General features: G+C 39.1%; 1 protein-coding gene and 3 long non-coding RNA genes across 12 annotated transcripts; 3 read left to right on the forward strand and 1 right to left on the reverse strand.

Annotated features, from left to right (window-relative positions):
- Positions 1–17,736: 17,736 nt before the first annotated feature.
- LOC108398421 (uncharacterized) lies at positions 17,737–22,318 on the forward strand. Its single transcript, XR_001853414.3, has 3 exons — positions 17,737–17,910; positions 19,247–19,357; positions 21,794–22,318. It is a non-coding gene; the product is annotated as an uncharacterized lncRNA (long non-coding RNA).
- An 11,553-nt stretch (positions 22,319–33,871) lies between these two features.
- Positions 33,872–66,698, forward strand: LOC118970433 (uncharacterized). Its single transcript, XR_005058373.2, has 4 exons — positions 33,872–35,609; positions 40,054–40,137; positions 41,500–41,549; positions 66,274–66,698. It is a non-coding gene; the product is annotated as an uncharacterized lncRNA (long non-coding RNA).
- Positions 66,699–76,457: 9,759 nt separating this feature from the next.
- Positions 76,458–241,538, forward strand: CPNE8 (copine 8). 7 transcript variants are annotated; one of them, XM_037010062.2, is made up of 20 exons: positions 76,461–76,678; positions 103,665–103,705; positions 104,937–104,983; positions 120,023–120,126; positions 127,485–127,524; positions 143,213–143,289; positions 166,309–166,372; positions 172,429–172,532; positions 175,586–175,690; positions 176,999–177,040; positions 187,710–187,785; positions 191,919–191,972; positions 192,990–193,051; positions 207,445–207,491; positions 213,993–214,174; positions 220,372–220,499; positions 225,503–225,605; positions 227,087–227,144; positions 231,978–232,051; positions 239,645–241,538. In XM_037010062.2, exons 1-20 carry the CDS (start codon positions 76,542–76,544, stop codon positions 239,831–239,833), a joined length of 1,734 nt encoding a protein of 577 aa, XP_036865957.1. In that variant the 5' UTR covers positions 76,461–76,541; the 3' UTR covers positions 239,834–241,538. The 7 variants fall into 7 exon arrangements, with proteins under 7 accessions (XP_036865968.1, XP_036865957.1, XP_073079261.1 ...); XM_037010073.2 differs by lacking the exon at positions 239,645–241,538 and having other exon boundaries at positions 76,458–76,678; positions 231,922–232,039; XM_073223161.1 differs by lacking the exons at positions 76,461–76,678; positions 143,213–143,289 and having other exon boundaries at positions 103,687–103,705.
- A 9,297-nt stretch (positions 241,539–250,835) lies between these two features.
- On the reverse strand, positions 250,836–283,315 carry LOC140846525 (uncharacterized). Of its 3 annotated transcripts, none has more exons than XR_012125692.1 (4): positions 281,782–283,315; positions 279,423–279,487; positions 276,423–276,614; positions 250,836–252,653 (listed from the first exon to the last, which is right to left on the reverse strand). It is a non-coding gene; the product is annotated as an uncharacterized lncRNA (long non-coding RNA). The 3 variants fall into 3 exon arrangements; XR_012125694.1 differs by lacking the exon at positions 250,836–252,653 and adding an exon at positions 265,218–265,414; XR_012125693.1 differs by lacking the exons at positions 250,836–252,653; positions 276,423–276,614 and adding an exon at positions 278,307–279,008.
- Positions 283,316–288,358: the final 5,043 nt, after the last annotated feature.

Here is a 288,358-nt window from a genome sequence, read left to right on the forward strand (position 1 = left end):
AGAGGGGCAGTTGCATGCAGGACAGACTCTCTAGCCAGCTCCCTAAGTCTGAACCACATTTCTGTTACCTTCTATTTGTAAGATGCTGGGCAGGTTTTCAAATCTCTTGGCCCCAGTTTTCTCACCTGTAAAATGGATTTCTCACAGTGTTTACCTTAGGTGGGGTAAGTGGAAGTTTTCACCCAGAGGGTCCAGAATTTCCCATCTGGCCTTAGTCCACTTACATACCAGTGGGTGTTGACCGCAGCAGAGCCTCCTGTTGATCCAGGGCAACGAGGGGACAGAAACCGGCCACACTCTCGTCGCCTCCATTCCTGGCACCTAACTGGCCTGGTGCCAGTCGGACCCCATGGCCGCACCCGTGGGGTTCCTGCTGGAAGGGGTGGACGTGGGAGGAGCACGCAGGGCGTGGCTGGAGGCTATGGAAGGCGGGTCCTGGCCAGTGAGCGCAAGCGAGCTGTGAGAAAATAAGACCCCTAACTCACCCTGTCCTTCCCCTTGTCTTACTTTGGTTTCACCAGATCCACAGGGAATTTGTCCTGGGAGGGGAACCCCCTTACCCCCGGAGCTGCCTCTTGTAAGATTATTGTAAATATCAAATGAGTCAGTGCATATGAAGATCCTAGGACACTGTTCCTGCCGTAGAAGAGCTGGGTATGTTCGTCCTGGCACATTCCAGATATTCGGTGAATATATTATTAATTGTGTCCTGGTCAGAGAAGCTCTGACCCTCCAGTGGAAGTGGCAGTTTGCGGGAGAGGGAAGAAAGGCTTTGGAATTTCCTAGTAAAGCAAAGCAGACCGCGGCGTGAGAGGCCAGCAGCAGGTGGGCTGGAGTGATGAGTATGTCCTCAAACCTACGGAACCAATCCAGCGTGCGTTTTCCTGATGAACATGTTTTTTATGAGTTCTTATAAAAACTTGAGAGATATTCACGACAGGCCTGACTATCCTCATTTTCAAAGTGAGAAAACAGAAGCTTGCAGTTGAATTGACTGGCCCAAGAACACATAACAGAGCAGAGCCACAAAATCATGACTTCTGCCTCTCAGTTTTGGTCATTATTATCATTAATGTCATTATCTCACACTGTCTGCATACTGAGTGATGTGGGTAAATGACCAAAAGTGTTTTCCAGATTTTCCAACACAATCATTTAACTTCACTCTTTTGATCCCTTCCTGAAGGAATTGTCTTCTTGGAACCTTACACACCATTACACAACCTACACAGATATATATTTGCAAAGATTTTAAGTTAGTTCTTTAAAGCTGAAACTTTAAATTCTGAAGACCTTAGGAACATTTTTATGACACAGTGTTTCTGTGACCAAAGCTCTTGGGAGTCTGTATTTTTTTAAAAAATAGCATCTTCAGTTTACTGGGATGTTGATGCATTTTAGGTGCCTTTGAAAATGTTTTAAATCACAAAACCACATTGGCATCCAGGATAATGACATTTTTCTTTTGTATGGCACTGGTAAGGAGTAGTTTTCACCTTTGAGGATATGCTGGGTTATGTGCAAATTCCGTTAGAATTCTTCTCACCTGCGTGGAGAAAGCCGTTAAACATGTTTAATGAAAGGATTCTCTCTTCTTTCAGTTTCAGTATCTTTAGGTTAGGTTTACACTCTCTAAGTGTTCATAATATCTTAAAAATCAGTTATTTAGTGGATTGCCTGTGTAGTGTTCTAACCTGGGCATGATTTCAGAATATTACCGAATTCATTTTATTTATTTCATCTAGTTAGATCATGGGATACCTGGCTGCTGTAATCTGAACTCTCAACATCTGTCCTGTACACATTCAGGCGGCAGGAATTCCCTGAACTTCAGTTACTATTTTAGTTCAAAATAAGATCTTGTCTCATATCCAAGCATTCATTTATAATTCGTTGAAACGGTGGCACTTCAGTTGATAAGCCATCGCTTATCAGAAACCACGTGAGCCCAGAAGCAGGAGACTCGTAGGTGAAAGGATTTAAAAATAACCAAGATCCTACTGCCTGCAACTTAACAATCTTTCTGTTTAATAACATCAGCTGCTTTCTGCTACACAGTTCTTCAGGAGAAGGATCATCCCGTCTTTGCAGAAGCTCCCCCAGTCCTTCTATACATTTCTTCCTGTGTGTTGCTAGGTGGTTCACACAGTCATTTTTGGACCCAGAAATCAAATTATTGGTTTAGAGAAGTCTTAAGGTTAAAGTCAGTCATTTTATCAAACAAGGTCTTTGCAGTTCAGCCTGTCACTTGGTCAACACAGCACCTGTGATGTGTTTGTTAGAGCCCGTTTTCAACCACAGCCCCTTTCAAAGCCACACGGGGAGCCCAGCCTTCTTTGGGTGGGGAGGGTGGGGGACCGAAGCTCAAATGCCTGGGGCTGGGCTGCTGAGACAAGCAAGCGGAGTGGGTGATCGGGACTGCGATGAGGTGGCCTGTCCTGCTGAGAATGGGAGGGTAGCCAGGAAGAACGTGTTTCTGAATGGCGTAGATGTGAGTTGTTCTTATTATTCTTTCAGGAGTGTGACTTCCTCACTGCCTGAGTGCTACCAGTCTCTGGAGCTGTGCTTGCGTTCCCTGGGCGCACTCCCACCTGGGAACAAGTGGCTCTGCGGCTGACCTGAGGGGCTTTTGTTGATACAGTGCAGAGACGTGGAAACATCAGTACTTAGATGGGCTCATGGAGGCACCCACCTAGTCCCTCCGCTGCTGGCCCCCAAGCCCAATATCTGACCCCTTCATGTCCAGGGTGTGCTTGGAGCCACTTCCACTTTTTATGAGACTTATACTGTGTGCTTTCTTGTCTAATCAGATCCCCCTGCTTTCTCTCTTTCTTGGATTATCTTTGGCTCCTGTTCACCAGGGGTACCTCTTGTAGTTTTCTAATTGATTTTCTAAAAAATATCTTTTCTTGAATGTGTGGACGCTTGAGGTGGGGGATAGAGGTCGCAGGAAGTGTGACCCCTTGAACTAATGCTCGTCTACTTCTTTTGTATAGAAGACAACCAAATACCCAAAAAACAGAAGTATGCTGAGTATGGTACTAGCAGCTGTTTTTAAAATAATCATTACTGTTTTTCTTAGCCAATGTATAAAGACTCTTCTGTTTTGCTATAGCATCATTCTGTGTACTTGTGAGATCTTCTTCAGCTCCAGTTATTCAAAATAAAATCCCATCTGCTTTCTGTATTACGTAAATGTTTTAAATCATGAGCTTGCCGGGACGTCACCCCTATTTCTCAGTACCATTAGTGGATAGATTCCCCTTTGAACTTTTATTTTAATGGAATTTGTGAACAGCGGGAAGACACTCATGGATGTTACATTCAACACCTTGATTCCAGAAACTTTTACCACTTTTTCTTATTGACCTAAGTGAACTTGGAGAACCAGGCCCTGAGTTCTTTCACCCTTGTTCTCTTGGTAGACCTCTACATGCATGATCATGGCAGGGCGTCTAACTGCACCATTGTCATCTCTTTGAAATCGAGCCAAGCTTTATCGAGCTCCCATCTGAACGCTCTCAGAGATCTCATCTGATGTTGGCATGTGGTGCTGTCCTGCCAGCCAGACCCCGGGACCTGCCAGGTGACCCTGGTAACCCAGCTCATGGCAAAGGAGGACACATCGCTGTCATCTGTACACCCCAACTCCCACGCGGTTCGGTGTTAGTTCTGCCCCACATCCTGGCGAGCGGTTGCTTTGAGACTGGACCTACTGAATAGGCTCGCTCTTATTTTTCACCTTTCAAGATAGATTTTTAAGTGAGATATTTTTGTAAGTAGTAGTGCACTTAGCCTGCAATGCTCTACAGCAGGAGCCCCACAGAGACCTTATCAAACAGATGAGCAGCGAAGTGCCAGTGACATTTCATAATCAGTGCTTGCCAGAGCTTTTGAAATTCGGAGTGGGAGAAGAGGGAAGGATTGGAAGACTCATTTGGACGACAAGCCTCTGCCCATCTGTAATAAGCTGCTTCCTTTCTCATCTGGGGGTTTCCCAGGGAATAGCTGCCTGTGACCCAGAGGGGGAAATGGCAGCAGCTTTCTCTCTGGCTCCTGCTTCCATGAGCAGGCAGCGTGCAAGCCTGGGCTACTAGTCAGTCGTTTAATTTTGTTACCTAGATGGGGGAGGTTCCCCATGAAACTGAACCCTCTAAATGACCATGTCATCAGTCACACATGGCCTCTGCGGGAGCAACCAAGCCAATTAGGGGGAAATCAGGCTTATGAAAAATTCAGGGAGTGCAGGCAGAGTAGCTCTTGCTTCCATTTTTAGAGGCCAGTTAACTAGGAAGCTGATTTTTTATGGTGTCTCCTTGCTCAGCTGTTGGAAGATTTATTTTTATTACTCTTTCCCTGAATCAAAATTTTCTCTGGGTTGAACACTGCAGCATGCCACACTGCAGATAATAGTGTCTTGTGAATGGATGGGAGGGAAAGGGATGCACCCAGACGGGAGGGAAACCCTGAGAGACTTTGTACTTTTGGTCACTGCTCAGTCTTTAAAAATTTAGAAACAGGGTGGTGCCCTGGAAAACTGTGCAGCTAATAATTCAGTCATGCAAAAACATAAAACCAGGGACCCACATGAATGGATCTTAAAGGACATAGTCTCACCAGATCATTGCTGGAAATGTACTCAAAGGGGGTGGGCTGGGGTCTTGGAGGACTTGGCTAAGTCTCTTAAGCCTTCTGAGCTTTAGATTTCCCACATGCAGAGAGGGACGGTGACCCCGGACTTCCTGTGCACATCTCATAAGAGAATAAATAACAGTTGCTCAGAAAAGCTCTCAGATGCAGAGTTTTGAATTGAATGTGAGGTAGCAAGTTGGTATTTTTATACTTTTGTCTTAAAACTTGACACCTAAAAAGTTTGTTAACCCTGGGCCACATAAGCTGTGACCCTTCATAGCTGTTTCCCTTACACTTTGAGCTGGTTGAACTGTTAGTTAAAGCTGAACACAGATATCTGTAAGAAGTTGATTCTTTTTAATCCGGTTTCTTCTGTCATGATCATCTGATTTCACAAGCTCAACAGTTCAGGGCTGGGAAATATGGTTAACAAGAGTATCCTGGTATTGGTAGGAGTTGAGTTCTTTGACTTTATCATATTATAGTCTACATTCATTTTTTTACTCACCTGTGATTTTTTTTCTCGTGGACATTTTTCTGGCTCAAAGGAAATTACAAATGAATTTTCTGCCTTCTACCTAAATTCTGGTCCTTTCTTAGTTTGACCTCTGCACTTTGAACTTGTGGGGCTGTAGATTACATTATATGGTGAGAGCTCTATCAGCCTTGGAAAGTGTATCTGCTCCGCCCAGTTTTGACAAATGCATGGAGCGCTCTGCTCGAAGCTTCCATGTAATCTGTGTCTCCCATGACTAACCAGGACCACTACTGCAGCTAATTTAAGAATGGTTCTCCCACTCAGCTTTTTATAGCTCCCTCCCACATGTGTCACTAAGAAAACAATTTAAGCAAATACTGTATCTTGAGTCCCGAGGTGTCTCATTAGAAGTCTTCGAATTTCAAAGGAAACTTCAGTGTGAATCCAGACATACAACCCCCCTGAAGCTGATCAGGCTGCAAAAGTGAAAACCGGTTACTAAGCTCTTGAAGTTTGAATTAAAAGGCATTGCATTTCCAGGGTCTGCGCACTCTCGGTATGAGGCTCACGACAGCCAATCATAGAGGAGAAGGGAATTCAGTGAGCCCCTGTCCAGGCCCTTCATTGAGTGAATGAGAACATGGATCTCGGGGGAGATTGTCTGGCTTTCTGAACATCACACAGCTGGAATCGGAACGCACGTGTCCAGCACAGAGCAATGTTTTTCCACTGTTTCATGGATCCCACCTAAATATTTGCTGCTCCATGTGCCAGGCTTTAGGAAAGCTAAGAAACGCACGAGTTTTGCCTGTTTGAGTATTTCATTTCCCAGTAAAGCCTGGTGTGTCTATCATGGAAAAGTTGATCGACCGAGATGTAACTAAATTTGCTCCCTGTTGTGACGTTTAGGCTTGTTGAAGTGTAAACACAAATGAAAAAGTGTAATCAACCTTTCAAATTGTTATCAAATCAAATTAAAGGAAAAGAAAACTTTCCACCTCAATGAACAGCTATGTTAAGAAGTGTCAACCTGAAAATAAATTTGTGAAAAGCAAGTAGGTTCTTCCTGCTCCTCAGAACCAAGTCCTTTACCTCTGTGTCAAGTGCATCTTTGTAGCTGAATGACTTTGGGTAGAATAAAGACTCTGATGATTTGTTGAAGACTAAAGAAAATCAGCCACATCTTTGCTTAACACCCAAGTCCTTGCTTAGTGCTAGTGAGCTTTCTGGTTAACAAGGAGGTTTTCCTTTCTAATTAATATTCCAAACTTGTGAGAGCAAAACACGCCTCATTCAACAGAAAATACAAGTAACTGCTGAGCAGTAACTTCAGTAGTCCCCTGTTCATTGTTTGCCATTTATCTGTGGATCAAGCCCACAGAAGTTTAGAAATACTTAAAAAACTAATTGGAGGATTATTGGGAAGGTAATTTTTATTTCTACTTGTCTAGAAAGGGCAGGTTAATAATGTGGGGATGTTTTTCTAGTTTAAAGATTAAGATTAAGCAGTGACTTGAAGCTGACTGGTAGTAAGTCTGAAATCATACTGTTCTCTATGGTAGAAGCATCGTGGTCCCGTGGAAGTCATAGATTTGGAATTAGGGCAGCTGACTCAGCATCTTGTTTGTACATCTTGGGAAAGTTACGCACATTTGCTGAGGCTTCCATTTCTCATCCATTCAACTGAGGTTAAAATTATTATCTACAGAGTTGTTCAGATGATTGCATGAAAGAAAAGACATAACAGGACCTGGTGCATAAGCAATCAATAAATGAAACATTAATCTAACATAAAAAATTTAATTCAGTAATAAGGTGAAGTAAGGAAGGCATAAGGTTAAGATCAAGTAGGTAGTGATGGCAAGCTTTCAACTTTCTTTTTTATTCCTCAGAATGTTTTAATGAGGTTCTATTAAGGTTAAAAATCATAATGTAGGCATTTTTCATTGGCCACACTGGTGTCTTTTGAAATGTGGCTTCAATTAAATGTCTCGGCCTGAAAGTGTGCTGTAAGACTACTGACTGCTGAGCATATCAAAAGGAAAAAAGTCAGAGCTCTGGTAAGAAATGAAGGTCATTCAACTTCTGTCAAGTTCAGGTAGAAGTGATCCGCCACAATAATCAAATTTCTAAGAGCTTTCTTCAAAGCACACCTACAGTAGATATTTAAAAATAAAATGACAGAAAAATGCTCCTTTAAAAGAAAATAAAATTAAAGCTCAGAAAATTGAAAGGTAATTAAGCTCAGAAAAAATAAAACCAACGTTGGTACAACTCAACTAAAAGCAAAAGTGGATTTGCCATTTCCCGGGTGCCTGTCGGCAGTGTTCTTTGCAGCAAGAGCGAGGTCGATGTGGCGGAGTAGAAAGCCGACCCCATACCTGCTGCCTGTGTTCCTGTAAAAGAATTTGTAATGGTCTCTTTCCTTACTAGATCAACTACTTCTAAGTCTGTGTGCCTACACCTCCAGTGCCAATTTATCTCCTGTTGTTTCCAGCATAAATTCTCTACTCCTGTCAAGCCCATCCTCTCGCATGTATCTTACCTGTTTTCTGCCCATTCTTTTGTGCACGTATTTCTGTTCCCCACCCATCCACCTAAGAAACGTATACTTCCCAGGTCTCCGGTGACATTGTTCAGCCAACTCCAGCCTATCGAGTCCTCTCTTCCTTACCTGCTACAGCATGGTGCTTTCTGTCTGTTCCAGACATGTTGACACATGATTATCTTCTGACCACAGAATTTAATATTTGGATAATATGTATAAATCTTTGCTCACCCACAAACACCTTGAGGGCAGGAAGTCATATCATGTATTTAGTCAATACTTATTCAATCATTTTTATTGAAGTGAATAAAGAATACAGTTGTATCTTAAAAATCTGGAGATCTACTATTGCATTTCCATCTCTTATTTATTTCCCAATGTTTTAGTATTTAAAAATTATTTATGTGCAGTAATAAATAGGCTTTCTGTCAGAATCCATAAATGAGTCTTCTTACCTCTTAGTAAAAGTAAGAATATCATCAGGAAATGAAGATGCCATACTGGTTGTTTCTTTTTTTCCTTGGGCTTCTCTCCTATCTTTCCTCTCTATTCCACCTGCCATGTGACATCCATCACGCACCTACTTGTCCTAGGCAATTTATTCGTGTGTCTTCCTTATTTTCTCCATTTCCACAAACTTCAACAGGTCTCTGACATTCTCTGAACCTTAATTGTTCCTCCTGTAAAATCGAAAAAAACTCTAATATCTCAGAAAGTTAGGAACAGACTAAATGAGATCACCTGGCCCCCTGCACTTGTGGGCCATGAGGCGAAGCACCCGTATAAAACTGCGTATAGTCTTTCTGGCTCACATGGCTTCTACCTGAAGGACGAATGAGCAAGGCTATGGAATAGCAGGCACCTAACTGGACAGGAGACAGAGTACCTTTCTCTTTGCAGTTTCAGAATCCCAGAGAGATTTTACCTAAACTACTGCCCTCTAACTCTAGGACAAGTTTACTGTCGTGCCTCCCGAGAGGTGGCCGTGCTGGTCTGCAGCATCAGGTGGTGAACCCATGGCGGAGGCAGGCGCACCTTTGTGCTTTGAGAGCCCACTGGGACGTGGGTAGATGAAAGTGAATTGCTCCTGGTGGAGATTTATTCAGCTTATACAGTGACTGTGACCAAGGCTTTGTATTGGGTCCATAAATGAGTTTTAGACCCTTTGTGAGCCTCCTTACCCTCTATTCATTTTGCATTTTCCAAGAGGCAGGACCCATGGCTTTCATCAGACAAACAAAGTGTCTATGAGCCAAAAGTTGTTTAAAATCCTACTACTTTAGGTTTCCTAAGTTATAGTTGCCTTGGAACTTCAGAACCTGACGGTCAAAACATTAAATTTAACAAAAGTATCATAAAGTAAGTGAGGGAAAACAAAGCTGTGATTTTCCAGAACATGGATATTGGTAACACCACCCCCCAGAGATGCTTCAGTATGAGATGTAAGGCTGTCCTGTGCTCGGCGAAGAGCTGGCAAGTTAGCCCAGAAGGCAGACCTCCTAGGATACGGCTGGCCAGGGAGTTACTGATCAGGGGTAGAACAGCTTTGCGACACTTAGCAAGGGCTCTATCATCTGTGATGTATGTTGAAAACAGGGCTGTTGTTTTTCACTGTTATTATCCCTTGTTTTGCCTAAAGTCTGAATATGGGAGATTCATTCTTACCATTAGGAAGGTTGGCTTCTGAAAATCTGTATTAAAATACATTCTTCTATAGAAATGATTCTTAAAAGTCTGTTCTGTGATGTCTGTCCAAACTATGTATATATCACATGGTGAACATGGCCTCTGACTTAAAAAGAGGAGTCTAGAAGAGATGTAGTATTTACATAAATAAATTGAAGTCAGAGTGTAAAGTGGTAAGTACCACAGAAAATTATAGGTTAATGAAGGGGTGCAGAGGAAGAAGGAATTGCTACCTGACTTGGCAGTGGGGTTCAGGTTTTAAGAGTAAGAAGAGAATACGAGAGATGTTGGTTAAAGGATATAAACTTTTAGTTAAGATGAAAAGTTCTGGGGTTCAAATGTACAGCATGGTGACTATAGTTAAAAATACTGTAGGAATTTCCTGTGAGACTGGATCTTAAGTGTTCTCGACACACACACACGCACACACACAGCTGTCTATGTGAGGTGATAGGTTGTTAATTCACTTGATTGTGGTTGTCTTTTCACAATGTATATGTATATCAAATCATCACACTGTGCACCTTAAACATATGTAATCTTATTTGTCAATTGTAGCTCACTTAAGTGGTGGGGGGAAAATAAGCATAGGAAGAGGGGACCAGGAGGATAGGCAGAGAGAGGAAGCCTGTAGAGGAAGCCGCATATGAACTGGCCTTTGAAAGCTGCGAGATATTTGGATATGTTGATATTGGGTAAAAGGCCTCTTGGGAAAAGGAAACATGATATTTAGGAATGCTGAGACAGGAAATTTGTGGCATATACAGAGTAAGGTACCCGGGCTCAGGATGTTCAAAGGGACACCTGGAAGTCATGAAGCTCCCCAGGACTCTTAAGGTGCAGAGTTTTTTAATCCTTCTTGAAGGTTCTCCATATAGTCTCCTTTGAGACTCTTGATGACATTATGTCAGCTTGGTTCACCCACGTGGCCTTTCTGTGCACAGCTCCTTTAACAACAGCCCTATAGGCATAAATGTTATTCTGCAGGCGTGAGTCATTGATTTTTAGTATCTGGTTAAAAGATGGAGATAGACATTGGGGTTGTCAGTGTTACCAGTTGCTTATAAATGAGTTTTTAATCAGAGCCTGACCTGAGGATTTGAACAAAATGATTGAAATTCCAATAGCTCAAAGGAAATACTGGCTCTGGGTAGGCTAATATATGCAGGATGAGGCTGGAAAAGACAACACAGTTTTGTTTGGAGAGTTGGCAAAGAGTCATAAGTTAATTCAAGACGTAGCTTCTACTCGCTTTGATGTGTATTTATAAGGTCTTTCCCCTTTTCTCTCATTAGTGGATGAAATAAAATATTTTATTAAATTTCGATTGGACTCAGAACTGGGCAAGGATGACGGTACCTGTTGTGCGACGAGGAAGGCATTTGGAGTTTCAAGCTGTGTATCCTCTGTTTATTTAGGATTCAGCATCTGTGAGATCTTTTTTACTTTTCTCCTAAGAGAAGGTCTTGGAATAGCTCAGGTGATGATTTGACCGTTGAGTTCAAGAACTTGCTGAGTTTAGAGTATACAAGGATGAGACCCACTTTAAACCGTAAAGCATTTGGTGAGAGATTTTGGTTTGCAGAGAGTTTTCTGCTGAAGTCCATTAGTAACTCCCCATAGAAATGCCGAGAATTAGGCCAGGACAACTTCTCCTGTCGGTTAAGAGGAGGAATTGGCGTAGAGATGTCAGTGAGGCGTTTATGAGATGTGGGACCCGGGAAGAAAGCTTCCAGATCACACGTAGTTCCCAGTCTGTTACTTCCCTTCCTGAGTTCTGCTTCCGTACTTTGAAAAGTTCATGTAAAACATACATACGGGTTAAAAATAATTAATTATAATTCTCCTTTCAGTTGCTATAGCGATGGCAGTTCCTTAATGCATCCTGTGTTCCTCCGTGCCCTTCTGAATTAATTTTGCACAAAGCAGCTCAATTTTAGAAATAAAGTCCTTTGAAAATAGGTGTCAAGTATTATTATAGGAATTTTATGGTATCCATATAAGAATATCTACAGACTTACTGAGGGACCATGACCTGTGACTATGATTAGAAGGTAGAGACTGCTTCCCCACTGGGTCCCTCTTCCCTACTAGGAATGTTCTTTTTTTGAGAGCAATCAGTGGGAGTACAGATTAACGAGTAGCATTCAGAATCCTTTTATTATCATTGTACACCAAAAAATGGATTCAGAATTTTTATTCTCTCTCACCCCCCCCACCCCCCCCACTCTTTATTGTTTCTTGAATCTTCCTGTTCTCTGGTTATGCCTAATAGGAAGGTTAAAATAATTTTATTCAAAATGACTTCTAAAGTGCTGAAAAGCAAAGATTATTACTGTTGGCACTTAATGTAATTGTATGTAGTAAATGATGGGCACTCTGATCATTCTAGAAGATAAGCAGCTTTCTTCAGTTGCTATATTTGTTTCTGCAATATTTCTAGCAGGAATCATATAGGAAAAGGAATTCCATGAAATATAGCCAGCATTCAAGTTGACACAGACAAAATCAACACCTGCGGTTTGAGATTTAAATACTTTAAGCCTCAGGAATTTTTTAAAGCCTCTAAAATGCCTCAAGCTTCTTGGATTTGATCTTTTTTTTAAAGAAAAATGTGGTTTAAAAAATCAACCACTAGAACTATTAATAATACAAAATTTTAAACCGTTGCCAAAATATTGCCTCTTAAAAATAATGATTGAAAACCATATATTGATATAAATCACATGTATATGCTTTGTTATTATTAGGTATTAGGAAATATAATATAATATATAATTCAAGATCTTGAAATTTGACAGCTGGAGGAGTTTGAATGCTGGCTTTGTAAGCTGCTAGTTTCCTCCTTTACAAAAATGAGACACCATACGTCACTCTCAATATAGCTAGGAGTTTAGTTGAGATAATGTATATAAGCTCTTAGCACAGTGCCTGGGACACAGTAATTGCCCAATAAATTATAGCTGTAATTATTATTTATTGATTCACCATTATTTTGTAAACATTTTTCTGCTTTTACTTGGAACACACAGCGATTGAAGCCCTGACTGTACACTGCAGAACCGTGTAGTTCTTACACTACTCTGCCGAAAGGTGAATAGAGAGACACTAAGATGCAGTTTCGATGCCTCACTGATTTTTCAAGTCCATGACTGTTAAATCCCTCGTGTGGAAAGGAGCTTCCTCCTCTCAGGGCTGGTTTGTCTCGAATCTGGTGGGCAGTGCTGAGAAAAGCAGCTGGGAAGTCAGCAAGCAGGTGGAGACTCCTGTGTCAGAGAAGGCTGCTTGCTGCCGGCACGCCCTACCTTGTCCTGGTCATTCCGTGCAAAGCTGCTTTGTCTGCAGACGGCCAATGGCCTGAAGTCAAATAATCAGCAAAGGCAATTAGGGGAAATGGGAGACATTTCCATATGTAAGAAGGACTTTCCTTTACTCCCGGGCTACAGAAATTGTCCTTGTTTATAGCAGGACGTAATAAAAGCAACGAAAAAATTATTCTGGTTCTATACTATAAAATGCATGAGAGAAGCAGTTTGTAATCTTTAGTGGGTCTCTTTCATCTGCCTGGTGAAGAAATATATTGTGCTTGTGTGGCGTTTTAAGCCACGAGGATGAACTTATATCCCTCTCCTTTCTGTCAACAGTATCTATTCTTGGAAAGCCATTCTACGCTAGGGAAGCAAATCTAAAATTTGGTTAGGATAGAAATAGAGTTAATAAAGCCATTCTTACAGTAAGGCATTCTCAGAGCGTGGAGCTGTTCAGCATAAGCAAGATGGTGACGAAAGAGAGAATTTTATCCCTTACCTTTTCAGTAAATCTCACCAGGCTTTCCTGAAGAGGTACTTAAAAATATAGGATGACTTCAGTGGTATTTAAGGAATAGTGGAAGCATTAAACTCAGGATCAGAAGATCTAAGTTTGAGCTACAGTTTTGCCTTCTGCTATTTTTTAACCTACTACTAATCTTTTATGATTTTGGACTATGAACTCCTCCACTGTGAAATAGGGATGATAACATCTGTGCTATTCATCACATAATATTGCTGGGAATATTATATAATAAATGGTGTTACAGAGGATGTACTGCATGTATGGAGAGACTTAGTGGTATCATTTACTCTATTACTAAGCCAACAGTTAAGAAAACACATGGAACTAAGGAGCTGGAATAGTCCTCAATGTAAATACCTGAATTTATTTCAAGGCATATTGCTCTTTGTTAAGCCGGCATTTATTGCATATGGCTAATGGATTTAATGCTTCTTATTAAATGATATTTTTATGTAACACACTATGTATACATTATCTATAATAATTATATGTTACTTATATTGATATTGCTTCATATTTCAGGCTCTGGATGCCTAGGGAATTGTGTTTGAGTAGATGGTAGAGGGGCTGCTCTTATGCTCTTATGCTCTTAGTTCAGTATGAGAAATGTTTCTTGACATATGTCTGAACTAATGGTCCAGGGGGGCTGGTACACATACCATCTCAGCTACTGTGGAACAGCGAAAAACCTCTTTCCTTGCTCCCTTCGACGTTCTGGACTGCTTCCTGTTTAGTGTGCTTTTGTGTTTGTGTTTTTATCTGAGTCTTCCGCTGGTCCGAACTCCATGCTCTCCATGGCTCAGGTTTGTAGTCCTACAAGCCTGTCTTATTCTCTGCCTGTGTAACCTGGCCGCCTCCTTCTCCTCTTCACTTTCTTTGAGCAGAGGTGTTTGCTGTGCTATTGAGAAGGTGCAAATAAAACATTCACCACATATTATAAGGTGATAATGAAAGAAAATGGATTTAAAAGCTAGCAGCAGAGTCTAACTTTAAATGTAGTTGTGCAAGAATGACTTGGCTAAGTGCTGAGAGATTCCACTGATAAGGTATTTTGTGTGCACAGAAGATGAGATAAACTCTGTCTAATGGAGTTAAAAGTGGATAGACAGTCCCTGCTCCCAAAAAGTTCGCAGGTTAGTGCAGTAATTCTCAAACCTCACTCTGCACCACTCACCCAGAGACCCTTGAAAATACAGGTGCCTGGGGCACAGCCTTAGAAATTCTGATTGACTTATTCTGATTGAATTAATAGACCAAAAAGTTTTTGAAATTTCCGCACATGATTTTGAGAAGATTCTGCAAGATTTGAGAATCACAATTCTAATCAGTTCTGGTTTTAGTCTTTCATGTGCCACCAAATCAGAAAGCCACAAAATCTCCTTTCTGACTCAGTGTCCCCAACTCTAAGACATGGATGATATTGTTGGCTTTCCTTTCATTCATTCATTCATGTCATATTAAACATTTATGGAATTCATATTCTGTTAGACATAATAGGGTCAAAGATAGAAATGAGTCACAGGGTCCATCAGAAAGGGGTTTAGAGTAAGGAAATTTTAAAACTGCATACCCGAACAGCTTTTGACACCAACTTTCTGTATACAGCGGACAGAAATTTTGTGCTAACTGATTAAGTTCCTGCACCTGAGCAGCTGAAACCTTCTGGCAAACCTTCATGGTTGTGCTAACAGGTGTCCCTTTATTTTAATCTCCAAGCACACTGCCCCGTCTGGCAGTCCCCCTACATGTCCTAGACTAGTGTTCTTCTAGTACCACCCAGAGACTATTCTCTCACAGTTCCTCTCCTAAAGTGCCCAGTGCCACCCCACTCAACTTTCAGCTGTTGATGTGGCTTACTGTTTGACAAAGAAAAGTAGAAGCAATTAAGAAAGAAACACATTGTTTCCCAAGTACCAAATCTACCAATTTACCTGCATGCGTACCCGTGTTTTACCTTTCTTCTTGTTAAGGTTGTTTCTGCTCATGTGTAATGGTAACAGGTCTCCCCGTGCTCCAAATCCCCCTGTGCTGGCAGCCAGGGGGGCACTTCATTCACCCCCACACTTAGTGGCATCATCAGTTCATCCCTCTCTGCTGGGTCCTTCCCATCCACAGTCCTGCAGTAGGAGCACCTACTAAACTGCACAGAACTAAGAACATCTTCCCAGTAACTCACATCCTCCTCCAGCTCTCCACGCCATCGCGCATCCCCTCTGTTCTGTGGAACTCCTCGGAAGTGTCTGCATGGGCTGTCTCTGCTTTCTCATCCCCCAGTCCTCCACCACATTCTGTTGGGCTGTCCTCCCCACCACTCTCTATAAGCGGTTTTTCGAGGTCACAGATTACAGTCGCCAAGTCCCTGCTGGTCATCTCAGTCAGCCTCCAGGGGCACTCCGGCAGGTGGCCACACTCAGACACGCTGTTCTCTTCCCTGGGTGTCTGGTACCACATCATCCTTGACTGTCCCACTACATAACCAGTTGCTTATTTTGTGTTTCCTTCCCCCCTGACTTTAAGCGGTGAGTCTCCCAGGGGTCAGCCCTAGGCTCTCCTTTGGTCTCTAACTGAACCCTCACTTGTCAGGTCTTCTGGTTCCGGGGCTTGATGCACCTGTTACCGGACACCCCCCAGGCGCATCCACCTTCCTTACAGGCAGGGGTCTCTCCCCACCAAGCTGCGCTCACTCCGTCTTTGGGCTTCTTATCTCAGCAAATGGATTCGCTGTTCCTGCCCTTCAACTCCGGAACTGCATGCCATCCTCTGTCCTTTCTTTTCTTCATCCTAGTAAGTGAAATGCATTGGAAAGTTCTGCATTGTCTCCGGAATATTCTCAGTCTTCCTCTGTCAGTGCCACCAGTGTGACCCCTTGGCTCAAGCCACTGTCGTCTCTGCTGGGACGTGTCACCAGACCCCTGGGTCTCACAGTGACCACCTTTGCTTGCCTGCGATTTATTTTTCAGAATTGCCACCATGGCTTTGTTAAAAAAGTAAATCAGAGCACATTAGTCACTTGAATGGTTTCAATTACAATTTCAATATAATCCATCTTCTTTCAAACAAATCAACTGTAAAAAAAGACATTTTTGAGAGAATTAGGGAAATCTGGATGAGTACTTGTGGCTATGAAAGGACTGTGATTAATTTTGTTTAAAATTTTGCTTAACACCCCCCTCCCCCTAAAAAAAGAAAGAAAAGAAGAAAAACAGAAAAGATAAAGGTGTGTGGCAGATGGTGATTGTTGATTTTGATTAGTTTATTGTTCTGTAGTCTGGAGGTTTATCATACTGCAGTCTCTACTTTTATACATGTTTGATGATTTCCATAATACAACATTGGAAAAAAGACAACGAAAAGGTTTCCGGGTCTCTGTCAGGGCCCCCGGTGGCCCTCTGCCCGCCCCCGGGCCTGCACGCCCCTCTCTCGGGCTCGCTGTTTGCAGCCGCACCATCTTCCTCTCCCTGGCACTTTAAGCCCCGGCGGCCTCCGGCCCCTCCGCCTGCCGAGCCTGCTGCCCTCTACCTGGCTGACTTACTCACGTGTCCCTGCACAGCGTTTCCCTAGCCATGCCTTGGACTCCCACCCCCACACACTCTAGGTTTTAAAATTATGCTACTTTGTTCACATGTTTATTGTGTTTCCTTCTATTAGAATTTCAGCTTTCAGAGGCAGAGACCTTGGGTCCAAAACAGGCAGTGGGTTCCTAATAAATACTTGCAAATGAATGAAATGGACATTACTATTTACCCCATTTTAAAAATGTAGAAACTCTGGCTATAAAAAGTTAGGTAATTTCTTAATGTCACAGATATTAAGAGGCAGAACGGAGATAATGCCCTCAAGTCTCTTGGTTTGGGGGCCTTTACACGTACATACTTCCTCCTGGAATGGAGTATGCTGGGGGGAGGAAAGGACGTTGGGGAGCACAGTCCCCCACTCATAAAATGAAAGAACTGCCTTTGCAGGATATGCTTTAGGAAGGAATTCGCGGCTTGAGTTAGACTCTCAGAGGAGGTTTTCATCATTGTTCCTTGGGTCGCTGTTAGATGCTCAACACAACATGGGAAGTTTAAGCTGCTTGCCGACCAACACATTATGTCATCCAGTCCTGAAGACCCACGCTTGTGAACACTTAACATTTTTGGATTTAATGCTTTTTTTTTTCACAAGCTGTCGGACATCCCTCTGTGCCTCTGTACTGGTCTCCAGAATTTCAGCTTTCTCGGTGGGGCTATAGTAACACAGATGCGTTGAAAAGAATGGTTTAAGATGGCATGATATTCCTCATGTAAGTGTACTCCAGGCAATTTAGCGGGAATAGAGAGGGTCAAGGAAGTTAGACGGTGCAATGATCATACTGTAGTGTACATATTTACACAGACACATATTATAGGCCATGCATGGACTTGGCACCAATTTGTGTATAATTTTCTCAGTTTCCAATGAACGATCATTTTCATTCTCTTTACGTACTGGGTAACCTGAAACTCACACCAATATTTAAACTTCTGATTATATACAGTCACTTATTAGCTACTTACAGTTCTTGGACCATATTTGTTTTCTAACGTTTCAAGGCTGTGTCTCCATAGCTCCTTTGTACAGGATTCTCAGCCCGGTGATACTGCCGACAGGGACAGTGGATGGGCTTCACATATGAGGAAGTTAACTTTGCTGGTCTGCTCAGAACACTAAGGAGTTGAAAAATGATGGAACACATTATATCGCTATTTTGGTAAATTTCTTTTGATGATCAAACATAAAATGTTTAAATTCATATTTTCTAAGTATTTCTAAAACTATATATTACAATTAGTGTAGCAAAAAGAATTTCCAGCACTGTTGTGTTTTTGAGGAATAAAATTTTATATAACATTTAATGAAAACTGTTATATTTTATTAAAGGATAATACATTATAAGCAAGTTTCATATTATTCAGTGATACAGAAATGTCTCCAAGTAATGAAGGAATTCAGTAACACTTTAAAAAATTCAGTGCTCAGTGAAAAGAGAACTGGCTTATAGACAGAAGGAACAATGTTTTCCACAGATGACCCTGTTAAGGCTTAAGACTTGGCCACAGAAATCCTAGACAAACAATAATATAGTTATTGAATTAATGCGATGATTCTTAAGTTGATAAATCTTTTCTCCATGTTGGGGCATAACATTATCTGTCATTTAATACATTTATAATATATAAAAAGAAAAGTCATCTCCATAATAACTTCTAGTAGCCTGAATGTTACTAAAAGTTCATTCACAATGAAATGTTTGTCTTACTGCAGATGAGATTTTAAATCTTATAAAATAATTTTTATTTCTATTATCTTAATGTAATGATAGAAAATTCCACTTTGTTTTATAACTCCTACATGATTTAATGATGCTAGAGGTTTATGGACAGAGTCTTTCTTTTTAAGACTGGCTTGTTATAAATTAACAACTATATCTTTCTTACCCAACTATATTATTTAACAAGAATGTATGAAGAAAAATATTTTAATATAAATATAATAGCACAAAATTTAGCAAGGGAAACAGATTTGTTATTGAATCAACACATGTTTGTGGAAAAAACAATATGGAATCAGAGACTGTTTTTTCCCTTGAATCATTTTAAGACTTGGCTTTTAAGAGGCACAGTGACTTTAAGAATTTCCCAACTATAGTGCTTCATTTTGTGGAAGAATAACTTGGTTCCCCATAAAATTAGTCGGCTTACCAAGACTTTTTGTAGCACTATATATTTGCCAAACTAGCTTCAATATTAGACTTACGTAACTTCTCTAGTGAAGAAAATTAGAGATTTTAATGAAAGGCAACCGATTACATTGCTAAATTAATATCACTTGAGTCCACAATTCGCAACACTAAAAATCAATAGACATAGACAGTTCTTATATTTGTAACCATACTTACTAGGTAGGAACATTTTAATGTATCCAATACCAAAGATATTGTTTATATAACTATTAGAGGTTGTTATTTCAAAAATTTTTGGGAAGTTAACATTTAAATATCCATTTTCGAACTATGGTCAATTACAGTGTTCTTGGGAATTTGTCAGGATCCCTTTCTGACGAAAGATGAACGGCAGAGTACTGAGAAGCCCTATGAGCTCGGACGGGAGATAGATCTGGGTCAATAGCCTGAAGGAGTCACGCCAGCTATTGGCAAGGTGAGCACCTTGAAGAAGAACAGATGAAGCTTCCTTCTGTATTGTGTTGAGTATTTGCTAAATCAGCACAATCATATGGCTTGAGTGAGCTGGTGACGCCTGAGTTTAGTTCAAAAAAACCATGTGTAGCTTCTCCCGCTGTGTGACCTCCTGAGCAGTTAGAACATTGGCCTGGATAATAATGACTTTTTAAGAAATCATTGAAGTCCCACAAAATTGGTGAGAAATTAAAAGGACATATTTATACATAGCATAATATACCCTGAAAAAGCATATTTTAATAATTATGGCAAAACTGTAGATAATGTTGTTACAGATAAACATGATTGGGAAATCATGTTCATATACATTGAAGAATGACAGATGTATTTCTTAGGTGAACAGAAATACCTCACTTTTTTTCTCTTTCACACAACGGAAATATCTTCAAGCCTTTGCTGACTATGAAGGTAGTACAAAATTGCAAAAAAATGTATGTATTATTGACTTATAAGAAATAAAAAATGACAGTTCTTCTTTTAGCCCCAAAATATAAGTTTTATCATTTTACTGTATATAACCTTCAGACACTTAAATACATGTAACCATATATTGACATCAATGGGAAATACAAAATATTCTGTTTTAAGCCTTTTAAAAACTATAAAAGATTGCATGTATCTTTTTATGTTAATTTACATAAAATTATCACATCTTTATAAATAGTTATGTGATATTCCACTGTTCCTATGTAAATAAATTAGTTTAACCAGCCCCTAAGGATAAATACTTTCTTGTTTCCAATATCTTAATATTATAAACATTGCTGCAGAAAACAGGATAGTACTTAGTGTTATACTTACCTGTCTCATTATTTCCATGTAAGGTCTTAAGTAGAATGGTTACATCTAAAAATGCATAGACACTGAGAAGTAACTGGTGGTTACCATGGGGGAAGGGTTGGGGTGGGGGGATGGGATAAAGTGAGGGGGATAAAGGGGCACAAAAATTCTCAATCGTAATATAAGCTGGCCGTGGGGATAGTACAGCGTGGAGAATATAGCCAATCATTCGGAACATCTTCCTCTGTTGACAGATGGTAACTGCAGTATTGGTGATGAGAATTTAATAATATGGGTAACTGTGGAATCACTGTGTTGTATCTGTGAAACCGATATAAGATTGTATGTCAACTATACTTCAACAAAAAATAAAATAAAATAAAATAAACATCATTAAATAACAAAAAAACCCAGAAAAATAAAAATGCACATCCCAATTTTTTATGCATATTGTACTAATGCCCTGAAAATGTTTGTACCAATTTATACCCTTACAAAATAGGTGTGTCTGTGCATTCACCAACACAGGGCAACCAAAAAATGAGAAGCATCTTCTTTTAGTGATCTCCGTTTTTTTATTATGAGTGAGGGAGTTTAAGTACCTTTTTTACAGTCTTTTTTGCTACTGTTTCTTTGTGAAAACTCAGTATATATTTGCCATTTTCCTACTGGGGAGATCATCTTTTGATTATTGATTTGTAAAATAATAATTCTTTTCTGTATGTGATTCCAAATATGTTTCCTAGACTCTTTGTCTTGTAGCCTGTTGATTGTGTCTTTTGCTGCATAGTTAAGACTATTTTTAGAGCTAAATTTTTTTCTTCTTTGAGGTTTCTGCCTTTTAGTATTCTATTTCAAAAGGCCCTTCTCAACTCAAATTTTAAAAATAGCTCTCTGTGTATTCTTAGAGATTTTTTAAGTTTTGCAAACATTTGAATCATTAATCTATCTGCTTTAGTTTCTTAATCGCAGTCAAATTGGAATTCTATTATATTGATATAGATTTATGTGTATAGAAGAATAGCTGAAATTATAAAAGAACAATTGAAAATATGTTTTCTTTCAAGATTTTGTGGCTGGAGGAGCCCAAGACAGGAGTGTGGGGTTCTATTTCTGTTCTTGATGAACCCAGTATATACTTTCACTATGTACAGTTGGCCCTTGAACACAGGTCAGACGTACCAAACCCCATGCAGTCAAAAATCCATGCACAACTTTTGACTCCCCCAAATCTTAGCTACTAAGAGCCTACCATTGACCAGAAGCCTTACCAACAACACATGTGATTAACACATATTTTGTATGTTAAATGTATTATATACTTATTCTTACAATAAAGTAAGCTAGGAAAAAGAAAATGTCATCAAGAAAATCATGCAAAAGAGAAAATACATTTACAGTACTGTGCTGTGTTTACTGGAAACCGTCCACATAAATGGACCCATAGAGTTCGAACCTGTGTTTAAGGGTCAGCTGTTCCTGGTTAAGTTTTTAATTTTCCTGCCTCCTAATTTTTATTTGCGTGATTCAGAATGCAGTAAGGCTTAGCTGTAAAGATTTCTGTATCATATTAGGTGAGCTGCATGATTTAATTTGACTGACTCATCCTTTGTAGGTCTGGGTTCCAGGGGATTGTTACCAGGCAAGACAACCACAGACGGCAGAACGGGGTCTCCGGATGTGCGTGGACTTTGAGAAACGTCCTTGATCATGAGGGGAGCTGGACTGTAAGTCCTGATTTAGTTTTAGTATTTTTCCCCTGGTGAGAAGGTGAAACGTCCACCCATTTGTCATGTATCAGCTCTGCAGCACACCACGGAGGGTGAGAGCACTTCCCTCCCCTGTGTCCTCGTGGCGCTGGCTTCCATCCCTGCACCCTGCAGGGCCGGACCACTGCCTCCTGGTGGCAGCATCCTGTCTGCCACCCGGGTCACTGCTCAGTCTCACTCTGGCATGTCTGTGCCTCCTCCGTGCACAGCCGTGGGAGACAACAGCTGGGGAGGTGGGCGACACGCAAGCAGCTGTGTGGCAGTGACAGAGAAAGCCTGGGTCAGTGAGTGCCTGGACGAAGGGCGCTGCATCCATATCAGCTGGACTCAAGGCCGGGGCAGCCCAGGAGAGCGTGCCAACAGAGCTGGTGGTGAAGACGAGGACTGGCCAACAGGAGGGCTGAGCTGAGAGGAGGAGGATGTGGGCGAGGGCAGCACTGTTCCAGGGAGGGGGAATGGTGTGGGGGAGATGCAGAGAGAGCCTTGGGGGTGCTGCTCAGGTCCCACTCCCCAGAGACGCTTGCAAACAGAATCATGTGGCCTGAAGACAGAGTGAAGACTAGTCAACCCCTGTTACCCAGCAGTCGTTTTTCTGCACATGCAGCCCAATTTGTTGTCTCTGCACTTTGCTCAGGCTTTTCTTTCCATTTTTCCTCATCTCTGCCCGCATTCTGTGAGCTGATCAGTATGCAGCCTCCATCTCAACTTCTCTGTGAAGCCTTCACTGGGACTCTGACGAGAGGTAATCTTTTCTTTCCTTATTCCAGCAAACACGTATTTAAGGAGCAGTGACTCTGTCCGGAGGCATTCGGGATACAGTTAGAAAAATTCTCACCTTCACGGAGCTGACATCTTGGTGGGAGATACACCGAGAAGCTAAAGAATCTTGTTTCATGGTCCCTTTTGTGTGATGCATTCATACATCTAAGCTGCCTGAAATTCTAGTTGTAATTTTTAATAATTTTTAATTTTAAATAAGATAAATAAGGAAAATGTGTTGTATGGTGGGTAACAGTAACTGTTAAGAGAAAACCTAACTTGGAAAGTAGGTGTGTTAGTGTGTTTGGGCTGCTATAACAAATCCCACAGATTGGGCAGCATATAAGCAACAGAAATTAATTTCCCACAATGTGGAGGCTGGAAGTTCAAGATCAATATGCCAGCAGGGTTGGTAGGGTGAGGGCTGTCTTCCAGGCCACAGACTTCCAGCTGTATCTTCACACGGCAGAAAGAGATGTAGCTAGCTCTCTGGCCTCTTCATATAAGGGCACTGGTCCCATTCAAGAGGGCTCTACCCCTGTGACTGATCACTTCCCAACGGTCCCCTTCACCTCCTAATACCATCACTGTGGGGTTCAGGTTTTAACATCTGAATTTGGGGGACACACAAGCATTCTGCCCAGTGCAGTGGGGTAGGAAATGTGGGACCATAATGTTTGGAGTTGAAATAAAGGTGGTCAGGGAAGGTGGTGACTGATAACAGAGGTGAGAGGCTGATACCTAAGGAAGACCAGGACCAAGAGCCTGAAGATGAGTATGCCTGGCATTTTGCAGGAACAGCACGGAGGCCGGCGTCACTACAGCAGAGTAACCCAGGGACATTTGCAGAGGAAGACGTCAGGGGGTATAGAGGTGGGGTCACAAATGGCCTCATGGACCAACTGTAAGGTGGTTGACTTCTACTCTGAGTGACGTGGGAGACCACGGGAGGTGTCTAATCAGGGGTTGCAAAAGGGTCCTCTTGTGGCTTCTAGGAAGGCAGAGAAGCAGTGTGGAGGCAGAGAGGAGTCCAGGTTTTATGAAGCTTTATACAATTTGGGCAGCTGTCTCTTAAAAAAATCATTAAAAATTACAACTAGAATTTCAGGCAGCACGGACGTATGAATGGGTTACACCGAAGGGACCGTGAAACAAGATTCTTTAGCTCCCAGGTGAATCCACCTCTGAGCCCACATGGAAGGGGAGGTGTCTCGTCCATTTAAGAAGCTGTTGTGACAGCCTGAGCAGGAGACAGTAGTGGCCTGGACAGCGGCACGGCAGCAAAGGAATCATGGTCAGAGGGTGCGTACATTTTGAAGACAGCAGTGGCAGGACTGGTTGACAGATTAGATGTGAGCTCTGAGGGAAAAAATTAGAAATTTTAAAAATTAAAATTATGTCTGAGATCTGTAAGCGATGTTCATTCCTCCTCTGTTTTAAGTTGTCTCCACCACACTGAAAATACCATAAACTAAGTTATTTGTTCACTAACACCCTCATGCGCTGTGAACAGGCGGTAGACTTTGCTGGGTCTGGTAACCCAAACCATTATGCCCTGTAATTTGACTCCTAGATCTTTCTGGATTCCAGTCATTCTTCCTTAAAAAAAAAGTCACACTTAAAAGAGAGGAGAAGGTGTGCCACAGCCGCGTCAGGGAGTGGCGAGTGAATCGGTGGCAGAAGTGCGGTGGGATTCCAGGGCATTATTGAGACTTCATTTGCGATTTGTGTTCTTGAAGCAAAGGATGAGGAAGAATAATGAGAAGCAAAAGGTCGGGGAGTCTGTGGAATCACATACACTAGTTTGAGCACCAGGGCGCCTGTGCCCCTTCACGCACAGGGGGAGGGAAGCGCTCGCGTGGGAAGGCAGGTCGCCAGAGGACAGGCCGCAGTGGGACACTGGCTCCCAGTCCTACCTCAGTCCTTCTCTGGCCCTGTGAGCCTTCTTTGAAGATAAAATGGAGACCTGAATACAAAATCCAAAAATTAAGGATTCAACATATTGTATGTTAAGCAGTGAGTGATGTCCACTGGTGGACAAAAATAGCTACTGCTGTATCCGTTACAAGCAGTCGGGAGGATATAAATTTAACTCCAAATCCTTTGCCCAATACTACCAATAAGCAATTAATATAGGTGATGGTGACTGTCAAAATTTTCCTTCATCTTCATTGCTCCACGGTATGAACCCAGAATTAGCTAAGAGAATCCTCTTTTTTGTTACCCTGATGGGGTTCATCCTTTTACAAACGATGCCGAGTAGTTACCTTATTTCTGGTTTATATTCTTTTAAAGAACAAGTCTATTACCATGTGGGAATTTGCAAAAAAGAAAGAGTGTGAATCAGAGAAGAAAGAGACTGTTAATAGCAATTTGGGACATGAAAGAAAGAAACAAGGCCAGTTAAGCTCTCAGACGCATTCTTTCTAAAATAGACTATTGTAAAAAGTATTGGAGATGCCTGCATGCAGTCAGAGTGAGTGTTACCAAGATACCGAGCCTGCAGACTGAAGACCTGATACAGCATCAGATAAATATTCTTATTCCTTGTGCTATTTTTAACCAATCTTAAAATTCTTTTACAGTTCAACATCTAAGGTTTTAACATTTTGTGTAATCTCTTTGATTGGTAACCGTTTCTGATTGTATAAACTTAGGCTTTTGAGATAATTAGAAGTTATATTCTGGTTAAAGTACAGGAGTCCTGTAATTACCCACTGCATTCCAGTGGGTAATTATCTACAGTTGTTATATATTTTTTCTTTGTGGCTGAGCAGACCAGCTCTATTATGATATAGTTGGTGCTTAAAATGTTCGCGCAGGAACGGGAGAATATGATGAGACTGCTGCCTTCATTTACGGGGGGCAGGGGAGGGCGAGGGGATCATGACACGGTGTCTAGATTCCCGTGTCAGTGTTTCACATGTGCCACAAATGGCTTTAACATGAACTGTGCTCACTATGTAGTTGAGTTCAAGCCCTAACCGATGGCCAAGGTCAGGTGACTCTGCTGTGCTTTATGTATCAAAAGTCATTAAAAGTTTCATTAGGCTTATTCTCAAGCTGTACATTTGGAAATTAAATGTCAAGAGGCTCAGCATCTCTTTAGGAACATGTTCTCTTCAAAGTAATAACAGGTTGGGAACAAAAAGTTTATGGTAGAAACTAAAATGCTTTAAGTGGACATGATTCTGTCCCCTTTCTGGGGAGACCAGGGCCTCTTAGTATTTCTAATCTTATGTATCCGCAATATATCATGAAGACAGCTTTAAAGTGGTATTACTGTCTCAGCTTTGAAGATCCAAAGGAGAGGCAGACCCTTCAAGACAGCAGACTCTGGATCGGAATTGCATTGGATTCCTTCTACCCTTGCTGCCATGTCAAACAAAATGCATTTTAAAAAGCTGTAAAAGCTAACATGAATGATTGCAAGGGATATGCTTAGAAGCTACAGGAAAACGAGGCTAGGGTAATTCACACAGTGTGTCTCTGCACAGGAACCCCATTAAAGCTGCTATACAAAGAGCTGCCTTAAACTGGACTTTCTCTGAGCCAAACTTTTGTGACATGTACTGGATGAGTTTTGAAAGACCTGATTTAACTCTGGGCATCTCTGGATCTGTGTACAAAGGAGACACACAGATGAGAGGATCTGGGAATGCTGACGCTGCTGTTCCAATGCTGGGACATGTCCAGGGCGGCACCTTTCCTGGCGGCACCACCTGGGGATGTACATCCCCTGTAGCCAAACCTCCCCCTGGCCTCGTCCACTGCAGAGGTCAAGGAGGTCTGGAAAGGCAACTGTCTGACCAGGTGTTGCAACTTTTACCCCCACAATGCACAGCCTACAGCACATGACACATTCACTCTGGTCTTTGATACCCATGGTACTTTGGAAAACTATTAAGAATAGATGACAAGAAAGACCTTCATGTCTTAGGACCTTCTGTTTAGTAGGTTGTTATTACAAGCACACCTCGTTTTATGGCACTTTATTTTGTTGCATTTTGCTGTATAGTGTTTTTCACATATTGAAGGTTTGTGGCAACCCTGCTTAGAAAAGGTCTGTTGGGGTCAGTTTTCCAACATTTGCTCACTTTGTGTCTCTGTGTTGCATTTTAGTAATTCTACCAATATTTCAAACTTCTCCATTATTGTTATATTTGTAGTGGAGATCTGTGATCAGTGGTCTTTGATGTGACTATTGTGATTTTGTCTTCCGGGGGCGGGCACCACAGACCTTGCCTACGTAAGATGGTGAACATAATCCATGAACATTGCGTGTGTGCTGACCACTCCACAGACCCGATGTTCCCCATCTCTCTCCCCATCCTTGGGCCTCCCTATTTCCTGAGACAAAACAATAATGAAATTAGGCCAATTAACAACCCTACCCAAGTGTTCAAGGAAGAGTCACACGTCTCTCATTTTAAATTAAAAGCTAGAAATGATTAAGCTTAGTGAGGAAGGCATGTTGAAGGCCAAAACAGGGCGAAGGCTAGGCCTCTTGCAACAAATAGTTGCCCAAGTTGTGAAGGCAAAGGAGAACTTCATGAAGAAAATGAGAAGTGCTGCTCCAGTGATCACACGAACGATACAAAGCAGGACGGCCAAATTGCTGATGTGGAGAAAGTTTGTGTGGTCTGGAGAGAAAAATCAAACCAGCCACAACGTTCCCTTAAGCCAAAGCGTAATTTAGAGCAAGGCCCCAATTGTATTCAATTCTATGAAGGCTGAGAGAAGGGACGAGGCTGCAGAGAAAAGTTGGAAGCCAGCAGAGGACGGTTCATGAGGTTTAAGGGAAGAAGGCGTCTCCGTAACAGAAAAGTGCAGGGGAAGCAGCAGGTGCTGATGGAGAAGCTGCAGCGAGTCACCCAGAAGATCAGCTGAGATCATTACTGAACGTGGCCGCACCAAGCGATAGTTTCAAAGTAGATGAAACAGCCTTCTGTTGGAAGAAGCTTCCATCTAGGATTCCACAGCTAGAGAGAAGTCAGGGCCTGGCTTCAGAGCTTCAGCGGACATGTTGACTCTCCTGGTAGGGGCTAATGCAGCTGGTGACTTTAAGTTGAAGTCATTGCCTATTTACCTTCCCCAAAATCTCAGGGCCCGTCAGAAATATGCTAAATCTGTTCTTGCTCTTCTCCGCAAATGGAACAACAAAGCCTGGATCACAGCACATCTGTTCACAATGTGGTTAACTGAATATTACAAGTCTATCTTTGAGACCTACTGCTCAGAAAAAAGATTCCTTTCAAAACAGTACTGCTCACTGACGATGCACCTGGTCACCCAGGAGCTCTGACGGAGATGGACAATGAGATGAACGTTATTTTCATGCCCGCCGCCCAATATCCATTCTGCAGCCCATGGATCAAGGGGTCACTTCCACTTTCAAGTCTTATTATTTAAGAAATACATTTCCTAATACTGGAGCTGTCATAGTAAGTCCTCTGATGGATCTGGGCAAAGTAAAACGAAAACCTTCTGGAAACAAATCACTATTCATTAGATGCCATTAAGAACATTAGTGATTAATGGGAGGAAGTCAAAATATCAGCATGAAAAGAGCTTGGGAGAAATTGATTCGAAACCTCAGGGGTGACTTTGAGGGGTTCAAGACCCCGGGGGAGGAAGTCACTGCAGATGTGGTGGAAACAGCAAGAGAACAAAAATCACAAGTGGGTTCTGAGGATGCTTCAACTGCATCTATTCAGAAACCTGAATGGATGAGGAGTCGCTTCTTACAGGTGAGCAAAGAAAGTGGGTTCTTGAGATGGAATCTACTCCTGACAAAGATGTTGTGGAGATGGTCATGACGACAAGATTTAGGATATTACATTGACTTCGTTGATAGGGGCAAGTTTTGAGAGGATGAACTCCAATTTTCAAAGAAGTCCTACTGTGGATAAAATGCTGTCATGCGGCATCACACCCAGAGAGTTGTTCGTGAAAGCAGGAGTCTGATGATTTGGCAAAACTTCACTGTTGTCTTTTAAGAAATTGGCGCAGCCTCCCTGGCCTTCAGCAGCTGCCACCCTGATCAGTCAGCGGCCACTGACATTGAGGCAAGATTGTCCACCAGCAAAAATGTCACAACTTGCTGAAAACTCAGATGATGCTTAGCATTTTTTAGCAATAAGGTATTTTTAAGTCAAGCTGTGTACACTGCTTTTTAGACATAATGCTATTGCACACTTAATAAACTACAGTGCAGTGTGACCATAACTTGTATATGTATGCACTGGGAAACCAGGAAATTCATTTGACTCCCTTTATCATGAGAAAACATTATACCCTGATTCTAAGGGTATCTGGGATATCATAATGATACACGTTCTGTGTTTGGCTACAAGCAAAATCTACTTTCTAGTGAGTAGCTTATAAATCTTGAAATATGTTGTTTTAATATCCACAAATTATCATGAAAATATCCCTTCATAACAGATGTTACCTTTTATCATATTTTCTTGATGTTTTCAAGGACTAGTAAATAATCTTCCTCTTTTAAAATCTTGTCTTGCTAATTTTTAATTTTTATTAAGTGTTCTCATTGATTTTACAAGTATTTTTAACGCCCTTCTGCAGCAGCACAAAGCAGAGCAGAATGGCCTCAGGAGAGGCATAAAAACAGGAGTTAAGACAGCCAAAGCTAAACTCTTGATTTCAGATTAGTATTAGAGAAAAAAATTTGGGGACAATTTTGTAATGTATGAAGCCTTTGTTAATGAACTCTACCGTTTTTAGTGAGTATGTACACTCATACTGCCTTTATCTTACTTTGGTCTGACTGGAGCTGTTTGTAAGCCTGGCGGAATATGAATGGTAAGATCCCCACCGTTAGGGGCACAGGTCAGGACTTGCGTCTTCATTACACCAAGTGCAATACAGTGCAAGCTTGGCAGACAAATCCCTTCTTTCCTGGAGTTAATCCCAGGTCCTAAAGCATCCTGTCAGTGACCACGTGAGTCGGGCAGCTCCTCCAGGTGAGGTTTGCTGGGTTACACATTTCTGTCTTTTCCCTGGGGTGTCTGTTGAGAGATTCTCCTGGCCTGCGTTAGTAGAATCAGGATTATGGGTTCAGCTGTAGAACGCTGTATTCCCATTTACTGTATTCTTGTTTGTCTAAAACAGGTTTTCATCTCAATTCAGGTTTATTACTTTCATAATTTGTCATAAATATGGGCAAAATTTATATGATTCTCAGAGAGTCACCTTCTTTGATTTATAAAGTGAATTCTCAGCAATACTGTTTTAAGGTATGAGGATCAAGATAGAATTTATTATTTTGGTTAGATAAAAATATGTTTCAGCTTATGTTCTGGAATGTAGTCATTTTTCTAGAACTATTATTTCAGGGAACTTAATGAAACTTGTTTGAGGCACACAATAGAAAAGCTCCAAACTGATGAAGTACCTACTGAAAAATTCTTAGGTCTTGATTTGACTGAAAAGGAAAAAATAAACATGTAGTAGACTTGATAGACAATGTTCCAAATATATGTATTTAAAAAATATATCTAATTAAATACATCTGCCAATGAGTTACTCTAATACTAGTAAAAAAAAGTTACCTTCAAATAACAATACAAAGCAGTAGAATCATATGTCATTGATGCACAACAGAGAAAAGTTAGGTGACTTATGACTATTTGAGGTTTATCCTATTTTATTCAGAACTTAAAATTTCTATTGATTTCTGTAGATTTTAGGATGTACCTCTTACACTTAGGTTACCCAAGAAACTGCAAACTGTGTTTAACTCATAAGGGAATTTAGGCAAGAAGATGAAAGAGGAGGAGACGGAGAAGAAGGAAGAAAAGAAGTAAATGTCTACATTTAAACTAAACTAAATATTTTCAGTGTTGAAAATTAATTTCTAAATACTTTCCATGTCTCAGGTATAAAATGATATGACTTCCAGATTCCAAACTTAATGAAATTCAATGAAAATGACTTCCCAGAAATGCATAAAAATAGTTTTAAGTGGAAGCATTAGCAAGATTTACCTGGACAAGGCGTGAAGTGTTTACTGAATTTATTATTAGAGCTGCCATCATCCAGTTTAATCTAACAATTCAGCTTTTCCTTTTTCCTCATTTTTTTGCCCTTAAGAGACAAAATGACTAGTCGTGGAGTTCTAGGTGAATAAAGGCTAAAACTGAGATTCAAGCTGTCCAACGAGGGCGAAGCAGATCTGGGGCTGCAGCTGCTGTGGGCAGTTCACCAGGCCCAGGAAGGAAACGAGCTGTGCCGTCCCCTTGTTCTAGGCTGGCTGTTGGGAGAGGTGCTTTCATATAGATACAGTTATTGTTTTCATTTAAACATTATAACTCTGTGAAGTTAAGCATTATTACCTCCATTTATAGTCACTGGAGTAACATACTCAACATTATATTATGTGGAACTTCTGGATGGACTTTCAACTAGATCTGATTGCATTATGCTTATAATTTTTGACTTATAAGTTTGGTTTAAAAGTGGTTAAAAATGCACATTAAATTCAAACAAAAGAATAGCCAAATCAAAAACTTATAGTATTGGTGCTGAATATCAGAAGTATTCTTTTTCATGTACATGTAAGGTTTTACTAAGGAAGTAAATCAAAAGAAAATTACTGGCATTTTCCAACAGTACTGTAAAAGCTACAGCTGAATATTAGAATCACACGGAAATTTTAAGAATGCTGAAGTCCGGGTCCCATTCCTAGGTAGTCTGATTTGATTGATCAAGGATGGTGCCTTAGCATTGTTTGTTTCGTTTTGTTTTGTTTTTAGCTCCCAGAAGTTTCTGATATGTAGTCGTGGTTGAGACCCTGTGCTGCTTACACTATGGTATGACTCATTAAAGCGTTTAGTGTAAGAGAATTGGGGCTGCATGTGTAGCATTCATTTTTAACAGCCCTTTCACAAAATGTGTACAGTCATTCATATATGATAATTGGTAAAATTCTCTTCATTCCCTCCATTTCATGTTCACACAGATTTATACTTCTGATAAAATATTTGTGCTCCATGATATTTGGGAATTGTTCGTACACTTTAAGATCATGTATTTTTTTTTGAAAGAAAGAAGGGGGAATCTCTTTAGAATAATACTGAAGAAAGTGGTTCTTACGTTTTCTCCAGTGCTTCTTGGAATGCTGCCAAAAAGCAAGCATTTATTTTGAGTCATTCAACATTTGTTGGTGTGGGACACACACTAATCCCTGGTTGCGTGATAGCCGTTTACATGGGAGAGACATGCACATGGCAATCACTGAAATACTAGAATTTAATCTCTTTGAAATTCTACCTATAAGTTTTAAAATTAAACAATTAACATTAAGGCCTATATGTGTGTTGATATTATCTGAGGGTGCAATACCTGCTTCTGTGAAGATAAAATGCAGTCCAGTTGTTTTCAAGACATTATGAACAATGTACTTTACTTAGCCAATGTAGACTTGCCCTTAACCTATCCAGATCTCAGGAGAAACAAATATTTCTCAATTTTTATTATTATTGGTTCGTTTTATGTCACTAAAGCACATGGTCTTGCTGAAACTGGAGAAGTTATTTCCTCTGTCACTCACCTCTACCCACCCGCAACTCTTCCGTGACCTGTGATGAGGTCTGCAGACAATGGGGGAAAAAGTAAGGACAATTTGGAAGCAGGTATAGAAAGTGCACTTGGAAGTGTCTCCCTCTCCTCTGAAGGGAGGAAGTGAAATTAAGCCAACAAAATATTTCAAACACACAACAAAATATTTCCTCTTATCTGAGCCCTAGTGATAAAGAAAAAATTCAGCTATTAAAGAGTTTGCTGCTATGTTAACAAATTTGGAAGTTTTATTGTGGCAGATTCCCCATATCCCAATCAGTTTCCAAGAAAAAAATTGCAGAGCAATGTTTGCCTTATTTTGGAAAGTTGCAAAGAAAACTGTTGTAAACTTTCAAATTTAGTAAGAATTGCATTTGTTTTTCAAGTGATGGATTAGGTACATTCGAAGAAGAATTGCTAAATAAATTTTGGAAAGGAAGTATTGCTTCAAGTTTGTCTGGACCAGAAACTGACAGAAGGGAAAATGTGTAATATAAGCAGCCTCAGAGGAAGAGAGCTAGACCTGGTCTTTCTCCACCAAAGATCTTACCGCTTCACCAGAGTGTAGTTCACACCTCCAGGTTTGGAGAACTGACATTTTCATTACAATCGACATATCTTATGACTCCCTGATCTATTTCTTCATGACTTTTTAACCTACAAACTTTGGCATTGATTGAAGCTTTGGGGTTAAAGAGTATATTTCTAAGAGAACAAGAAGTTCTCTGGAATAAAACAATTTGAAGACAGACAGAGGCCTTCAGTAGATGACAGGAAGCAAAGATTCTGTGACTTACGACAAGGAGGAAAGAGCATCATTAGGCACAATGATCATGGAGCCTTTTGTCCCGCCCTGAGTGGTTAGTCACTAAACCTCTTGAATTAGCTAAATGCACCGTGAATGTTCTGTCTTTCTCATAATGAGACAGAAAATTGATAGACCTGCACTTAAAAAGAAACATTTTTAGATTGGATTGTATAAAACACGCCTTGCTTACACCATGACGGAGCCCACAGGTTTCTTTTAGTTAAGGCTGGACGACAGGCACGGGTCACTGTTTTATTCCATACATTCTTCTCAAAGAGCATATTTACACTCTCAGATTCTACAGCATGAAAATGATATCTTTGTGGTGTGAAGCATGTTTGGCATTAAGAATAGTGTAACATGAAATATTTCAGTATGTGTTTTACAGTAAAATAAGGGATCTATTTTAAAGTCAAGAAAATTTTCCCCAGATTGGACCTGACAGATTCAGGTTTAATGAAGAGACAACTTAGGAACTTTGCCTGCATTAGATTCAATTAGGGGCATTTTATCCCTTCCTCCGAAACCATAGTGCAATTGGAAATAAGGCAAGTGAGAGTTAATTTAAAATGGTTAACAGCTATATTCAGTATTGACCTGTAATTAGACACAAGTTAGAAATATACATATATATATATACATATACAGATACATATAAATCACAAAAATATGAATCAAAAGTCAAACTGTTTTCAACACAGCTATTGAAATATATGATTGGGCTTTTAAAAATTTACATATTTTTGATTTTATCAAGAACTGTGAGAGAATGAGAAGACATACATGTTGGAGAAATAGTTTTTCTAAAATTGTTCTTGAAAATGCATCATTTATAATTTCTAAAAGAGATTACTACATTTAAAGTAGACACATTGCATCAGTCAAGATAACCCGTGAGCAGATTTTGCCCCTATAAAACAAGGCTTCAGAGGACACACACATGGTACTTATGGTTATTACCCATCTTGAGAAGCTCAGTCATCTACCAAATCTCATGTTTTTGTTTTGGCAGCAAGCAGATACTATAGCATGGGCTAAGAAGGAGGCCTTCAGTAGATGGTCTAGGGTGAAATCATTCCTTTCTCAAGTGGCTATGAACTTGTCCTCTCTCTTGAGGAGAAAGTATAGAAATTATCTTTCATCTAGAAATGATTTGCAACTGTGCTGTTAGCTGGGCATGCAAACTTTATGCATATTCCAATCACAGTATGTAAATTTTATGGAATGTGTTTAACTGAGAATCAGCTCTTCAGTAACTTACTACAGTGAAAATCTTTCAAGTAGAGAGAAATAATATTAAAACATGGTCAGGTTGTCTCTAACCTCCCTCTCCCCATAAAGAAAAAAAATTAACACTTAAAAAATTCCCACTTCAGGTAGTATGTCTATTGAAATGTTTTTCTTTTATAGGAACAAGACCCTGGGGCATTTGGAGAAGAGTTCGCAGCAATTTCCTGTTCTGCATTAAGGATTAAATACTTATTGCCGCCTTATTTGTACACCCTTTCCTACCATTCTCATGTCAGTGGAAGTACAGTAGTCTGAAGTTTGATGCATGAGTATATAACATTTAATAATCGTTCTAGTCTTTGATCTTCTACCACATAGATCCTAGAAGCCTGGTCTCTCCTACTGAAGGAGAGGCTGAGGGCACATATTCAGGAGAGTGGGCAGGACGGATGTCCTGACGATGATTTGCTAACAAATCTGTGCAAACTCTTGGAACCAAATGTCAGGATTCCCCAAGGTAGAAGTATTTTCAGGGTGCCTATATATTATTTTGCGGATAAAGAAATAGGCAAATCTGTTTCCCCTGCACCCCGACTGTGATTAGAAATAATTTACAAATTTGAATATTTAGTTAAAGAAAAACTTTCAATCGATTAGCAGAAGGCAAAAGCTGTGTCTTGTCTGAAGATATGGAATTTAGACCAAGGTTGAAACATGGTCCCTGCGCACAGAGAACCAGCAAGATCACGGCACAGATTTGAAAGAAACTGAGTATGATATGGGACATTGTGTATTTATATTCTGATTGTGTGGCCTTGGCTATAAAGGAACAATTCAAAGAAAGGCAAGGTCAGTGTGAAATGAAATAGGGACAGCTCTGTGAAGGAGGTGGGATTAACAGGGCATCCTTGAATGCAAAAAAGAATGACAAAATCTTAGGCTTCTGATTACTTGACACAGTTTTGACCTTAGCTTTAGTGCCCGGTTATCTTTTCTTCAGGGAAGAGAACCGATCCCAGGGCTTCACTTGCTAATTATATTTTTATTCCTAAACCACTGCTTATACTCTAAACTTTTCCCTGTTTTTATCTTTTTGGTCTTGGTGCTGGTCACCATAAACCTGAGGTGGCTGAGTTCAATGATTCATACAAAGACATTACTTTGATGAGATTAGTGGTTTTTCACTGTAAAAATCTAAGTTTACATCAGATCCTCAGGCTCATCAAATTAACAAGGCACTCCTTTGGGGGCCGGCTGTCATGATCACTCCAGTTCTTAAAGAGGTGAGTACTAGAATTTTCTATCAGCGCAGTATAGCTATTTATAGCAGTTTATATCAGTGCCATTTGAGACTGACAGACCAGTCCAGGTTTGCCTTATTAGCCTATTTTTTCCTACATCATTTTGATTCTTATATTTGAAAATGGTGTACTGACATGTTTTACTTCATATAAAATATACCTCACACTAGGTAAATCTGAGAGAAAACTAAAATAATATGTCTGCTCTTCAGAGATTCTGAAATTGGTTTCAAGGTAATTTGCAGAAATAGTATATTACACCCCAAAATATATGCCTCATAAAAAAAGAGAAATAAAGTCTCCTTCTCATCTCTGCCAATTTAATAACAAGAAAGCTTATACTGAGAACATCAGTTGCTCCATTAGCCTTCATTAAAAAAACAAAATTCTTGATTTAAATCCATTTTTTCCTTCACTTTAAGTCACAAGGGGAGGGGATAACATGAATGTAATCTGAGGGACCCGGGGCTGAGGGCACATATGCAGGAAAGTGGGCAGGAGGCGATGTCCTGAGGATGATTTGCTAACAAATCTGTGCAAACTCTTGGAACCAAATATCGGGATTCCTGGAGGTAGAAGTATTTGCATAGTTGCCTGTTTCTTTTGTTGAATTTCTCTAGCTTTGATGAACTTACCACAGCTACAAAGGAGCTGAAATTGGGCTTTTATGAGATTCTTCAAAGTAACTATATTCCATTTTCTGAATTGTTCATAACCTCAGTACTGATGTACGAATCTATGTGTGTGTATATCTGCATATGTGTGTGTGCATGTGTGTGTATATATAGAGATATATACACACAAATATACATGCCCTGTACTTAGTAAGAACTCAAAAAGTTTTTAAAATAAATTGATGCTTCCTGTTTTACATTTTTCCTAACAATATGACAGTTATCATTGAGCTAAAATGCTACAAAGTAATTGTGTGATTAGTAATAAAACACATCTACGTTGTAGTAAGGCTAATCAATATTCTGAAGTGTAGAAAACAAAATTAGGCTTTGTTGGAAAATATTATGAACAACATAACAGTAAATTCCCATACTCCAGACATGAAATATATTAGATTCTCTTGTGCTACTGTATAATCATGTATGATTGACTAACATTGGGTTTTAATGCTAAATAATACAGGATTCAATATCCAGAGAGCCAGATATATTTTTACTGACATATTTTAATTCAACAAAATTTTTTGAGAAGCCAACTGTTTTTATTTTTCAAAAAAAGCAAGATCCGTGTGTGTGTATTCCTTGAAGCATCCTGGTTTGACTTTTATACAGTTCATATTTTAGATATTTTATAGAAAGTAATATAAATCCTTGAACTCAAGATTAATATGGTATCTTTTCCACTGGTTTTACATGGCGCCTAGTGCCTTTGACTATATAATTTTGGCTTGGTTCTTTGTGAAAACCTTTGTTTAGAATTGTTCGCTCTTCTCAAAATAATAGAAGTGGGCCATATATAGACTGGCCAATATTTAAGATGAGAGACAGGATGGATTTTTATTTTTAGGAGCAGAGAAGACATTTATTCTATGCAACTATTTAAATTCTTAAAAACAAATGAACTCCACAGTGAAGTTTCTTTACAGCAGAATGTAATAAAGATCATAATCCATTGAATCAGTTACTTTTTCTTGCAAGAAACAGAAACCCATTTAAGCTAGTTAAGAGTGGTGTTTATCAGAGGGATGTGCGTGAACTGACAAAGGAAATCTTGTGAAAATCTAAGAACAACAAGTACAACAGCCCTAGATTTCATGGAGAAATTCAGGATTCGATTGCAAAAGTTTGCAAAATTTCAGCCCAGTGTTGTGCCATTACCAAGGCTGAGCATTCGGGACCGTCTTTGTTTCACTAACAACCTGCGCCCAAAGGATCTCAGCCTGTAATAGATTCTTTGGCCCCAGCAAGAGACTTAGATTGTTATACAGCCTTTGTGTGTCTGTGATAAGTGGCAGGCTTTCTCCGTGTTTCATAGTTCATTCTCTCAAGAAATAGAACATTGCTGATCTAATCATCTTCCCACCGGTACACCTGGTCTCGTGGGCCCTATGAACTATGGCCTCGTGGTGGGGAAGCAATGCGACATCTCCACTGTCAGGCAGTTATTTTAACTGAATCCACTTCTCCCTTTCCTTTACCAGCTCTTGATGAGCGCTGATTGCCTAATCTCACCCAGTCTTTAAGAAAGTTTGTGGGAATAAGTTTTGACTGTAAACATAGGACTAATCCCAAACTGGAAGAAAGGAGATGTGATCTGTTCTTCAATTACCAGTTAGTTGTGACTGGGGGAAATAGTATTAAAAATTCTCCATTCTCATGGTCAGATTATTATCTGAATTAAGCCAATGTTTTTCAAACTGTTATTTTGCAGAGGTGTTTCATAAATATCCATAAATTCTTTAATTAAATTTCATTTCTTAATAAAATTGAACCTTCAAAAAGAGTATAGTAAAAAAACTCACACAAAAGCATTAGATACCAAATTTTAACACTTTGAAGCCCAATATCACATTGACTTGTATTCTTGTTGATTGACTTTCAGGAAAGTAAATGTGGTTATACAGTTGAGCTTCTGAAAAAAGAAGTCTTTATGTGTTTTACATACTGGAGTTTGTAAGCTTTCCCTTTTTTTTTTTTAAACACCGCATCAGACATTTTAGTCATATTTCCTGTTAGTGAATTCCATGGATGTTTTGTTGAATTTAAGCAGTAGTCTGGGTTTCAGCTTTCTGTGCCTCCTGAAATGAATTCCTCGTTACCAGGTACGTAACAGGAGGGCTTAACCCTGGCTTGTTCTGTACAGGGGAGCGTCAGGTACCACCTTAGTGGCAGTGGTTTCTTAAAGTTCCTGCTGCTCTGGATGGGGTCCCTCTCCCCACTCATGGAGGATGCATTCCGGCAAGGCAGTTTCCAGCCAGAACAGCAGCGGTTCCAGGAACATCCCACCAGGAGACCGAGCTTGGGATTCCACCTTCCCGTTCCAGTGGACCTTCCGGTTGGGCCTGTGTCTCTCAGATCTGTCTGTGACTCCGAGGCCAGTGACAGGAGAGGGGCTCCATTGGCAGTGCAGTTATTGATCTGTGTGTTTGTATGTGTGTATGCGTGTGTCAGAGCGTGTGCATGTGTGCATATATGAGAGAGAGAGGAAGGGAAGAAGTTGGGAGTGAGATTAGTCGATGATATATTTGAGCATTTGATCCAGTTCCAAGCTGTCCTGACCTAAACATCTTCCTATTATTATTTTTAAAACAGCTATGTTTTCTGACTTAAGAATTCTCTCCTAGGTTTTATATGAAGGCTAGGTAAGGGTCCTCAAGCTTATCCATTTAGGTTCTATTTAATTTATCATTTTTCTCCCTGTAATCAGAGATTTTTGTCTAGCAAACAAGCAGATTATTAAGCAGTAATAATTCATCTTTCTGTTTTACATCAAAGATTCATAATAGCAAATCAGAACTCCTAATCAGCATTAATTGAAAGTAAAATCAGCTAAAAATATACATCATTATTAGAGATATTGGCTGCCATTTTTGAAAATTTGTAAAGTCCCGAAGGACCCCTCAAATTAGAACTAGATCTGTAGTTTTCAAGGACTAACTTGAATCATAGATCTATTTGAATTTTAAGTTAGTATATTGCTCTTGCCAAGAAAGAAGAGAGGAACTATTGCTAACTTTTCATTTTCTATAGGAAAAATTTAATGAAGTAAATGTATTTTATATGAGACCAAAATGCTTCCCTTAAGGAATTTCCACTGTAACGCATCCTCTCCCAAAGTAAGGTTGTTTTATCACTCACATTGTATAATTTGCCCCTCATGATGCAGCTTTCTCTTGCGAAGTGGTCAGGATCAAATCCTTGAGCCCTGTCTCCATTGTGGGATGATAGGAAGAGGGCACAGGAGTTTAGGATGATAGGAAGAAGGTTCCTGAGAAGTTAAGCTTCCAGCAGAACAGGTTGCCCAGATAATTACTCAAGCTTCGTATCCCTGGAGTCTTACTGGTCATACTTTAAAATCAGCTCCCAGGTGCCCAGATCCAATGACTTTGGCAGTTTTGGTATTACTCTGTTTGTGGTAGACAAAGAGACGGAGGGGTGCACCTTCAATCAGTATGGTATAATCATCATGTTAGCACTTTATGAATTACAAAAACATCTACTCTTTTCCAGTGGAAGGCTTTTGAGAGGTTATACTATGGCTATCACTTATTTTATTTTCAAATTGAGCTGTTCAGAGCAGAAATAGGTTGCTTGAGGATGTTTTTTAAGTTTCCTATCACTGGAAAGATAAACTAAGTGGACATTTGATAAAGATGTTTAAGAAAGAACTCGACATTTTTCTAAATAGTTCTATGAGAGTTTGGTGTTAGGTATTTCTAACTAAAAATACAATTTTTGCTTTTTTCCCGCAGCCATCTGAATCCTTTCTGCCTAGATGAACAGAGAGAAGAGAGAAGCATCTGGCTCCTTTTTCTGGGATTATGGTGATGCTGTTGGTAAGTAGACCAACATGTGCAATAGTTGAATTGTTATGAATTTCAGTATGACTTTACTTAAAATCGAAGATTGGGGACCTAGAACAACAAAGTAAGTATAATATGATGGACACTTCATGTCATATTCTGCTTTCCTCGACATTCCTGTCTGGGAACCTGGAATTTTCCTTGAATCTGGCCACTCCTCTGGAGACCATTATCTCCAGGAAGATGAAAACAAGATACCCTGTAATGACCTGAGAGCAGAAATGACCTATCTTATTAGTATGCTAAATAAAACTGTTCTCATTCATTTATTTCCACTTTGGAAGGAGTGGAAATGCCAGTCTTAAGAAATCAAACTTTCCATGGACATTTGTAAGAGTTTGGTTCTGGAGCAGAGGTGTCAGAGTAGAAGGAAGAACTGTTGATATGCTCTGCTGAGGAACGTAGGTTATCATTTGAAGAACGACGTACAGCAGGGAAAGAGGTATAGCCTGGACGAGGCTGGCTAAGGCTTGATTTATTTATTCGTTTATCCCCATTTTTTTCTTTAGTTGAATCTCAGAGATCAGCAAACTAGAAAAGGCTTTCCTTTCATAGGGAAGATGAAAAGGGTAGAAAAAAGAGAATGTGAAAAGGGAATATGAAAGTAAATAGAAAGATAAACTTCTAATCTTACATATGGACAGTATGGCTAGCCGTATCTGTGGCAGAAATTAAGAGAAAGTTCAGAAGCTGCAGTATTTCCATGATAACCAGCATCCTTTTAAAACCTTTCACAGTTTTTTCTTTTCCTCTTTTTTTTTGGTGAATTGCTCTAGGAAGCACTGATTAAATCCCTAGTGTTTGAAAGAAATTGTTTTTGAGTATTAGAGCACACAGATTGAAGTCAAAAGAATATTGGGAGCCAGGGAGAGAGATGGATATGTCCGTCTAGGATTTTGTGTTTGTGCACATGGACAGCAGAGAGGGATTTGAGAGGTAGATGCCTATAACGTTGTTACAGTCTATCCCTTCTTACTCAACTTAAGTGTTGAAAACATGTCTAAAACCAAGGTCCTTTCTCCCTGTTTTTCCATATAAAACTAAGGATTGAAAATGAAGGAAAAAGTGGGAAGCAAGGTAAGATGATGAGGTCTACGTTACTATGTTAACTATTTTTTATGTTCCAAAGAGCATCACAAAAAATGTACATTTGGGGCCAGTGATGCCTCCACTATTTTTTGTCCAGTAATTGCTGAGTAATTTAGAGGATTCCGAGTGCACGGCTCAGGCCAAGATCTCGTGGTCTCAGAACTTAGTTGGTCAGAACTTTAATTGAAAACAATAGTAAAAGATAACATTGACCTTTATTTTCTAATGTTAATGCTTATTTTGCAGGTTCTTTTGAAAAGGAAGAATACGTCTATGCTGGATGCAAATTCAATAATGTAAGTTTAAAGATTCAGTATTTGTTGTGACATAATAGTTCACTTTTATGAAGAAAAATATGTTCTAAGGGTTTTAAAAATAAGACGTATTTCCAACTACTGGCAATTCTGCACACCACACTGTACCCTATACTTCTGCTTATTGCTATCTTTTGTTTAAAATTCTTCTCTCTCTGGAACAACAGAGAGTTCTGAAAGTAAATGTGATTATAAGTGGCTACCGTGGAATTGCTTTGCTGGCGTGTAGCACTTTCATATCCTTGTTTCGCTTCAAAGCCAAATGCCGTATCTATGAATGGAGAAGCCGTGCCAAGCCGCGCCGATCAAAGCGCACTGTGATCTGAACTGGGTGAGGCGTAAACACTATGGACATGAAAGGCGAAATTTCCTTTGTTAAATCTCAAGTGCTCATAGTTTCATTTTCTCTGAATGTTGCTTTCTTGCATTAACTACAGATCGCATTTCTAAAATATCAGTTTGTGTGTTTCTGAAGCTCAGGGATGAACAATCAGCATAGGGTTATGTTTCTAGAAAAAAGTGTGCCTGTTCAGGGCTAGGAACTTCATAGGATTAGATGTCACAGATGATGTCATGTGAGGCCAGAGTGTTCCTTGGCAAGTGTGACATCAAGGAGGGATAAATAGGTGGCTAAAATAAATGAGGATCAAAGTTTATAGAAAATTGTCAGTGGTGGTGGTGGAGGGATTCTCTTGCGATCCTTCATTTAACAGATGAGGAAACTGAGCACCAGTAACGTTACTTACCAAGGTCATGTATTTGATAATCAACAGAGCTTAGCCTTAACCTTGACGCTCTTGACATTTCACAGCTCTTCCCTTCTACTCTGTTCCATCTGGGAATTAAACATTTATTTATGGTGCTCCCACGAAGAGCTTGAAGTGTGTATTTGCTGTACATACATGCTTATGGATACAGGCCAGTTTGCTATTATCACTTCTGTAGAGGGAGGGTAGTCCCCCACCCCAGAAGAAATAGACATGTGAAATAGACACCAGAGCTGTGCAGTGGGAGGGGGGAGCTCGAGACCTCAGAGCCTATGAACCCCTCACTGCACCTCTAGTGACTTATGACACAGCACAACATAATGCTCTTTGGTAGTAGGAACAGGGGCACAGAGTGCCAGATACGGAATTTTCATTTCCTTTTTTGAATGAGTGTCATTTGATATGCAATCTTATATTAGTTCCAAATATATAACACAGTGGTTCAGTTGTTATCACATTATTAAATCCTCACCCCAACTAGTGCAGTTACTGTCACCACAGGAAGATGTTACAGAGTCATGGGCTATATTCTCCATGCTGTACCACCATCCCCATGACCAACTTATATTATGATTGGGAATTTTTGTGCCCCCTTTTTCCCCCTCTGCCTCCCGACCTCCCCCAGGTAACTGCCAGTCACTTCTCAGTATCTATGAGTCTACTGCTATTTTGTTCATTTTATTTTGTTTTGTTTTTAGATTCCACAAATAAGTGAAATCATATTGTCTTTCTCTGCCGGTATTATTTCACTTACCATAATACCCTCTAGGTCCATCTATGTTGTTGCAAATGGCAGGATTTCTTTCTCTTTTGTGGCTGCATAATATTGCATTATGCATATGTACCACCTCTTCTCTATTCATTCATCTGTTGATAGATACTTTGGTTGCTTCCATATCTTGGCTATTGTAAATAATGCAGTGATAAACATAAGACTGCATATATCTTTTCAAATCAGGGATTTCTTTTTCTTTGGATAAATTCCTAGAAGTGGAATTACTAGCTTATATGGTATTTCTATTTTTAGTTTTTTGAGGAACCTCCATACTGCTTTCCACAGTGGCTGCACCAATTTACATTCCCACTAACAGTGTAAGAGCGTTCCCATCTCTCCACATCCTCGTCAGCAATTATTTTATTTATTTAACAAATAACTTATGTTCTTTCTTGTCTTTTGGATAGTGGCCATTCTACCTGGTGTGAGATGATATGTCACTGTGGTTTTGATCTGTTCATTTCCTTTTTCAAAATTAAGAAATAATGGATAACGAATTCATTTGAATAATAATCTATTCAAAATTTACCCCTCTCTAATTGAGTGAGATTTCTTTCTCTGTAGGGAATTTTGTTGAGTAAATTGTTTGCAATCTCAATCATAACAGTAATTTCTTACTTGAATTTTTACAACTTAAAAAGCACTTTTAGCAATGTGATTCTGTTTAATTCTCACCATACGGCTGGGAATAGATCTGTGTGGCCAGTATCACCACCCAGGTCTTAGAGAGGAAGAGACAATGCCTTAGAATTGTGATTGAATCAGACACACCTGGGGGTGCCTGCCTGGCACAAAGCCAAACTCTGACATCAGGATGTAGTGAAAGACAGTGGGCATTTACAGCAGGGAGCCATGTGAGGCAAGTGGGTGGCCAACGCCCAAGGTCCCGGGCTCCCCAAAAGCTTTTTAAAGGCAGGCCTTTTAAAGACAAAATCGTGGGAAAGAGTTGCAGGGTGTGTGGTCAGCTCATGCCCATCTTCCGCTCGGTCAGTGGTGAGGTGACGGCATCGTTTCAGGAGTCTTAGCTCCCAGTCTTCTGGCTGGCCAGTCTGGGGTCTGCATGCTTGCAGTCAGGAGATGACCCGTTTGGTGGGGGTCTAAGTTCCTGTACAACACCTCAGGAATACAGGAGTCAAGACTTTATGTGTAGCCTCGAGGAGAAACTAGGAGTCCTGTGTCTGTTCAGCTTGCTTTAACTTGGTTTGCAAACTCCCATTTTCTTTAATCTCTAATTACTCAGCCTAATTCCCACACTCTTTGTCATGACTGAGGGACCCCAGGTTCTCTTTGTTAATGAAGTCTGAAGGGCATCACCAAAGGGGTCTGCTTGTGCTGGCACAGAATGGCTGCACAGTTAGTAACCAAGTAGCAGGAAACCCAAAGCACCCTCCCTTTTCCCCAAACTTCTTTACGTCGATTTACTGATTTATTTCCTCTCATCTGTTATAGGAAATCACTGTATGTATATCTACATCCCCTTTCCAGGAGATGACAACTTAATGTAGGGACTGAAAAAATTTAAATACAACCAAACAATTGTATCGACAGATTATCTATAACAGTTATTTACAACTGTTAAGAGTTATTTGAATATGGAAATTATAGTTTAATTTGTCTATCAATGTAATTAAAATATTTCAGTCTTGGGTGTACTACTCAAATTCTTTGACAGTCTCTTAGGAAAACTGGACAAAATTCTAGAAAAATTTACTTAACTTTTTAAGGACTGATATGTAATGAAATGATGATCTGATGAGTAAGATTACTTTTTCTGATCCTCAAAACAAGTCTTTGAAAAATACACTAAGGAGTCTTTAGTCTAGTAGAAGACTTGTGAACCCAATGAAACTGGGTTTCTAGCAAAAGGTAACTTTTTATAAACCCTAACTTTTCAATAGAAAGAATTTTGTTTTGTTTGATTGCCTAAACTTTTTCATAGGAGTAAAAATATTATAAAACAGTTGATAGTGTTTGTGGCAAAGAAATCCCTGAGCAGAAGTGTATGGTGGGAGTCAGGTATTTCAAGAAGCTGTTTAATTTTGCAAACACTGGAATAATCATGTACTGCATCAAATTAATTATTCAGTAACAACGAGGGTTTCGGGTTGGGGGAAACCAAGAAGGTGAGGTCACAGGGGCCAAGGGAAGAACTTCACGATTTTCATGAGCAGATGTCTGGGTACGTGCTTGGGTCGGTCAAGTATCTGGGTCTTGAGATGTGACCATTGAGTCTGTCAAAGTCAACACTGTTGGTGCACATGACTAAGAGGGGGTCCAGTAGACTAGAGTAGGTCTAGGAATGTGAGCAGTAAGAGCAGACAAATCTTTAGGGAGCTTAGTTGCAGGGACCACAGAGATCAGGCAGGGGTTGGAAGAAATGTGGTCCAGGGTTGTTGTATTTTAAGATGGGAGCTTTTCCAGTACAACTGATAAGAAAAGTGATAGATAGGTAAAAGTTGATAACAGGGATAAGAGTAGAAAAAGCTTCAGGAGTGAAGTGGATTTGGAGTGGAGACATGCGGAAGGTCTTTTTTAATGGATTCTCTTTTCTCAACGAAATCAGAAGCGACACCATCAGCTGGACGAGGAGAGGAAAAGAGGGTTGCCCATTTGAGGGGAGAGAAGACGGCGGGAGGGAGAGGGTTGGAGGAGGGAGAAGGCAGTCAGTGCTTAGCGCCAGGATCCCCTGCAGTCAGAGCAGACACGCGGCTTGGGGTTTCTCCAGCCAAACTGAGCTGCCCAGAAACAGATGGACACCAGGAGGAGAGTAGAATTTAACTGAGGCAGGAATTTTGCCAGGGGAATAAAAAAGAGGGAGAGAGGGGCAAAGAAGCTGAAAGATAAGAGAGAATGATTATAATACTGGGTCATGGAATCTAAGCTTGGCAAGGGAAGAAATGAGGACACGCAGGATGTGAGTTACAGGAAAAAATGGAGAGGGTCGAGAGATGAGCCGTCCCAGTGATCTGGGGGAATCACCGGAGAGACAGGGCTGGGAAACTGGCAGCGGGAGAGGGAGATTCCCAAAAGCAGCCCCATACGGGCAGTGTCCGTCAGCTGGGCCCTGGCCACAAGTGTGCTGCGCATTTGTGTATTGCGTTTTGCATGTGATTCAAAAACAAACTTGAGGTGATAATTTGGTGACGTCTGAAATCTGTGTTTAGATGTTTCCTCTGAGTCGAAGACAGAGTCAAACACACATCCAAACCTCCATCCCCACTACACTCCTACTAGAATGGCTCAGATCTTCTAAAAACCGGTACTATCACGGGCTCTTTCGGATGCAGAGGAACACGCACTCTTCTGCAGGAGTGCAAAGGGGTGAAACCGCTTTGGAAGGCAGTTTCGCAGTTTCATGTATAGCTAAACAAAAACTTACCATGTCATCCAGAAATTACTCAACTCCCAGGTATTATTCAACGGATCTGAAAACTTCTGTCCTCCACAAAAAACCTGAATGCAAATGTTTACAACATTTTTATTTGTAATTGCCATAAACTGGAAGCGACCAAGATGTCCTTCAGTAAGAGAATATGTACAGCAGTCAGACTCAGATATTAGTTTCTAAGAACATTTTCAGTGAAAGGAACCAGGCATTCTTGGAGAAACGGCTGTTTCTATGGCTGGCTAGGAAACACAAGATGAATCTGGGGCATAACTTAGTGCCAAAAAGTAGGGAAGTTCTGGGAAAAAAAAAGACATAATGGGTGTATGTCGAAGGAACTCAGGGGCCAACTTATGGGGCTCCCAAAGGCAGAAATTGGAGCAATTTAAGCAACTAAATTAATACATAGTTTGGATTTTAACCTTAAGTATAAAATAAATGTCCCTGGGTCTGTACAGATATAACTAAGTGATTGAATAAATATGTGAATTGGAGAGAAGAGACATCTCTCTCAGAAAGAACAATTTTGCAGAATTTATGAAGCAACTGCCCCTCAACTGTGGGCTGTGCTTAGTGACTTTCTTCCAGAAAGTATTTTAAGAAAAAAGAGGGGAAATAAAAAAGTATACAGAGAGGAAGCCTGAAAACACCACCTCAGCCAGGTGATCAGGGTTGATGTCATCAGTGAAAGTGACGTTGATAACCCATTCTCCGCATTTGTTGTACTGAAAACGACACTTCATCCTTTTTGGTCTTTCTCCCCCAAACCTATACTCCCAGTCTAACATGAGGAAAACATCAGACAAACCCGAATGGAGGGATATCCTATGAATCACCTGAGCAGTAAGTACTCTTCGAAACTGTCCTAACCATCAAAATTCAGAAATAGTCTGAAACACTGTTCCACAGTCCAGGGGAACCCCAGGAACCGTGAGGACAAATGTAATGTGATACGTTGGATAGGATCCTGGAACAGAAAAGGACCATTCGGGGGACGCTAATGGAATCTGATAAAGTATTGAGTGCAGTTAGTAGCAGTGTATTGATACTGGTTACTGTGACAGACGTGCCGCAGTCCCCGAAGATGCTGCCAGTGGGAGGAGCTGGGTGCAGGGAGCACGGACACCCTCTGCTTTCACTGAGACTGTTCTCGAAAAGACTTATTTTTCCATAAAACTTTTCTGTGAAATTATTCTAAAATTAAAAAGTTTATGGAAAAGAAAACATACGGAGCCTCACATGAGTTCACATATTTGCCTGAACTCTGGCATCTACTTCTCAGCAGGAGCCACTGTTAAATCGTCTCTTCAGGTCATTGGCACTCAGCTTCCCATTCATTAAGTTGCTGTGATGCCAATGTGGCACTTGTTACAGAGTGGCCGCTTCTCGTAAGCTTGTACACACGGGATAACAATTATGGAAATACAATTATCTTTTTAATTTCAAGAGCTTCCAGCTGTGTACACTACTCTAACAAAATTGCTATTGGAATTCTCATTGCTTCAGTATCGCATTTGTGTTTGACCTGGGATTACAAAGATGTACTAAACACGGTGTGGATAGCCTTACTGACACTCCCCGCGTGCGACCCCAGTGTTGTCAGCACGGGATTAAAAAGCTCCTTTGTGCCATCTGTCCTGGGCCTCCTGCATGACAAGCATCATGCTGGCCACTGAGATGTGAGGTGGAGAGACACTGTCTCAGGCTTCTAGGACATTTATACCCTCTTTAGGAAGCCACAACAGGGCCAACTAGGAAAGAGAGGGCAGCTTGTGGTAAAGATCAGGCATCATGCCTGACTCTTTAAAAGTCGTGATGCCAGCACCTGAATCCAGAGCCCCAGATCCAAAAGGCGTTGGGACAAAATAAACTTTTCCAAAGCCCCTTACAAAGACTCCTGGAGAGCAAGAGAGACAGTGGGGAAGTTTTCAAAACTCTGTCATGGATGACAAGGAAAAAGGATTAATGATTCTCACTGTTAAGGAACATCTTTAAGGGGCACGACCTTCAGAGGTGTTTGATATTTCCAGGAGAAACTTTTCAAGAACTACATAAAACACGTGTTTCTTTTCTGGAAAGACAGACCACACCACGTGGCAATGGTCACATGCCACCAGGACTCTGCATCCTGACTGTCTCCTAGAAGCAGCCCCTTCTGCTGTGAGCATCTTTCAAGCGACTCCGTTGAATTCCGAGCTCTTTGAGGAAATCAAAATTCCCTCATGCTGCACTTTTCAAAACAGATGGGATTTTTAGAAAGAGAATGATTTTAAAACATATCGAACCTGATCAGCTCACTATCACCTTTAAAATGTCCCTTGAACTATCCTGTGACACTTTCTTAAACCAATCCCCCTGACCTTTTTGAAACCTGAGATCACGGATCTGAACCACAAAGTCCTTCAAGCAACATCCATCAGTAAAAGCCCCACGTGGTTTCTTCAGCTTTTCGCTTCTACCTAGTATGTATGACTAGGGTATTTATTTTACTAGAAATAAAATATTCAACAAGAATAAAATTCTTTGAAGATCCTGGAGTTGTCAAGCCTAACCATACCTAGAAAACATGAGAGTAATTAATTTTCAAACATATTCTGAAGACTAATTACCACCTACTCTTAAGCCACAGAAAATGTGAATTCAAACAAAGTATATATCAAAATAATCTTTCCCAGGTCCACTTCCATCCCCAGTATATGTAATGGGGTGAGCAATATATGTATCTGTATCACATTGATTATAAATTACATATATCATATACATTACATATACGAACTACATGTGTCACATCATATTACTTATGTCATGTAATATGATGGTTACATATGTCATGAAATGAATTGCGCTGTTGATTTTGAATCAGTTTTCCTTATTTGCAAGCAAAACATGACCTCCTGCTTATTTTCCTCAGTGTATATATAAAGTTAATCCCTCTGCTTTTCCACGCCGAGGAAAACAAATGATACTGCAACTGGAGGGAAATTAGTGCCAGTTAAGACAATTGTGCAGCTGCAGAAGAGGGCATGTTTGCACTTAGATTGCTGCCCTTCTGGTATGCTTAATAATGGTGAATCTAACAATATGTAGAAATCAAGGCTTATCATTCTCAACAAAGTTTTAACTTTTGTTTGACAAACTGTGCTATTTTTATTCTGGCTCACAAACTGGAACAGATTTGTGTGAATTATTTAAAATGCATGCTGGAGTGTTCATTGTACCATCACATTTTTCCATTTGCGTTCCCCATTCCATCTGTCTTTTTTTCCCCCTGAGAGATCTGTACATGTTAAAATAGATCGTTTCTTAGGTGTTATTTACGTATAAGAGAAAACCCAACCATGACTGGATTATCATCATCAAAGGCTTTATGGTTTTACTCCTGAAGGGCTTTCTTACGTGTGGTAGTCAAGTGTTCAGAGCTAGGCAGACACAATCATGTCAGTAGTGCATCTAATATCCTCAGACATTTTGTGGATGGATTTGTAGGTGACTTACACACATACAAACAGGATCCCAAACACTGAACAAATACATATGAAATGAAATTTCATATTGTGCAGAAGTATAGTATAGACTGTTTCTTGGATACACATGATGGCATTTGTGGGCAACCATGTTAAGATAAAGTGGCTCCTCTGGTTGGTAAAAGATTTTGTACACAAGAAAGCTTTCAGAAGGTTTTAAATGAAGAAAGTGATCTTGTTAAATTCAAGGAAAGAATTTGGAGGGGACACAAAGTAGAAGACAGAAAGTACTTTTGAAGTAGGAACTGCAGAAAAACTTTGTAAAAGAAGGGAAAGTGGCTTCCAGGGAAGAAAGAGGAAATGAAGGCATTCAGGATGATTGGGAAACGGCTTTAAATCAGATGAAAAGGAAGTCATACACCACAATAAAATGGGAAAAATACTGTAACTGCCTTAGGAGTGGGTGAGTTAGGTTTCCTGGATGCAGAGCTCACTGGGATGCTGAGCACGTGAAGGCTCTCGGGAACTGAGATGAGACAGAACCAGCATCCCACAAACAGAGCCAGTTCCTAGGCAGACAAATTACTGTAGCTGGAGAAACATCACACCCTAGTGCCTGCTATTGCTTATGGTCCTGGGGTGTATGTGTGTGTGTCTTTGTGTGTATGCAAGCGTGTATAGATGCACACACCCCACAGTTCACTTCCCTCCATACCCAGACACACACAAATGCAGGTGTTCAGTGGTAAGTCTGGGAGAATAAATAAATAATAGTGTGTATTTTTAACTTGTGGATTAAAAAAAAAAGATAATGGTAGGTATGAACACATAAACAAAGCACAAAGGAAAGTATGTAAAATAGAATTTAGGGAGACAACCAAAGGAGCCCTCGCTGTGACCAGCAGCATGGTGGTGAAGTGTTGAAGCACGGAGCACCTGTGAATGCAGAGCTGAATCGGGTGTCTGATTCTGGTAAATGTTGCCTGAGGGGTCATCCTAAATCATTACAATTGCACCAAAGCCATTCCTCTTTACTGAAGGTGAAAAAAGAGACACTGACGTGCTTTTGGACTCGGAGGCATTGCTGGGTTTATTCTCCCATCTTAAGTAACTGCAGAAACAGTCAAAATATTTGAATATTTGAAGCAGTGGCTTTTAGGCAGCACACCAGAGGCAGTGCAGGACCCCTGAGAGGTGGGAATCAAAGGAGCCGAGCTTTGGAGGTGCTGCAGCCTCCTGCCAGGACAGAGCTTCAGGCCAGGGCTCCCCAAGGGGCCTCAGGTAGAGCCCGGCGGACACCCCCAGGCAGGAGACGGGGTTTGGAGCTAGGAGACAAAGGCAGCTAGAATTTGTAGCGCAAAGAAGCGGAGAGGAGAGGTGCCCTATCCTTCCATGAAAGCAGTTGGGGATTGGTAGAGTCAAAGAAATCAAATATCATTTTAGAATCGGAGTTCTTACCTACTAATCTACAAATCTAAACCACTAACCAATTCTAATCGAATTCTCAGATACGTCCGTCTTTCCAGTACTATTAAAAGGTACAATTTCCTTTCACTACCGTTCTTCCTAAAACCCAGTTCTGTCACACCCTGAGGCTGAATTGGGGTCATAACTTGCGGCATCCTTCACTCCAACTCCCAGGAGACACGGGTGGCCCGGGGCTCTGCTGCTCCTTCCTCTCGCCTCCCAGCTCCCAGCCGTCTAGATGTTCCTGGCCAGTCCCCATATTCCCTGTTTCAAAAGCCCAGCCAGCAGCTAAATCCTAAATGTGCTTAGGAGGGAAAGCTGAGCGGCTGAGACAGACTCTCTGAAGCAGCATTAGAGGAAGAGGAAAGGGAGAGAAGGAAATGGCTGCAAAAGAGTAAATTTCTCTCTTTCACAGAAAGTAAATGGTCATAGATAACTTTTCATCCCCCCTGCCTAGCGTTAAACCGCCTCTTCAGTGGGGTGCCCTGAGCAGAGTGACTGGATTCTGGGTATTCTGCAGAACGGCCAGTGTGAATTTGCCATCATAACCTTTCATAAGGACCCCTGTGATCAACTGTTAATACTGCAACTCCGAGTATTCTTAGTCTTCATTTGGGAAAACCAAATTGTTGGGAAAGAATTTTTGACAATTGCCGGGCAAAGCCTGAAAATATTGAGTTTATTTGAAGGAAACAAATTTAAAAGCTGGAACAACATTCAAAGCCTCTATTGTTCCTTGGATAACAGGTCATTTATTTTAATCCGATTCTACACACATATACACAGAGACGCCAGATTCCTCCCCCATAGATTTTAGCAGAAAATAGCAAACTCTCAAAAAGTTCTCAGAGCCAATGCCAAGTGAAAAGTACACAGGTGATACTAAACAGATGGAATTACTAACAGGATAACTCATGAGAATGTTAATCGCTATTGAAAAAATAGATAATCAAATGAAGATTGTTGCACATTTACAGACTGTAGCTACCGAGTTCTGGGTAAAATTCCTTGATTGCAAATTTTAAGCTGAGTGTTATAGCTGAGAATAACTTAATCAGAATTTTCTTGAGGAAAGAATATTATTGAACAAGAAATAGAAGATCACATTCATATTTAAATTCTTTGATTTAAGGGTTACCAGCCAAAGACATTCATAGGATCACAATAACCTGTTAATAAAACCTTTTCCGCCCTTAGGCCCTTGATTTTTGTCTTAGCATTAAACACAGTTACAAGTTTTGCTCCCACCCTGAAGCTTGGATGAACTACATAAGCAATATCTTATTGCAGAAGTAATAAAGGTAGTTTATTGACATCTTTCTAAACATAATTAGTAGTAAGGCATGTTAAAAAGACAGACACAGGCCCGGTATGGGGTCACTTATGCTAGGCCAAGTCATCAAGCCGTGGCTTAATACCTAGCCTCACTGTAGTTTCTCCCCAGCCCCCGCCACCCCCAGAAATGTAGCCATTCGGGAGTCTTCCGGTCTGCATCGATAAGCTATTGTCACATATTGCTGCTCCATCTACGAAGGAAGAAGCCGTCATCCACTAAGGAAACCCTAGTCCTTGCCTCCCCTCCCACACTGACAGCATCGGCATCTCTAGCGTGATCCTTTGGGACACTACCTAGATGTATCCATGCCACACTGCTTCGTGTGTTGATAAACGTGACCACTCTGCACGTATTCCCCCTGCTGCAGAGAAAGTAGTGAGGATGTCTCCAAATGAAAGGGCTTTGGAGCAGTGTATCAGACCACACTGGTAGCCGCTCTAGGCCTGGTCCTCAGTAGGACTATGAATAAACTTTATCTTTCTTAAATATAAAAGCTGTGCTGATTTCAGTTGACAGGTAGAAATAGGACTTGTCAGTAGAGGAAGCAAAGACATTTAAATGGAGGCACTCTGGTTACCTAGAGTAGTAAGTGCTGTATGCCTGAAAGAGGGGTCAGTGGAATCATTCTCTGAGTGCAGAATAGACAATGAAAGTTAGAGACTAGGAGAGCAGAATTTCCGAGAAAGGGAAGAAGAGAACTAGGAACAAAGATTTGTGAGGCAATACGTTTAAAATGTTTGTTTTCAGATTGTTAACCAGTTTCTCCTCAATGTAATTTTATTGAATACATCTATCTTTCCCCTCTGATTTTTAGCATTACTTTAGTCATATTTTAAATTCTTAGAGGGACCAGTTTATCCAGTGGGGTAGCTGAATTATCACACTCTTGATTTTTCTGCGTTAAGGAACCTCCGTATTACTATGTCTATACACTGGCATCTCTCATGCAATGTCGGTAATCTGTTGCTGAAAACCGTCAGTTTTGTGTGAGAACACTAACCAAGAGCCTGTAACCCATTATTTTAAAAAAGGAAAATTACAACAATGTTATACCTCACTCCAGATTTCCCAGCAAATTTCCAGATTTAAGCTAACACCCAGTAAATGCCTGTATAAATAGCATCCTGCAGTACGAGGATCTACAACGCTTTAAATAGGCTTCCTGTTCTTAGGGATTGTTTTTTTAAAAGAAGCACAACAGTTGCTTTTTTAAGCAGTAACATGGAAAATTTGCATGAAATGCCATGAAAAACACACAAGAAGAAAAGCCAGTAATGAATGAATTTGTTATAACTATGGCAGACCAAAAATAACAATTAAACTCAAACATATTTCCTGTAATACACTTCACTTACCAAGTAAAATAGAGACTTAAAAGTTGGGAATGGAGAAAAGTTTAAATGCAGAAAACACTTAGTATGCTTTTCAAAATGCCTGACATGTTCTAAACCCAGACATATAATTCTTTCTGCGCTGACACCTTCCCCAGGCTCTCCTTCCGGAGCGGGCTGACCCGCTTCATGTCCACGCAAGGATCATTAACCTTGTCCTGTCCTTGGCCCTCTTTCCGGAAGCTGGTTACAGGACTGGGGCCGGGGGGGTGGGGGAGGGGGGAGGTGTTGTCGGTTGATGACCTTGGTGTTGCAGAGCGGACACCAGGTGTGGACTCAACATGAATCCTCCCGTGGCGCTAGGAAGATGGAATTGGCACCTAATTCTGAGAAGCTTCAAGGCCTTCCCAGTTTCTGCCCTTACCCCCGCATTGCTTTGCCATGGTTTGCAACCCCATCCCTCTGCCGGATGGGGCAAGGTTGTTTGGCCAAGATCCCCTCCCTTCTCGTGGCCCACCCTTCTGGTAATAAAGTTTACTCTGCTTTAAACCTGGTGACTCAGGGATCGACTTACTGCACGCCTTGGGCGTGTGAACCCAAGTCTGGGAGTTTGGTAACAGTTCTGACAGTCTACTCAATTGTATACAGAATATAATTTTTGAATATCTTTTTTATATGTTGTATTGAGTTTGGAGGAAATTAATATGCTTTTTTTCACATAAACATTGCCTAATAAAACATGAATTGATATATACTTGCATTCTACACATTTGGGTATAAAGCTGAAGAGGTGTGAAAACTGGTAACATGTGAATAAGGTTTGTAGTTGAGTTAATAAGGTACCGATGTCAATTGCCTGGTTTTGACAATGTGCTATGTTTTATAAGATGTTTTCAGTGAGGGAGGCAGGGTGAAGTGTAGATGAGAGCTCTACTATTTTTTCACAACTTCTGTGAGTCTTAAACTATTTCAAAATAAAAAAGTATTTAGAACAAGCTATAACTGGAAAGATAGTGTGTGGAGGATGTCAGTACTTTGTTGATGTTACTGACTTTTTGAGCTTAAATTAGGTTCACAGAATTAGAACTATTCGTTTAGTATATAGTGAAGGTAGTTTGTCTCAGAGTTTGGTAATAATATTTTGCTATCATCTGATCACATTACTCAGATTAGGAACTAAACCACTAAAGATACAAAAAATCTTTTTTTTAATCTTTTGTAGCATTTGTATGACTTGATTAATCAGAATCGATACAGTGAATGGATGAACAGATTCCAGCTGGAGATATTTTTGTGCTTTATGAGATGTGATGAATTCATTCAAGGTTTTTAAAGTAAAAAAGAATAACTCATACTGCAATGACTAGAATTTGTGTTTCTTTTTTCTATAGAATTTGCATTTCTTTTTTCTAATTTTTTCTATAAGAGCCTTACCATCACTAACTGTATGTCAGATTTTAAGGCTGTGGTTTTTCAGTGAACGAAGGAGAATGGAGTGAAGAAATTCATGTTTGTGGAACACCTATTGTGTATCAAACATTATGATAGATACTTCCATTTTCTCATTAAATCTTCCTAATGATTCTGCAAGTCAATTAGTATTATCCCCAACTGAAAGATGGAAAATTGGCTTAAAGAGGTTAATCATGTTTTCAAAGGTTTCCCAGCTAGCGTGTGTTTGGGATCATGAGAACTCCGTCTGCAGCTCTCATTCACCCTCATTCTTCCCAGATGGGTGCGGTGACACTGTCTTGGAAGCTAACTTAGTAATTACACTTGTCAACAGAGAGAATACATCTTCAATCTATCATTCCATAGCCTGAAAAAGTATTCTGTATTAATCATTTTGTCCCTCTAAGCGTCTTGTACATATGGGGATACTTGTTCAGCTATGGATTAAACTCTACTTTAAATATTCCTGGGCCCTCGTGATGCCCTACTGTGTTCTACACAAGGGTTCTGTCAGGGTCCTGAACTCATAATCGGTACTGACAACTCAACACTTCCTCCTCCAGGAACACGGTCTTTGCTCCTGCCGGGTAAGCTAAGCCCTCCTGTGATTTCTCCTGTAAAGTACCTCTTCTTGCAATTTAATGTTTACCTGTGTGTTTACTCGATTGTTTCACTTCTTAGGTTGTTCCTTTTGCTAAATATATATTTAAATTTCTTGGCAAAATGTCTACCACATAGTAGACACTCAACATGTATTATTTAGGTCAGTTTCTGAATAAATAAATGAAAATTTAAAGCAAAGAAGAAAAACAGAGTCATGATGCTTATCACTGTGTTCTAATGAGTGCTGGGTCTGAGCAAGTCTCTCTCTATGTATTCTCCCAACATAGATTGGAAAAAATATGGTGTTTTTTATTAGTATGCCTCAGATATTGTCTGTAGATCTTTAGAGAATCTATGACTTTGCCCTGCCTCCACTGAAGCCATATTGAAATAGACAACAGTTAAATTTTTCTTCTTTTGTTTTTTTGTCTCTTACACTTATTGCTGGGAATGATATATATGGCATAAAGGGACATAAGAATAAACACATATATTCACCTACAGAGCTTTTGCAAGATGGAATTAACAACTACCTCTCCCCAAAAATAGTATTTGTAACTTCCTTTTCAATTTAAAAGTGATCTAATATAATCTTACACATGCACAACAATGTATGTAAAAAAATAAGTACTACATCTTCGTTTTGTAGTAGAAGACTAGAAACAACCTAAATGCCACCAGTAGAGACTGGTATATAAGGGGCATCCATGTAATGGAATGCCACACAGTTCTTAAAATGAATGAGATAGATTTCTATGTACTGACATGGAATGATCTCTAAGATAAAACACTTGAGGAAAAAAAAAAGTGGAGCATAGTGTATATTGTGTGTGTTTATGTAAAAAAAAAATAATAAACACATATATATGCATAATACAAATTACCTGTGCTTCTTTTTCTACTTACATCCTGTCTCTTCTTCCCCTGGTACCACCCCACCAGGAAATTAATTAATTTGGGGATGAAACATAACCTTCCTCATATCTAAGGAGATGAGGGTTTTTTTTCTGGAAAGAAAAATAAATGTGTATTTTGAGGAATAGAGTGGGAACAGGGCAGCAGTCATTCTGGTGTTTCGGTGAGATGGGTGATGTTCGGCTCATCCTAGTTGTACTCTTCTCACATGGGGTCATAGTTGTTTCTTCAGTAAAATGGAGAAACTAGCACCACGCTAGTCAACTTGTGAGAGCGAACCTTACAACCTAAAAGCTTATACTCTTTTCAAAACCTATACCTTTCTTAAGAGTCTAGACAGTGAACATTAATAGCCACGCAAATCACAAGGTGGACAGCTGGAGGCTGTGTAGCTCATGAATGCAGCACACGACACCACAGAGAGTAGTTTCTCCAAACAATTGATCGGAGTCTGAACAAGCCTTCTGCTCTGTCGATTTTACAGGGCATGTAGGGGACAGAGGAGCATGCAGATTGACACAACCAAGTTGTAATCTGCAAAACTCAGACTGTGGAGACCCCTGCAAGACATGGCATCGTTTCTACCATAAATTGCAAGGGTGGGGGATACATGGCAGGGAGGGTGTACACTGAAATAAATTGAGTAGGTATACCAGCAAATTGCAATGTGTGGATTTTATTTTGATTCTGATTCAAGTAAATAAACATCAAAAATGTGAAAAACTGAACTATCATGGAAATGTGAACTTCACTGGATATTTAATAATAGTGAGTAGTTGTAGTTAGCTTTTAGGTAGGATGTTGGTTTTAAGATTATGTTTTTAATTCCACATGTTTTAGATTCCACATGCTGAAGAATTTATAGATGGAATGATAAGATGTCTGGGATTTTCTTCAAAATAATCCTGGGGAAGTGTAGAAGGGAGTCAGGTATGGACAATACAGGACTGGCTTTGAGTAGGTAATTATTTAAAATTGGTGATGGGTACCTGGGATTTTTTATACTATTCTTTTTCCTTAAATTTTTTAAAATTGAAGTATCATTGACCATCTTATATTGGTTTCAAATACATACAACACAGTAGTTCAACAGTTACCCGTATTATTAAATCCTCACCCCCTCGAGTGTGTTCACTATCTGTCAACACAGAAAGGTGTTACAGAATCACTGGCTATATTCTCCATGCTGTACTACTGTCCCTGTGACCAACTTATATTGTGATTGAGAATTTTTGTGCCCCTTTAGCTCCCTCACCTTCCCTTTCCACCAACTGCAACCCCTTCCCCATGGCAACCTGTAGTCACTTCTCAGTGTCTATGAGTCTCCTGATGTTTTCTTCATTCTGTTTTGCTTTGTTTTTATATTCCACAAATAAGTAAAATCATATGGCATTTGTCTTTCTATGCCTGGCTTATTTCACTGAGCATAATACCCTCTAGACCTATCCATGTTGTTGCAAATGGCAGGATTTCTTTTCTTTTTATGGCTGAATAGTATTCCATTGTGTATATGTACCACATCTTCTCTATCCATTCATCCACTGATGGACATTTAGGTTGCTTCCATATCTTGGCTATTGTAAATAATGCAGTGATAAACATAAGGGTGCATAAATCTTTTTGAATAAGGGATATTTTGTTTTCTTTGGGTAAATTCCCAGAAGTGGAATTACTGTTGTATTAAGTCATGGAGACTTGAGGGTTTATTTTTGCTGCAGCCTACTTAATCTAATATTCAAAAATGGCTGACATAATAGACAATAGAATGGGAACCTAGGAAAGTTTTCTAAATCACTGGACTATAGCCAAAATGATTTTAAGAGAGAGCTTGTGACTTGGCTATGGGTGAAAAGGGAACATTTTTGGACACCAATAATAAAATTTAGAACATAGGGAACACGATGAGAGGGCAGATTCCAAGGCCCCAGCACGGATCTTCTGACTCAGAATTTGTGGGAGTGGCAATTTGAGTCTTTTGCAAGTGACCCAGATGATTCTTAATCCATGCTGTGAAGTTTGAGAACCCCTGATCTGAAAGAAGTCTTTAAGACATTATCCAAATAACTAAAATAGAAGACAGAGGCATGATAATTACCATGTAAGACATAAAAGTAAAGTGTTAGGAGAGCAGAAAGTACATTTCTAAGATGTGTTTGTGTCTAGGGCTGTATTAGACACTGGGGATGATTATGAGGGAGGTTTGCATTTGAAATGAGATAAAAGAATGATAAGACTTTGGCAGATGGACATCGGCAATGCAGGTGAAGGGAACAGCACAAGCCAAGAAGGGTAGAGATGGACACTGAACTTGCACCAAAGCCCATCTGATAGCTCTTATTTGTAGGATTATATTTAGGATTCCTAAATATGGGTCTCCAGTTTTAATCTGTCTCTCAAGATCCTATTACAAAGACAAATGTTAGAATTTTTTGTTTCATATAGATACTCCCGTACTTGAATTTACCTACAATACCTTAGAAATACTTTTGAAAATGGCAATTTAATGCTTAGGGAACTAACACCCTTCTGCTAATGTTCTAGGCTGATTTTTGTTATAAATGTATAATGCTCTAACAGCACAACTTAAATTTATTACTTGTTTAGACTTTTTTCTGTAAATGGATGGATTACTAATCCTTCTTGCCATGACAACTGTTGGATTTTCCTAGCCTTTCCACCAAATAATAGTTTTTAGGACTCTCCTTAGATTCTGAGTCATAAAAGATTTCCAAGATGTGTTAATTAATGATTTCCAATGGGAACACAGAAGGAGTTGTGGGGGAGTGATAGATATTTACATCCTGTGGCACTTAAGTTCAATTATACCATTGAAACCTAGAACAATGCAAAGCTTTAAAGATCAACTTTTCATATTCTTCAGTGTTCTGTGTCTACTTATTCTGGAGAACTGTAGGTTGCTTACAACCCTTGGGGGGAAAAGGCCTTTGTGTTTAAAGGTTGGTGAGGACTCCATATTCTGAGTCTATTATTTGTGATGATACCTTGTCATCTAAAGCTACCACTATGGCATTTACACAGTTTTTCTCTAACTCCTGGTTAGTGAGTTACTATAGAAACGCACCTTCATATAAATATATCTTTTGACTTAAAAATCAAGTTTAGCTTAATTTGCTCATTTTTAAGTTTCCTTGAGTCAAATGCATGGGGTCCGATGGAGCAAGCCGTAACATGGAATATAGTGGGAAATGTATTTTTCTAAAGACATATTTTCCATGTAAATGCTCTGTGTTAACATTTCCTGCCTTTCAAAATAGAGAAAATGTCTTGTATTATTTCCTACAATTACTTGGTAGGAACTATATAAAAAGGCACAATGAATTAAACTTTTCAAGTCACCATCTTCAATAAAAACACATTTTGGAATGAGGCCCATTCTTTCCATCTAATTTTAGGCATAGTTAAACTGTGCTACTTAACATCAAAAATGAAAGTAAGAAATAAGAGATTGCATTTCCTCCTATAAGGAGGTTATGAGGTGGGTGGTCCCTGACTTCAGCATCTGTTGGTCATTTGGGGGCCATTTCAAAACCCTGGACGTATGATACTAGCTTTCTCTACCAACTGGCCAGTAAGGTTACATTTCCTGGTTTAAATTCCAAACTTGTTAAAAACGAGTGATTTAGGAACCAGGAAGAAAGGGAATTATTGACTTTTAGTTAATTTAAGAAACTGAAATTTCTAGTTAACTTAATTTTTGCTGAGTAAAGGTTCTGTGTAAGATGATGGGGAGGGTGGGATGGTTCACCATTGTTGATATGGCACAATGAGCACCCCTGATCTGAACATGGAATATAGTGGGAAATGTATTTTTCTAAAGACGTTGTTGATATGGCACAATGAGCAATCATTCTGCTCTTGTTCTTCTTCCTTCCTTCATTCATTCATTAAACAACCAGTTATGAGTACTTATTCTGTACTACAGGTACTGTCAAAGGTGCTGGGAGGACTAGAGAAGTGAATAAGACATGGTCCCTGGCCTCCAGAAATTCATGCAGTCTAGTGAGTTAAATATCACCCTTGCATACAGGGGAGATTTTTAATTGTTGACCATTTAAATTTGGTGTTTGCAACTGGCTAAATCTATATGTGAGCATAACTGCAGGAAATTTTTTCTGGTACAATGGTATCATATCCTAACCTGTTAATACAGAGAAGAAACAAATTTCTCATTCTACAAAAAACGTGTTCCCCAAAACAACTTAATTTTTTCTATAACTGAATGTTCAGTCTCAAGTCCATGTTCAGCCCAATAGTGGATGCTTAATCTTGGCAAATTTAGGGTGAACTCCATTAACGTACGGTACACTCATCCTGTCCTCTCTCCCTAGGTCACCCTGTAATTTTCTTGAGGTTTAGGCAGCATCATGGCATTATAGGTCCAAAATCCAAACAGTTAAATGTGTGCTGTTATCATTAAAATGAATAATCTGTTCATATTTGATGCCTGTCCCTGTGTTTCTGGCCTCCTCTTTATTACTTCTGCTGTACATTCCTTGGACATGTTCTGTGGTATTCCAGGACAGTGACTAAGGTTTCGATTTATTGGCCCTCAAGGCAAGAATCCTATCAACTAGTTGACATGGTAATGGTTCTGTGGAATGAGAAACTAGGACACCAGTCAGGCAGAGGCTTCTTATCTGGCATCTTGAGACTAGTCAGTATCCAGAAGAAACATTATTTTTGGAACAGTGGGCTGGTTTGCATGGGATTTCCTGGGTTTACCAAATACCCTGACATCAAGAAGCAATTTGTCTTATAAAACTGTAGAAGACTCGGTTACAGTGCCAACTGGGAGACAAATTCTTGTTGAAGCCGTGGTGCTGTCCTATAGGGTGGCTTATATACTGTGAATTCACTGAATGGTGCATTTTCTCCCACAGTCATTATATTTTCCTTGTATGTGTACACCTCTAGGTTCTCTTGTTTACAGGTTTGTGTATATGCAGCGAGGGATGCTTTCCCTGGAGATACTGTAAGAGCTCCTTTGAATTGGAGACTGAGTTGCTGCCTGGCACTTTTAGATTTCTGCTGCCACTTAATGAGAGGCAAAAACACTTGGTTGGCTTGGCTGACTTAGCCTGACTCTCCAAAGGAAACAGATTTGTCACTACAGGGTGGGGACAGAAGGGAGTATAGATGGAACCAAGGATGTCTCTGGTATATTCGTGTCCATTGAATGGAATAAAATGCGTAAGAGGTAGGACTTCCAGGGCATGGTTTCTGAGAAACAAAGGGTTAGGCCAAGAATTTAGGCAAGGAGCTCAGGCCAGACTACATGGTGGCTGAATGAAAAGAGGAGTAAATGGATGATTGATGAGATATGGAAGTCCTGAATACTGGCTATATCCTTAAACCAGCTGTAGATACAAAGTAGGGCATACCACACTTTTTTTCTTACAGGTATTTGCATCCAGAGGCATATTCACAAATTTTAATAGAAGAACCTCATTGGATATTTTTGGCTGCTCATGTCATTATTTCTTCCTCCATTTGGATGATTCTCACTCTGGGAGTTTTGGTGGGAAACAGCCCATTTCTCAGTATAAATGCTGGTAAATTCTGGATGCTTATTTTCCACTGCATCGACAGAACTGGCCCTTTCTCTTGGCCTCTTTTTTTCAAGTAAAAGAGACTGGAATGCTCTCTTTTTTGTGGTGTAAGTGGTATAGTTGGTGGTGGCAATGGTGGAAACGTGGCAGTAGAGGGGCAAGACCTGGTGACAGTGTTTGGCAAGGATGGCAGTTCAGGCTGTGGTGCTGCATGACCGTTGGTTTCCAGGCATAGTAATCAAGGGGCACAGGAGGTGATACTGAGAAGCTCATTGCAGTGACCTTACAGGGGCAACATCTAACCGTCAGCGGCAGGAGTAGCGGTGCATTCCACTGGACCCCTGTCCGGGTGTGATTTCTTGGCACCGTATCTGACTTCACTGCCTTTGAGACTGGTTCTTTTGAGCTCCTAGTGATTCTGGGAGCTACTCAATACCAAATTAATTAGTTGCTTGATTGCTTTTCTGCTTAAATCAACCAAAGTCAGCTTTGGTTGCTTTCAGTTAAGTAAACTTGACTGATCAGACCTGTTGATTTAAAGCCTTCCTCTAAGAGAGAAAGGTATGTGGGGTCAGGGAGAGGTTTGTCAATTTTTCCGACAAGGACTTCATTCTTGCAGGATAACATTCTTCCTTTGAATATGAGCCTTGGAATTTCCTTCCTGCTTCTAGATTAAGCTTAGAAAGAAACTGTGTCCTGTAACATTAAAAAAAAAGTGATCATTTAGGGTGACTGTAAGTTACTTCCCTAATTTACATTTACCTTAAATGTAAATTTGCTTATATGCTATTTTCTGTTGGGAGCCTTTTTTAATTTTTGGTCCTAAATGGCTTACAACATTTTATTTTTAACCAAGATTTTGGCTCCTTGTGAGAGAGTAAAAAGGAAGAAGCCTATTTAAATGAAACTGGAAAAAGCCCTTTAATTAAATGCTGTGTGCTTGGACATTGAGAGACAGCCAAATTTAACATCAGTTAAAAAAGTTAAGCTCTGGTATATTTGTTACAGGAGCGTCAGTGAAAACGACCCTAGGTTCAGAAATGCTTCGTGCCTCATGAAATTCTTCATGCTTCTTGAAATTAATTTGGTTCTAAAATAAAATAATCTTGTAAAAGATTTTTAAAAAAATTTTAGATACTAGAAATTTATAAGAGAAAAGGATAAAATATGTCTATGTTATTTATCTTTAAGCTTTTATAGTAATTTAAAGAAAATATGTCTAATATCATTTTCATAGCTTGTATTTGCCTTATTCTGGAGAATTTCATAATAAAAGCCATATCCCTCCTTAGAAAAAATATTCCTCAAAAGAATATTTTGTTCACAATTTTATAGGATTCATGGGCCCTTGAAGATCATCCATTTACTCTTTCTTAACTATCATAATAAAAATCTCTGTTCTGCTCTACTCTACAAAAAGCAGTTCAGTTGATTTTTCAATTACTTTGTCAGTTTATATTATTTATCTTATAGATATAATGGCTTTTCTAGAATTTAAAATTAATTTGATCCAAATAATTTAATCTTATTATATGGAATAGCTTAAGTGTAGAATTTGGGGAAGCATACATGTCATTTGTTGTTTTTAAAACAGTATCTTACTTCTATTTGACTCAAGTAAGACTTTAAGTTGACGAAAGAGGGAAAAAAATTTCAGGGAAATAGAAATAATTTAAAAATCCTGAACCTTTTTAGTCACCGCCATTCACAGTAGCAGGAAGAAAAGCCCCTGGCATGTGCCCCCTGCTTGATGGATAGTTTGAACTGTGAATGGTCCTATTATGCTGTGAACATGAGTGAAGAGCCTGGACAGTTGGGGTGTATTTTTACAAAGCCAAACCTCTTGGGAGTGGCCTTTTTTTGCTTGTTTGTTTTTGCTTTATTTTGTGTTGTTTTCAGTTATTCTAAAAGGAGATACTATATTGTAGCATAACCCTCAAATCAGACTTTTAATGCCTGTTAATAGAATTTGTGAAGCAATATTAGTTACATATTTGAATTAATATCCACTTTCTGCACAAACATAAACTCTAACTTGGGTGCTATTCTTCTTCCTATTTACTGAATCTCCCTTTCCAAGAAAACAGACCTATTATAGAAGAATTTTCAATGGAGTTAGAAATAAACCTTGAGAGAAGACTCATCTATTTATCCGTATGTTGTGAGATGGGATACAGATTAAGTAGCCTATTCTGGCCTCTTACAATGAGGTTCAAGGATTTACAGGCAACTTCATGAGTGACCAAGGGCAAGGCCGTGAAAGGTGTCTTCACAAATTCTGAGCTGTTATCACATGATCCATGTTATCTGATAATATTGCAATTATTAATAGTAAAAAGGTTTAAAGAAAGCCCTTTAGAGAAAAAAGATAAACTCCTAAGTAATTGTGTATAGACAAGTTTAAAATGAAATTTCACAGTATTTGGGATTGGACAACAACCAAAGTACTCAAAGTCAGTACTTGTGGGATGCAGTTAAAGCAGTGCTACAGGAAAATTTATAGCTTTAATCTCATTTATTGTAGTACAAACAATAAAATATAAGCTAAGCATAAAACAATAAAAATGTAAACAGTATAAAGGCCAAAGACATACAAAAGAGCATAATAAGAATAAGAAGTGAAATTAATAGAATAGGAAACAAGATAATACGATATCTAAAGCATGTAGCATCAGCAGAGCTAATGAATATGAGCAATAATTAGTGCCGTGGGAGTTCAGAGGAGGAACGGATTAATCCTGTGTGCTACAGTGAGAAGAATCGAACCGCTGGAGTTGATTGAAACCATCTACCATTTACAATAGATACATGATCTAGATAAGTCACTGAGCCTCCCTAAATCTAAATTTTCTTATCTTAGAAAAGGAATAAGTAATACCGATTTTAAATAATTCCTACTTCACAAGGTTTTGGTGGGGATTAAATGATTTAGTTATTAACATTATTTAATATACTTCAATTTTAGATTTCATTGCCCACAGAGTGCTCTGATTTAGTACATTTTATTCAAGACTCTAAAATGCTTAATGTGTACACTCAGTGTACACATCAGCTTAATGCCATTCAGTAGCCTATGATACAAATGTACAATGGGAAAAAAAAACCCTTATTGATTGAAAATCTAGATTGTGAAAACTCTCTGGATTTCATTATCATGCTGTCTTCTAGTTAACTCTGCCAGGTTTTTTTTTTCCCCCACATTAAAAAAAAAAGAAAACACCTTCCCATTTGTACTTCATTCAATACATTTTTACCACACATATCTGTGTGTCAGGTCCTGGGCTCAGCAGTCAGATGTCTTGACTCACTCTCTGCTGATTGATAGACAGGCACAGTCCGTTGCCAGCTGGCTTGATTATTTTTTTGCAGACCATTTTGTTTTGGGTGAACTGTATATTCAACCACGTACAATTGCTTCTTTAAGCAAATCATGGTTCCCAGGTAACCACTGTTCTGCTATATTTCCCTCTGGGTTAGTTTACATTTTCTGAAGTTTTATATAGCTGAAATCATACAGTATGTAACATCTTTGCCTGACTTCTTTCGCTTTTCACTTCTTTCATAAGGCATAATCATTTTGCGATTCATCCATGTCGTTGCCTATATCAACAGTTAATTTTTTTTTTTAATTTTGTGTGCAGGTGTGTGCACCACAAGCTAACAAACAAAGGCCAGGGGTCATTTCTCAGCCACAATTTGTGCTGGAGCAAAAGAAAACATTCTGCCCTTGAACAAAGTCCCAAACAGTGTGAAAGTGAGAACTACTTGGGAGAAAGCATTTCCATCCTATGACTATGACCAATTTGAAATAAAAATTTCAGAATCATAATAGTGACTCTACCATAATTTTCTGTAACAAAACTTCTATTACAACAGATACAGGAAATACAATAAAAGTCCTATTGTTTCCAAAATGGATTATAACTGAAACAGGGTAATTGTAGAAATATTTGTGTAAGAATTGCACATTCAGCAGCACTATTGAAAAATCATTCTTCTCAGAAAATAAGTCTTAACAGATACAGAAGAACTCTCCAGGGAGATCTGAAATGGAAGACAAGGCATATTTCTGCAATCCTTTTTTTGTTGAGTAGTATTCCACTGTGTAGATATATCATAATTTGTTTATTCATCCATTTTTGTTTCTGCTTTTCAGCTATTACAAATAAAGCTGCTGTGAACATTCACATAAACATCTTTATTTATCTTGGGAAAATGCCTCATAGTAGAATGGCTGGATCACATACGTGGTCAGTTCATGTCTAACTTTTAAGAAACTGCCGTGCTGTTTTCCGAAGACGCTGTAGCGTTTTACTTTCCCACCGGCAGGGTTGGACAGTTCCACATACTCCAGAAGCTTGTCAGCTTTTGGAATGGCCTGTCTTGTTAATTTTAGCCATCCTGAGAAGTGTGTAGTGGTGTCTCATGGTGGTTTTAATCTACACTTCTCTAATAATTGATGATGTTGGGCATTTTTTCATGTATTTTTTGCTATTTGTTTATCTTCTTTGGTGAAATTGTTAGTTTTCTTGCCCATTATTTTCTACTGGGTCATTGGTCATTTTTCTTTTTGTTTCAGGGCATTAGTTTAAAATGTTGAATTCTATTTGGTTGCTTTTTTAAAAATAAAATAATTTTGAGTGTAACACGTGATCACTGGAGTTTGTAAAAGTATATGAACGTTTTAACATATGAGATGAGTGTTTTTAAAGTCTCTGGTGACCTCATTAGAAAACTATTGCTGAGTTAAAGATCGGACTTTGAGACTTGAATCTCTTAGTTCACCAAGACAATTTTCAATGACATAGACTGATCAGATCAGCATTTGTCAAGTCCAGAGACACAGTGAGGTCGTGTAAATAAGCTGCTTTAATTTCAGTAGACTAAATGTCTTACTTTCTTTTCATGTCTGTATTTACAAAACAAGACCACACAATACAAAACCGTGGCTCCAGTCAATACAGTATGTGTGGGTTGTCAGCAGAGGAATTGTCCTGTTGTGCCTCTCCTAACAGCATCAATGCTGCTTAGCAAAAGTGTCACCTGTTGGGGGTTGGTCCCTCAACATCAATAGGCAAAAACAGGTTGATTTTTATGATGTTGAAATTTAAAGATAATTGTTTCATGGACAGCTCTTGGTAGATGAATTTTAACTAGATAAGAACTAAATAAATGCCATAAATTATCCTTTTGTTAAAGCAGACACTAAACTTCAACACATACTCAGAATAAAGAACTTAAGTCCCTCCTTTTCAACCAAAGAGACCACTCCTTGTGACCGTGAAAACTTTTCCAAAGCAAAACCCCCAATTTATTTCTACAAACCTTACAACATTCTAAGGCACTCACTTGGGAAACACAGTGATTTAATTATTTGAACTTGAATAGAAAATACCCCATCTACTGTGACAAATCCTGGTAAATTTCACAGCAATTATCATGGTTGTGAAAAACTGTTTTGTTAGTTACAAAGTTCTGCCTAAACCCCTTGGCCAGTTAGAGAAAAGTCCGGCAGAATTTTAGCATTTTTGTATTAAAGTAACTATTTGCCAATATACCAAAAGCCTGGATTGTTGCCAATGTTAATTTCAGCAAGTTATTAAATACTCAAGATTTAGATTATTGTCTCTGTGTGTCTGTCTAGTTCCCAACAAAACTTGTATTCTTTTGCATGGTTGCACATTCAAATTGTCCAAGCAGGAAAGAACCAGAGTAGATTCCAACCACACACTAATGAACACTTACCTGCCCTGCTCTAGGAGTGATATAAATCAGGTTTGAAAATTAGGCATTGATTCCTCACTTATCAGGCCAGGCGGGGTTGTTCCTGCATGAGGTCCTCAGCTATGCAATTGCATACTTACGTGTTTTCTGCACTGATGGCCTCTGGGGGAGGGTGGGATTAATGCCCCAAGCAGTAGAGTGGGGCTCGAGGGGAGCTTCCGGGGGGCATTTCAGCAGAAGAATCTGAAAGATACACCTGGAATGATAATTGAAAGGCTTTAGAAGATCCTGCAATATTGGTAACTGCCCAAGAAGGAGAACAAGGTAGCACCGTAACGAGGCAGCAATGCGACCTTCGCAGCCAAGGGCCCTTGGCCCACTGGGACCCACTGGGTCTTTCTCCTTAAAAGTCTTTTCTTCCTTATCCTCAGTGTCTTGATCCTGCAGTTTTTCTCCCCATTTGTCTAGGTGCTTCTTCCCCTCCCATTTCTCTGGTGGGATCATTCTTCCCTCCTCCTTTCTCCAGGGCAGCTCGTCATTAGACTTGAATCTTCTTTTTCTCTTTCTTTCCTTTTTCCCTGGAGTGTTCACACAAATGCACGGCTTCATTACTAACTCTAAGCTACTGACTCCACCCAGTCCACTCTCCACAGCCCCAGATGCCTGCTGCGCATTGCACCTGAGGGCCCAGCTCTCACCTGAACTCACTATATCAAAGCAGTTGCGATACTTTCAACAGCCCCTGGCCACATAGCAGTGGCCTCACCTCAGTCGGTACGCTGGGCACAGGAGAGGAGCAGAGAAGAAGGCAGATGGGTCCTTATGCCCCTGAAGCCTAGCAGGGGAAATGGTTATCAAGCAAGTTGTCATGCAATTATTAATCTAATTATGACAGTTAAAGGTAAAAGGTGCTATGACCTAGCCTATTTGGGGCATTTAGGGAGGCTCCGGTAGAAGCAAAATATTTCAGACTCTGTAGTCCTTGTGGAAGAATGTTTCCTTTTGGTAAGTTTCAGAGCTCTTAGTCCTACCCTTTCTGATTCATTTTTTGTGAATGGATTTCTATGCTAGCCCTGAAAAAAATCAAACTCTTTGAATTCGCAGATTTAGTGAAAAGCTACTTGGAAGAAACCTCTGATAAATTTGGAGGCTGGAAACATTTATAAAAAGTGAGACCTGTTCTGTGTTTAGTAACTATGAAAATCTGACAGGCTCTTTTAAAGGCATCTGGATTTCAAAGAGTATAGTGTTTTGTCTCTCTAGGTTCTTAACGCTAACTGGTTATCATTGGATAATCATGTTCAAGTGAATGCCTGTAACACGAGAAGAAATATTAATTGCTGTTTTTCCTTGCTAGATAAAAAAATCTTAGAATTTTATCGCTGATTCTTCTCTGTGCTTAAAGTTAGTTGTCCTATTAGGTTATTTATTTAAAAGCAAGGTGAAGACGTTATTGCACACTTCAATGAGGAATTGGTATTTTAGATAGGCCATGAGGGATGAATAGGAGTTTGACCAAGTAGAGATGGAGTTAAAAAGATAGTTATAAAATAAAAACTTCTAGTTGGAGAGGAGTATAGTAGGCTAGAATGGTTCAGGGAAGGCCTGGTGACTGAATTATAGGAAATGTGTATCCCCTTTAGTCGTATAAGCTGTGTAAGTGATTTTAAACTAGAACTTGACATACAGGTGGCGCTTCTCAGCACTACTGTGGGTAGCTTACATGAGAAGAAAAGCTAGAGGTTTCAAGCAGCATCACTACTCTCATTTTAAAAGCAAAGCCCTCAAGTTACATTATCTTTAATTTTTGATGACTGTGTATCATTGATGGCATGGTTTTAAAGATACAAATACTGAGGCTCAGAGATACTTAAAGATACAAATACTGAGGCTCAGAGATACTTGGAAAGGCTTCACTAAGGAAGTGCATCTAACCTGGGACCTGAGGAATAAGTGTCCGCCTGGGAAAGAGGCACAGAGGAGTATTCCAGGCAGAGGGAATGGCATGCATGACTTGGGCCCAATTTTGACAAAACCAAGTTCATGTTTTGTAAGGTGCATTCTTGCTACAGAAGGGGGAGCAGGTTGCAGAAGGGCATGACCAGAGAGGGAGACAAGGTAGGAGAGGGTTGCATTACCCCAGTGAAAGCAGAGGGGAAGTGAAAAGTGAATAGATTTTAGAAATTAGGAAGTAGAAGACATTGTCAGCACATGTCTGTTGTCCGGTAACCTCTACGGTGCAGAGGAAATGTTCTCCCATCTGCACAATTTTGTAGGGTAGCCACTACTTGGGTGGCTGTCTAGCACTACAGTTAAATTTATTTAATGTTCATTTAATTTAAATAAATTCTTAAATATTCATTGTGACTTGTGGCTACCCAGTGGGATTGGGTAGGATTGGATAACTTTAGCTTGACCCTCCTTTTACATATCTTCTTTCTAATTATGAGGTCTTTTAAGATAACCTCACTCTATGCAAACTGGCATACTTCTCTGGTGAGTTGGGTATTCTCACTGCTGTACAAGCTTATGCAATACTTATTTTTACTTCTATATTTGCTCATATTTTTGCCCTCACCTATATTGCTCTGTCCTCTCCTATTATCTCTTGGAAAATATCAAGTCCCACTTCTCCAGGAAACTTTTCATGGTTATTCTTTCTCATCATATGTCTTTCTTTGAGCACCAGTCGTGTTGGTCTATACCACATAACCTCATGACGAATCACTCATTTCTTGTTCTTTCATTTTTTTTTCTTGGTGTGTTGAGCTGATGTGGGGGTCTCACACTAACTAAGATGCCTGAGAGCAGGGGACACAATCTTTGTATTTTCTCAATTTCTTCCCCCAACTGTTCAACGTGTGGTTTAGCAAAGCCACTCTTGAAGATTAATCCTTGCTTACTACTGTGAACCTACCCCTTACAATGTAAGCTATGAGATTTCTGGTTCCTAATATAGACTTATGTTAGTTTTCAAATTTAAAGAGGTGAAAAAATTAGATACGTGGTTTGTTTTTCTTTTAAATGAAGGATATATGATTATTTTAGCCATAAGTGAATCAACTATTTGTAGTGGATGGTCCCTAAAGATGACTGCTATCAATTCCTTCCCTCCTAGTATGTGCGGGTGCTCCATCCTTTAAGTCAGCTCAGCCACCTCCCTGCCCCCTTTGAATTTGGGCTTGCCTGGTAACTGGCTCTGACAAATTGGAGCCAGCGGGGGTGACGCTGTGCCAGTTGAAGGCCTAGTGGTTCAGAGGCCTTGCAGCTCCCACCTCGTCTCCTGGAAAGTCAGTCACCATGCTGTGAAGTTCAGGCTGGACTGCCGAATGAGAAAACACAGCAGCCACCTGGGAGAAGGCCGCTGACCTGCTGACCCAGCTCTTCCAGGCCTGCCAGGCGCTAGCTGGGCACAGTCCTGTGCATGACCCTAGCCCACAGCTCGTGGAGCAGAACTACCCGGCTGAGCCCATCCTGACTGCTGACCTGCAGAACCATGAAAAGTAGTAAAACCACTGTTTTGAGTGGTTCAGTTTTGGACAGGCCATTGCCCATCAATACATACCTGTGATACTATCATTTAAAAAAAGAAGATTCACAGTAAGATGACCACCCCTGCTGTGGTCCCTGTCCTGGGCCTCCCTGCCCTCCCCGAACTCCACCAAGTTTAGGGCATCTTTACTGAACAGCCGGTAGATGAGCCAATGGCTGTGATGGTGGAAAACCAAATATTAACCAAACCAACTTCAGACCTTCAAAACACACTGTGAAGTATGTTCTTCTGTATGCTTGATTGTTGAGTGTGAAGTTCTAAAATTGAAAGCACCCTTTAGTCTAAGTGCTTTCTTGAATGTAAAAATTATCAAACAGAAAAAAAATTTGCTGGAGAATAGGTTTATCTAAATAACCATCTAAGATCCCTTAGAAAGGTGTTACTTGATTATAATATTGGATTTAAAGTTCCTGGACAGTTATGCAGGACATATCTTAATTTTGTTATTATTTGTGATATTCTAAAGTGATGTTTTTCTGACTGCCTTAATCACTAGAAAGGTAGTATTTGTAAGATTGGTGAGATATTGATCTTATTTAGTCACAAAGATAACTTTAAGCTAAAGGTATTAGTAATACTATTTTAATGTCTGAAATGATTGAATTTTCTGCAGACTTGGTCCATTTTAGGTAAATCACGTCCAAATGATTAGCAGGTCAGAGAGCAGGTAGGTACGCAGAGATCATGTCTTGGCCACCCTACGAAATGTCTTCCTTCTGCTGCCATTTCCCCATAATTAAACAACGTCCATTCTTTGCAATTATATAAGATTAATTTATAAATTTTGCCTTCACAGAACAGGTCTAATGGCTAAGGTGATTATACAGATACCTATTTCCCAAGGACATTGTGAAGATGACCATTTGGCAATGCTGGTATTCTCGCTTATCTTGGGGTAGAATCATGTTGGGTCACATTTTCCAGTGGTGTAGCGACAGCCTGAAGACCTGCTCAGTCCAATTTGTTTCGAATTTCTGTAAGCGCCGATGTGCTACTTGCCAGTGAGCTAAATGAACTTTGTCCTTACATTGTAAGGACATCCTCTCCAGGCGACCTGATTCTATTTTTAACCATGCTATTTTGTAAATAAACGCTCCCCCCAAATAATGGACAGTTTAGTTTACAAACTGAAATATTTTCTGATGTTGTGGAATAATACGATCTCAGAAGTATAAATAACTCCATGATTCATTCAGTCTTATCTCTACCCAATCAGGCATCGCCTTGCCAGAAGGAGTTTTACCTCCTAGATTTAGCACAATGCCTAGAATATAGTACAGGCATACACTGTTTTATGGCACTTCACTTATTGTACTTCCTAGATACTGCTTTTTTTTTTTTACAAATTGAAGATTTGTGATAACCCTGCATTTTCCAACAGCATTTATTCACTTTTCTGTCACAGTTTGGTAATTCTCACATTTCAAACCTTTTAATTATTATTATACTTGTTACTATGATCTGTGATTGCTGCTCTTTGATGTTACTGTCGTAATTGGTTTAGGGTGCCACATGTTTGCATCCACATAAGATCCATATATGTTATATGTGTTCTGACGGCTCCACCCAACAGCCATTTCCTGGTCTCTCTTTCCTCAGGCCTCCCTATCCCCTGAGACACACAATACTGAAATTAGGTCCATTAATAATCTATAGTGGCCTCTGAGTGTTCAAGTAATAAAGAAGAGTTGCACATCTCTCACTGTAAAAATTAAAAGCTAGAAATGATTAAGCTTAGTGAAAAGGTACATTGAAAGCCGAGATAGGCAGAAAGCTGGACTTCTTGCACCAAACAGGCAAGTTGTGGATGCAAAGGAAAAAGTCTTGAAGGAAACTAGGAATGCTGCTCCAGTGAGCCCACGAGTGACTAGAATGTGAAACATCCTTATTGCTGAAATGGAGAAAGTTTGCGTGGTCTGGAGAGAAGATCAAACCAGCCACAACATTCCCTTAAACTAAGCCTAACCCAGATCAAGGCCCTAACTCTCTTCAGTTCTAGGAAAGCTGAGAGAGGCTAACAAGCTAAAGAAGAAAAGAACAGAGGTTGAGTAATGGGGTTTAAGGAAAGAAGGCGTCTCCATAACAGAAAAGTGCAGGGGAAGCAGCAGGTGCTGATGGAGAAGCTGCAGCAAGTTACCCAGAAGAACTAGCTGAGATTATCACTGAAGGTGGTTATGCATTAAGTGACAGACTGTCAATGTAGACAAAAGCCTCTATTAGAAGAAGATGCCATCTTGGACTTCTGTAGCTGGAGAGGAGAAGTCAATGCCTGGCTTCAAAGCCTCAAAAGAGAGGCTGACTCTCTTGTGAGGGACTAATGCAGCTGGTGACTTTAAGGTGAAGCCAGTGCTCACTGACCATTTTGAAAATCCCAGGGCCCTTAAGAATCAGGCTCCATCTTCTCTGCCTGTGCTCTGTAAAGAGAACAATAAATCATAGATGACAGCACATCTGTTTACAACATGGGTAATTGAGTATTTTGAGCCCACTGTTGAGACCTGCTGCTCAGAAAATAAGATTCTTCTCCAAATAATACTGTTCATTGGCAAAGCACCTGGCCACCCAAGAGTTCTGATGGAGATGGAGCATGAATGTTGTTTTCATGCCTGCCACTCAACGTACATCTACAACCCATAGATCAAGGAGGCATTTTCACTTTTAAGTTTTAATATTTAAGAAACACATTTTGTAAGGCTAGAGCTGGTGAATCATTGCTGATATAAATTAGAGAAGACCCGAATAAATGGAAAGATACATAATGTTCATGGATCAGAGGATTAATTTTGATAATATGGCAACTCTTATCTAACTAGTCCATAGAATCAATTCAATCCCAATCAAAATTTCAGTGAGATTTTTTTATGCAGATTTGTCAAGCTGATTCTAAATAAACATGCAAATGAAAATAATTGAAAAATGACAAAAATTTTTAAAAGATCGAAGTTGGAGAAGTCTGGGGGAGGGTGGGACTTCCTCCTCCCGGGAGGCAGTATAAACCCCAGATCCCACAGCCCTCCTTTGGAGCCCCTCCTGAGCAGCAGCCGTTTTCTCTTCTCACTGATTAAAAGAGCTTTGTTGATTGCTCAGTACTCATGTCTGCTGGCTACAGTCTTCTTGTCTCTGGGGCACGATCCTGGGAAAAAGAGCATTCTCAGCTGGTACCATCTTCCCAGGAGCATATATGCCTTACGATTTAGCAATGGTATGTTTTAAATATGTACAGTTTATACAAGACAGTTATAACACAATGAAGTGGAAGTAATTAAGTAAAAGTCCTGTGGGCTGAATACTTTCCTAAAGTTCTCAACTTTCGTTTCTTCGGTAGACTTTTTTACTGGTTAGTTTAAAAAATACACAGAGGTCTCTTCCCCCAAATTCTGGGCAGCATAGTTGGAATGTCTGTGGTTTTAGGACGTTAACCAACAGTAATAAACGACAGTTCAATCTGTGAAAGGAAAAGAGGATAGAATTTAAGAGGTGACGTGTGCTCGGTGGGGGAAACAGGAAAGAATTTGGACAAACGAACGTTTCCCAAGCCGCAAGACCGCGCCTACACAGCCTCGCCGCAGATCTGCAGAATCTCGGGCTGGGGGCTCCAGGGACATCAAAACGTTACAACGCGCTGCAGGTCCGCGGCCCTGGGAACCGCGCCTCCCGAAGAGGGTGCTGCGGTTGGGGAGCCCCGCGCGTCCCGCGCGCCCCCTGGTGGCGGCATCCGGAGGGGAGGGGCCGCAGCAAGGGTCGCCGCCTGGGCGCTGAGCGGCGGGTTCCTCCCACGCTGGGGCCGCTCCCGCATCCCGCCCCGGGCTCGCTGCCCCAGCATCCGGCGGCCCGCACGGGGCGCTCGGTGCGACTCCTCCGCGCTTCTCTCCGTCCAGTTTCATTCAGCCATTGCCGGGGGTCGGGGTCGCGGTGGCGGAGCCGCGGGGTAGGGCTGGGACCTCCAGGCTTTAGGACTGAAGTTCCAGGCGCTGGAAAGCGAAGGGGCAGAAGAGCCCCGCCTGACGGGGACTGCCACCCTTGGACGCCCGTGTGCCCGATCGCGGGGATCCCGCACGGCGCGCCCCACTTTAATGTCCACCTTGCTTCCGCCTGGCCCGTGCACTGATGTCACCTCGCCACCGCGCACAGAAAGCTGGCGCTCGTCTTCGGGTCCCCGCACCCCAGCCCTCGGGCGGCCGACGGGGTCCGGGCCGGGACCGGGAGCGCACGCCTCCCGCGTCCCAGCCCTGCGAGCGCTCCGCGGGCCGCGCGTCCTCCGCTGATTGACGGGGGGCGGCGGGGGTGTGCGGGGGGCGGAGGCCGGCCCCCAGGGCGCGGGGCGGGCCGCGGCTGGCTGTCCCCGACGGCTCGGGCCTGGCTGTGCGGTCCCCATCCCGCAGGCCGCTCGGCGGCTCCGCAGAGCCCGGAGCCCGGGGGGAGCGCGCAGGTGCCCCGGGGCCGCCGCCGGCTGGGGTGCGCACGGAAGCCGGGCGCCCCGGCCCTCAGCCCGGCCTCCCCGCGGCGCCGCCTCCCCCGCCCTCGCCGCGAGCTGCCTCCGCCCCCTTCCTTCCCCTGCCTCCACCCCCCGCCCCGCGCCGGCCGCGCCGGGCCGGAGCCGGGCGCGCGGCGCTCAGTCAGCCCGAGCCGCGCATGTGGGCGCCGGGCCGGCCGTCGGCGCCCCCGGCCAGCATGGACAGCCGCCACACCAGCGCCGCGGGCCTCGGCGACCTGGCGCAGCTGAGCGCGGCCCTCCCGGCCACGCGCGTGGAGGTGTCGGTGTCCTGCAGGTGAGCGCGGCCCGCGCCCGTCCCGGGCAGGCTCCCCGCCGTGGGACCCGAGGCTTCCCCGGGCGGGCGGCGCCGAGCGCAGGCGGGACCTCGGGGCGAGCGGGGGGCCGCGGGACCGGGACGGACTTTCTGGGAAATGCTGTCAAAGTTGGCCGGGCTGTGACTCAGCGCCCTTTGCGGGCCCTCCGCGTCCCGGACCCGAGCTGCCGGGGGTGGTGACGGGCCCCGGGCCCGGGGGGGCCTGGGGCGCCCGGGGCGCGTGACCGCCGCGCAGGGCCGGGGCTCGGCCAGCCGGGCGTGTGCAGACCGGCGCTCCCCCCGCCTCCTGGAGCCTCCGGCGGGCTTCCCCCACCCTTCCGGGCGTTTTGCCTTAAGCCTGATAGGTAGAGATTTCGGCTCCAGCCCTCCTGGCAGACGAATCTGTGCTTTTCCTAAATTCTGGGAAGTCACGACTTTCCGCCTGCCGGCAGCCGCGTTTGCCTACGGACTGTAAACCGACACCCTGCCGGGACTGTACATGTCAAACTCCTCTGCCGGAGGTTCTCCGGGTTCGTGTCCCTGCCAATACGGCGGCGCGATGGCCGTAGCACAGATTGGAGAAGATGGGGGGACGGCACCAGATTGAAAATGGCAACAGAGAGAGAGAATTTGCGGGTTGTAACACTGACCCCAAGCCCGCTCCCTGTTTTGCACGCGGTGCCCTCTTCTCGTGGTAAACTATCGTCTCACTTGCCCACTTTCTCCTCAATGTTGGTTTTAATGTCATCATTTCTTACCTTTCCTTAGCAAAACTTGGAGAAATTTAACCAACATGGGTGATCTCCGAAGTAAATTAGCCCTAGAACTTCAAATGCTGTAAATCCAGGGGTCCTTCATTTCGCATGTTCACAAGACCGAGTCTAAAGCCAGCGGAATCAAATAGTGCGTGTGCGCGGGCGCGCGCACATTCCAGCACCCGACAGCCCCGGCAGAGGTGCTAATGGGCAGTAGCGATGGCCGTTAGCTGTTCTGGAGGCGCAGCCGTGATTGCTCGCTGCCTCTTAGCGCTGACCTCAGACTGTGAACACAGCAGTGCTGACAGTGACAGCCAACACGGAGCTCTTGCCTTATCGTGGCCGCAGCTCTAGGTGCGCCCCGAGGTTTTGTTCTGTCAGTTGAACAGGTGAAGCTATAGGGAAAACTCTTTTTAGACATTCATTTCTGGGCCTTTTTCTTTCCCTTGACGCTGACTTTGAATGCTAGAGCGAGGTTATTATAAGTGTATGCAAAAAACACATAGCCCAAAGTCCTCCGATCACAGCATCTTCTAGAGTTCTTATTCTCTGCTGACCATCTGCAGCTCCGAATGGTATGTGGCCTGTATGTGGAATGAATATAAAAATGCTGTGAATTAAATCCGAATTTCTCAGAAGTTGTTCAGAGGTGATGGGAAAATTATGCATTAGCTGCTCTTTCTACCAGTCGGGTTCACATTTCACCTTTTTTTTTTTTTTTGGTCCTTGCTGTGGGTGTGTCCCCGGAATCCTGAAGTCCTTGGCTTTAAGCCAGTTTGTTTCCGTTTGCTGCTCAGACCCTGGGGATCCCCTTGTGCCAGCCTTTTTTTCATACCTTGGACTTAGTGTCTTGTTTTTAATTTTTAAATTCTCAAATAGAATAAGAAGTCCTGAAAGAGAAACTCAAGTACTCACAGTTCTTAGATTGTTAAGACCTGAATCTCGTCATCGCAGATGGTAGTGTTCTTCGGGCTGCAGCACAACAGACCTGGTTACGGATTCTGGCTTTGTGACTTTCTCTTGTTTTTACCTTGAAGCCAGTTCTTCCTTAATCTAAGCTTCCTCGTCTCTAAATGGCGATAATCATGGTACTTATGTTACAGAGAGTGTTACTGGGGTTTAATACGAGGATGTCTGAAAACTATTCAGAGGTGTTAGCTGTTTTTATGGTATGGGAAATAGCATTTATTAAATAAATGTATGTAATTTCATTATGGAGTTCTGTAAATAGTCCCTCTCTTCTGAACTTCAGTAAGTGGGTTAAAGATGACAAGGATAGAGGCAGCGATGGGACACCTGTGCTCTTTCCCCTCTTTGTTTGATGTGCATAAAGAGCCTATTTCCTGGGATGTCTGTGGGGACAAGGCACAGTTGTGTGCTCGTCAGCCTTCCTAGGGGCAGGCGGAGCAGGGAATTCCCTCGCCTTCTGTACAGAGGCCTCTGATGATTTGCGGACAGTTAAAAGGCAGCTCAGGAATAGAATCCCTTTTGATAACCTCCTTTCACTGTCCCCAGTCTAAGACTTTTTGAAAGCTTTATGACATTTTCATCTTCATTTTCTGGGAGGTGAGAAACATCGACAATTGAAGTTTGACTAAATATAATCCATGGAAATCATGCGGTCTGTTCACTACTCACCGAGTGGTTGAGTGTCTTTTATACGCGTGGCGTGAGGCCAAGCTCCATGAGAAATGCAGGAGAAGTTCTCTGAAAAACGTCAACCCTGGTTGGGAGATAAGTATTGCATAACACCCGGTAAGGTGGGAGTGAATCCGCAGGTGAAACTCCTGGGCAGGAGGGAAGAGGTCCCTGTGGGATGGAGGGCTTGGAAGGCACTGCAAAGAGGAGATGGGACCTGAGGAGGGGCGGGACGCGCGGCGCTGGAGCAGGGACTGTGTACACGGAGGTTTTGTGGTGGCTACACACTTGGTATGTTTGGGTGACGGTACATTTTTTAGCTGTATTTATGTGGGGACAACTAACTCCGACTTCCCTTCTACCCATGATTGAGTTCTTACATTCATTTTTCTTTATTGTGTTAATTCATAAAAGTTTTAATTTGGTTACCCAATTACGATGTCTATAGCTGAAATGATGGCAACCCTAAAACATAAAATAATATTTATAATGTTCCCATTTTATTCTGAAAACAGATTAATTAGAATGAGGTATAACCAATGGGAAAAATAACAGGTAGTAATCACCCGTTTGTTTCCTTAGGATCTTAAGTTTGTTGCACTCTCTCTCATACCTGATTCTGATGATATTTTGTCGTTTTCCCTGAGAAATTAGCATATCAATTATAAAAGCAATGAGAGCATTCTGTATTTCTAGGCTTTGTAGGTTAGCTATCATCGCATGGAAATCCTTCCACAGCAATAGTCCTATGATGGTGATAAAACCAATTGTCAACACTGATACGGAAGAAAGAATACCAGCCGGGGATTTATTGAGTGGCTACTTCATGCGAGGCCTTCTAGAAAGTCCTTCCTCACGCGGCCATAGCTCTTTTGCCCCATCTCCCATCGCTCCTCATGTGAGCTCTGTGCCTGAACGTAGTCTAACAAATACGTTCCAAGCTATGTGCTAAAACTTGTGCCCGATGAATATGGCTGCAAAACTTGAGTCAGAGGTGCCGCCCCAAAGCGTGTGCTGTTGACCCAGCAGAGTTCTCCTTGCCTGTGTGGTCATGCACGTGCTATTCTCTCTGCCCCGAACCTCCCTCCCGTCCCCTCCTCTTCTTGATTAGCTTGTGTTCCTTCTTCAAGACTCACGTCAGGTATCATTTTCCCTCATGACTCCTTTCTCAAGTTGGATTTTGCTGTTTTCCCCAAGCGGCCAGTATGTACCAGTATCATAGTTACATTATACCACCGATGCTCAAACAGCATGGGGTTGCCCAGCTTGGGGCCACTTATATGTGGGTTTGTTGTTTCAAATACATTGGAAAAATTTTTGGAGGTGTGTGACAATTTGAAAAAAAACATTTTATTTTCTCTAGTTTACTTTATTGTGAGAATACAGCGTGTAATGCGCATATGCATGTGTAACCTGAACAGTACTTGTTGACTGCATTATCGGTACGGCTCTGATCAGCATTCAGCTGTTGAATTTTTGACTGTGCAGGTGGTGAGCACCCCTAAACTTCCACATTGTTCAAGGGTCAGTTGTAATTCTTGGTCTCTGAATTCTCCTTGAGGACGGGTTTTTTCGTGTCTTTTGTGTCTGTGTATTCTGAGCTTTGGCACAGAATGTGAAGTCAGTGAGTGCTGGGTGCTGTGATTCTCTGAATGAATCATCTGGCGTAGCGAGGGCGGTGTGCCTGTTAACGTACAGCCGCTTAGGCCCCCACACCAGATCTATGGAGTCAGATCTCTGGGAGTAGGTCTGGGCATCTCGCCTTCTATCAAGTTCACCTGTGCTGGTTGTAGACATGAACTGTTTTAACCTATCAGCTGCATGTGTAAATGACTGTGGCTGACCTGGATTAGCAATACTTGCCCTACAAAGGTGTTACGAGGACAATTTTCAGTGGTGTGCTGGAGCTGGGCTAAGTGGGATTGAGACAAGAATTTGTGTGCCAGTTGTGAAATGAAATGATCATGAGAAATTAAATGATATAAACCTAAAATTAAATAATTATATTTGAAGACAGGTAAGACATTCAGAAGTTATCCCGTCCTAATTATTTTACTGTTGTCTAAACTCTTTGCTGGCATCTGTGCTCTATCTTTTTAATCAGGGTGGTGAACATACTATGTAGTCAGGTGCTAACTGCTCATCTCTTCTCAGTCCATGTTTAGTGACATCACATTGGCAGCTTCAAATTGGCCATGGTGGGAATATTTACCTCCTGGAGCCTGGCTGACGCTGAGAATCAGGATTGATATAGTGTTTTGTCTGCGTTTAAGACATGCTGTGGAGATCTGTTGGCCCTGTGGAATTTACAATAAAAACATTATATATATTATTATTATTTGTAAACATGTGCTCAGCTATGCATATTTATGTCAGTAAAATGTATCATAAATTATATGAATGCACACCTAGACATATGCACTCCCCTTTTTGGGGGAGAGCCTGGTGTTGAACGCACACTTGCATTATCACCGTTTACAGGCATTTTGTAAAAGATAAAGCATCCTGCAAAGGGAAAGGGCAGCTGCTGATAGACTGTGGCTATCAGAAATGATGGTGTCAAGCTCAGCACTCTCTCTGGCCTTCCTTCTCTACTGGAATAAGTGGCATTGTGGAATTTTGTGACCCACGAAAGGTTGTGATCGCCTGCAGGTGTACTGTCAATGCAAAAGCAAGATGACTGAAATTCTGTTCACTTTCCACTTCTTTTTACATGGCCCTCTCCACATCTTCATTCTTCTCTTACTTTGAAGACTTTTTTTCTGTTTCTCCATCACTGGTGGCATGTATTTCACACATATACATTTTACAGGTCCAGTTACACTTAGCGACTAACTGACCATCTGAGAAAACAAATTCATATTCCGAGAGAGAATCTGATTGGTCCAGTGGGAATCGGCCCAGTTCGAAGCAGGTGCCCATGCTGTTTTGATGATTTGTGGTGAAAGAGAACCAGTGTTCAATCATAACAGTCGGGCTTTCCGCCCCAGTCCATTTTGGTTTCTCTCTTTAGCACATTACACCCTTCTGTAGTTAGATGAAAAGTTTGAAGTTAGTGTGTAAATAGGTTTCCCAATGATGTGGTTAACTGACAGATTGTGACTGTAAGCAAGGTAAGTCCGGACGCCTGTTACCCTGTTGGTGAGGCCCATCACATGTACACCCAGGGTCACGTTGTGGCATGGCCCCAGCAATCCTGTTCTTCTGGCCCTGCAGTTCCTGCGGTCTGTGGCTGTAGTCACCCATCACCCATCGTGCTTTTATCAGCCCTGTTTGTTTTTGTCTGAGCCCCAGAATTTCAGGAATATGTGTGCTAGAGGCATTGCTGGACAGTGATTCTAGAATCTCAATGCGAGAGTTGCCCAGGGATATGTTAGCAGGGAAAAGCCTTACTTAGAGAGTTGTTCCACCAATTTTGGTCTGCCCTGTGTTTTTTTTTTAGCATTTGGTGGTATTCTAAATCAGCCTGGGATGTGGAAATTTTGAGTCTAGAAGCAATTCACAAAGCAAGGCCCCGGGAGAGCGGGTGTCCAGGGCTGTTCTACTACCCTACTGTGGTTTAGCAGATAGGAGACTGCATTCCCTGTTTGAGTTCACTCCAGGCAGGGGAGAAAAACAGCTCCTCTCAAAGGCATTTTCTTCAGTTGCTCGCCTATTTTATAACCTTTAACACATGCTTATTAGAGCCAGTTTTGCTTAGCCTTGAGGCGTATGCGTGTGGAACCAGACCCGCTCTGCCACTGCTGCTATAAAATCATGGAACATTACCTCATCTCCCTGTTCTTGAACTTCCTCATCTGTAAAGTGAGGAAAATAATAGTCACTACTTCTTATATTTCTGTCAAAGTTTAAATAAGTTAATACACCTACATGAGTTAAAACACTGCTTGTCATATTAAACACTCAGTAATTACAAATGGATATAAACAGAAAATATATATTACCCACTATTCCATCGAACTTGAGCATTTTGTTCATTTCTGTCTCATTTATAACATCACATTTTATAATCCCTTTATCTCCCTGATGTGTGTGTGTGTGTGCGTGCGTGTGTGTGCACATGCATGCTCACACACATTGTTTAATGGGACCATACCATATTCTATGCAATTTATCTTCTGTACTTTTCTGTTAATATTATGTCATGTAGATGTTACTATCATTAGTTTTTGAAAATATAACTTCATTTCTGTGTAATAGTTTATTATATGGGTATACTACATTTATTTAACTTTTCAAAATTTACTTGAATAAGTTACTATTCAAAATAATGCTACAGATGAACATTCTTATTCACAAACACTTGCCAACATCTGTGCTTTTTCCTGAAAATGGTTTTCTAGAGATTAAGATATTAGTAAGATATCTCCTCAAGGGTGTTTTAATAACTTGTTCTGGTTATTTTACCCCTATTACTCTTTAAATAAGCAGAGTCGGATCTAAACTACTGGTTGCACGTTTATAAGTACTATATTCCTTTCAGAAAGTTGCATTTAAAGAGTAATGAGAATTTGGGGCAGCAGAGTATAGCAGCAGGAAAATGGAATTAGGAGTCAGGTAGATGTCTTTAAATCCCATTTTTATCCCTTTTGGAATGTTATTTTGGGTAACTTATTTCAACTTTTGGAATCTCATTTCCTAATCAGTATTATGGAAATGATTTAAAAACAAAATTTATAGGATTATCAGAGAAATAAATGAAATAATGTCTGTAAAGTGCCCAGCACTGTGCCGGTCACAAGAAAAGCACTTCATAGTCGTTTGCATCATCTCAGTTTCTCTTGAGTGTATTACTGGGTGGTATGCAGACAACATAGAAGAGAGGGTCCCTGTACTTTGGGCAAATTTACAATCAGTTTGGGGAGTCATAGAAAACGTGAATACAAGGAGACCATTGCTAGGCTGCATGTTAAAGACCACACATGATAGCCCAGGTGGAATACCTAACTGTGGAGAGGGTGTGGCATGTAACCGTGGTCAGGAAATGCTTATGCAGTTTATACAGATTCTGCCCAGAGCTGCCTGCACACCAATACACACAATCAGACAGGGGGACTTAGTGGGATTTAGGAGATAGTGTTTAGGTAGGAGGTAGTGTCGAACAACAAAGCTTTAATATGAAAGCACATTCTAGCACATTCTTGCATCTGACCCATAGTATCAATGGGCTGACTTTTAGACAGGTCTTTCATGAAGGATTTGATAACAGATATCAGAGTAGATGTCAGCACAAGATAAAGAAGGGCCAGCCAGAATTTACTGCCAGTAACATAATGAGAGCTATTTAAAAGGTGCCATGCCCCAACGGCCGGTGTGCACTGCCTGACACACTGTACCTTAATAGTTTCAGGCTTATGACAGCCATCAGTGATAATGCCTTGTCAGCCAGGGTCATTAGCTATCAGACGTTCTTTTTCAAATTGTGAGACATTCTGTCAAGTTTATTCTATAAAGAATAATAGTCCAAATATTCTGAAGGAATTATCAGTGAACTTCCTGAAACTCTGGAGAAACAAAATATCATTGATAGTCCCTGGGAAATATTTCTCTTAGACAGCAGAACCATTCAAACATAAGCTGTACTAATGAGGCCAACAAGCAAAAGCTTTGGATGTTTGCTCTATAGTTTACTTAAATTAACATCAAAATCTAATTCTATGTGAGACAATGTGTAAATACATTCAAAATTTATAATCCTGTAAAACAGGTGGTGTGATGTCCTATTTTATGGATGAGGAGACTGAACTTCAGAGGGAGTTTAAATAATTTGGCTTAAGCTGCACATCCGAGGAGGTGGTGCGGTTGCGTTGGTAATCAGTGTATGTCTGATTTGTGGGTGTATGCTTCTGACCACTAGCTGTATTCTGTCACTCTTTCATAAGGTCTTTGTCTTAGGCTCGAAGGGTGGGGCTCATTCCTATTGGTATGGGTGTGTTGGTAACTGTCTCCCAGTACAAAGCTGGGAGACACAATTATAATAGATGAAAGCAGTATTATTGCAAAGGAGAATACAGAATTCTTTTGTGTTTTCATCTGTCCCAAGTTGGTGAGAGCTGTGGATAAAACAATTCAGATGAGTGGCATAAACTTTAACAATTTCATGTTTAATTTCCAAGTATTGATTCTTATCTTTTTTCGCCTGCTGAGTTATCTAATGAAGCTGTGGGAAATGAAGTAATGATGGTAATATTTAACTAGAAGTCAGCAGGCAGAGTGAAATAAAAGCTAAAGGCTGGAGAAAGGTGATGGACTGGGTCAATGAAACGCAGAGGAAAATTAACTGAATTGACTGTGTGACATTTCCTACTGACCATTGGAGTTGAGGAATGACCTCAAGCCCTATCATTTTAATCTACTTCTTAGTAAAGAGGAAGTCACCACTTAACTTGCTAGCTTTTCAGTAAGTTTCAGGGTTTCTTTTCATGACAAATATGTTCTTTGGAATTCCATGTAAATAAAGTAATTATTCAGATACTAGAAATGTCACTATAGTATTCTGACTACTAGAACTGTGACATGAATTTGTAGAACTTATTATTTTCTACTTTGGCAATTAGTTGCTTTCTCTAGATACAAGTGACAAATGACATTAATTTTATTAGGAATGATCTCAAATGTCAGAAAGTGTAATGAATCAGGTCCGATTATAATTGTTATAAGTAGTTGAAACCAACACATTTGTCAGCCTTAGCATCATGGTGGTTTTTGAATTATTTCTGGGAAGCTTGTTTCTCACTGCCTGTAGATCCCCGTCACTGCTTCACCTCAATGTGTGTAGCTCATTTTTACGAACATTTTCTTTTATCTAAAGGCACTCCTGGAAAGGGAGTATCACATTATTGGTGGTTTTCTGTGTAATTGAAAGCACAGTCATTTTTCTTGAATGTCTTCAATGGGTTTTCATGTTGCCCAGCAGGAAAGCAGATTATGAAAGAGAGAGGACAGAGACCTAGTAAATAGCAGAGTGTGAGACTGAGCAATACCGAGAATCATACTAGAGGGATAGCTTTTTTGCTAAGCCCATCTAAGGTACCTACTCTTTCGGATGTAGCTTATTATCTGACTTAACTTGATATGTCAACTTTCAAATTAATTGCGGAAGCAGAAATATTGGAAATTTGGTTTCAATTGATTTTTATGCCAGTGGTTCATCCAAAGCCTCTTTATAGGCCTTGGGAAAAGGAGGCGTGATCAATATGATGTGAAGGGTGAGCATTTCTTTTCACTGGTAATTCAAATTAGTGGCTGTAAAAATATTTTTGGAGAAAAGTTTGAAACATACTAGCTAAAAGGTGATTGATTTTCACCTCCAGGTTTGTCTCATAATTTAAACTAAGTAGTTTCAGTTTCTTGGTGTCACTTAAATCATTTTGTCATTTGAATGCATTCATATGACTTCTTACTTCCATATGGAATTTGTTCACAAAGTGCAATAGAAATCCCCGAGCTCTCGTTCTTTCTGTTATCAGCTCTGTGACTTTTGATGATTCCGCCACTTTTCTGGACATTAGTTTCTCTAGAAGTTTGAATCCCTGGACTAGATGCCCAGGGATGTGTCGCTTGGAGCTTGGTGATTCTATGATACTGGAAGCAGGGCCTTGAAAGAAAATGTAAACATGCTCTGATTTCAGGAAATCCTGTGATGGTCAGTGCCCATTTAAAAACTTAGGCCCTAATTCCAGGGGTTTAGTTTTTAAAGGGATTTTAAGGTAGAATATTTTTAATGCCCACCAGTTGCTACTTTCAAGCCCTCATTCATATTCTCAAGTTCTGCTGTTGTGGTTCTAGGTTTTTCCTCTCTATAGGAATCTATAGCTTTCTTTCTCCTGAAAGTGAGCAGAGTGTAGTATGAACAGATACCTATGCTTTCCTGTGGTTTACTTTTGTCATATGTCACCGTTCTCACCATCTGTATCTCTGGTAGTTAGAGTTTATAGCGGAGATGGCAAATGGGTCCAATCTTCTGTTCCCTCACCAGGGGTTACCACGTGCCCCCTGCCTGAAGGAGTACTTGTAAGAACCTTTGGGGAACATCTGGGCTTTACGGGAAAGCCTGCTATAGTTGACTTTTGAAATGAAGTAAGCCAATACTATATGGCATGCATTCTGTTACTTTTTAACTGTAACCTTTGACTTACAGTGACTGATCAGCTCTCAAAGTGTTTGTCACTTCCCTTTCCATTCCTGCAGCCACCATTCTTGTTCAGGAAGTCGTTATTTTTCCCTAGACTATAAAAATACTCTGAAAGATTTTATGGGACTCCAGAATTCATGTCTTTGGTCTATTCCTTATGTGTTTTGTAGTTAGTTTCTTAAATAAGAGTCGAATTGTGTGATTTTCCTTTTGCAGAAACTTTCAGTGTGTTTCCCTTTTACTTACAGAATAGAATTCAAGCACTTAAATGTGGTGTTTGGGGTCTTCCTTATCCTGGCCAGACACCGCCTGCTGGTCACATCTCAGATATGGGCTGTAGCCAAAGTGGAATACTTACTAAGCCCCAAATCTCTCCTGTATGTCTCACTTCCACTAGTGGTACTTCCCTTCAGTCTGAAAGCCACCTCCCCGCCCAGCTTCCTGAACCCCCGGCCCTTCCTCCTGCAATTTCTGAGCCCCTCTTCGGCTCTTCACATACAGGTATACCTTGGAGCTATGGCAGGTCCGGTTCCAGAGCCCCAGAACAAACAAATATCACAATGATGTGAGTCACATGAAATTTTTGGTCTCCCAGTGCATAGAAAAGTTATGTTCATACTAAACTGTTCTATACATGCACAATAGCATTATGTGTACAAAAAAAAAAAAACAGTGCACATGCCTTAATTAAAATGTACTTTATTGATAAAAATGCTAACTATCATCTGAGCTTTCAGCGAGTTACAGTTGTTTGGCTAGTGGAGGGTCTTGCCTCGGTCGATGTCGATGGTGGCTGAGCAATCAGAGTGGAGGCTGTTGAAGGCCCGGGAGGCTGCAGCAATTTCTTAAAAGAAGATAACAGTGAAGTTTTGCCAAATCAGGTGACTCTTCTTTCACAAACAAATCTCTCAGTGTAATGCTGTGTGACAGCGTTGTACCCACAAATAGAACTTCTTTCAGAATCGGAGTCAATCCTCTCAAAAGCTGCCACTGCTTTATGAGTCAAGTTTATATTCTAAATCCTTTGTTGTCATTTCAATAGTCTTCACAGCATCTTCACCAGGAGCAGCTTCCATCTCAAGAACCCACTTCCTCTGCTCATTCACAAGAAGCAGCTCCTATCTACTCAGGTTTTATTACGAGGTAACAGCAATTCAGTCCCATCTTCAGGCTCCACATCTAGTTCCCATGCTGTTTCACCACATCTATAGTTATGTCCTCCGCTGAAGTCTTGAACTTCTCGAAGTCATCCATGAGGCCTGGAGTCAACTTCTTCCAAACTCCTGTTCATGCTTAAATGTCGACCTGTTCCCGTGAGTCACGAACGTTCTTTATAACACCTGGAATGGTGAATCCTTTCCAGAAGGTTTTCAATTTACTTTGTCCAGATCCCTCAAAGGAATCACTATCTATGGCAGCTCTAGCCTTACAAAATGTTTCTTAAATCATAAGGCTTGAAAGTGGGAATGACCTCTTGATGCATGAGCTACAGAGTGAGTGCTGTGAGCAGGCATGAAAACAGCACCCACCTCATTGTCCACCCCTGTCAAGCTCTCGGGGGACCGTGTGCCTTGCTAATGAGAAGTACTATTTTGAAAGGAATCTTTTTTCTGAGCAGTAGGTCTCAACAGTGGGCTTCAAATATTCACTAAACCATGTTGTAAACAGATGTGCTGTCATCTATGATTTATTGTTCCCTGTAGAGAGCAGAGTAGATGGAGCATAATTCCTAAAGGGGCCCAGGATTTTCAGAATCAGCAGTAAGGATTGGCTTCAACTTAGAGTCACCAGCGGCACTCGTCTCAAACAAGGGAGTCAGCCATGTCTTTTCAAGCCTTGAAGCCAGGCTTTGACTTTGCTTCTGTAGCTATGAAAGTCCTAGATGATGTCTTCTTCCAAAAGAAGACTGTTTTGCTTACACTGAAAGTCTGCTGTTGAGTGTAGTGACCTTCACTCGCCATCTCAGCGACGTCTTCGGAGTAGCTGGCTGCTCCCCTCCGTCAGCACTGTTTCACCTCACACTTTCATGTTCTGGAGACAGCTTCTTCCCTGAAGCCCCGTGAGCCAACCTCTGCCACCTCCCAACTTACCTTCTGTATCTTCCTTACCTCTGTCAGCCTGCATGGAATTAAAGAGAGTCGGGGCCTTGCTGTGGATTAGGGCACGTTGTGGCTGGTTTGATCTCTCTAGACCACTTGGACTTTCTCCATATCAGCAATAGGGTTGTTTTGCTTTCTTGTCATTCGTTTGCTCACTGAATAGCACTTCTAATTTCCTTCAAGAACTTTTTTTGCATTTGCAAACTTGGCTACCTGTGTTTTAGCCCATCTCAGCTTTCGACGTGCCTGCCTCAATAAACTTCATCATTTCTAGCTTTTAAAATAAAACCAGAGGTGTGTGGCTCTTCCTTTCACTTGAACACTTAGGCCACTGTAGTGTTATTAATCGGCCTAATTACAGTATTGTCTCAGGGAATAAGAAGGCCCAAGAAGAGGGAGAGGGGTGGGGAGTGGCCCTGAGTGGAGCAGTCAGAACACAGACCACACACATGTACTAAGTTTGTGTCTGACAAGGGTATGGTTCGTGGCATCCCAGATTCCAGTAGTAATATCAAAGATCACTGATCCCAGATCATGGGAACAAATACAATAATAATGAAAGGGTTGAAACATTGTGAGAGTTACCCAGGTGTGACACAGAGACACAAAGTGAACAAATACTGTTGGAAAAATAGGACCGGTAGACTTGCTGGACGCAGGGCTGCCATGATATTTTGCTAGATTCCTGCAACTGGAATTAATTGTTCTTCGTTTTAAGTCCTACACTACATTTCTTATACTTTTATTTTCTTCTGACTTACAATTATTTTAGATTTTTGCATGTCTGTTGCCCCTACCAACTTTATATGTGCATATGTGTTTTGTCATTGATATTCATAAAACCAAGTGTGTGCTTAGCACAGTCAAAGTTTTCAGTAAATGTTTGTTGCCTAATGAACCAACTAGAAGATTGAGTCTGGACAGCCGTGAATTTGTATATGTCTATACTCTTAAAAATACTGGTTTGCATTAAAATAACTTATTTTACCAATACAATTTAATAAAAACATAGTTATTCAATTTTACTGTTTATGTCAAACATCCTACGTAGCTTTATTTGTGGAGGAATGAGACTAATCAGTAATTTCAATGAACTTACTTTATTTATTTGTCTGTGAGTAATGTAGAGCAAGTTTTAAAAGTAGAGAATTTGTACTTTCTAAATAGCAACAGGTGATTTGCTAAAATCTGGAATGAATAATAGGCAGGAAAACCCCACCAAAGAGTGAAGTATTAGAATCCGTATGTATGATATTCTGTATAACATACCTAAATAGGAAAGCAAATGAGCATAACTTTGACGCAAGGAAGATTTTATCTTAGGGAAAAATGCTTCTAATAAATGACTTGGAAACTGATACCACAAAGCAGGACAGGGTGGGTTTACTTGGGAATAGTCTAAGGTAAGAAGAGATACTTGGTGCCTGACCTCTTTAAGAAGCAGAAGGTGTCTTATTTGCTAAATGTCCTTTCTTCCACATCCTGTGTATTGTTCCACCAATTTTAATTTTGTGCCACAAAGTAGTAAAACAAAATTTTATGAAAGACTAAATTCCGCTGAAAAATAAAAGTGTTGAAAATAGGACAATGGAAGGAGAAACTGCTTTCTAGAAAAAAAGGAAAAAGAAAAAACAGCTTGTTTGCACACGCACAGTAAAAGGTGAGCGTGATCACTACCCATAAATGATGTCATTTGTTACATTGATCTGGTTGTAAAGCTTCGTTGCAGTGCCCAACTAATTTCCTGAGTGCTTATAACACTACTGAAGTATCTGACTGCTCCGTAAGGTATATTTAACCTAAATCGTTACATCCCACCTGGTTACATCACATGTTTCCTGAGACACTGACCTCAATAGTGGTTCTAACTATAAAATTAGGAAAAAAAAGAGAGTTACAGAGATGCTTTGTTTCAATGAGGGCAATAAATGGGTAAATCAGTTCAGTACATGGGGTCATGATGATGGTAATGAGCAGTGAACAGTCCCAGCACACATATGAAATGCGGGGATTTCAAAATGAAATTACTGTGTGGCCGTTACACTGTTGTTCTGGGGGCATGTTCTACACCGGCTTTTGTAACGAGGGTTGGCATCATCAGAGTGGCATCAGAGACTTTTCAGACAACATATGGGCACTCCTGAGAATTCCCGTTTGCCTTCCTGAGAGGCAGTCTGTCCCCCATTTCCTCTGTGCCCTTGATGCCCAGTGGAGTCCCTGCCGGCTGAGCCTCAGCCCCTGAGCTCTTGGTTCTCTGCTTCGGCTTCGCGGCTTCAGTGTGGGTGGCGGGGGCCGCTCCCCTCCTACTGCGTCCAGGCCGGCTGGACTCCTGCAGAAACCGGGGCACAAGGTCCTGCTGCTTCCCATCTCACATCTTGCCCTGGCCGACCCCGTCCACCCTGCCGTGAACCCTGCAGAGTGCGCTGCTAGACACCTGAGCAGATGCCATCATACTCTTACCCTCTGGTTCAAAACCCTTGAACTGCCTTTGCCAGCAGCCTATCAGGATCTTCCAAACCCTGACCTAGCTTTCCAGCCTCATCTCCTGTTCCCCATGACCTACTGCCGTCTCCCTCTCCACTGGCCTCCCTCGACTTCGTCCTGAACTCCAGGCCATTTCAGACCACTCGCATTTCCTGAGAGCGTCCTGAAGCCCCTTCACGCCCTGGTCCTCGTGGGAGCGGCTGCCTCGCTTCACTACCTTGGCCAATGGGTGACGGACGGTTTACGCATCAGTCCCTGTGAGGGCTTTCAATGGGCTTTCCCTGGTCCTGCAGACACAACTGACCATAGTCAATTTCTGTAATCTGTAGTGGATTTATTACGACCTTGCATATTTTACTGCACATACTTGTTTACAAATCTGTTCCCTTAATGGAATATAAATAATCTAGGGCCTGGAGCCCATGTGTTCATATCACAGTTTCCAACACCAAAGCCTTTCTCTGTCATTTAGTAACTTAGTGCTTGTTGAATAAACATTTGAAAGAGCACCAGACAGTTAAGTTAGAAATACCTGTAGGACAGGAACTGTGTTTTACTCGCCTTTGTATCTGCTTAGTGTCTAGTCCAATATTCTACATGTAGAAAGTGCTGAATAATCATTTATTGAGTCTATTGTAGAAGAAAGGAGTGTAGAGCATCCCAGATGAATGGGAACTGTGACCGATGGCATAATGCAGGAAGGAGTATAATATCAGTTGATTCGAAAAAAGAATCAAGTGTGTGAAGGCGGGATGGAGGAGATCTGGCTTCACCATTACCTATGCCTGCTTCCCACTGTTACTCTTCGGGATTTGTGGAGGGTTATGAAGCGTGGGTTCACAGTTGCTACTGAGATGGGGTTTTTTTTTTTCCCTGAATCTAGACGAGTGTTTTGAGTCAGGGCAGATTCCTAGTCTAATCACCTGTGACAAGGATACGAGATGCATATTAGAAAATTATTTTTAGCTTCCCTATCTTAGCTGGTCCCTTATGTTTACAAACAGATTTTCCTTTCCAGATGGATTCTTTCTTCTATTTAAATTCTATTGTTGATTCTGCAAAGCTCAGTTTGCTCTTAAGGACATTTGAATCATTTGATGATTAAAGATATTACACAAGATATTACCTGAAATCTGGAGGACAAAGTGAAACAAAAAACCCTGCCAACCTAGCCTTACCTTTATAGGGCAGATTATTTTTCTCACTGGCACAGCCTATGCATTGATGGATGAATCTTAAGGAGAGCTGACTCAAGACAACCAAGCATAAAAAGGTTTTCTTTGAATATGTTGAGCCTGAAGATTAATTCTTTTTCCCGACATAGAAGCAGTATATTGCTCAACAGCTCATAGACAAAGAAACAGAAAACCGAATCATGTGACCAGCATGTTAGGAGTGGTGCTTGGAAGGCGGCAACGTCTGAGCTGAAGCCGGGCAGAGTAGCGCTGGCCTTCAGCCGCCTACCTCGTGTCGTTCGCGGATCTGTCACAGGCATCAGCTCCCGGTCCTTGAGTGATGCTTGTCACCTACGCACGTGCTTCATGCAGTGACTCTGGGAGACGTGATAAACCCTGAAAGACTGTGCATCTAACTACCTGTTTCGACTTTGTGCAAGTACATAGCCCATCTACTTGTTAGCAGGTGAACTGAAAGTGGTCTCCACTTTTAGAGCAGGCGGGAAGAGGATTTGAGGAAAATGATGATATGCAAGCTCAAGAATTTTAAGGGAAATGGTGTAATGCATTAAGGAGCAGAGCACAAGTTTAGAGGCTGAAAGATCTGGATTTAAACTGCAGCTCTGGATATTGCCAACTATGAAAGTTCAGCTATGTTAGTTAATCTTTCCGTGCTTTGGTTTATACATGAGGATAGAACTTCTCATGTAGTTGCTGTGAGGATTGTGTGGTATGACCTCATTCAAGTGTTTAGAAAGTTCCTGTCACTTAGCAAAGAACTCTTATTTTCATACTGGCATTCAACAGAAATAGTTGGCAAACCATGGGTCACATCATGAAGATAACAGAGGCTCTCGAAACAAAAAAATCCGTAAGTTTTAGAGAAGTGCTTTGTGCTCATTGTAAAAACAGGAAAAAAAACCAAGAGGCATTGAAAAGAACAGGAGAACAGGTCAGCCCCAAATCCATCCAGACACAGACCTTATCAACCAGGTATCTCTCTGTGCATTTATTTAGAGATATAAGGCACATATCCATTAATGTCTATGTTATGGTCAGTGACTATGTCCAGTTTTTTCCTTGGATTTTCTCTTCGGATATGAGTACTTGAACCTGCTTTCCTCTCTGCAAGCCTGGTGCCCCGGCCTGGAGAGCAGGAACTCAAGCACTTGTCTCTGCGAATGACCTCAGCTGCCACCCTGTGATTCCCTTTTCTTCCTGCTACCTCCACAGAGCTTCACTGCCACCACTCAAGTGCCTTGTGCCTGGGCCACTGGGCGCTGCTCGCTGCCTCCAGGGGCTGGTCTCTGTTGATTTATCTGGGCGTTGTGGTTCTGTTTTTATTAGTTCTTCCCAAAGGGTCAGCTGTGTTCCTGACTCTGGGCTCTGTATTTTCATCATTAAATGAGTCCTAATTCGTGCAGCTAATATTTATTTATCTATATCACAGGAGGACACTCACTTATTATTTATTTCTTGTGTGTGTCATTTTCTAGTATTGAGCATGAACTTCATATGTTCAATGACTGACTGTATTTCTTTTCTTATAAAGCACCTGTTCACTTATGTAGCCCATTTTGCTTTTGGAGCGCTTATGTATTTTTCTCATTAATTTAGAGGATGCTTTGTGTATGTAGAGCTTTAACATTTTAACATTTTCTCATGTGTAGCCCATGTTGTATTTTTAACTTGATTGCATAATTTCTGTTTAACTTGCATTCATTATCAAATAAATTCATCTTTTATCTGGGCTTTATGTAAAACTTTGAATGTATTCTTTGTGCCAAGATTTAAAAAACAGTATCTCACATTTTCTTCCAGTGTTTTCTAATCCATTATTGATATTATATTTTCTTTAATTTACTTTATATTTCAGCAGAGACAGAGTCACTTAGATGTGCGTTAGACTGTAGAGTTAAATCTGAAGTATTTTAATCAGAACTATGTACTTTGGAGGTGAGGCATTAATATTTGTAATTGGGAAACACTATGGACTGTTACACTGTTATTATCCCTAACAACACCAGAGGGTTTGTAATTACTGTGGATGAGAAGTGAACTTTTTTTTTTTTTTACTGGTGAATGTATGGTTATCAAATATGTGGATTGACCACTTCACACACTAGATGGTTATAATAAAAAAGAAAGACAGTAAGAGGTACTGGAGAAGACATGGAGAAATTGGAAACCTTTCTCCATTGCTGGTGGAAATATAAAATGGTACGGCTGCTTTGAAAAACAATTTGGCAATTCCTTCAAATGGTAAAAATAGAAAAAATAGAGGAACCATAGGACCCAGAAATTCCACTCTTAGGTATATACTCAAGAGAAATGAAGTCACGTGTCTGCACAACATTTACTTGCAAATGTCCATGGCAGCATTATTGATAATAGCCCCAAAGTGGAAACAATCCAATGTATAGCATCTGATGAACAAAATGTGGTGTATCTGCTCTCTGTATAATGGAATGTTATTAGACAGTAAAAGCGAATGAAATACTGATAACTCACTACAACTTAAATCTTTAAAACATACTAAGTGAAAGAAACTAGTCACAAAAGCCTACACATTTTATGATTCCATTAGTAGGAATGTTCAGAATAGGCCGTACATGGACACAGGGAGACAGTAGATTAGTGGTTCCTGGGGCCAGGGGAGGGGGAGGGGGGAACTGCTAATGGTAAGGGGTTGTTTTCTGGGTTGGGGGAGAGGGTTGAAAATATTCCAGAATTAGAGAGGGGTGATGGTTGCACAACTCTGTGAATGTACTATGAACCACTGAATTACACACTTTAAAAGGATGACTTTTATGGTGTGGGAATTATATCTAAGTAAAGCTGTTATAAAAAGAGATACGTAGACTGGCTGGAAATGCTGCCCAGGGACCAGGTGCCTGCTGAGTCATGTGAGGATGCCACTGGGAGTGGTGCCCCACGCCTCACAGCCCCTTAGGTCCTGGGCACAGAATGGTTAGAGCAAGTCTCTAGACTGGTTTGATCAGGTTAGATGAATCTTGCTACCCGGATTGTCACATCTGCCTGGAGGCACCATTTGGAATGCTGTTCTGGTGCTGACTGGAATGCACACCGTGCTGGGGCTTGATAAAGCTTCTGGGGCATGTTGGGTGACTGTTTTGAGCCCTACTTTCTAATGACTGTTTCTTTACCAGCTTTTGGTCTGAGAGTTCCTTTCATTGGAACACAGCGTTTGGAAGTGAGGTGACTGGAGGAGAATTGCAGAACCCTCACCTCTTTGAGCAGTTAACTGAAGGCGACAGATAACTTACCAGAAGTCCAAATTGGAAAGGGCAATTATTAACAGTTGATATTCAGCAACAGTATTGACCTTTATGTATTCAGCCTGCCTCCAATCACTTTACTGAATTATCTCACTAATTTTGAAAGATTTTTATTAATTAATCCCCTTGGGTTTTTTTTCTAAGTAAAAAAACCAAATATTTTACAAGTCATAATTTAATTTTTCTCTTTCCAAAACTGTGTCTCATTTTCATGTTGTATCTTATTTCAGAGGGCTTCCTAAGTGATGAGGAGTGAGAACATTATTTGCAGGTCATTTCTTTTTGTTCCCAGTAATATAGGCAAATAGTCAATATGACTAATACAGAAATTGAAAATCAAAATCAAAATTACAAATCAATCACAAATTTATAAAAGTGCACCTTAAGCTTTTACTGTTCCTGTAACTTTGGCCATGTTATATAACCTCTCTTGATTGTATTATGTCATCTAGAAAATGGATTCTGATAATAATTGCTGCTTATTAAGATTACGGGTTAAAAGAATTGATTTATAGAAAGTGCACAGCACGGTGCCTGGCACACAGCTCAGTTAGCGGTGTGGAATCTGTGACGTAGGTTGGAGGTGGGGATGGGGCACAGAGGACAGAATGATCAGGGCGCAGCCGTGGGAGAGGCTGAGAGGGGAATTCACATCTACCAGCAAAATGAGGTCGGCGAGGAACTTCAAGGAAGGGGGATGCTGTGGGCAAAACATTGAGGACAGAAATGGGAGGCACAGGTTAGGGGACTGTGACCACTGGACATGTTTGGAGCAGAGTCTTGATTTTAATATTACAGGTGCAGCTGGAGAGAAAGCTGGGGTCCAGCCCAGGTCAGGGGGTGGCAGATATTTAGTGCTATGGTGAGGGGTTTGGAGGTTCCAGAGGTAGCAGGTTTTATGCACAGGAGCCATTTGATCAAGTTTCACTGTGGGGAACTATCTCTTGGAGGCATTTTGGTGCATGAGCTGTGAGACACGAGGCAGGAAGACCAGTTAAGAGCTGTAAGGTCTGAGAAGCAGTTGGATGTGGAAGCAGAAACCAAGGGTGAGGAAGCATTAGAGGAGAGGCGAGATAGAAATGGGGGGACAGTTCTCCATGCTCTCTTGGAAGAGAGTTAAGTTGGACGGCATTGCTGTATTGGTTTTATGTGGCTGTTGTAACAAATTACCCACAAATGTGTTGGTCTAAAAGAGAAGGTTTATTCTCTCATGGTTCTGGAGGTCAGAAGTGTGAAATCACTATCTTGGGCCCAAACAAAGGTGTTGGCAGGCCCCTTGCTCTGTCTGTGAGCTCTCGATAGAGAATCCATTCCTGGCTCCTGCAGCTTCTTGTGGCTGCTGGCAAGCCCTGGCTTGTGGCCGCCTCGGGTCAGTCTGCAAGGCCAGACAGAGTCTACAAATCTCTCCGCTCTGCTCATCACCACCGTCTCCTGTTCATGTCAGATGTCCCTCTGCCATCTTCCTATGCGGATGTCTGTGGCTGCAGCTCTGGGGGCACTGAGATGATCCAAGATACTCTTCTCACCTCAGTACCCATAACTTAATACATCTGCACAGGCCTTTTTCCCCCAAATGAGCTCATGTTTATGGGTTCCAGGGATTAGGACCTGATACATTTGGGGCGCCATTATTCTGCCTCCATGGTCACCACTGACTGAGATAAGACACAGAGGACCTACAAGATTGGGGAAAATATAATGAGATGAGCTTTAGGCTTTTAAGAAGACCCCTGTCTTGTTCTCTGTCTCTTTTTACCCTGCCTGTTTTTGTTAACATAAATGTCCAATTTCTCTTCTCCAGCTGAAGTCATGGGTTGGGTTTTGCACCTTTTTATGAAAGCTTGTATCACCCTGAATTGACCCTATTTTCCTTCATGCCAATGTGTTCTTTTATTTACCTTAACTCTGACATGTCACAGTCTGAAAAAGCCCGAGTTGCCTCTCAAGTCATTTCCAGGAATAACAATCATAGGTGAATGCCGCAAGAGGGACGTAAAGCTTTCACCATTAACCATGTGCCCCTCAGATTTCTTTTTGTATCTAAAGCAGACGCAACACATGCAAAAGTCGAAACTGCCTTCTTATCAGTGGTCTTTTCAGCTCGGTGGTAATAACTAAATAATTCAAACAACCAGTTTCAGCAAAAACTGAAAAACACAAAGCTTATTTTATTCCCAGTCTTTGTGGAATAATGTGGATCATTTCTGATAAAGCTTCCTTTATGCTCAGGCTGTCGGAGGCGGTGCTGAGCTGAATGTTTGGCTATTTGTGCAACTTCGAATCTGAGGTATGTTCCTGTTTTCTTGTAAGTCACATAGTCTTAGGTACCTTCCAGTGACCCTGTCCTTCAGAATTGCTTGGTATCTTGCAGTCCAGCTGACCTCGGCTTTTCAGTATACTTAAGTTTCAAAATACTTCAGTTTTGCACCTCAAAATCTTTGCTTTTAGCCTCTTTACAATCTGTTTCCCTTTTGCCATAGAAATGGAAGTTTAGGGAAAATTTTTTCCCTTCAATTTGCCTACTAGATCTCCAGAGTAATGTTTGTTCAGTAAATAAAGGATGAATACATGAGTCAGAGAGGAATAAATATTGCATTCAAATCACCTCCAAAGATTGGATACATTTCCTCCTAGTGGCTCAAAAGGTTTGGATTTCCTTTTAAAAGCCTTGAAATGAGTACCTTATTTTTAAAAAGATCAAGTATCCTTTTTATAAAAAGGATTGTCTTTATTAAAAAAAAATCTCTGAAAAGCCTTTTGTGTCTACGTGTATTAAAATATATATTTATATTTATAGTTGTATAAATATATATATAAAAATACATATGCCAAGAACTTCCTAATTCCAGTCCATAAGACCATATAATGCCAACCTAGGGGCCCTGGGCACAGCCCTGGACGTAGGGAATGTTTACTATCCCAGTGAAGTGGTGGCTCTTGGGTTTTTTCAGTTAATGGATTACATATTAGGGCAAAGGCCCTAAATGCCACCTTCTTCTTCTCTTCCCTTTTCCACAATAAAACACCTCCCCACACCTAAAGTGACAAAAGGTTGATGCTTTTGATCGGACACTAAGCCCATTCATTCCTGCAGTGGGTGCTTGCTGAGCCCTTGCTAAGGTGCAGGACCTGGCTAGGTCCCAGCGGTGCTGAGACTACCCTGAGAAGCAGGGAAATCCAAGGCCCCTAATCATTTCTTCAAGCTCAGTTAAACCCAGAATCACACTGATTATAGAGACAGAATGATTTTCAGGGGAGACCGTGTGATGGCAGAAGTGTGGGTCTCTGTCCACATGTTGAAAATTTTTGCTGGGCTGTTTGCCAGATAAGAAGCCTTGTTTGGCTCTCTTTATAGGCTGCAGTTTTGTTCCTATGGAAAACTAAATAGAACCATATTTTATTTGGGTCTATTCAGAAACTGTAGTTTTGTTCTTAGTAAAGATTAACTAGAACTTTCCACTCAAGCTGCAGTAGAGCCCTTACGTTATCTGAGCTCTGCTGGCCACTTTTCCTACCTTTGATTTGAAGATTTTCCCCCTAAAACAACTATATTGTATGTTTTGTTAAATCAGCACTTTACAAGGTCACAAACAGTAAAATTGTCTTTACTCAAAAACTCTTAACTTTAAAATTCACGACACACACCAAGTTGGTTTTCTTTTCCAAGTGCGTCTGTGTTAGAATAAGGACACTTGCTTCTTTTCAAAGAATTCTAAAAAATTCAATATTTACTATACTATCAAAGAATAGTATTTATTAGGCCATTTCATTTCCTGAGTAGGAAAGACTTAATAGCAGGCCTGCACAGTTTAGGTAAGTCACAAATCACTTTCACCTTCATAGATCATGTTATATGCTCATTTATGCATGAAGAATAAGAAGTCTTAATTTTCCATGAAAAAAGCTCATATAAACGCACAGAAAAGGATACTCAGGCTATTTAAAAATAAGGTTCTCATTTCAAGGTGTACATTTGTTTAGATTATTTTAGCTATGTGGATGTACTTATACATTTTTTTCTAGAATATTTAAAGAAATAGTTGGAATAAGAACTAATCATTGCACCTGATTTTTTTTTTTTGTAGTTGTAGCTGAAGCAGTTTGACTGTTTTTGCTGCTCCTTCTCCCCGTAATAAACTGTTATTTTATAAAGCATCCAGTATTTCTATTTAGTTATTTCTGGGAGTTTGTCTTCCTAGTAAAAGTCAGGCTCCTTGAACTAAGGGAACATGTCTTTAATATTTGTTGTTCCATGATAGTGCCTGTTAGGTCTTGGGCATAGAGAATTTGATTGTAAAATACAGAATTGCACTGAAGTTCAGAGGGAATTGCTATTTCCTAGTTAAAAAAAGACAAGTCTGAGATGTCATTGCACGAGGCTAAGTGGCTGTTCAGTGTGGGTCTTGGAATGCCAATCAAGAATGAAAACCACCAGTCAGGAGAACTGTAATATTTCTCATCAGCACAGGTCTGTTCTACCACACACTATATGAGAAGCTATCTTAAAATCAGAAGGTGACCTCTTGAGCATGAAATCAGAGCAGGCAGTGTTGCCAGATGAGCTAACTGACTGTTGTCAGTCATCAAGGGAGGGTCAGACTGATGCGCGTCAGTCTCTGTGTAAACAAGGGACTGCTTTCTACGAGGATGGAATTGTATGGAGGGGAGGTGGGGAGGCCTTTCTTGTGCATGGTCCTGTATAGGTGTTACCAGATTTTTGCCTCTCTACTTTCTTATTTCAGGCTTCATGCAAAATGATGCATCTCTTCCATTAACCTAGTATTTCTTCATGCAGGTTAGAGTTTAACTGATTTGGCCTCAGCTTTAGTTAATGCTATTTTGATGATCCTCTTAAATCCCCACCTTTTAATTCGAATTTGAGGGTGAGTACTTACTAAAACAACTCAGGCAATTCTCAGATTAAAACTTCGATTAGGTTATTTCTAATTTATGCACTGTATTGCTCCACAGTTTCTTTCCAGGAATCTGCTTTCTACCTTGTTTTGGCTACATCTAGATTTACAGAATAGAAAGATACATTCAGGATTGTTAATCTAGCATTGACACAGGCGTAAGATTTACAGGCACCCTAGCAAACAATTCCACAGAGGGAAGAGGAACCCCCCATGTAAAAGCTGATGAGGGGATACGTGTGTGTAGGTTATTTTCTAAAATACCTCATGCAGTAAACAAAAATAGTTTTCTACAAATAAGTACAGTTATGTTTGGCTTTCCTAGTTCTCTCTTCATTTGTAGGCATTATCTCTCTTCATGTTAGTCTATGTACAGGAATTTTATTTTATACTCTAGTGGCTCAACTGATAGATAAAAAAGGAGGCCTTCCACATTTCCAGCGCTCACAGGAAAGTAAGTCATTTCTTCTGGATGTCTCCAGACAGTGTGGAATTTTGTAAAGAGCAGGGAAAGGACTGACTCCGTTGGACCATTCTCTACCAGGCTGTGTGCTTTTATTCACTTACCTAATGTCTCTGAGCCTCAGTGGAGTTTTTCTCTTTCTTCTTTTTTTTAAAAAATAAAACATCCTTTGCAATAATTATTTCATTTTACTTAACATGAATGTGCTTTGTATCTAATAGAAGTTAGGAAGGTAAAAATTCTACATTCTGATCATCAATCCAAACTTTATGATGCATTTGATATTCATTGGTCTTTCGCTGTGTATCGTGTAAGAATATTTGCCTTGTCCAAAATTTTTTTTTCACATGTTTGAATAAAGTCTATTCTAGTCACATGAACAAAGTATAGATTGAAATCACATTGTTTTCTTTTAAATATGTGTTTACCATAGTTTTTGGAGTCCCAACCACACTACAGTATTTTGTGGTCATCCCTCTTTGATTTTTATGAACTCTGAAATCTGAAAGAGCTGAATTATATTTTTTTATGACAATGAGCAAAAAATTGGAGATACAAAAGAGTTGGGGAATCACCACATGAGGGGAGAAGTACCTTTGTAAATACATATCACAGTAATTTCTCAAGTGGAAATGTTTTCATTTGCTGTTTACCAACCCTTGTTGGAGTTAGATGGGGTCTGCACTGGTGGCAGAGGATTATTTTAATTTGATTTCTGATGAGTGGTTTTGAAGCTGAGACTTAATTCCAAATGTAAATTATGTCTGATGTTTTCCCTTATTTCCAGGAATATTTCAAGATAATGTCTCCTTTTCTGTGTGTGTTGCATTTTTCTGTTGACTATGTTTTTATTTTCTTAGCACCCAGTGATTCCATGGAAGCAGTAACTTGAGAACCTGAAGTGAGAAAGGATTTCAGATTGAAATGAAACAAGGCTTTTCAAATATCGAGGGCAGTACAGATAAATGCACATGAGGAATGGTTCTGGTGGGGCAGTAGGACAGCTTAAACACGAGACTTTTATTATAAGTATTAACCATAGAAATGTGATTTAACTATTACAAATTACTACCAATTAGTGGGAGATGTATATGAAGCACAAATTTAGCTTTAGAACCGTCAAGTCATCATTCGAGATAACCAAGTTTTTCAGACAAGGATATGGCTTCAAATCACAACTTTTTAGGGAAAAAAAATCAGTTTTAGATGGACCTTTTCCTAACTGACTGCTTTATTAATCAGAGCATGTTGAACTTGACTTTTTTCAATTCCTCAGGGTTATTGTTGTGAGCATAAAGTATAGGACGGCATTACTCTGACTGAAGGTAACAGGACACCCCAATTCCAAAGGAATCCAGATTTTCACACTTTCTGATTCAACATTTTTATTCTGTTGTAGATGTGGACGTGTCTGTAAAATAGAATAAATAGGTGCTAATCATGACCTTGACTCCCTTTTTTAATTTTTTCCTCTCCTGAAAGAATCTGCAAGGAGTATCTGTACGTTCATCTTAAATTCCCAAAGCAGAGCAGCTGAACCTCATCAGGGCGGATGCCAGTCCAGAGAAGGCGCTGCCCTGTCCCCTTCTGATTATATGGGCTAATGTGACCACGTGCTCTGCATCCCAGTTTTGAGTTAATAACAACTCACAATCAAAAAGCATTCCTGAGTATCAACATGCTGACGGATGAAGGGATAAAAGGAAACTTAAAACAATTCTCTCCAAGAGATTTTACTCGTAGAATCCGGAGTCTTGTTATTGGCTCACTGCAGTGCAAGACTGAGCAATTAAGTCCCCCCGTTCCCCTGAACTAGTCGTGTTCAGTCTGAATATGTACAAGCAGATCTTCAGCAAATTTTTATTCAGTTTTATGTACATCTATAATATACACATATATTACATATATATAAGGCATAGACACATTTATGTATGTTCATATACATTTATATATTTATGCAAATATTTTGGCCTTGTATTCATCTATCATTTTCTGTTTTATTCAACAGAAATCTTCTTGACAGAGACACGTTTTCTAAATCTGATCCAAGTAAGTATATCTGTTACTTGCTTTTTGAAATTGTACTTACTTCATTTACTTGCTTTTGCAAAAAGTGCATGAAACTCACAGGTCTTGTTTAAATATTTGTTTTGAAGCCTGGAGAGAAGGGAGACGATCTCTAGCCCTACACTGTCGTCTGGCTGGGCCGCATTCTGCCTCAGGAGAGGGAGTTGCTTCGCATTGTGCAGTTGATTTTGGGACAGTTCACTTTGAAATAAAACCACATGGTGTGCCACGTAGTAGAAACTGTATTTGAAGGACAACCATTATGAACCATAATTTAAGAGATTTAATCAGAAACTAACACTTTTCCTTTTGTAAATCAAAGCAGTATGTAATGGCATGTACCATGAAGTGAAATATAGAATATCTTGGGACAGCTGGATTGTTTGATTCCTAATTATAGAATATTGAAAATTGGAGATTACTTGTAAAACAAAAAAGATTGAATTAGAAAGCAGCAGAATTAGTGTATAAATCAACTGGTGCACCCAAACTAGTAGTATCTAGAAATTTATCTCTAGCAGCTTTTCATCTCTAGAGATGTGTGAACAAATGTGGGTTGATTATAGGGGGAAGGTTTTGTCAGGTATTAGAAGAATTCTTGAGGTAGTCATTTGGGAAAAGACATTATAATTTGTGGGTATTAAGAATTCCTGGGGCTCATTTAACCGTGGGTGGAACGTTTAGCCCCTTAATCTTCACCCTAAACCCTTAATCTGCTGTCTTGCAACTTCTTTTCATGGTTAACAGGATTTCGTACCTGTTCACAAATATGGAGGATGTGAGTTGCAAATATTAAATGTAGAGTATGATTCGCTTCAGATTGTCCTTATGGTGGTTTTGAACATTGTAGGTGTATTAGGAAGAGCTTGACTTATGCCTTATGTCTAGTAACATACTGAAATGTTTCAAATTGCTAGACTGTACTTTAAAAACTTATCTGCCTCTGTAGCATAATGAAGATGAAGATATCAGCAAGTAATTATTACCTATTTTTTGTGCCCAGCTGAATGCATGTTAAGGTCTTCAAATCTGATACAGTTCTCGTTTCTTTATAAAAATTTTTAATCATTTGATGATTTCCTAGCAATTTTCTGATAAGACTAAGATTAGGAATTAATTTTGATGTAGCTTTTGGACAGCTATAAAATAAATTGTATACCCTCATATCTGATGTTTATAAAAGCCATTGATTTTTTTTTTATTTCTTTTGTAGTTTGTGTCTTATATGTACAAGGGATTGGAAATAAAGAATGGAGAGAGGTAAGAATTAAAAACCTTTGAAATACCACTGTGCTGGGAGATACGGTCTCAGTTATAATTTGATCAAGGTGACACTTTCCTGACTTTAGTTATTAGTCTTCTTCAACCCAAAGATTGAATTTTCTTTGTCATTTTATGAAAACACTCTTTGTATTTTATTTTGAATTATCCTCAATGTTTGGCTGATTTATGACTTTCCTATGTAATATTCTAGCCTTGAACTTGCATTCTCCTCAGTCTAAATTCAATTTAATGTGTTGCAATCCTCACATAATTGAAGTCTGTGGACTTGGTCTCACTTTTAGAGGTCAGTTGCCTATTTTCACAAAACATCACTTTAAAGGATTTGCAGTGTGGTGCCTGATCTCAACTATCACCCGATTTTTTGCCAGTTAGTAATTTATTATTTGAAAATAAAGTGGAAACTCATTTTCCTAATACAAATATACTTTGTTTAATGAAGTAAAAGCAAGGAGGCAGACATTATTATTTTAGTTAATTTATTTCCTAGAGTATCTCCACGTTCAAATGGGAGGGAAGGAAGCATGTTAAAATAAAATAACAGGCAGCCATCTGCTCGTAGTTGCTGCTTAGCCCAGGAAGGTAGCGCACTGTTTAGATGAGGTTACGGTTTCCGGCGAGATTTCCCTAGTGAGATTTGTGCTAATTATCATATATTGCTCAGCAGCCAGCCGTTTTAGCAGTGTGTCTCAACTGCGGGACAGAGGGTTAGGGCACATCACCATAATTTATTCTCAAAACTGGGAGCATAAACTGATTCAAGAGTTGCCCCTGCTGATAATGGGTCAGTGGAATACTGAGCACCAGTTTCTCATATTCATCTGCTTCTCTACATTCCCACATGGTTATTCAATATTTATCCCTAACTCTACTTATCCAAATGTGAACTCATGATCCCCCGCCTATACCTGCTTCCTCTTTTCTCCCCATACAGCTGATAACATGACCAGCCAAAATCTCCAACTGCAATTTTTACAGCCTTCCCTGATTTTCTCTCCCAGACCTTCCTTATTTAATCACTCATCAGTGATATCAATTCTCTCTCAAAAAAAAAACCCACCTCACCTCAGAGGAGCCACCTTCTTTGTTCAGACCCATGTTATCTCTTGTCTTCCCTGTTGCAACATTCTCCTATCCAAGTCCATGCCTTTCTCTCTCCTGTTCCTCTGTCTAAATCATCCTTTTATTCTTTTGTTAAAAGACAGGTTGTCTCTTGCCCCTCACTCTAGAGTTCCCTTTGTCAAAGGCCTGGGACAACCCAATGGAAGTGGTGACTGACAGGAGTCAGGCCAGATGGGGATGGGCATTTACCAGGAATGCTCAGAAAATCACATTCCTTGAGGGACCAGTACAGGAACTGAGATAAGGAGCTGTAACGTGTAGGCCCAGGCATATGGCCCAATGCAAATCCCTAATGATGAGGCTTTATTATTGCCTAGGCAATAAGATATAAATTTCTTACTGTATTTACAGGGTCTTTCATAACAACTAACTGTTATTCTAAGCCCTTCAGATATACTGACTAGTTTATACAGCAACCTTAAGAGATAGATGCTATTATAGTTCTTATTTTACCCAGGAGGAAACTGAAGCCCAGAGAGCTTCACTGACATGGCCAAAGTTACCCAGTTGTGAATAACAAGGTGGGGATTTCAGCCCAGGCTCTCTGACTCCTGACCACCTGTTACCAGGGCCATGTCCCTTTGCAGAATCCTTACCTGATCCCAATCTTCACATTCTGTTCTTATTAATGGAAAGACCTTTTATAAATTGATCTTTGGGGCTTAATTCTTACTTTCTTAAACTTGACTCTGAATGAAAGACAAGTAGGAGAGGAGGCCTACTATTCAGGGAAAAGGCATTATATTAAAATAAAACAGAAAATAAAGTATTTTGCCTGTTTATTTTTTCTTGAAGGAATAGAAAGAATTAGTACTCATTGAGGGTATAAAAACAAAGTAGAAATTGAGGAAGTGGTGAGAAATGGGGCCCAGAATTACAGAGAGTGGCTAGGAGCAGATGGATGAAGATGGGGAGATACCTGTTAAGAAGCAATTTCAATAGATAGCATTTCAAACGAATTAAAAGTGTTAAGAACTAGAGTCTTCTGGAAGAGTAGAAAGGAAATGCCAGATGCAAGAGACAAGCATTTTGGAGCTAAGAACCATTGTATTTAGCTGGATAAAGAAAAGGGGTAAAAAATGAAATATACTGTATGTATATTATTAAGTCCCCACAAAACCACTTGAGAAAAGCAGTTTCCTTACTTCGAGAGCCATTAGGATGCAGTGGTTAAGGGAGTACATTTGGCCTCTGTTTCCCCATTTGTAACATGGGGAGGAATGATACTAATTCCGGCTCACGACAGGGTTAAATGTGAACTGTGATACAGTGTCTGTGCGTAGCAAGCATTATATGACTAAAAATACGTTGGAACTCTAAGAGATCAAAAACTTTTATAAGGACAACAAAACTAGTTAGTATCAGTAAGTAAATTTCTGCATTATAAAATTATGTGATTTTTCATTGTAAAGCCCAGCAGTTGATGGGAAAATGACCTATGGGATTTACTTGGCTGCAAGCGTAATACAAAGCTGTGATGTTAACACAGCTGTTAAAAAGCTAATGTAATCCAAGGATGCACTGATAGGTGGGCAGTGCTTACATCAAAGAAGATAATGCTATGATGTTGAACTGCATGAAATTGTCATTTTTGTGGGTCAGAAATGGTTGAGTGGTGGCAATTTCGTATGATTCAATCAAATACTATTGTATATTGCCCTGGTGGAAGCAAATGTGGAATGTTACTTTTCAATTCTGCATTTGAGGCCATCCAAGTGCCACGTATTTGAGGAGGGCTACCATCTTAAAGAAAGGGACAGAGTTCTGTACCATATGAATGAAGGAAGGTTTAATCTGGAAAATGCAAAGACCATAACTAGTCATAATAATTGTATTCCAAACTCTTAAAAGTATTTTCACTTGGAAATGTGGGTACACTTACTTGATGTTGAACAAAAAAGAAGAAACAAAGAATCTGGCCCAAAGGCAGTTTGAATATCCTGCAGTAGAGTGGGTTCCTAGGACTGTAGGCTAGAACTGTAGGCGATGTCCTGCTACTGGAAGCATTCAAACAGGGACTGGACCGGTTGATCAGGAAAGAAACTGAACTCAGTTTGGCTCTAATTTCTTGCAAGTCTGTTATTTTATGAAGCTGCAGAGTTCAAAGGAGTATTCTAGTCATTTATGAATTCTTCCAATTATTTCACAAGATAATAATGAAAACCACTCTGATAATTACTCTCAGGGTATTTGAAATCAGACAAAAGAACATTATTGATACTTTATTAATAATTTAAAACATATCCAACCTTTTGTCAATTTGATGTATTTATTGTATTCCTACTATGAGGCTGCAGTGGTAGATCAAATTTTTAAATAGACAGTATTTCTTCCTCAAGGAGCATGTAATATAGTTGGAGAGTTTTATGAGCAACTTCAGTGTGTCTATACAATCAATTTACTGATTTAGGTATTACCACTACACTATGTCAGTAGTGTAGTTGTTGTGTTTGAAATTTGATGTGCTTTGGAAAAGTAGGTAGTAATTAACCATAGGATTTTATTTTTTAGGTTAAATTACTTTAAGATAGTAAAGAAGAATAAACAAAGAAAGGAGAGTTTAAAATGTATTGAAATAAATGCTGCAAATAAAGGGATAGAAAAAGTATTTACAATTAATCTATAGTTGAAATTTGCATTTCAAAATTATATCTGACACTATCAGAATTACCTGCATATCTTCAGGAAATTCTAATGATTGTAACCTATCAAAAGCTCTTGAAGTAATTGATTTTTTTAAACTAAAATGGTATTTCACTGCATAACAGTTTTGGAATGAGAAATGATACTTAAGTGCCATGAATTATGAAAACATGAAAACCTCTTAGTGGCAAGTGGAAATAGCACAGTAACATTGGGATGCACACTTGACTTTGAGAGGTTCTGAAAATGTTGCAATTAACTTCCTTCAGTTGAATTTTAGTTATCTATAGGTAACCTATTTTGTGAGTTACTTTTAAACACTTGAAAGTTCCATTTTCCCTGTTAGTATGTGATGAAAGAAAGCAAGTGAAGTTTATATATATATATCTTTGTGGTGAGAACTTTAAAATTCTAATCTCTTAGTAGCTTTCAAATATGCAATATAATATTGTTAATTGTAGCCACGATGCTGTACACGGTCTCTCCAGAACTTACTCATCTTACTTGTCTTTCTCAGTCTGACTTAGTTCACTTAGCATATGCCTTCAGGGTTCATCCATCTGGTCACAAGTGATAGAATTTCCTTCTGTTTTTATAGCTGAAAAATAATCTATTGTTTTATATGTTTATGTGTAAATTTTTTCTTTGGAAAAATGTTTATTTGGGTCCTCCAACCATTTTTAAATTGGATTTCTTTTTGCTATTGAGTCGTATGAGTTGTTCATATATTTTGGATGCTAACCCCTTATCAGATACAAGATTTGCAGATGTTTTCTCCCATTTGGTAGGCTACCTTTTCATTGTTGATGGTGTCCTTTGCTGTGCAGAAGCTGTTCAGTTTGATGTCATCCCACTTGTTTATTTTTGCTTTTGGCATCAAATCCAAGAACTCAGCATCAAGACCAATGTTGAGCTTACCACCTATCTTTTTCTTTTTGGAGTTTTATGGTTTCAGGTCTTATTTTCAAGTCTTTAATCCATTTTGAGTTAATTTTCATGTGTGGTATAAGATAGCAGTCGAGTTTCATTCTTCTGCATGTGGCTGTTCAGTTTTTTCACTGTTTATTGAAGAGAGTGTCATTTCTCCATTGTATGTGCTTTGCTCTTTTGTCATAGTTTAATTGACCATATATGTATGAGTTCATTTCTGGGCTCTCTATTCTGTTCATTGAGCTATGTGGCAGTTCTTAATGCCAATACCATACTGTTTTCATTGCTATTAACTTTGCAATATAGTTTAAAATCAGGTAGCATGATGCTTCCATAGGTATGCATATTTTATCTTTAGTAGATACTGCCAAATCATTTTCCAGAATCTTCTATCTGTCTGTCTCATTGCAGTACATCCTTGCCAATGCTTTGTATTGTCAGTCTCTTTAAGTATTTACATCTGGTTAGTGTGTAAAGATATCTTGTTTGGATTTTTAGCTTCCTGATAATTAATGTAGCTGAGCCCCCTTTGGTAGGCCTAATGGCCATTCAGCTGTCCTTTTATGAGGTACATGTGCAGGTGTTTTTCCTATTTTCATATTGAATTTTGGAGTTATTTATATATTCAGAGTATGAATTTTTTTGCTTATATGTTTTACAAATATCTTCTCCCCTTTTACAGTGTGGAATTTTAACTCTCTGAACCATGTATTTTGGTAAACAGAAGTTCTTAATTTTAATTTAGTTCAGCGTAGTAATCTGTTCCTTTATGAGCTGTGCTTTTGTTCTGTTTAAGGAATCTCTCTTATCTGAAGGCCGTAATGATGTTCCCCAATATTATATTCTACAAGTTTTATTGTTTCAACTTTCATATTTACATCTGCAATTGCTCTGGGCTTAATTTTTGTATATGGTTTGTGGTAAAATTTACTTTGATTCCCTATGGTATCTAACTGACCCAAGAGCATTTATTGAAGAGATTTCCTTTTTCTACTGCACAATCCTATCACCTTTATCATCAATGAAATGACTTTGTATGTGAGGGCCTTGTTAAGGATTCTACTGTGTTATACCACTCTGTTTTAGTAATTACATCTGGTTGTGCTTTGTAGGTTTTTATTTTCCTTCATGTTTTTCTAGGCCCGTGGTCAGCAATATTTTTCTATAAAGGACCAGATGTAAATAGGGGCTGAGGAAGTTCTTTAGATTAGGTGGCCCTTCTGACCTCTCCAGCCATCGTGATGTGAAAGCAGCCATAGATAAGGCATGAATGGTTAATTATGGCTGTGCTCCAATGAACCTTAATTTAAAAAACAGGCAGCAGGCCAGATTTGGCTCGGGGACTATGATTTTTTGAACCCTGCTTTAGGATGTTCAGCATCTCCACAAAAATTTGGGGATTTATTTATTAATTTATGCACACACATATGCTATGAGATTTGAGACTGCACTGAAACTGTAGATACAATTTGAGAGAATTGAAATATGTAAACTCATATGGCTTACAATCTATGACTGTGGATACCCCTCTCATTATTTAAGTTTTCTTTTGTTTCTCTTAATAAGATGTTATAGTTTTCTATGTTGAGGTCTTTTATATCTTTAATTGGATTTACCACTAGTGATTGATATTCTTTGATGCTAATATAACTCAATTTTTCATCTTTTTATTGTAGTATATAAAATATCATTTAGTTTTTAGATAATAACTCTGAGGTGACCTTGCTCAACTTACTTAAAAGAATAGTTGTTGATTTTTAAAAAGTTCTCTTCATAAACTATGGTGATCTGCACTTAAGAATTCTATTTTTTCCTATCTAATGATAGTTACCATACTGACAATATTTTTTTATTAAGGTATCATTGATATACAGTCTTATGAAGTTTTCACATGAAAAACAATGTGATTACTACATTCACCCATATTATCGAGTCCCCCAATACCCCATTGAAGTCTCTGTCCATCAGTGTAGTAAGATACCACAGAGTCACTACTCTGACGAGTATTTCTTAAATAGTGTTGAATAAAAGTGGTGATAGGAGGCATCCTTGCCCTGTTTCTGATCCTAGGGGTAAAGTTTTTATATATTTGCATCTGTGGACTGATGATATGATTTTTCCTTATTCTGTTAATGTGGCAAATTACATGCTTGCTTTTCAGTAGTAAAATAGATGTATTTCTGTAATAAATCCAGTTGATTCATGGTATCATTTTACTTTTTACAATTCTACTTAATATTTTGCTACTAAAGCATTCTGAGCTTGGCTTTTTCTTTGTGGGACATTTTAATTTCAGATTCATTTTCTTTCTTACACATACGTCTATTTAGGATTTCATTTTCCTCTTCTGTCAATTGTGTGTGATATGTTTTCCCAAGAATTTTTCCACTTCACTCAAATTTTCAAATTTATTGGCATAAAGTTGCTTACAATATACTCTTTTAATATGTTTAATTTCTTTAGGCTCTATAATAATGCCCCATTTTACTTCTTAATATTTTCCATATATTACTCTTTCAGGTGCTTTTCATTTTTTCCTATATTTGCATGTTTCTTTCAAAGATCATTTTTATTCTGTATGAAGAAATCCCTTTAAAATTTCTAGTAGTGCAATTTTGCAGTTATGTTGTCAAATTGTCTCAATTGTTTTTGGAGGGGTGAGTCTTTATTTTACAGTTTTCTCTTTTGTTTATAAGAAAAAATACACAAAATGATACCAAAAGATGAAAAACATAGTGAGTTATCATAGGGAAAACACACATGTACCCATTAGCAAGGTCAAGAAATAGAACTTTGCCAGCCAGCCACCCCAGAATTTCTTTCCATGGTCCTCCCAATCAGAGTACTCTCTGTTTTCAAAGAGTACTGACTTGTGTGTGTGTGTGTGTGTGTGTGTCTGTGTGTGTGTGTGTGTGGTTTTACCATCCAAGTGTATACCTCTCAATATTACAGTTTAGTCTCATATATTTAAAACAATATTGGTATGTATTTTCTGTCTCATTTAATCTACAACTTTCCCTCCATTCCTTTGTTTTTTTATAACTTAACCCCTAGAGAATCTGGACCATTTGACCTATAATACCACAGTTGGGATCTCATTGAGTGTATGCTTAGGGTGTACTTCATCATGTTTTTCTGTTTTTGTATTGCTACAATTTGACAGATTGAATAAAAAGGTTGATCAGACATAGGTTCAATACTTTCAGCAAATCTGTTGGTATTGGTGTGAGTTTTCATTAGGAGGCAAATAATGTCCCGTTTTCGTTCTTTTTTTTGGTTTTTAGTACCCACTGATGCTCAGTGCCTCAACCACTGGAGGTTTTCACCTCATAGTTGGCATGTTGCTCTGTATCAACCTTGTCAGATCAAGCTGACCTCGCAGGCTTTATTGTCTCCCTTTTAGCCCTACTGTAGTCCTGGTTATATAAGTAATGCTCACCACCACTCCATATGTCAATATCTCCCTAGTAATTTTGGTTAACTAAGCTCAGTCTATAGTGGATTCTTTAGAAAAGCTCATGCAAACAAAATTCCCCTGCTTCTTGTATGTTGATAGCAATTTGTGCCTTTTAAATAAGAAGATATAAAACCTTTGATCATATCAGTTTCTTTCCTTAGGTATATTAAATATGTTATTCCATTTTTTTCAGCCATAAAGCATTTCTCTCAGAAAAGTCTGATGAAAATCTAATTATATTTTTCTTTAAGTCACATGCTAATTAACTGCAGTTTTTAAGACCTGTTGGCTTTTTGCTTTGATTTTCTTCACAGACTTCTATTATTGTATGTTGGCTCCACTGTGCCTATGTTCAATATTTGCTACTTTCTCTCAACTATGTTCATCCTTTTTTTTTTAAATCTCTTTTTCATTCTTAAAAAGAAAAAATTTTCCAACTTCCATTAGGGCTTTATGTATTGTGCTTATTTCCTTTTGTGTCCTTATTGGTTTAGGTCCTTTTTGAAATGTTTTATTTCTTTTTACTTCTTTTATTTCCTTGATTTCTATTACCTCCTTTCTCAGTATTGCTAATTCTGATTTCTGTTATTCTTTCCTTTCTTCTATAATTTTTTGTATGTGTTTGCTTCTATTTGAAATACTGTATTATAGTTTGGGTCTGGTTTATTAGTATATTTTTTGATAGTCTTTCATTCTTGTAAAGATATTATTCTGCTCTATAATCTGCTTTTGTAAATGGCAGTTTTGTATGTAATTGGACCTGATACTATTAGTTTTTTAGAGTTTAGAAGGAATCTTCTGTTCAGTTGTGAGTCTTAAAAACTATGGCTGTTGTTGCTGAGATTTCCTGGCTCTGTGTCTCTCTCCATTTTTATCTGGATTTTCTCTTTTCTTTGTCACTGTTTGTTCCAAGCAAACACTGGGCTCACATTAATTCACTTCCCTTCTCGTTTGGACTCTTGGCATCCTTACAATAATAGCAAACAATAAATTTTTGTATTTCATCTACCTTTTCTGGTTCTCAGCAGGATGTTGCTCTGTTGCCAGCATCTCTGTTAGCGCTGGAGGCAGAAGTCCTCATGACTGATAATAATTGCTAAACACGTAGAAGAAGAATTAGAGATAACTTGAGACCCTGGATGATTTTAGATTTCTCCAGAGTGGGTTAATTTTTGCTTCTGGGGAGATGGCAGGGGGCTGGAAAAATTCACCTTAACACAGTGAAAGATTGACTGACTCTCCGCTGAGCTCCATTTCTCCTGAGGACTGTCTTCCAATTATCCTTATTCCTTGGTGTCGCCTTTTGGAGTTAGCTTTGAATACGTAAAGTTCAGTATTGCCTACTTTTTAATGAATGTCAGTCAACAACATTTATTGCACATCTGTGTGTAGACCTGCTCTTAAATATTCAAGGACTCAGAGTTAGTGCGAATGTATTTTATTTTCAACTGAATTTAGATAATGTAAATAAAATAATCTAATCTAAAATAATTGGTCATGTTAAGAATAACCTGCTGAATTCATTTGAAAAATAATTTTGTCTCACATAAATGAAAATCTAACCGATATGTGATAAAATTCACCTCTATTTCCTAATAAGGACCTCCTGGATAAATTGTCCACCATTGCTTTCCTCTTCAGATGGTGAAACATCTCACTAATCACAGAATTAATAGTAAACAATGCAGTGTGGTGAAAGAAGTTCCTTAAAATATTGTTATTTTTTAGAGTGTGACTTAATATTTAGATGATTTAAATATTATAGCATATAGGTTTTAAAATCTATAATTTATATTCTGATTTTTAAAATTAATGGCATTTAGTCCTTCCTATATTTTATGAATGACTATTACAGAGGTGCAATCAAGGTTTCCCTTTTTTGATTTAGGTCAATTCCTAAAAATACAAGGTCCTAAAACGTGGGTTGAAAGCCCCTTCTGTGAAAGCCTGTCTTAACTGAGAATATTAAGAAGGAAGATAGTACTCTGTGTGTGTGTGTGTGTGTGTGTGTGCGCGTGCGCACACGCTCGTGTGTATATGCATAGCTTCATCTATAGCTACATTTCATTGATATGTAATTTTAGATCTAGATAAAGCCCTCAGATTTTGCACTTTTTTTTAAATAACTGAGTACACTTCAGATGATTAATTTGTAAAAAAAAAAATGTCTTGAATAAAGAGTTACATGACAAAACTCTATTTCTTTCCCTCAGAGGAAGAGGTCCATGGCTTGTCTGGTAATTCCACTGTTTAACTCCTAAGAGGAAGTACATAAGAATATAAACCTTTAATTTTGGTAGTATTTGTTCGTGTGTACGTGCATGTGTGTGTGCACGCCTGTGTTTACACTTTGTATCCTTTATGCAGATTAGATATGTATAGTCCTGAACTGAGGGTTTTTTTTTTTTCATTGAGTTTATCTCAATGCTCTGCGTGTCCTACTCAGTTTATCTGGTCTTCTTGTCTAATTTCTGGAGACAGTCCTCTGCATAACACCAATACTGAGGTTTAATTTTAATGTAATAACTGAATTGAAGATGTGACTAGTCCAGATGACCTTTTTCTTTCATCACTTTCACTTCAATTGACAAATGAATATGAGCCTGGGTGGTTGTTCTTGGCCTTCAAAAAATACATTATACCTTTCTGAACATTTTTCTCAAAACGGAGTTCATCTGCCAGGTGCCATAATTAGATGAATGTTCTTTCCAGTACCGCTCCTCTGAAGCAGTTTAACAATTAGTTGATTTAGGAATTGGAAATATTTCCATTCTATCATTTTCTGCAGGATTTGTTCCTAAATTGGAGAAGTCTGTATTTATCCGATTAGCTCAAGCATAAAACAAAGGGAAACTTTCAAAGACTTGATTGTGAATTGTTTTTGTGGTTTATTTTTTGCTTAAAGTTTTATAAGAAAAACATTATGCTTGAACAAAATTAAGTTTATATACATTTTTCAAATGGCTGAAAATTTTTATACTGGGTGAGTAAGTGAGTATTTTTCTAACATTTTTACTAATTATTAGATGATGAAATATTGTATAATTATGTAAAAGTGCTTGACTGTCCATGTATTGGAATATATTCATTTTGCCAGAGATTATTATAATCAGGCTTACAGGTATTTCTGACAATCCAATTTTGTTGATATTTTGAAAAAGACTTTAGCATACAAGTTATGATTCTTTCAAGTACAGCTGTTTGAGTGTTTATCATCAACAAATGTTATTAATAATTATTGTTACTCAATTTTAATCCCCTCTGGTTTACATAGAATTATATACAACTGTACATTTTCCAAGAAATTAGAATTGTTTTTTTTAGTGATATAAGGCATTAGTTCAGACAAATTTTATTTCAAGTCAAAAAGATTAATCACTTGCATTATAGCTAATATATTCTTGCCTCTGGGAAAGAACCGACATATTTCCCATGAGCTGAACTAGTCATAATGTGTCTGTGGATTTCTTACTATTGCTGTTTTCACTTCCCATAATAGAATGAATTAAAAAATAGGAACACTTCTTAAAAGCTTTCTTTCTGGTTCTACTTATAAAACATACTCATTGCAAGAAATTAGGAAAACTCAGAAATACATAATGAAAAAAAACAGGATAATTTGTACATTCTGGTATACCTTCTTCTATTTTTTATCTGTGTATATATGAACTTATATTTTAATCAGAATTGTTATTGCACCATATATACATTTCCTTGCCTATTGTTTTCTCTGAACAATATATTGCAGGTAACCACTTGTTCAGTTTTGTACAGGTATGAATCAAACAGGCATGTATGTCCTGTGCTTTCATGGAGCTTACTGTCTAGTGAGGGAAATACAAAACAAATAGAAGTATAATTTCAAAATACAAATTTTATGAAGGAAAAAAACCCAGGTGCTATGAAGGAGGATAATTTTAGGGATGGTGTGCTAATTTTAGAGGGGATGTACAGAGCCGGAATGCTGACATTTAAATTTAAGCAGAGGCTTAAAAAGGATGAAACAAAGTCAGCTATGCGAGAATGGGGTTAAGAGAATTCCAAGAAGAAGAAATAACAGATGCAAAGGCCAAAAGATGAGAAGTGCTTGTTGTGTAAAGCTATCTACAAAAAAGAGCAGCTGTCTGCAGCAGAGAGAAAGGGGGTACTGGTCCGTGATGAAGCTCAAGAGGTAGACAGGGGCCTGGTCCTCTGGGCCAAAGAAAAGAGACTTTTGTCTTTGAACTACTATGGGAAGCCGTTTTAAGACTTTTCAGGTGGTGAAATGGCATGACTGTGTTTACACTTTTCTGGATGACAGATCAAAGATTAGCCTGGATGGAATGAAAGGCAGAACAAAGGTGAGCAGAGACGTGAGTTACGAAGCCCTTGAGGTTGACCATGAGAAAGGTGAGAAAACGTGAACTGAGCTGATGAGAGGAGACACGGAGAGAAGTAGACAGCTGTGAGGTGTGTTTTGGAGTTGGACTTGACGTCTGTGAGGTTGAGAGGGGTAGGGTTGCTGGGTTACAAAGGAGTTGAAGAGTATGACTTGCATTTGCGGCCTAAGGTGTTGAGTGGATGGTGGGCTCAGTTACGGACGAGGGGCAGGCTTGATAAGGACCCGGAATTGGGGCGGTGGTTTTGGTGTACAGCATTTAAAGTTTAGGTGATGATTCTGAAGGGCCTGTAAGGCAGCTGCATGTATAAGCCAAGAAGACAGTTGTATTCATGAGTCGGTACTTGGAAGGGAGTCTGGGTTGAGGATATATTTTTGGAATTTATCATCATATAGGTGGGATTTAAAGCCAAAGGAACAGATGAAATAACTTAATGGAAGAGTGAAGACAGACAGAGGATGAGGGTCTAGAACTGTGCTCTGACAATGCCGGAGAATGTAAGAGGAGAACAGAGAGAAGGTGGGATCAAAAAGCCGGAGAAGCTGCTGAGCAGCCCAGCGGGAGGGAGGGCACAGACTGGCTGCTGCATTTAGCAATGTGCAGGTCACTGCTGAGATCATCAGAAGCAATTTCAGGGCTGTGTGTTGGAGGGCGTATTGTAATAGACATTCATAATTTATAGGTGATTAGCTAAATTTTAATGACTGCATATTATCTTCACTTGAGACAGCAGACCTCACTGAGCCGCCTATACTGGTGGTAAGCCGGTGTTCCCTAAGAAACAAGCCTGTGGATGTTTCGATGGCTCATAGGCCCTGGGGAATTGCAGGCTGCACCTCCATGGGGCTGACCCTGGGGATTGCACTCTGTTCTCTTCCCTCTAAATGTGAGTTTGGGTTACAGTCCACACGAGGGTGCTGGAGAATGTGATGGTGGCTCAGTTTCTGAGAATACTGTGCATTGGCCAGTTAGGAGCTTCCTGGCAGTAGAAGGGCAGGGCTCTCCCTGGTTCAGACTGTGCTAACGGACCTCTGCTTTGCCCTGCTGGGGTGCATGAGCACTGCCAGCCTCTGGCTCCTGGGTGCATGCTCTCATTCCCATTCCTTTAAAGTTAGAAACCATGGATAGGTTCATTTCGGTATGTTCTCAGTTTCGTTCTGAAATAGAGGGGAGTCCTAGAAAGAATGCAGATTTTGTAGCCCAAGTGACTTAGGTTGGGACCTTCTGCCTCAATTTTCTCACCTATAAAATGGGACTAGTAATACCTACTTTTCAGAGTTATGGTTCAAGTTTATTGTGTGAAAATGGCTTAGAACCAAGTACTCCGTAAATGGTGCCTGTAAGTATTATTGTTCAAAGTAAATGTTCAGTATTTTGGAAATGTTAGTTGCCTGGGTGATGGTCTGTCTATATATTGGTCTGTGAAATAAAACATTGTCCAGCACATAAGCCTCTGCAAACTAGTTCTTTCCTGGATGATTAGTTAGTAATAGCCATAGTCTATTCTTTGTCATCAATATTTTATACCATAGTGTTATTATCAAAATCTATATAAGTGTGACCTTTACTTCTTAGTGAATTAGCACAGTTCTCTTATTCCTATTAAAAAGATAGGAAAGTATTTCCTTAAACGTTAATAAAAGTTGGTTCTCTGATAAGAGAGCATGCATAATGCTGTTCAGAATCAAAGGTTAAAAAATCCCCTCATTAGAATTCCATGGCGGTAGGAGGGTAAGAATGGCAGCCAAATACAAAAAAGAGATGTAAAGCTTGTATTTCTGCTCTGTCTTTGGAAGCAGTGCCAGAAGGCCTTGAAAGGGAGGGAGGACTGGACTTGGAGCTTCTTGGTTTCCACTTACTTCCCCTAAAAATGGAGACACTTATTTCTTCCAAACAGAAGTGCGGTTCACCAGCTTAACATGTGAGAATCGCAGGTCCCATTTTGGTTATCTAGATATGAAAGGAATGAAAACAAAACAATAACAAATGATTGAAGTGTATAATAGGTTCTAAGAAAGCTCTCCCCAAAAACATGGCTAATGAACGCTTTTACGTAGAGGTCTGCTTGATGAGGAAAGCTTTGACTCTTACCGTAAGTCCATGTGTTCCTTGCCCTAGTTACACACCGTTTACAAAAAATATTTATGATGAATTTAAACTTAGGAGAGAAATAACTTATTTTGACTAGAAAGGGACTTGGCTTTCCAGGAGAGAGACAAGGGGAAGGAAATGTTATGGCTTGTTATATGAATTTTCAGAAGCTGCTTTTCGAATAATTTGAATGAACTCAGCGTTCATCTGATTTCTCTGAGTGAAGAAAAGGGAATGATTTGATCTCTAGAAACATTTCTGAAGGGCTTTATTTTGTCAAGGCATTTGGGTACTTACTGCTTATGTCTTCAAGGAGGTATATCAACACGAAGAGCTCTGCTGTAAAAGGTAACCGAGCAAGACTTGATTTTAACCCCTCTCTCTCTTTCTCAACAGTTTGGAAGGACTGAAGTGATCGATAATACTTTAAATCCTGATTTTGTAAGAAAATTTATTCTAGACTACTTTTTTGAAGAGAGAGAGAATCTTCGATTTGACTTGTAAGTTCTGGTAAAGCTTACATTTTCAAAAAAAATTCATTTTTATATGCAGTTTTCATCACGTAAGGCGAGGTCCTATGGTTATGCTGAAGGCTAGATTCTCTTGGCCGGAAACCTAAGGTTAATTCTGTTAATCTGAGCACTGTGCCCATTACTGCTTTGCATTTTATGGCTGTATATTTTTTTGGCTGTTTTTGGCTATATGTTTATTGAAAAATTAAGTGGACAATTTAACCATGTAGAAATGCTTTCAAACCATCCTATGCTTCAATAGGTTTCTTACAAATTCTGGGTATACTCCAAGGTGATCTCATCTCTTCCCATGGCATTACCCAAATCTGTTAAGTTTCTCTCAGCTTCTTTGTATAATACATGGATCTCTAACAGTGGCTTCCTTTTATCTCTTCATGGTCTCATATTTCCAAGACCCAGAATATGAGAACCAGAAATTTTGATATTTTTAATGTTCTTGTTAATTTTGATGCTGAATCAGACATATTAAAATGTTATCATAAATTCAACTCCCTATTCACAGGGAATCTAGGGTCTGTCTGTTTATAAGATATTATTAATTATTGAGTTTTTGTTCCACAGAGGTAAACTGTGGTGATTGTTGAAGTATCTGTATATTGCTAAATGAAAATTGAGGATGAAAAGCATAATACCTATTCGAGTATATGCTAATAGACCAAAATAATTGAAGAGAGTTTGTGAACATCACAAGTATTTAAAGATACAAACAGCTTATTTTAAGCAGCTGAAAACAATACAGTATACCTTGCTGTCACAATTTATGAATATTTTTGATAACAAAAGCTCTCAATAGCTTACTTGAAAAAGTCATAATTTGCCTCCTAATGTAAAAAAATTTTCTACCATTAATAGTTTTTCTATTAAACTGTGTAGTAAAATAATGGCACTGCTTTTGTTTAAAAAAGAAGAATCTTACTCCAGTCCCTTTCCTCCAAGAGTTATAGGAGTTCTAAGTATTCATTATAGTTATCAGACAAAATTTATTATGCCCCATTTTGTTTCGCTTCCTTGAAACCCCTTTCTAAATAAAAATGAGGCTCATGAGAAAAGCTTGAAGCAGAATGTAATGATTTTCTGACCACATTCATCATGAAGATTGCACATAGCCTGGTACGTGCAAACAGACCTTTAAATCATGTAGAATGTGGCTTCATTTTCCCATTGTTTAGGGTGGTCAGAGCGATTGTTTTTAAGAACTTTCCTTTCTCACACTGATACGATACTTGCCTAATTTTCTTCCTCTGGCTTTAGACTTAACTTCATCCTAAAACCAGCCATGATTCTTTGTTCTCTTTCTCCCTCCCTTTCTCAGTTATCTGTATTGTTTTCTCTCATTTAAAAGTTATAAATATTCGTTATAAGCTTTAAATACAGGCATTTAAAAGTGAAAGTTCCCCAGTTATTCCAATACCCAAAAAAATCATCAACCAAAACTGTAAATGACTCACTTGCAGATTCTTTTTAAGATATACGTGCATATGGGAATCCCAATATTTTGAAAATCTCAAATATTTTCCTGTTAGTTTTATTTTTCAGCTATCTTCCTATGCCATTAATGAAATATTTATTCATTTTGGTGGCTGCATAATTTTCATTGTTTGAAAAAAACAATTTATTTAGTCAAACACTTACTAATGGACATTGTGGCTTATTCTGTTTTTACTATTACATATACTTCTGCAGTGAGTATCCTTATATGAAAATTATTTATGAATATACTTTTTTCTTTTTGAATTTTCAGAATATGTATTACTCAGAGTCAGATTTTAGGATGAAAGGTTAGGGCAAGCCTACTCCCTGCTTGGTTCTAACCTTTGACACCGACTGAGCGATTCTCAATGCTGAGTTCTCTGAACTCCTTCTTAGTATTTTGGCTCTGAATTTTAGAAGCATTTCTCTGTTTTGTTCTGGTTGCTCTCTGTCCCCAGACCCCTGCTACCTGAGTGGCTGCTGCCGGGTGACCGTACTTATCCTCTTTCCCACACTGTTGTCTTTTGTCTGACTCGCTCTGTACTGGTCGGTTCAAGTCCATATCCTGCTTGTCATTCTTCACTCGGTATTCATAACTGTGGCTACTGTAAACTTGCACAAGTGGGCTGAACATAAAGGAAATGGTGCTCTCAAAAGCATGATAGCAATCAAAGGCCTGTCAATAGACCAGTGAGCAAAAATTAAGAGCTGGCAAGTCATTCGGAAGAGAAGGTAATGAACGACTCACATAGGAGCTCGTGATACTTACTCATCTTTAGTGACAATGAGCCTATGGAAGCTGATGGATTTTAAAGATCTTCCAGTGCAGCAAATGTAATTCCATTCCAGTAATTATGTCTATCTTCCCAAATACCATTCTACGAATCACAGTGAGTCCAAATGAGACTATTTTATGTTGGGAGGTGTCTGATGCGTATTTCATGTCAAGCTTACTAGGTATGCGTAGCATGGACAAGAGAAGACGTAAAGTAGAAAAGAAGCCAGGGCACCAATAGTACTCAACTTACTACTTAGTATTTGATGATAAATCAATAATATTGTTTAACTGCACTGTATGTGTTTCAGAGAATGAGGAAAACAACAACTAAACTTCAATATACTTACTGGTGAGAATATGGAAGAAAGGAACAATTAGACGGTTTAATGTTTGTTACTAACATCTTCCAGTTATTTACACACTAAATGAAATTATTATAGAAGTTCATGAAGTTTGAGAGTTACTGCTATATAAATTTTGTAAGCCTAGATAAAAAGGATTTGAGATTCGAATATTACTATTGCTATTTGCAGTTTTTGATGGAATCATTGACATTTGTTACTGTATTGAGCCCACCCAAGAGATTTATTTTTATAAATGAGAAAATTGAGACCCAGAAAGTGTAACTAATATGTTCAAGGAAACTGTGTTCTCCAAAGTTGAGTTAAATTTTGACTGAAATAGCTTATAACTCAATGGTAGAAATCCTGACTATCTAAAATTTTATGAAGATTAAAAATAATGCCTAAACCTGAGTATTTTTATTTTTGCCTTGGGTATCTAATATCTATGATAAAAGTATGTATTTGAAATACTCTGCTGTGCATTGAATATAATAATATAATGAAATATATTTAATCTAAGCAAAAGTAAGAATATCTAGGGAATTATTGTGTTTGATTGGAATGGGAACATGTATTACTTTAGCTCAGTGTGATGAGAGAAACTAAGAGAAATTAGTGTAAGTGACTTGATGCATGTTAACTTCTTCAGCTTTATCTCTTTTTCTAAACATTACAGTTGTTCTCACAGAAATTACATTATGTTCAAAATGTGAAACCATACTGTGAAATTGAATTGAATAAGTATCATTTTACCTTTTGAATAAATTGGGTTAATTTCAGAAATTGATTCAATTAACATTATTTCAATTTTGTGTGACCTTTGAAAGATTCAAGCCATTAAGGCCAGAAAAAGGGATACCTAGAGAAGATTATCAAGAAAAACAACACGCGTATTCTCTTAGCTCATGTGGTGTTTTGGACACCACTTTAATTCCTTTGATATCCTTTTATTAGAACGTCTCACATAACACTTCTAACCTGGAAGAGATGGCTTTCTTTTCTCTTTTACGTTATAATTTTCCAGCATATCTACCTAAGTAACTGTGGAAAATGGTACAGTTCTTCACTATTATATGTATCTATTTATCCCTTCTACATAACTATGACTGGTTTTTAAATTGTGTTAGCAATGTGTTATTCCTTAGGAAAAAATGTTCATTTTAGAATATTAGAAAATAAAAAAAGGGTGGAGTAGGCAATACAACCACCTGTAAAATCAGTCCATCTCACCTAGAAGACTATCGCAAATACTTCATTTATTTACAGTAACACGTTCCTTTGAGGTAATAATCTTGAAGAGTACAGTATTCCAAATTGGCCAACAGATAAATGTAAATGGTTTTTAGAATTGTTTTTTATTTAGGTAATCTGTCCATTGAGTTTACAAAGGTCTAAAAGGCTTTTGTAATATCTAATACATAAAGGAAGCTTTGGAAGTTTATGATCTAAGCAGTTGCGTACTATGGAACGTTTGAGAAACGACTTTTAGGAGCTTTTTAAATTTAACTCTCAATGCTGATTGGAAATTGTCATAACGGGGAGGGAGCGAGTGGGCCAGGGAATGAATGAGTATGTGTTCCTGGCCCCACGGGCTCAAACTCCTGTACATTCTGATTAATCCACAGGAATTATTGTTGTTGCTGTGGTATGCCTGAGATATGTTTTTAAGAGTAGTTTATCAGCTATGAGTTTTAACATTCTGCCTTTCTAATCTGATGTGTCCTTATTCATTCAAGGAACATGATCTCTGTCATCGTGCAACGTGTGTATCAGATAAAGTCATAAACTTTGGCACTTGCTTATTTTGTTACAATTATCACCCTGGTAATAGTATAGGTACCTCGCCCATCATTCTGCTCACAGTCGCAATTGAAAACTTCATCATTGGCAGAACAGCGGTACAAACACGTCTTTGAGCAGGATGTGTGCATGGCCGTATCACTACCGAAGGTGTGCTGGAGAATAGGGGAAATGAGATCATAAGCCTTTTCACTCCAGTTTTTCTACTTAGACCAGAACACCAAGAAGGCAGTTATAAGCCTAGGTTTGACTTACCTAGCAAATTATTTTCCTTTTCAATAAACCAAAGATGATAATTGTGAAATGTATAATGTCATTAAAATTTATTTTTGAACCATCTCAATCCTTGGGGGGAAAAGAAGCCAGCACAGTTATTTCTCACCTCTGCTGTTCATCTCCCCATTGGGTAAGGGCTTCCTTCGCATTGTCCAGTGCCCATTTCTTTTGTTTATTAGATGCGTCTCATTGTTACTAGTAGGTACTCTTCACTTTAAAACTTGAATCTCAAACTTAACTCAAAGCTCTTCACTTCCTCTCCCTTCATTTGGAGCTATTGTCTCAGCTGCTCACCGGATAGAAGGAGGTGTAGGAGTTGGGAGGGAGAGGGGGTGTCTTAGTGGGCACCAGCCTCAGTGGACACGGAGCAGGCACTGCGCTTGTCTCGCTCGTTGCCGAGGGAGGACTGCAGGTGACATTGCTCCTGTCCCTCCACTCTCACAAGGCACTGCCTAGGACCGTCATCATACGGCCTCCTCTGCGGGCAGCGCAGAGTGGGCCTGCAGGCAGGCTCTGTGGCTCAGGCACCTGGTTAGGGAAGCTGGTGCTGGCCTCCCTTCAGGCGCCTCAGATTTGGGGGGGCTCCCCTCCACTTGGCTTTGGGGATGGGAAGGATCCTCCTCCCGCCCCTCAGGAGGTGGGGAACAGCCTGTCTCCTTGTGAGCAGGCTTTGTGGAGAAGGGTCTGGCCCTCGTGAGAGTGACTGGTTGGCAGCTCTGAACTAGACATGAGGTAGGGGTACTTGGCGACTTTTTTTTAGCTTTGGGCCTTAGGTGGAATTCTAGAAAAACAGGGAAAATTCCAGTCGCTATCTGTAATCCTCTAATAGAAAACATAGTTTTTAGGATCCACCCAAGTCAGTTACTACCGATTTAGTACTCTAGCAATAAGACTTCAACAGCAGGATGAAGTCATTGACACAATTGCCAGTAGGATATTTAGACACAGTGGGTTGTACCTTCCTAGGAGGAAGCTGCTGAGCCTCCTGTGTTTCTCTCTCTCTCTCTCACACACACACACACACACACACACACACACACACACACACACTTTAAACCGTTTAGGATGTAGATACAGTGTTTATGTCCGACCTGTGAGGGTGAGGAGCAGAATAGTCTTGATAGTTTTAGAAGAGTTAGAGGGGAAATTCCATTAAAAGAAAGGCCATGGTAATTTCAAAGGTGTTATAATCCCACATACTACCTAAAGCCTGTCCAAGTAGGCTGTAAATTACCCCTTTTTAAGGTAACAGTATTAGAAAGCCTTGTAAGGGAAATGCGTTTGAAGATACTTACACTCTTTGTGATGAGAACAAATTCTTCCCTTTTTGCTTCTTTTAGCAGAAATGAACATATCGCGTTGTTTCTGCCCCACTCACACCACACCCTGGATAGGAAACCGTTTCCAGGACTGACGCCTGGGAAGGAGCTGCCACTTACTTTTCACCTTTGCATTGGCTATAGCTGCTCATTTCAAGCTTACACTTAACAAAATGTTAGCTTGATCAAGACAAAATTCTTGCATAAAAAATATATATTTTTTGTACTAACATCTGTAGGTTTTCAGGAGATGCTGGCACTTGCTGACTTAAAATTCTAGGTTGCCTCTGTTGACGGTGATCAGAGCACCGATGTGCAGGAGTGTCACGTGTGCACCTGAGGCAGGTGTCTGTCTCCTCACACAGTTTTAAAGCCAGCTCATGGCGAACGCTCTTTGCTAGGGAGTAAGTGGACCTCTGCCTGGCATCCCGACTCCCGGGGAACTCGTTGCCTTGTATTGACGGAGATGCTTTGTTTCGTTTTGAAAACATTCTTATGTGAGAGCGAAGATTTTAACCTTAAAAAAAAAAAAACAGTTAATTTTCGGTAGGGAGCTCTTCCCAAGGAAGGTGAGAGAACTGAGACTTGGGCAAAAAGCTGGAGCCAGTACAAATATTTTCCTATTCAAGAATGCAGCAAATACAGGTTGTTTTTGACTTTGAGAGATCTTTCCATTTCTACAAATTCTTTAAGGCGAGGGCTAAAGCAGCAGGGAGAGCTCTGTTGTTTTTTTCATGATCTCTCTAAGAAACCATTTATTTCCAGTAGCAACTGGTCAAAAACAGGACAGACAGCAGTCTTATATAAATACATTTCTCTTCCTGTAAAATACACAGGTTCCCCAGTCCTGTGATTGAGGAAAAAAATAGTGTCTTGTTATTTTAGCCAAATTTCAAAGTTGACAATAGCATTTAATATATTCAATAAGAATTAAAAAGTACACGAATGGCAGCCTGTTACCAGCACCTGTTAATTTTTTAATGGTGTCCAGAGAAGAGGAATTGCATTTGTTGGGGAATTTTGAACAGAATTAGGATACTGTTGATTCACAGGAAGGAGAAATTTTAAGCTTGCCTTATCAAGTAGCAGAACTGATGAGTGTGGAAATATTATGACTTCTACTTACGTTGCAGTAATAAAAGGACTCAGAAATTGCAAAATATACCATTGGCATATGGACCACAGATTCTGAGAAACTTCTGAATTTGTTAAGGTTTTCCCCCCATTAGCACAATTTTGATTTATTTATATGTTATTTATGTTTTTTGGAAAATACTGATATTTTTCTCTAGTTGTATTTTGTAGAACTAATTTGAATTTTATATTTTAATCTTTTAGGTATGATGTCGACTCAAAAAGCCCCAACCTGTCTAAGCATGTAAGTGCATTTTTTATGTGTTTTACAATGATTGCATAATACAAAGTACAATCATGATTTATGGTTGATATTTACATTGATTTATTAATATTAAAGTTACATGTCCATAAATTTTCCTGTAATGATTGTTATATAAAGTAAATAACATTTTTAAAGGATCCCAGAATAATTTTGGAGGAGCTTATTAAAACAGATACCTTCAGTATGTGAAGAAGATTGATCTTACTTATTTTTTACTTTTGTTTTTTCAAGGAAATGATGTCAGTTCCCTATGATGTCACTTAGAGTCACTCTTCTTTTTGGGTCACTACCCTCCTTCCTACTGCTCACTCCCCTTTTCTCATGAGCTCTACCTACCAGGCAACAGCCTTTCCCTGGGGAGGCTTCCAAGTTCAGGCGATGCAGGGGCATCAGGGCATCAGAATGGGGCAGATGGAGACGCAGAGGTGGGGAGGGAGGGATGGGAGTGGGACTCTCTGGTTAAGCACTGGTGGTCCTGACAGCCTATTCATGGGCCTGAAGAATGGGAATTAGGCCAGGCGGCATCACGGGGGTGCACACAGCATTCTGAAAGAGGTTAAACTCGGTTCTAAGAGAAATCTGAGTACACAGTTGTAGAATTGGCAGCTGTGCCAGAGTTCAGGGGCTCAAGAAGATGAGGTTTTCACCTTTCCATTGTTTGTAGGCTATTAACTAGGTCCATGACATATGTCTATATATGGTTTTCAGTACAGTTTGGTGAGGGGGACGGTCACAATTCAGAGAATAAGGGGGATGCAAGGCTGATCTCCGGCTAAGACACTGATTTGAGGAAACCAGAATCCTGGGTGTGGTGGCAGAAATGGCAATTCACTGCTCCTTTCCTTTGTTGTAAAGAAAGTATGACATTTACCTGTGTTATGAAGCATAGAGCAGAATCGTTTGAAGAAGTAACCCAAGAACAGTCTTTCTGATTGACTTTTCTACAAACTGAAAAAAAAAATGCTGTAATAAGCTTATCCCTTGCCATTAAATAACATTTTTGCCCTTGCCCTGCCTTCCAACTCTTCATGGTAAGATTTACATAGCATTGTGGCTGGACATTTAAAACTTATTTACATAGCTTTACATTGGAAATTATCCAAGTTTTATTGGAAGAATCAGAAAAAAACATGCATCTTCTAGTCAGAATTTCTCAGTTGCAGGGAATTAAAATCCCTCTACTTACCTCACATGTAGATGGTTTACTAAAGGATTTAGGAGCATCTCATGAGCATGCCATGTAGCTGGTCCTGATGAGAACTGTTGCTAGGAAACAGGTGTGGTGGGAGGGGCTGAGGATGCGGTGTTCTCTCTCTCTCTCTCAGTCTCTAAGGCCGCATATTCTGTGTGCTGTGACCCTCCTCTGGGCTGTTTCTCTGAAGGCCAAGTTTCTCTGTTTATTTGCACATATGGAGAATGAGTCCACAACCCAGACTGGACAAAGACTTTCAAATGTCCACTGTCCCTGAATGTAATTTCTGTGCTTTTCAGTTCAAACTATTCTTCAGAGGGCATGATGGCTGGGCAGGTGAGGACATCTTCATGGGGCTGGACGTTCTGAGGATCAGTATGAAGGAAGGTGGTCACGTGGTCTTTACCGATGTGGTTGCCTAGAGTTCAGGGCAGAGAATAGCGTGTGGGATAGGAAGGTACCTCGAGCTCGTTAAGTGTATCCCCTTAAGTAATCAGGAATGACCCCTATTATATAGGAGATACATCTTCTAGAAGCCATGAATGTACGTATTTTCTCACATATGTTTCTTTTGCAGAATAGCTTATTTTTTTCCTATAAGAGAAGTTCATGTCTCCCTCATGGTAAAAAGTCTTATCTTGACTCAACTCTACACTCAAAATCTTTATAGTATTTCTTTTACTGTCTTCTCATCAGCATACTCCTCCCCAGAACAGCCTGGGATTCTATCACAACTTCCTTTTAATTCTCTCTTCAACTTACTTTACTATATTCTGGTTTCCGTTTCTGCTTAAACTTTTCTGACGTAAGTCAGAACAAAATTTAATGGCCTGTCTTCATTCTTTACCTGACTTGACCTCCTCATTATTTTGGACACAACTGAGTATTTTTGAAATATTCTCTTCCTCTGACTTCCATGAAAACCTCACCCTTGCTTCTCTCTCTACCTCTCTGTTTACTCATAATCTAGCATTTTTTAAGTCTTTCTTCCTCCTCCTAACCCTTAATATTAGTGTTTCTCATGGGCTTACTTTTAATTTGAATCTCATCTCACTGTATAAGCTTTCCTAGGGAGACCTCAATGATTTCCATGCCTTATTGCGGTGACTCCCAAGTGTCTGTCCCTCTGTACACCTCTGGAAATACAGGTTTCCAACTGTGTATTACATACTGCCTGGTGCGTAGTCTGCAGAAGCGGAAATCTCAAATACATTTTACAAAAATGTCTGACTTTTTCCACCCTAATCTTGCTCCTCTGCCTGTATTATCTATCTTGAGATTGTCATCAACACAGTGTACTTAGAACATTCACATGATTTATTAACCTCTTTCTCACACACTTCATCTAGTGAGTTTCCAAATCCTGTTCATTCTAACATAGAATTTTTTCCCTTCTGTCTTCTTTTCCTTTATTGCTGTTACTGCCTCAGTCAGATTATCATTACCTTTCTCCTAAAGTATTTCTGAGGTCCCTATAGTTCCTCTGGTTTATATATCACCTCACATTTCTATGTATTCTTTAGATCACTCTCCGTGTTAGATGCCTTAAATGTACTTAGTGAGCAATACACGTTAGTTAATAAGTGCCTGAGCTTATGAACAGGTGGGCCGTGTCACAAGAGGGAAGCAGCAGTGTTTTTGAATTGTTACAAGAATTGTTAGAGATGACTGCCTTGGATTTCTGTTAGAAATCAACAACAGCAAAGGCCCTTCCTTGTTTGAAAGCATCCAAGTTCAGATTTTAGGCAAAAGAGCCTATAATTCATTCAATCCAAAAGGAATTCAGGAGGCATTTGGGAGATCAGAGGAGCTAGTACATAAGTGAGGTGTAGTGCCTGGGAATACGGTTCTTTAAAAAGTCTACTTGCAACGGGAAGTCGAAACGAGAGCCTTTTAGGAAAGGCTGTCGGGTGCCTGGCTGGCATGTGGGGTGCTGGACTGAATCTATTACAGAAGGGATTTGGTAGCCTGTGAGACTCTCTGAGTTAACAAGAATGCAGTCTTTTTTTTTTTTTTTCCATTCTTACTTCTGATAATTTTGAAAGAAACCCCTCTGAGGGTGACTTTATTTGGTTTCTAGTACTTAAGGATCTTGGGTCAGATTCTTCAATTTTGGTATGATTAGGGAAATGGGGATATAATATAGAACTTACCTTAGATTTCTAACAGTGCAAGTGAGTCCAAGGTGAGTGGGTAAACGGTCAGTGTGATTCTTTTGGCGATAGAAAAGTTTTTATATGGAGAAGCATTGTGCTCCAGGATGAATTTTGGAATCCAGGGTCATATGCTTTTAGCAGATTTATCCATTCGATGAGTTTCTGTGGAAATTACTAAAATACTATCCCCCAAAGTGTCAGATCCTGTGAACAAAATCTGGCATTTTGAATTCCAGCTTTGTTCTCCAAATGGCTGCTGAACCCACTTATCTTCATGCCATTTTCAGAACTATGTAGCATACTTTCATTTGCATAATTTAATTGCATTAGTCAAATCATTAATGAAAAGATTCATAACAGGCCTATAATTGATATAGCTAAGATTCTGCCTTGTGTTCTGGACCAGATGACATCAAAACTGTACTTGGTGTACTAAATTATCATACCCATCAGGCAATCCGAAAGGCATTTATCTATTTGGTTGATCTCAGCAGGTACCCACTAAAATTTTCGATTTAGATGTGTCAATGGCTCACTGGAGTATTTTGGCCACAAAACGCCAGCCTTCAGTGAAGGTGTATATGTTTGCTAAGTATCTTTCGTATAAACTTCCACATGTAGATGAATTATATTTGAAAATTTCATTTGAAAGTTAGTTGTTTGGACCATGAAATGCATTTTCTCATAGGTATAGATTTATAAGTAGGGCAAGATTCTTTCATTAGAATAAAAGCCAATGTAACCCATACTAACAAAACTGAATGTATATTCATACAATCAGGCGAACAATGCATATGTTCCGGGTGGTGCTCCGTGCTGGGGACTGTAACGATCGAAGAGGCAAACAAGATCCCTCTCCTAAAACAGCTTGCATTTTAGAGCTAGGGTGGTGGGATGGGTGGATTTAGTCAGTAAAAACTAAATGCAGGTAAAAGATTCAGATGACTTCTTAATAGCACTTAACATTAATATATTGATACTGAGAGAGAGTAACCGATGAAGCATGTTAGGTAGAGGCTTAGGTTCCCATTGCCAGGCAGCAGCCTTCTATTCCCGTTCTCACCCTGCATATGTTTATTAAAGAGAAGTATGGAAAATTTAGGGGAAAAGCATTCGATCTTGGCCCAGCGGGGCAAAGACCTTGAGTTAGAAAAGGAGTAAGAATGTCGGCATGACTGCGAATCTAGCTGCCGCATACAGAGCGCTGTGAGTGAGGGGGGCCGGGAAACAGTGTGGGAGGCACACAGGATTTAGGAGGTGTTGAGATTTGTAAGCCACCGTTTAAAAAAAATGGTTGGAGGTTTTACCATGTGTTTCATAGAGGATGATGTAATCCGATTTATACATTTAAGTAACAGCAGGCTGCTGAGGTGGGGAAGTGAGTTGGTAAGCGAGATGGAGTTACGGAGACTTTGGAGGGAGTCATTGAGAGGATGTAACCACAGGTTGACCTTGAGCTTGACCTGGGCGGTCAGATGCACCTGACCCCACTCCCCTGTCCCCAGCCCTTGTTTCCATAGCCAGAGCCTTTTAAGGGATACAGCCCTAGGGGAGAAGGGTATTGTTGAGACCCCTTGTTTGGTACACATGGCTGAGGCCAGGTAGGGCCTCTGTCTGAGCTGTAAGATTCCGACGCCAGGCGTGGACATCTACCCATCTGCGGCCGCCCGAGACGAGCCTCTGGTGTGAGTTCCTCACTCGTTAAACCTGCGCCCACCGGTTTGGATGGGCCGCCTCTTCCGTCCGCCTCTCCTTGCCCTCTGTGTACTGGGACGGTTTCAGATTTCCCCTGGAAAACTCCTGTGGTTTACAAACCAGCAGCCCCGTTATAAGGCTGCTGCAGTTTGGCTCGGCGAACAGTGTTTGGTGATCTAGCCCTTGAGGTGGCAAGAAGCAATCAGCTTTGGAATCTATTTGGGGGCTATGATTGCTGAGGAATTGGATGTCAGACGGGAAGGTCAGAAAGGTAGAGTGACTGCCCCGTTACTGCCTAGAGTAACTGGTGAAATGGTGATACAGCTCATTGCAGTGGCGTCCACTGGGGAGGGAGAGACCGAGGTGGGGGCGAGGAGAGAAAAGTCTGTGGTCACGGCAGGCTTATGTTGTTGAAGAGTCCAGTAAGCTTCCGACTGGACTTACTGACTAGGCCGTGTCTGGAGGCCAGAGGTACAGATCTGGGAACCATCTGCCTGGAGGGCTGGAACTCAGTAAAGTTCCATTGACAGGAGAAGAGGATACAGCCCTGAGGCACCTTCAGCATTTAAAAACTCTGGTGGAAGAAGGTGAGCCAGACGATCATGTGAGAAGGCTGGTCACACGTGTCTCTCTGCAGTTCACACCCTGCCGTGGTTTCCGCACTCCAGACGGAAGTCCCAGTCCCCACCTCCTTCGTTCCCCTCCAGCCCGAAGGGCCCTCCTACTTTCCCTTGAACATCCCAAGTATTTTTTGCATCTCGAGGACTTTTGTTTTTTGCTCTTTCTCCTACCTGAAGTGCTTTTGCGTCAAGTATTCACTTGGTTTTCTCCCTCTCATTATTCAGATTTCTGCTAAATTGTCACCTGAGAAGCCTTACCTGACTCCTCTGTGTAAAAGAGCTCTAATGCCTTGCTAGTAATGTTTCTTTTTCTATATATATTGTGCTTTCTGGTTCTTACTAGATGGCAAGAGCTACCTTCTAAGCACATTCAGGCTCAGGTACTTATGACTGATACTCGATAAATGGGCTGTTTCCAGTAGCATGTTCAAGAAGTCTTAAAAAATCTCTTAGACCTGAGAAGAGACAGGGATAATACCCCAGGTAGGTTTGGCAGTGTCCTCAGCACTCACTAAGTTATAGTAGGTGGCATTGTTTGCATGTAAACCTGGCCTTTACTCAGGATTCAGTATTTAACAACAATATTGCATGATAGTATTGTATTTGGTATTATTGCTTAATAATGCTTTCTTTCACATTATGTAATAATAATATTTAGTATGTTTTCTAGTTATTTGGCCTGTCAGCTGTCTCTCACCATGTTTACTAGCAATGAGAATATTTACTTCTTCTGTTAGCATAGTTCTCATTTCTTTACCAATGAAAACTAGTATTCTGCATAAAGTGATGTGGCCCCAGAAGGTCAGTATTTTCCATAGATATGTTATAGCTGTGAAAAATATAGCTTTATTTTTAAAGCTATATATAGTATGGCTTGCAATTATTAAATATATGTTGTAGATTATTTTTTTAATTGGCTAATTTAGATCAATAACTCATTGAGAGTATAATTTTCATTCAATGTCTTATTTATTTAATGGCCTTCATTTGGGTTCTTAGCAGGCCAAATATATTTCGAAGATCGGCAGTTGTCCTGGAGGAAAATAAATAAATTCAGCTTTAGAGGATAATTCTGAAATTGTATTTGTAATTTAACAACTGGTGTTGAGAACCTTTTATTAAACCCTTGGGTGGTAAAGTTAGAGGTTTTGGTTTGTAGATGGGTCAATCCATTAAAATGGCAGACCCTTGACTGAGAAAAGGAGTTGTATTGTTCTGTTGTTAAAATGTGACAAATTGTTTCTACTAAAATACCGAGTCTAATTCTTTCATGTTGAGTTTGCCTTATTCCCCAAACAGTCTATAGATGTGCTATACAGCATATAAGGAAAGTAGGAGTTATTCCTGGAGCACAGAAGTATCATGTTCTGTTATTATAAATAATTGCCATATTAGTGTCTAATGCATGATGTAACTAAGTCACACTTCAGTCTTTATAATTGATGTGATTAGTATTAATGAATTAAATACAAAGGACATTAACAATATTAGCAGGGAGTACCAGCAATAAAATATTAGTAGATAATGCCAACAATAAATTTTCACAGGTAATACAAACTTCCCTCGCCAATTATTTTTTCCCATGATGGTTAAAATATTGTGAAAGCAAGAAATTTTGTATCATTCATTTTCTCTTGCTCTTAACCGGCATAGCCTGTATGTGCTTAAAATCTCTTGTGTAGGCAAATCATTATCTTGTCAAGAAAGCGAATAACTAACTGTGGAAGAGACTGCAGCCAGTTCCTGTGCTGGGTTAAAGCTTAGCTATCAATAAGTCTATTTAATGTCTTTTAATCTAAATTACCTATGTATTAGAGATATATTTTCAGATGTTCATTGATCACTTTATAAAACAGGAAAGCCATTTACAGATTATCTTTGTCTACTTTTTTGAAGCGAGATGCCACACTATTGAACACTTATGAAACTGTTAATGATGATGTTAATGATAAAATATAACTGTTGATTAGCTTTGTATTAGTACAAAAATCAGACATTTCACTTACCATTAGTGCCTGCTGGTTCACTATACCATTGTTTTTAAAATGTCATTCTTTGACATATGTATATTTATATGTACTAACACTACTTAACATTTAAAGTAAATTGGTGTGTAAGATACATCCGGATTTTATGACACTCAAAATGAGTATTTGTATTGACCACAAGTGTGAAGTGGGTTTGGAAAAGGAAATATAATTTTCTCAGGTAATGATAGTTTCTGCAGTACTAGAATCTCATGACAAGTGGTAAGTTTTGAGTATAAAGTACTATTTTTTTTAACCCCAGGGGAGGAGAAGGGAAGAATATATTTATTAGGTGATTATTATCCTAGCCTCTGTTCTTTGGCATCTGTTATCTTATTTGGTCCTCCCAACAATTTAATATGTATGTATTATTTATTATGTCTGTGTATAGATTAGGATACTAAGCATAGTCATTAGTAAATGGTTCAGCCAGAATAAAAACAGGCAGTGCAGATCCTCGTAATTTTCACTCTTTAGGAATATGTTGTACTGCTTTGCTAAATAAATAAGTAAATACATGTATGTATGTATATTTAAAAGAACTTTTAAAAAGAATATATTGGAATCATTAATACTGGTACCTTGTAAGCAAGCAAACCAACCAAGAAATAAAACCAGTTCATTTATTGCAACGTAAACAACCATTTTATATGTGTGCAATTTAAGCACATTGCATTCATGTAATTTTCATGAACAGAGATAAGTAGTGAGCTATAATATAAAATAAAATGTAGATGGGTGGTTGATCAGCAGAAATTGGAATAAAAGGAAATAATAAGGTAATACATTTGAAGGAAGTAGAATATTATGCTCGTACCTACAGTTAGTCAACATTGCCCTGAATATTAATATGAAAGGGAAGATAAATCATTATATTTGTATAATAACCAGCTGGAACTTGGTGGTATTGAATTTAAAGCAACACTTCCTTGAATTTTGAGCTCTTATGCTAGTAATAAAACTGGATTTAGATTGTTATGGGAGTAATGCCAACAGTTCCTCTGATTTGCTAATTTTTTTTTATAACTATGCATTGCTATGCTCTTTGCTGTTTTCTTGTCTCCACTTCCCACTACGAGATCTTTCAGCTTTAATGCCAGCATATTACCTTCAGGGTAATATTTGGATACTTTGAAAGAGTGGTAGACTGCATCCTTGATACTAACAATATGACTTACATACATTTCAATAGATTTCAAAACTATGTTCTATGTATTATTTAGATTATAAAGTAATAATTAACTCAGTGAAATATTTATCGATCTCATAGTCAGTTTGGAGAAAGCCCGATAGTTCATACGACTGAATAAATTGAGGCACTTTTCAACTGCTAGCCACTCGAACCTAGATTTGGTCTCAGTATGTGGTTTTTGTGGAAAGGTGCCTGGACTTATTACTGGAAATTTTATTATGACCCGATTATAATGATTCATCAGCTGGAACACAGCACCATAGTAAGAAATAACTAAGGAGTTCATATTATAGCTAATTTTTATTTCTGTTTTTAACCACAGACCAAAATACCAAAAAATATCCACTGAAGGGTATTTATATTATAGTTATATTACTTGTATCATGTAAAGTACACAAGAAATGTGGACCATTGAGATGACTAAAGTATGGATTCAGTAGAGCTTTCCAACACAGGAGTAGGTGACAAATATTACGTGCCGAGTTTTGCATTGTAAGTAGTAAAGTTGTTGTTTGATAGGGAATGCACAAACACAGATGTAAAAGAGCTACATAAACGCTGAGAATATTTAGGGGCAAAGTGGGCGGTGACTACAGAGATAATGTCTGAAGATGCACACCGTGTCTTTTTGGTGCACATTTTATCGGTTTCATTATTTTAATTTCCATTTTGTTCAGCAGTGATGGTGTTTGTGTGTTCCCTGGATGCTAGCGTCTCCCCTCGTATGGATACGCTTAAATCTTCTGTTTTCTTAGGTAAACATGAAACAGCTTTTACTGAGACCTTTTCACACAGACTATGTTTTACTGAGTGAGACCCAGAAAAACTTGTTACTCTATTGGCCAAATCCATTTAATACATAGTATGTGCAGCTGCCCATTGATACCAATGCCCTTAGAAAAGAGTTCTGGGTCCCCCATGTGTGCTTTTTGCCGCTGACTGAGAAGAGCAGTGATAGGTTCCACATCGTCAGTATTCGACTCTAACTTTCTGCCATGAGACAGAAATGCAGGGGTTTTTTTAACCCATGAACATATTTGTATAGTCTGTTTTGAAATTGGGAAAGACATACTAAGATAGTTAAACATGTCCAGACTTTAAGTACTTTTTACCTACTTGGGAGCAGCATTCAAAATGATTTGCCGTGCTATGAAGGATTTGTCATTCTGTCCGCTGACAAGTTCCACATCCAGTTCTTTTCCAGTCTCTCTTCCCCGCCTCACTGTTTCCTGCACCCCCGCCCGCAACACGTGCAAGAACAGTTCACACCAACTCCGGTCGCCTTTTTCTGCACTGTTCCCTACCACTTGCCATAGCTTTGCTTTGGGCCTTAACACACGGCTTTTTGTTAAATACTATCGCGTTCTGGTTGTTCTGGCTTCCGGATCTTTTACTCCCTCCTCCACACATTCTGCAAACTGGCACCTGAGTGATCTTAGAATGCACAGTTCTAAGGGTGTCTCTCCGTTGCTGAGAAGCTTCCAGTGGCTTCTGATTACCATAGGGCAGCTTTTTTTTTTTTTTCCACAGTCTTGGCTCCTCATCTCCAATTCTGCCCTTTACTTAAGGAAGCTCTTTTCTCATTACTTTTTGCCTGTAACTCATCTGTCCTCTGGGACTTTGTGGAGGAGAAATAGTCCTTCTCCATCTACACTCCTAGGTTCTTGGCTGAGACCCTCCGACCCCCTTATTAAAAAGACAGATGAACAGGAGAAAACAAACAGAAGTTTAATAACATGTACATTTCTAAATACCTGCAAGAAACCCAGGAAAACTGAATAAACGCCCCAAAACGGCTAAAACCATCACCTTAAATACCGCTTCTACCGAAGACGAAAGAAGATGTTGGGTGTGGGAGCTCAGTTATGGGAGGTTACCAGGAAATGCCCAGTAAACGGGGTGTGGTGGATATGCAGATTTATGTCCCTACCTTCTCCACGGATAACAATGGAGTCATCCGCCCCCCCCACCATTCCTTGTACAGAGGAGAGTTGTTCTTACAGATAGAGATTTCTCATGTAAAGGTAAATTTTTCTGATAAAAAGGTAACTTCTCTCAGTTTTCTGAGCTTCTCCTGTGTCTGCGGAGTTTCCTAAAAATAATTAGCCTGAAATAGTCCTTATAACAGGCATATTTGGTAAGGCAAGTGCTGCTACCCTTCAGGCAGAAGGACCAGCTCTTCTCTTCCCGGGATCTGATTCGTGGCTGGCCCTCAAGGCTCGCTTCCTTTAGGAAAATACATCCTGATGACCCTAGTCCGTCATGCTCTTCTTCCCTCCTGAAACTCTTTTTCCTCTTTTCACCAAATAGCATGGTTCTGTTACTGAACCCCCAAATCTGGATTCACATGCTGGATGCACAGTAAGCCAGTCTCTGCATGCCTGGGTGTGAAGCAGAGAAAGCTTTATTATCAGAAGGACAGTCCGTGAGAAGGGAGGGGACCTTTGCCAAATCACCTTACCTGATGGGGCCGTGGCTGGGGTATATACTATGGCGAAGGAAGTTAGGGCAGAACCTGGAAGGGCCTGGCAACTTCTTGGCATCATGTGCCAATCCCATCTTCCTGGAACCACTCGAGGGGCCCTGGCATGGCTCATGTTGCCTCCACACCTGGTGTCTGCTCTGCAACACCAATGCCCTCAGCCAACAGACCCCCAGTCCTGTAACCAGCCTCTGGGAACAGGGCCAAGGACAGGACAAGGTTAATGTTCCTTGCGTGGACATGAAGCAGGTCAGCCTGCTCAGGAAGGAGAGCCTGGGGAAGGCAGCAACGAATGAAGAAATACATGTCTGGGTTCTGCTTTTACTTTTATTAGGCATTGTGTTACCAGGCGGTGGATTGTGAATTCCTTGGTTCTTGACTTCTTGAAGGGAAGCAGTGGAGTGACCCAAGAGAGGGTTAAGCTGAAGGAGGCTTTTATTTAGCCCACCTTAATGGGGAGGGTAGCAGTCTAAGTCATGGCCCCAAATATGTTGCAGGTTGAGTTTGTTCTCCTTGGTTCTTGTCCCCCAAAAACAAAGAATTAAAAGGCAGAGACAGAATAGCAAGGCAGAGTGAACTTTCATTTGAGTACACTCAAGGGAGGAGCAGGCCAGAGTGGAGGTAGACAAAGGCCCCAGACTTTTAGGGGAGGGTCTATTTATCACATCCTGGCTGAGCGGTGCGTCTTTGACTGACAGGGTAGGTCATTTGATTGATAGCTGTAGTTCTACACCCATTCCTCTCGGTGCACGTGTCTTTTCCCAGAATGCACACAGAAAAGCCCATGGTGGAGTGGGAGCAAAATGGCAGTTTTATTTTAATGAGATTGCGATGAGGTGTGCTTTGGGCAGTCCTTAGTTCTGCTCCACTGTGCCTGTGTTAGGAGCCGGTTGGAGCCAGTTTAGCCTAGACCCATTAGGCAAGGAAGTTATCTCCCTGCAAAGTCTTTTTTGTCTTCATGTGGGACCCCTACCTGGATGGTTTTATCCCTTAAACATTATCTTCCCCTTCCCTGGCTGCTCATGTCTATCTTTCTACCTAAAATTGTACATTTGTATTTAGTAAAACCTAAAACAACATCTTGTTTGCTGTCATTCCTCTGTTCATCCTTCTTAGGGCTTCTCCTGGGCCAGTTCATGGTACAGTTTAGGGAGGTCTTCCAACGTCTTTCCCAGGACAGAGTGGAATCAGCTGGTGAGAATCTCTTGCTGAAACACCTCCATATTTTCTTGATTCACATTTTTGGGTTGTATTGGAGTCCTTATTTTATTGGCATGTGAAGTTGCATCGTATGTATGATATTTAAATTCGTAGGCAGCATATCAATCTAGAATCAGCCAATCTGGGTTAGTCCTGACTCTGCTGTTTACTAACTGCTTAAGGTGTGGAAAAACAAGCCTCTCAGGTGCTTAGTTTCTTTATATATGAAATGAAGTATCAATAATAGACCTCTCATTTGGCAAGGTCATTCTGAGTCGTGAAAATAAGATTCATGTAGTTGTACATTAATGAACTTTATAATGTATTATGCTTAACCCACTTGTAGGCACTTAATACTGTTAAAAAAGCAATACCCCCCCAAGTAAATGTGAAGATCTAATTGGCTTTGTTAAGTGATTCATGAATGGGGCAGCCTCCCCTCTGGCAAGTAGAGACGCTCCAAGGAATTGTGCAAAATGGAAAGTGTTTATAGGCAAGAAGAAGGCAGCAAGTTATTAGCAAAATAAAAGAATGGGTTGTTTCGGGCAAGTCTCTTTCTCTTAGGGGGAAAGGATGGGATTTTATGATGCACGTTGCCCCATCTTCTTTTAGGGCAGACGGGGAGGGCTTAGGTAACTGATTATTTCATCAGTGATGCTGACCAGGAAATTCCTGGCTAACTGTATTTCTGAGGGAGGTTGAACTGTAATTAGCTTTAAATATTTGGCCCTGGTTTGGTAACTTGGCCTTGCAGAAGTGACACTGTATTGGGTCTGTGTGATTTTTTTAAACAATATATATACTCATATTAACTCAGGTGACAGCTCATTGTGTCGTGGGGCAACCCTGTCCAGGAGGTCTCCCTGCATGCTTGCTGAGACCTCATCCCGGGAGAGGTTCTTGACTCTGACAGAGAAAGAATTCTTGGACAGGTCAGAGGAGCGTAGGGAGGGAAGGAATTCGTTGCAGCGAGAGTGGTAGTGAATGGCAGCAGCCACGCAGGCAGCAGAGAGCAAGGAAGAGCAGAAGGAGGAAAGCAAAGTTCTTTGAAGTCCCGCTGGGCGCAGGGCAGATCCCCTGCCAACTCCTGGAGCCAGGGTCACCTGGCCTCGAGTGTCTGCTTGCATCTGCACGGTGTGGGAACTAAGCCCCTACCACCCTCAGGATTTGGGGGAGCCACAGAGCACTGGAGGGAGTGAGATTATGTTCTGAGAACTTCCCAAAGCAAAGAAAGGAGATTTGGGGCAGGCTGCTGATGAACATAATTGTACAGCCGCCATCCCGTCTGGGTCACGCGGGCAGCGGGAACTTTCAAGCCCATTATCAGAGATCTTGGAAGCCCTTCCCTACTTGTCAGAAGTAGTGGGGAGAGAGAGAGAGGACTTATGCTTAAGACTAGAAAATTGTATGAAATACCAAAGTGACAAGGCCATTTACCACTGGGAAAGGGGTCTCTTCTTAACCTCCTGGCAGGCTGGAAAGAGCACAGAGACAAAACACAATAAGCTGAGCAATAAGGGGGTTTTATTTAAGGCAAAGTACTCACTCAAAGAAAGGGAGAGTGGGCAGCCTCAGAAGACAGGTGTGCTTAAAGCCTAGGATTTGGGTTTTTAAGGTTTTCAAGAATGGGGTAAAGGGCCAAGGGACTGTGGTTTCTGATGTCTATCTCCAGGGACAGAGAATTAGCATGAGCAGGCCTCTAGATATGCTGTGAGATAAACTTAACACAAGAAATGTATTGATCCTTTTCTTCTCCAAGACAGTGGTTGCCCTCAAGAAGCGGAAACATATCATTTAGAACTACTTGCCCTGCCTTAAGATAGAGTCCATTGTGTTTGAAATGAAATCTTAGCTTTAAGATGGAGCACCTCCTGCTCGTCTAACTATAGCTCAGCATTTTTCACCATAGTCAGGAAAAATGAATCATGGTGCTTGCCCCATGTTCCTGCGTTACCTCACTTGAACCCTCAAAGTGACTGTGTGAGGGAAACTGTCACATGTCAGTGATGGGGTAACTGAGGAGCTTAATGGCCCAGTCACAGGTATTGGGGAGGAAGAACTTTCCTCCACCCTTCGAGGTGTCTCCCCGCTGGTCTAAGAATCCAACTGACATGAGACAGATTAACAGGAGAAAAAAACAAAGGTTAAATATATACATATGGGGAAGCCCTGGGTTCCAAAGACAGTCAGGAAGAATGAGATACATGTATCTTCCTAACCAAGGAGTGGGTAAGGGTCTGAGACTTCAAAGGAAAAGGAAAGTAATCCACTGGAATATAAAAAGAGAAAGTGTTTGGTAAACAAGACACTTGGTGGGCCACACAGAAACCAGGTAGGGGCACAGAGAGGAATTTGGACAGGCACAGCCCCATCCCTCCCCATCCACCGTGCCCCGTGTACACTGGGAGACAGCTCTCTGTGTTGGCGGCTCTCTTTCTGGAGTGGTTCCTCCATCTCAATTCTTTTTATGTGGTGGTGAGGGAGGGAGGGCAGGTCCAAGTTTTCTTTCTGAGTCTTTTGGGTCTTGATGGTTTCTTAGCTCAAAATAATCTGCCTGTCACAATGGCACCTCTCAGGCAGCCTGCCCTTGGTTCTTGCCCTGGTATTGTGTGGTTGTATGGAACAGACTGGGAGTGTGCCTGGGGGCCCCAGTTGTGACCGCGGTATCACGGCAACCTCTCTGTGCGTGGTAGCCAGTACTGTTAGTTACCTGGCAGTGCTCTGTGCTTCACAGAGTGCCTCCTCAGCCAAAAGTTGGTGATTTCAGAGACCTGCAAAGGCAAGCCCATGTGAATTGAAATCCTGGAACTTTGTTGAGTTTTCATTTTAATTTAAAAAAGAAAAGAAATGCATGTTTAAATAGCCTCAATAAGCAGCCTGCTCTGTGAGGCTTTGATAGAAGAAGCCTTCTATCAAAAGCACAGACTGTGCAAACATAGAGGAAAATCACAGCCTAAAGTTAATGCACATTGAGCTAATTTTATTTACTAGTCAAAGTTAGAGACTTGAGTATTTCAGCAATGAAAACAATGCAAATATGATATAGAAAATGCATAAAGACAGTTTGGGAACTTATGAGCTTTAATCCTTTTATCTATTGTAGGACTTTCTGGGACAAGTGTTTTGTACATTGGGGGAAATTGTTGGTTCACAGGGAAGTCGCCTGGAAAAGCCAATAGTGTAAGTATTTTTTAAAAAATTCCAACATGAAATGTTAACTCTTCTGTTTCTGTTTTGGTGGTTTCGAATTGTCGAACACATGGTTGTAGACCAAAAGTGTGTTTTGAAATCTTATTGGAGACTTTTTTCTTCCCCAAATAATGCTGACATGTTTGTAAAGGATCATTTATATTTCAGCTGTCCTACGGCTTGTTACAAAATGTTCACAAAATAGAATGAAATTTAAACAAGAAAATGTGTTGTTTTCTTTTTGGTTTTACTAGTGATTCTCAGATTTTGTTATTTCTGAAAAAGAGATTTTACTCCTTTGGGGTAGGGACTATATGTAGCACCACCTTTAATAGTACCATATGTTTAATGAATGCATTTTTAGTGCTTGAGATACTGATAAGTCTCACTGTAAAATTGGTCTGTAAAGAAGAGTAAGTGTGTAAGTGCCCAGAGAAGGTGGTCACTCAGAGCTGTGTCATCCACCTTCTCCTTCAGTTCCTGGGATTGTGTTTTGTTTTCAGGTCAACCCCATGCATGGGACAGTCCTATTGTCTCCAATTCCAACGAAGGCAGACATCAAACTGTAGACATTTTCCCTAATCCTTCCCTCTCCCTGCCTTCCCACCACCTGCTCCCTATCTTAGTTATTTGGGTTCACTTCACAGCTGACCACACTGTCAGAAGGCTTGGGGGATTTTGAAGTCTGTATCTTCACCAATCTTTTTAATAATAAACTCACAAAGTAAATGGGTCAAAACTCTCCAAATTTATTCCCCTGGACATCAAATAGTTGAAATGGCCAAGACGTCGTTCTCTATGTAAAACTGAACTTTATACTTAGTGTGTTATTAGGCTACTAAGAAGTCTATGAATTCTAACTTCTTTTATTTCACTTGTTTTTCTTAGAAAACTATTATTGAATGTCTGTTTGAAAACTTTGCCTATCAACTACCTTTTAAACATTCTTTCCATGCACAATTTTCTTTCACATCTCCATAGAATTTGTAAGCTTATGATTCAAGTATATTTATGCTTACTTTAACAAGTCATTAATAAGTTATCTGTAAAGCAAATGCAAATATTTTATAACTATATAAACTTTTCATGGCATTGCCTAGTCTTTGACATAGGCCTCAAAGATTCTTGGAATATCATTAAATCAGCCTTTTTCTTGCTGAACAAAAGAATAGTATGTATAATGCCACCACTAATGTCTTAATGCCTTTATAAACTTTGAGGCAAACACAAAAGCAATGAAATACAGAATTTTTATTTCAGAGCAAGAAAACAGAGAACTTTTTGGAACCTGCATCCATATTTTTAAATTGGTCATTTTGCTGGGGATTTTTATCTGCTGTTATTTTCTCCATAAGAGGAAATCATAATTCTAATTTCAGATATCTCAAATTACCTAGAAATTTTCCCTGTAGAAAATCATTTTTACAGTAGTCTTAAAAGATGTTGAGAAGTTGATATTATAACAGTTGGAGTATGTGGTAAATAGAATCTAGTGTAAGATGTGGTCCTTGTTAGTCTGATTCAACAATTCCCACGGGACAAAACCAACCAAACAAGCTCAGTCAAGGGGTGAAGACGCCTCGCGTAACGATTGGCAGCATATGCAAATGCTCGCAGCATTTGCTGGCAGTTGAGTCATAAGCATTTTACATAATCAGAAAGGATGAGCTGCCCTTTAGATTTTTGTTCGTCCCTGAGGATCGTGCAGCGTGAAAGAGGCCAAAGCTTCAGAAACCTGTTCAGACCACATGGAGCTACTGTAGCTACATGCTTCGCTCCATCTATAGGATCTTCAGTAAAGTCAAGTTTATTGAAAGTGTTGATATTATAGCTATCTTTTAGAAAATGGTGCAATTCATTCTGTTTCTTTTTTTTTAAGTGTACATACCTAATCTTTTATTTACCCTTTGACCTTACCGGGCAGTCTTCTCGTGCAAATCAACAATATGGAAAGGGTTAAAAGGTGGACTTGCCGTGTGAGCGGTGGGAGATATTTTGGATTTTCCTGAGTAAGTTTGTTGCCACTAAATGGATAATGATGGTAAAGCTTGAGTGCCGCAAAGAGATGGGTTCCACGAGAAAGAAGCCGAGAGCTAAACTTGTCCACACTGCAGGGTGGTGACCAGTTACAGGATTCTTGAGGTGAAGAGAGCAGAGGAATGAGATGAGAGAGGAACTCAAATAGGGAAGCAAAAGTGAATGTGAGTAGCCTGCTGGTGGAAGGATATTTTTGATGTATTAATTAAAGCACCCAGTAATACACTCATGTGCTCTCACCTGAGCAGTTACTCCAACCCAGGTGAACCCTGGATTGGGGAAAATAAAGCAACATTTTTCAGTCTCCCACCCTCTTGCTTGAGAAATTACTGGCTTTTATTAAAAATGCTAACTGTGAGAGGTGTACGTCTAGGGGCAGGAGGACCTGGGGGTTGAAGAAGGTGCGCTGGGCTGAGCATGCTGCCAGGGGCTCTTGGAGGTCAGGTGTTCTGAGAGAGGCAGCTTCTATTCACAGGGCCTTTTTCTCTGTTACCTCAACCTCAGTGAAAAGGAATCAAAACTATTCATGCTTTTTATTTGAAAAAGCATAGTTGGGTTGAGAGAGAGAGGGCAGTGCTATTTGCGTGGAAGTTTCATCTGTCCGTAATGTCGACGTGCCCCTCGGAGCAGCTGGTCATACTGTTGGAGGCTCTCAGATTCCACACTCATCCGTGCCGAGCCCTGCTCGGTGACATCCTTGTCCATGCACTTGATTTTTTAGACCAACCTAAAGGATAGATGGCGGGGGGAGATGGGAGGGTTGGAAGACATGGGACAGTGCAGTGGACAGAATGACTTTGGAAGAAAGGATCGAGCCAGGGACAGTACTGGGGCTGATGAAAGTCAGGGAAGTGTTTTCTTTCCTCCGATGGGAAGCTTGATCACATACATAACTTATAAGATTCCATGTTTTATCACATCGTGTATAAAAAATAGCGGATTATATGAAAGCCTGGCAGCAATGATGGAACTGTTCACAGTGGGGAAATTGGTAGTTAACAGGCACGTCTCTTCCTCACAGTCCTCTCGCCCCCAGCACGTGAGCCCGCCCTGACCAGGGGTTTAGCTACCTAGTTAAAGAGAACATTGTAGGAAGGTCCCTACATGTCCTACTGTTTCTCATGGTCCGTTCCTCATGGCTGGAGGCAGAAACCGGATTTGTCAACTTCCCTGCTGCAGCCATTACTTTCGGCAGTCTTGTTAAGGAGGTAGGGGATTTTCCCTCTCTGGATTATATGGGATTCGGAAGTGTAGCAAAGATACTGTAGGCTTCAAAATTCTAGCACCACAGATCTACCCACAATTCACAAAATTGACTCATCTTGGATTTAGAAAGTTTTCCTGTGTCCCAAATATTATGTATCTCAAGTAGCATCATCCAAGTGATTTGGTGCTTATTTATACATTTGTTTTGGAGATTTATTTTCCAATTAGTTTCCAATTTATATTCTAAGTTATTAAAAAACATTCCCTTGTTATTCTCCCTTTAAGTGGCCTGGTTTAAATTATTTTCTGTTAAGGCATTAGAATAATTTCTTCTAGTTTATGAATTGCAATTGCGTTATAATATCAGAGATATTATATGATGATAACTATAAAATTTGAAGATTTAAAGCAGACATACTAGAGTTTAAAATTATTTATTATTAACCAAGCCTTTGAAAATTTAAATTATGTTTACTATTACAAAGGAAAAATGGTTTCTTGTTCATAGCCTCATATACCCTATTAAATGATCAGAATTTGGATTTAAACTCATCTTTTCATTTTCCATGTTTCAGTTATTGTAATTTTTAAAAATAGATATTCTTATTTTATTGAGATGCCCTTTTATGAGAAAAAATTATTTAAAAAATATCTTGTAGGAACTGAGGTAAAATTTTTTGAATTTGCTGTTCAAGAATTTTTAATTTACTTGTCTAATAGCAGCTCCTGAGTTTCACAGTTTCCAGCAGTCTGCTTTCTTGGATTCAGGCTTTGAGCAAACACATTTCTCGTATCTTAATTCCATCGTACACTTTGGTCTTTTCCCTGAGCGCTCCTAAAATGTGTAATGTGCTACTTAATTTGCCTGCAACATTTACTGTGTCTTCCTATGATTCATAGGCTCCTCTCTTTAGATCATCCGATTGTTACTTAGCATTATCCCCACTCAGCAGTGTGTTTTCTCATGCTGTGAGATTGTAGCCAATTTTCTGTGTGATGCTGTCAGAGTGTCTTACTTCTTCTATCTTTAGGGATCTCGGTGATGGATTCAGCAAAGGTTTCCAAAATGCTAGAATGAGCACCAGTTTAAGAAAGATTGTGTTCTCGCCTCTGGGAGGAAAGTGTTTATTATGTTCATCAAGTAAGAGATCTGTTTGTTCCTGTTACTCTCCCCCAGGCCTGACTGGTTCCGTGGGACAGGATAGGGCAAGGAGGCAGGGGCTGGATGGGATTGAAGGATTCTTACTCCGGGAAGGAGCGTGAACTCCATGGGAACTGAACAGCAGCTGTTTGACTAAAGGAGAAGATTATGTTTGCAGGCTGGCTGTATAGCAGCGTGTGACCCAGGCAGTCCTCAGTCCGTAAGGAGTGGAGGAAGGGTTCGAGCGTGATCAGGGAGTGTCCTGACAGGTGTGATGAATACAGGCTCAGGGACCCCGGGGCAGGTAATACTTGCCAGAGCAGCTCGCAGTTGTCAACGGACAGAGGGACTCGGGCTCTGACCTAGGGTTCAAGGACAGATGGCCCAGCAGATGCTGAAGTTAGAAAAGAAACTTGGGGAGTGGAACAAGGCAGAAAAGAAGCTTCGGACTAAGGCAGAAGATCAAAATAGAACAGGGCTTAAGGGTTGAAAAAAAGCTGACTCCTATATGGCCCTGTTGTGAAAGCTATATTGTGGCTGGGCGTGCAAGTAGAGATGGAGTCAGTGTGAGAAGGAAGAGGACGGAGAAAAGGACAGGAGAATGGTTAGTCTTGAAGGTGAGAAACACAACAACTTACAAAGAAGCAGTGCGTGTCTATTGTGCAGCTTTTTGCGTGTGAAAATATAGTCAACTCTGGGTCAACTGCTGACCTTCAACGTCATCTTGACTTTATTAATGTCCCTGCAAATTAGATTGGTATTATTATACTTTCTGGTTTATTTTACTTGGTTGATTTCAAGGAAGACCTTCAGATTTCTTGCACAAGTAACTGTGTGGAGGGAGGTACAATATTCTGACAAGAGAAAGATCATTCACTTCTGGGCATGCACAAGTGCTCAGTAAGTTTTAGGGATAGATGAGCCATGCTACCATGTACGGCAGATTCTGGTGTTCACCCAGAGTATAAATATTTGCAACAATTTTTGTGTGTGTATGTATTTGTCTCACCTCATTGGGTTAGATTGAAAACTGGTGGAAAATTATAACTGAAGGAAAGAAATCATTAGACATGGTCTGTGTTATTTTAGACGATGGGTTCTGAATTAAATGCTACCTACATTTGTTAAATAAACCTTCCTAGTTTCGCTTAGTTTTAATATCATATGGGTTTCTAAAGGGTTACCCTTTGCATAGACAATGTTTCGAAATCATGTTGGAATAAAGTCTTTCAGATAAACTACAACTTCCTCTAGAGTGAAATTTATTGCTTCTTTTTCCCCTCCTTTGTGTATTTGCTGATTCTGGGACTCAAAATGCAGGCTAGGAATGTTCTTTCTATAGTTAAGCAAACTAGTAGGTGAGAAAAGACTTTTATGGGCCAATCTTGGTTGGAGCTCTAACCCATTAATGAGATGAACGTTCGGGAACAAACATTTAGGCATTGTCTCTGCTCTTGTAGTTACACTCAGTTTCCCACTGCATTTATGATAGAATTCAAGTACCAATACTTGCTTTGTCCTCAAAGTAAGTGAAAGTGAGCCGTGAATTATTTTTTTATTAATACCAGTGGTTAACTTGATTGGGTTCTTCTAATGTGTCCACTGCTATTCTACCTGCTTTACACAGAATGACTTCTTTAACCCTCATGTAACACTGTCATGAGGTAGGTAGGCATCGTTATCCCATTCATCGGAGGAAGAAACTGAGAAAAGGACCCTGGAAAAACCAAGCTTCAAAGAGAGGCCATTTGGCTCCTGAGTCGCACGCTTAACCATAGGCACTATATCGCCTTCACCAAATGAATACACTGGAACTTAGTACAGGTCTGAAAGAAATCTAAAATTATTTCATTTCATATTAATAATGCAAAAGCACTTGCCTAAAAATCAGGAACATCTCTGGGTGGTGAGAAGAGCTTTCCGGGGACACCCATTCATATTTCAAGACGGGGTTCCCTCTGCCCGCCTCTGACCCTACAAGTCTTCCCGAGGCACAGGCCAGCGCCCCAGTTTCTCCTGAGGTAGAAAGTGTTCATCCCTACAGAAGTGCCTGCTTCTTGCCTCCATCTTGGATCATGAAGACTCGGCTTCCACGGGCTACTCCAGGCTGCATGGAATGGGCACTGAGGGTTTCTCTTCCCTGCAATCGCTGACAAGACAGCGATTACCCTGAAGTGAGGGGATGTGTGGCTTTCCAGTGCCAGCCAGTCTCCACCCCGGGGGGCTGCAGCCACTCTTTCTGTGATCAACTAAGTTGAAAGGGCTCTTCTCCAAGTATTTTCTCAGCATCAGCATTTTCTTTTTTATTTTCTCCCTTTTTAAAATTTTATTTTCATTTTATTTTGATATTGTTAATGCACAGTTACTTGAACAACATTATGGTTACTAGACTCCCCTTATTATCAAGTCCCCCCCCCACATACTCCATTACAGTCACTGTCCATCCGTGTAGTAAGATGCTATAGAATCATTACTTGTCTTCTCTGAATATACTGCCTTCCCTATGTCCCCTCAGCACCAGCATTTTCTAAGTAACAATACTATTGGCACTTAAAAAACACTTCCATATCTAGTTTTTGAAAGAATTAAGTAGGTATATCAGATTTTTTTCCTGATCTTCTGGACAAGCATCGTTTTGAAATCACGGTGTGTTAATAAGGAACCTGCACAGTGTTTTCATTCTTGGTCATTTCTTTCAGTTGGTTGTGCACAATTGCTTACTTGTATTTCTGAAGACACTGGGCTTTTTGTTACTCTTCCCTTTCAAAATTCAGGAAGGAAAGAGGTTAAATATAGTATTGGTAGTTTTATTTATTTTTTTAAAAAGCCTGTGTGTATTATTAGCCTCGATCGGGCTATGGTGCCATTTTAGGTACAGGCAGATTCTTACAGGGCAGCAGGCTGCTCGGAGAATAGATTCTAGTAAGTGAAGAACCTCAATGATCTTTTCAGCTCCCTGTCTGCTTGGACACCAGTATTGACTGGACCCTCTGAGTAATAATGGAGATTGATCAATTGAATCTCAACTCTTTACCAATTTGTGTTAATTCTGATGAAAGACTCTAAACATCGAGGGCAATTTAGTAAACTGATATTTCCAAATACATAGAATCCAAAATATATTTTTAGTCATTTTCACAAATGTGTTCAGTTTTTAACCTAAGTATACCATGTCGAGCTAACTGAATTGTTAGCATCTCCCAGCATCAGGGAGATTGTTAGCATCCCCCTTGTCTTCATAATATTTTGTTTATTTAAGATTCTCTATTATCCATTCTTAAGCAGATCTACTTAAAAAAATAAAGAAATACACAACAGATTCTGTTCTGTTCTTATGAATTCTGTGACCCAGGACAGGTGTGGGCCCCACAGCCTTCTGGAACAGAGCACCTGAGCGGCTTCCTAAAATTCAATCAAGAGGCTAAATGCTTCACCCATCCTTTCTTCTTTTAACAATTGTGAAAAGACTTAAAAAGAAACCATTATATCCTCTGTACCGTAGACACCTGTTGTGCCTTGTACATAGTAAGAATTCAGCAAATGTTTATTGAACTGAATTTACCAGAATAATAGTCACATGTGTGTTTTTCTTCTTTGTTAACTACACTAAATGTCTCTCCTACAGATTGTGTCTCAGGGTCCTGGGACTTGGAACAGAATTTTTAGATTATAATATTGCTGCGTATTCATTTTACTACATTACAAATGCACGGTATACTTTTAGTAGTACTACTAACCTAATATTTCTGTAGAGAGTTGAATGGATCTAGTTCATCACAGGCAAAGTAGTTTAAAAATCTTTTTTGACATACATGGTACTTAAGAGCTGGGATCACACTATCTTGTCACTCATGGCTTTTAAAGAAAATCTCTATCTCCAAAGATTATGAGCAGTTTACTTTGTTTTAGCTACTGAAAAACTGTGTATCAAACCATTGATTATACTCACTATGATTCTGTACCATGATAATAATCATCTTGCTTTCCTTTTAATGTCAACATTTACATTCTAACTCTAAAATGTGATCATATTTAATTTGATTATAATGTTAAAAATTACAGGGTAACAGATGGATTTCTTGATGAGCACAGTGTTTCAAATTTTAAACAAAAGTTGCAGTTGCTGTTTTCTGGCATGACATTTTTACTAGTGAACATAGTGTATTTCCTTTTGTAAGAACTGGTTTAGTAAAATCTTAGAAATGACATTCTGTGAATATTTTAGAGATAAAACATATTGCAAAGAAAGATAAATGCAACTGATTTAAATGAAATGAATCATTAGGTTTGAAAAACTGCTTGCATGGGTCCTTTATATTTGCCTTTGGAAATAACATAATTTCCTCATATAATTAGATTTTGAAAGAAAGCTAATACACTAAAAGTCAGTTCTACTTCACTTGAATGTTAATGTTAGAATTTTCAGTTATTGAGCTATTTATGTGGTTTTGATTTTTCTTTGCTTAACAAGAAAACATTTGACATCTTATGTCATCACCTCCTGGTATTTTCCTTCCCTGTTTCTGCATGCATGTGGTCTGAATCCCACAGGGTCCCAGTTTGGAACCAAATGGTCTGGTGACACCCCTGACGCCTGGTCACCAGCCCAGCTTCAGCCTTCAGTGCTGTGACCCTCGTGGGCACATTTTCCCTTTCTCCTCAGCAACTTTTCCAAAAGGTCATAAATAACCCTCTTCAAGGCCTCTATGTCACACACTTTCTTCTGATCACTCCCAGACAGACTTGCCTTTTTATTCTCAGAGAATCCAATACCATAATAATATTAGTTCCTGTATTTACTCAGCACCCTATCAGATTGCACCCAAAGCTTTTGATATATTATAGCATTGGATCTTTCCTCAACCTAGCAAAATAGAGATTATTAGTTGTATTTTACTGATGAGCAAAAGAGGTTTAGGTAAATTCCTTGCCCAAAATCAGGAGAAGGAAGACAGGAGCTGCTTTTAAAAACGCAGGTTTGGCCCTGAAGTCATTCTTCAGTTTTTTGTTGGCTACAGGTGGGATTCACATTACCCTCCTCCCTCCTGCCTTCGTTGAGCATACGGTTTCTTTTCTTCAATAAACAGTTGTGTCCATTTGTGCCCTGGATTCTCCTGCACACAGGCATCGCTAGGGCCCTTCGTTTCTCTGCGGCCTCCTCCCGCCATTCCCCCGGACACACGGCTGCTTCTTTCTCAGGCTGTCAGTCTCCCTCCATTCTTCCCATCATGGCAGATAATCTTCAAAGACTTTTCTTGTACAGCTTCTCAACTACCGCTCGCTCTCCACGCTGCTCTCCCTGACCCCCCTCGGACGGCTTGCTTGGGGCCAGGCACCCTCTGTGCCACATCCACCAGGTGCTTGCAGTCCCGATCTATTGCGTCTTTCTGCGGCATTTGGTGCTGTTGACCACCTTGTCCCTGAAACTCCCTCCCTTGGCTTTCCTGGCCCCGCCTCTCCTAGTTTCCTCCTGGCCCCGCCTCTCCTAATTTGCTCCTGGCCCCGCCTCTCCTAGTTTCCTCCTGGCCCCGCCTCTCCTAATTTGCTCCTGGCCCCGCCTCTCCTAGTTTGCTCCTGGCCCCGCCTCTCCTAGTTTCCTCCTGGCCCCGCCTCTCCTAGTTTCCTCCTGGCCCCGCCTCTCCTAATTTGCTCCTGGCCCCGCCTCTCCTAGTTTCCTCCTGGCCCCGCCTCTCCTAGTTTCCTCCTGGCCCCGCCTCTCCTAGTTTGCTCCTGGCCCCGCCTCTCCTAGTTTCCTCCTGGCCCCGCCTCTCCTAGTTTGCTCCTGGCCCCGCCTCTCCTAGTTTGCTCCTGGCCCCGCCTCTCCTAGTTTCCTCCTGGCCCCGCCTCTCCTAGTTTGCTCCTGGCCCCGCCTCTCCTAGTTTCCTCCTGGCCCCGCCTCTCCTAGTTTCCTCCTGGCCCCGCCTCTCCTAGTTTGCTCCTGGCCCCCTGTAGAATCTGCCTCTTCACAGCCCTGAGAATGGCCTCACATGTGCACAGAATGCTGGGTGACGTTTTTCTCCTGGCAGTGTCCCTCGCATTGATTGGGGTGTCAGATGTGTGTGTGATTCACAGTTTAAGGCCTACAGCCTACAGGGTGTGTTACTCTGCGCAAGCTCTTTAATGGCCCTGATTTCAGCTGTCACCTGTGTCGCTGATGCTCACATCTTATGTCAATCATATTCTCTCCCTGGCCCCAGGGGCATATGTACCTGCCTATTGAACACAGACATCTCAAAGAAATCCCAAACTGAGTATGCCCTGAAAATGAATCTATCATGTATACCATCGAAATTCTTCTCGCGCTGTCCTTTCTCTTTTTCTTCCCACTGAGCTGTAGGCTAGTGTACGTTCTTCAACTTTATCTGTCTCCACTACGTAGCACAATGCCTATAAAAGGGTAAGCAAGCAATACATCTTTTTCAAGTGATTATATTACAGAAGCCTAGAGAGTGCTAGCTGCTGTGACTTGCATATAAGTAGGTAAATATTTGTTGTGTAAACAAGCAAAGGAATTATATTCTGTTTGTATTGCAGTTCTGTAAAGCTAAGTAATCTATTTGTCTGTAGCTATTTTGCTATTTGGGCCTACAAATACCATGAAGTATAAAATGTTATTTTCATTAGTATTCCACTGTTGAAAGAGCACTTTGACTATCATTTACATATACTAGTACCATCAGAGCAAGAAATATGATCATAAGATACTTAAAATATGAGATAAAAGACACATTCATATACTAACCAAGAAAAGACATAGTTTCATATTAGGTTTACTTCCTAGATTAAAATCATTAATATTGATGAATACAAATGAATTTTTGCATGTTTATTTCTGTATCGTATTTTGCATTTCCCTGCGGGGGCAAGTTTCAGTTATTGGTATGATGTTTCCCCTGTAAGCTCTAAGCCATTTACCTTCACAATTCAAATGTACACAGAAGTGATATGAAATATTTAGGTGTTACCAAATTGTAGTCCAATATTACATAAATACTTCATTGTGCCATGGGATAACTTTAAGAATTACATTAACATTTTTTAAAATTTGATTTTTAAAAAAGAGTTCATCTGAATCGTTTGCTTGTTGCTCCAATCAAAATAGATCTACTTAACATGAAAAAGGTGTTCATTTGTCTTTCATCCAGTTAAGAATTAGCCCTATTTTAGTCTATGCTTCTTTCCCCAACCCCTCCAATTCGGACGTTTGTTAACTGCAGTTAAGAGTTGGTAAACTTTGTATTGAGGATTTTCTCTTAATTCCATTACCTTTAAGGTAAAACACTTAGAATCCTTATTCTGCCCCTTTAGCTGCCTAACATTCTGTATCTTGGACTCTCCCTTTCTCTGTCCTCAGTCAATAAATGTATTGAATCAGAGAATTAGTATAATAAACAAGTCAGCACTAAGTTTGCAGAGAAGGCACGCTACTGGTCTAATTTGTTACTCTCTCGTACATTCATATTGACTTGCATTCTTTAGCTAGGGGCTTCTGAAATCACTTTATTAATTGCAACTCACTTCAACAAATGCTTAGAGAACATAAAATGTTGTATGTCTTCAGGTGCAGTACCCAGAGCTGGCAATGCAAAATCTCCTCTCCTAGATCTCACCGCAAACACAATAACTATAATTCGTTGAATACTTGCTCTATGCTACATTTATACACATGTGATATTTGCATTGCAACTGCATTATCTTCATTTCTGAGATGTGGAGACTGAGTTTCAAGAAGGTTAAACTTGTTCAAAGTCACAGTCATTAATTGATGTATCTGGGATATAAACTCAGCTATATGGAAGTTCCAAACAGGGTGTGTGTGTGCTGAGGATCAATGTGCCACAGTAGGAGTAACTACAAGGTAGAGAGGGAAGAGGAATTACTCCAGGTGTGAGAGTCAGAGAGGCAGCATTTGATTTGGGCTTTGAAAACTGAAGAGGGGTTGAAGAGGTGAATGGTCTAAAGATGAATCTAGGATCCTAAATATTTTAAATGTTGAGAAAGGCTAATGAAGGAAATGTGTTGAGGCAGGAGACATTTTATGTTACCCTTTCAGTGATGAGATATTGCCTCTAGCTCAGCATAAACGGATTAATTTTCTGAAAAATATTAAGCCTGATACAGCTCTTCATAAGATTATTGAAAGTGATGTTTCAGTTTTCATGTTCTTCTGCTTACATAACTAAAATTATACTCTGTATATTTTTCTGTGACTTGATGTTTTGCTCAGAATGGCTTGTGAGAGCCGTCCTATCCTACGTGATGTGTGAATGTATGAAGCTATACTTCACTCATTTATTTCAGAACCATGTTTGTGAATTGTAAGTACATTTACCTGATGACAAGCGGATGGACTTTTTGTAGTTTCTAGCTTTTTCTATATAAGCTGTGCTGCAATAAAAATTAATATATGTCTCCTAATTATATGCTTAGGAATGGAATTCTGGGATCCTCAGAGCATGTACAGTATGGGAGGGAGAACTTTGGCCCTCATGAGCTTTGCCATCTGGTATGTTACACCCATGGTTATGTTACTTACATGCAAGTGGAAGTTCGTAGGTGTTATTAAAATTTACTGGTCAGCTGGCTTTAGGATAGGGAGATGATGGCGAATTATCTAGGCTAGCTCAGTGCGGTCACGTGAGCCCTTAGAAACAGAAGAGAAAGGCAGAACAGGAAGTGAGAGAAATGCAGGAAACAGGGAAGTCTCAAGGCACGGGAGGGATCTGACCGGCGTTTGATGTCTTGAAGATGTAGGGGCCACATGGAAATCATGAAAAGAATATGAATTCTGCCAACAACTTGAATGTGCTTGAAAGTTCATTCTCTCCCAGATCCTCTAGATAAGAACCCCGGCCAGTGGACACGTGGATGTCAGCCATGTGCAGCCCTAAGCAGAGTCCTCAGATGCTCCTGCTGGCATTTTGACCGACAGAACTGCCCAGTAAAGAATGGGCGTCGTTTTAAGCCCCTGAATCTGTGGTAGTTACAACAGCAATAGGAAACCAGTACGTTCTTTGGTTGCTGGAAGTGGGATGCTGCTATGATAAACACCCAGAGCTGTAAAAGTAGCTTTTAAATCAAGGAGGACGAGAGAATTTTGAAAAGCATGTAGGGAAAGCTTAGACTGCTTTGTACACGTTGATGATGTAGGCAACTGTCGGCTTACCTAGATGGGAAAAGACCCTCAAAGGAAGAGATTCAATGTCAGGAAAGTGTACCCCAGAGAAATGATTGAGGATGTGACTCTACAACTTGTGCTGAAACTTCAGGGGGATGTAAAAATCAAACTACTCAGTCACGCAGAAGGCTCTTTGAAGATATCAAGTAAGTGACCCTTAGATCCCCTCAGTTGTGTTAGCAGGAGCTAGAAATTGAGATGGATTATCTAAGAATGACTTGTGGAGGAGCTTCTTATCGAACAGAGCGAGTCCCGTGACATCCCAAGAGACCCGCAAAGCTCTTGAGACTTAGGCCAGCAGAAACACTGCTATCTAGACGGAAAGGAAGAGGGAAAGAAATGAAGGACGGCTGTGGACTCCCGCTCTCCCCCGCCCCTGCCACACAACCCAATTCCGCTGGCTGATAAACAAGCAGGCTGATAAACTACTCAGTTGCAATCTTTTGCTCGCTTTCATAAAAGATGAAGAATGACCCAGAGATCGGAGCTGCAAGCCATGGAAAGGTACTCGGGCGTGCTCAGCGGGGATTTCAAACTGCTTTAGACTGGCGATTCCATTTTACCTGATCCCCCTGCTCTGTTTGAACCAGGACATCCTCACTGTTCCATGCTTGCCTCACCATTGTACGCGGGGCACAGGTCCCCTGATGTTAGGAACTGTGCTCCGGGATACGAGCACCCAGAGCCTTAAACGCACGCAATTTAGATGATGATACCTGGCATTTTGGAGCTGCTTATCAGATGCTTATTTAGATGAGGTTTTGAATTGAGTCGATGTTATAATGGAGGAGCCCTCCTGGGACCTGAGGGGTGGGTGAACGGGTTTTCATATGGGAGGGCGATGATCATTAGGCCTTAAGCGTGGACTGTGGTGGCTAAGATTTGCTCCCCGGGACCCTCACACTCTGTCATGCCTGTGGTTAGGCTATGCTATATGGCAAAAAGAACTTTTCAGATGTTATTAAAATAGCTAATCAGATGACCTTAAGATAGGAAGATCATCCTGGATTTTTTGGGTAGATCCAGTGTAATTATATGATCCCACAAAGGCAAAAGAGAATGTTAGAGAGACTTTGTGATATAATGAGTTCTAAGAAATACTCATTCAGATGGCCAAATATATATTTCCCAGGTATATTTGGTCTTCATCCACAGTTCCTGAAAATACTTCAGAGCCTTAAAGGTGAAATGGGTGTCTTGTCAGGTTGATGAGAGACTTTGGGACCCAAGGGCGGGGGCTGGAGGTGGAATCAGCCAATGGCCAATGATTCAGTCAATCGTGACTATGTAATGAATCCTGCCCAAAAACCCACGAGAGGAGCACATCGCTCTTTTGTATCTTGCTTCTCTTTGGGAGAGAGCTTCCACACTTGGGGAACCAGAATTCTCCCACCTGCCTCCACCCTGGGCCCCCAGCTGCACAGGATAGAAGCTCCCTTATGTGGGACCTGGCCCTGTGTATCCCTTTATCTAGCTGTTAACATGCGTCCTTCATGGTAGTCTTTATTAAACTGGTAAAGTTAAGTGTTTTCCTGAGTTCTGCGAGCCACTCCAACAAATGAACCTAAGGGGGAGGTCTGGGGAACCTCCAGTCTGTAGTGGGGTGGTCAGGAGCACAGGGAACTGCCCAGGGCTTGCAGCTGGCATCTGGGGTTGGGGGTGGAGGGCAGTCTTACAGTACAGAGCCCTTAACCTGGGGATGCTGGTGCTGTCTCTGGGCAGATACCATCAGAATTGAGCTCTGGAACACCCTGCTGGTGGTGTTCAAGAAGACACACACACACAGTTGGAAAAAGACTTGTAGGTCAAGGACTCAACTTCTTAGTTGCTCGCTTGAAAATGTAGGGGGCCAATGAGAAGGAATTATATTCTACATCTTGACAATCTCAAAGATCCTGAAAGCAGGTTTTCTCCCAGAACCTCCAGGAAAGAACTCTTAAATTTTAAGGAAATTTTGAAAGAACTCACCCCTGAATTTTGGCCAGACCCTAAGTAGATTTCCTTGCTGTGCCAACTGTACTTCTAGCCTTTGTGACTGTGAGGTAGTGAATAGGTGTTGCTTTAAGCTGCTCAATGTGTGACAATTTGTTATGACTGTTTTAGCATTTTCAGATTTGTTAGAAATTACCAAATTGTTTTCTAAATGGCCCTTCCAATTTGCCCTTCGTGGCAGTATAAAAAGAATTCCATTTGCTTCTACTTCTTGTCAAAATTTGATATTTTTTTAATTTTTCATTTCTGTCAATATGCTGTATATTTCAATTAGCATTCCTCTGTTTACCAATGTGATATTTGAACATATTTGTGTTTATTTATTGCCTATTTCTTTTCATCATATTCTGTAAAATGCCTCTTCATGATTTTTGGTCATTTTTTTCCTTGTAGACTGTTTACCATTTTCTTATTTTAAAGAATTTTTTAATGTATTCTTGATACTAATATTTTGTTTAACTATTTTGAAAATATCTTCTAGTTTGTGACTTTTTTTCTTTTTCTTTATGGTGTGTTTTGATGAACAGAAATTCTCAATTTTAATGTCAATCTTAAAATGATTTCCCTTTTCATTTGTACTTTTGTATTGCTGGTTAAAGAAATTCTTCATTATCCTGAAGTTATATTTTCTTCTCAGAATTTTATATTTTTGAATCACGATTTTAAGTTCTACATTTAAAAATACTATGCAATCTGGTGTTCTCAGAATAACTTCAGTTGGCCATTGTTGTATTGTTGATTGATTGATTGGCTTATTTTTTACATGCCATCTTCAGCATTATCAGTGTACAGTTAAGTGATGTTAAGTATATGAACATTGCTATGAAACAGATCTTCAGAACTTTTCCAACTTGCAAAACTAAAATTATACCCATTAAAAAACTTTTCTTCCTCCTGCCACCAGCCACTGGTACCCACCATTCTTCTTGCTGTTTCTATAAACTTGACCACTTTAGGTATGTAATGTAAGTAGAATTATACAGTATTTGTCCTTTTGTTATTGGCTTATTTTACTAAGTATAATGTCCTCAAGGATTATTCATGTTGTAGCCTGTGAGAGGATTTCCTTCCTTTTTAAAAATGAATAATACTCTATTGTATGTATATATCACATTTTGGTCATCCATTCATCCAATTGACCTTTGGATTATTTCCACTCTTAGCTATTGAGAATAGTACTACTATGAACATGGTATGCAAGTATCTCTTTGATACTTTGCTTCCAGTTCTTTTGGACATATAACCATAAGCAGGATTGCTGACCATATAGAAGTTACACTTTTAATATTTTGAGGAGCCTCCATACTGTTTCCCCAGCAGCTGCACCATTTCACAATCCCAGCAGTGTTCAGAGGTTCCAGTTTCTCCACATGTTCACCAGAACTTGTTATTTTGGTTTTTGGTTTGTTTTGGTTTTTTTTATAGTTGGGGTGATACAGCATTGTGGTGTTGTTTTGCATTTTTCTGGTGATTAGTGACATTGAGCTTCTTTTCATATGCTTTTTGGTCATTTCTATATCATCTTTGGAGAAATGTATTTAAGTCTTTTGCTCATTTTTAAGTAAGGCTTTGTGATTTTTCCCCCATTGAGTTGTAGGGGTTCTTTATATTTATTAACCTTTATTATATACTCTGGATATTAACTGTTTATCAGATATATAATTTTCAAATACATACTCCTATTCTATAGGTTGCCTTTTCACTGTTTATATTGTTCTATGAGGTACAAAAGTGTTTAAGTTTGATGTAATCCTATTTATTTATTTTTGCTCCACTTTTGATGTCATATCCAAAAAGTCAACACCAATGTCATGAAGCTTTCTTTATATATTCTCACCTAGAAGTGTTATAGCTTCAGGTCTTGAGCTTGAACATTTAGTCCATTTTGAGTTGATTTTTATGTATGGTATAAGACAAGGGCCCAACTATATTCTATTCTATATGAATATACAGTTTTCCCCACACTAATTGTTGGAGACTGTACTTTCCTCACTGAGTGTTGTTGACATCCTTGAAGATCATTTGACCATATATGTAAGGGTTTATTTCTGGGCTCTCTCTGCTTTTTCATAGGTCTATTTGTCTATCTTTATGCCAATAACACACAGTTTTGATTACTATAGCTTTGTTATCTGTTTTGAAATCAGGCTGTTTGAGTCCCCCAACTTTGTTCTTTTTCAAAACTGTTTTAGCTATTTAGGGGTCCCTTGAGATTTCATATTAATTTTAGGATGACTTTTTCTATTTACTTCTGCCAAAAAAATGCCACTGAGATTTAAAGATAGGGATTATGTCCAATATATAGATTTGTTTGGGTAGTATGAACATCTTAACAATATTAAGTCCATGAACTCAGGATGTCTTTCCATATATTTGTGTCTTCTTTAATTTCTTCCAGCAATGTTTTATAGCTTTCATTGTAAAAGTCTTTCACCTCTGGTTGATTTATTCTTAAGTATTTTATCATTTTGATGCTATTATATATGAAATTGTTAATTTCTTTTTTGGGTTGTTAATTATTAGTCTTTGAAAATACAATTGATTCTCTTAATGTTGATTTTGTATCTAGCAACTTTGCTGAATTTATTAGTTCTAACAGTTTTTTTTTTAATGTGGCATCTTTAGGGTTTTCTACATATAAGATTATGTAATCTTGCACACAGGAATAATGTTAATCTTCCTTTTCAAATTGGATGCCTTTTATTTCTTTTTCTTACCTAATTGCCCTAGCTAGAATAACCACTATGATGTTGAATAGAAGTAGCAAAGGTAAGCCTCTTACCTTGTTCATGATTTTGGAGCAAGAGCTTTCAGTTTTTCATCATTGAGTATGAAATTAGTTGTGGGTTTTAATATATTACTGTTACTATGTTGATGTAGTTTCCTTCTATTTCTAGTTTATTGAGTGTTTTTTATCATGAAATGGAATTGCATCTTGTCAGATGCCTTTTCTGCATTCATTGAGATGATCACCTGATTTTGGGCCTTCATTTTGTTAATGTGGCATATCAAATGGACTCTAATATGTTGAGGCATCCTTGTTTTCCAGTAATAAATCCCACTTGGTCATGGTGTATAATCCATTTAATATGCTATTGTTAAAGCCAGTTAGCTAGTGTTTTGTTCAGGATTTTTGCATCAATATTCACCAGGAATATTGCTCTATAGTTTTATTTTCTTGCAGTGTCTTTGGCTTTGGTATCCAGGTAATACTGACCTCATAGAATGAATTTGGAAATGTTCCCTCCTCTTCAACTTATTGAAGAGTTTTAGGAAAATTGATATTAATACTTTAATGTTTGGGAGAAACTCCCCAGTGAGGCCATTTGGTTCAGATTCAATCTCTTTACTAGTTACTGCTCTGTTCAGATTTTCTGTTTTTCAATGATATAACCGGTAGATTGTATATTTCTAGGAACTTATCCCTTCTAGTTTATCTAATTTTTTGGCCTACAATTGTTCATAGTATTCTCTTATAATCCTTTAAATATATATATATATGGTTGATATTGGTTCTAATGTTCCCTCATTCATTTTTTATTCTATTTATTTGAGTGTTCCCAAATTAACATTGCTCAATATAAAATTGCTCAACAAAAGGTGTACTCCCCTGTTGTAGTATGGTCAGTTCTTGCCTTATATGTTTTAGAGCTGTAATATTTGATGGACACAGTATTGTGATTATTCTATCTTCCTAACTGATTGCAACTGGTGTTATTACACAGTATCTATTTCTAGCAATCTTTTAAAATATAAAGTCTTTGTTATTAGTGTAGGTACATTGCTTTTCATCAGGATTAGCTTTTTGCCCCACAGTATATCTTTCCATTCCTTGCTTTTGAATTTTCTAAATCCTTAAATTTTTATGTCTAAAGAACTTGCTTATGGATGGATTTTATTATTTTATATAGAATTTCAATATGGGTCATTTAGTTCACTCACATGTACTTAGTAACTATTCCTCTGGGTTTATTTCTATCACCTACTGGCTCCATGTTTTCATGTTTTCTTTGAATTTGTTGTATTTTTCAAACACCATTCCACAGTTTCCTTTTCTAACCTTTAGATTATAAAGTGTTCAGAAAATTGCAGTTTCCCAGAAGTTTTTAAATATATTTACTTCATTCATCAAATTCCATTTACTTATAGCATATTTTTGTTTTCTTCCTTAACAACAAAAGAATACTGGAAAACTTTAACTTAAATTCTCACGTCCTGATCAGCGCTGTCATTATCATTTGTACTTGTTATTTCAGTGTTTAACATTACTATTACTGATTTATGGTAAATATTTATTAAGATGCATCCATATTCACCGCGTCCTTTATTGTTTCTTCTTTCATGTCAGCCTCTCCTACTGTGATTGTTCTCCTTCAGTTTGAAGTCCATTCTGGAAATACCACAAGCAAGCGTGCTTAGCCAAAAATTCTCTCAATTCTTACTTGTTTGAAAAATGTCTGTAGTTCATGCTTGTTTTTAAAAGAGACATACACTGTGTGTATTCCAAGGGCGACAGTTATTTTCTTTCATACCATTGAAGATATTTTTAAAATTATCATTCAGCCCCAGTATCCCTTCTGAGGGGTCAGCACTAGTTTAATATTGTGATTTTAGTAAGCCATCTGTATTCTCTCTGGCTCCTTTCAAGAAGTGCCCTTTGTCTCAGTATTTGGCCATGTCCCTATCGTGGGTATAGGCATAAATTTATTTTTATTTATGCTGCTTAGAATTCACTGGTCTTTTTGAATCTGGAAATAGATTTTTTTCCATCAGTTTTAGAGATTTCCCAGCCCTTCTGCCTTCAAGTATTTTTGCATCTCCTCTATTCATTCTCTCTTTCCTTCTGGATTAGATGCATATTAAATCTTTTAACTTTGTCCTCCATGTTTCTAAATCTCTTTATAATAGTTCCCAGGTCTGCCTCTCTGTGCTGCATTGTGGATAATTTCTTTACATCTATCTTTCGGTTCACTAATTGTTCTGCAACGTCTTAATCTGTGGTTATATGCACCCACTGAGTTTTCTAATTCTATTATTATTAGTTTCTAGAAGTTCTACAACTTTTTCTCTAAATATTTTTGATTATTTTTATAGTTCTTTGCAAGTTACTCATAGTTACATTTTCTTTTTTATTTTCGGTATATAGTACATACTTACATTTTGCACACTGTGCATATTTCCAGTATTCTATGTTTGATTGTGCAGGAGACTCTAACACATGGTCCATTTTTCCTTCAGTGTTTCATGATACTTGAAAAAACTCATATATATTCTTTAATTTTTAATGTGAAAATATGTTGAGACGTAATTTGAAAGCAAACTCTGCCAGAGAGGTTTTGCCTTTACTAGGTACATATGATTGTTTTACTGAAACTGTATCCTTGCTTTGAAGTTTTTGTAACTACCCAGGTAGTGAAAATTAAGGCAGCAAGTTGAGGTCTGAATTTTTAGGAGACATTTTTTTCTTTTTCATTCATCACCAAGTGTTTAGGGGCAAGGATTAATTTTGTAGGTTCTTCCAAAGTGAATGTTTGTATCTAATTTCATGCTACACTCAGGCAGTACAGTCATTGTGATTCAAGCTTTATCCTGTGAGTTGGTCATTCATTGAATCCCCTACCTGGGAGTCCTCCCACCTTTTCTGTCTCTCATCTTTATGCCCTAAGAATTAATTAAAAAACAAGCCCTGGGTCAAATTCTCCAGGATCACCTCTGTGTTTCTGGCTTTCCATTTTCTGTTTCTGACAGGCTTTACTTCTTTGTCCTGTTAGCAGAACATTTATCAGAACCTTTTTCAAATTCTATTCATTATTTTAAAGTATTTTCAGATAGATGTCCAGTCAGGGTGTTTATTTAGTTAGCTGTAATGCTGAAAATGTCAATCTGGTGATTCACAAATAGATAGAAGGAAAAAGAAAGGTACAGCTGGATTAGAAAAATGAACTGATTATAGATGCTAGAAGGATGCTAAAAATGATGTGTACTATTCTAAGAAAAAAAATGCAAGGATAAATTAATTGATCTCTTAGTCATAAAGACCTGGAGAAAATGGAAGCTCCTGACATGTACAGTTACCTGAATTGGGGTTGAAAGTTCGAGAAGGCAAGATTTTATGACAGACAGCTTTCTGCACATGCTATGGGATGACGTTTTAGGCTCAAGACCATGTGGTGCTCCCCAGAAGAAATTTTAGACTAGGAAGAAAAAAAGAGTAGAGCAGTTTTACAGTAAGTATGATTTACATTGATATATTGACAACTCAGAATATGGTAATTTTCCAATCTCTTCCTTTGTTCCCAGTTAAGACATGAAGTCTCCAGTCCCTTTACACATGGGGAATGGGATTTATGTCTTTATTGTATACATGCTAGCATAGATTGTCAGGGATGAATTATATTCTTAAGGACAAAAACACTTGTGGGGCTCTGATACCACAATTTGTAGTTTCCAGGACAAGCAGAAGAGTCCGAACTCTGATTTATTGTAGGACGAAAGAAGCATGAATATATCTTTAGAGCATTAGGATTATGTTTGGAGGATTCTCATGGCCTGTCTCTCTGTACCCTTAAGTAAAGCGGGGAGCCTTGCACACACCTTCCATTTTCCTCACAGACTTTTCCCTTGAAGGTAGGTGTAAGAGCATAAACACAGCAGAGACACATAGAAAGAGAATTGGGAGTTTTATTTTGCTCATGTATTGTATATTTTCCTTACATATCGAGCACCTGTTATGTGTAGATACCCTCCTTTGTTGGTTTGCATGAGGTTTATGTCAGAAGTGTTGCACCTACAGAACTTAAAATCAACTTGAGAAAAGAAAGGGTAAAAACATGCGATTGTAACAAGTTAGGGATAATAAAGTTCTAAACCTGTGGTACTGGGGAGAAAGCTGTGCTTTGTGTGAGGTTGACTGGGGGAAAAGTTTCCTGTAACAAATGGAACTTCATTTGGGGATATGGAAAATTTATATTTATGTGGGAATAGGAAATGAATCACACGATGGTATGTCAGGGAGTGGGAACGGGCACAAAGAAGGGAGAACTAAACACAAAGAAGTAACTGTATTGATGAAAGGAGATAGAAATACTGAAAATCAAGGTTAGAAATAGGCTTTAGTCACATAACAGAAATCTTACAAACCATGGGAGAAAGTTTTATTCTATTATAGACATATTGGTTTGGATTATATTACGTATCACAGTTAATATGAAGCTACTGAAATTCTTGGGCAGAGGGCTGACATGGAAGTGATCAAAGTTTAGCTTCATCAGGAAATGTAGACTATAGGATACTAAATGGGATAAATTTATGGGATAAACTTAAGGTCGAAACTTGGGAAAACCCTACCGATGAATAATGTGCTCTTTATTTGGTTATTTAAAAATAAAATATGTATTAATTTATATTACATAATTTAAAATATTAATGGGCATAAATGTATTTTTTATGACTTTAGAGGAATTCCAGGGAAGAAATGTGGCACGATCATACTTACAGCAGAGGAATTAAACTGCTGCAGGGTAAGTAAATATTTCTTTGGTTTAAAAAGTATTTCCAGCACTTCCTTGAAATGGTATTTGTGAAACTATATTTAAATGTTTAATTATAAGTAATTTTAGCAAAAAATAATAAAAACGATGAGTTCTATAATTCTATTATTTATAAAATACCATTTTAAATATTTAGTACTTTAACCATGAAGGCTACATTCCATAGTCCGAAAAAGGATAATCAGTTATTTTGACAACCTTTTTAATGAATAGAAGTTATTAAACTAATACCTAATGCCAATATCATTTGGGGGGGCACTAATAAAACTAATTGTCAGTGGTACCAAACAGTTCAGTTCTTGCAAAAATTCTGAAGACTGACTGACGTGTGATTCTGAAGGTATATTTCTAGTCACTTGACTTTAGCCCTTTTGTGTAACATACTTGTTTTTCCACATTTCTAATTGAGTTAATTCAGAATTTATATAGGATCCCATCTTTCTTTCATTAGCTTGTGAAGCCAACATTTGAAGAAAGGGCCAGCTACCATGTCCAAATGAGGACGTGGATTACACAGCATTTTTAGAGAACTGCTATTTTTAGTTGTCATTTGCTGAGTCATCATTGACTCATGTTTGGTGATGAAGCAAGTGGATGGCTGTGACCGTCCACACCAGAAGCAAGGGCGGCTCCCTGAATCTGAAGCCAGTATTGTCTATTTCATGTGGCCCAGTGGATCCCTGGGAATTATTATTTCTGGGGGAATAAAAATGTTTGCCCTAGATTATACCTCTATGGCTGCTCATTTCCAACTTCCACTTCATGATTTTAGGAATAGAAGTTTCCAAATATCAACAACTTAATATTTTGACATTGGTCACAGTTTCCCTGTAGACTGCTGTTATTATCTGAGTTTGTGACTTTAATCTCTAGAGGGTTTCTTTTTTTTTAAGATAACTACTATGGTTTCTGAGCTAGTATGGTCAGAGATCCATATGATACTACTTGCTAGCAAATGGTGGAAATGGATTTGGGGCTGGGGGTGGTGATCAGCGAAACAATACAAGGAAAATATAAGAACAGGCTTGTGGAAGTAATTAAACAAAAATATGAGAATTCAGAGTGTTAAAATGCATTCAGATGGAGGCCTTCCTCTCCTCTCTCCATTGTCTTTATGTCCCGCAGGTCATGGCCACTTCAGTCAGTTTTCTCACGTATAAAATGCCCGGAACTACTCGCAGTGTAATGCTGCTAATGACCTTCAGACTGAGTTGGGTTCTGGTTTCGCTTTAATTTGTACTTGGTTTAATCAAACCACTTGACTGCTCTGTTTTACTTTCCATATTTGCAGGGGAGAAAGAAGCCAAGTCACTAGAATATTTTTAAAAACGTCTCCCAGCTCTTATAATTGACTACCATAGCATTAAATCTGAAAATATAATGTATGTGATAAATTATAATATGTATCGAAATACAGTCCACACTCTTGCATTTTGTGTATGCTGAAAGGGCCTTGCAGAATAAAAATACAATTATTTAATTGTAGATATATTTCCTACCAAAATGTTTTTGGTTAAAATGACACAATGATTTCTTTTAATATCATCTAGTCATCTTTTCTACTTCTTGTCTCTGAATGTGTATATGTGTGTGATAATATGTGTTTTGTATGATGAAGGAGGAAAGAGAAAAGGATGTTCAAGGTCATTAAGATATATGTTCTTTATGGTGACATTAACATGCTATCTGGTCAAAATCTTGGCATGAAGATGCTTTGTGTAAATATTTATGTGCCAATAAACACATTATTATTCTCTTTCAAAATAGAATCAAGACTCCAAGGGCATAGATTGAGGATGGCCATGTTGCATCTTAATTATCTTCTGCTTTCAATTCTGTTGTTTTGTTTGAAAGAACAGGAAAATTCTTCTAAAGTTTCCATGCAAGTGAAGCGGAAACTGTTCCTTAATGATTTAGAGGCATCTTACCTCTCTTTCTCCTATTAATCCTTCTGAACATCTGGAATTATCTTTTAATAAGTAAACACATTTATCTCATTCTTCGAAGTTATAGAACTAATATTTCTGAAATAGAATCTTGATCTAATTCACTAATGTATCCTGGGTTCAGATTTTTAGCCACAGCCTTTTTGATAATCAGCATCATTATTAAGACAAATCTTGGAATAATGCGACTATACTAGTATAGCAGTAGAAACAAGTGTATTCAAAGCAATGTTCATGTTTATTTCAGAGGAGACCCTGCCTTTTCAATGTACAGAGTACTTCAAAGTATTAGTGGTAATGATCACTTAGAATTTCAGATGAAATCATTTCATTTCACATCAACATCATACAAATTGACATTTTTCTTTCTTTAAAACCCATGGTCAGTCATCAACTTGAGCATCAGCTTTGGAGAGTCTGACTCCTCAGTTTCCGTCTTGTCTCTTTCATTATTCAGCCGAGTGAGGTTATGTTCTTGGCACTTTTATTTCTGCATTTGTAAAATGCTTAAAGTCTTAATACCTCCCCCAGATGGTTACTTTTCAGAGTAAAAAAGATATGACATTTGACAGATATGTAAATTATAAATTTATACAAATGCTTGTTTTTAGTGTAATCATCCTTATTATCTCAACCTACTATTACATAGTTCAATTTAAATGCAACTTTTGTAACATATCTAGTCAAATGCCACAGTCAGAATTAATGTAATCTTGAAGTCATATTAGGGCTGTTTCTTCACTCAGTATTTTTAAAGTAGGTTGAAATTATCCACAAATAATATTTTCATTCTAATTGATTGAACAATATTCAACTAAGTGTACAATGATCGAGTCCGTAGAATGGCTGCTTGGAAATACAGTACAGTAGTGGGAAATAACAGCCACAAACTGTTCTGGTCCTTGCCTTTAAGAAACATGTAATTTGTGGGAAAGACAGACGTTGATCAGATGACTATGCAGGTAAATATATCGTGATATTGTACTTAGTGATCAAATAAGATAGAGTATAGTGATGAATCTAGTTTATACTGGGGAGGGGGTCCCTGCAGCCCTCTTTGAGAAAATGACATTTAATCTTAGCCCCGAGGAATGGTCTGCCAGCCAAAGGGTAAGAATTTCCAGTAGAGCGGACAGCTTGTGTAAGGTGCTAAGGGGGGAAAGGAGTGTGTCTGGTGTGTGGTGCAAGGGACCAGCAGGGGTGGGGGATGATGGAGGAAAAACTTCACCGAATGAAAGCAGAAAGTGCTGCTTGGAGCCCCTTGCTGTCGGGCTTTGTGCACTATGTTAAAGATTCCGTGTTTACGCTAAAGGCAAAGGAAAGCCTTGAAGCATTTTAAGTTAGTGAGCAACATTGTTTCTATCTTGTTTTGTGAATGTTCCTCCTTGTGCTCAGTAGAGATTGGATTGGATAAGGTCCAAGAGTAGAAGAGGGAAAAAGGAACAAGTGCCGCCATGCATGTCCTGGTGACAGACGAGGCTGGCGTGGACTAAGGTGCTGACAGGGTAGCGGGAGTGGAGTGAAGGTTTGAGAACTGTTTAAAAGGTGGAATGATGCAACCCGGTGGCGGACTGCATGAAGGGTCAGGAGAAGGGGTGAGTCGAGGACAGCTCTCTTAACCCTTGAGTGGACGAGGAGCCACCGACTGGATTAGACTGGGAAAACTGCAGGAGAAGCGAGTTAGACTTGAACCTGTCAGAAGAGCCTGTGAAACTTTCTTCAGTAGCAAGTTTCCTTTACTTGTGTGAAGTATTGAAGGATCGTGAAATTCTCACTGTACCAATACATTAAACATCAAGGGGCTAAAAAACACCTTTGCCAGGATGCTTGTGTAATTCTAAAAAGTAAGTAAATGCTTATTTTTTTCCCCAGAAAATAGATTTCTTTTATTCTTGAGACAGATAGAATCCCTCCTAAGTTATTAACCTGGGTAGTTGCAAAAAATATTTTCTCCAAGTTTATATAATGGTGCATTGAAACAAACTTTTATTTTGGGTTGGGCATTTGTTTTGCCAGCCCTAAGGAGTACAATTTGAAAAAGTACATCTTGCTGTTACATTTATGAGTGGTCATACAAAAATTCATGCTTTCTGATGTTTTATTCACAGTTTGAAATATATACATGTCTTTGCCTATTATGCATTTTAAGTATATCAGAATGTTTTTTGAAAGCTTGATTTTTGATCCAGGTGTTTTGGGAGAATGTCTTTTTTTCTGTGGCAAGAACAACGCCCTTTTCCCACGTCCTTAGAAAGGCCACTCTCTCCCCAGGGCATTTTAATATCTGTGAAGGTGAAAGGGTGTCTGAAACTAAACCAAACAATACAAAGCCCTGTCTTTCCTTTTCAGTTTAGCCTTGGTTTTGGAGTTTGGTGATCAGAGATTCTCTCACCGCTAGCCTTAATAGATCATATAGAATGTTTTTATCTTTAAACGTCAAATCTGAGAAGTGTTCATGGCTGAGGGGTTTGAGGTGTCTCTGATGAGCACACTGTTCTTGCCTGTACCCCTTTAATTTTCTTTAAAATGTATATTGTCACTATACCCGCTTGGAAGTGTATTTCCTGCCCTGTTACGAGTGTTCCTCTGGCAGAAGTTGTCACATCTAGATGCTGAATAACAAAGTAAAATGACACAACACCAATGCTTTTAACAACGAGAAACCTAGAGCTGTGAATTTCTCCAAGGGCAGAGGAGTCTTTTGTCTGTTGTTTTATTCCCAGATTCTAGCCTGAGTATTGCTTGAGAAATGTTTGCTAAGTATGGGTATGAATTAATAAGTGAAATGATAGGTAGCATCATCTCTTGGCTAGTGTTCTGGAATTGCTGACAGGAAATAATGAGAACTTTATATGGGAGCTTATTAAATATTGTTGACTCTGCAAAAATAAAGGAAACAGTGATTAAGAGAGTACCCATTCAGTCTCTGTTAACATTTTCACCAAATAGTACATAAAACTGTGACGTCTACTTTGACCCGCTTTTCAATATTGTTAGCATCTCCTTTCAGTTAAAAAACCAAACATACCCAAAACACTGGTTTTAAATTTAAAATTACTATATATTTTCTGCCTTTTCAAAATACTTACCTGACCCAGTGTTGAATAATGTTAAACTTCTTTGATACATGGTATTCCAGCTTGTTTACCTTTAAGCTAAACCATTACTTAAGCTTGTAGATTACAAGTGCTTGAGTATATAAATTAATAAAAATGATTCGTTTTCATTAATAATTAGCATGCAAATATGTAATTTGAATTGCAGATGAAAATGAGAGGGCTATACTTTTATATATGGGAGGCTCCATATATAAAAATAACTTTGAAATGTAGCTATTGAGACATTGTGGTGCACTTTTTTTTTTAAATTGTTTTTTTATTTATGGTTACTGGACTCCCCCCATTACCAAGTCCTCCCTACATACCCCATTACAGTCACTGTGCATCAGCGTAGTAAGATGCTATAGAATCACTACTTCTCTTCTCTGTATATACTGCCTTTCCCGTGCCCCCCCACCACCGCTACATTATGTGTACTAATCGTAATGCCCCTTTTTCCCCTTATCCCTCCCTTCCCACCCATCCTCCCCAGTCCCTTTTGTATAATTAGGAAGGAACGTTTTTGCCGCTTTGTACTGTGAATGGTGTGATGGGTTGATGGGTCTGGATCTGTCTAATGCCTCATCTGATACAAGCCATATATCTAGTAGATGCTTATTAAATATTTCCTGAGAAAGTTAAAAAAAAGAACTTATGTTCTAAAAATGTATACTTGAATAACTGAAGATATGAATAAATATAGTATTGGGTACTTAGAGTCATCTAACTTAATATCACTTTTCCGTTATAATAGAAAATATTAGAAATTCTTGAAAAGTAATAGTTCTGTAACTCGAACAAAGACTTCGAGAGTCAATTTCTTAGGCTCAGTCCTTTAAAATGCAATTTTATGTGGTTGGGGATTCCTGGCCATACACATTAAAATGGAAAATGTATTTTGCTGTCAAGTCTTGCTTGTGGTCTGTAGTTTCTAGTTATTCATAACCCCGGTTTTAAGCTACTGTATTAATCTTGCTTGTAGGATGCTGTCTTGATGCAATTTTGTGCTAACAAATTGGACAAGAAGGACTTCTTTGGAAAATCAGATCCTTTTCTGGTGTTTTATAGAAGTAATGAAGATGGCAGGTATATTTATCTTTTATGCATTTAAACTCTACAGTGAGGATGATATTTGAGTCATTTTTTTCAGAGAAGCTCATTATATTGATAACAGTAAAATAGTTTGGTATTTAAAAAGTTGATGTGATTTTTGCATCTCAGTAACTATAATCTTAAAAGGATTTTATGTTTTGTTTGATATTTAAGATGAATAGGATTTGGCCTCATAGAAACATTTCCCTTTTACTTTTTCTAAAGTTATAATATTGCCTCAGTAGTGTGGACAAATTATATTTTTGTGGAAATCTAAAATGCTGAAATAAATATATTTTTTTAGAGAACTGAACTCCTAAATCATTTCCTTGGAGAAGGATGTGGATTTTATGGGCTGCTTTTCTACTACTGGGCTTTTTCCTAACATTCAATAAAATATTTCATTATATTCTAGTAATATGAGTATTTTTACCAGTCATGACTAGATTGATTTCTGTGTGGTTAGAAAATATATCCATGTGTTATAGGGCATAATTTAAAATATATGACTGTACCATTAAATGTATCTCATTATTGTTTTCTGTGATTTATTCTGTCAGTATTCATGGAAATGTTTAGGGTTAAAATTCTGGGCTAAGATTCAGTTTCTTAGATTTAATCATGACCTCACTGCTTAATAGCTATGGGACCACAGGGAAGTCTTATAATTGGTAGGAGACTCAGTTTCCGCATCTGTAAAATGGGTTAATAATCATTGTACCTCACAGACTGTGGAGTGGAGAGCATTGAAAGAGTTACTGCCCCCAAAAAACATTTAGAAGCTTGACTAACACATAAGAATAATTTAAATGTTAGCTGTTGTTATAATTGTGATAGTGTTCTTACTATAGTATAATGTTTTCCTGATTTGTTTTCTTTGTGCATATGAAAATATTAGCTAAAGAGAAAATCATTTAGAGATTAAAAATGAGAGGAAAAGATGAACAGGAAAAAAACCCTCATTTCTGCTATGCTTCTAGTGACTATGCTTTTTACGCAGCATATTAATGTTATGTAATGAGTGGAAAGTATAAAAGTGTAAAACATTACATAAAAATTGAAACTTTGCCATTTCAAGTGAATGCAACTGGGCAGTGTAACATGACGCTCTACTTACTGTGGCTTTTTGTTGCAGCGAAGGGGCAGCTGTTAGTTGTTTTTCTCATGTCATATTGTCGGATTTTGCTTACTTCCCTTCTGTTTTGAAGATAAACATGTCAGTAGCATTTGCTTCTGAACACTCATTTTGTCCATATGAGAAATATTAGACAAAGAAGAAATAACCATATTTTCAAGTAACTTACAGGTACTGAAAAACTGAAGAGTGGCTTAAATTTCTTGAATCCAGTGTTCTTATGTTTCCTCCTTTGTGAACTACTCATTTCCTGAATTTTCTGTTTTTATTCTTATTAGTCTTCTTTATTTATAAAGATTAATTAGTTGTACAGTTACAGAATTTTAGTCTATCACACATTTAATGCTACTGATGAGAGTTGTATTACAAAAATGTATTATGCTTGTGAAAATACTTTCACTTATTCATTGAAATGATATCTAAATAGTAAAAGAGTACAATTAATCCAACAATCTCAAATCATTTAAAAATAACTATTGCTATGGTTTGGTGAATCTCATTTTAGAAAACTGTCCACTGGTTTTGATGAGTTTTGAATGGTAAAAATGAGAACATTTTCTTTTGGGGGTTAGGGGTAGTATGGTACTTAGGAATAGTAAAGTGTAATAGTCTCCTGCTCTGACAGTTAGAGGGATCCCTGTGTTGGGAACAATTCATGACTACGGTCGCAGTGAGGGTTGCGTTGAGGTGTTATTCTAACCAAGATTATTTTAAACATTTCAGAGCTCCTTGACTACACATAAATTTACATTGGGTAAGAATGTTTCCAGGGCCAGATTGATGTCTGGAGATTAAATGGTTTGGTGAAATAACCCTGGAATTTGAATCAAAACGGAGTTCAAAGCTCCATGAAAATTCTCCTCCTTGCTGTGTTCTTGGATTGCTCTCTTCCTTCTAGGAATTCCTTAGATATATAGAGTCAACAGTTTGGATAACGGACCGCACGCCGAGTGGTCTCACTATAAATTCCTGACGCTCATCTTAAATAAGCCCTTGCACCTCTCCAGGAATCCTTCTCCTTCCCCCAACCCATCAACGCTCTCTCACGCAGATGTGTCGCTCTTCGCCCTCCTCTTTCTTTGCTGATGATGATGCTTCCTATTTCATAAGAAAATGGGAGCATCTGGAGAATTTCCCCCTGCATGCACGCCAGCATGTACCCGCGTTCCCTGCCTTCCGCCGTGTTCCTGCAGACTGACTGTCTGGGCTCCCGGGCAGCTCTTCCATGAATTCCCTGACCGCCGTCCACTTTCATCTACTTGAGGACGTTGCTCAGCCCTTCTCCTCTCTCTCAAGCATCATTAACTGTTTCCTCTACATTAGATCTTCTTTCCTTCAGCACACAGCCTTGCTCTTACTCCTTCCGTCTTGAAGAAAAATTAAGAAGTAACAAAAAAACCAAGCCTTTCTCTTGACTCATCTTTCCCTTCCTGCTACCCCCAGTCTATCTTTTTCTTTTATAGCTCAGCTCCTCAAAAATGCTGTTTGCACACGCTGCCTCAGTTCTCGTCTCTCCCCTGAACCCCTTCCAAGCAGGTTTTGTCCCCGGCATTCCAGCAGAGCCCCTCTTCTCAGGGTTCCTGGTGGCTTTCATGTTCTTAGCAACCCGTGAAGGTTTTTTACTGAATCAATATGTCACCACAATTTATAGAGATTATTCACAAAGCAGCTTTAGGATTTGTTGAATCTGCAAAAGATCATTTTTGGTAAACTTAGGACAAAAATCTCATTGCTTTATAGTATAGTGAGCTAATCTTCAAAGTTTTAAAACCACAGATCTCCTGTTAAATGACACAGCAGTAGCAGAGGGACTGGCGACATTCTGCACAAAAAGAAAGAGGAGAATGACTACAGTATATCATCAGGGAATCATGATTATAGTGGAAAACGTTCCTTTTTTTTTTTTTTACAGTTTTACTATTTGTCATAAAACAGAAGTTGTCAAAAATACTCTAAACCCTGTATGGCAAGCATTCAAGATCTCAGTCAGAGCGTTATGTAATGGCGATTACGACAGGTAAACTAAATGACAGCTTTTCTGAGTTTTGACTATTCACTGTAGATTTTGTAGCCAATAATAATCTGTTGGACCTTTTAAAAAGGTGGCTTCTTTGTCTCTGTGTATTTAATGTATATTACCAGATCATGGATGATTTATTCAGGAATTTTTAAATACCTGTATTTTAATCCACAGTGAATTGGGGAAGAGGCATAATTTGATTATGAAGGTTTGGTTAAACTGATTTTCTATGAACAAAGATATGCAAAGTGCTTAAATATATCAAATAATAGTTTGGGTTTTAACATATTATTCAAAAGTCTCCCCAGAATTTTCTTTGCTTCAAAGTTTCCATTAGGCATTACCTCTCTGTGGAGCAAGTAAGTGAACGAGAGAAACAAGCTTATGATTAGATATATTATCAACCCTGACATACTTTTGAAAATGCTGTTTGGCATCACTGTTCCCATGGCTTCTGAATCATAAAAGCCCTCGAACAGGGAGATGGGTTGTGGCATTTTACAAGTAGGTATACGAGGTGGCCCTGAAGTTCTTGGCACAATATACCTGCAGATTTCTTAATATCAAAGTTATTTTCTTTTTCTTATGAAAGCTGATTGTAAGGATATAGTACAAAAATTTTTACTCACCCCAAAAGAAAATTAAATGAAGTTATTTTATTTTTCTTGTTCCTTGTCTATTAGAAAAATGCAAAGCTGTTCAATTCACTGATATCATAGAAGGAACGATTTATTATCAATATGTCATTAAATTTACTTTAAAATTTATCCAGCCCCTTGACTATCATTTTATTCATTTAATAATATCCTAATTTTATTTGCTTGAACTCAGTCTTTCTCCAAGAAAGTAGTTCTTACAAAGTGGTTCCTGATTGACAGCATCAGAGTCATCTGGTAAACCTCATAGCCGTCCAGCTCTGTATGCCCCAGGGCAGGTCTACTTAGCCAGAAATTGTGGGCGTGAAGTCCAGCAATCCCCGTTTGGACAAGCCTTCCTTGTGACTGATCCATTCTGAGTTTGAACAATCCCGCTCTAACACAGTGTTTTGTTAGGAGTTATGTCAAATTACACATGCTCCTCACATATACTTTCCCTCTCTGTTTAAAGAATACAGATTCTAGAAAACTATTTAAAGATGTAAATTGAAGTAGTCAAATTAGCAAAATCAACCTGGAACTATTTTGTAAAACTTACAAGCATACACTATTTTATCTAAGAAAATCTACAACTGATTTTTAAATTCTCCGTCACATGTCATTTTGATGTACTGAGTAACTTTACTATCTGTGTTTTCCCCACGGACAGAACAATCAAAGTGGAGGTATATGATTGGGATCGAGACGGGAGGTAAGACACTATGTTTTCTTTTATTCTCACTCTTTAAACAATACACTTTTAAGAAGCAAATACTCTGAAATGAGCCCATTTTTTTTTCATTTAAATTATCAGATTGCTTATTTTGTCCTGTTTTTCCAAACACTGAGGTGCTTACATGAGATTTTAAGAATAACGGTAATGTTTTCAACTTGGAGAATAAAATAGAGGTCTTCCACATTTCCAGCAACATAGTAAAGCCACTCAGCTTGGACCTGATTTGTCATTGCATACAATTTATGGATGTTTGTTTCATAGCTGCAAAGTTGTGATTCTCAAGTCTCTGTATCTCACAATCTCTTGAAGATTCCTATAATTTTTCTGCCCCATATTATTCATGGAAACACACTTGAGTATCCCTGAACTTTGCACCCCGACACCTCCCCCCCAAGAAGGACACACATCTCACAAGTAAATAACAAAACAAAGCCCTAGATTTATGTCTGGTGATTTCAGAGCTGGAAATCTTGGTCTCCCTCTGCAGACCACAGCAGATGTGAAAAACTAAAAGAGTGGGAACACACTCCTTTTCTTATTTCTTCTTCAAGAACTTTCCCCCTGTTTGTACTGCTTTAAGTAGGGTTGGTACTGAGTTGTTTTTCAATGACGTGAGGCCGTGGACCCAGAATGCCCACATCTCCCCTCTCTAGGTACTTCCTGAGGAGACTGAGCGTACAGATGCCGAAGAAGAAAGACAGATGGGAAAGCAAAGGGCACTTAATTTCTTTAGTCCAAAATGTTGATCTGTATTGTAATATGCAGAATTTCAGTGTGCACTTCTCTGTTATCCATATGCACGAAAACACCCTCTTTCGATATTAGCAGAATTATCAGTGTGTGGCCGACATACAAAAAACAATATTAAAACTATGATTAAATAATTCTTGATAACTCTTTCAACCACCTAATATTACTTATGAAATTTGAGGGGCACATTAGATGCCAATAAAACAGACATTAATTTTATAATATAATGATATTATGCATTATGTGGATTGTTACACAACTTGATATTTCAGCTTGCAACCACATGTGATATAATCACATGGTTATACTTTTTTACTTTTATGCATTTTTGTTTATCTGACATAATTTCCCACTCTAGATATTCTTTACTAATCACAGAGAATATGATATGCCACCTATTTTATTTCCTGATACAATGAAATTATCAGCAGAGACTATTTCCTATTCTTTGTTTCATTGTCGTTTTTAATATTTGTCATAAATCCTGTTCATGTACCATTTTTAAAATTCTCTATTGAGAACTTTTGATTCTACCCTTTAGAAATAATTATTTGCTTAGTGGATTCCTTTTTTTTTTTTTTGACAGACCAGCATTATCCAATAGACATATGATGCAAGTCACATATGTAATTTAAAATTTCCTAGTAGAAACATTGAAAAGTAAAAACCAACCAGTGAAATTGATGCAGTAATATATGCAATAATATAGTTTATTTACCCCTGTATGTACAAAATGTTATCATTCTAATATGGGGTCAATATAAAAATATTAGTGAGAAATTTTACATTTTCTATAGTAAGTCTTTGGAATCTGATACGTATTTATGCTTACAGCACATCTCAGTTCAGGCTGGCTACATTTCAAGTGCCCTGCAGACATCTGGTGGTTGGGCTCTATATTGGACAGCACCATGTGGAAATCAATGCAGCCCATACAATATGCATCATAAGTAATTTTATCACTTAATTTGTTTTATTTTAAATCAGTTTTATTTGTCAACATTTAATAGAAGTTTAGAGTGGTCCCCCTTATAAAGTGGGGAAAAAACTGGTCATATATATACATTTTGTGTATAAATTTAACCATAAGAAACCAGTAAAGTAATCTAATCTTTCAATCTAGAGAGAATATTTCAGTAACAAATTCAAGTGAAAGATGCTTGACAGTGTTATTTGATCACAATCACGTTTTATATTACCAGCTTGGCTACTTCAGGTAATGGAGGTGATAATTGTAGTCACAGATCAGGAACTTGAACTTGAGGAAGTGGTGTGATCTTGGGTCAGAAATCTAATGGTATGTTTGACTCAGTTCATCAACTTGAAATTAATTCTGCAACAAACGTTTGCGTGCCTGTGAGGCATACAATAATGCGGGAATGCTTGTGAGCAAGTGACCAGCTGACGTTGAAATGGGTATCCTGAGGGGACTGTGAATAGAAGAAATATAGTCATTTGTCCTTTTTTATTTGAACACACTGACAGTGGTCTGAGAGTGTAGAGGCATTGTTTCCCCTTGGTGTGGACAATCAGTTTAAATGTACTTAATTTTCAACAAGTTAAACCCCTTTACTAAACTCATCCCCATAATTCCCACCATTTCTTCCAGGGGAGTGAAGGAAGAACATTTAATCCTCATTTTAACAATCGCAAAGCTTAAGTGCTGAGACACTGACTCGCTGGGTTTCACAGCAGTCAGGGGCGGGGTATCCTTGAAAACCTTCAGTTGCTTCAAGTTGCTTCCATTGACTCTGTAGAGTAATTTAAAATCCAGGCAGCATTAATGGAGCAGCTCTGCGTTAAAAAAAAACCCTGTGGCTCTAACGCGGGCTGACTGTAAACGGGCCACCAAGCAGATCGCTGTCTCCCAAAATACGATGAACTGATGAAGAGGCTGAGCGAGCGAGCTGTCAGTCACAAAATGTGGCTTGTGCCATCTGCTGAACAGAGAAAGTAAAGTCTCATTATTAACTCTCTTCATTTTATCAAATGCAGTCATCTGAAATAGTGAGACTTAATGTAACTAAGTACTAACTTCCTTTATCTATGAAATGCTAGACAAATGCTATCATTTTCTAGTGTGAGTGCCACCCATGGAGATAATATTTGATAAAATAATTAGATATTTCATTTCTGCGATTGTGTATCATCATGGTGTGGAATCACGATGATTCTTGATCCAGTGTTTCATCAAGAACTTGCAAGTTGTCTCAGACACTGTAGCTCATTTAGGAGGAGCGCGTGTAAACCTTTTATATTTTTCTCACTTATTTTAAATTTCCTTATTTATTCTAATTAATCTTTTCCTACTAATAGCCTTCTCTTTGCTGACAGTTGACCCTGAATATCCAAAACATGTATTCACTAGACAAGATTCAGTCTCTTTCCTGTTCCATTACTTATTCCTTTTTTCAGACTTTTAAAAGATGTTGATAAATAGAATTTCATACTCTATATCTTTTTGCTAACATACTGTTTTTTCTTCCACCTGCTGAAAAGTTTGGTTGTGATCTTTTCTCTACATGTACCTTCTGGGTCTTTGTCCCCTTGTCCCCCCTTCAATCTGTAATTCCTGCCCTCATGAAAGACTGATTTAATTATCTGTATGTTCAATACCTGGAGTGGTAATGAGTGTTTTACCCCTGTGTGTTTTCTGTGTGTCTTTATTTTTTATGCCCCAGTAGCAATTCCGTGAGTTAATTTTGGAAGAAATTATTATTGAGCATATGTGCTAAACAGTTTGCCAGGTGACATGATTAACAAAGAACTCCAGTCTTTATGCAACAATATTTTAATTTTCTTTAGTCTTTTTTTTAGTATTCTTACACTTCTGCGTTCATTTTTGCCTGTTGTTCTTTCATTGTTGTTCAGGGCCAATTTAAATACCATCCGTTGTCTGGAAGCTTTCTTCAGACATCTAAATCCATGAAATTCCTCTCTCCCTCATGTTGTGTTTACCATTTAGGAATGTTTACTACTATATCTAACACATTGTGACTTATGCCAAAGTTTTGTTTTTGCTTTAACTTTCATACTGAATTGTAAACTCCCTGAGATTAAGAGCTGTATGTTCCTCCCAGTGTAGATAACGCCTTTACTCTAGGGCCTTCTTGTCCTGTCATTTCCTGTTACAGAATCAAGTATTTGAAATAGCTGTGTTGTCTTTCTAATGAACTCTCAATCCTCCATCAGTTCTTGTTTCGTATCTCCTCATTTCCACCCCTCACTTGAATTTATGAAATTATCTTGAATATTAGAGCTTTTATTTCTCTGGTGAAACTTCAGGCAGTGAGTGATTAATTCAGCTGTCATTTTCTCAGTATTTTCCTTCACGATTTGCAGACATTTTAGATTTTATATTTACTTATCTATGATCTTCTTGTCATACAGATTAATGTCCTGCTTTATTCCATGTTCACATACTGACAACTTTCACCAACTCAACAGAAAAATCATCGAATTCATGTCAACAGATATATTTGTAGCATAAATTTTGACTTTTGGTCACCTTACTATTTAATTCATTTGTCTCCATCAGAACATCATCAGCCAATTTTGGAATATAAATTAATTTCTAATTTTAGTATGAGGCAATATTAGAATCCTTAGGGCTGGAAGGAACCTTTAGAGTTAACTCTATTTTCCAAGGGGAAGAATGAGCCTATTTAATTATGTCCAAGTTTGAATCAATCATCAAGTTCACCACTAAATAAAACCTTTCCTCTCGTAGGTTTTATTCCATTGTGAGATTACCAGGGGTGATACTCAAAATGTTTACCAACTTTCAAAATAGGTCATAGCTGTATAATAGGGTTAGTGTCCTAGAAGCCCTTTTCTCTGCCTTTTACTTGCTGGGTTAAGCAATGGCCTAAAGAGCCCAGGGAAGGTCCTTGGGAGCTGGGATAGTCGGAAGGCCCACAAGAGACCCTGAACAGGGGGTGAGTAGACAAATGTTTTTGTATTTTTACATTTACTTTGGTGTTCCCCATTTACACGCCTTGAGGATTATCTCCAGCTATCACCATAATCCCAGGCTTTGCACACCCGAAAGAGTAAATCGTGTCAACTCCTCCACCATATCCAGTCACTTGCCAGCTCCTCCATCTGTAAGAAAGAAAAAGGAAAATCATGCCATTATGGTCGCTAGAGTGTGTTTATGGTTTTCCTAAATTTAATTCTGTAACTATTTATAATTTCCACTAGATTAAAAGATTAAGTAAGTAGATGGCTATTTATGAAAAGAGTGTACATATTTGTTACTATGCTAAAATCAGTATTTATTTTGCTAGAGTATCATAATACAACAAAGTACTGGGAATAATTATTTTTAAAAAGTAAACAGATACTGAAAGAATAGTAAAAACAGAGTAACACACAGTAAAAAATATTACTTACAATGCAGTTTAGGGCAAAAGAAAGGAACTCAGAACTAAAGAAAAACCTGAATCATAGTAATGAAAGAAATAGAACTTTTACGTAGTCACAGAATTTATATAGTCATAGAAAGAGAAGAAAGAGACCATACTGAAAAGGACTGTTGTGAATAGGACAAAACATTCTAGCACGTTCTGAATCGAGGGCAAGTAGATGGAGCTGAGGCTTTTGTATATGTCTGTCAGGAAAGATGTGGGTTGTAAGTTCACCTTTCCAAAATGAATCATTTTATCTTTGCAGTGCCACCATTGCTGAATGAGGGTTAACTCCTTGGCATAGAAAAAGAAGTTATTTGAAAATGTTACTTTTTAATTTGGTCTGTAGATGTGGTTTAGTATTAAATTCTATAGCTCTCAGAACCCAACGTAATATAGTAGCTCCATCTGAGCCCTGCTGTGGAAGTAGGCTGGTAGGTCAAGGGCACCCATGTTTCTTCTTTTAGAATGAGAATAGAAAGAACAGTAAATTGAAAAATGACCAAGTGAGACTTTTCTATGATTTGAAATAATTTATGTATAAGATTCAAACTAACCAAAGAATGAATCAAAACTCATACACTGACAAAAATAATTTCTACATAAATAGAAAGAGTAAAACATACAGAACATAGAAAACAATGAAGTGATCTCTGAATTTGGGTTTTCTAAACCTAATAAAAGGTAGAACTAAATGTGTACTAATCATAATGCCCCTCAATCCCCTTCTCCCTCCCTCCCCACCTGCCCTCCCCTTTGCTAACTGCTAGTCCCTCCTTGGGTTCTGTGGGTCTGCTGCTGTTTTGTTCTTTCAGTTTTGCTTTGTTGTTATACTCCACAGATGAGGGAAATCATTTGGTACTTGTCTTTCTCTGCCTGGCTTATTTCACTGAGCATAATACCCTCCAGCTCCATCCATGTTGTTGCAATGGTAGGATTTGTTTTCTTCTATGGCTGAATAATATTCCATTGTGTATATGTACCACATCCTCTTTATCCATTCATCTACTGATGGACACTTAGGGTGCTTCCACATCTTGGCTATTGTAAATAGTGCTGCAGTAAATATAGGTGTGCACAGAAACTGTCTTTAATATACAATCTGTGTACAAATGCCCCATTTGAGTCTCCTTCAGTGCACACCTGAAATATGTCACCCTGCGATGTGCTCCAGAGGAGAGTTACTACTTCATGAATGAAGCATTCATGCATCAGAGCAGGACAAGCCACCAGCATGTGTAACTCCAGAATGTCACAGCACAATACACACCAGTTCGTAAGCCTATTGCATCTTCACAAGTTACTGTGACTGAAACATCTTTAAAAACTACGTATATGGGTCTGAAGTCATATTCTTAATAATTACAAAAACATACTTTAGTAGTGGCTTCTTTAAGGAGTTAAAGACCTCCCATAAAGAATCAAACGAATTCTGTGGGTTTATTTTTGAAACAGTAAGCAGGCATTGCCTCCGATTTTTAGGTGAAGACGTGAGGATCCCGAAGTTGGCTGACCTATTCAAGAGGAAGTGATGAGATTGGTTCAGGACGTGCTTGCCATTTGTGTGAACATGTGCAAAACTAGTTGAATGACAGTCCAGAAAATAAGAATCCGCTGTTTGCAGGGCAGGCTGGCCTTCAGGAATACCATCAGAAATGCCAACAAAAAAATAATATTCTCTTTCTCTTCTTTCTGTGCCTTTGATGTGACTCTGTCTTCTTCACTCTGAGTGACTTTCAAGAAGAGAGAGTAACAGCAATGGTGTGGTTGGCACTTGTGGTAATAACGTGATAATTCACAACATTCAGTCATGCCCAGGGTTTACCAGGCCCTGAGGTAGATGCTAAGAGTACTGAGATGAATTTAGCACCTTATCTTCAAGTACGATACGGGCTGAGACGAGAGGTAGGTAAGCAACAGGAGCGAAACAGCGCAGGAGGGGTGATGATGGAGAGATGGTGGGGTTCTTGGCGAGCCGGCAGGAAGGCCGTTAAGCAGGAAAGTTTTCTTGGAGGACAAAGCTAGGCTCTAGAGTAAAAGATAAATGGTACCAGAGAAGAAGATGCCCAAAGTAGGGGAGGGTGCACATGTTTGTTAAGTAGGGACTCGCTCACAAGTTTCAGAAGTAAATCTCAGTATACATAATATCCATTTATCTTAACAGAGTAATATACAGATTTTATTTAGCAATTAACCACTTTCCTCAAAGAAGCCTTTTCAGAGCCACACTACTAGCTAGAGAAGTAATCATTTGCTTTAAATATCTCTTTAATTTATGTCCTCAGATTTTAAGTAACATATATACATAAAAAGAATGGGGAAAAACTCAGAGATATAAACAGACACAAATCAGGTGAATATCCTTGGAGTAAACTTTATTTTGTACATGCGGTCGGAGAGACTTGGAACATGGACCAATTAGTTACGATTAAATTAACAGGAAATAGCAAAGCGGTATTATTGAATCACAAGGAAATTGTTGGTTGTGATTTATTATGAAAATCTTTCCATCATATTTCTCTGTATAGTGATAATTGTTTTAATATGGTGATTGAAAATCATGAACAGATAAAAATATTAAAGCAAATTACATTTTTCTGTTCTGGTCTAGGAAGAGCTGATGATAGGGGAAAAGATGGTTGTAAAAATAAGTCAGTGAAAACCACATCTAATGCTTTCTTTAAAGTACTTGTATATGTTTTTAACATACAGTTTTTGAAGTAGGACAGGTTAAAAAGGAGACTATAAAAATTTTCATATATTCCAAGAGCTCTGTAACAGTCAGCCTGAGAATCCATCAGCTTATCCACCCAAATTCTTCAGATTTATTCTGAAGACAAAGCACCTTTTATCTAGGGCTGGTTTATTGCTCCCCACTTACTGCCTTCTGCTGATGACCTTTTGACCAGTATCCTTACTTCTGGATCATCTACTTCTCTGGATCTGAAAAGACACAATGATGTGTTTTCTTTATCTCACAGAAATGTCTTGGAGGCTGAAATGCAATTTGTAACTCAGTACATTTCCCCCTGTACCACACAAGTATAGCACTGTTTTTAAAGACATGCAAATTCAGTGTTCAAAATAATCATCCTGAACAAGATTCAGAATGGGGGGTGGTGTATTTATTTATTCTTTTATTTATGTCCTGTCTTATTCTGAAAAGGACCCAAGGAAGCTTATAGAAAGGCATAGAATAAGATGCTGAACTACACCCTGTGAGGAAGTTGAAGCCGAGGGGAAATAGGGAAAGGGGTCTGGGAAGTCTGCTGGGACAGGGTATCACCAAGACATTCTCCTAGAAGTTTGGCTTTAGGCTGTCTCACAACTAAGTCAGGGGGAGACATCAGGGTCCTTTCTGACATTGAGCCCAAAGAGAATTGCACCCATTGTTCATCACTCAGTTCTATAGAGAGTAAGAAATTTAACAAGAACAAAACAGCACCAAATATCAAAGAGCTGCTTCTTAGAAAGTTTTGCAGTGACTTCAGCCTGGGTCTGTCAGTGTGCAGTGTTGTAAACATGACCATTGTCACTGGGTCCAGATTTGCCCTCTGTTAGATGGGTATATTACATTTCCCTGAGATTTGATTGAATTATCACACTACTTGGGACCAGTAAATATTGCTCCTCTATACCAAGATTTTGATGAGTGTTGAGTTGCAGGAATTTAGCATTAAGTAAGCATGGACTGTTGATTTTAAACAGTTAACCAAAGGAGGGTAGGATTAGCAGTCAGAAAACTACCATAAGGGCTTAAATCCAGGCAGTTTTTAAGCCTCTGTATTAAGTTCCCACCACTAGTTTGGTAAGCTCTGGTTATATAAGGCTTGTCTGCACTTACCAGTATCACAGAAGTGTGTCAGAAGTGCTCTAACAGAACCTTTTATTTCACTAGCTATTAAATTAAAATATCTGAAACAGGCATAAGAATGGAGAAAGGTAGATTCTAAAGAGAATCTCTATAGCTCAGCATTTTAAAGATCCCAGTGAAAGATGTCATGGTTGTGAGCTTGCACTTCTGAAGGTCAAAAAGAATTGTTTTATTTATTAGAAATGTGTAGCACCAAGTACTGTTTAAGTGATTCTCCTGTGTAAGTTCAGAGGACTAGGGATTTGGGTTCATAAATACAAATATATTTATATGGTGTCCAATCAGCTTTGCTTTCACCATTTCCATGTGTGTAGATCTGCTTCTAGAAGTTAAATCTAGAAGAAGTCGAGGCGATCCGGGTGTAAAGGGGAATGTGAGATGTGTTCAAGATCTTTGAGATAAGGAGAACTGGCAGGCTGGATATCTGAATGAGCTGCATTTCACACTTAAACATTTCCTATTGCAAAAACTCTATTGAAATTAATGGCAACTAGTTTTTTCTACCAAATCCCATCTCCAGGAATCAGTGTTTCGTTGACTAGTTGCAACTTATCTGTTTGTAGTCACTGGTTTTGAGGTCTGTGGAAGGTTTAGGGGTCTTAGTGATTCACAGCTCAGCATTAAACCTACAGGAGGGTTGGGGAAATACCTTTCCTTAATGGGAATGCACACCTTGCATCTGCAACATGAAGGGTCCAAGCTTAAATTCTGTGACACAAATAGCAATAACATCCCTTATGTTTGTTACATGACTTGAGCACCTGCAAGTTTTATCTCTTTCTTCGGATGCATCACGTTTCACTGTTGCACTGAATACCAGCATTTCTCTGCAGTGGTGGCTCAGCCTAGTGGGCCACTAAGCAAGCCCAGAGTGGTAGGAATCACGTACCCCCTAAACTGCTGGACGCATACCATGTTTTTTTTACAGTTGCACAGGTCAGCTTCAGCAGTCACATTGATAAGGATTTTAGAGGGAGAATGTACACATCCTCACGAATCTTCACCCCTTCCCCTACTAAACTGAGAAGGCCCCTGTAGAAGGGCTGCTTTCTGAGAAGGCAGTGAGCATTGCTTTAATGTAAAGAAATTCAGGAAAACCACATTGGTGTTAACAGTATACTTCTTCTAAATTATTGTTGAAAGAAGGCTTGGTAGCTATTATCCATGTTTGCATGGGATACCCTTTAAAAAATAGTGTCCTGGTCATAGAAAAGATGTTTGTATTTTTGTGATAGTTGATATAAATAATAAGTTTTAAGTGTTTTAAACTTTCATTCTAATAAATAATCATTTGAATAGCATAGATGATGGCATGTTTTTGTGACATGAGCTATTAAAACTTACATCCCCATTTGAAATACTGACATTGGTGTGATAAGTTAAATATTATTTGAATACTAACAATGTACTTTTTGAGTATACATAAAGAACATTGAAATTAAATTTTATATATAAAGGACCATGAAATAAAAATTTATTTCAAAATATTATTTATGTTATGTTGATAATATCAAGCATTTTTTTATGATTAATGTATACATTTCTAAAAAGCTTTAAAATGTAATTGACAAATGTGTGAAAGCTAATATATGTTCTTTGCCTTTAATTTTAGCCATGATTTCATTGGAGAATTTACAACAAGCTATAGGGAGCTTTCTAGAGGGCAATCACAGTTCAATGTATATGAGGTAAGAAGATTTTTACTATTTTCTTCTGGAATAAGTAAATTTATGTTTTAAAAGTATAGATTTCACAAAGGATAATTGCCAAAGGTTAACAAAATACTAATATGTGTAAGACTCCTTCAACATATTGAGCATACTTGTTTCTGAGATTAAATGATATTTCTCTTCAAGTCACATGGTCTCTTAGATCTGTTTTGAGAGATTTAAAAATTATTATGTATAAAATTCAGCTTGGATTCAAGTTCATTTTTTCTTGAGCTTCAGGCTTGATATTTTGCCTTCCTACTAACCTCAACCCCTTGGACCCTTTTTCGACAAAAGAGAAAAATATACGTTTGAGTTATGTCAACATGGTATTATAAGATGAGCTGAGGTCCACTGTGTGTCTGAACACGTTCACTGTTTCAATGAAGACTGAAGGTCATGATGAGCCACGATTCACTCACTAAAGAAATCCAAGTTCTTAAAGCAAACACACTAATTATTTCTGCCTTAAACCTGCCTTGCCAGTTAACTACCAGATGTGTTGAGCACACAGTATGTTTTAGCACTGTTAATCCTTGAGCTATGTTATCTGTACACTGTCTAAATATTTTTATTTAATATACACGGACAGCAGGGAGAATAGCACAGTATTTAGTCAGTAATGATAGCTCCAGATTGACCCTAAAATTAACCTCTTTAAAGTTAATAGTGGAGGAATCTCCTTCAACCAGCTTCTTACTGGGCTAAAGCAGTTGTATTCCATGCATTCATTCACTCATTAACTTGTAAATGAAATCTTTATCACATGGCTTCTATATTCCACACAATGTGTTAGCCCTGGGGACAGAGGTGAATAAAAACCTCAGTGACTGATGAAAAAGACAAATACACGGAACATGCTGAGTGTATCTTGATGAGGGCTGAATGTCGCCGTGTACCGAGGGGACCCTTTGATATTGCAGAGGGAGGAAAAGTCAGCCCAGGAAAGGACAAAGGTGGTAATGGGTCAGCTTCTCCATCCAGGTCTTCTAGGAAGGATTCCTAAGGCTCTGAGCAGGCATTGGCCATAACGGAAGATGGTCTGTACTTCCGTATTTGCCTGTTTTCTCTGCCCACCTTCAGGCTGAGCAGGAGTGAAACGTGCGTGGCAGTCCTCCTTGTACTTAGGACTCACCTACTGCCTGTCACCATGTAAGCCTCCAGGGATCAACTACTTTGAGTTCGCTTGGCTTTTATAACATCTTCTGTTCTTTGGATCTCTCTTCTCCACTAAAGCTAGTTTAATGAGATTGGTGCCACGTCTGATGAGATGACAAAGAAGCTTAGTAACAATTACTCCTTAGTAAATACCCTGTATGGATATTTGTGCAGTAACTTCAAATATAAATTTTTTTATTATCCCTATTGTCAATAGACGAGATCAATCTGAAGAAAGTCTTGGAGACCCTTATGTATTTATATACAAGTAGTTTCGATATTAGCTCTTGGTCCAATACCTTGGAAACTTCATTTTCTGCACACATGCAAAGGGACTCAGTTTCGTCCGGACAACCATCGGAATTGTCAGCCACTATTCCCCCAGGGTCCTTCCCGCCCCTTTGTCCTTCCCTCTGTTTGGTATCCTGTTATGCCTCCATTGTCATGTCCACAGATCTCTTAGGCTCTGTTCTTGTTTTTCCCTTTGTTCTTTCTCTGTGTTCCTTCAGCTAGAAAAAATCTGTTGACCAGTCTTCCAGATCACCGATGATTTCTTCTGCCAGCTCAGATAGATATTCTGTTAAACCCCTCTGCTGAATTTTTCATGTCATTGATTGCACTTCCCAAAGTGGGAATTTCTATTTGGTTCTTTTTATAATTTTGACATACTTACGGATCTTTCTGTTTGGTGAGACACTGTTTCATACTTTAATTCTTGATACATATTCCTTTCTACATATTCCTTATACATATGCCCTTAGTTCTGAAAACATATTTGAAATAGCTGATTTAAAGACACTGTCAAATCTCCTCTCTGCAGGTTCCTGGGGGGTTTCCATGATGCTATCTTCCCATGTGTGGGCCATGTTTCCTGTTTGTTTCTGTGCATGTTTCATGTTCTATGTTTTTGTTGAATGCTGGAAATTTTAAAAACATAATATAGGAGTGCCAGAGATCAGATCCCTGCCTTCCCCACAGCTTGTTATTGTTGCTTTTATTTAACTAGTGACCAGTTAACTGGGGTAAATCTACAGTCTTGTGTTCCTGTTGCATTGGCCGTTGAGGTCTTCACCTGGCCGGCTCGCGGACAGCACACGCGGGACAGAGACTCGTGACATGGAGAACTCCTCGCGAGCCCCGACCGTGTGAGGTCCACCTCGGCTTCGTGTGAGGTCCACCTCGGCTTCTACTTGCTGTTTGAGCAGAGACGCGAGGCCCCGTGAAGGATGAGAGCTTCCCGACCTTTTCTGGCCCAGGCCGGCACAAGTGCTCGCCCTCTAGAGCCCTGGCAGCGTGACTGAGCCTCTAAAAGGCCCCCAGAGCTCCACAGACTGGGTTTGGCAGGTGAAGACCTTCTGTCCAGGCTGATGGAACCACCTTAGAATCGCAGCCATGCGGGGTCCCGGCTGGCTTCCGAGCTGTTGTAGGTCCGCAGTGGGGTCCATGGGGGAAGTGTGCACACCAGGGGGTTAGGCAGGCCGGGGTTCCGTCTGGTCCCTGGGTAGATGACACTGGCTGCATCACCGTGTTCAGGGGGTGGCCCTAGGCCAGGTTTCCTCCCAGAGTGCACCCTTGCTAGGGTGCAGATGGGCACGGCTCCTAAGCTGCCTGGGAGGGCTGCTGCTGCTGCTCCCTAGCTGGGTCCCTCAGGGCGCAGGATGGGCCCTGGACTGTGCCGAAGGGGGCCTGGGTCTGAGCCCCGTGGCTGCTTCAGGTTCCAAAGCCCAGACCAACATCTGCAGACCTGGCTCTGGAGGTGCAGATGGACGTGTCTCCCACTAAGTCCCTGATGGAGCTGACCTCATTCCTGACAGAGGCTGGCGGGTCTGGAGCCAGATACTGGGGCATTCCAGGGCCCCCAGATGTGCAGACTTGAGTGTTCCTGGGGGTCCCTATGCCTGCAGGACGGCTCACAAACCATGGCTGGGTGGAGCTGGAACCAAGTGTCGGACCCGGTCAGGCTCCACGGGGCTGCAGACAGGATTGTCCAGGGTCCCTGCAGGATAGTTGCTGGATGGCGGCTGTGAGGCAGCTAGAACCGAGGACAGGGGCCCCCCAGGATCTCCGTGCATGCAGACGGGAGCGTCTCCCGCTGCCCCCATGTGCCAGCAGGCCTTCAGATTCATCTGATTCATCTCCAGTTTCTGTGCATTTGTTCTCTGCTTCCACCAACCTGTGTCAGTTATTTTTCCTCTTTCTAGAATGTCGTTATCTGTCTGTTCCTTTTTATTGGAGCCCTAGTTTAAATTAATACATTCTAGTTCAAATGATACTTATTCATTAATTCTTTCACCTTTCTATCTCTGTCAAAATGCATCCTCTATGTTTTGGATCGGGATGGGCTAAAGGATCTTCTGAAGGCACTTAGGTGGTTTATTTATCCTATTAAATGAACATTCTTACTCATCTGTGTATTTCCTTTTTCTTCCATTATCTTGTACACTGTAGAGGTTACAATATTTCCTCAAGGAATCGACAGTCAAAATTTCAACCTTTTGTGCACAAAACAGACCTATACCAATGATTATGAAGCCAGGGTGTCTGGTGGAAAGTAGTGCCGCTGTCAAGGAATTGAGCCCTTAAATAATTACATGTTTGGGTAATTTGCTATGTTAGTATATTTAACCTCATAAAAAAAAAGTTGTAGTTGTGTCTCTTGGATATACTTTTCATTCACAACTTAGTTTTTCTACAAAGCAATCATTATTGTTTAGGACCTTGGATATTAAGTGATTAAGAAGAGTATTACTGAAAAAAAAGGATTTTTTTAAAGAAGATGATCACTAGTCATTTTGGCAGAGATGTTTTGTCTGAATGACTGTCCAGGAGTCACCTAAAGGTGTTTGTAAATGAATCAATGCCTAAGAAGTGAAGATGCAGGTTGAACTACATGTATTTTTTAAATTTCAGTGTAAAACCTAACACATAATCATTGTTTTATCTGCTGTTCTAAGGTGGTGAATCCCAAAAAGAAAGGAAAAAAGAAAAAATACACTAATTCAGGAACAGTAAGTCAAATTCTATGTTATTCATTCAGAGTTCGAGTAGATAAATACAAAAGGTAAATACCATTTTGATCAAAATTGACGTTCATGGCAGCTTGAGCGGTTTCACTTAGGGTTTTAATATGAAGGTTTATGAAAGCAAACTCAGCCTGCTGTGAGAATGGTCAGACTGGAGAACACCTTACCGGAGGTAGAGGCCCAGCTTTCTGCGGTTGTCCTAGGGGCCACGTGACTTCTGAAGGAAGTGGAAGTTTTGTTAAGAATTCTCCATTCGGTGGAATACTGCTAGAGAGCAGACACAAACACACTTAAGTGGTAATAAGAAATACGATACTCTTTACAGGCTGCACTAAACTATTAAGACGCATGGGATGTGAAAGTACTTGTTTATCGTGCATTAAAATAACTGTAGGAATGCTGGGCTAGATCAACACAGCAAGGTGCAGAGATAAAATATCTGAAACTGTGAAAAATCAAAATCCTCAAATTTCCATAAAAATGCACTGCAGATTTTATCTTAAGATGAACTCTCCTTGGGAGACCAGCAAAATCTAACTTCTCTCCAAGTTTCCTTGTACAAATTTCTGTAAAGCATGACATTAAAATATTAGATGACATCATTCGAGGACCGTGACCCAAGCACCTCTCCCCTGGAATGGCTTAGCTCACTGATTCTGAGCTTTTTTAAGCATTTTCCAGCTCCCTTTCCTCTTCCCTTTTATCTAAAATGAGAAGTAATAACACCGTGTCCTTGTAGATTATTTTCATCCTGTTCTTCAAAGGAAGTAAACCGGTTATAGACAGGAGTTAGTTAAATAATTTTTTGGCCTCTTTCCTTCTGGTGATGTTAAATGTAAGAATGATCAGTCCTAGCAGATTGTAACAAAGAACACTATATTGATTGTCAGAATGCCGGGAAATACGATTTTCTCTCTGCTAATTAGAAAGTCCATTTGAGACTGCAGTCAGTTCTAGCAGGTAATTCTGCTCTGTTTTCCTTCCTTTTCTTTCTTTCCCCAGGTAACCTTACTCTCTTTCTTGGTAGAAACAGAAGTTTCATTCCTTGACTATATTAAAGGAGGGTAAGTCATTCTCTGAAATTGTTCCATTGCTTAAGCATTTCTTTCCATGTGTGTAGCAAATGTTATCACTGGGTAATAGGCAGCTGAAATGATCACCTTTATTATATTTTGATGGACTTTGCACTTTTGTTTCAGACCTCCAGAGATAAACTTATGTGCCAAGAGCTATTACTTTTGGGGAAAATTCTAACTATTCTTTGACAGAGAGAAAAAAACTTTATTGTGTTAGTAATAGTCGTAGATAAGGCTATTATATGAACTTTCAAAGACTGTTTCATTTGCCTAACATATGGAATTCCTTAGATATACTTTTTATTATTTTCAAAATAGAAGAAAAGCTTGAGGGCTTGTTGCAAATCTATGTTCTAGCTCCAGAATATTAAAGAATGTATCTTGTCATAAAATCATAATGCAGAAACGCATGGTAAATAGTCATTCATTTGCTTCCAGAGCTCCAGGCAGGAATACACTTCCAAAAAAAATGGTTGTACCCATTCCTGAAATATTCCCAGAGCCCTGACAGAATTGGTCCTGCTAACATACCATGGATTCTTATACCCTAGTATATAGGGAAGTTTTTCCAATTTTGTTCATATTTTTAACCTTGTTGTTCCCATTTTTTACCTAACCAAGCATCCCCAGAGATTGATAAAAATCACCCATTAGCATACAGCCTAAAATGTTCACATATTCTAGTTATAAGTTTGCTGTCCCATTGTATTTACAATATACAAAACTGGTGAGAGGCCCATTTGAACACAGTGAGTAACTTCATGGCAGGTAACAGCAGTCAGAGACAACACTCCCGTGAACCTCTTCTTAGTTATGATTTAGCAAATTTATTTTCCCAATACTGATGCACTGATAAACTGTCATGAGGTGGAAGAAAGGGATGAGAGAATGAGGGGGGTCCAAGGAGCAGGGATAGTTTCCCAGAGAACAGAGAGCTTGTCCCATTTTGCTCTTAGTAAAGGAGACAAAAGAAACATAAATGATAGTTACCCAAGTGGAGCATCTTTTCTCCACATAATCATCTTGAACCTCTCACCTGACTGCACAGACTCCAAAATTGCAATAGTCGTTTCAATAAAGTTAAAGGAAAACATACTAAGTAGAAAAAATATTTGCCAACACTCTTTAATATTCCAATGTGGGTGCATATTTTTATCTTTAGAAGATGAGAAAATGATAATTGAATTTGTCCTAAAAAAATAGATGCTTGCATAAATAGTTAAACTCCTTTGTAGCTGTAGATAATAATTAGTGAAGAAAGATGGTAAAACAGAGGACATCCTTACCTACTCTTTCTAAATTAACAAAAAGGTATTTGATATATCTGGCAATAATTGCCATGTTGAAATAATGATGTGAAGCTTCAAAATGTTAAAAATTCCTTTTGGTTTTGCTTTGTGAGCTTGTGTAATGTGTGTGTGTGTGTGTGTGTGTGTGTGTGTGTGTGTGTGTAAGAAATACTCAATATGTTGGGTCAGTAATATTTTCATGTGAGTGTCAGTAAAAGACATTTTCACTTTTATTGGAAACATACACATATGCTACAAAAAGTATCATTTATGTTTGTTTTATTGGCAACACCCCAAAAACTCACTTCTTTTGGTTAACATCCTTTTGAAGATGCTTATGGCCAATTAGAGGAAATGGGTTTTCTGCAATACCTAGAGCAATAACAGTCATACCTTATCACACTGTCCTATTTTTCTGCTGCTCACTACCTCCAACATTCTTTTTTTTTTTTTTTTGCCTTATACACTCCTCCTTAGGGCACTGTCTGTGCTGAAAGAAATGCTAGTGACCTTTTTCTGCCCGAAGTCTGTATATAAATGAAGCCCAAGTTATGATGTACACTTTGTTCCAGTCCTGCCTTCCCAAGACTTTTATAAGAACTCCTTTTTGATACACAGATGGGGTCTGCGGAAAGAGTTTGAATTTCACTACATAATTAATCTAACTTGGCTTACATCAATTTTTATAAACCATATTCTCTAAAAGACAGTACAGATAATCCATTATTTTTATATAAAGGTAAATGTAATACATGTGCATCTTTGTATACATGTTACATTATATTTGTAATATTTGTAATATACAGTTATCAATATGTTGTTCCTTTTGATCATGAAATGCAAATATGTATTGTATTATGCATGTCTTTGCTCTAAAGGACTTGTAAGCAATCGAGCAAACAATTTAAATTGGAATTTTTAGTAATGATATTGTGAGGGGTCTGGCTTTATTGTGATACTCCGCATGCTAGATAATGACAGGCAAATCATTTCCTATAGCTAAGTTTCCGTTTTCTGCAATTCCCCTGAATGTCTGTAGTTCTGCACTTCATCTGTAGATAATGGCCTTCCACCTGATTTTCCAACCCTTTCGTGAACTATGTCTCTTTGCTCTGAAGTTATTGTTTATATTCTTCGAGAAGACTGACTCTAACCTACCAGCTTACGGTACAATGTAGTTTGCATATAGTAATTGCATCTGCTGACCACACTTATTATGTGTCAAGCCCTGAGCGAAGTGCCTCATGTGGATTGACATCTGTCCATTGGCCCCCTTCCCCTTCTGCTCACCCGCTTTCCCCTCCCTCTTTCTCTCATGAGTTATAGTCACATTGATCATTTGCTCTTTCTCTAAAAATAATTACAACGAAGTTCACTTACTTGTTGGACTGTTAATTTCAGTCTTTGTATAGATATATTTATATCTAATTGCTGCCAGTCAAAACTACAATTTAATTTATGTAGCCTAAGGGAAAATGATGCTTGACATGCAGAATGTCTAAGAATTTTATTATTAGACAGTTATGAAGATTAAAACTGACTAAACTGTGAATCATGCACGTTGAACAGGAGATGTACTTAATAGAATACCTGATGGACTTTCTAAGAAGTGATGATAGAGTTTCATATTCCTGTAGTCCTTAAACATCTACTGGTATGAAAATAACAAATGATAGCACTTTGAAAAGGAGAACACAAATATGGAAATGTAGCTACAAACATCTAGTCCAAATCTTTCTGTAAATAATTTTTATTTTTCTTGATAGATTTCCTGTTTTTGTTTTTTTTTTTACCTGCTTGAGACATTGTAAGCCTTTTAGGCTTTCTGCCTTTACTATTAAGGAATCTCAACCTTCAAGGAGATAAAGGTACTGTAGTGATGACACATCATATTAAAAGCAGACCCATAACTACACAAAATTTCTGAATAATAGCAAAATAGAATAGAATTAGCTGCATTCATTTTAAATTAGAATGAAACAGTAATTGACAATTATCTATAGTTTTGATAATAACTATTGATTCTTGTGAATGTCAGAATTTCTAGTCTCCTAGAACTAAAAAAATATTCTGAAAACTATTAAACACCCCAGTAATATTTAGTGTTCTCTATAGTAATCCTTTGTCAAAAACCACAGAATACTTGTATCTTATTAGTGTTACATTTTCAGGTTTGGGGGCAAGAAATATTATATCTCCCAGATTTTAAACAGAAATATTCATATTTTGGATTCACATTATAAACATGAAATGTGCAATGGTAAAAAGAAAAATTAGGTAAAAATGAAAATAATTTGTATGAAGGTAGATTCCCCCATAATCATACTCTCAAGAGATTACTGTTAGAAATGTGTTTATTACCAAACACATAACATTAGTTTTTATAACTGTGGGTCATGTGATGCACAATATTCTATAATGTAAATTTTGTTCATTAAATATATTGTGCACGTATATCTGTTTGTCAGTGCTGGTATGTCTACTTTATTTTAACAGTTTCCATTATAAGGATGCACATAATTTAGTTTAAAATTTTCCTGTGATACCCACTTCCATTGCATCCACATTATTTTCCTCTTTTAAATAGGGCTGCAGTGTAAAACCCTGGTACATACTTTTCTGCACCTCATTAAACACGTCTACAGGTTCACTTCCTGGAAATAGTGTTGTTGGAGAAAATGGTATGTGTATTTTGCAATTTGTTAGATATTTCAAAATCGTGTTACTGAAATAACAATTCATACTTCTAACATTTGTGTATGAAAGCTTACTGAATAGGGCTGCTGCTTTTCCATTTTTGCTGATTTGTAGATAAATATTATAAACCATTGCCAGTTTTTATATTATATGTGAAAACCTCTGTTTATCGGCTATTGTGATGTCCTTTGTAAAGCCTGTGTTTAAACAGCTGTGTCTTTGGAAACACAGATTTCAAACCCTGCCCCCCATTTTTTTTTCTTTTCCTCTCTTCCTTCTTTCCCCAGTCCCAACACAAAAATTGAGTATTTTCAGCTGAGGATGGGAGGCAGAAAGGTGGGTGGCAGCGTCCCCCTTTAGTGTGGTCACACCTTCGGCTACACTTCCCCAGCATTCACACCTCAGCCCTTGATGTTCTTGCTCTTGGGCACCATCTGAGGAAAGTCTTCGTCCCTTGGCCCTCGGGCCTCGCCCTCACCCTGAGGTTGTGGTGCAGGAGAACAATTCATTGGGCTGCAATCAGCCAAGCAACCCAAAGTAGTATTTTGGGGTCATATTAGGACATTTGAAGATCTATGGGATGATCAAATTTAGCCTTTTGAAGAGATGCTCTACCATCTTTCCAAAGTGGTTTTTTTTTTTCAGAAACAATTGGAACAATGTATTTAATGCAATGTTTTAAAATAAATCTACTAACTATTCACTTTGAACTTCATATGCTGAGATGTCAGCATTTATTGCAGTATTTATAGACCGTTTGGTCGCCAACTTCAGTGACATCAGTTCAGAGACCTGCTCACCGTATCCTTTCTAGTCCTACAGAAGAATCTGTTGTTGAGTTATGCTCATACTGAATCTTAATTGACACGTGAAGCTAGTGGTCTTCAGAAAAGGTGAGAAATCATCATATAAAAAAGGAGTAACAACAATTAAGTTGGTACTCTGGTGGGCTCTGAGCCATCCAGAATAAAGTTTAGTTGAAGTTCTCCTGAATTTCATTGTGTTCTCTACATCCATATTATAAACCATTTGCCTTAAATAGATGGGTGGGAGCGTGAGAACAGAGATGGGGCAGAACAGGTGACTGACCGGGAACAAGCAGGGCTAACACATCGTGATGAAACTCTTGGAAAGAAATTCTTGATTTGCACTTTAAAATTTCATCTCCCTTCTTGTTTCATCTCACAAGAAATGATTGAATAGAAAAATGACAGGAAATGTTATTTGTTTTCTTGTGAATCCAAGTAGAATTATGCAGAGCTAAGAATGAACACATTTAAATACTAAACAAAATTGTTTTCATAGTCCTTCAAAATCTTTCCATTCAAAGGAATTTCTCTATGGGCCTAATTGTTAGTATTGGGCATTTGAAGTTCCCGTTACTTCAGCCATCATTGATGTAGATATTTACATGAAAATATAACCTTGATTGTTTGTGAAACCAATTTGTTAGCTTGTTACTTTTCATTCACTGTCCTGATTCCTAAAACACTGTTAACCGTAGTCAACAGGTTTATGAATTCAGGCACACAGTGAGCAGATGAGACAGATGCATTCTCAGCTAACCAAGATCTGATTTTTATACAAAATATTCTGTGAAATAAAAATCTAATTTTTAGAAGTTTTTTTCTTTCTTTTTTTCTTTTTTTTTTTTTTTTTGGTTAAGCAGTACCATGCTTTTCCCAGAGCATAAGGTACATTTTATGACTTGAGGGAGTAGAGTTTTCTAACTAGAAGAATAATATCCACAAAGGAATTTTAACTGTGAAGTGATGAAAACTGATTGTCTCTTCTGGATGTTGACCCTGGAGTCATTATTTTTAATCATACTCTGTATATTTACCCCAGGGGATACTTTCTTTACTTATAGAGAGATAGCTTTAAATTCTAAAAGTCGGATGTAATTGCCTACTAGAGATGTTTATTCCCTAATCCTCAATCCATGGCATTGAGTATCCCAGTGATCATTAATAAAGATAATGCCAGATTGGCTCAAAGTCACAGACTGTTCTGAAATCTAAAATACTCCTTTAGGGTATCACCTCATTATTATAATTTATTATTACTTGTGCAATGGCTTACTGATCTCTACAGATTTGTAAAATACATATTTCCATATTCCCAACAACTCATACTGTATGTATCTGAGGGCAGAATCACAAATACCTATTTGGTTTGGTCTGTCCTTCAGTCTCTGGGTATCTTAAGTCTTTGTGAAACTCTTTATTCCCCTGCTAACACGACCAAGCGCAAATATCTATAAAGTTTCCACATCTCTTTGGCAGATAAAGGGGAAAAACAGATCACAAACTCTGCAGAGTCCCTCTAAGCTACCAGAATTTCATGTCAACATGAAGCCCTTGTCTATATTTTTATGACAAAATTGAATGTATTAGAAAGCTGCAGGTCTACAGACTGTCATTTTCTTTCTCTGAAGAAAGCCCAAACTCGTCCGGCTGGTCACAGTGAGCTGCCCACACTCCTATCATTTACATCCAGTGGTTGCTATTTTCTCTGGGTGTCTTTCTAATTGTTCATTTGAATGATTTGTCTTCTCAAAGAGACTAGCTATTTGAAAATATTTTTATAAAGCTGAACACAAGTTAGCCATTGAAAAAATATGGATTAATTAGAAAACCATGTTAAGCCTGACTTTACACGCTTCTCTCCAAATCTCTTAATGTAATGAAATGTGATGACCAAATAGGACTTTTAAGCAAAGAGAGGGAGAATTGAGTGAAGTGGATCACAAACCTCCGTGTCTGTATCATCACGGGCTTTATCATCCTGTGACCTTCCTTGTGTGTCTCATACCGTTCCCCGAACAAAACAGAGAGGCCAGGCTTTCGGCGATAAGAAAACATGCTTTTGTGTGGCCTCTGCAGAAATTATCTCATCTTAACTCTATCTGGGTTTCTAGTAACTTGGAAAAAAGACAAGATCAAGATTAGATACATGAGCCACTTATTTTCCTCACATCTTAACAGAAAAGGCAATACGAAAGAGGATAATACAGGAGACGCTTGGTAGGCAATTCTGGGGATCAAAATAAGAGGTAAATGTTTCTCAAAAAGTCAAGTCAATTGCAAAGATGTGGTTGCTGATAACTGAGGCAGTGCGTAGTAGTGGCCAAGAGTGTGATTTCAGCTTTATCTGCCTAATTCAAATCCTAGACCTGCCTCTTGTTAGCATAACCTATTTCCACTTCTATGAAATGGGAATAAAAATAATAATGCCCGTCTTGGAGAGTGGCCAAGTGGATTAAAGGCATACACTTAACCCTCTAAATGCTAGCTATCATTTTTCTGAGTAATTTCAGTTTGTTTCAAGTTCTAGTATATCTTATCTGATTTGATCATCATGATTTCATTGGTGGTAATTGTCCCAGTTATCAGAGACATGGAGAGAGAAAAAAAGCACATTCAAATTCACAAAGTCAATCAAAGTTCATTCTTTGTAGTTCAGTTCTCTTTGGTGGAAAACCAAGACATTCCTCCCATTCCAATCTCGGCCCAAACACTTAACCCAGAATCTAAAATTTGTCTGAAATTACAGATAAAAGGCTTATATCCCACTTGGAAGAAGTAAGATATCTTAGAGAAAGAAAAGAGATACCTACTTATTATAAGTTAATTTTAAAGGCTAAATGGGCTTCTTGATGCAGCTGATTTTAAAGATGGGTTTGTGATCAACAGACTCCATTAAGATTTTTTTTCCTTAAAAATATTTAAGCAAGTGCAGTGATGCTCTAAAAGGTTTGCCTTAGTTTTATATAATTGGTGATATGACATTGAAATATTGCTCAGGGATCCCATCCTGCCAATACGCACAGCGCTCTGAGGATTGCTTTTCCTAATCAAGTTTCTTATCTGACAACTGAATATGCATATCTAGCATTTTTTATAGTGCGTCTCATCGTGGGACCCAAGTGTTCTGTATTCATCAACTCAGGGGAGGGCCAGACCCTGCAGCACCGAAAGCAAAAAGAACTAATACAAATAAGGCCGTTCTGCCTTCTATAAATACATTCACACAGAACGTTATCACACCGAACTAAACCCATCTAAACTAAGATCTAGAAGAGATGCTTTTGCAGTGCATTCAAACTCAGCAACATGGCTCTGGCTAATGCTTGTTCTAATTTTTGCACGTGCAAAATTCACGCTTTAAAAGTAGAGATGTCCAGTTTTATCCTTTGAGATTGTGGTTTCATTGCAAGCTTAGGTTATTTTTCAAATGATTTTTTTTCCTCTGCTCTGCATTTCAAAGTCCAAGGAAACTGCACGGACGAGTCACCACTGATACTAGTGCTAATGGAGCCGAACTATTGACTGTTTTGTGTCCGACGGTTTGCGTTATGTTTCATGATCAGCCTGCACGCTTGTAGCCACGCTGTCTCTCTGGTGGGCAGTTGATAGGTTGGGAGCTGGGGGAAGAGAAACAGAGAAACCAGAGTGGCTGACTAAGGGCAGGTGCTGGTAGAGGAGGAGAATTCATCACTGACCCTGCCGAGATTTGCTGGTGTGATGGTGATATTAAAATGTAGACTAGTAGGGGAAGATTACATTATTGTTTTTAAGTTCTCATAGACAGCGCGCCCCCTATTGCTCTGGCTGGAGGCTCATTGCCCCATCCTTGGTACACCGCTGACTGGCACTATGGGAAGAATAAAGGAATATATGTTAAAGCATAGAAAGGACTGTTTCTTCTGACCCAACAGGAAAGGATTCCTATGCACCGGGAGAGGATGACACAGATGGATGAGGACATTAGTCCCCCGGCATGTAGAATATTCATCACATGCAGGGTTTTATTTCTAGTAATCAGAGGACTCCTTCCAAGTAGCCGTTACCTATATATCATAATAGACCACTGAGGCTCAGAGACTTGATAGTTTTGCAAAGCTAGCTAGTTAGGATTCTGGGTTTCAAACTCCAACCTGTAAGCCAAAAGTTCGTACTCTTTCTACTAGGCTTCATTGCTACCACAGCACCTACCTCACTTTAGTTCTGTATTTTTGGTTTGGGGTTGATATTTTGTTTGTTTTGATTTCATCATTTATGAGATATTTTCTAAACTGGTTTAAAAAAGATTAGTCATCCTGCATCCCTTCCTTGATGAGGAGTTCTTGAGCTGTAGGATCTTGTGAAGTTGTACTTTAGCACATTCCTAGTGCATTAAAAAATGCTGAAATCCACCTCCAAAGTCCACAGAAACCAAAAAGATTTATTGATTTATGAGAACTAGATTTAGTAACGACCAAGAATATTAGCATAAATAGTTGAAGAATCACATCAATTGTTTCTCTGGCTTCTTTTTGTTCTTATTTTTGACATTTAGCGATCCTTCAGAAATCCCGAGTGCTTGGGAAGGATAGGAAGGAGAATGAGGCAGGGGTCAGAGCTACAACTACTTCATGCACAGGGATTTTGTTAGAGGAAGCACCCAGGTGACCCCTTCTATCACGGTTAGATCATTTGTGCTGGCAGCTTGGGACCTTAGCAGCTGATGCAAAGGAGAAGAAACCTGACCTGGAAGGGTCAGGTTCTGAGGCACGACCTGAAGCTGGTAGATCCACAAATTCGATAAGCACCGCACCCTCCAGTTGTCAAGGAAATTGCTGAATTCAGGTCCAAAAACTAGCATCTCTAATGGTGACAGTAGTCATCATAGCCATTCACCCAGTGCCCACTGAGGGACAGGTGCTTTTCTCGTCCTCACAACAACCCCAAGAAGGTTTTTGTCATCCTTAACCATTTTCCAAGATCACGTAGCTGATGGGTGAAAGAATTTGTATTTAAATTTGCATTGTGCATCTCAGAGCCTGGCCTCATTATAGCAGATCTCACTTGAGGGCTGTTAATCCTGTGAGTAGTTGACGGGCACGGGAAGCAAGAATTTTGAAGACGCAGCAAAATTTCGAATGTGGCAGCTGCCTGTGTTGTCATCCAGGTAGTTGGACAACTTTTAAGAAAGAGGGAAGAGGTGGGGCAGAAATGGGTTCAGAGTTAGCCCACGCTGACCCGGAGCTAAGAGGGGCTAGGCAGGAGGATAGTGCCTGAGGCAGGTGACCAGGCGGTCAGGGAAGGTTCCAGAACTGAAGTGTGAACTGGACTGCACATAAGAAATCAAGGCAGGAGCATCATCTAGGAATCAGGGTGACAAGAAAGAGAGCAATGTTAGTCAGGTGTGTGTCCAACTGCATCTACAGGTTCTAAGTCCCAGCAGCTAGTGGATCTGACTCTGAATTTGTCAAGGTGAATTTTAAAAAGGATGGGGAAAGTGTATCTTTCATATTGTTAATGTTCCGTTTGTACAGCTGATACGATTTGAAGTCAGGAAGAAAGTAAAACAATTTTTCTGCACCTCCCCATCCCAGGAGTTAGTTCTCAGTAATTAGTTCATAACGCCAGCTGTGGCAAGGTTATCTAAGATGGTAGTCCTGGGTGTGTGCGTGTGTGTGTGTGCACACGCATGCATGTGTGCACTTGTGCATGCCCACACGTAAATATGTGTAGTTTTCTGGCTTGAGCATGTATACTTGTTCTCTGTGGCTCCTTGCTGTGCTAGTTTAATCTTCCATCTTGACATCTGATTTCTCTGTCATTCTCAGCTTTTGACAGAGTAAAATAAGGACATATTCCAAGTATGTATTTTAGTAGTAGTAGGACATATGCATGGAGAATTCTCATGAGATGTTACTACTAACTCATGAAACTTGTCAGGCATGCCTTTTTTCTACTCTAGAATATAGCACTCTTATCGGGTTTCTTGAAATCCTGCTCTTTTTTGTCTAACACATAAAATGACAGCTAAAGTAATGCTTCTTAAGCAAACTGTTCTGAGGATTTCTGTGTGATAGTTTTTTGAAAACGCTGCCAAGAGTCATCTTGTGCAAATTCAGGGTCTTTACTTTGACAGGTGATTGATTTTTTTTCTCCAACATCAGGCTTCAAGCAATATTAAAGAATGAAAAAGAAAAACAGGATTATTGATAAAGGTATTTTGTTTGGTTTATTTCTAGGACAAAAAAAGTGAGTTAAGAAGCCAGTCTTCTAAAGTTATAGTTTATATATATTGCTAGCAACTTTAAAAATTTTTATTAGTTAATATTTTCAAAATACATAGAATGTCACTTGGTATGTAAGCATACATGGTAATAGGAGTGGAAACTCTTGGGAATCATGGGAAAGAATAAGGGGTTATCTGCAGCAAATGCACAGTAGAGTTTTAGGTTTTGCTGTTGATTATGAATTCAGTGAAAACTTCTCTGCTGTTTTGCCATTATTTTTAATAGTAGCAAAGCTGGAATTGTCAAGGGTAGTATTTGGTCTGCTCCTATTTTCTTAGCACAGTGCTTGGCATTCAGAAGATGCTCAATAAAAAATCGTTGAACTGTAGTTTTTTAAATGGAAAAATCCATGTGGTGTGATAATAGGCTGAGACTGTTAGAACCATGAAGTGTTTTATGTAATGAGTCGTCATATTTCTCATCTGACTTCCATACTGCTGGTTCTGAATAGTAAAGGAGAGAGATTCTTTCTGACATGTAGAGTGAAGCAAAGAATTAATCAAATCTTGATGTGTTAACCACCAGATATGTATCAAGGATTCTGTTTTACTTGCTGAGATTCTCTGATACGCCACAATTGCCAAATGGCCTAAGTTGTGGTTTAGTGCTGAACGCACCCATCTTTCCTGTTCAGTCTGGGAATGTCCTAGGCTTCAAAACTTCAAAGGGTTTCCTGGAACTGCCTCCCTCTCTCCTCACTCTTCCTCTCTCCCTTCCTTCCTTCCTTCCTTCATTTCTTTCTTCTTTTCTTTTTTTTAACCCTTTGTGATTTTCTTTTACCTCATCTACTTGGTTTTGCAATTCATTTTGTTGAGCTAACTAGAGGTTTCAGTAAGGTCTGATAATATCTCCTCTCTTATTCTCATCTAAGTATAGTTCTTCAGTGCATAGTCATACCTTTTCTTTGTAGCTTGGCTAGGCACAGCTTTAGCTTTGAAAGGACCTTTGGATCTCAGATTAGGGCAGTTTTCTATCTGCTTTTAAGAAGTTGGTGTTTATGCTATATATCCTGGGCTACTGTGGAGAACATACTAGAAACAGTCATGAAAAGAATGCACTCATTCACCCAATAAATGCAGTGAGGTTTCAATATGTGGAAAGCATCATGCAGACAATGAGAGAGTTGAATAAGAGTGTCACAATAAGAGAGGTTGAATCAAGACAAGGTGTCCACACTCTTCAACCTAAGGGACCTTGAACCAAGAGTCAACTCCTATATTAGCCCTAATGATGTGCTTAAAAGAAATAACTGTTCTGAAAGCCCAGTGATGATTTTTCCTAAGGAGGTGTCATTTGAATAAAATAACATAAAAAGGCATTTACACCAATAATTTTGTTATTTACGTATTTGGTTACATACTTGGTTGAAGGACAAATTTGCCAAGCACAAGAATATACCTGTTTCTTTATCATTAAGGATTGTGTAGTATCATTTTTAGGTTTGCAACATAATCATCACTACCCTTTATTGTGTTCTTGTTACAGCCAAGCAGTTCACAAATATTTAATTGCAGAATTATAGTAGTATAGAGTGTACAAATATGGTCTTTGGGGTTAGATGTGAATTCAAATTCCAATACTGACATTTGTTACTTGTGTGGAAAGTTATTACATTTTGTGAGCATAGGTTTCCTTGTCTGTAAAAGGAGAATAGTGTCGTCTCTTAAAAATTAGTATGATGTTAATTAATATAATCTATGTAAAAACACATTTAAATGTATGTGTGTGTATATGTGTGTGTGTATATATAGATATATAAATACATATATAAATAGATGGGTAAATAGATAGAGTTCATGGAGTCTTTCTGTCAGTCATTGCTTTATCTCTGCCAGCTGCCTGCCCTCTGAGGGTTTTGAAACTTGTGTAATGTCGCCAAGTTACTTGAATTCAAACCCAGTTCTTTCAGACTCAAAACTTCTCTACACCCCCGTTCTAACGCACCTTACTACTCAGTATATGCCAGTCGCTCTCTCCTAGCAGCGGAATGCTAAGCGTCCTGCTGATGGTGGCTGCTTCAGTTCCTCCAAGGGATTTATTATCTCAGACGGTTCTCCCAATGTCTCACTGTATTCTCTCTCTCAAGGTTTTTAATTCATTTTTGTTCATAATGGTTAGTGTTGTTTCGAATTAGCCTATATTCTTAGCCTATAAACCCAATTTCTATCCTGTGAAAAAAACTACCATATAACTATAAAGAGGGTCTGTATTCGTTTTGACTAAATGTAAAGCACAACAGGGTTTTCATTCCTTAGGGGAAAAAAATGGGGAGAATTTATTTCAATACCTGAATAGTATTAGGGCTTTTCTGGATGCATTTTTAGAAGAGGAAAGAAATATCACTATACTTTATACTAAGAGGAGTACAAGGGACCCTACGCCGTATTACCCCCCATCAGCATCACCACCACTGCCACCTTGTAAACAGCAGTTCCAGACTTTGAAGGTTAAATCAGTTGCTGGGTGTCAGAAGTAATTTGTTACTAAAAATAATCTAAGCACTCATGTTTTCAAATGATTTACTCTTTTATTTAAAATTATTTTCCAAATTAAATATGATCATAGGCTATTCTAGCAATCATATCTTGTCACTTGTGTTTTTATGCCTTCTTTGGTGAGAAAGAGGTGGAATTATATACAGAAAGAGTCAGGGGTCTATCCAAAGAATGAATTTTCTATACAAGCTATCTCTTTGGTTTGTATAGAAAAGAAGAAAGGAAAAGTAAAAACTAACTAGTAAGATAATTTTGGGTAGCTACCATGTGCTGCAAATTTAAACTGTATATAACCAGTTGTATCTATATAAACATTTATCTGTCTCTCCAAATGGACACACATATACTCAGAAATGCTGTGATCACTGAGGGATGGATAGTTCAGTATCTGAAACACTTCACTTCGGAGGAAAGAAGAAAAAAAGAAATCCATATTTTCAGGATTGTTGGAAAGAATTAGTTTAAGGAATATTATTAAAGATACATGATTTTATCTATGCCATACTTTTGAGGGCATAATAATTTTACAATGATTATAAAATAGTTTTGAAAGCAAATTAGTAAGAAGTGCTACAGTCTAGCAAACAGTTTTTTGAAGTTTGACTTAATAGCGCCCTTAAAGGCACTATCTCTATTCCTGGCACTTTATTTTTATTTTACAGTTGTATGATTTTAAACGTGTTCTGCCAACTTCTTACCTTGTAAAACTGTGTGATGCTATGCTGTGTATAAGAAAACTGAGTGATGTTGAAAAACATAACACATATAGAAATCAAACTCTTTTCTACAAAGTTAATCATTAATGATTCTTATTTACTTTTATTCTAGAACGCAGATCAATTTCACAGTGGCTATTGATTTTACAGCATCAAATGGTGAGTATTATGACTATCCACTTGTTTAAACTATCAGCAATTCTGTGAAAAATATTTATTGTCATGAACTTAGATATATTATTCCTATACTTCTACACTTAAGAAGTGTTTTCCAAAAAGTTCAGTTAATTTTTCTTTCTTTTTATATTGGGAAATAATTCAGACATACAAAGGACTATAAGAAATATAACAAAATGCATAGTAGTTACATTTAAATTTGTTAAATATTGAAATATTATAATTTATTTCACATACTTTTGAAAAGACAATTAAGCATCTAGTTAGGCCCACTGTGTATCCCTGCCCCATTTCTTCTACCCTCTCTTCCTCTCCATACATAGCTATAATTCTGAGATGTGTCTAATTATAATCCCAATTTTATAGTATTTTTGTGTGTATTAATTTATAAAAATATAATGCAGGTGCATGTACCTTATGCAATTTGCTTCAATTTTACCTGATCATTTTTAAGAATTACTCTTGTTAACACATTTACATTTAATTAATTCATAGGGATTTTCATGTAACATCCCATGTGGGGTTATTCATCATTCATATATATTATATATATGAAAAAAACTGGTCTTTTATTTTATTTTGAAGTAATTTTGTTTCAAATGGAACAATCATTTGAATTGAGTTACTAGGAACATGAATCTCATTATTTAACTTTTACCAGAAGTTGCCATCAGTTTATATTTACCTAGAACTGTTTTTTTCCAAATTGCTTATTGTGTTTATGGCTCTCACATTTTATTTCCTTTATCTCACATTTCTTTCACATCAACTATCCCCTAAAATTTCACAAAATAATAGACATAGGTAGCAAAGCATCTTAGAGATCTCTTACTCCAACCACCCTCTTAAATAAATAAGGAAATTTAGGTCCAGAAAATCTTTTTCTAATAAATGCATCTTGGCTTGTTAGTACTAAACCTAGGAGTCGGGATGAGCAGCCCAAACTCTATTTCAGCTCATCTTGGGCTACATGTTTATACTCCACATTATTGCTTCAAGTTAATGACTTTTACTCACATGCTTTATTCAGTAAAATATGGAATATAAAAATAATACCTGAAATCCAAACAGTTTAAATATTATCTTTTGTTCACTGATGAGCATTAGCACAACAAGCTAAAGAGCAAGAATCTATTCAATAGAAAGACACAAACTACTAAAATTGACTTAAAAAGAAATAGGCAATCTGAACAGATCTATAATAAGAGATTGAATTAGATTTTTAAAAATCTACCCACAAAGTTTATTTGAGCAGCAGCTTCACTAGTGAATTCTACCAAATATTTAAAAAAGAATTAATACCAATTTTTCACAAACTCTTCCAAAAAATAGAAAAGGTAAGAAATGTTCCCTTATCATTCTATGAGGTCAGTAGTACCTTGATAACAAAACCAGATAAAGATATCCATAAATAAGAGAAACTGAAGATCAATCTCTTTTATGGATGTGGATATAAAAATCTTCAACAAAATACTAGCAAACTGAATCCAGCAACATAAAGAGAATTATTTACCAACCAAGTAAATTTGATCCCAGGAATGCAAAGTTGGCTTAATAGTTAAAAAGCAAATAACATAATATACCAAGTCAGTAGGAGAAAATGTAAAAACCACATGGTCATCACTTGATGCATGAAAAGCATTTGACTAAATCCAACACATTTACAACATAAAAGCACTTAAACTAAGAATAGAAGTTGACTCACTAACTTTAGGAAGGGAAAGCATGAAAAACCCATAGCTAACATCATACATAATGGTGAAAAGCTAGAGGCTTTCCACCCTAACAGGAAGAACAGATCAAGGATGTCTGCTCTGCCACTTCTATTTAACATTGTACTAGAGGTCATGGCCACAGCAATTAGGCAGGAAAAAGAAATAAAATATATCCATATTGGAAAAAAATGTATAAAACTATGTGCAGATGGCATAATCTTATGTATAGAAGATCCTAAGGATTCACCTAAAATTTCTTAGAACTTAAAAATGAATTCACCAAGATTGAAGGATAGATCAATATATAATCATCAGTTCTTTTTCTATATACTTTCAGTGAACAATCTGAGAATGAAATTAAGAAAATAATTCCATTTATAATATTATCAAAAGGAATACAGTACGTAGGAATAAATTTAACCAACGTAAGTGCAAAACTTAGATTTTAAGACTGTATTCAGAAAAAATTGTTGAAAGAAATTCGAGTTCTAAGTAAGTGGGAAAGTATGCCATTTTCATAGATTAGAAAATTCAAGACTGTTAAGATGTCATTGTTTCCCAGAGTGATTGGCAGATTCAGTGGAGTCTTAGTCAAAACATTGAAAGGCTTTTTGTAGAAATGGATAACTGACCCAAAAATTCATGCAGAATTTCAAGGAATCCAGAAGAGTTAAAGGAGACTTGGAAAAAAAAGAGCAAAGATTCACACTTCCATTTTTTAAACTTACTATAAAGCAACAGTAATCAAGACATTGTGATGCTGGCATAAAGATAAATATGTAGTTTAACAAAATACAGTTGAGATTCTAGAACCATGTGTTTAAAGTTAACTGATTTCAAGGAGGATACCAAGACAATTCAATGGAGAAATAATTATCTTTTGAACAAATGGTACTGGGGCAACTTTACAGCCATATACAAAAGAATGAAGTTGGATCTTTACCTCATATCTATACAAAATTAACACAAAATAGGTCAAGGTCTAAATGTAAGGGCTAAAATTACAAATTATAAAACTATTAGAAGAAAACATAGGGACACATATTCATGACCTCGGATTTGGCAATAGATTCTTAGATATGACACCAAAAACATAAGGAAAAAAAGAAAAATAAATTGAGATTCATAAAATTAAAACCTTTTATGCTTCACAGAACACTATGAACAAGGTAAAAAGACAAACTCCAGAAGGGGAGAAAATATTAGCAAGTCATTTATCTCATTGGGGTCTTGTATCTAGAATGTGTAAAGAACTCATAACTTAATAAAAAGACAAACCAATTAAAAATGGGCAGAGGATCTGAATAGACATTTCTCCAAAGAATAGAGAAATGATCAATCAGCACATGAAAAGATCTTTGGCATACTTAGGCACCAGGAAGTACAAATCAAAATCATAATCAGATACTATTTCACACCCACTAGAATGGCTGTAACCCAAAAGTCAGAAAGCAGGTGTTGGTAAGGATGTAGAGAAATTGGAACCCTCAAAAACTGCAATTGAGAGTCTGAAATAGTGCAGTCACTTTGGAAAAACACTTCGGCAGTTTTTCACGTTGTTACACATAGGGTCACCATGTGACCTTGCAGTTCCATTCCTAAATACGTACACAAGAGAGATGAAAACATACATCCACACAAAAAGTTGTACACAAAAGTTTATAATAGCATAATGGGCAAAACATGTAAACAACCCTAATGTCCCAGCTGATAAGTGAATTAAAAAATGTGGTCTATTCACACAGTAGAATACTATGCAGCAATAAATAGGATTGAAATATGAAGTACTGATACATCGACAACATAGATGAACTTTGAAGTAATTATGCTAAGGGAAAGAAGTTAGTCACAAAAGATCACATACTATATGATTGTATTTATGTGAAGTGTTCAGAGTGGGCAAATTAATGAAGACAGAAATGTAGAGTACTTATTGTTTAGGGCTGGGCTGGATGGAGTGATAAGAGAGTGATAGTGAATAGGTACTAGGTTTCTTTTTAAGGTGATGAAAATGTTCTAAATTTAACCATAGTGATGGTTGCACATATCTGTGAATATTAAAAATCATTGAATTGTACATATTAAATGGGTGAATTATATCTCAATGAAGCTTTTTGAAAAAGAGGCTAGTCAAGTGTGATTTTTTTTTAATACAAGGCTAGTGTACCTTTCTAAATATCAGATACAACTTTGATAACATTCAGGGCTTAAAATATTAAAAAACTGAGAGTTATAGCTAAGAATAAGGGCTATGGAATATGACTGCCTATATTTATATTCTGGTTTTACCAATTATTATTGTGTGATTTGGGGCAAGTTATTTAACCTGAATAATAGGTATAGTAAAAGTATCCATGTCATAAGTTTGTTGAAAGGGATTAAGTGAGATGGGAAGTAAGATGTTCAATACATGTTAGATTCCATGCCATTATAATTATTATTGTTATTAGTTGGGCCCCAGTGTCATCAAATTATTGCAAGTTCATTCTCCATATACATTGTTATCGATACAAATATGGTCCCAGATTTAAGGAGTTGACAGTCAGTGTGGCAATTTTTTAATTGCCAAATTTTGTGGTGCAGAGCACAAGAGCCATAAAAGTAGGAGAGTAAAAGACAGTAAGGGCTGGTAAGGGCTGGTGTAGACGAGGAAGGTTGTCTGGTGCAAGTGAAATGTCCGCTGGAGAAGAAGAAAATGAATTTCAGGACAGGGTGGCAACCTGAGAGGTAGTGATAGGAAGCATGATGTCATTAGTGGTACAGTGAAGGGATTGGTCTGGCAGGTGATGCTGGAAAGAGACAGCATCTTAGAATCGGTCCTGCTGTGCGGATTGGCCAGGATGTTTAGACAGGTGGGGTGTTAACGATGTTTTCATTTTAAGTACGGTTTTCTTAGTGAAATAGAATTAGGTGCCAGATTGAAACCATTGGGTAACTACTCTTCTTGTATTTGAGAGTTGTGTTCAATAACCACTTAGCCAACTAAAGATACTGCTTATCTGTGGCTCCAATGGGCTTTTGACCAACTGGCAACATCCCAACTTGAAACGACATGTCCAAGAAAAATCACAACAGACAAGTTCAACAGGCAAGGAAGGCTTCATTCAAGACTGTTACCGTAGAGGGCAAGGCTGTTGCGATATAGGAGAGAAACTGACCTGAATTCCTCCAAAACAGAAGGTGGGAGCTGTGCAGTGAACTAGACAAGAGTAGCGGGCATCAGAGAGGAGGTGGTCTGTGTGCTTCCGCCAGTTCTGTTTGCTAATTAGCACTTGCTGAAGTTAGCTGGCCACCTTCCCACAGAGACTAGCGGTAGGGGTGCTGTTTTTTCTTGTCGATTCCATTTCATTGGGATCCTCCCAGGTCCCTGAGGAAGAAAGACATTCCTGGGTTATATAGGATTTACATTTTAAAGGTTCAGAAAGTAAGAATTTACAGTGCCCTAAGGAGAGGGAGGTCAAGGGCCTATAGTCTTGGAGAAACCTTTTGTCAAGGTCAGTAAAGCTGAGGGGAACGTTTGGTCAGGAGACAACTTTTTAAAAAATTTTGTCATGTGGAACCAGCCCTTAAATGCGGGTAACCCTTTAGAAATATAAATGCATTTATGCAATGAATTATTTTTAGGCCAGAAATGTTCTGTGTATAATTATATGTATTATAAACCTAGGGGAGATCTCTGCTTTATGTCGTTTCTCTCTCTGCATCTCAAGTGCTTATTTATTTATTTTTTTCCTTATCAGAAAAGAACTATTCCCTGAGGCTCTCTTTCCTCAGGCCATGTTTTAATGTAGAATTGAGCTTTCTGTGCTGTTACAAGTCCCATTTAACTTTCCATTTCCACTTAAGAAACTAAATGGACTTTCAGGCAGCCTTTGTGCTAGTAATTAGGGCAACTCAATATGAATGTCAATGTGCTTGCGTGGTAGCACATATATTACTTTCTCTCTCAAATTCATCTCTATTCAAAGGCGACATCCTACATAGTGTAAGTATATTGAAAATTCAGAGCCATGTGGATAACCCAGGCAGTAATAACGGGAATAAGTTAAACCTTACATTTCTGTGGTGCTTAATTATTTTTAATCACTTCCTCCCATGATCTCATTTTGTTCCCCAGTAAACACTGTGGTAAGAGTTACTGCAGGCATTTTATAAATGTCCTGCCAATGGCAAGCCTTGATTTGGGGCCTTCCGGCTTCTGGCTTAATGTCTAATGAGAAACACGAATAATTTTTCAGACCTAGATGCTTAATTAGCTTGAATTTGAAAATCACTATGCTCTCCTCTTTTTAAGTGATTTCATTGGGATATTTCTCAAATACGGAATATATGTTCTGTGAAACTGCTTTAGGAAAACCTCACAGTTATGGAAGCCCATTAAGTCAGTTGTGTCCTCTGGTTACAAGCATAATGATTCAAGCTAAAGACACATGATTTTTTTTTAAACAAAACCACCCTAAAATAAGATTAACAAAAGTGCTTGTGTACTTCTGGAACTGAAATCCAAGAATAGCCTATATTAGGTATTAACCATGAGGAATAATTTCTGAAAAAATGTGCATAGGCTTTGGCACATTTTCTACATGCCTGTTAGAATGTAATAAATATTTCTACGCTAATTATCCATCCAAAAAAACCTATTTGACAGACTATGGGTATAGATAGAAACACATAATTCATTCTACAACAGATACCAAGAAAAGTGTTGTTCAAGAAAATCACGTTGTTAGCCTGATCACTCATGTTGACGTGTTTTTTCTGCCATCAGGCAACCCTGCGCAGCCCACTTCCCTGCACTACATGAACCCTTACCAGCTGAATGCCTACGGCATGGCTCTGAAAGCCGTTGGAGAAATCGTTCAGGACTATGACAGCGATAAGATGTTCCCGGCTCTAGGCTTTGGTGCAAAACTGCCTCCAGATGGAAGGATATCTCATGAGTTTGCTTTGGTAACAATGCATCATCACAAGGATTTCATGTTTTGAAAAAAAATACTGGGGTCCTTTAATATCAGTTTGCTGCGTATGCTTTGAGTCTATCACATAGTAGCTCTTGTGACTCTAGAACCTGCACAATTTCTAAAGCATTGATTGAGGAGTGTGATACTAATGGGGAAAAGACAGTCATAGATTAGCCATAAATCTACCTGACACACAGCTGACTTATAAATAGAGAGTCTGTCCTGGTTAATTATTGCCGCATAATAAACGTCCTTCGAAGTTAGAGGCATCTACCAATACAGTTCCATTATATCTATAACCTGTGGGTCAGGAATTTGAGTAGAATAAAATGGGGAATAATGCATTTCTTCAGGATGTCTGGGGCCTCTCCTGGGATGGCTTAGATGGCCAGAAATGGCTGGACTTTTTCAAATGGAGCCATATGTCTGGGCTTCATTCTGGCTATCGGCTGGATTCCCCAGTTCTTTTCTGTGTCATGTCTGGGGCTCTTTTGTCCCCTGTGAAGCTTCTTTGCTCATGTGTGATACCCACGCTAGGATGGCTGCACGCCTCCCCCTCCTTCTACATATAACCTGTCCAGGTGGTCACCGTGGGCTTCACCACAGTGCGGCGGTCCGACGGCAGTTGGGTTTTTTACACGGCCGCCAGCTTCCCCCAGCAAGCACTCTGCAAGGCTGGGACAGAACCTGCAGGCTCTGTACACCAGAGCCTTAGAAGTCCCGGAAAGTCTTTTTTGCTTCGCTTGGTCAAGCAAGTCCCTAAGGCCAGCGCAGTTTCACAGCAGGAAAAGGAACCTTCGCCTCTCAGTGGGAGGGATGCCAAAGAATGTCTGGCTGTCCTTCACCTGCCATCTTCTTAAATGCTATTTCTTTTCAAATTTAAAGGATGAGTTATGGCTAGAATTAATTTTTTTCAAATGTGAAGCAATGATTATGGTTGGAGTTAATTATGTTTTCAATATTACAGAATAGATATGACTAGAGTACATACTTCTCTAGTTAATATTTAATTTACATACATCGACTCTGTGTGGCTAGATCATATATAGGCAATGTATTCCACTCCACCTTCAACACCACGTCTGCACAGATAGGGCCTATAGGCCCAGCCAGCCTACTGTCACTTGCCCTTTCTGATGAAAAAATGGGAAAACCAATATAGAAATGGGTAGCTATCATTTTGGAAAAAAATTTAACTTTTCCTAATACACTTGCCTCCCTGCCCAACCCTAGATATGGCAGAAGTACACTCATCTGTCCCCAATATTTTTGTACATCTTCATTTGTTATTTTTATTCGTGTTACAAAAACAATTGATGCTCCTTATAGGGATTTTTAGAAAACATTCTATAAGCAAAGAGTAAAAATAAACAATAATACTAAAAATAAAATAGTCTCCAAAATTGATGAAAAGAACAATGATCATTTATTGAATATATTACTAAGTATCAAGCCAAGTACTTTGCAATCATTTTCTAAGGTAAGCTTCATCTAATTTCCATGTGGCAGGTGTATTGTGTCTGTCTTCTTTCACCACTTTAGCAAATGTCACACTGACTGCAGTGAAACGAGTGTTTCATAACCTGCCCCCAGGTGTTACATAATTCAGCTCAGAGTCAGAAGTTAACCAGGGTTCCCGAGGACAGGATTTGAGACCAGACCAATTCCATTTTAGGATCCAGGCTCTTAACCACTACTAAACCACACTTTATAAAAACACCTGCAACCCTGCCTCTCAGATACAAGCTTTACTAACACCACAATGTATATGTGTATGTACCATGGTGTATATATAATATATGTATTATACATACTTCCAGAAGCTTTTATATAATTAATTTCATCTCCTTTAAAGATATTTTAAGATCAGTGTTTTTCCAGTTTTTTTTCTATACTTCCTCTCGATTTTCTATTCCATTGCCCACACAATTTCTGAAAGATTGCTGGAGGGTTTAATTCTTTCTTCCATGAAATAGCCCAAATGTCACACTTCCAGTGTCGTATAAAAATGAGTATCTGTTGGGATTTTGTTGTGTCTTAGAGAATTAAAATCTCCCAGAAACTTATTATAAGACGATGAACGTCGCTCATGTGATCCTAAGTCTTAAGTACCTCAGCAAAAAGGTCAGAAGCAATTTTAAAGCCTAAGAAAACTAAATGAGGTTTATTATTAATTTTCCTTCCATTGCATTTCTTGTCACCTTTGTGTATGATCTTTTCCCTTTATCCCTCAAATCCTCTCCTTTTTTGCTTTTTTTCTACCTCCTTGTAGCCAAACCTACACAAATATCTACTGCTAAGGAAGGATTTTTTTGTGTGTCTTAGCCAATTCTTTGAACACAGTCAAAATACCTAAAGTGCAGAGACCAATACCCATTTAAATATGTGAAAAATAGTTTCCCAGATTGATGATAAAAATAATAGTGATGATGTTGATGATAATGACTCAACTTTAACACTTCCTAATAATTCTATTACTTTAATTTTTTCAAAGCACTTTTGTTTCCTTATATACCTAAGACCAGAGTTAAATAGATCTTCAGTGAGATAGTATATGATTTGATTTCTGCTAAAGTATTCTGTGTTAATCTTACCCCAAATAACTGTTATATATACCATTTTTTAATGTGAAAATGGCAAATTCAGAAACTTAAGTCCCACGTCTATCTGGCAACTAATGTATCATCTGATGTTAGCAAACCCTCATATGTCATGGTAAGAATTTGTGATATTATTCATAATCATTAATCTGTTCATCACACCAAGTTCAAATAATCAGATAGCAAAGGAAACCTTTTGAAAAATTAAGTAATTCCTAGTTGGTGAGTTTTGGGCTAGCACAAAATGTTGAAGTGGAGCTTTGCTTTTAGTCAAAAGGGTGTCAGGTACAGCCCAGCTATTCATATGAAATATGTATAAGAAAAGAAATCATGGGAAAAGAGACAGAATGGAAAAGAAAAGGAAAAATGTCCTATTACCACCCCCTGGGCACTTGCGTTGTGGGAAAAGTGAGTCCTGGCCCTCCTCCCGTTATGGTTCTTGCTGGTTCTCTATGTTATAACTGAAAATACAACAGAGTATAGATGTCTGTTTATTGGACAGAAGGATTCTCTCAGCTTTTCCCCACGATAAGCAGCCTCTGCACAGCAGCAGATACATTGCAAAGTCTAAAGCTGTAACTCCTAAGAGCTTCTCTTCGGTGTTTTGTCAGCTTGTTAGCCTTGCGGAAAAGTGTTACAGGCTGTAGGCAGAGACAGGTACTGACAGACGGACATCTCTGCAGAATGAATCGCAGTCCCCAGCGCAGTCCCTCAGGGAGCTGAGCCGAGGGAGAAGTGGGTGAGAGCCAGACACCCCGCACCACTTCAGGCTGCTGGGACTATTGCTCGTTTGAATTCTTTTCTTTATACTTTCTATATGTTCTAGAAGTTAACGTTCATTACGTTGTAAATGGAAAGGTTGTAGATTACTGCAAAATACAAAGTTGGGCACCTATTGCCCTCTGCATTTAATAAACAACAAAATTGAATGCACTTATTTTCAGAAATATCCCTGTGTTTTACTTTTGTGCTATCTCCACATATAAACTTATTTGAACTTGTTTTAACAAGCAAAAACTAATTCCCCTCATAGTAATTTTAAGGAATGAGATTTTAAACAGACCTAACAAATCTTTGTATAACTCATACAACTTTGTTATTAAGAGGCAAAGCTCACTTTAATAGCTATAACTTATTTTAAATAATCCTGATAAAACATGCATTGAAAACAATGTATAGTTTTATGTAATAAAGTATTATCATTCAGTGCATATGAGGAAATCTTTAAGCAATTTATTATAGAATTAGGATTAATGCAGAAATCAGTGCTTTAAATATTCCATAATGATGACTAGAACATCCAATGACTGTTTTTCTCCTAAGATAAATGAAATAGAAAAAATCATAACCTTATAATCTCAATTCCAGAAGGTAGAGAAAATATATAGTTTTATAGAAATATAAACCCCCAGTCAAAAATGTTGAAATAATGATCCAAAAGTAGCTCAGAACCGCCTTGGTTTGTAATTATTCCCTTAAGGCAGATATAAAATATATTTTTATATGCTCAAAATCAATAATGAATTTTAATTTTAATTAGCTTCATACCTTATCAAGGGAAAAGAACACTGTAAAATTTTATTTAAAGGAAGGTTAAATAGGTCATCTCAGGTTAACGTCAAAACCAACCATTAGTTGCTTTGTGCCAAATTTTAAACTTCTACATTTTAATTTCAGTCAATTAGTCAATTTAATAACATAAAGAGGTTTTTAAATTTTTAAAAAATTTACATGAGAGTAATTAATTAGAAGTTTGATGAAAAGACACAATTAAAAGCAAAAAAATGGGTATAAATCCCTCTCCCACAAATGGCAAAATCGTAGTGGTTGGTAACATCTAGGTTATTTCCTAAAACCTTCAGTCTTTCAAAATGCTCAGGATTTCATAACATGGTGATACAGAGGCGGTGAAGCGATTGGGCTCTGAGGTCAGACCGCATGAGTTCAAATATTAGCTTTCTTACTCTCGTTGTGTGACTTTGGGGCTCAAGTAAATGAACAGCCTTTCCCATTTTAAAATTTGAAAGATTTACCTCCGACAGAGAGCCAGTATTGGCTAATTCACCTCTAAGTTCTCAGTGCCTTTGTTTTGTCATCTGTAAAGTAGGTGTAATGATAGTATTTTATCTACTTTTTTAGGGTTGCTATGAAAAACTAATGTATGTAAATATTTTACTATAAAGCTTGGGATATAGAATTCAATGAATTTTAGTTATAAATTACTGGTCTCTTGTGGCTCAGACAAAAACAGAACATGCTAAAATTACTGCTAACTCTATTTGAATATTGTTACTGTCCCCAGTGTTTTAAAATATATTTACACATATTTTTATATTCTCCCTCCCAGAGGTGGAGGCTCATTCCCCTTCCCTTGAGACTATACCTAGTAGCTCATTTCTAGCAAACTGACTGAAGTAGAAGGAAGGCACTGAGGCCTCCTCCGGGCTGTCACTCCTGCGTTGCTCGTTTTGGGGGAGTTAGCTGCCATATTGTTTTGAGAACTCTGAAGCAGCCCTATGGTGCATCCGCGCTGGCTTCCTGCCCACAGCCACGTAAGTGAGCCTTCTTGGGAACTGACCTGGCTCTTGTCAAGGTTTCGAAGGCCCAGGTGGGTGTCCTGACTGCAAACGCAGGGAAGGTTCTGAGGAAGAATGCCCTGAATTCCTAGCTAAGCTACTCCTGGATTCCTAGCACCCCAAACAATGTGTGAGATAATAAATGCTTGTTGTTTTAAGCCAAATTCTGGGGTAATTTGCTACATAGCAGTAGGTCACTAATGCGCAGCCTTATTTGTGTTATTTGTGGAATCTGGAATAGGAGGATTAAATGTAACATTTAATAACAGAGCATTCAAGGTATGAAAAAGATAGACTGCGTCTCCGGGAACCCATTGCCCTTCTGGGCGCTGCCTCCAGAATAACTGGCTGCTGGCAAGCTCCATTTCCCTTGAACAACATGAATATGTTTCTTTGATTCTTTTCCTTTTCCTGTGTCTTGATATTTCTTGCACCAAATTACATTCTCTCTGACCCTTCTCCAGTAGAGATTATCAATTATGGGATTATGAATTTTACATTTTTCCTTCTATAAGGTAAAACTGAATAGATAGCATTTTTTCTGATTTCAATACATTTTAATCCAGAAAAATTAGAAAAAATTGAATAGTTTAAAGAATGAAATCCGCCACTAATTATGTGACTATTTAGAGTTAACTACTATTAATATTTCATTTACTTTTTTTCAGGATTTTTATATATTTGTCTCTACATTACACAGACGTGTGTGAAATTAAGACACTATTAATTATAGAATGTTGTGATATTCAGTTTCTCAAGATTATTTAGTTTCCTCTTGAAATTTTTTGAAGTGACCCTTTTAATGATGGCACATCGTACCGTCATATTACAATATAATGTAATGTTCTAATCTGTTCTTGACTGCTTAACTAACTAGTTTTTGCTATTATAAATATACAAATGAGTTTTCTTCAAAGAAACCTTCGTAAGTGTCAACATGTATTATTCTCTTTTTCAGTTGACCTTCACAGACATTCATTTTTACTGTTTTCTGCCTGTAATTTCTACAGAATGGGAATCCTCAGAACCCCTACTGTGATGGCATTGAGGGTGTCATGGAGGCTTATTACAGGAGTCTGAGAGCTGTGCAGCTGTATGGACCCACCAACTTTGCCCCTGTGATCAATCACGTAGCAAGGTAAGTGGAAGCAGACAATGTACTTATTCTAGTGTGCAACACAGCGAAATCATAACATGATTATTAGCATGACTCCACAGATGGAAGTTGTTTTCTTCTAATTTATATCCAAGAAAATAAGGAAAAAGATCTAGAGTAGAAAGAGTCTTCCTGGAGCTTGTGCGATACTTTGTTAAGAGTATCAAAATCTCAAGTGAACAAACACTCCGGATTCTGTTAGAACCTGTATTTGTCCAACCAGGGAAATTTTTTTGTCTTTGAAAAGACATCCAGGAGAGCAATAACAAGATCTATCACGCTCTCAACAGTGGAAATCATTCAAATCTAATATCACATTCCATAGTAGCAGAGAAGTAATAAAAGACTGAATTCCGTGAAGATGGCTGAAGGCTTTCAGTGATATATAGGGCACATTATTTTAACCTGTCTGAAATTAATATAACAGCTAATTTTATAAATTCCCAGAGCTCTGCCTGTATATAGTACACAGTATTGAGATGGAAATATAATTGCTTAGGATTTCAAGTTCTGGTTCTAGAAAAAAAATTTTAATGCAAAAATCTATGTATACTTGCCTATCATTTTTTTCATTAGTGCCTAAATAAATTAGACACCACTTTAAAAATTCTTAAAATGTTTGACCCAGTCACGAATCCTATTATGAGACCCTGCCTTATTATTTGATTATTAAAAAAGCATAACTCTCATATCCTTCTGAATATGTAACCAGATGAAAGTTGTTTTCTTCTAATTTACCTTGAAGAAAGTGAACAAAGGGATATACAGTAGAGTTGTCTTTGAGCTGTTGTGATACTTTGTTAAGAGCTTTCCATCAAAACCTCAAGTGAAGAAACATGCACTGGGTTTTGTTAGGACCTCTGTTTGTCCTTTATTATCTTGAGACAAATTAAAATGAAAACACAACCTGCCAAAACTTAGGGAATACAGCAAAAACAAGTACTAAGGGGCATGAGCAGAGTGATAAAAACACACATTTTAAAAAAGAAAAACATCTCCAATGACTACACCTCAAGGAACTGGAGAAAGAATAAACTAAGCACAAGTTAACAGAAAGAAGGAAATAATCATGATTAGAGCAGAGGTAAGTGAAATAGGAAGTATTGACAAAACTGAGTTGTTTTCTTAAGATAAAGAAAACCAGCAAATCCTTAGCTAGACTAGTGGGGGAAAAAGATTCAAAATCAGAAATGAAAATGAAGACTTTACAACTGATGTCATAGAAACATCATAAGGGACTATTATAAACAATTATACTCAATTTGGTCAATTTATAAGAAATGGATGAATTCCTAGAAGCATACAACCTACCAAGAATGAATCAAGAAAAAAATAGAAAGCCTACACAGACCAATAATAATAAAAAGATTGAATCAGTCACAAAAACCTCCCACAACAAAGAAAATTCCAGGACCAGATGGCTACATAGGTTAATTTTAGCAATCATTTAAAGCAGAATTAACACCAGTCCTTCTTAAACTCATCTAAAAAAATAGAGGAGAGAGGACTTCCAAATTCATTTTTTTAGGCCAGCATTACCCTGATGCCAAAGCCATCAAAGATACCATAAGAAGAGAAAACAACAGACCAATATCCCTGATGAACATGGATGCGAATCTCATCAACAAAAGTAAACTGAATACAATAGCATATTAAAAGAATCATACACCACTTACCAAGTAGGATTTATCCCTAGCAAGGAGGGTTCAACATACAGAAATCAATAAATACAATACACCACAATAATAGAATGGAGAACAAAAATCACATGGTTCATCTTGAGATAGAGGAAAAGCATTTGACAAAATTCATCACCCTTTCCTAGTAAAAACTATCAACAAATTAGATACAGAGGAACTTAACACAGTAAAGGTCATCTGTGAAAGGTACACAGCTAACATCATAGTCAATGATTAAAAAAAAATACAACAAAAAAGTTTTCTTCTAAGAATTAGGACAAGGCAAGGATGCCCACTCTCTTAAGCAAAAATGGACACATGGGACCACATCAAACTAAAAGGCTTCTGCATAACAAAAGTAACCACCGACAACAAAAAAGGCAGCGTATGGAATGTGAGAAAATATCTGTAAACTATTTTTCTGATAAGGGATTAATTTCCAAAATATGCAAGAAACTCCTACAACTCAGTAGCACAGAAAATGCAAATAACCAGGTTTTTAAATCATGGGCAAAGGACTTACACAGACATTTCTTCAAATAAGACACCCAGACGGCCAACAGGTCTATGCAAAGATTCTGCACACCGCTGATCCTCAGGGGAATACAAATCAAAGCCACAATGAGCTATGACCTCATGCCTCTTAGGATGGTTATTACCGAGGTCAAAAAAACAACAAGAATATGGAGAAATTGGAACACTTTTACATGGTTGGTAGGAATGAAAATTGGTGCAGCCTTTATGTAAAACAGTAGAGAGGTTCCTCATAAAGTAAAACTAGAGCTGCCAGCAATCCCACTTCTGTTTATGTCTGAAAGAATTGAAATCACAATCTCGATGTACATTATTCATTATTCACAACAGCGAAGATAGGAAAACAACCCAAATATCCATCAACAAATGAATGTATAAATAAAATGTAGTATATATGTACAATGGGACGTTACTCAGCCTTAAAAAGAAAGAAGCCCCACCATTTGCTGTAACGTGAATGGAACTGTAAGACATTATACCATGTGAAATAAGTCCCAGAAGGACAAATGCTGCACGACTCCTCTTAGGTGAGGCATCCAAAATAAACACACACAAGTAGAGAAGGGGCTGGTGCTCCCGGGGAGTGGGGAGGAAGGCTATGTGGAGTAATGGCTCAGCGGGCGTCCAGTGGCAGACACAGAACATGAGTGAGTCCTGGAGCTCTGCCGTACCACGTGGGTCCATAGTTAACAAGGTGTTGGGCACTTAAAAATGTATTGAGGGTGGATTTCATGTTAAATGTTCTTACCACACACACGCACACAAAGGGACACAAGAAAAGTTTTGGAGGTGTTGGATGTGTTTATTACCTTGGTTGTTTTGATGGTGACATGGACGTGTGCATATGCTCATAATCAAATTGTACACGTTAATTATGCGCAGTTTTTTGTATGCCAATTATACATCAAGAAAGCTGGGGCTTGGGGGATGGGGAGCCATATGAACAACAACTGAGATTTTCTCCATAGGTTACCAGAAGCATTGAAAGAGAAATAAAAAGTAAATGCTAAGCACACACACACACACACACACACACACACACACACACACACACACACAGAACACCAGTTAGGCCACTTGAAATCATATGCACACGATCACATAATACTGAACGTTCTGTATTGTTTCTAAGTCGGGTAGAAATTTGCCACTTTAAGAGCATCATTTGGTAAGAAAAGCATAAACACCATACTGTTGTACTCAGAGAAGCTTTTCTCACTGCTATTTATATCTTTCCATTAATCACATGAAATCTAAAACCCTATGTTTCTGAAGCAGTCAGCATCAAATGCTTTTACAAAATAATGGATATTTAAAAATTGAAAAATGAATTCCTGAAGGACATTATCTGGCTTCTTAAGAAAAGAGTTAAGCACAAAATGGGAGAATAGGACCCATAACTGCTTGGGATAATTTCTACTGATTGCGTTCCCATCAAATTAATACAGATTGTTAATGTCCAAGATCAGTTGTTCAGTACTGTGGGAGTATTTTTGACTATACATTGTGGAACCAGTTCAACACTGTCTTGACAGGGTGTGGACACACACTTACTGTATTATCTTCATTAGTCTATACAATTGCCAGTCATTTTATTAGCAGCATGAGCGATTTATAGTTACTCTAGTCTATGGCAAAGTTGTAAATATTTTTCTTGTGCATGTGATCATTAATTCTACTCTCTAAGAAATAAGTTTTGCCAGGACATATGCTGTTGGTCTGTCCCTGACCTGTTCAAGTTTGATCCCTTGGGATCCTTCAGGTTGTGAAGGAATCTCATTAGTAATCAATGGAAGTGTTCTTGAACACAATGTTTCTATGATTTACTTGAGGATTTTCAGAAAAGTAGACCAAAAACTTCATGTTGGCTATATACATATGACCTGCATGCTAGATATGTACTAAAAACCATAAAAATTATCCTTGTTAAGATAGAATATAGATACCCAGAATATAGAACAGAATGGAAAAAAGATAATAAAATAGACCATATTCCCTCTAAATTACTGAGTATTATTTGGTGAGAATTCTGATAAATTTCAAGTGCTAGAATATATTCTTATTATATGCTTAATTTGTCCTTGGTATAATTCTCCTGCCTATCTTTCATCCATTTAACATGTAGTAAGCACTTGAACTATTGATGTATCAAAAAGTTTCTCCTGGTGAAATTCACATGACATAAAAGTAACCAGTTTAAAGTGTACAGTTCAGTAACATTCCACACATTCACAGTATTGTCCAACCATCACCTCTGTCTAGTTCTAAAACAAACAGCATTTATAATTATTGCTACCACTCACAGAGCTGTATTATATATTGAGTACTGTCTATGCAGTTTCTTTATTAACAATGCGAAGGTGCGTTATCTTGACTTTAAAGATAAGAAAATCAAGCCCAACAGCTTAAATAATTTACTGACGACCATAGACATACTGTGTTTCTTAGCCAGCATGTCTGTTTCAAAAACTGTATACATTCCTCTGTGTTAAACGTACCTTCATCCACCTCACCTTTTATTCGTGAATGAATTTGTAAGGCATCCAGGCGTTTCCATGTGCTAGCATGCAGTAGTGTTGCTCTTATGCTAGTGTGCTATTTCAGAACAACGTGTATTTGAGAGTTTGCATAATATAGGCTCCTAACACATGTTGAAATATTTTCTTGGGATTAAGGGTTGATTGGCTATTCCAAATGGTATTTAGCAACCACCACGTAGAAAGGAACCGTCCCGTATTCTGGGGTGTCCTTTACCTTTTCATTGCCTTTCAGATACGCTTCGTCCGTGAAGGACGGCTCCCAGTATTTTGTTCTCCTGATTGTGACAGATGGTGTGATCTCAGATATGGCTCAGACTAAGGAGTCCATAGTCAACGTGAGTAGGGCTTTTCAGTCTTGGGCTGGCGGAATGACAGCATGGTTGAGAACACTTAGGTTGACTCCAGAGTTGACTTAACGAAACAAAATGCCCATGTCTTTGGAGCCAATTGCTTTCTTAACCTTATTCAGACAACCCGCCCACATTTGTACCATTCATCCATAACCACTAAGCTAAGAGGTATGGATAACTGAGATGTAACAAAAGTATTTTCCGCCAAAATACATAAGATCAATATTTATATTTCAGTTATAGAAGAACTGCACTCATTCCTATTTCTGTAGTATTAGATAGGGACTGGACTTGATTCAAAAGTCATTCTTCTCATTATAATTCCTAATTATGTGTTTTTTGTGATTATTTAATTGGCTTTGTTTTTAGACTATAATCAATAAAATCTACACTTACTAGACTAGTCTATCAGATGATACCTGTTTTTACTCACCATTCTATATCCAGGCTGAGCAATGTTTGGCACAGAATGGGTTGCATGAGAGAATTGTTTATCATACCTCATGATTATTAACAGCATGAAGAAAATATTAGCTGTTCGGTGTGAGATAAAAATAGCTACAGGTGGGGTTAAGAATCAAGTGCTTTATAAACATATACTTAGAAAAAAAGTAAACAAAATTCAGAAATAAAGGGTTATACATTTATTTATGTTTAACTAGACACTTGGGTTGAATTTATCTTGCTGTCCATTATGTTCTGGTCAATGACTTTAAAATATGGACTTAATAGTTTAGGTTTAAACTAACCAGACATGGTGCCCTGAGGACTAATTATTACTAATTCAGTGACCTTCAAATCTGAAAATGTGGCTACTGTCCCTGTTGCTGGGTCCCACATTCTTACTGTTATGTTATTTAAAGTGATGGTTTCATTTAACTGATACAGATCATAGAAAAAATGCTACAACATCAAGTATTTCAGTATCTCTCCCAATCATGGATATTTAATACATAAATTAATCACACTAATAATAACTTTCTGTAATTACAGTTTCCATTGACTCATTTACTGTAAAAATTGCTTTTCCTAACCTTGGGCATAAAGAAGGTAGAGTAGGGCACTGATATTTCACAAATATGGCACATTTTTTTCCACTCGAGCAACTGGAAGATTTTTGAGAGGAGAGAGAACATGAATAAAGAAACCAAATTTACCCAAAGTCAGCTTAGGAAGATTTCAGCTGAGAATAGCAAATAAAGGCAGATGGTCAACACTTATATTACCCAAGGCTGGCCATTCCTGAAGACACTGCCACGGAATTAGTGTGTGTATGGAATTTGGGAAGGATAACAGTGGAATCAAGTATATTATTGTGTTAATTTTAAATAGTTCTATTTTAATGAACATAATCTGTGAAAAAAGAACTTAATAAAATTCAGAATGTTATTTTCGTCTTAATTCTTAACTCTTTTCTTAAGAATTCCATTTCTTAATTGTGAACTAATTATGTATTCTTTTTGAAGGCCTCAAAGCTTCCAATGTCAATAATTATAGTAGGTGTTGGACCAGCAGAATTTGATGGTGAGTACTAAAATTTCAACAATATTCCTTGGGGATTTGTTTAATGTAACTCCTCAAGCTGTTAGGTTTCTAATCCCTTTTTGCTTATAACATGTGGGTATGAATGTGGATTTGTATATATTGTTCGTCTACACAGAGACATAGCTGTCTCATGAAGACAAGGAGGGTGAGCAGATTAAAAGATTGGTGAGTGGGACATTATCTCTGCATTTTTCTGAAAAACATGTAGCTTTGCATTTCATTAGAGATGGTTTATACCTTGAAATAATATTTCTTAAGACTGGCAGAGTAATAAATTGACTTTTTATTCCCAAGGCAAAACACGCTGTAGGCTCACTAAAAACCTTGAAGGATGAACACTAAATCAATAAACCATTAGGTTACAGAGAGAAATGTTCACACTAGCACACTATACTGCTCTAACGGATTTTCGGACTGTGGCTAGTTGATAGGCACTGTAAATATATAAGTTCTGGCACATGAAGGAGTGAAGTAAAATCAAAGTGGAACTGACCATCTGAGATTTCATGAGACTTTATATCATTATTGACTTACTGGGTAGTTTTCTGTTTGGGCTCAGGCCTTGTTCAAAGGCCAGTTAAGTAACGGCTGTTGGGGTAAATAATGATCTGGGTAAACCTCTCTACGGATAGTCCATCCTGGTCATCTGGTGAACTCCTTTAAGAGACCTCTGTGCTGGACGGCAGCTGCGTGAGCTCAGAACGTTCATCTGGTTCAGGCGTTTCCATGAACAATACATTGATTTACTTGAGGCCTTGGAAATGAGAATAATTTTAGAGTATTTGGAACAACCTTTGGTAGAAATTAATTTAGGCGCATAGGTGGGTAACAGGTAATATGGCCATCGCAGGGGCGACTCTTGTTTAACTCTGTGTCCGTCTCAGGTGATGCACCTCAGGCTTTGATCGCTGACCCTGGTCATTATCTCCCTCCACGCCCTGCTTGGCTGGTCATCCTCCATCGACATAATCTAGTTTTCTGAAGCAAAGGTCATTTAGCCCCGACAGCGGCCGCTCTCATTCTCTGTGTCTCAATATTCGCACCTGTTTGCACTGCACTTCGGGTATGAATTTGAGACGCATGTCTGGAGTCAGGAAAGCTAAGATACGTCCTTCTGGTTTATGCTTTGTGTTACTTGATCAGCCACACCGATCAGGATACAATGTAATTCACAAACGTCACCACTTCCTGGGTTAAAAGAACTCACTCTTTCTTCTTCGGTTATGAATGTGAGAAAACAAAATTCAACCAAACAGATTTGAGGATCTAATTGGTTTTCCTAAGCGATGCATGAATTGGGCAGCATCCCCTCTGCGAGCAGAGAAATGCTCCGAGGAGGTGTACACAATGGAAGGTTTTTACAGACAGGAGGGCGGGGCAAAAGTTTATTGGCAAGAGAAGAGACTAGGGGTTGTTTAATGTAAGGTCACCCTCCCTCAGGAGTTGGGGGTCTTAGGCAGATGACCTCATGAGTAATCAGGAAATTCCAGAATGATTGGCTAAAAATTCCCCTCCTGGGGGAGGCTGACACTGCAGCAACGCTGGGCATTAAGTGACCTTGAAGAAGTGACCCCATGTTGGGCGTGTCTTTCTCTTTTTAATATTAATTTGCTTTTACGTCTCAAGGGTGCACCTGTCCTTGGAGGCATCCCAGGTCTCTCAGTCTCCTCTCTGGAAGTTCCCCAGTGCGTGTGCCCATACAGGTGGTAAACCTCCGCCACTTGTCACTCAGGGACCCCCACACATAGTGTGTGAGTGCAGAGCCACTGCCCCTTCCTGTGTGTATTTCTGGTGATGTATTTCTATTCAGAATAGCAGGCACAGCTAATTGGGTACTGCCCTCATCCAACTGCCACAGCTGTTTATTTTCTTCATTTCTTTTATTCCCAGTGAATTATTTATTAGGGTTTTGAGGTATGATAATTCATCATTTCCCTCTATGACTTCTTGAACTAACTGAAAAGGAAAAATAAAGGCAGGAGCCACTCAGAGACTAGAATATGAGCTTTGTTGCTTACACTGCAGGATCGGAGAACTTGGGTTAACCTGTACACAGAATCAGACTTCCACCACATTTTCTCCCCAAGATTAAAGGACCTCCTACCTGTCTCTGGGCCTCCTCCATACAAGGGCAAGCCTGGCCTGCTAAATATGCCATAGGAGGAAATAATTACATGGCGCCTGAGGGTAGGCTGCTCCAAGAGAGAAACAGCGCCAGTTGCTTCTCCCAGTCTCAGTAATCTTACCACGAGAAAAGTGAGTGAAGATGGCAGACAAAGAGCAAAGTTGCCTCCCCAGTAGAATTCCCCCCTGGGAAGCCAAGTGCGACTTCCCTCCGGGGAGCATGTGGACGGGGAAGAAGGGTCTCACAGCACCTGCTTTCTGCTTTCGCCATGGTGGGAGTTATGACAGAACTGTTCCCCCAGGAGACAACAGATGCTTCTCTAAAGTATTTCTCTCTCTTTCTTCTCTCCATGGCTAAGAAGAAAAGGACAGAATATTCATGTTTAAGATAGAAAAAATCTCTTGACTTGCAGTCAAATTGCTGCTATCCTATCAGAAGAGCATTTCTCTCTGCACTTCCAAATCTACTATAGAGTAAGTTTACACATCACATATAAACGGACGTAGGAAAAGAGTAAAATAAAACTTGTGAATTTTATCAGTCAACCCCCTCAATCCAACATCCACACATTTTTAACCAAAAAGACATTATTTGCAGGGGCAAGAAGAAAGGCAGTATTTTTCTATTCATTATTCAAAGGTAGAGGAAATAGGAATAAATGATTCAATTAATGAGAATTCAAATTTCTTACCTCTGAATTTTCATAAGAACAATTTAGAACTTTCTGTATAATTTTCCCCCAGTGCCTTTTCAATCCTCTATAAAGCACCTTCATTAAGAAGAAAGGCTTCTTAAGGCAGGATTTCTTTATTCTTAAAAGACCAAAAGTAAATTAAAGCAGCGTCTTGTTACCTGCTTTGATCACAGTTAGAAGGTGAGAATTAAAAGAGGTTCTCATGTCATTGTCTCTCCCAGGGCTCAAGAGAAGTGCAGGTCGGTCTCTCGTACACCTTGCTCCCCAGGGAAGGAAGTGGGGCTCACAGCCTCAGGGCCCATGTGCACACGGTGACCTGAAGACCCTGCAGAGTGAACATCCCCTGCCACCATGTCCATGCCATTTCCATGCCATTTCCTTCCTCTTTGCTCTCAGACATGGAGCCTCCAGTGCTTGTTGCCTGCAGCCTTTTAGCCCAAAGGACACTGAAAAGTGGGGGACATTTTATAGGATCACATTCTGATTCATTTCTGCCGGAATAACTGTCATTTTCTTTCATTGGAATGAAACAGTCACAAAGACCAATGGAGATTGTAGAGGATGGTGAAAGGTGAGAGCCAGATGATGGTCTAGTTCTCGTTTCCCATTATAGAGGGAGTGTAGGGTAATCGTTAGGACTTATTAGCATTCTGGAGTATAAGAGACAAGTTCCTGCAATCGCTGGCCCATCACCATCACTATACATTTATGTCTCGATGTATTTGAGCATAATTAATTCTCTTATTTACATCCCTAATAAGTAGAGGAGAAAGAGAAAAAAATCATTTAATTACCTTATTATTGGTATTGTACACATTTGCTTAAATTATGACATATATGGTGTATCTAAGCAAAATACTGAGTGGTGGCTCTCTATCAGTGATGTGGACTAGCAGGGTCTCAACCCAGGCATTGGCTTGTGAACATGTCTAGAAGTAAAACTTAAACCAATCACACTAAGCCAAATGCATTATCTAAGCAGTGCAAACAAGTGAGTGGGTGAGACTGAATTCTGGCTGAACAAAACTTTTTGGAGGGTGAAGAGCAAAGACTGTTAATTGTAAGCCATTCTGTGGAGTCTGGTGAATGTCACGTGTATACAAATTGAATTATCAGTAACAGGATTATACTTGGAGCACAAACTGACATTCCTCCTGTCACTAATGTTTTAAAGAATTCCCACTGAAAACTTAATAAACTCTGGAAAATGTTTTAATTGCAGAATAACATTACTGCATCACCAGCTGTCTGTCCCATTATATCACAGCATTTGCAAATACCAGCTGACCTACGTAACATGAAATTATTTCTTTTTTTTTTAAAGCTACTGAAATTGAATTTTTTTAAAACTACTGGAATAAATGGTTGCTCAGACCTCTTCTAATTCTGGTTTTTTTTTATATCATTAATCTACAATTACATGAGCAACATTATGTTTACTAGACTCCCCCAGTCATCAAGTCCCCCCCACATACCCCATTACAGGCACTGTCCATGAGCATAGTAAGATGCTTAGCCAACTAAACAATTATACTTAAGAAAAATCATAGTTTATCCAGTCAATATAAGGGAAGGGCAAATGCCTCTTTGTCTTTAAATGTATTTATGAAGTGGGAATTGGGCAATATGGACATACAGCTTTGTTGTAGTTTCAGTGGGAACAAAGTTCAGATTGTTATTGGAAATTTTGTGATGATTGGTGTCAAGTTTCTTAAGTTATACATTAAAAAAAAAATGAATTAGCATCCCTTGCCCAATCAATCAGTCAGGTAATCATACAACCCAGAATCGAGAACCCCAGGATGGGGCGATGCACACCGGGTTGGCTCCGCACTGCGTCGACTGTTCTCATCTCAAAGGGTGGCACGAGGTCTTGGCTTGCTTTCCTCATTTGTACTCCATACATCTTTATTTCCTTTTTGCCTACATTGTTTTAGTACATGGATAATGATCCTGGATATGCAGTGGACAATAATCCTATTTTATTTTCAAGCAATGGTTGAACTGGATGGAGATGATGTAAGAGTCTCTTCCAGAGGGAAATATGCTGAAAGGGACATTGTGCAGGTAAGAAATTGAATGAAAATTATTTATTTGGTTCATTGTGAAGGGCACGTGTTAGCTATGATCTGTAAGTGGACAAATCGAAGTCAGGAGTTTCAGGTTCTGTTTAGTTTCATCAGCTGATTCTCTAGGAGCTTCATTTTTTTTTTGTAATAAGGTATCATTGATATACACGCTTATGAAGGTTTCACATGAAAAACATTGTGGTTACTACATTCACCCATATTATCAAGTCCCCCCGACACCCCATTGCAGTCACTGTTCTAGGAGCTGCATTTTAAGTAGAATCTAGAAAAAACGCCCAGTTACTCTCCCCTGTATCTCAGGTTCACCATATATGAAATAGAAATGTTGATAAGTGTCTTTTCCTACTTTAATATTATCGAGATCATTAATGAAATTACAAGCTAGAAACATAGTGATGTTTATTCTTAATGATGTTTGGTTCTTAATAATGTTTATTCATTGTTTAGTCCTTAAGAAAGACCAAATACTTTTAATACAACTGATTACCTATTTAGAGTAAGTAAACTTAGTAGAAATTAAAACTATGGATATTTTCATATTTCCCCCTATATGTGGTTAGAAAAGTAGATAAATAGTTCTTAAAATTACATATAGAACATTTAAATCATATATAAAAATATATATGTAAATGTATGTGTAAATGTATGTTATGACATATGATACAAAATAATATAACAATTATTATAACTATTAGTTATAAATAATTCTGTTAGAATCAAGAAAAATACTTAACCAAAGCCTCCTCATCCCAGAAGTGAAGAGAAAGAAAATAAAATCAGCAACCAATAAATACAGTTAAAATTTATCATTGAAAGCAAGGAGTTAATTCAACTTTATAGCTATGTATTTTAGAGTCGCCATATCTTTCAGGATGTCACAAGTGAAAAAAGGCTGTGAAACACACATTTTTAATAGGAAAGTAAAGAAGGTCTTAATACCATTTAAGCACATGATTTATTAAATTTTTGGAGGAGCACACAATGGACTTCAATAGTCTCCTAAATATTACCTATATATTCGCCCATAAAACAGTCATTAAGAGAATCTTATTTGAAATCCAACAAAATTTGGTTCAAATCCTGGATTTGATATCTTCAACAAGATTTGTATATTTCAGTGTTCTGGCATGTTGTAAAGATTAAATAAGAGAATGTATATAAAATATATTTCTGAAATAGGACTCAATAAAAAACAACAAAATCAGTTAAAATAATTTGAGAAAATAGTATAAAATAATATAATAACAATTATTAATATAAAGATAAATCAAAAAGCACTGTTCTTTATTAGGCAGCAAAATTAAGTTTTAAAATAGAAACATCTGTATAATGGTTTTTTAAAAAGATAATTAAATATGATTTAGACTTTTTAACCCAACAATCTTGGGAGTGTAAAAAGCGCACACACACAAATGATTAGGTTAAAAGCAGCTCAGAAAGGGGACATGGTGATGTGGTCATTTATTTAAGCATCCCATGGTGTTTTGTTTTCATAATTAAACACATGATTATTCATCTTAATCTTATTAGCATAATTATAGGCCTAAGTAATTACCCTTTAACTGAAAGCTCTTCATAATGTCTGGCTCACATTTTCCCAAAAAATCAAATTACTGAAGGGAAGTATAAATTCAAAGTCCTTTAGAATGTGTTTTGTTGCTGTTATAATGCATTTTTTTACAGTTAGCAGAGGCAGCCCCAGGGAAGTGCCTAAGGGAAACTTGATACTGTTTTCCCTTAAGTAGTTAACTTTGCACACATCACGAAGGTTTCCTTTAATAATCCTTTAATATAGCATATTAGAGCTAATAAACTAGTGACAAGCAACATTCATACCTATCACATTTATAAAATAAAAATGTCCTTGGTCATGAAAGTCTTTAGTCTCTCAATGGATATACTCCACTGAAAAGAATATTGAGATAACACCCAGATCTATGAAATTTTAAAGTTGTCACTCTGATCTTGAACAAATCGATAAACTTCTCTGAGCCTTTATTTCATTATTTCTGCTCATTAAATTCCTTCATCTCTGTACTTTCCATGACGTTCTGAGTCTTGGAAGAAGTAACTAATGAAAACACTTCGGTACTTATCAGTATAAGGTGTCTATTAGTATAGTTATATCTTTCCTTTCTTTGGTAGAGTCTTGAGAGCCGTCTATCACCATAAAGTGACACTGGGATCCCCAAAGATTTTGAAGTCTCCTGGGGATATAGCTCAGGGGTTTCTGGCACATAAAACTGAACTGAAAGAGCCATAGGATCTTTCTTACAGATGCTTATTTGAAGTTAATATGTCCCCACAGAATTAGTAACCTCCTGAATGACAGTGACATCTTGACTTACATGCCTACATTTAGTTTAAAAAGTTGATGCATCTCTTTCTAATTCATGGAGAAGTTCCTAAACGGTGATAGGTCTTTTAAAAATAGTAAGCAAGGTAATCCTTTATGTATCCCATTATGTGGAAGAACTAGCGTCATCTCTCACCTTGAATAAGGTTTTAAAAACATTTCCACTATCCCAGTTTTCCAGGTTCCACCATCTGCTGAGACGTTTTTAAAATGAGTTCTTTTCAAGAATAACTTTTCTGCATGGGCTTGTCAAGGATGATAATGACTGTCACTTTTCCCATTATCAGAAATTACCTAAGCCGTCATAATCAGTGCTCTAAACACTGCTGGCTAATATATTATCAGAGAATAGGGTCTGGTTAACTCTCTTCCCCTTTTGCTACTAGCAGTTTCTTACATGTTGAAGCTAATCGTGTTAATGTGCTGCAAATAAAACCCCACCCAGTTCCTTAAGTGGACAAACAAAAGCCTAAGGTAGCTGAATCTCAGCAGAAAATTGGGGGTAGTAGATGGGGTTTCATTATCACATCAAATTTTAAGTGGCTTCCAGGTTCTTCATATAATAATAATATTTAATAAGCCCTTGGTATGCTAGGCAGTTAAGAGCCATAGTATCAGTTCATTCAATCCTTAATGTTATGAAGCAAGAACTTATCAGATTTTACAAATGAAGCAATGAGGTTCAAGTCCACTTGTCTGTAGTCACATAGCTGGTACGAAGTAGAATCAGTATTTAATCTTAAAGTGCCTGGTTCTAAAAATTCTTAACAATATTCTGTATAACTTTGATTCTAAAACCTAAACATAGCATGACCTGACCCCACACAGATGCACACACACACACACACACACACACACACTTTGTATAGACAAATAGGGCTACTAATAGTCTTTGCATCAACATTTCCACTTGTTTTTATTTTCTCTCACCATTTTACCAGGAATGCCCTTCTTTCTCATCTGTACTGACAAAAACCCTACATTTTGCAATTTCTCATTATACAGCCTTTCGCAAAGCCCTCTGTGCACATCTGAACCAATTTCCCCTTTCATTGTACTCACATAGCACTTTAAGTCTGCCTGAAAGTACTCGACGCTCTTCATCTCATAGTAACTTAAAAATAGGAATCTGTGGTCCAAGATGGGATGTTAAACAACTTGTGCACAATTGTTTAGGTCCTAAATTGGTGAATCCAAATTTCCAACATACTGCTGATTCCAAAACCTACGTCCTGTCTGCTATGACACGCCTACTCTTCTAAACGGCGAAAATCCTAATGAAGAGTGTAAGACTGTATTTCCCTTTTATTATTACTACAGTGGTTCTTGTATCAGAATTAGGTCTATTTGGATTCAAATAATGACTTTGATACTTACAATTCTCTGATCCTGGATAAGAGAATCAAACTGTTAGATTTCAGTTTCCTCTTCTGAAAATTCAATATGTGGATAATGCACTTACAAAAATAAAATGAGATATTGTAATAAGTCTTTTAGCAGATGCCCCCCCACCTCCTAGTTGCTCAATAAATGCATTAATATCAGTATCAGTTGTTATTATTAGTTAATATGTTGGCATAGTCCATGAGGAGGGCCTTTTTTGGTCACTGTTTCATAGTAGCTGTTCCATGACATGATTCTGCACTCAGCCTTGTTTGTGATTATTTTCATTGCCTCAAGATTCAATGTCACTGACTACAGTGTAAACAGTAAGCAGGATGAGATCCTATGGGCTGTTATTCTGAAACTTAAATGGCTCACTTTCTTAAATCACTATAGGTAAAGGTTTTCTATTTGTTTATTTGTTCTATGGACTGGCCATTGTGTATAATGCAATGTCATTTCTCCTGGCCGCATACAGCTACTGGCCAGCCTATCATTTCCTTAAAAATTATATTTTATCAAATTTTCCATTAAAAAGAGAATAATAACCTTGGAGGCTTAGGCTTGAAAATCACTAATGGAGCTCTGCACAGTAGGAATAATCAAGTAAAATTGAGCTGAACAGCAACTAAAAGCCCGCTTGCCCAAACTGATTCAAACTTATTTTCACAAATAGGTGAAGCCAGCTGTTAGAGCGTCTGTGTGGAACATTTTCCTTGAACTAGATGGATGCTTTAAAAAAAACATGTAAAGCATCAAGGGTATGGTATATTTCTACAGAACAGGGTGCACTTACTGGTATTCTTCAGATGCATGTGATAAATTAGTACAAAGTGAAAATTGATTGATTGCTCTAACCTGACATTTTAAGGGTTCGAGTTCATTTGTGGTAATAGCCAGGACTCAACAGGGATTCACAAATGTGTGGCACTATTTTTCTAGGAGGTCCCAGGTACTACAGTGATCAGAAATGAATGATTAAAAGAGACAATAATCTCAGGGTCTGAGAAGTTGAGTGCAAAACTGACGGTAGGAAGATATGAACAGCGGTCTGAGAAGAAAAAGGGCACAGTGTACATTGTCGTGCAGACTGTAAGGTTTGACATTAACAGAGGTAAAGGAAATGAAAAGGCTGTCTGTCCTCTGTCACTGACACAGTATTTCATGACATGACTGAGGAGATTAATGTTCCTTTGGAAAGGCCTAGATAATTGAGGTTAGTGAGCAAAAAGTTCTCGATGTTTTGTTTTCCTGCTCCCAACACACAGTAGGATGAGGTGAACTGCTGTTGATAAGAGTAACTCGCCGTGATAGTGATTGTCAGCCCCGGGGCGAGGCCCCTTCGTACCCAAGGGCCTGCTCAGAATGGGGCTCCCACTTCACAGACCTAAGTGAAATGTGCTGTGTACTTCCCACCCCAGCTGGAAACTAAGGTTTTGTTCTTACCCATTATTTATAAGCATGTTTTAAAGATGAGTAGGACCATATGCTCTGCGAGAATGATGGTGATTGTGAATCTGCTCTGACGTTCCTGAATATCCTAGCATCCTTAAACAGGAATTTTAACTCACTTCAGTAGAAAAAGTTAGCACATCTTAAAGCATTTGCTGGAAAGGAGAAACAAGATGTGTTCAAATAACGAAAACCCCAGAAATTGCGGTTTCAGATTACAATACATGTTTCCCTATTTCATGCAACAACCTCATTTTATAGAAGAAGAAACTGAGGCAAAGAGTGAAAAATAATTTGTCCAAGATTATGCAGCTAATAAGTAACAGAACCAAGCTCCCAGCCTGGAAAGTCTAATTCCAGAGTGTGTGAGAATAAGTGGTAAAAAGGTGAGTGTGTTTGCTGTGAATGGTATAGAAGAAAGGCAAACATCAGACACCGTGTAAGAGCAAAGCTGGGGTAGGAGAAACCCCCAAGCAGGCAAGGGCTTCCCTTTCCCTGCAGAAGGATCAGCTGTTGTCAGAGGCGCCCTTCTTTCCTGAAATGTAGGTATTAGCTATGGATTTTTTAAAAACTGAACTGAACTGTCTTGAAAAAAAAAAAGTTTCCAAAGATACTTTTATGTACACTAATTGTACTGATATGCTATGTAATATCAACAGTACAATCATACAAATACTTCAAGTGTTTATTTTAAAAATACTTTACTTTTTAAAATAAGGATGAAATAAACTGTAGCTGCAGTTAGGTATCTTTTTCTCATTACTCCTTAACTATGTTGATTCCTTCTCTTTTGCTTTTCTAACTATAGCTTCCAGGAGAAAATACACCTTCACTTTTTTTTGCACCTCTTTGATTGTTCTGTTAAAAATGTCATGTCTCGTCCAAAGGTAGATAATAAAACTTTGTAAAAGTTCATATCCCCTTATGTCTCTTCTCAGCTAAAGATTATATTTGCTCTGTTAGTTTTTTCCTGTCTGTCCTTAGCTACCTTCAGGGTTAAGAGAAAGATATGTCACCTTTATATCACACTTTTCTAAAAGCTGTGTTGAGATCTCCTCCTGATAGCAATGCAGACAGGTAAAATTATAATTGTGTGGGCATGCTTCTGCCTGCAGTGTGTATTTTAAAAAGAAAGGAGTAATTTATTAATTACTTGGAAGAGACTGCTTTCACTGCACTGAAGGCATTACACTATCTAATTTTTTAACATTTAACTTGATTTCACCTATAGCGACCTGCCCATTTTAAAGCCTGCTTCCTAATAGTTTTCTGAAACCACATCTTGAGTAACTGCTTAAATCAAAAGTTAAGCTTTTCAAAATAAATTGAAGACTGTTAGGTTACAGGATGAAATGGGAGCAGGCTCCCTCTTTCTCTGGCAGAAAAAAAGATTTCATTCAAACTTTTAAATATTAAAATGCTTAGAAACCACATGGCATCCTAAAATGTCTTCACTGTGCCTTTACTCTAAGACTGGAATTACTTGTTCCCAAACCATCATAGTAGTAACTGCCATTCACTTCCAAGTGGCTTCAAGAATCACCTTGTGTCTAAGGGGAAATTGAACCGATGCCCTCCTACAGCACGGTGTTTATAACTTACGTAGCCATTATAAATGGGAGCGGAACCAGGCAATCTATTGCCAGACGGCTCGGTGTGGAGCTGACGAGGACTCTCACGTAACTGCTTATATCGGGAAGTAAGATCACTACATGATGTAAAAACAAGAATGATGATATTTCAGGAAGAAGTGTCCCAAAATCTCATGCTGAGTTCCTTTCTTGCGTTTCCAAATAACAGATTGGAAAAACTAACATCTGGGGCAAGACTCAGTGTACTGGGCAGTTGAGGTTCCTTCTAATATGAACTGTGGTGATTCTACATTCATTGTCCATGTGATTTGATGTCCTAGAAACTTCATTACAATTATTTTATGCATACTGAGGACCCTTTAACAGTATGCACTATTGTTTTTACCCTGCAGTGGGTAGTATTTCTGCATGGAAAGTGGAATTTGGCGGGAAACTGAGGCCTGAAGAGATTGATGCTCCATCCCACTGGCGGCAGTCTAGGTATAGAAAAGCTGCAGAACACACTTAGCATAGCAGGACCAGGACACCCGAGTGACTGGGAAGAAACAGAGAAAACAGTGACATCCCTTTTTAGATAAAAGTAAATGTAGTAGAAAGGCCTGGTCGCTGTAGTAGCTGTTTGTAACGACTCCAGTCCTTCAAAATGCGTAATAGTTATTGTCCAACTCATGGGTACTGCAGGCTTCTCGGATGCCCCTACAGCCAACGTTTTACATGTGTTGACTTTTGCGTCTATGAAATAACGTGCTAAAGTCTGCGAAATAACTTTCTTTCATCTCTGTTCTAGTTCGTGCCATTCAGGGATTACATTGACAGAAGCGGAAACCACATCCTAAGCATGGCCAGGCTGGCTAAAGACGTCCTAGCTGAGATCCCTGAGCAGTTTCTCTCCTATATGAGGGCCCGAGGCATCAAGCCATCCCCTGCGCCTCCCCCGTACACCCCACCTACCCACGTATTGCAGACTCAGATATGACTGCTGTGCCCCAGATGCTAGCGTTACTGCCCGTCACTTGCAGTGCGTCACTGCTCCACCCCTGGTGTCCGTGGGGAACCAGGGAGATACATGCTGGTCTCAGTTGGGTTTCAGCAGCCCTCATTAGTACACTTTCTTGGATCCAAAATTAATTCTCTTCCTAAACCAAAACTGTAAATAGGGTTGTTGCATGAGCAACAGGAAAACTGTTTAAATGCTTGAAGCAAAATATGGATGTCGTCTCTGAATCTTTTTTTTTTTTTTTTTTTTTTTTTGGACAGACACAGCTAATTTCCAATGTACTGTTGGGAAAAAGCACAAACTGTTTTTAAACTCAAATATTGTCCTCGACTGCTGTGTGTATAGAAAAGCAGTCTCTCTGTATCGATGTTTACATGTTACTACTTTTTAAATTTCAATACTTTTATAACCGTTCTTAAGAATAAGAGTTTTGAATATTGAATCCTTTGTCTTCTAAATTGCAATAGCTACAATCACAAGAGCAATATCTCTTTGAATGACTGTCTGGACAAATACAATTGCAAACAAGGAAAGGGAAAGATACTTTCATACTTCTCAGTAAATGAATTGTCTTAGGAAGCTCTATCTGCTTAGTAATCAGTTCCTCTGTGCTGTTCACCAGGCATGAGAGTGTATGCTTCCCAGATCTGTATCCTGTAAGAACATGCAGTTTTCATGGAGTTTGGGTTCTAAATTTAGACAGTTTAAATGCAGTCAGTTTGTGTTTTGTACTGCTAAGTAGAAATAATAAAAAGTCAAACATCGTGAACTGTAAATGCACAGAAAATTCTTTGTGTACAAAGTAGCATCTGTATATTATAATGCTATATAAAAAGACTAAAACCCAGAATATTTAACTGTGAACTATGTAGCAGAAGTTTTAAACTTTTTATTCCATTATACCTTGTCTAGATGTTTTAATTCAAAGGGATACTGGCTCTCTCGGTTTGGATTCCTTGTTACCACCTTTCCACATTGCCACACAGGTGCACAGGCTGGAAGTTTTTTTGTGAAATTCCCAGTTAAATATACACAACCATGTGACTTAGTGCACAACACATTTGTGAAACAACCTGCTCCTATATACTGACCTGCCTGTCCACAGTTCACTGTAAAGTTTCTGCATGTACAGTTTTTACAAAAATGAATAGTTCTGTGATGTTGTGTCTAAATTAAAGCATTTCTTTAGAACAAATGGCCTTAAATTCTCACAGAATTCCTGGAAATGATTGTGAATTGCCTTCAAATAATAGAAAAGTGTATTTATTTTTTTTCTTTCGTGTCAACAATGTAACTGCTTTATAATATTTTTCCTTACTTACACCCTACTTACTACTTGGTTTATTTCTACTGTATGTTGTTCTCTTTGTTCCAGAGTTGACTTAGGGTGACTTTTATAAGCATGAAACTATTTTACTGAAAAGAACAATATATAAATCCACATATCTAACAGAATCAATGTTATATAACTGTAATACTAAATTGTCCATTTTTAAGTTGTATTAAAATCTTCAAAAGGATCGCTGTTTGCTCTGTAAGTTTTATGTATGAATGACTTGGAGCCTGATGATTTTCTTTACTGACCTTAAATATTTATGCCAGTATAGTTTATTAACCTACAAATTTCTTTTTATCTACCTTCAATTATCAGTCCAAAAAAAATAAATAAAGAAGATCAACATTCTTTCCTTTTTGTCAAACATCAGTTATTTCTCTTTGAAGTAATCAGAGAAAATGAAAGATGTGCACTTTCTTAGCTAAATGACAGGTGCACAAACCCAGTGGGGGTAGATGGCTGAGAATAAAACAATCACAGTTACAAACCTTATCCTCTATATGGCTGGGAATAACTGTCAGAACTATGTGTGATGTTAATGCTGCAGGTAAAATTAGAAAACACCTAGTGTTATCTCTTCATTGCATAAATGAAGAAACTGAGACTGTAGGGGCTGAGTGGCGTGTCCAAGGTAAGATTGCCAGAGCACAACTGTTTACCATTATGAAAATATCTCTTTACATTTTGTGAGTTGCAGTGAAAAATTCCAGAGGCATATTCCATAAACACAAATGCATACCATAAGTTGCACATACAGATGAGGTTTTTATGAGAGACTTATCATCAGTTTAGGGCATAAAGAGATTTCTCACCAAAGGATGAGGTTCATGTGGTTGTTTCTTAAAGAACCAGCAACTGCCAAAGATTTTACTGAAGAGCATGTCTTTTCCTTTCAGTTTGTGTGTATCGTAGCTATTTTATACCTTTGTATTTTATCTGTAATTGAAACAAAATGACAAGATGCTTAAAAAGAAAAAAACTCACTGATTTCTGTCCTTGGCACAAATCAGGTACACTTCCTAATAAAGAAAGTGTTTTCTTTGGGTGCAATGTGATACCACTTAATAAAGAAGGAGACAACAGATATCTGCTTATAGAAAGTTACACTTAGGTAGCCCTTTCCGTCCCATCCATGTTTCACAGATAGCTCACAGGTTGTGCTATACTGTATGGGTACTCGTGGGCACATTGAGGTACATGGAGCTCCCAGGCTCCAGCGTCCGTATCAGCTAACATCAGGATATCTTACAAATAATTCTGTTTTCAATGTGTATCTTGACTGAACAGGGCAAGAAAGTCCTGCCCTACAGAGATTATCCCTCAACTAATCTTTGCTTACAACAGTTTCTGCCTTCAGTTTTTTTCTGCTTATATTCCCTAGTATATTTATATTCCTATGAAATTGAAAGATGATTCCACATGCAACTCCACAACATATCTGTTGGAGAGAGCAAGGTCCCGAGGGTAAGCTATGAGTGTCCTCCATGAGAACCTCAAGGTTACATTAATCACCTAAATGTAATGAGTGTACACGATTTTTTTAATATTGAATTACAGAATTTCTGAGAAATCTTTCTTGCCTTCTCATTCACAGAAAGAGTGGATTCTTTTTTGTGTTTATCACTGGATGACTCACAAGACAGCAAAGCATAAAATCAAGAGGGTTCAAAGTTGTAGGAACACAGCTCTAGGTGGCTTTCCCCTCCCCCTCCCCATGGCCACCAAAGACCCCTCCGTTCTCTCTCCCCCACTTCTTCTGCTAATACCTGAAAGTCATTTAACAATAGGCAAGAAGACTTTCCGAAAAATACAGGGAGGTTCTGAGGTGAAGGGCATGGAACTTCTAAGGATTGATGAGCTCATTTTAACGACATGCTGACACTTGTTTTTGACCAAGAATATTTTTCTCTTTTCTGAAAGGTGTTTCATCATCAGATCTTTTCTTAAGATACGATTTTGGTGAGCGCAGACTTGGGGCATCGTGAGCACATAAATGCCAAAAACAGGTTCCTTTGAAGCTCTGAAAGGGGAAACCAGAGAACCAGCAACCACAAGCCTTAGGTATGTTTATTCCTCTTTTCATAGATGATCACCCCTCCTAGCCATGTTCACAACAGATTTCAAGTTTCAAGACCAGAGTAAGGAGACACCAAATAGAAGTGTTTGTTCAACAAAGAAAAAGGTAAATGCCCCAAAACAAAATCATTTTTCATTAAGTTGATGGGACCCCCAACAACTGTTTTACTGCATGGAAATACTGATTTGTAATTAAAAGTATACTAACTAATACACAGAAGTTGCCAAACATAATTGTCGTACTAAGATTATTACTCAAAGACACCCTAGTTCTGATGCCTATCGCCGACTTCACACTTTCAGAGGCAACATCTTCAAACATCATGAATCAGGGCTTCGCTTTACTTCTTCATCAGGCCATCCTCAGCCCCCTTATCTGCCATCGCTCTTACTTCCCGGGCCTTGGAGGGTGAAAACTAAGACAAAGATGACCACTGAGCTGTTCCCATGGAAGGAGAGAAAGCAAGTTGATCTAAAGATTTGCTCATTTAGTTTGAACTAAATGATTTAGTTTTAAATCAACAGTGGCCATGACCTCATGATTTTCTCATCACAAAGTCATTCGCTAATTTCATTCCCATGAAACAGGACTGCCGAGCATCCCTAACGTATTTAGAGAAGCTGATTCATACTGATAGGATTTGCTATTAATCAGAGGTGGGTATCACTGACCTTATAAATTAAGAGAAAGGATGAAGGCAGAAATACACTTGGGCTTGGCTTAAAAATAGCTCCTCTCAGATATTCCTCACCTTACAATGTAAGTTAATTCATTGAAGTTGTAACCTGGTTCAGCAATTTTGACAAGAGAACAACCAGTTTGATAATTTACAGTTTCCGCAAGATAACTGACAAGATTATCAGATAGGTAAACCAAATAAAACATCTTTCAAATCTTTTTTTAAGAGAATAATTTAAATGTGAATCTAGGTAAAACTAACAAAATTATTTCACTATTTCATCATTTTCAACAAGAGCAAAAAGGTATATTCTATAATTTAGAGATAGGCAAATTTGGCATGCACTTTCGATAATAATTCTACACCTGAAGATTTAAAAGTGGGGACACCCGGGACAACAAAATGTAATTACTAGAAACCCTTTTGGGTTCATCAAGAACAAACTTTCAATCCTAAATATTATAGGAACTGAAGCAAAAAAAATAAAAATTTATGATGTTAGTCTTCAAATCCAGAGCTAGGTCTTCTGACAGCAGTCTGAGAAGATGAAGAATTATAGGTAGGTTTTCATTTATTTTTTGAGGATGCATAGGAGTTTTAAGTCCATGATTTTAAACACAAACCCAAACAATTATATATGTGCAGTGGCCTCTTCTAAAGGCTGGTTCTAAAATTGCTAGAAGCTTCAACAGAAGGAGCAGAACTCATTACTACGCCATATACCAGAGCCAGAGATCTGAGTTTCTGCCTCGGTATCTGATTTTAGAAAAATAGCACTAAAATAGCCATCCTCATTTTTGTCATCCATACAATGGTGTGATGTTTCCAAGGGTCCTTCCGAGCACTCTCCTTACATCTCTTGGTGACAGAAGTGACCTTGATTGGAGCACACCCTGAGGCCTGCCGGAAAGAGGTCATTGAATGAACCTGATGTACTGAGCTACCAAAGGGCTCTGAGAGACTGGTCAGCATGTGAAAAAGCTCAGCCTCCTATGCAGAGAGGCAGGTTGTTAGCTTATTTGTGTGTTCTGTGTCACTGCTCTTATCCCCCGGCATTCATCATGTTTGTAATAACTTATTTGTCATCTTTGCAGGTATGACCATGAACTCCACCCCAGCAGAAGGCAGGCAAGTGTTGCTCCTCTCCTATCTCTTCCACATAGCACAGGGCCTCCATCTTAGTAGGCCATCAATTGATTTACTGAAAGTGAATTAAATCAAAAGATCCATCACTGAAAATATTTCATTAGTTACTTGGTATTTTAAGGTAAGCTTGAATCTCAATGTGTCCATACAGAGATCAGTAAAATCTTAAAACAGCATAGAACCTTACTTTTCTTATATTTATGTATCCCTCCTCTAAACCAGAAATGAGAGAGGGAGTGGATAGAGATCAACAATTCCTCTTTCTTCACCTGTTCTCAGCAGTGAAATGCTCAAAAGGCAGGCAGACAGCAGGAGGGAAGAGACAATGAAGCTTTGGCACAGTCTGATGGCCACAGGCCCGACTCAGGATCACATGAGGAGAAGGTATACACAAGTCGCTAGGGCTTTATATTATTTCTGCTCTGAAATTTCCTTTGACCAAGCATGCGAAACAAAACAAAAGCCTCTTTTACACATTTTGGCCTACATTTTACCTGAACAAGGAAAGTGGAAAGAATTTATACTGTTGGTACTGGAGAAGTGAGCTGTAGCATCACTTTTGCATGTTATCTGTGCTTGGTCTATTTCCGAGTGGGTTGTTGCCCGTGTGTGTGTGGTGGGGGTCAATATATGCCTTCACCCATGCAGGTACCTGCCTATATGTGTAGACAACAGTCAATGTGGGGACAGTAAACAAGGGCATTGGGGGAGAAGAAATGATACTTTACAAGCATTTATTGCCTTTTCTGGTGCTGATATCTGTCCTGGGGGAAGTATTCACAACCTGCACAGAATGTGGACACGAACACAAGGTTAGAACTTCGTAACTGCATCCATAATAGGACAGATTGACTCACAAATCTACTGTGCTAATATTTATAATTTTTAATGTATTCTTGCATCCTCTGCTTAGCAACGAGGAAGGATTTAATGAATATGAATTTGGCTGTGGAGGAGAAATGTGGAGGACTGTAGTTATTACGTATTGGCATTTTAGCTCAGAATTCCACCCACCATTTGATAATATTGGATTCCATATAACTTTCTCAGAAGGAATAAATAATCAAAATCCTACCTGCATCCTCCATGAGACAATCTATTTCCTATAACTTTTTCCTAAGCCATAGGAATGACTTTGGTTTAGCATTTAATTGCTTGCAAAACATTCTCTCAAATGTAACCTCTGTCTATACCTATCAAACCTCTGCTCACCCACAGGGCTTCAGCTCAAATTCTGCTTTTCAGCAATGCTTTCCTGCAGCTAGGTTATGAGGGATCAGTGCCTCTTTTTCTCCAGTCTGTATATGCATATCGTGCTCTGCCTGTCTGGGAGCAGCTGTGATTGCAGTGAGGACGTGACACTGTGGGATGGCAGGGGTGGGGGCATCTGTCAACTGCTCCTAGAATGCAGTTTTGCAAGGGTTTCCAAATAAGATTATAGGATATTAACCAGGGTCTATCCTTTATGGCAACTCTGAAATCTAAGTTCTGTTTCTTTAGCACCGTGGGATTGCTTAGTGCTTGTCGGGATTCTCTGTACATTTTGTCTTAACTTCTGCCCACCTAGCCAAGCAGTAGCAGCTGCCCCAAATGAAAAACAAATCCATGAGAATGTTGAGCTTGACCAAATCAGCATCCTTTCTCTCCAGGGCCTTGGACCCTCTGGAATCTGCAGCTTTCGCTCCATTTCCTCTCGGACCCCTTCCCTTGCCCTCCAGCGTGGTCCCAGGCCATGCGCTCCTAAGGCCTCCTGGGCTGAGGATCCCTCTTAAAGTTACGCACTTGACTTCCAACAAGTCCCTCTTCCTCCTTCTCCCCCCACTTGTTCCTCTCCCTTCTCTGCCTCCACATCCTCTCAGTATTGATTTTCTAGGTTTGTTTTTGTATATGTGTGAAAGAATTGGTCTGTCACATAGTCCTCAGTCTTAGTTATAAATGGAAGCTCCTAGAATTATTAACATATCTGTATTCCCTACTATAATGAAAGTTCCCTAAAGACAAATAACACGCCCTTTTTATGATGATTAGATTAATATGTACTATTATTGATGAGGAAGAGTTGATCTTTCCCTGAACCCTATTTGAGGAGAGGAATAGTTGAGTTGATGTTCAACATTCACTCATTCATTCAAATATTTATTGAGTTTCATAGTGCTGTGTGATGGTCAAATAAGACAGGAAAAGCCGAGGCCTTGCAGTACAATCTGAAATCCGAGGACATGGATGAGAATTCATTTGCATTTTCTCCTTCCTTGGTTCATCCCCAAACATGGAATATTTCAAGACCTGGCTTCTGTTCCATTTTTTAGCCTTATATGGTACATTTGATCACTTTCAGCTTCACTTCATGGGCGTCAGCGTATTCCTGTTCCCCGAGGCAGTCACGTTCCTTGCCATCTGCAGGCCCCTTCACGTCCTCACTCCTGTCCTTCGGGTCTCACCTCAGATACCATTTCCTGGAGAATTTTTCCATGATCTTCCAAGACTGGAGCCAATATCCTATGTGCACAAATCCCAGGGGGTCCAGTACTCAGCACTCCTACCCAAATCCGAGTGCTTGGTGCTCACGTCTTCTCACCTGCAGACCTGTCTTCCGCACCGTACTGTGGGCTTCCCAAGGATGGGGACGGAGCTTTGGGTTGGTTCATCGCAGCCAGCACAGGGCCTGATGCACAGTCAGTACTCCGTAAGTACCCATTAAACCAAACTGGGTGTCTAGTGGGTTGAAACAATTGAAATAGTCTGGCACCAAGTGCATAAAATTTAACTCGAAGGAAAAAGTGTATTGTTTCACCCATCTAGGAACATTTCCAGTGTTCACACTACTTTGATAAAGTCAGTAGAGCAAATAACTTCACAGACTGTTTCTTTTTCCTGTGATACAATGGGAATCATTTCCCCAGTCTCAGCGTAGAGCAGTAAACCAGCAGAGTGATGTCATTTTATGGCACAAAGTATTATTATAGGTTAAAGAAGAGAAGCTCTGAAGGCCTCATGCTGTTTGCTTTGGTCTGTAATTCTTCACCCTCGTGTTAAAATAAACTCCAGATGAACGCTGTAGCCTGCCAGTCACCAACCAAACCCCCCTTGTTGAGCTGGCTTCTGCTCTGCCCTGCACCTAAGGGTTTTTCCCCCATTTCCATGGCAGCAATATGCAGGCCCAGCCAACCCATTTAGTGATTTCAGTAAATTCTTACTTGCTCTTTGTCTGATAATGTCATTGCTTCAGTTACTGTTTCCTAGATCTTTTAAGAAACTCTCAAAACCATCTTCCCCGACATTACAATGCTCTCATTCCTGTTAAAGACCAAATCTGCAATATTTTCCATCAACTACTGGAAAAAAAACTAATGTGTAAATAGAGTATGTAGATCTACTTTCTATAGCTCCAAAGGGGGGGAAAATCAGTATTCCTTGTAAAGTTCTAAGGAAGCATGTTTTCTATCAATATGAGAATTGTTTTTTAAATTAGAACCCTTCAGCTACAGAGCAGCTTGAAGTGGGAAGTAGAAAACCTCTTACGGACCTGTTGTAACAAGCAGGGCAGGATGACCTCTCGAAGATGTAGAAAGTTTTCAGCAAAACCTTTTTACAAGGTAGCCTTAAAGTTTTCATTCACATGAAGTTGTTTCTGTTATGATTTCTTTCTCACATAAGGCTTCTAATGTATATATGGTATTTCTGTATACACAGTGCAATGAAGAAAATAAACTCAGTGACATGATAGAAAGTCTTTGGGTGCTAATTATCGATTGAGGAGTCAGGAAGTCAACTGAAATCTGCTGGCGAGGAAGCAGCTGCAAGATCTAGGAGAAAAGAGCATCCCAGGAGGAGGAAAAGCTAACCAGGGCTGAGGAGGAGCAATCTATCTCGGCGGAACCTGAGGAAGGTCCTGGAGGTGCAGATGGCGCTGAGGAGGGCAGGGGCTCCGTCCCCAGGAGTCAGTCTGAGGTTCACCAGACACCTTGACGTGTTCAGGAAGATTCCACGTCACACTCTTCACATCTCCTCTTTGTTCCTTCGCCGAACCAGGGCTCCTGGGTTCAACTTTGTCCACGTGCATCATGGACTCTCTGCAGGTAGCCGGGGTCTTACTGCCGGTGATGGAGCCGCTGTGTTCCAGAACCGCCCAGTGTCCTGCGTGGAGGAAAAGCCCCCCTCCCTTTCCGCGGGAGAGTCTGCTTCAAATTGGGCAACATACCCTGTTACCCAGTTACCTCAAAACCAGCTCTTTGGGTCGCTGTCAAGAAATCAAATGATCTCATTCAACAAGTATTTCACTCAACAAATATTTATGTATAGCCTGGCATATCATAAGCAAAAAGCTCCTGGCTGTAAGTCTGACATGGGGATAGGAGAAGCGACAGATCTTTCGTTGACGTGTTCTAGGTTGGCGTCGGAATCACGGATCTCTCTGCTAACATGTTTTTAACTTCATGTTAAAAGTTGGGATATTCCTCACTGCTGCCTCCTCAGAATGATTTTTTCTCAAGGAGATGCCACATTTTCTCCTCTATAACTAGCCGTCAGTGGTTCAGTCCACCCGTTCGTCAGATACCCTCAGGCCGTGTGAGCCCGTGGTAGGCTTGGCCTGCATGCGATGTACTCCTTCTACCTTCTTCGGTGTATTAAAGCTCTCAAACACATAAGTTCTGCCAAATAATAAACTTAACAAATCATGGGCATGTTCTAAATGTTCTAAAATCCAGTTTGATGTGAGGATAGCCGCACAGTTCTGTATGTTTACTAAAAATCAACGGGCAAATTTACAATGGATGAGTTTAATGTATATAAATTATCCTTCAACAAAACTGTTTTTTAAAGATCCAGAAAAGAAGTCGTCTGCTGTGATCCATAGGAGCCAACAGTTTGGGAGAGATTATTCTAAAAGAATTACCTCGTTTTTCAAAACCTGCATTCAGTCTCAATGACATTAGATAATATAGAAACATCAATCACGCTTCACCTTGTCTGCGGTGACCACTTCCAACAAACTTCTGGCAAATAAATTTCTGAAACATAGAGCAACTCATCCAAGTTCTGTCTTCAACCCACTGCTCTTATGATTGGATAATTATCACACGACTAAGTGATGAGTTAATCGCAAGTCTGCAAAAAGCAGCATTGACCAGGGGGGGAGGGGGGAGGGCTACATGCTGGCCTATGCTCAGGAGTAGAAGGAATTAGGGAACAGGTAAAATTAATAAGAAGCCTGACAAACATTTATTAAATTCAGAAATATGGTGAAAAGCAAATGTATTGAGATAAGCTAGTTGGATTATTGGTCCGTCCACAGTGTGCATCCCCAGTGAGTTTTCCCTGTACTGGTATATTCCCTCCATGGGCTTCCACAGTTCTTTGTAATTCTTTACTATCTTTCATTTGTTTCCTAAGCATCTTAGGTGTGTCCTTTAATTTTTAGTTTTTTATTTAAAGCAATGAAATATAGAAAAATTAAGTAATTAAAAAAACCTTAAAAAATAGGGGATTAACAAATTTCTCATATATTTCCCTATTTGTCCTAATAGACTTTCAGTCGATTTGTCCTGCATACTTGTTTGAAAATATTTTCATAAAATTCTTAATTTTATCACTTACTTGAATAAATGCATGGAATTACTAGAAAACATTGTTTGACTAAGTATATAGCCTGTACTGAGGGCAGTTGTCATCATTCAAATACGTAAATTCCTCCATGATTATTAGAGTGTCACTGTCAACTAGATGTCACGTGAAAGTCAGACCCCACTACTTCAGATGTTTGTGCCCCAAAACAGCTTTAGTAGGGAATCTCGTGTCTGGAAGTGTTCCCCAGTAGCAATTAAATTTGAATGATCCGTAAAACCCAAAACTCCTGTAGTTATTTTATTCTCAGGGTTTGAGATTAACAAGACCACAGGGCGTTTCTGCAGATTAAGGACTAATAACAGTTTCTGGCCAAATGAGCTTCAAACCATTTACTTCTGCTACTTATTACACCCTAGGATGTGGTCCAGCAACTGTTTTCCATATATATATATACATTTTTACATTTTGTCTTCCCATTGGAAAGACTCTTCTTTTTTTTTCTGAGCCTAAATCTGCTTCACTGTTAGAATGATTCCCGCTGACGCCGCGTATCTGCTCCGCTTCCATTAGGTTGTCATTCATCAAACGCAACCCACGCATGTTACTATATTTGGCAGGTCTTTGCAAACACAGTTCCCCAGCTCCTCAGAACTGCCTGCTGCGAATTCATGTCTGATCACCAACTCCCCTAATGTAACGCCAAGTGGATCATGTCACTTCTCTGCTTGAAATCCCCCAGTACTTCCCCATAGCTTCCAGGATAACATCCAAAACCCTTTGGGTGGGCGTACACAGCTCTCAGTGACACGCCTGCTTCCTGCCTGCTGTCTCAGGCCCCCTGCTCACTCTCAGCCCCACACAGCCTTTGTTTTCCTTGCTTGGAACATCTGTAGTTCTCTTGGTCATCACGCTGCGAGCCTGCCATTTTCTCACATGAGGACCTTCTTCCTTCTAGCCCCCACCTCATCATCTAATTACCTTTTCTTACCAAAGCAGAGCCTTTTTCTGCTGTTCCTCTGCCCCTTCGTGATCACACATGTACGACATGGTGCTGTCATCATGGGGCTTAGTGGGTGGTCTAAGGAAGCTTCTGCTTCTTGAGAGAAAGTGCCAAATACTATTTGTCTCTAAACACCAGAACATGGCAGTGTTTGTTCATATTGAGTATTCAGTGGGTGTGTCTCGAATAAATGGAGGCAGGAAAAAGGGATACTTGTGCTTAGCATAATTAATCAAACATGGTTTATCAGCCATTTTATAGGATAAAAATCTTGACAGTCACTCTCAAGTCTTAGAAAATGATTCTAGCGACATCAGCTAAATCTGCATTTTTCCATATGCCTTGTAACTATAGCCATTCTCTCAATAAAAAAATAGATCAGATTGCCCTCTTCTCTCCTCTCCCCCTTTCTCATCTGGCTGTAGAAATCTTCTATCTTAGGTTTAAACCCAACATTCAAATCATAGAATTCTTGAATGAACTGAAAGTTAAGTAGTCGTGGGTCAGACCAATACTTCATTATTTTTTGAAATACTAAGAATATTCTGAAGCATAAGTATATACAAAGTCAAGTCAGTTTAATTTGTTATTCAATGCCTGATTGATATGAATTTTTCAAAAGGATTCCCCAGAGACATCTTTAGCTTGAAATACATCGTAAAACAGGAAGCTATTCATAAAAACACGCTCACCAAAATTTGCCTCGTTCTCTTTGATCTTTAATTGCCTTAGTCACCCCCACTTCTTCACACCCTTCATACGCCAGGCTGATTTGTCAGAGGTGCAGATGATTTATTTGCCGTGCCCTGGCTCTGTTCTGAACTGCCATCTGGCCAGGAGTGGTGGCCCTGTCCGACAGGCAAGGGCCTATTCTGAAGGTGCTCCGTTCACGTGTGTTCTTCCCTCTGGAGGAGGTCTAGCTGTGACTTCGGGGTTAGAATAGCATCAGTTATCGCCACTGCCAAAATCAAGGAAGTAATTCCTCGCTAAGCTCTGTAAACAGTAACACACACATTCAATCCAGAAACCCAGAATCACTTTTAAACTTTCTTTCTCTTCACCACATTTTGCCCCTCAATCCGTCCTGTCTAATCTGTGTCATAAATACCTTCTATACCCACCAAGTCTCTCATTTTCCACTGTGCACTCTCTCTGACCTCTCTGTCACTCCCCATCACTGCAAGCCTCTCCCCAGGCGACAGCCCGAGATCTCCACCGATCTGCCCTCCCTCCTTACCGCTGTCCGGGCTTCCGTGCTGCCCTTGGGGAAAAGTCTGCATTTGTTGTCATGGCTGATGGGTTCCGGTCGATGTGTCCTCCCCAGCCTCCCTTTCTTCCCTAATTCCTTTTCAAACACATGTATGCACACCTTCCTCCAACCCCAGCCCTCAACCTTTCAGTTCCTGGAATGTGATACACGTTTGCATCATCTCCCTTTGCCTGGCTACTCTTTTCCAGATATTTGCACCTGGGAAACCTCCCTGGCCCCCCCACACCCTGTTCGGTGCTTCTGAAATCCGCTGTTACATTGTACCATAGCATCCTCTTTCTGTTTTTAACCGCTGAGTTACAGAGCCCAGTCAGGGCCTGATACTGGCTAGGTACTCAATAAGCCACTATGGAATTAAAGAAAGAATGATTCTCTTCAAGGTTCAGAATCCATACAGGTTAGAGGGCTTCTCATAATGAGGCATACTTTCTACAGCGCTATTAAATTGATTGAGTTAAACAGAACAGTTAAGTTGGTCTCTTCTATGGCCACATAACACTTTTTCATCTACACACCCAGGGAGTTTAGTCATAAATTACTATGGGGGAAGCGATCAGCAGGCACCCCCATTAGCATTTGGCAGCCATCTCCCATGAAGAGTTCCACTTCAACAATTCTTGGTGTAAAATTCAATTTGCTGTTGAGATTTTTCATATGTATCTTACAGGCTCTGCTTTGGAAGCATCCCAAGTATGATCTATTGAAAATATGTCCTGATCATAGAAATCAACAACGTGTGAAGTTCTGGGATGACTTCAGAAGGTCCCGCAGTATCTCCACATGCCAATGTTAAATTAGAAAAAAAAAGAAAAAGAATTGACCTTTTCAACTTAAGGAAAGGAAAGTGATGTAACAAAGGTGAACAAAAAACCCCTGGAAGGCACTAGTAGAGGATGATTTCTGCCGCTCTCCCCAGTACCTGCTCCCCAGGACTCTGTGTCATGCATTCTAGTTATTCAGCGAAGTCATACTGAATTGAAGGCCATAGTATATTCAAAAGTGAATTTTTCCCCCCCAGGAACCATTGTAATAAAGTAATTCTTGCTTCTGGTTTTTTATTACATGTATTTTCCCAGACAATTCTGCTTAATACTCCTAAAAATATCTGATTGAAATTTTACTCCTTTAGTCTTTGCCTGTTTGGGACTGCAGAATCCATTCCAGAAAGACAGATAAATAATCTAAAATCATAACTATGGAGATATTAAAGTAAAAAGCATCATGTACATTGTTTGCTCTATTACCTATTACTTTCCTGGATCATTACCTGTTTAACCCTATCGGGTAGGCTGTTTCCTTCCCTTCTATACCTCTTATCTCCAAAGATGGCATTCATTCACTTAATAAGTATGTAATGACACCTTACTATTTGCATGAAACTGTACAACGTAATGGGTAACCCACCAGTGAACAGAACATATAAAATGCTTCTGTTCTCATGGAATTTATTTCTCAGTGGGAATAACGGAGAACAATAATTAAGTTTATAAAACTAGTTCCCTACTTGATCCATTTCATACTATCAGGTGCACACAGTCATTAATGTTTGTACAATTAGATTGTCAAAAATAAAGGAATAAACTAGATAACTAGTTGCCTGAGAGGGTAAATTTTAATTGACTTATACAAACATTCCCTTAACATCCTTTATTTGGAAACTGTAGATTTTTAAGATTAAAAGAGTTTGCCTTTTGTTTGCAGGGTTACAAAGCATTGTATCAGTTTTAGCATTGTAACAAAAATTCTATATATGTTATTTTTCCTTAAAGCAAATAAGTCCATCAAATGTTTATAGCTCAAGCATTTTCCTGAGGAGGAGGAGATTTATATGTGCAAATAGAATCTGTCCTTTTCAAACCAGTACGAGCGTCACATAAAATCTACGACGGATGACTCAGAGCCAAGACGTTTTCCCTCCTGCACGCAGGCCACTATCTGTGCCAATGCAAGACTTAGGTAATTGCTATAAAAGCACTCTTATCTTACTCAGCCTCTTGGGCGAATAAAAATAGGACACATTTAACTCAGGTGAGTGAGAAAAATCTTTCAACTTTGAGGTTTTAGTGTTTTTATGTGTGGGAGGGCACAGAGTAGGGACACAGACTCTCAAAAAAATATTTTATTGATAAGGAAATGCTATTTTCCATCATCATTGAAATAGAAGACAGTGTCTGTCTTTCCCTCACAATCATCTATGAGAATGACTGAAAATTTCAGCAGCCACCAGGCGTACCCATATGGATAATTACAATCACCAAATTCCTCATGCTATGGATGGTTGCAGTAATCATCTGTATTATAATGGATTTAGCATTGCACCCCCCCTCTGGGATGTCCTTGTGGCATCTGAAAATAGGCAGCCTGGGAAGGGGCTGGTACACTGAAAGATATATGAAGCTTTCCCATTAGAATGTTCTCATCATGGATGTATTTTCTCAATATGTATTTCTTGAGTGTCCATGTAAGGAAACACAAGTATCAGTACAGGAAAGCCTCTTGGCTTCCTTAAAATAATCAAGCCCAGATCCTCCGTGAAGTAAAGGATGTTCATATTTCTGTTTCCCTTGGGAATTTCTCCCTCACTCTGCTGTCACTACTGCACTGACCTTATGATTTTCCTGACAGACTAAATGTCAGACACTATAATACACTAGAGAATACCAAGATAAATAATAAATGGTCCCTGCCTTCAAGGAGCTTATTTTATAGAGGGAGACAGAAAGAAGAGGGCTGGTAATTTTACAAAAGTATATCACAGGAGGATTAATAGAGCACAAAATATCTTTTGATTTAGGTGGGTCAATATGGCTTCATAAGACGGACACTAAAACTACTTTGTAAAAATGGGTAGGAAGGAGGTAAGGACATGAGGAGCGTTGCAGATGGGAAATGACGCAGCCATTCCTGACCAGAAGGCTGAGTATATGCAAAGGCACAGAGGCAGGAGAACACCCCGTTCCAGGAAGTGCAAGTCCCTAAGTATGGACCGACTAAATATACGGAAGGAAACAAGAGTAAGACTGACTGAGAGCAGAGAAAGTATATGAAAGACTTTACGTCTTAGATAGAGGAATTTGGATTTTGTCTTAGCTTTATAGGAGGACTACTAAGGATTTTAAGCAGGAGAGTAAAAGGGTCAGATTTATATTTTAAGTATTTTTTTCTGGTAGCTATGAAGAGCATGGACTCAACTGGGATGAGCCCAGAGGCAGGGAAATTTGGGTTGGAAGGTCTCTGCAACCATTCAGATGAGAAACAATGAGCTCCTGAAGGCATAAGGGGACTTGCGGATTGTTGAATGGCAGAGGACAAAACAATTTTGTAAGCAATCCAGAAGGCATTTGTGATTTGACTGGGTTTTGGAGGTGAATGAGAGGGAGGGGCATCAAATGCTTTCCTGGTTCAGGTGGGGAACTGGGCATGTTGATGCTTGGGATTGGAACAGAGAACAAAGGAAGTGAAGCCAGTATTTCATTATCAAGTTTGAAACGCCTGTGGTACGCCCACGTGCAGATGTTCAGTACACCCTTCACATTACACGTCTGAAACTGAGGAGGAGGTTCTAGGCCAGAAATGACCCTACCACTATTTAACAGCTTTCAGCAACTCCTACACTGTTGAAAAATGTTGTAAAATGTACAGTTTAACCAAACACATGTGGTATCATGTTAGAATTACTGTACAATATCTCTAGACCTACTAAATCTAAGTACAGTGAATTAAATTAAATGAAAAAGAAACATAATTTTTATAACTGATGAAACTGAAATGTGAATATCTTTAAAACTTTACACAGGACCACACTTTAATACCATTAGATCAAATTATGGAAGAGTCTGTACTTTGAGACAAGACAGAACAAGTGGGAAAACTACAGCTTTTCCTTCCTTATAATTTTATCAGATATGCGGCGCAATGGGCCATTGTTGTCCAGCGACCAGTTAGCGCTCTAGGACCGCAAATGGCCTGGATGTGGTGCCAGAGAGTTTACATTTTAAGCAGATGCCTTTGAAAGGTTTTTACAAGGGAAATAACATGACCAGGCTTAATAAAATTAAATAATAAAGTTAATGCTACCAGCAGTGGGAATGATAAAGAAAGATCGGGGTCAGGGAAGTTGGAAATTCATTTCAACAATCCAGATAAAAGTTTGAATCAGACACCCACAATAGGCAAACAGGCAAAAATTCCAGGAATTGCTACTAATAATAGCATTAGTGGTATAAAAAGCAATTAGTTATTGAGGATTTTTTAAATGTCCCAGGCACTTTCCAAACCTTTACATGTGTTATTTAACTTAATTCTCCTTGCCACCCTATGAAATAAGTATTAGTATTTTTTCCCATTTTATATGTGAGAAAACCAGGGTACCAGGGGACTAAGTAACACATCCAAGATGATGCAGCTAGTGTTAGGACTCAGAATTAAACACTGTGATTCTAGAATCCTTGCTCTTGACTGTTACTGCCTCAGAGGGACCCCTTGCCAAGAAGGACGGACAGCTGTGGACCTTCATGCACAGGGCATGGGCAAGTTAGGAGTCATCAACTGCAAGTTAAAATTTCATCCAAACCATTCATCTAGATTGTCAGAATGACCAGGAGAAGGAGAAGCAAAATAGTTATCTGTCTGCACCTTTACAAATGACTGGCTTTCTAGCACCTATTGTATCCAATGTGAGTGACACTTGACTAGGAGTTAGGAAACACAGTAACTGCATCTCTGTCCTCCCCGAGCCACTGACCAGACTATAGCTGAGTCTTGGGCTTGTAATATACCAGATGACATTATTTTCTATGTCTTTTCCAGGTCTAACATTTTGTGATTCTGAATGTCAGCCATGAGGGTGCTGCAAAGCAGCTATTGGTTTGTCTAAGGGGGTCAGAAACCCTTGAGCAAGACCGTCCTCTGTAGCCCAGGCAAAGCCTCGGCAGTGGTAACATGCTTGGCAGACGCTAGCTTGCACTGAACACTCAGGGAATTCATCTGCTCTCACCAAGAATGGATTGCCTTACCCTGTGCTCACCTCCAGCTCAGGCTATAGATGAGTTTGCCAGGGCTGCAGCTATTAGTGAAGAAGTGAAATTTGAAAAGTCAGGGTCAGTCTCTGCAAAAGCATGCTTCATTGATGCAACTTATAAGTAGTTTTAAGGCCAAGGGAAAGGTCCACCAGGCATGAGGATCTAAATAAATCTAAATAAAATATCTGGACATTAAGCATTAGGCCATAGCAGAAGAAACCAATGTGTTTATTTGCCCTTGGGAGTTTTTCAGTTCCTTTTTTTTTTTAAATTTCAGTAAGACTGTATAGTCCAGATAGGTTAAAAGTGAACAGTATCTCCGCCTCGTATCTCCAATTCCTCAAGTGTCCCTCCTTGGGGGAAACCACTATTTGCAGTTTCTTTCTTATTATTTCATAAAAGCTATTCCTTCACAAGCATCTATGAGATTCTTTCCCTCCACATACACATTTGATTATATTATACTTGGTTTTTTCTGAAACTTGCCTTCATTAATGAATATATTGGATATCTTATCTACATAGAAATAAATATTATTTATTTGTTTACAGCTTCTGCTGAACCATAATTTATTCTCCTTACCCTGTTTTCTTGGTTGTTTGACTATATGACAATGTAATAATCTCTTATTAATCAGGATTTAGATTTATTTCAGATTTTGATTATTACAAATACTTCAATGAAGTTAATTTGCACGCCAGGTTTGTGTATATAGGATAAATTCCTAGGTGTGAAATTGTGGAGCCATTGTTAATTTGAAGAGTTCTTTATATATGGAGAAAAGTTGTGCTTTGACTATATATTGCAAACAAGTTTTCTGGTTTAAAAAATAGTTTATGGTATTTGCCCATAAAACTGTGTATGCTATAAAAATGGTTATTCCCTTACTTTAGAGCTTCAGTTTCTTTCACGTAGATGGGACTCTATCCACCCAGAGATTATTTTCTTTGCTTTGTCTAGTATTTTTCTAATATTTAAACATTTGATCCATGTAAACTTTATTTTGATATAATAAATGACAAGGGGGAATCATGCTTATTTACTAGCTATTTGTCCCAACAGCATTTATTAATACTTCCTTATTTCCCATTTACAGTTACCTGCTAAATTCCATAACAGTATATTTATTTCTGTTTCTTTTGTATCTAATGTCTCTGTGTTTCCTTACATCAGTACCAATCTCCTTTAACTGAAGTGGCATTTTAATATGCTCAGACATCTTCTATGATTATGTTCTCTCCTTCTTCCAATTTCTCTTTCTCTTTTTACTTTCCCCTCCCTAAAAAAAATCAGGTTAAAGATAGTAGAGTTTGATACTCAGTTGATACTGAGCCAATAGATGAAAATAAAAATTATTTCTAAAGCTTGAGACTCCCAGATGGCCAGTTAGATCTACAAGCAAATCCAAATGTTATGTCTGTATTTGCCTGTTTTGGTAATATTTATCGTATGTCATTTGTGAACTGAAGGATTATGTTAAAACTTCGGTCTCCTACACTTTTGGAAGATTTCTGTCAGCAAAACAAAGAATTGCAACTTCTTTGGCCAGACCTTATGCTGATAGAAACCTCAAATGTGTGTACAGTGTGAACACATATCTGTATACATGTATAGAAATAGTACATATATGTAAAAGTTCAAATAGTGTATAGCTTTGCTTCTTAATAATTCTTGATATTCAGCACTTATAACTATGATTAATTTGCCAGAGCTTGTTATTTAAATTATATGTAGTATTTACCATATCTAGCAGACTTGAGAAATTTCTGCATTTGAAAAGAGATTTTCTTTATTTGGTAGGTCCTATAAGATGATGTTCTGCTTTCTGTTTGCTTTGGTAACTGTATCTCTGGTGGTGATAGGGAAGCAGCAAATCTGAGCATCTTGATGTTTTTAAAATGCCATCAATAATTATGTTTTGATTACTAATTCAGCTCCTAGCAGTAGGAATTTTCTTTATGCTACAAAATTCAGGCACATATGCACAGAGAACTACTAAGCTGCCAATACCAAAGGGTTAAACCTTTTATTAGCACAGTAAATGAATCTAAACCTAGCATAGACTCTGCTGCACTTCTGCAATTACCTGGTACACTTTGGAAATAAGTAAGTGGGAATGCAATCAACATAATTATATGGCCAAGCTCTGGGAGGGGCAATTTCAGAGTTAATGTAGAGCATATTCGGAAAAGAATAAATATAAAATGACCCAAATCTACAAGAAAGATAATTGTGTGAACAAGTCACTTGAAATAAGCAGTTAACTGAATTTCAGATACTTCTGGAAAATAGTAGATATTGTCATCGTGTCATTCTGAGCTTAAATCAGAGACGATCTAATATGGATTCTTCTGAGTGCCAACAGGGAAGCCACTGAGAACATCTACAGCGCTGCTCCACCAGCTTGGGCATCCTCCCTATCAGCTCTGCAGGCACTCGACCACTTAACTGAAAAAGAATTTGGAGCTGCCCCTTGAAAAGGTATGCAGAGTGGTGGTCTACATAAAAGTGAGGTAATGTTTAAGGAGAATGGGGAATACCAACTGGAAGCAATAAGGGATTTTTAAAAACCTGGACAAGAAGTGAATTCGATGAAAAGAGGTGGGGACTCACACTCTACAGTTAGAACTTTTTATATTGGATGGTTTTTGTTTTTTTTGAAGCGTTTTCTATGCCATTCCATTTTCCCGGATGTGGGGGGATGGTAGATGGTGGGTGTAGTAGCATCGTGGGAATTTAGGTTGGGTACAGAGGTTAATGTTTGGCCGTGAAAGCACGGGAAGTTGAGGCAGATGCAGGGAGAAACCAGACAGAAGTCCAGCTGAGCGTTCACGGCAGGTCCTAAAAAGAGGGACCTGTGTATAAACCATCAGAGGAAAGTGGAAATCTGAATGAGATCAAAGATGGCAGTGAAGCGTTAGTGATGGAGTACGTATAATTTCCCTAAATCCTTGGGTGGCTGACATGACTTTTTATTAGGAAAAATTAATGACACGGACACTTCCCTGTGCTGATTGAAATGTCTAATTTCTACTCGGCCATTCTGCCATGTACTATCCCAAATTCTATCCATCCTTTATCGGCTGGGTTTTGTTACACCTCCGCAGCAGTCTTTTGTACTGACAGAAGCCCGTTATTCTCACATTAGAGTCTGTGATGCGTTTTTTTAAGTTTGTTTTGTCTTTAATTCCAATGCCCATATCTGGCCCCAGACAAATTATAGCAGGCTATCAAGAGGTGGGATCTAGGTTAGTTTGGAGTAGGGCTATGTTTTAGAATTTTCCCAAGTGCAGCCAGGGATAAAATTAGATCTCTTTGATCTCATACTGCTTCAAACTCCTAAAACTACAAATACATACTGTAGAATCTGATCAAAAAGTACATTTTCTTGAATAATTATGTAGTTCCTCTTATGCTACTAATCAATTTAAAGTTCATTTCTTCTGAGTCAGTGTTGGGCTCTTTTTTTTAGTAATATAGAATGGGGTTGGGTGTGATCAATACTAATTAATACAAGGAAGAGCTATTAGCCTGTGTTTGAAGATCTTGATCAAGCAATCTTTTCAAAAGAAAGAGTATACTTTAAAATCATATACCCTCAGGGTAAATGGTGTTAGAACATGTGGCAGAGATGGCTGGTTGAATCTTAATATCCATTTCTCTCCATTGGCTAGGATAATACAATCCCTCATTTTTAGCTGAAAATTGGGCTCTGCCTTGAAGTAAAGATTGCATTTCCCAGCTTTTCGTGCAGCTTTGTATAATCATGTGACCAAAGTCTGGCGAAAGGTGCTTAGGCAGAATCTTGTGAGAGATGTTTTAAGAGACTGCAACATATTTTCTTTGCCTTATCTTTTGGAATCATCCTATATTTTGCTACCTAGAATACAGACATGTGAGATTAGAGATATGCATGGACATGCAACTTGATAATAAGATGGCCGTATTAGCCTTAGGTCACCTTCCGGGTGTTTTATGTAGGAGAGAAATAGACTCCTGCCTTATTTAATTCTCTGTTAGTTTGATTTTTATTTGTCACATCTAGATCACCCAAATTCCAAATTTAAAAAGTCTTAACTTCAAAGTAGGGTGCCACACACCACAAAACCTAAAATATTGGTATTGGTTTTGTCAGCTATTAAGTAAGAAAAGTGTGGACACTGTAGACTAGAAACCTTGTGACCCTTATTATGCTATGGCAAAAAACAAAATAAAGTTGTTACACTGTCGCCAACGATGTTTTAAATGGCAGTCCACATACCCACCAAGAAACACTAGAAAAATTCAGTGTGTTGTCTACGTTCGATGCTTTTTTCTGATTTCCACAAAATAAGGAAGGGAGAAAAGATAACTGCCGACAGATACTTGCTACCTATGACCTGCATTTAAATTGGTGGAACGGCCATAATTTGGGGCTTTGTCTGGTTAAAATGTAACTACTCTGTCCTCCAAATTGAAGCAGTTGTGACGACTGAAAATGTGTGCTAGGTAATGAAGATTAGAGTGGCTTTCTAAGTAGCTTCCTGTAAGAATTCTCTGCCAGAAATGGAGAAGCAGAAAGCATATTAAAGGTTTGCCTTCCTGTCCAAGTCTACGGTTTCAGTTGGTCTCAAGATATGCTCAGTTTAAATAAGACCGGAGGGAATGGGCCAAGCCCAGTAGTCAATAACCAGAAGGCTGGAGCTTCCAGGCTAAAAAATGCTGTCTAAGGAGATGTCTGGATTTGCTTACTGACACGTGGAACGGAGGCAGAAGCAGAGACATCAGAGGCCTACTGTGTTTTTGAGGGACTCCTTTTGCTCGAGAAATCCAGGTTTGGTCTGGAAAAGCCTGTTTAATTGCTAAAACAATCCTTTATCCTCAACCATACAACACTACTCTGTTCCAAATGCATGCAGTTCGCAAAAAAGATATCCAGGGAAACTTCTACAGGCAAATCCGGGGACTGTGGAGGTCAATGGACAAGGAACTTCACCCTGAGCATGAGCCAGAAGCTATCAGATGGGCTTTCCAAGGACACTGTCATAGGAGAAAGCCTGTGATGTCTACCATAGAAATTTGATGTCAATTAAGGGTAATGACAACATATTATCCCGTTCTCCTCTTTTCCACATTCAGTTAATCTCCCTTTTGTTCTGACTCTGCCATACTATTAAGTAACAGAGAAAAGACTGAGTGTGATTTACGAGATAGATCAGAAAGAGAGGCCATCGAATTGAACGGAGAGGGATATGCCCCACCCCCAAATCCTGGGTCCAGGTCTGGGTGCAATAAGAAGAGAGGACATTGAGATGTCTTATTTTGTCATGTGAGGAGAAGGAAATATTGCTGAGTATTCTGGAGCCCAAAGAGGCTGATTGTTCCGGAATCCAGCATTTGTTCCCCAATACCCATTATCTAGCTTTTTGTTACTAGAATTCCCGACTTTTAGCCAGGGCTGCTTGAATTAGAGACTGTTTCTTAGTGTCCCTTTTGCCCAGGTACTGCCATGCAGCCAGTGATGCGCAGGCAGGAGTGTGACCCCTTCCCGTTAGCACACTCATGTCTTCCTCCATCCTACTTCCCAGCTCACTGATGGTTCACTGTGGGCCCTGAGGTCACGGCTATGCACAGGGCTTTAACAACATAAAGATAGTGGGACCTTGAAGCTGTACCCAATCTGGACCAATTTGGGGGATGTTTATGTGAGATAATAATAATAAATACATAAATAAACCTTTTAAATATAAATAATAAACCTATATAAATAATAATAATCTCTCTTAAACCATTATTATTTGGGGAATACCAATATGTATAGTATATACTAATATACTAATATCAGCTAAACATAATGCTAACTAATGCACGAGGCTTAGACAATCCACAGGAAGTTTAGCTTCACGAGGGAGAAGACTTAGGTTTACAGCTTGACTTATCCCCAACACTTAGTCAGCATTCCATAAACTTAATTAAATTGAATGAATAAATTAATGAAGAGACTTTCCACTTAATACAGAATTCTGTCTATTATATCACTAACAAGGAGTAATACAGAAGGTGGTACAGTGTTCAAGCCCGCTTAGCCCTGGTAATCTTTTTCAGGGATCTGAATAATACTGCCTAGTTGACGTCCCTTAGAAGATGCTGTCTAGCTTTGTATTCAGCACCTGGGTGTGGTTAAACTGAGTCTACAATGAATCTACCACGCGGCTATTGACCCAGACTTTACATCCATACTATTGCATTTTATGAGAGTGTAAGGTTTTCAGAGGCAAGGCATTGCATCCTAGACAGCATAAAATCTCAAATTTCAGAGAACATCAGAGAAAATTGGTATGTTTATTAAAAATTCTCAATTGAGGGCTCCAATCTCAGAGACCCTGATTCTGTAGATTTGGCACGTGGACTGGAATTCAGCATCCTGTTATCCAAGGTAATTCTGATATACTAGACTTAGAGATATACTTCTGTATAGAACAATTTTTAATAGAGTAAGTGTTCAAATGTAGCATAAATATTTAAAATATTTTAACACAGTGGAGAATAATAAATTCTTCCTCTGTGCTTTTTTCCATCTCAAAGGACTTATGCGCAGGGTTGCGTGACTGTGTGAAAGGCTTCTCTTGGACCCTTAAGCATGTTCGCCGTAACATCTATTCCCTACCATGTCCCCTGGATCATTAAAACAAGGAGCAGAAAGTAGCGGTCAGGACTATTTGAACCATACTCCCTGGATTCAAAACCTGGCCTTGACCCTCCCAGCCTGGTGATCTCAGACACGGTCTTGCTTTTCCATTTCTTTATCCTCTCACCTGTAAAATGGGAATAATTATAGTGCCTATTTCATCGGACTGTTACGGAAGGTAAATACGTCAGTGTTCAAAAAGCACTCAGAGCAGTACCTGTTACCTGGAACCTATAATAAATAATCAAATATTAAAAGGCTCCCCAATTCTGCATCAAACCTAAATTTTTAGGGAAGTAGAAAGGATTTACTTAAGTCATGTTTAATACAGTTCTATGAACTCAATTATGCAAAACTTGGATGAATTTGCTCTTCACTTCCATTCACGTAGTAAATATATTTAAACTCACTAACATGGCAAGAGCTCCTAGAGTTGGATAGCCAATGACATAGGATCTATGTAAAAAATACATAAAAAGACTGCTTTGGGCATCCTTGTTATTCACAAAGTAAATGGCAGTCTATTTACCTGGTGGTAAACCTTAAAGATTTTGAATAATATGCTTTTATTCTTCTGTGATCAACAGAATCATGACTCCCCAATGATACCTACATCCTGTTACCCAGAATCTATGGATACGTTACCTTGTGCAAAAGGCAATAGGAATTTGCAGACATGACTAAGTTAAGGGTCTGGAGATGGGCAGAGTATCCTTGATCACGCAGGTGGGCCGCATGTAATCACACGTGTCTCATAAAAGAGACAGGAGAGTCAGAGAGAGGAGGAGACATGACACTAGAAGCAGAAATCAGAGAGAAAGGCAGAATCAGAAATGCTCCGTTGCTGGTCTTGAAGATGGGGTAAAGGAATAAAAGCCAAGGAAGGCAGATGTCTCTGGAAGCTGATAAAGGCCAGGAAATCAATTCTCCCCAAAACCTCCACAAAGAACACAGTTGCGCCGACACTGTGATGTTCTTCCTGTTTAAGACGCATTTCTGGTTTCTGTCCTCCGGAGCTGAAAGATGATAAATCCGTGTTGTTTTAAGCCACTGAGTTTATCATCATTATGTCATAGCATCAGAAGGAAACTAACACATCTCCTGCACAGTGCCAGTAATACTTCGAAGTGTCTCCTACACTTCCTCCAAATAGTCCAATGGATGGGCTCTATTTAACTTTTAATCCCCAGTACATTTTATACAATTTAAGATTGTACAAAGATGCCATCTGAAATACACATTTTCCAGATGAGAGGATTTTTCTGGACTTTCCTGTTCTTTCAATTACTCTATTTAAGCAAAATTGCTTCAGTTCCCTTTAAAATTATGTTCTCCTAGTCTACATGGTCAGGATTTATCTACCACATGAAGACTCTCTGGAATAACCTGAGAGATCAGCCTGACAGTCCTGACTGTCACTTCAACAAGTCACTTAACCAGTCTGAGCTCTGTTGACCAAATCAAAAGTTGTAAGACAGTTCTGCTTGGTTTGACCATATATGTACCATGAATTAGGCAATGCTCCATTTCCTGTAACACTATAGGGACCTAATTAAACTTGGAAGGAAGCAGGGAGACTCTTTTGTGAGACTGACAATCAAATTAGTTAAGCAATTGATAGCTAAAGGCAGTTTAGCTTTCCATTATCTGTAGGGGTAAAAATAGGACTTTCAAATAGAAAATAAGGTGAATTTTCTTCAACTTAAAATATATTAGATCTCCTCTCCAGAGAGCACAATAAGCAGGAAGAAAGTGCTATTAGCCACTTTGATTGTAAAGATGATGGAGCTGGTTTCCAATGACTGTCATTGAGTGTTTTTCCAGAAAAATTCACATTAGGAATTTACTTGTTTCCCTCTTTTGTCTCTCTCAGAAATTTTTGTCTTGAAGGTTGGCTATTACCCTTAGGGTTTTATAGGTTGTATTCTTCCTTTATGTTCGTTTGTTGCTTGTTTTATTTTGTTTTTTTAATTTTTTATTGCGCTGCTTCTGGAAGTTCTTAGTTATATCTCTATGTCTATTCAGTCTAATGGAAAAATAAGCTGCTTCTGAGATGGAAGAGAATTCTGGGAGCTTTGAAGAATGCTAGACTGCCTCAGCTTTGATAAGCAACTCTAGCTTTGATGGTGTTAGGTACACTTTGGGGAGTTAGCACCATGCATTTCCTCCAGTGCCTTCAGCACAGTTGCTACATCTTTCCAAGACCGAAAAAGTCATGTTTCTCAGGGTTGACTATGTTATCATCCACTAAGCACCTCAAAATAGAAAGAAGGCAACAAGAAATAGAGAGTGATGTCTGTTGCCATCACACTGTTTCCCTGAGACCACAGTGGTCTCATTTGGAGAGACAGTGCTAGAAAGGAATTCATGGATTAATACAATATTCTTCCATTTTGCCATTCGTATCTGTTAAAAGCAAACCTATAAAACCTATTTCCAAAAAGCAAACCAACCCTTTGATAGAGCTAAAACATTGCCCCTCTACCTGCCCTGCAAGTGATAGAGAAAGGAAAATTGTGGTGATCTCACACTTACTCTTTCCTTGACTATTGTTCTTAGTAGAACCTTTGGCTCTATTTTTGGCTTTGTTATTATTTTATGTATATCCTTGGCTCTTTTTCTACTGAATGTGGGAAAAAATTTTATAATGCAGTATTTTTGTGAGAAAACATATATAACAGAGAAATACCAGAAAAAAACAAAATGTCCAACCACAGAGATTTAGTTGGATAAATTAGGATGAAAATATAATCAGTCATGAACCAGTAAAAATTATACATATGAAAGACATACAAATATTGTTAGCTATTCAGTGAGTTAACTATTAAGTAACTAACTATTAAGTTAACATGTACTATGTTAACTATTACAGGAGGTTATGCAGGGCAAGCTTGTTAGCACTGTTAGCTGTGTACTATTAAAAAAATCTCATCTTACAAATATGTCACATTTATGGGAAAAACACAAAATTCAAAGAGAAGTACAACATAAAAATACATGGCCAAATTCACTAGGAGGAAAGAAATGGGATTTTTCTCATTGCTTTAGTTTAAGGGGAAACATAAAACAGAACTTGAGGCTGTTACTGCAGTGACTCAGAGGTTTGGGATCTGGGCTCGAGTTGACAGCTTGGAGTATTATTGTTGCTCACGTTGGGACAGGAGCCATGGTTTTGGCCTTACATAAGGTAGTTAGCTGGAATGGAACCCTCTGCGAAGGGAAAAAATGGGCTGCTTTTACTGGTTACACTGTCTGTGGAAATTGGATTAGCAAAGCCACAGATCCAGGCAAGCATCAGGAGACGTGCCGATCACTCAGATCCATAAACGGAAGAAAGTAACCTTGGAGAAATTCAAATCCCAATTCCGTATCACACGCTGGAAGTCTGAATGTTTACTACTCAGGAGGTAGGAAGCCGAAAGCTAGTAAATTAACACTGGGCTCAGCAGAAGCTGCAGCTCACAGTACATGATTCCCATAGAGAAAATCCACCTTTAATGAATATGAGATACAAGGAAAAAAAAAAAACCCTTCAAACTACACATGAGAATTAATTATAGTGCAGAAAGAGTCAAGAAATGCAACAGATGTGAAAATTAGTATCTGAAAACCTAGGGATAAAAAACTGTAAACATTAATATCAAATATTAATGTTTAAAGTTATTTAAAAGATATAAGAATAAAGCCCATAATAAGAGCAGTATGGAAATAAAAAAAAACTAAATGTGGAACAGAGCCAAATCAAATCCTTTAGAATGACAAACAATAATCAAAATTAAGAACACAACAGACATTACATGGAACATTAAATTCAAGGGAATAGGGATTGTAAATTGGAAAATACATTTAGCAGTTTATGCAGAAGAAAATGCAGTAAGATAAAGAGATGAAAGACAGTGAATGAAATTCTAACGCATAGTAATAGGAAACCCAAAATTGGTAATAAAAAGAAGGTTGGGAAGATGATAGCCCAAGAAGAGAGAATGGCTGATAATTTCCTAATACTGAATGGTGTTACTAGTTTTCAGATTGAAGATGCTCAAAAAGATGCATAAATGAAAACAGATCCATTCTTATGCATCCCCTAGTGAAGGATAAAAATCATACTATCTTCTCAATTGATGGAGAAAAAGTGACACAATTCGAAGTCCTTTCATGATAAAAACACTCAACAAACTAGGGATAGAGAAGTCACCTTAAAACAATAAAAACTACTTACTAGAATAAAAACTCCCACTAGAATATCAAACTAAATGGTAAAAAACTTAAAGCTTTTCCTCTAAGATCAAGAACAAGGATCCCCACTTTCACCAAACCCTTTACTAGTTAGAGGTCTTCTACGTTGTTCTTCACGATTCGTTCTTGGTGGGTGGTGTGTTTCTGGGAATTTGTCCATCCCATCTAGGTTGCCCAACTTGCTGATGTACAGTTGTTCACAGTACTCTCCCATAATCCTTTTTATTTCTGTAGAATGAGTAGTAATGTGCCCACATTAATTTCTGATTTTAGTAATTCAAGTCTTCTTTCTTTTTTTCCTAGTCCATTTATCTAAAGGTTTGTCAATTTTATTATTCTTTATGCAGAAACAACTTTTGGGTTGATTTTTCTCTATTGTTCTTTTAGTCTTTTAGTCATTTCTTGCAGGGCAGGTCTAGCAGTAATGAACTCCCTCATCTTTTATTTATCTGGCCATGTTTTAATTTCTCACTTCTCAAGGACAATTTTGCTGGATATAGGAATCTATTTACTATTGTAATGCTTCTGAAGATACTTTGGAATCTATAGATTTGCACCAAAAAACAAAACAAAACAAAGAAAACAAACAATCACCAGGTAATATGGTTAAGTGATGCTGGCACATTTTCATTCTTGTTAGAGTCTAAAACAAGTCTTCAATGATAGGGATTTCAGGACTCGATGCCAGGCTTTACAAATCTTTGTTCTAATCTTTATTATTTCCTTCCTTGGCCAGCTTTAGATATACTTTGTTCTTTTCCTAGTTCTTTCAGTTGTAAATTTAGGTTGTTGATATGATAGCTTTCTTCTTTTTAAAGATAAGCATTTATAGCTATAAAATTTTCCTTTAGCACTGCTTTCACTGTGTCCTGTAAGTTTTGATATGTCGTGTTTTGTTTTTATTCACTTCTAAGCATTCTCTAATTTCCCTTGGAACTTCTTTGATCCATTAGCTGTTTAAGACTGCATTGTTTCATTTTGACAACTTTATGAATTTCCCTCTTTTTTTGTTATTGATTTCTAATGTCATCCTGTTGTGCTCAGATAACTTATTTTGGATGATATCTTTTTCAATCTTTTGAGACTTGATTTGTGTCCATATGGTATATATATATTGGAAGATGTCCCATGTGCACTTGAGACAAATGTGTATTCTTTGCTGTTCGGTAGAGTGTCCTGTACTTATCTGTCACATCTGCTTGTTTTATTGTGTTGTTCTGATCCTCTATTTCCTTACTTCTCTTCTGTCTATATGTTCTGCCTATATGAAAATGATGTGTTGAGGTCTCCAGCTGTCATTATAGAACTATTTCTCCCTTTAATTCTGTTAATTTTTGCTTCTTATGTTTTGATGGTCTGTTATTAGGTGCATATATGTTTATAATTGTTATATCTTGATGTACCAAATGCTTAATTAATATATAATGCCATCTTTTGTAAAGTTCTTTGATTAAAGTCTATTTCATTTGATATTAGTAATATATACCCTTGCTCTCTTGGTTATTATTTACATAGAAAATCTTTTTCTGTCCTTTAACTTTCAAATTATTTGTGTCTTTGGATCTAAAGTGAGTTTTGTAGACAGCATAGTTGGATTATGTTTTTTTAATCTATTCTTCCAATTTTCTGCCTTGATTGGAGAGTTTAATCCATTTACATTTAAAGAAATTACTGATAAGGAGGGACTTACTGCTGTCATTTTGCTATTTGTTCTGTATATGCCTTATCATTTTTTTGTCCCTCATTTCCTGCATTTCTGTCTTCTTTTGTGTTTAGATGATTTTTTTGTAGTGAAATGTTTTAATTTTCTTCTCATTTCCTTTTGTGTATATTTTATAGCTGTTCACGGTTACCATGGGGATTACATTTAACATCCTAAAGTAGAGCATTTTAATTTAAATTTAAGGCAGCTTAACCTGAATAGCATGCAAAAACTGCACCTATACCTTTCCAGCCCTATCACCCTTCAGTTATAGATGTCACAAAATTACATCTTTATACACTGTGCCCAAATCATAGGCAAGAAACTGCTTTTTATGCGTGTCTCAAATGCATAAAATTTTTTTGTATGAACAGAAAATGAAGTTACTAACCAATTTTGTAATGATGCTAGCTTTTAGATGACTAATTTCTTAATATATTAGTCTATTAAATAATGTAGAAAACCAAAAGTAGAGCTACAAACCACGGTCGCAGTAATGCTAGCTTTTATAATTGCTCATCTACTTGCCTTTACTGAGACCTTGATTTCATCGTATGGTTTCAAGTTCCTGTCTCGTGTCCTTCCGTTGCAACCTGCAGCCCTCCCCCCAGCATTTCTTGCAGGGCAGGTCTAGCAGTAATGAACTCCCTCATCTTTTATTTATCTGGCCATGTTTTAATTTCTCACTTCTCAAGGACAATTTTGCTGGATATAGGAATCTATTTACTATTGTAATGCTTCTGAAGATACTTTGGAATCTATAGATTTGCACCAAAAAACAAAACAAAACAAAGAAAACAAACAATCACCAGGTAATATGGTTAAGTGATGCTGGCACATTTTCATTCTTGTTAGAGTCTAAAACAAGTCTTCAATGATAGGGATTTCAGGACTCGATGCCAGGCTTTACAAATCTGGGGTGAGCCAAGCTGTAACTATGTGTACAGCCCATGTCCCACAGACCTGCTGGGTCTCATCAGCACTGTGTTCCAAACAAAGGGCTGAGCCCCAGATTTTTATTGATCCCTATGGGAGTCAGCACTGACAGTTGAACAAATGTTAGTAAAAATTCGAGAACCAGTCATTTTTGGATAGAACAGGAGAAGACAAAGAAAACACCCCAAATGAGAATCTAAATATATTTACCACTAAATTCTTAAAGATCCTGGTGGTTTGTTTGTAGGGCTGACATCAATTTGTAAACCAAGCAAGGACTGGAACTAGTCACAGTTCATCTCACCCCAAACATTCCTCTGCCCTTTGGTTCTGACCTGGTGGGACACCCAACAGCTCAGCAGCTCAGAGCCAGAGTAAGCACAATAAAAAGGTAAACGCTTCTTTTTTTTTAAAACCCGAGGCATTTATTTTTGGTGATTATTTCCACCTGGCAGAACACAAACATCTGTGAAAGAAATAAATCCTACCGCTGCTACGACCAGTTAGCTATGACAGCTGTCAAAGGTCACAGCCGTGTGGTTTCTTTCATTCTCCCTTTGTTACAGAGAGATGTGGATCTCACATTCCTGAAAAGATGTTATTTTAATGATTAAGAAGATGCATTTTTCAACTTTAGACTTTAATATGCTGCAAGAGAATATATTTAGGAAATTTCTCTGTTTATGGCATCACACATACACACACTCAGAGCATAAATTCAATGACATTTCCCTCTAATATGACAAATCTTTGTTGCATAAATTACCAAAGGGAAAAGTTCCAAATCTATGAATAGCATAATAGGCTTTCATCTCCCTTGTCTCTCAGTTAGAACCTTCCGGTGAACAAAGGAGAAGTGAATGGTCAGCCCTGTAAAAATAGGAAACCTTGTAATCTCTTCAGGCTGATTTACTTTTTACTGTGATAGGTAGAGGGACAGGAAATTACTATGCAAACTCCAAAGAAAGTATCTTATTAATATACTCCCAGGGACCATAGAATTGTTTAATTATCATTTGTGAGAATGACTATAATACAAAAAACATAATCATCTATAGCATTCCTCTCAGTGTAACCATGTTTAAAAGAGCTAATGGTCATGCACTTTATATTCAAACAGAAATGCATTATTAATGAGTATTGGTGAAAATAGCAATCATTTATAGAGTACTTATTCAGCAGTATATGTACATTCTCTACACACAGAACCTTGTAATGTATTATAATCATCATTTTATAGTGAGGAGACTGAGGCATCCTCAAGGTCATATAATTAATGTCATAGAAATATTACAGGCAGGGAATAGCAAATGTCAAGAAATGTTACATGCAGGAAATAGATGACATATTAGGTGTTTCCAGCAGAAAGAGCGTCAATGGAAAAATAAAAGTGATTGCAAAATTGTTGGGAGGGTAGGAGAGACACAAGTCTGGGGAATCCCAGGGACAGTTGGTCTGCAGGTCACCCTGGAGGGGAGGGAGCTGTGAGTGGTGCCTACCACCACTGACGGCATAACCGCCTCACATCCCGTCACAGGCTCAGTGTTAGCAGAACACCGTAAGCTGTCACAGCCACGGTAGGATGGCCCCAGCTCATTCGCCTTTTTCAAAACCTATGCTAATAAATCTCATTGGCAAAATCAAAAGCACATCCGGAATTCTAGCTGTAAGGGAAAGCCCTTTACCTATCAGCCCCTGTAACACGGAGGTGAGCAAAGAAGGAAGTGAGACTAGGTGTGCCCCCGCTGTCAGCTTTGCCAAGCATTCATGTACATGTGCCTATCGGTAAAGTTCTCAAGGCCAACAATGGGAAAAACAAAAATAAAGAACCCTCTTAACTAACACAATGCAACTTACCCATGCAGCTTACACTGTCCCCAACAGAAAGAGACAAAAATTCCATCCATCGCTGTACTTTATCTCAGAGGGATGTTCATTCTTATTCTGTCTTTATTACCATTGCACCTTGATACCCTACCTTATTAGGATTAAATTAAAAATTCTATCATTACAGGCTTTCTTCTGTATAAATTGGTAGGGAAAAGGGGAAGAGGGGAATATGTTTGCAATTATGTTTATAAAACAAGAAATGAATTATGAGTAGCTCTTATATTCCTTGATTTTGCAACTGAACACTAAAGGAGATCAAACTTCTAAAAATAAGAGTATCCAGTGTGATTCGGCTATGGAAACACAGCAGGCTTCTTGGCGACAGTGATTCTACACCTTGGGGACACCACAGGTAGCTATCTCATACCCATACACACCCGACAGTGCGAGGGAAGGGAAGACTCCCCCAGACCTATTTCTAGAAGACATTCCTGGGCCCACATAGCATTAGGAATTGAATTTAAAGCCAAAAGGATCCTCTCTGCACGCAGGCAGGGCCAAAACAAAAGAATGATGGGCAGAGTTCCCTAGGCTTAGTTATTCTCCAATTCCAGTCTCTCTTCATCTAGGGAGGAGTGAATCGGAATGATGGAAACTCTCTTTCCAAATGAGGAATTAGTGCAGATGAGGAGAAGATGATTCTTGTACAACTGTAAATGCAAAATTTCACATGCATGTTTTTAAGGCAAATTATCCGCTAATACCAGTAGCAGTATCTGCTAATATTAGCTAATATCTGCTAATGCCATTAATAATCAACTGAAGGGAGAACATGGAGACTCTCTGAATTGAAACTCTCCTGTATAATAAAGACAATTAAAATCATTACTTAGCTGGTGTTAAGACCACAGAATAAACACTATATTGTTAATTAATTTCTTTTATCCAGAAATAAATAACCAAATTAAATTTTTTATAAAGCCCTTTACCTTCCACAGTAACCTAGAATACTTAGGGTACAATCTTAGTACATTAAGGCAATTTGAAATAACATTAAATTTTAAGAGTCTAGATCACTATAAGATTTTATTTCACAAATTTGCAAAAGGTGTTTGAGGTTATTTTAAAAAAACAGTAGGAATAGGTCTCTTTTACTTCACAGTTCTTTAGGGTTTAAATTCTTTGTATCTCTGAACCAATGTATTAAAAATCATTCCCAGTCTTTAGTTCATCATGAAAGTTTCTAAATATGCACACTAGTTGGAATCCTGCCTTTCTCCATCCCTGGGTAAAAAAAACTCACCTTGGAAAAGCTTTCTCACACCTCCTGTCAGCAGAGGCCGGCAGGCCCTTGTGTACCCTGCTTTTTCGCTTACTCTTGAGACCCCATCCCCATTCTCCTTGACTTATATCCAAGCACCCAGTGCAACTTCTCGCCCTCAGGTTCAGTACCTGAAACAGCTACACTGGTAATATCTGCAACGCCCTGCCTGCAGACTAAGTCCCTTCTTTGGCACTCGCATGGATGCTTTATGGTTTGGAATTATGGCCTCTGAGTGTAACCATGTCCTTACTGTTTATTTTAAATGAACAAGACACAAGCAGAGGAATGACGGGAAAAGACCCTTTCAGTTCTTGATTGCTAATGTCAAGAAAAACAAAGTCATACTCTGAAGCCATGATCTCTACCTTCAATTACTCCATTTTGTTGCAGTAAAAAGAGAGATGAAGGTTACAGATAATAATGAAATCAATTTCTTTACACAGCTCAAAATAGGAAATATTGTAAATTAATGCCTCTCATCAAGGAATCGTTCTGGTACTGATGAGATATTCTTGTATTTCCTCTTTGGATTCCCACGTGGTGCTTTGGCCTTATTATAAGCGTTTATCTGGCCCTACCAAGCACTCTGTGCTGCCACAGAGAGGCTGCGGCCGCCACCACGCAGTTTCAAAGCTTTGTTGATTAACGCCATGTGCCGAGTAGCCACAATACCCGCCAAACCATCTCAGTGTTTCTATAGCCCTTACCTTCATTCTGAGTGACTTTCCTAGGTGACCATCACAACAAAAATATCTTAGAAGTGGACTGCTCAGAGAAAGCAGGAAGCAGCGATATAGTTTTGAAAATAGATAGGTAGCTGGCTACCTTGATAACTAGATGGATGTATAGGGAAGTAGATAAATCTCATAGGTAGATAGGAGGGCAGGTAAGTAGATGCATTATATGTACATATTTCCTTACATAGATTAGGTATATATACTGGAGAAAACTTTACTCACCCAAATTTAATGGAAGATATCACTAAATTTTTTTTTAAAAAGAAAGATTAATAAGCCCTTTTGTATGGATGGTGACATGGTCAGAGTGTGAGTTAATTTCCCCCAGATACTCATTTTCCCCTTCTTTCTTGATACCAGAACCCTCAGGTTTTACCTCGACTCACGGTTGCCCAGAATCATTTTCCAGGTTCCCTTCAAGCTATTGTGTGACCAGGTGAGAAACACTGACAAGTGCAATTAAGCAGAAGTGTTATGTGCAGTTTCTTGGAAAGATTCTTGAAGGGAAGTGGGAGAAGTCAGCCCTTCCTCTGTCACTTTCTCCACTGCGCCGATTGGAATACAGATGTCCGGAATTCTGAGCAGTCACGTGGGCATCGAGTGGGAGCTACTAACGGAGGACGGCAGACCACTAAGTTTTGGGAATTTTGGTGACTGTCGCCATGGCATACTCTATGGGATGAAAATTAGGGATTTTTCTACTGAGAGGAGGAAATAAATTTGTATGTTGTTTAAGATCCTGCTATTGTGGGTTCTCTGTTAGAGGGAGTATAGTGGAAGCCTAACTAATACTGTGGGTTACTTAAAACATACTCAAATAGCAAAATGTGATTAATAAGCTGTCTTCTAAGAGTAAGAACTTCTTGCCCAGCAAGAGCGAGAGCATCATCGCTGGATTAACCGCCACGCACTCAGATCCTCTTGCTCTTGGGGCTCACGGATGAAAGACACAGAGAGTAAGACAAAAGCCGAAGCACAGAGAAGGCCTAGGACGAAGCCAGGAGGTAGAGGTGGCACAGGGTCTAGAGGCAGAGCTCACCACGGTCGCTGTGATGGTGGTGGCCCCGGAGCGAGGGAGGTCTTCTGGGGAGCTCACTGCGTCTCGAGGACACTAAGGTCACTGCGGTCATCTGAGAGATGTTCCATGTCTCGTGACGTCTGGAGGTGCAGCTCCTAAGGTGGTTCCTTGTTCTTCCTGCAGTGACACTCTTTGAGTGAAGAACTGCAAGCACTTAATGTCAGGGAGAGAAAGAGAATCAGCAAAACAGACAGAGGGGCAGTCAGGTCAATATAAAGAGAGCCAAGAAAAATTAGTGCACCAGAGGCAAAGTGAAGAAAACGTTTTGAGGAAAAGTGGTCAAAAATGAGAAATGTTGCTGAGTGGGCGACCAAGACGGAAACCAGAACTGACTCTGTCAGTCTCAGATGAACTAGTACATGTTATTCACGCTTCACTGTGTTCTTTGTGAGTATCAGCTCCGAGGATACTACTAAGCTGTAGGTTTTTCTTGTGAATCTTCACACTAACGTCAAAGCATTCGCACTGTGAAGTTGGGAGGACAGGGCCAATGTCTGGCTGATGCGAAGTGTGGGGTAGAGTGGTTTATCTGTGTACTTACAGGTTTACTAAATACGTGGGCATTTTTATTATTTTAAATGCTTTTAGTCTTAGCTGTTACTAAATGGACAGATTGGTATGAGTAATGCATTTCAACTTGAAAGAAACTATTATTCAGTTAAATAGCTGGCAATTCTTTAATTAAAAAATTTTGTTTACCCATGAAGTCCTATTTCTAGTTTCTGACTGCTTATGAGAGCACAGAGGTTAACTGCTCGCCTATCTTTCTTTTTCCTTTGGGGCGTCCCGCTCTATGCTTATCTGCTTCCATGTTTGTCCACCCGAGATCAGACGCGTCATGCTGTTCTGAGCTTTCAGGCCCTGATACCATGACTCTTCAAAGAACTCCCTTTATGTCTGCAATATGACTCACTTTTAATAGTCTTTTTCATGTAAGGGGTTTTATTTCCATTTAATTATGAAGACCCTGTTAACCCTCTGTGGTTTTCTCCAAAGACTAGGATTCCCTTTTTTTTCTCTCTGATCTTTTCAAGCACAATTAAATACAGTAAAGTAGATTTTTAAAACAAAAATTAACAATGGTTTCAACATAATTTTTGATATGGATAATGATCTTAATATCACTTCTCCGTCTTGTTAACTATGATGGCTTGTGCCCAGCTTATCACCAGAAACATCTTGCAGGTCTATTTCTAGATTGGTTAAGCCAACAGTGAAAATCTTGCAAAATGTTTTATTGGGTTTATTTAAAAACGTACTAAGAAAATTGTGAAAAAACACCGTTTGGGAGAGTGTATTTTAAAAAGGGGGGAGTCAGAGTATGGAAAAATTGTTTGATAAGGATGTTTCCCTAATGAGCCAAACGTGAAGGAAAGGTCTATTTAACTTATATCTGCAGATCGGAGCCAGGAGGGAAGCCTATTATTATTGGCTACTTCAACTCCTGACCACCTTTAAGCCAGATGTTGTTTATGAGTGAGGCTAAAAAAGTTTACACTACCAGGTATGTGAGGCAGTGACTCCCTCCCACCCCCAGAGAAGTCTACATCCTAAAGCCTGGAACCTATGAATATGTTAAATTACCTGGCAAAGAGGAATTCAGGTTGCAGAGGAAGTGAGGTTTTTTTACCATCTAAATTTAAAATAGGGAGATTATCCTGGATTATTCAGGTTGAATACAATATAACACAAAGGTCCTTGACAGCAGGAAGCAGAAGAGAAATTCAGAGGAACAGATGTGGCAGTGGAAGCAGGGTCAGAAAGAGGCTGTATTGCTGGCTTTGAAGAGGGAGGCAGGGGTTGTGAGCGAAGGAATCTGGGTGGCCTCTAGAAGCTTGAAAAAAAGCTAGGAAGAAGGTTTTCCTCAATAGCCTCCGGAAGGAATGCAGGCCTGTTACCACTTTGACTTAAACCCAGTGAGGCCTGTGTTGGACTTCCAACCTACAGAACTGCAAGAAAAGCAATCTGTGTTGCTTTAAACCTTTAAGTTTATGGCAATTTGTAATGACAGTAAACGCACCAGGCTCCGCAGTTAGATAGTAATGCTTTGCTATTAGAGTATTTGTGTGGTGTGTTGACTGGCTATCTTCCCCTCAGTGGGAGAAGATTTTAAGTGCTGGGGCTCTCAGATATTAATCTTAAAGTCAGGATTAGCATCAACAAAGAATGGTTTTAGTTGGAAATACAAAGGCACAAGAAATATGAAAAGCTACTCACTGACGTGTGATAAGACATATTCCCATGTACACGAACATCCAGCATCCCCATACACCAGCTTCTCTGATGTATGCCAATGTCAGCTCTCCTGCACAGCTTTTTGACTGCAAAACTGTTTTTCTATTGTTCACACTAATCCTCATTATTTTGAGAGAGAAGTCTTATGACTGGGAGGTTTGCACTGTCTCCAAGGCTGCTGCTCTTTCAGTGTCAGGTCTTGAGCTGTCCTCAAGTTGGTCCCATCTGGGCTGTGGATGCTGTCTGCGCTTCATCAGATACAAGACCCCTTCTGTTCATTAGCTCTTGGGTTTTGTGTTCAAATTTATACCACTGACAATGAAAAGTGAAGTCATTTGAAGCTGTTAAATAATATAGCATGCATTTATTGACTGCTACCTGTGAAGCCCGGTGGTGTCAGGAGGAAATATGTCATGATACATTCTATCAAGGAGCTCAAAATTTAATGATGGGGGCATGCAGATTATTTTAAAATTGTAGAAGTGGGCTAATGGGGGCTTGCACAGTGTGTTAGTGGAGGGAAGCAAATGAAATAGGAGCAATGAATAAGTGTTCTTCCATTGGACCAGGGGAAGGGGCAGTCAACGCTGCAGCAAGTGCACATGCCGTGGGGTGGAGGCTCGTGTGAGCACGGAGGGTTCGAGGAACCGAACCCGGCAACGGGGTGTGCAGTGGTGACAGGGAAAATACCCAAAAGGATTCTGAGTATCTTTACCTCTTTCTTACCTTGAAAATCCTGTGAGGTTACCCTCTGTAAGTCTGGGGAGAGGAAATCCCAGGGCAAAATACCTCTAAAAAATGAAATCAGTCAAAAGGAGAAATAAAGTTTAAAATCCACTTGTTGCTTACAAACTGCAGTCTGGGGCCGTTTTTCTCTTTCTAGCTCCAGCAGAAAACAAAAGCAGCCCTCCCCTCACCTCTCGGGTACAGATAAGCCCTCCTTGCCTAGGTAATTACCCATTGATGTGGAGATGAACTTCTCTCCACCCCTGAGGAATGATGCAAATGAACTAAAGCGATATTTCTTTCCACCTCTGAACACCTATTAATATGCGGATGTACTAAAGCCAGGCAAGATACTCTGGAAATATTACAATTTTACACACACCCTCCCTGTGAAATTCTATTGACCACAGGCATCCCTGTGTTCAAAACTGAGGTTGACCGGAGAGGTCTAAATACCATATGCTAATTTCTAAAAAGGATGAAATGAGTCATTATTTGAAACCATTCTATTTATGTATCTGACTTCAGCATCTACTGCTTTTTCAGTGAAATCACTCTGCAAGATAGTCCAGTTCTTTAAAATGCAGGTTCTCATTATAGTCTCCCTAGAAATTACGAAAGTTAATGAAATTAATATCCTTTTATGAGGCTCCATTCCATAATAGAAGATAATTCCTTTTTAATTCTTCTAAGGCAATTTTCTCCTCAGTTGAGAAAATGGGGAGAGTCTGTGTTTATTAAGAATGATTTCAGCCTCCAAATTATGTCATATATCAGTAAGAGTTAGGTTTGATGTTCTTTAAGAACTCAACACTGTGAGCCTGTGGATTTTTTTTTTTTTTTACAGATTAAAAAAAAAATTGAACCAGTCTTCTGCAAAAAGGACAGGACTTTCAGACATTTTGAAAATCCCAACTAAAATGTAAATTGATAAACAAGATGTTTTTGTAACTTGCCACCATTTGTCAACCATGTACTAGGTACCATTTAATGTTTTGTGGTTTGCCATTTATTACGTCAGGTAAACCTCACTGCAGCTGAATCAGTTTCGTATTACTCTTTCAGTTTTAAATAATACACCTAGACAAGATAAAGGCTTTCTTATTGGTAGAACCAATACTTGAACACAAACTTTTGTATGATTTCAAATTTTTTCTACTACATTATAGCAACATGTGTAGTTTAGTTCCATAAAAACTGTCTTCACCAACAAATAGTAATGTGGTAAATAACAATGATTGTCATCGAGGTTATTTTCAATAACTCTTTAGTTATCCAGGATGATGAACAGGTCATGAGAAAAAAAATAACTTTATTACTGCAATGATGACTCAGTCCTTGTTCGACCTAAGTTTGCACCACAATACATTCCATCCTTTGGACCATCAATTCTACAAAGCTTTCTCTAAATTTGGAATCTAGATCTTCAAAAGATATTGACTGACAAATTGACATTGACTTCATTAGGTGGTGACATGAATATTTCTGAGAAAGCAGATGCTGACTGACAACCAAGGAATTATGGAGATGGAACAGAAATGATGATGACTTGATTTGGGGCTGGAATAAAGTGTATGTGCTAAGCGCAGAGGATGCATGCTGAAAATAGAGACATGAGGCTGAAGAGACTGAGATTAAATTATTCGGGATGTTTAAAACCAGGCGTGATAGACCATATATATAGCATAAGTTATTGATCAAGTCGATGACAGAATGAGTCTGTTAACAGTATTGAGGATAATCCATAGCAGAGAAAGACAAGCTAGAAACTACAGCTAAGAGACGGATATCATCTTTAGTTCCTACTCCTCTCTGATCTAGACAGTCTCATCACAAATGAAGATCTACATCTTTGGTCTTTGAAATCCCTATTACTTATTTTTCTTCTCATTCTTAAACTATGGATTTTAAAAAGCCCAATTCATTCCTTTAAAAAAATAATTTGACTTGGCATTTTCCACCACCATTTATACATTAAAAAAGCTATCAGCCGTTTACAGTGTGTTTCACATCTGTTTTCTAATTTGAGGCAGACAGAGACGGTATTGTGGGGGCCAAAGGTAGGCCACCCCAAAACGTGCCACTTAGATTATTTCCAGCTGAAAACAATCAAGGCCCAAATGACTCCGAAAGAATTTTTGGCCTTTCCGTTAACTGCCTAAAAGGATGTAGATGGAGGACCTGCTTTAGGAGGAGAGTTATCGCAAGAGAGACCTAATTATAATGCGACCCAGGGGTGGTAGACAGGGAGGCGTGTAACAAAGTCTATTTGTCAAATCTCCTCTCTATGTCCCATTGTTTCTCTGTGGCCCAGCAAGCATTTGCTATACATTTACTCTTTCATATTCCTGCGACTTACCTTCTTCCCTTTGAAATCACAGACCCTACCCTTTTCTCCTTGGTTCAAGATGACATATATTCCATTTGCCTGACCGTCTTTGGAATCGCATGTCTGTGTGGATTCTGCGTGCATAAGTAATTAAATTTGATTTTCTCCTGTTAATCTGTCTCATGTCAACTTGATTCTTAGACCAGCCGAAGAACCTTGAAAGGTAGAGGAAAAATTTCCCTTCCCATCAGTAGCCTCATGCCCATTTTAACCTAACGTAATCAAGACTCAAAGATGTTAAGGGGTGAATTGAGGGTAAAGAGACAGTCTTCTGCCTTTCCATCCATCACCTGACAGTATCCTCATGGTAACAATCACTTTGGAAATGAAAATAAATTAGTCATTCCTCTTCTTGGCTGTAACGTGAGCTCTCTGCTCTCTGCCGACCAGCTGACTGTTGGACCTGAAATCCTAAATGCATTTTTATCAAGGTTAACAATGAAGTTTGGTTGGTATTAAAAAGGCTACTTTCTCTTCTATGACTTGCATTCTGGCCCTGGTGTATCTTTTCTTTTAAATTAGAGTTTAACCTGTTGTTCATGAGGCATCTTTAGGAAATGGGAGTTCCTTCCATTTTCCTCATAGGAATTGAAGACGTAAAACAAAAGCTGGCCTGACTGTGAGCTCACACAGGGATGGTTTCCTTGGCAACACGTATGTGAAAGCCTGCAGAACCTCCCCAATTTCCACTCCTGCTTTCGCAGTGTTCAGACTGCTAACACGGGTGCGCTGGTGTGACAGCAGCTGTTTTGTGTGAGAGTGCTTATGAGACCCAGGCTGAGGAGGAGGCCACCCCTGTTCAGCCAAAAGAGAGAATAAAAGTCAACTCCCAACACGGAGTAGTAGGACATGAACCCAAGAGATCCTATTTCAGTTTTTATAAGCGAGATGGAAGGGACACAAATGATTATAACAATACATAAAGAAAATTACGTTGTTTCTAATATGAAGGTCACAACCCAAATCTGGGTGTTTCCGTTCTATTGTTTGTCTTATTAAAGAGTGGCTATGCTCTGGGGCTTACTCACTAGTAAAATCACTCTTCAGAAGTTCATGAAACTTTTTACTCCCACTTATGCATTCAAAAGCTCATACCATGCTGATAATAGCTGATATTTCTGCATCTATGTGCCCAGGGTTTTATATATAGTCACTGGGGAGCAAGAATTTACCATCGAAGTTCTTATATCTGGCTTAAGAATCAAATTGACAAGAGACAAAATGACAGGAGGAAAAAACTAAATGTAATTACATATGTTCAGGGAATCCACAGACGCAGATTGCAAAGACAGTCAGGGAGAATGAGGCATCTGTCATCCTGAACCCAGGAGAAGCGGGCAGGGTCTGGACTTCAAGGGAAAAGGGAAGTAATTCACAATAATGTGAAAGAATAAATGTTTGGAAAACAAATACTTGATGGGACACATGGAAACAATGGGCATAGGAATTTTAACAGACTAAGCCACATCCTTCCCTGTGTACTTCCTCTCGATCACATTTTGATGTAGTTATCTACGGTGAGAGCTCTTTTCCTGGATTCATTCCTCTATCTAAACCCCTTCTATGCAGTCAGGTGGGGAAGGTCAAAGTCTCTTTCTAAGTCTTTTGGACCTTGATTGTTTTCAGTTCTGACAAATCCACCTGACAAATTGGCATATCTTGGGGCAGCCTGTCCTTGGCCCCTGCATATTATTTCAATTAATATCACAGTAGATGTCACAATAATCTCAAGAGGAAAATGATCCATTTTTCAGACGGAATAACTGAGGGTAGAGAGGGTGAGGCATTGGTCCAAGATCACCCAACCAGGATAAGCTGCGGTCAGGATTTGAGCCCAAGTGTCTGACTCCACAGCAACCTCCTTAACCCAGCAGTAGCATTACTGCCCCAAACTGTGATTATGGTGATGTCAGCTGAAGTGAAATACCATGTCCTTGAGGGTCTGTGAGATTTTTGCCTTTTTCATTTTTTTCTGGGTACTCTCTAAGATCTTACTAAATATTTTAATGAATAAAACCTGATTTGCTATGATTATAGAGTCATAACATCATAATTAAGCATGTTCTTTTTAAGCTAGAGGAGGTGGCTGACAGATGAGATTTATCAGGATGAGAATGAAATAAATTATTTCTTGAGGTATTTGAAAGGACAAAAGGACAAGACAGAGTAGAACTCTTTTTTTTTTTAAGCAGAAGAAAAGATTCATGGAAGCAGGTGGAACTCAAGTTGGAATGACCAGATACAAGTAGGAAAGAGATTACTGTACTATGGCTTTGAGGGCAGAAGTGGAGATTATACTAATCTAATTAGTTCTGTTTCAGGTTGAGTTTGCTCTCGTTGGTTCTTTTCCCCTCTGAAATAAAGAATTGAAAGGCAGAGACACAAAAGCAAAGCAGAGCAGAAGTTTTACTTGAATGCACCACAAGGGAAGAGTGGGCCAGAGTGAAGGTAGACAAAAGCCCTGATTTTTTAGGGGAGGGTCTATTTATCATGTCCTAGCCAGGAGGCACCTCTTTGATTGACAGGTTAGGTCAGTTCATTGACAGCTCTAAGTTCTACTCCCATTCCTCTTGGTGCACCTGTCTTTTACCAGAATGCACACAGAAAAGCCCATGGGGAGGGTGGGGGGCAGGTGCAAAACCTCATATTTACTTTAATGAGATTATAACGTGGTGCAGTTTTGGTGGTTATTAGTTTTGTTCCATTGTACCTGCTTTGGGATCTGGTTGGGACCAGTTTGGCCTGGTCCCGATAGGCACAGAACTTACCTCCCTGCAAAGCCTTTGTCGTTTTCACGTGGGATCCCCCTACCTGGGTGGTTTTTCCCTTGAACCTTATCTTCCCCAGCTGCTCATGTCTATCTTTCTACCTAACATTCCCCTTCTCTAATATTATATATAAACATTTCTCAAGTAACCTAATGTAAGAGTTCCCCCCCCCCAAAATTGAACAAGTATTCTGTAAAATTACATGGTAAAAGTAACAGTGCTTATAAGGAAAAATATTTCAAAAAGAAAAGTAGTTGCTTTGTTTCACCAAAACTTCTCTGATCTCTCTTATGAGCCACTCACCTACTGGATAAACACACACACACAAAATTAGTCACACAGAGTCCAGAATTTAGGCCAGTCTGTAACTCCAGGGGGCAAATATGTTCCTAGCCTGGGGCAAATTACCTTTGAAGCCGAAATCAGTCAAAGGGAGAAAGGAAGTGGGAGAAACCTATTTATTACCTACAAGCAGTTGTCTACTTCTGCTCGCCTGAGTCTCTCATGATCTGGCTGCAAAAACAGACCCCCACCAAGCCTCTGTGGTCCAGATACACCTTCACTCCCCATAGCAAGCATCCATTGATATAGAAATGGATGCTCCACCCCTTGTAAACACCTATTGATATGGAGATGCACTAAGGCCAGGAGACAGATTCTGGAAATAGTGCAAGTTTACCCACACAGTCTAATGATTTAAATAAACTATCTGGTTTAACTCTGTTGCTCAGGAATGATGGTTCAATCTGACACAGAGCTCCCTGTTCTCCCTGCTTTTCTTCTAAGTGATATTGGGCTGTGAAGGGAGGGAAATACATGCCTCGACGGCACTCAGAAGATGCGTTAGTCTTGCGCTGACACTTAAGTGAGCTCTTGCTGGCATTTTCTGAGCTACACTTGGCATGACTGATTAGCTGGTGTGATATCATGATTTGTAACAGGAAATATGTATGTGGTCTTTATCCCCATTTCTTGCACAAAGATGCTAAAACCCTCGGAATTTCCTAAGTGTTGGGTGGCAGCAAGGTGTCTTTCATTATGTAAATGAGATGTCTTTGGAATGCCTAAGGCCATACAAGGATGGTGGCAGGTTACCAGGAGAATCAATCCTGCAATTAGAGGATTGGAGCATTCAGTCCCACTCCGCAATCTCCTAGGAGGGGAGAGGGGCTGAGGCTAATCAATCATGCCTTTGTAATGAAGCGTCCATAAAAACCCAAAAGAACAGTGTTCAGAGAGCTTCTGGGTCAGTGAGCATGTGGAGGTTTCGGAGAGTTGTGCTCAGACAAGGTGGCAGCTCCATGGTCTCTTCCCACCTGCTGTGCCCTGTGCATCGCTCCCTTCTGGGTGTTCATCTGTGTATCTTATCATGTCCTTTTATAATAAACCAGTAATCCACTGAGGAAATGGTTCTCCTGAGTTCTGTGAGCTGCTTTAGCAAATTAACTAAACCTAACAAAGGGGTCATGGGACCTTCTGATTTATAGTCAATTGTACAGAAACACAAGTAACAACCTGGTGGTGTGACTGGCTTCTGAAATGGGAGGCAGTTTTTAGGACTGACCTTAACCTGTGGGATCTGGCAGTGTCTCCAGGTTAATAGTCTCAGAATCACACTAACCTGTAGGACACAGAGCTGGTGACAGAGCATTGCTTGTATGTGTGGGGAAATCCCTGTCCACACATTCCAATTGGATCCACAATCCAAGTACCTGGGTATTCTCTCTGCATAGCTCCTGAAGTCTGTGGCTCAGGGGGGAAAAAAAAGTGCATTTTAAATTCTTTTTGTCTCAGTGAGGGCTCAGGAGACTCACCACAATGATTGTCCCTACTCTCTCTTCGTAGTGCCCTAAACATGCCTCTGAGTGTCCGCCATGTGCTTCTTCAGCCGCTAACCTGGGCTGTCAGTGCGCTGAGTTCTGTGTCTTCCACTGCTATGAATGCTGGCAGGCCAGCCAGCCTGAACTCAACAAGCATCTTGCAGGAAGCTGAGGAAGGAGCTACCATGGAAAATACACTCTTTGCCTCACTCCACTGAACTTAGCTCATGTTGACCGAGAACTGCAGGAGCAGAGCTTTCCTCCCAGACTCCTACATCTGAACCTCCGGGGAGGCGTCTTGCTTGAACTTGCTTCCCGCTCTCCAGGCTGGTGTCTGCAGAGGCAGCAGGGTCCAGGTTTCCTGGCCTTGCATCCCTGTCTCCTCTCATGCCATTGCGCATCCTTGGCCAGAAGCGCTGGGCTTGTTCTTTTCCTTCCTCTCTGGTCGGGACTTCCTTCCGTGTTGTGGCACCGTCCTTGTTGGCTGGGTAACCATCCCCTCTCCCCTTTCTTAAACTGGGATGAGAGTGAATCAAAACTAACTTATGGATAAGGATATATTCAAAATATACATGGAAAATACACTGTAGTCATTTCACGTTTTTGCTTCCATCTAAACCTTTGTTAGAAAAAAGGGTTGATTTTGCAGTTAGCAATTTGATATAGAGAGAAGCAAATAGAACTAGGGAGTTTTGAGGAAGATGGAATGATAAAGAGCCAAAGGATGATTTTAGCAACATCAGTTAAGCGACGTAATAGCCTGTGAAGATCCAAATGAATGAATCAGACCGGGGTAGTTTGGAGCTACAATTTAACTTGCAGACAGAAACCTAAATGTGGTTAATACTGAGAAACAGAGTCTCAGAGTCTTAATGCATTAATGCCCAGAAAATCTCTCAGTGTGTCAGACACTGGATGACAGTGGAAGGCATAATAAAGAGAATGAATGATGAAGACGGGGTAATTAAAGGTCTGGGGTAAGTACGTTGCGATAAAGAGAGATTTAATCAGCCATATAAAAATGTTAAATTATATACTCATTCTAGTGTTTATTAAAAACGAATAAACACATAGGTAAGAGAGTCAATTCCCCAGTGTGTATGTCACTAGTGAGTACTCAACACAATGCACGAATGTTAAAAGGAAAAAGTCATGCAGGGGATACATGTGTTACTAAACGTCTGCTGTTTCCCTCCTGTCAGTCTGCCTGGTATTACTGGGAGATCTCAATCAAGGACCTAGAAGGGTAAAGGGAAAATTATTTTTCCTCTTCTACACTGGGATGATGCCCAAGAGAATAGAAACGAAAGAGGTGGGCCCATGAAAGAAAAGTGGAGAAAAAAGACCCCATTGGAGGCTTGGCAGCAGCACCCTTGCTTAACAAAAGCACCCCTGCTGAAACTGAGGTGCCTGCCCTGTTAGGGTAAAAGCCAAATCCGTACATAGTATAATAATATAAAGAACAAGGGTGTCAGCGAGGAGTCTTTATATTAGGGGGAGAGAACCTGGCTCCCTATCCTTGTTAGCTGTGCATACGTATGGCTAGATTCTCATGCAGACAGTGGTCATAGGATGAGGCCTCTTCCCCACAGGAGCCTTCTGGAAAGAGCTGATTGCGGAGAAAAAAAAAAACCAAACCCTCCTTATGTGGGGAAGGGTTGGCAGAGCAGGAAAACAAAACGGCAGACACAGCGTATTGAGGCAGTGGCCACGCCTGGATTCTGCTCCTCCACCACCCAGAATCGAAGCCACCTACTTCCTTAGCGAGAGAGCCCTAACTCGCAACTGGCACATGGATGCCCAGCTGAGAAACGCCATTTCCCTGTTTTCCTTTCAGATACATGGGGCCCCTTGACTAAGTTTGGTCAAAGAGATACCAGCAGAAGTATTTGGTGGAAATTGAAAAATTTAATGAAAGGGGAAGTGGCATCTCCTCCCCTCATCCTACTGGCTGAAGCT

The sequence above is a fragment of the Manis javanica genome, chromosome 15, assembly GCF_040802235.1.
Source record: "Manis javanica isolate MJ-LG chromosome 15, MJ_LKY, whole genome shotgun sequence".
NCBI lineage: Eukaryota > Metazoa > Chordata > Mammalia > Pholidota > Manidae > Manis > Manis javanica.

What these genes read in the sequence shown, in the direction of transcription:
- CPNE8 (XM_037010062.2), top strand. Translation starts at nt 76,542, where the DNA reads ATGTGGGCGCCGGGCCGGCCGTCGGCGCCCCCGGCCAGCATGGACAGC. An exon ending in GAGGTGTCGGTGTCCTGCAG is followed by an intron (nt 76,679 to 103,664) that starts GTGAGCGCGGCC and finishes TTTATTCAACAG; the next exon opens with AAATCTTCTTGACAGAGACA. An exon ending in AGGAATTAAACTGCTGCAGG is followed by an intron (nt 166,373 to 172,428) that starts GTAAGTAAATAT and finishes TCTTGCTTGTAG; the next exon opens with GATGCTGTCTTGATGCAATT.